At 45.1% G+C, this 288,358-nt stretch overlaps 1 protein-coding gene across 1 annotated transcript; it reads right to left on the reverse strand.

Moving 5' to 3' along the window:
* Positions 1-67,629: 67,629 nt before the first annotated feature.
* On the reverse strand, positions 67,630-68,844 carry ARC (activity regulated cytoskeleton associated protein; the record flags this gene model as incomplete). Its single annotated transcript, XM_082277400.1, has 1 exon — positions 67,630-68,844. One exon carries the CDS (start codon positions 68,842-68,844, stop codon positions 67,630-67,632), a length of 1,215 nt encoding a protein of 404 aa, XP_082133526.1.
* Positions 68,845-288,358: the final 219,514 nt, after the last annotated feature.

Consider the following 288,358-nt stretch of genomic DNA (forward strand, 5'->3'; position numbering starts at 1 on the left):
GGAGGGGAGGGGAGGGGAGGGGAGGGGAGGGGAGGGGAGGGGAGGGGAGGGGAGGGGAGGGGAGGGGAGGGGAGGGGAGGGGAGGGGAGGGGAGGGGAGGGGAGGGGAGAGAAAAGGGGAGGGGAGGGGAGAGAAAAGAGAAGAGAAGAGAAGAGAAGAGAAGAGAAGAGAAGAGAAGAGAAGAGAAGAGAAGAGAAGAGAAGAGAAGAGAAGAGAAGAGAAGAGAAGAGAAGAGAAGAGAAGAGAAGAGAAGAGAGAGATCTCATCAATCCATAAAATACCTCCAATGTGAGTGTCTAGAGGAAGGTGCCAGACTCTTTTCAGTGGTGCCCAAAAACAGAACAAGGAGAAATGGCCGCAAACTAAAACACAAGTTCCACCTCAACCTGAGGAAGAACTTCTTTCATGGAGGGTGGCAGAGCACTGGAACAACTGTCCAGGGAGGGCATGGAGTTTCCCTCTCCGGAGACATTCCAAACCCACCTGGACACACTCCTGTTCTAGGTGACCCTGCCTGGGCAGGGTGGTTGGACTGGATATCTCCAGAGGCCCCTTCCAACCCTAATTCTGCGATTCTGTGACACCAGTTGCTTTTCTTTTTATCTTGAGGCATTATCTGCTCTTTCCTGAACACCCAAGGGTTCTGGGGTTTATTCTCACAGTGCTGTATTGGAAAAGGTGCCTTTTGCAGAGGGAAAATCAGGACCCAGAGAGGTGCTTAGTTACATGGAGTGCCTTTCAGCGAGTTAAAAAGAGGAACCGGGTCTAGAAACCCCAGAGCATTTGAGATGCAGTCAAGTTGATTTAAAATTCATTAACTCAAGTATCAGTGTATTAACTGAGCCAGGATGGAATGAAGCATGAGCTAATTTATCCTTCTTTTGGGATTTTGCTGCTCCTGTTCACTTGTGCTGCATGGCTGGGTTTGAGTTAGCTCAGATATCTTTGTGCACCGTGCCAGTGTTGCAGCTTTTATCTATTGCTCCACCCAGGGCTTGTCTGCCTCTTTTACCAAATCCCAGAGTCATTTAAGTTGGAAAAACCCTCCAAGATCACCGAGTCCAACCTGTGACCGATCCCCCACAGACCAGAGCACTGAGTGCCACATCCAGCTGATCCTTGGACACCTCCAGGGATGGGGACTCCACCACCTTCCTGGCAGCCCCTTCCAATGCCTGGCAACCCTTTCAATGAAGAAATTCTTCCTGATGTCCAACCTGAACCTCCACCGGTGCAACTGGAAGCTGTTTTCTCTTGATCGTCCCTTGTTCCCTGGGAGGTCAACCCCCACCTGGCTTCACTCTCCTGTCTGGTGGTTGTAAAGAGCAATAAGGTCTCCCCTGAGCCTCCTTTTCTGCAGGTTAAGCTCCCCCCAGCTCCCTCAGCCACTCCTCATGGGACTCACTCTCTAGAACCTTCACCAGCTTTGTTGCCCTTCTCTGGACTCCACCCTCTCCCTAGGGATACACATATCTATATATCTCTATAATTTATACACATAACAAGGCACATAATGTCTGGTTTTACAGCCACAAACCATTTCTTTTTATTCTATTTTTTTGGGGGGGTTAGGTCATTGCACCTCAATGAAATCAAACAACAGTGAAACCGTCATCTCTCTGTGGAAGCTGCTCAAACATCTCATTGTTTTGTCTGTCATATGAGAAGAAATGTGCATTTTGAGCTTGTGTGCATCTATTTTGCCTCTTTGAAGCCCCATTTTGATCTCGGAGACAACTCATCACAATTCCAGTGTGGTCAAGAGAGATGTGCCAGTGGAAGTGAGAGGAGAATTTTCCTGTACCCACTGAAATGCATTCCCACCCCCAAGGTTGTTTTGACTTTATTCCTCCAAGCCCCAGGATACACACTGGATGTGTAAACATTTACATTTCATAAATCAGTCAGGGAAAGCCACTTTAAGCGCTGTCTTTACGCAAAGTGCATCTTCTTATTAAGTCAAAACACATTATGCAATGACTCTAATGTGCCTCAGGTGCACTTTAAAATGTATATATCTGTTTTCATCCCATGCTCTTGTTATTTATTATGTGTAGCAATCACCGTTCTGTCCCAGCCATGGGGGCCTGATGTATTTTGATATAATTTATAAACAGCTAATAAAACTCAAATGTTTACAGAGGCTGCCTGGGAGGAATCTGAGGTCTAACAACTCCTCTCAGTCAGCTGGTCGGCGGGAGAAGACAAACAGTGCGCTGTGATGAGTCATTAAGAAGCAATTTTGCATAGATGCGGCTTGATTATATAAGCACAAATAATTCCAGCTGTATTTCCAGCCTTTCTGCTCAGGCCAATGGAGAGAGCAGCAAGAAAGAACAGCTATTTCCATATCATAGGAGCAAAGTGGTCAGTTCCTCACTGCACAGGGTCTTTCATCGTCTCAGATTCTGGTTTTCACTCATAACTCATCCCTTGGAGCCTGAGTGTTCCCTAAAACATCCCTTAAATTGCTGTCAGAAGACACTCTGGTCTTCTCAAGGAGGAAAACCAGGGAATAGAAATGCAGTGCTTTGTGCTGTGTGGGATATCCGTAGCACCAGTCCAGTGATGTGCTGGATAATAGGAAAAATTAGGTTGAATATTAGGAAAAATTTCTTCATTGAAGGAGTGGTCAAGCATTGGAACAGGCTGCCCAGGGAAGTGCTGGAGTCACCATCCTTGGAATTGCCGAAAAAATGAGTAGAAATGACACTTCATGATGTGGTTTAGTGGGCATGGATGATCTTGGAGGTCTTTTCCAACATTAATGAATGATTTTGTGATCCAGTATTTGTTACTGGTCTAGCACTGGCAGCTGCTCAGTCCCACCAGGTTGGACCTGGACGTCCCACCTTGGCACATCCATGCTGTGGGTGCAGGCTTGATGTCACCAACACCCTTGAAACACATTTCTCAGGGCCTGAGGTGATTTTATCAACTTGTTTAGGCTTATCTGGATGATCTGTGAGCTATTTCCTGCTGATCTTTAATCAGTCTGCCTAAAACAGAGGCAGGAGTAGGTGGAGGCAGGCATGGGCATCTGCCAGGATGGTTGTTGCAATGCCCTGGTCTCATGGACACTGGCTCTGGTTTAGGGAGAGGAATTTTTTCTTCTCCCCTGAGATGCTCTGATTCCTTAATCCAGGTAGCACAAACCCAGGGGCTGTCTTGCCTCTTTTCCCCCTCAAGACAGAACTCTGCAGCATACAAGCATTTAATTGTAGAGGGATTTCGTCCAACAGGAATTTCTTCCATCATCTTGAGCTCTCCCCTTGCCACCAGTTTTGTTCTTCTCTCCCTCTGGCTTTTAGTCACCCAGAGAAGGAGAAATTCTTCACTGCTCAGAGATAAAGAGTTTTGCAGAGGGGCTCTGTAAAAAACCCTGAGTCCTCCTGGATCAGTTGTTGTTGGGAATTAGCTGAGCTTGGGTTAAACAAACAGCCTGGATACTTCAGAGTGGTGGAAAGAGCGATAAGAACTTGCCTGTTTCTGTCTCTCTGGGAAATAAATGAACATTTCTCCTTCTCCAAGCACACTCTGGAGCAGATATCTGTTCCTTTGAAGCCACTGCAGAAGCCTTGATTGATGTCAGTGGAGTCACTCCATCACCTCCTGGACGTGGTGGTTTGGGAAGAGAGAATGGGTCAAGCTTTGACAGCTCCTTCAGCCCCCAGGTGGATTTCAGGCAGTACCCACACACTTCCATGTGTGCATCCATGAAAGTAAAGGGGAAACAGCAAATGTGTTTTGATTACTGAGTAATTCAGTGGGACATGCCTTCAAATATGGAATGAGATTATTTTGTTCTGCATTCAGGTTTCAAGCTGAGAGATAAAACCACCTCTTTCATTCTAATCTGGCTTTTAAGTGTATTGAAATGGAAATTTAAAGTGTGAACTTTCCCTTCTCTTTCATACTGTGAAGGAAACTGCTTCTGACACATCCCCTGGCTTCTGCCGATCGCTGATGAATGGTACACAGGCCATCCATTAATTTCAATTCCTTCAGGTTTTAGCCTGTATCAGAGGGGCCAAGTGATAATGAACATGTATTAAAGTGACTTGCAATAACAGCATTCAATTAATTATAAACAGATTTTAAAAGGTATTTGGCCTTTCTGATGCCACTGTCAACAGAAGCTGCCATTCAGTGCCAAGCACCAGAGAAAGACCAGAAGGGCAGGGAAAACGCCAGGAATTGGTCACATTTTCTCCTGTCACAGCCTTGACTCAGGGAATAGGATTAAACCTGGAAAAACTCAGGAGCGTTACTGACCTCCTGCTGCCTAAGGAAAGAAAGAAGAATACAGATAATTTGTCGTTTTTTGGATTCTCCCATTCAAAAAAGACACTGGCTCAGCCAAGAAGGTTGGGAAAGCTGGATATGCAAGGATTTGTAAGGGGAAGCTGGGAGAAGAAGATGTGTCCAGACTCAAGGTGAAGGAAAAATCTTGTTACTGTATGAAACTCCCTAAGGGGAGGATCTAGAGAAGATGGATCCCAGCTCTTGGAGATACTAAAAATTTGACTGGAAAAGTCATTGGGTGACCTGAACTGCTTGGCCCTGCTTGGAACAGGTTTTTGGGCTGGTTATCTCAAAAGGGGATATCCAACCTAAATTATTCTGAAGTTTTATGTAGAGGGCTCCATCTGAATTGGGTCACCAAAATCTTCCTCCAGAGCCAGTGGATGTGGAATTTTGGGTATAAAATCCAGTGGCTGCACTGAATATTCCTCCATTTTTTTGGAACTTTAGACATTTACCTCAAACAGAAGAAGAAAGGCTCCAGAGTAGACATCAAATATTAAAAAAATTTGATAATTCTCTTTTTTCCTGTTTCTCCAGTCTCCCTACTTTCTCTCTACTATCCTTCATCTTAGGGATTTTTCAGCAACCTCTGTCTCCTTTTACTGTCCCACACTCGTTTAAATTTTAAAGACTTTAAACAGCAGCATTTAAAGTCTCCCTGTCCTGGTGTTAACACGTGTTTCAGGCTTGGGTGTCCCAGGACATGCACTCCTGAAGATTACAAATTACTTTGTGCTGTTCCTGCTGCCTCCTGGAACGATTTCACCCCAGAAATAACTGGAACAGTTCATGTAAAAACACTTATTATCCATTTACCACTGTCACTCTGCTCCTGACACGACCCTTTCTTCATCCTTATGGATGGAGAAAATGTGTTCTCTCTGAGGGGACAGAAGGGAATAAAAACTCTGCTCTGGAACTCCATCCAGGATGTGCATGTAAGGAGGAAAAAAATGTCATAAATATGATTTTTATCTAGCTAATCTTAGCAGCCCTGGTGTGTTCTCCCAACTTGTCATGTCAACCCATGAAGACATAACAGAGGAATATTGACTTCATTTTCCTACTGTTGAATATCTTGATATTTTTATTTAACCTTGCAAGATAAGAAAGTGGAATTAATTCAACTCTTCCTGCAGAGAAACTGAGGCACAGGAGAAGGCTGGGATTCATCTGCATAATTGTGCATCTCTGTAAATTAGTGTCTTAATTTAATTATCTTCATTCTCATTACAATTAAGGACGATCCAATCAACAAACTGAATGGAGTTTAGGGTGTGAATCACCTGACAAAATGCACATCTGGTTTAGGATCAGATAAATCATAGAATGGTTTGGGTTGGACTGGAAAAAGCCTTCAAGATCACCCAGTTCTCTACAGTCTCAGCGTGATTCAGTTGCTTTGGCACTAAATTTATTGAAATTTTAGTCACCCAATCTCTACATTTACATATTGCTGATCAACAGGACAGAGCCAAGAGGAACTCCATTCCCTCCTCCAGCCCCTGCAGAACACTTTGAGACACCTAAAATAGTTCCAGGAACCAAAGACCAGGCCAACGAGATGACTCCACACATCACTTCTGCAATGAGGGTGGAGGGACTTGGGAGAACACTCAAATCATGGAATTACAGAATTGCTAAGGCTGGAAAAGAGCCCTAAGTTCATCCAGCCCAGCTGTCAACACCACTGAACCCTGTTCTCATCCACACCCCTTTTGAACGCTTCCAGGGATGGTGGCTCCACCACTTCTCTGGGAAGAAGTGTTCACCTGAAGCCTGTTCCAATGCTTGACAATGTCAATTAAAATTCCCAGACTTTAGTTCCCCGAATAACTTTCCCAAGGTTTCCTCTGTTGCCTAAAGGTACTGAAATCACATCTTTTAGCACTGAGGGTAACGTGATGTTCACTGCCCCCGTGATACTTCATGGGGTTCTGGAAAGAGAGGAAAACAGGTGGAAAAGGAATTGTGCATCCTTAAGTCACTGATTAATGTAATGGGTTGAGGAAGACCTTAAAAAAAGGAGAAAAGGAGGCTCAGGGGAGACCTACAACCACTGAAAGGAGGCTGAGTAAGGTGAGGGTTGGTTTCTTCTCCCAGAAAACAGTAGGACAAATGGAAATGGTCTCAAGATGTGACAGAGCAGGTCCAAGCTGTATACTAGGAAAAATTCCTTTACTGAAAGGCTTGTAAAGCATTGGAAGGGACTGCCCAGGGAAATGGTAGAATGATCATCCCTCAAGTGTTAAAAAACGGGTAGACATTGCACTTGGGGATGTGGTTTGGTGAATGTGGTGATAGTCAGTCAAAAATTGGACCTGATGATCTTGAAGTTCTTTTCCAACCTGAAGGATTCCATGAAGACAGAACTGCTCCAAAGCCTCCAGCTCCCTGGCAGGCTGTCACTCCATGTGTGGCTGTCTGGGCTGCGAGCACAAGGCATTGGATATCTGTTTATTTGTATTTATTAAGTAAATTATTTCTGTGCCAGGCATCTGGAAACATGCCATAAGTAAAACACAGCAGAGTCTTAAATTTCACTGCTATTCACAGGCAAATGTCCCTCCCTGCACTGTCAGGACAAACCTCTGTAAATAACTTCCCCAGCTTGCTGTCAGTGCCAAAAGACATTGAAGAATAAATCCAGCCTCCTGCCATCTTCTGGAGGGAGAACTGGCAGGAGCCATTGACACCAAAATCTCAACTCTGCACCTCCAGGAAAAGCTTCCTAATGAGGAGAGTGGAGCACAGGAAGAGCAGATCCTCTTCCATTTGGGGGCTGCCACATGACCTCTAAAGACAATTCCATCTATCTCTAGCTGTCTTCCAAATTGCTTTGAGCAAAGCTCTGAGAGGGAATTTTTGGGATAGGGGTGTTTTCCTAAGGAACTAAAATCTGTCATGACCTGCAGCACAAAATATAAATCTGCACATTGGCTCAGGCTGGGTTCCAGGTTCAGCCTAAAGTGCAGACTCATCCACTATGAACCAGCACTGAAGGATTTAACAATCAGAGACCAGGAGTTCTCCAGAAAGGGGAGAGCTTGAATATTCTTCACTCCTACGAAATGAACTCTAGGTCATCCGTATGGTCTGGATAGTCCAAGGGGAGCCAAGAAGGCTGTAGTTCATCCCAAGATTTGTTTTGGAAGAAGAGGTCAAGTGAAGTTCCCATAGTCTTGGGATATTTTACTTTTGGAATGAGACATTTCTTGTTTTTTTTGGTTGGATTTTGTGCCTTGGTAAGTTCACTCTGTCTTAGACAATTCCAGGGGATGGCATAGGTAAAGGAAGTTTGTACAGGATTACCCTCTTCTAGAAAAATGGGTTTATCATAAAGCCAGTTCTGTGTCAGGGGAGATCAGAGCAGGTAATTTTCAACAGAAGAAACAGAGGTGATCTCTGAGTGTTTTATGCTGTTTTATGCATGGCAGCTCCCTGCCATGGCAGAGCCAAAAGGAGATCTTAGCTGGACTTCTGGATCTATTGGCTCCAGGCTTTGAGGGACAGGGAATCCAGATCAGAATTAGGGCATTTCAGTCTTAGAATCATGGAATGGTTTGGGTTGGAAGAGTTTGAAAAACCCGTCTCGTTCCAACTCCCATGGCAAGGGCAAGGATACCAGGTTGTTCCAAGCCCCATTCAATCTGGCCTGGGACACTTCCAGGGATGGGGCAGCCACAGCTTCTCTGGGCAACCTGTGCCAGGGCCTCAGCACCCAGTAAACCTCAACAATCCAGGACAACAGGGAATTATTTCAAACTGAGACAGTACCTTCCGGTTAGATATTAGGAAAAAATTCTTTATTCGGAAAGAATTCTTTACTGTGAAGGTGGTGAGGCCCTGGAACAAGCTGTCCAGAGAAACTGTGTATCTGGAATTCAGACTGTAGAACCTGGTCCAGTGGAAATGTGTCCCTGCCCATGGCAGAGCGTTGAAACTAAATGATCTTTTAGGTCCCTTCTAACACAAACCATTCCATGATTCTGTGACTATGGGACACTCGCTCTGTCCTTCTGACAGTCACACCTCCTCCTAAACTGGGATTGCTGTGGCTCATCCCCTTCCCACTGCCCATCCTCTCCTCCCAGCCAGGCCCCCAAGGAGACACAGCTCATTCCTGAGCTCATTATGTTCAGGTGTAGCTCAATAGGCTCAATAATTAACAACCCTCGCAGGAGCCAAGCCTGCAGTCAGACTGAGGCTTCCAGTCAGTGCAGGAGGAGCAGGGTTTGAAGTAAAAGGACTTGTAATTAATGTCCTCTACAATATGCAAATGAGATTTCCTTGCCCTTAGACCAAAGGCAACTAAATTAGTCAAACAAAAAGGGAAGAAGAACAGGAAACAATGTTTGAATTAGAGAACAGAGGGAGGATGGGGCTTTTATTCCACAGTAATTTAGATTACAAATCCACTCTCCCTTGGACCAGTGAGCAGTTCTGTCTGCTCAGTTGCCTAGTTTGTGTTTGGCTCAAAGGAAGAAGTTATTTTGTTAAGTTTTTTTTTTTTTCTATTCCTCTACGACTCAGAAAGCCTGGAACAGAAACAGCTCTGGGAAGGAACAGCCAGGAAAGCAAAGCAAGACAGCACCACAGCAATCAGTGAGGTCATCAGTGAAAGCAAACAGGAGCTCCTGGGATTCTCCCAAATAGGTGGTTTGGGAAAAATTTTGGGGCAAGGGTAAAGAAAAATACGTTTTGGAACTTGAATAAATTCTCTTTGCTCCTTACAGGGGCATGGAGAATGGGGTGAGTGATACTCTGAATAGGAAAGGAAAAGGGTGGATGTGTATCAGAACCACTGGAAAGGGAGAGAGGGTGTTCAGAGACACCCACAGGGATAAAAGAAGTCAGAAAACAGAAATACCAGGATGTGATGAACATGCAGTGGGAGGCTTGAAGAATGAAACTGATCCTCTCTGGCTTCTTTGCATTACCTCAGCACTGCTTTCATCCTTCATGATTTCAGAAGCCTCTCTGGCAGCTTCTGGGTTAACCTTTCCCTTCGCAATCAACTGCAAAATGCTGGAGAACCACAGACCTGCAAATCCATCTCTCATTCACCCATTTTATTTCCCTCCATTGAGTTCCAGCATAACCCTGGGCTAAAACTTGCAAAAAACTCAGGCAGGTGGGTCAGGATGCTCTGGTCCATTGAGATGGGTTTCCTCTGGTCAGATGTTGACAGATTCCTCCAAATAATTGGCTGGAGGTGAGTTATTTTAAGGAAATTGAGGAAATTTGTGAGTTTGGAGGAAGTGAGGCACCTTGTCCTAACATTATTGTCTGGACTTGGGAAGATTAATCTAAAATGGTTTATAAACTCTGAGCGGGCAGGGATTTTAATTTGTTGCAGTCTGTCTCTAAATCACAGTGCAGGAACATAGAACCAGGGAACCATAGAATCATTTAGGACAGAAAAGACCTCAAAGATCATCAAGTCCAACCATTAACCCTGCACTGCCAAGGCCACCATGAAACAATGTCCCCAAACACCACATCTACACATCTTTTAAACACCTCCAGGGACAGTGACTCCTCCACATCCATGGGCAGCCTCTGCCAGGGCTGGACCAGCCTTTTGGTGAAGAATTTGTTCCAAAGGTCCAATCTAAACCTACCCTCATGGAACTTGAGGCCATTTCCCCTCATCCTGTCACCTGGGAGAAGAGACCAATACCCACCTGGCTTCACCCTCCTGTCAGGGAGTTGTGGAGAGCCAGAAGGTCCCTCCTGAGCCTCCTTTTCTCCAGGCTCAGCTCCCCAGCTCCCTCAGCCACTCCTGGTGCTCCAGACCCTTCCCTAGCTCTGTTTCCTTCCCTGGACATGCTCCAGCCCCTCAATGTCTTCGCTACCATGAGGATTCCACATCCCACACTTGGGTGATGTGTCACAGTGCCACACTTTACCTCTCCGATAACACTCCTGGTTTGTCCCTCTGATTTTGTAATATAGATCCACAAGTTTCTCTTAGGAAATTTTCTCCTTTCTTTGGCACTTTCTGGGTGATGTCCCTGTTCAGAGAGCTCAGTTTTCCTTCCAGCCATGAGACAGGGCAGACTGAGGCTGAGGAGGGCTGGGATTGAATATAATTGCCTTTATTGAGCCAACCTGATGTTTGATCTTTCTCAAATCACTTGCCCTCTCCATAATTCTGTTTGTCTTCTCTGTCTCCCCCTGGAGTTACTGCTGAGGTTGTAACTCTTTCGAGGGAAGAAATCAGTTCCTTCTATTTTCTTATTTAATTCCAGACCTGCATTTCTCTGGGGTCAATTTATTTGGGTTTTTTTCCCAAGGTTTTCTCTCCACACAATTCACTGTGCCTGCCTTGCCCACTAGATGTCATGAAATGCTGAGCTCTCCGAGCTGTGGACGAAGGGGACTTTTAGCTGCTTTGTAGCAAATTGCTGGAGTTCCTCCCTGGCCATCTGCTTTTTTTGGAGGTAGCCCACTCAGCTGGGAACTGTGAGCAAAAGCATCAGCTGCCACCAGCACCGTCCTATTTTCAGCTCCAAGGAATCACGACTGTTGGCTGTGCTGCCAGGAACAGCAGCTCCTGGCATTTGCTGGGGGTTGGTGAGTACAGCAGAAAACCCAGAGGGAGAAGGGTTGGGCTTCAGCTGACCCGTGGTTAGACATGGACAGCTCTGGAGCTCTTCCAAGTCCTCCTATCTGCTGCAGGAATAAACTTCCTCTCCCCGTTTGCGAGCTGCTGGAAGGAGTAGTAGTGCTGGACGAAGTTATGCTTGGGATTGGTGGAGACACCTTCCTGGAGGGGCACTTGGAAGGGAGAAATGTGGAGTTTACTGGCTGGAGAGGTGACTCATCAAGAGATGCAGGCTCTCCACAGCTTCATAGACAAAGGTCTTCTAAGCATTCCTTAATAGGTTTTGGAAGCTTTCCTTATTTTTTCGAACTTTCATTTGTCAGAGCTTTCCTTTCATTTTTCAGAGCTTTCCTTTCCTTTCCTTTTTCTTTCATTCTTCAGGTGATTAGTTTAGTGATTACCATTTATCTCTTCTGTTTTAAAGAACTCTCTTCTCTTAGGACTGGCCTGCAGTCAGCAGGGTTCAGTTGTGTGGGGGGGATATTTTTCATTCATTGCTTGACTGGAGAAAAAGTTACGGTTAATGGAAGTGGCTGCTTATTTCCAGATGTTTTATTTCTTTCCTTGTGAAGGAAAAGAGAAGGAGAGGATTTCAGCTGAGAGGTTTCCAAGATGGAATTAATCAACTTGCCCCCGACAGAGGTAACATTTGCTAAGCCAGTTTCGTGAAGATTTAGACATCACCCCACTCATTTCAGGGACAGATTGTCAAGGGATATCCTGTCACCACAACAGGACACTTTGGTCCCTCTCCCTCACACACAACACTGCTCCAGGTAACCTTGTTCCCATGGAAAAGGTTGGGAAGATCCTCTTTCATCCTGAAGCTCCATGTGAAGGTGCCACGTGAGTCAGAAACCCGAGCATATCTCTCCAGAGACTCGTGTTAACAGTTCAGCAAATGTAGGATTTTTCTGAGCCAACAGCTTGTCAGACCCGAATAAGACTTCCACGTTTCCACCATTGAAAGCAAAACTCTAAGGATGTTTTGCAAAGGTCTTTTTTTTCCTGCCAACCTCTCCCTGTTAGTGTTCTGGCCTAGTTTGTAAGTTTGATCAGGCCAGACAAGTCCCAGGAGGTGCCAGGGATGTGAGTCCCTGGTTTGAGGGTGAAAAGGAAGGTGAGACTTTGTCCATGTGGATCAAATCCCTTTTAAGACTCTTCGGTTCTGTGATTAAGAACAGATGCCAGCTGGTTTAATTTGGTCTTCTAGACCTGGGCCTGCAGCTGTAGAGATTCAGCAGCAGAGGAAGAGCAGAGAGAAGAACAGAAGGTGGCAACAAAGATGATGAAGGGACTGGAGCACCTTTGTTACGAGGTCAAGCTGAGAGAGTTAGACGTGTTCAGTCTCAAAGTGTCTGAGAGGGAACCTCATCAATGTCCAGCAATATCTGCAGGGAGGGGTCAGAGGATGAACCAGGCTCTGCTCCGTGGGGCCCAGCAACAGAAGAAGAACATGCAGAAACTGATGCCCAGGAAGTTCCACCTGGACATGAGGAAAATCTTCTTCCCTGTGCAGTGACTGAGCACTGAACAGATTGTCCAGGGAGGGTGTGGAGTCTCCCTCACTGGAGATATTCCAAAGCCCTCTGGACACAATCCTGTGCCCTGTGCTCTGGGATGGCCCTGCTTGAGCAGGGAGTTGGTACCAGATGACCCCACTGTGGTCCCTTCCAGCCTGACCCATTCCATGATTCTGTGAGAAGAGACACCCATTCTAGGGCAGACAGTGGCTGCTGGCTGAAGAAGTCCCTTGCTGAATTCTGGGGAAGTCACAGCAAAGCCCCACTGCTTGGCAGGTGAGAAGAACCTTGAGCAAATCTGTAGAAGGTCAAAGAAAGTCTGAGTTTCATAAGGAAACACCTGAAACCCCTGTTCCCCTACCTGGGAGTAGCCTTGGAGTCCTCTGCAGACAGATTCTGCCTTGCCTTGCCCAGAGAAGCTGTGGCTGCCCCTGGATCCCTGGAAGTGTTCCAGGACGGGTTGGACGGGGCTTGGAGCAACCTGGGATAGTGGAAGGTGTCCCTGCCCATGGCAGGGGGTTGGAATGAGATGATCTTGAAGGTCCCTTCAAACCCAAACCATTCCATGATTCTGTGATCCCTGCAGAGTGACAAAACCACCGGGAAGCCAGAGCTGGTCGGCAGGACCCTGGTGGCTGGGATTATTTGGGATGACATCTGCCAGCAGCGTGGATGAGCCCACGTGCCCCAAAAGCAGCAGCAATCTCTGCAGGTCCCCCCTGTCCTGCGTCCCTCCCTGCGCTCCCTGCTGCCATCCTCATCCTTCCCGAGCCGATTTCCTCTGGTTTTGTCTGCCTTGGAGCCAGGAGAGGGCAGCAATGTTCACGGCAGACACACAGTGCCGCCGCTGTCCCCGCTCCTCTCTGGGTGTCTGGCAGTGAAATCCCGGCGCCCTGGTCACTTTCGGATGGGCAGCGCTGTACAGAGGTGCCTCTGGCACTTCGGGCTCAGGTAAATCCATGAACAAACCCTTTTTTTATTGCAAAGGGAAACTTCTCCTCATCTTGGCTTGCACAGGGCTGTGGTTTAAAACCCTGTCCATCATCCCAGGCTGTGGCCAAGCAGCCTCTCCCTTTCTTCTCATGCAGATAAGACTCTTGATACTTTTAAGCAAGTGGTTTTGACTTAATTGCACTTTTTGATGAACACTTAAAGTCCTCCACGGCTTAGAAAATTAAAGAAATGAACACCTTTTCTCCCCTCAGCCTCAAGTAATAAACGAAGAGAGGGATTTCTGAAATGAAGGCTTTCCCTCAATAAGCACTGATTAGAGTCACAGATCTCTGCCAAGCAGTGGGAGCCTGCATCGAATGTGGACACGTCAAAAGGGTTCCATCTCAAGATAAGAAAGATTTTATTTATTTTTTTTTACAGCCAGGACAATCAAACACTGGAACAACCTTACCAGGGATGTGATGGAGTCCCCAGTCCTGAAGGTTTTCGAGCCCCATCCTTGGAAGAGTTCAAGGCCAGGCTGGATGGGGCTTGGAGCAACCTGGTCCAGTGGAAGGTGTGCCTGCCCATGGCAAGGGGTAGAACCAGATGAGCTTTAAGATCCCTTCCAACCCAAACCATCCCATGAATCCATGAAGATGGAATTGGACAAAGTGTTAGACAATCTCACCAAGGATCCCTTCTCACATGGGATATGAGAGCTATGGCCTCTTCTACTTAAAGATCTCACTTGCTGGACATGGGATGGGGACATAAAATCCTGGAGATGTCCCCCTGGATGAGTGACCTTTCATGAAGGAACTCTCCCCAAGATGCCCGACCTTGAAGTGAGGCTCTGCCCTTGTTCTTAGCAGGTGCTGGCTGCCCCAATCCTCCAAAATCTCCTGAGTCCATGCATCATCTGACAGGATGAGCAAATGAGACTTTCCTGCCCCTTCTCCTTTCCCAAGCCAGGATGAGCCAAAGCATCGTTTGTTTTAACGATGGAGCAAGAGAGATCCACAGGCACGAAACCTGAGGTGTGGAGCTGTGCCAATGCAAAGGCAGACAAGGTGAGAGGGAAATGGCAAATGCCTCATTGATTTCAAGACTGCTACACGATCCTGCCTGGGAGTCTGTGAAGCTGTTAAAAAAAAAGCCTTAAAAGGACATGGTGTTGATGGAGAGTTGGCAGCTTCCTTTATGCCGGCTGTTTATTCTCATACAAAGCCATCCAAATGTGGAATGTTTACCCAATGGAAACCCCTTGGCATTGTGTTTCCCACTCTGAGCCTCACACAGCTCATTCCTCACCAGCTGGAGCTCTGCAAAACACCTTTCTTACTCACTGGTGGCCACCCACACCCAGATGCCACCAGGCCTGGAGGAGCTTGAGGAACAGGAGTTGACCAGGATGTCTTTTAAGCCAACACAGAAGCCCCTGACTTGCCCTCCCACCCTTTTTCTCCATTTCTGCCTTTAAATTTATAAAAGACACAAGGTACATTGCTTTGGTGGCAGGTCGATGCTCAATTCCTTAGAGTTTGACTCCCTTTTTTGCCACTGATGTCTCCTGGGGCAAAGGGTCATTGTCATTAAGGCCACATCCCTGTGATGGGCAGTGGTGACACAGGGCTTTGCATCCATCAAAAGCACCAAGGCTGTGAATTTGTAGTGCCAAAATCTCCTCTCTCTAATGTGGCCCATTAGGCCGGGCTCAAGACTAAAAACTTTCCATCAGCCAGGAACGTGGGCAGAAGCAGCTGATAATTATAGACATCCTGCAACTCTTCCCTTACAAGCTCAGGAAATTCTTCAGCAGGATGAAGTTAAAAGGGATACTGAAGTGTTCCTCTGTGATGATACAGTTATAAGAGTTCCATGTAAAATCCTCTAAAATGGGGTTTTGTAGAGAATTATAGATTCATAGAAAGGTTTGGGTTCGAAGGGACCTTGAATGCTTGGAGCCCTCTCCTCCTCTGCCTTGGGTTCCCTTCTCTAAATTTCACCTCTCTTCTCCTGTGAAGACCCTCATGAAGACCCTCACCACTGCCCAGGACCATGGATTGTTACCACTGAACCTCCTTAAAATATCACAGAATCCAGACTGGTTTGGGTTGGAAGAAGCCTTAAGGATCCAGTTCCAACCCCGCAGCACCTGTTGCATGAAGGGTGAAATTTATTTTGCTAGTCTTTCTCTTTCTCAGATATATTTTGTGAGCCACTCCTGCTACTCTGGAAGATTTCTCACCTCAATTTCCCTTTCTCTTGGAATAAAATCTCCTGTCTTTTCAATTGAAACTGAATTTCCTCAACCCTGTTTCCAGACCCTTGCAAAGTCCTGCTGTTCCCCTGTTTCCACCTTCAAAGGGAACAGATGACCTTGCTCAGATCGTCTCTGGGGAGTTTGCACCGAGCTTTGGAGGAGGGGAAAACCTCTCTGCTGCACGCAGCCATCAGCTCATGCATATGCCACTGTCAATTCATCTAAAGTCTGTTGGACAAATTCCAGCACTCTGCAGGGAAAGAAAAAAAAAAAAAACAAAGAGAAAGAAAAAGAAAGGAGCTGGCAGAGGTAAGCGGATATGCCAGAAATTGTTGTATCTTTCTTTTTTTATTCTGATTCTTGGGGGTCTTTGGGGTTTTTTCTTCCTTCATTAAGCTGGTTTTTGGTATTGCACTGGTTAGGCCCACCCTAAGCTAATTGTTAACCTTTTAACTAATTGTTAACTTAGTGATGAGTGAGGATAGAGAGAGCTCTGAGTCTTATCGTGGAATTATTAAGATTGGAAAAGCCCTCTGAGATCACAGAGGCCCATCACTAAGCAGGCACCGTGTTCACCACCAAACCATATCCCTGAGCCACATCCACACACATCTGAGCACTTCCAGGGATCGGTGACTCCAGCACTTCCCCGGGCAGCCCATTCCAATGCTTGATCACCCTTTCACTAAAGAAATTTTTCCTAATAGCCCATCTGAACCATTCCTGGTGCAATTTTAGACCATTTCCTCTTGTCTTATCCCTTGTTGCTTGAGAGAAGAGACCAACCCCAACCTGGCTGCACCCTCCTGTCAGTTCTGTGGTTCAGGCTGTTCTTTGCTTCCCAGAGAAGAGTCCTGGATGTGCAAGGAAATGCTCCACACACTCAGAGGACACACGTATTGGAAAACAATTTCCCAGGAATTTCAGGATGCAGAGCAGGAAGCCCCAGGTGTCAGGATGGCCGAGCGGTCTAAGGCGCTGCGTTCAGGTCGCAGTCTCCCCTGGAGGCGTGGGTTCGAATCCCACTCCTGACAACTTCTTTGCTGGCGAGAGGCATCCCGCAGGGAATTCTGCTGCTTCCCTGTGTAAAACATTCCGGGGGGTGTCCCTGTTGTGGTGCAGCCCGATTATCAACCTATTGGTTGTGCAGGTTGGCAGTGATGAAGCTGAAGTGTGTCCCTCCCACTAATTAACACGTGGCTAAAGTGCAGGTTTTTTATTTTCCACGGGATCAACACCTGGCTCAGGTGGAATTTTGGCTTTTCTGGTGGTTTACAGGCACTGGGGCTGCTGGCGACAGGTGGGTCTCAAAGGGGAAAAAAGGGTGAGCCCACAAGTTGTGGGGCTGATTGTGAGGGCTTTAAACGAGCTTTGAAGGGGAAGGGGATAAACCCAGGCGTGCTGGGGGAGCCAAGGGGCACCATGCCAGTGCTGGGATTGAAATCCATCTGCTTTGTGGCATGGAAGGCTCTACAGAGGGATCTAGACAAGCTGGATCAATGAGCTAAGTGTTCAAAAAATGAGTAAACGTGGCACTTTGTAACACGATTCAGTGGCCATGGTGGCAATCCGTCAAAGACTGGACGTGATGATCTTGGCGTCTTTGCCAAACCTATCAACTCTATGATTCTCAAACCCAGAAATCCTCTTCAAACCTAAACAAGACAAGGCAAAAAACTGCACAAAACAAAGCAGCAGCTGCAGCAGTTAAACCCAGAACAATCTTTTTATTGCACCATTTTTTTCCTAATGCATGTGAGGCTTCATAACTTTTATGCTCCAAATTCTTCGAGATGATGTCTTTTATTGAGAGTGTTTTATCCAGCCCCACAGTGTTTGGGTACTGCTGGCAGTGGAAATATCTGTCAGAGCAGGAACTCTCAGCAGTAACTGCTCCACTCTTCTTTCACATGAATTTTTTGGTGATATCTTATCACCATTGCAATCAAATCCTGGCTCCTGGATTTCTTCCATCATTCGTTTTCAAAACCAGCAGCAAGTTCTTGAGATCCCTGTATACCTCCCAGGCAAAGAGGGGAGTCCAGCAACCAAACATGCATAAAAAGAGCAGGAAAACTGGTTTGGCTTGAAAGGTGAAGAAATTGGACCAAATGAGTCATCCCATCTTTGCTTTCTCGATAAAAACAATGCAGCAGCACTTTCTGCAGTCTCAGGTGTGCACCTTCCTCTGAATATCATTAAGGACCTTTTCTGCTGAGGGCAAGGGGAAAACAGGGTGCAGAGCTGATGTCAGGGCAGTGATGAATTTCAAGCTTTAAGTTAAAAAATAAAGTCTTCCTTTGAGACAGACATTGTGGAAGGTAAGACTTGGCTGCTGCAAGAGCCCAAGTCCATCTGAGGATATAAAACCATGAAGGTTTCCACATCATGGCCAGAGTTGGTGACTCCGCCACTGTTTTGATGTTTAACCACTCCTCCAGTGAATATTTTTTTCCTGATATAAAACCTGAACCTCCCCTGGAGCAACTTGAGGCCGTCTCCCCTTGTCCTGTCATTAATTGTGTGGGAGAAGAGGCCAAGCCTTGTCTCTAATTAGAATATCTGTGTGCAACAGCTTTCCCAAAATCAGATATTCTGGTGCAATCAGCAATGTGATGCTTCCCCCAAAACTGCTGCTGAACAAGAAGGATTGAGTGTTTTGGGATCATCTGACTCCCACTGTGGAATGGCGCTCGTTCAGCACATCAAAATATCAAGGAAGTGTTGGTAAACTGCAGAGGATGGTGAAGAACAACTCTGAGTATTTCAGAAGTCAGGAGGGAGATGAGATTAAAAGGAAACAATGTGTGCATTTTGTCTAATCCCTGACTAAGGGGACCAGAACTGTCTACAGGCATTTGAATGTAAAACCAAGAGTGAGAAAGATTGGCTTCGAGTGGAACAAAGAGTTGTTATTAGGAGCAGTGGGAAGTGAAAGAAAATACAGCCTGAACTGCTTGGAATTCAATGCATTCTGCTGTAGACATTCCTATTATGTAACATTTGTATTAAAAACTTCATCTTTCCAGAAATATCTGGGGTTTTACAGAATAACTGATGATAATTCATCATCTTTTGTTGTTGTTGTTTTTAAATAGAAACAATAGAAAAAATAGTTCTGGCTTTCAGTGACGGACTTGAAAAGAAACACCATCTGTAGGCTAATTTTTAATAAAGAGGATTATATAATAAAAGACTTCTGGTTGGAATTTACTCTGCTTCCTGGGTTCTTGGAAAGGCAGGAAGACACCAAAATCTCCTCTGGATACACTGAGTCCAATTTAGAGACACCTCAGAAACAGGACCATGAAGGAGAAACACTGGGAAGTTGTTGGTAGAGATGGAAATGGGTTGAATTCCCCAGGAAAACTTTCACTGCAGAAGAAAGACACCTCCCCCAAAATTTGTTCAGTGCCTTCCAGACTTTACATATATATATATATATACACACACACATAGGGAACTGTTGCTTTTCATATGGAATTTTGTAGGAAATGAATATCCTACTGCCCAAATCTGGCTTGAAGAAACCGGATGGTGGGGGAGATATTTCTTTTCTGATCCCATTACGTATAAGATCCTCCCCACAAAATGATGCAACCCAGGAGGAATTCTGGAGCTCTTGAGGAAAATTAGCTCCATAAATAGGCAGGTAGGTGGATAAACAGAGAGACAGGAACACGGAATTTGCTTGTTCCAGCAACTTTTAAGTGGACACCAACTTGGAATGTTTCACAGAAAAAGCTACTCCTTTTCTGATGAGCTTCAACATTTGAATTCACCATAATTTTGTGGTTTTCCTGAAGTCAGAATAATCCAGCAGCTGATCCCTGCAACGTGGCCAGCACTTTGATTGGCATCCAGATATTCTGGAGCACTTCAGGACAGCATGGTGACAAGTGAAGTTCAGTTAATGGCCTGGTTTTCTCCTTTAAAATGACCCAGTAGAATGTGGCATGAACATGATCAGCTTTAAAACATTGAGATAATACTCAAGAATGTTTTTCCCAGGGTGAATATCCTGAGCTGGGAGGGATCCACAAGGATCATCGAGTCCAGCTCCTGGTCCTGGACACCCCAATAATCCCACCCTGTGCCTGAGAATGTTGTCCAAACACTTGAGCTCTGGCAGCCTTGGGGCTGTGACCACTTCCCTGCGGAGCTGTTCCAGAGTCCGACCAGCTCTGAGTGAAAAACTTCTCCTTATTTCCAATCTAAACCTCCTCTGGCACAACTTCAGGCCATTCCCTCGGGTCTGATTGTTGGAACTGATACCAAGTTTAAAATTTTTTTATAGAAGTTTAGTCAGGGGTTTTGTTCACCTTTGCCCGGGGGGGGGGGGGGGGGGGGGGGGGGTGGGAGGGAGGGGGGAGGGAAATGGAATTTCTTTTCAAAAGATTGTTTTACCAGGGGAGGTCTGATGAGCTGAACATCTCAACAGACTGGAGCTAGCACAGAAGATACACAAAAGATGACGACCATAAACCACCATTAAAGAACTCCAAACATCATCCCCTGAGACCCCTGGTCTGGGAAAAGAGAGATAAAAGAACCCAAGAATGAGAACCTAATTAGCATCAGAGACAAAGAAATCTGTATCCAATAGGAACCCAAATACTAAGAACTGCACTACTTGGGACCAATGAGCATTGAACCAATAAATTTCTATGAGTTTTGACTGTATAAGTGTGTGAAAAATCAACTAAAATTCCTGTGCGATTGAATGATTTTCTCTGCACAACCCGGCTATGTGTGGATGAAATGATTTCTGTTGCACATCCTGGCCAGAACAAAGTAATGCTTTGATTCTCTAACACTAAAAAATGTGGTTGGAGAGTTTTTTTGGTTTTCCCGCAGTTTCGGTGACACTATCACTGATCACCAGAGAGAAGAGACCAGTGCTGCCTCTCCACCACACATGTGCAATCCCATCCTATGGCCTGATGTAATCTCATAGCGTGGCCAGAAGTGATCCTTCTTTTTCCCTGGAAATTGCCCGTTTTCCAAAGGGACAGCAAGAGTTCCATGTTTGAGCAGGAAGGATTTGGGGGGCAGGGGGGAGGAAGACACCCCAAATTTTAGGTGTACAGTTGTCCAGGCAATTAAGGGGAGTTCACAAGGGCTGCTCCAGCCTTGGGGCCTTATGGGAGGCTCCGTGGTGATATCCAGACAAATCATCACCCACATACCCTGCCTAATTACTGTTCTTTGCCCAATTACCACATACCAATCCTCCAAGTGAAAGCAAAACATCTGCACCCACTGAAAGGAAGGCCCTGAGCTGAATCCAGAATGTGTCTCCTCTTTGCAGCAGGAAATCTGTGCTGGTTGGAGCTGTGCTTCCCTGCTGGAGCATGAAATCAAACCAGAGCTGCAAATAAACACACCAAAATTGTGTTTCAGCTCCTGCAGACCCCTGAAACACAGGGAGGAGCTGACAAAAGAAAGTCAAAGGGGTTCTAGTCCCAAAGTTTATTCCACGCCTGGCTTAATTGCTTATAATTTACATGGGAAAAGCAATAATTTCTCTTTTCTTTCTCAGTTGCACTCCAGTATTAAGAATCCAACTGCATTTTCCCCCTTTCAATCATCGGGCCCAACCATTATTTTGACACGGCTTTTTTCAGTCTGATTTTGCTATTACTGCATACTGGATGGTTTATATTGCTAATTAGCATCTATTAAGGCTGTTATCCCATTCAGGCCTTGATGAATGGAGATGGAAAGAAATAAGGCATCAGAATAAATCAGAGCAGGAGAAACTGAGTTCTCCTTCGGGAAATTTCTCCGAGTTGAACGTGCCTGGATGTGTGCAGTGGAATTTTATATATGCACCTTGTATCACTGGTGTTATGGCTCTCAACGTTCTTGTCCAAGGTCTGGATACCTTAAAACAGAAGAGTTTTCAGCCTGGGTGATCTGGGAACAGCTTCCTGTCTCCAGGATCCAATGAGAAACTGAAGACAATCAGGAGAAATAAAAGCACTGGGGGAAAAAAAAATATAAGTAACATAAAATCAGGGTTCAAAACCCCTTAAGTTCAGTGATTTTTCCAAACCTGAGGTGTCAATGGTCCTTGATAAAAGTTATAAAAGGTTTACTGGGCAATGATATCCCTGGAAAACAGAAATTTTACCAAACCTGTGGAAATGGGAGGGGCAAAGGAAAGACCCTTTTGCTTCCTCGTGTTGTTGGGGAGCTGAATCTTGGAAAGAGCAGAGGTCAGTGATTCAGAGAAGAGAGGAATGCAAGTGATGTCACTGCTGAAGGGAATGTGATTTCCAGGGATAACCCACCAGGTGGACTCTGAGAAGCCCCAGACAGAGCCCAAGACTCTGACTGAGCCTTGTAGTCCTGATACAGAAATCTTTCCCCATGAAAAAATACAAATCAAAGCTCCTTTTTAACAAGACATTTAAGAAGAAAAGCAAAGGGAACATCCTGCCCCTTCAATTTCCCAACCTTTCCTTCACCCAAGACCCCCATTTTTGGGATGTAGGGTGGCACAGGCATCTTTCCCATTCCATATGAGCTGGTAGAAATCCAAGCAGGTCTTTAGATAAACATTCACACAGAAGAAACCACTCCTGATATTCCATCCCATAGTGAAAAATCAATTCCAGCCCTTATCCTGAGTCTTTTCTTTTTTTCTGTGACCTCTTCATGGGATACATCAAAACCAAGTCTGCCTGCAAACCCCATGCAGTGAGGTTTCCTGCCTTTATTTGGACAAAACATTTCCATGTTTTCCCATGGAAGAGGACTCCATATGTGGTGTAAGCTTGCAAACCTGCAAAAAGCCGGGTGGGATGGACCAACAAATATGAGCTCTGGAGCCGGGACTGAGTTCCCTGTGTGTGAGATCTCCATGTAATTCCATCTGCAGAAGAAATCAATAAAAGAGAGTTGATGGAAAAAAAACTGAAAGGGGGAATCAAAGCCCATCTGGAATTAAATCTGGTGAGGGACATGAAGGGCAGCAAGTTTTCTGCAGGAATATCAGCAGCAAAAGGAAGAATCAGGAAAATGTGGGGCAGCTGCTCAGCAGGGCAGGAATTCTTGTGGCAAAGAACATGGAAATTGCCCAAGTACTCTTAATTTAAGTCTTTGCTGATAAGATCAGCCTTCAAAAATCCCTGGTTTCCTGGTCCAGAGCAAGGGTGATTTGTCCTCAGGGGAGGAGGATCCAGTCAGGGAACACTAAGACAAAATAGACTTAGGGAATGCATGGATGAGGATAGGATGGATCCATGGGAACCATTGCAAGGTCACCCTCATTTGTCTTTGAAAGGTCCTGGTGACCGTGGAAATTCCCAGGAGCAGAAGGAGGCAAATGGCACTCCTGCCTTCAAGAAGGACAGAAGGGAAACTCAGGACAGGAATTTCCTCAAGAAGATGATGGAGCAACTCATCTTGGAAATTATTTTGGAATATGTGTTTGAATTTCAATGAGGGAACTTAATGGTTATCACGGGCAATGCCTGTGGAAAACGGGAATTGATGGTGTGCTGAGATCCCTGGGTTTGGGCTGTCTGCTTGTCTGAGTCTCTTCAAGCTCTTTGCAAACTGTTCTGAGCAGGAACAATCTGTTCCTTCAGTCCTTTACTGCAGAGGGATTTTGCTCCAGGTCTGGATCCTACCACAGCTAAAATGTTAAACATTCCAAACCAGAATCACTGGGACGGATTGTTGGCACCAAGGGCTGGAAGAACTGAATTTAAAAGGGTGGAATGACCCACTGGAGAGGCCCTTTTTATGAGGAATGCAGATGGACCTTGGACAGCTCCACCTAAGTCTTGGACAATGCTCTCACGTACGTGGTGATTCTCGGAGTTATCCAGTGCTGGGCCAGGTTGATCCTTGTGGGTCCCTTCCAACTCAGAATATTCCATGATGTGGTGATTCCGTGAAGTCTGAAGTCATTGCTGTCTGTGCTGACAGGTCTCCAGCTGGCACATGGATGAGGACATCAGGACCATCAGGAGGTGTTTGGATCTGGACCCAAATCCCTCCAGTCTCATATTCCCACATTCCTCTCTCAAGGACTGCAAACCACAGCCCAGAGATCCTGGTGGAAGACAGGCAGGCAGAGCAGGAGGTCGTTCTTGCTCATAGCCTGCTCCAAGGATGTTCTTCCAGCCCATTCTTGAGGGTCTGATCCATCCCAAAGTATTTTTGAGCTGGATTTAGATGGGATGACCTGGTTGTCCTCTGTGTGTGTGGCTGTTGCCTTTTCTTTGTGTTTTCCTTGTAGTTTTTAAAATTGTCTGAATCAAAACCCCTCTGGCAAAAGAGCAGAGATCTCAAAGGTTCTCTAGGGTTATATTTTCACAAGATTCAAAATCAACAAGACAAAAGTCTGAAGGGAAATAAACTTCATTAACTCTGATACTCATGGTGCCGTTGTTTTACTCTCTTTATTAACTCACAAAAAGGTGAGTAAGACCATTTTCCTCTTCAAATAAGGAAAACAAATATTATTTTACACACTGCCAGGCAAAGGATAGAAGAGAAAATCTCTGCCCACTTATGTTGTTCTATTCAATGCACGACTAAAATCATATTTTCTTTCATAGAAAATCTTTATCCTGAGATAAAGACAAGTCTCTGCTCTCTTTTTGGAAGTCCTGATAGAAACATAACTTATATTGAGGGCAATGCACAGGTTTATGAATGTAATAATTGGTAGTTTGAAGGTCTGAATGTTCGAAAAATCAGTGTTGTCCAACCTGTGTCAAGCACGAGGTATTCTGCAAAAACATGAAAGAAACCCACCAGTGGAGAAGAGGAACAACCCAAAATTCTGCTTGACAGTGAATGAGCCAAAATACAAACCAGTAAATGAATAGTTAAACGTTATTCTCATTTTTAGGTGTCTAAAACCCAAAAGCCACTGCAGCAACACTACAAGAACAACAGCAAAAATGGTACTGGAAAAATAGCTGGAGTGATGTTAAAAAAGGTTATGGATCCCTGGTGTGAAACTGCAGTTCTTGTGTTCCTTTTTTCACGGTGTTTATGTTTCTTAGGAAGTTTTGGGCAGAGAAGTTGGGAGGAAAACAATTTGTTTGAGTAATTTTCTGCTGAACACTCTGACCAAGGAACCTTCCACTTCCAACTGTGCATTGGAGACAGAGATAAAACAGGAGGGACCTGGCCAGGTGGGAAAGACCAGAATAAGCAGAAATGAGGAAACTCACAGCAAATGTGTGACAAAGCCTCATGAAATATAGAAGAGAAGAGGTTTTCCCTAGGGATCCCAAAAATGCAGTTTTGTTGCAATCCAGAAAATACTGGAAGCTGTCAGATTAATGATCAGAGAAATTGATCTAAGACAACGATTAAAGGACATCTTTGTTTTCAAATCCAGTTTGGCTTTTTCTCATTTTCTCCAGCAGATCCAATGACTTTTCTTTAAACAACACATTTATCCAACAGGAGTTCAGCAATGCAAACCTTTAGAGAAACAAAGACAATGAGGATTTTTTTGTGCTCACTTTAATTCAAAATTCGGGAAAAACCACTTCAAAGCGCTCTCTGACTCCAGGACCCATCATATTGGCACTGAAGGGCCTTTCCAAACCCTTCCAAATCTTGTCACCAGTTCTTTGCTCAACTGGACCAGTCTCATGCTCTGAGATATTATCAGGATGAGTGATACCTGTTTATTTCTCTTTAAACCAAATGTACCACATCCGTTCTTTGTAACTGTGATCCAAGGGGAAAAGCAGGAGCTGTTCAGGGTTTTTAGTAAGTGGCAGGATAAAGAATCCAATTTTTGTATCGCGATAATAATTCTTAGAATTAGGGAGTGGGGAAGACTGCGGAATAGATGGAGAAACTTCAGAGGCAGTGTTGACAGAGATCCTGAAAGTTCATGGAATCATAGAACAGTTTGGGTAGGAAGGGACCCGAAAGATTTTCTCACTACAGCCCCAGGGACACCTTCCATTAAACCTGTTTGCTCAAGGAAAAAAGTGTTTGAGAGTTTATTATATAAGCAACCCCATGGATCCCCACCATTTGAGTAGCTCAGTACATTTGTGTTCTCTCTTAATTGGTAGCTTTTGTGAGCTTTGCTTTTTTTTTTTTTAGTTTCTTTTGTGTTGCAGTAGGGGCTCATCTGTTCCATGCTCCAGCCCCTGTGAGACACCAGGAGGTGGATTCCCTGGAGTAATCGCTTTGGTTGGTTCCTTCCTTCCTTCCTTCCTTCCTTCCTTCCTTCCTTCCTTCCTTCCGAATTCCTTCCGAATTCCTTCCGAATTCCTTCCTTCCTTCCGAATTCCTTCCGAATTCCTTCCTTCCGAATTCCTTCCTTCCTTCTGAATTCCTTCCAAATTCCTTCCTTCCTTCCTTCCTTCCTTCCTTCCTTCCTTCCTTCCTTCCTTCCTTCCTTCCTTCCTTCCTTCCTTCCTTCCTTCCTTCCTTCCTTCCTTCCTTCCTTCCTTCCTTCCTTCCTTCCCACACACTGAGAGGTTTGAGAGCTCTGACAAGTTCTAAATACTATTTTTGCTGGTTCTAAACACAGATTTTACTTCTCAGCTTCTCACACATTTTTAGTCTCCAAATGGAAATCTTTAAAAAGCTGCATCTGGCTGAGCAGGGGACTTCAAGACTAAACTCTCCAAGACCAGCTCATCACAACAGCTTGGAGTCTCTGAGCTGTGTCTTTATTTTGGGAATCTGCCACTTGGAGAATCTGTTGGCTTGGAAAAGCCTCCCCTGAATCCTTGGTATCCCATCTTCCAAAAGTTTGGTAAACAAGCAAAAGTCAGAGCTTGTGTCAGGGTTATGAGAACTGAAAAAGGGCCTTGGGAAGTGCTAAGAACAGAGAATTTATTTAGGTTGGAAGGGACCTTAAAAATCATTGAGTTCCAACCCCCTGCTGCGGGCTGGGACATCATTCAGCACCTTTCCCAACCTTTCAGGCTGCTCAGAGCTCCATCCAACCTGATCTTGAACACTTCCAGGGATGGAACATCTACAGCTTCTCTGGGCAACCTGTGCCAGGGCCTCACCTGCTATGTCCTGTGAAAATTTTTCTCAATGAGGGTTTCTTTTTGAAGCCAAATTATTTTATGTTGAAAACCAAAGACCATTTCCAAGAACAATTCCCACATAACAGGATTTAAGATGCCCCAAGAAGGAGCTGTTTCTTGTGCTCTCATCTTGCTGCATCTCTCTAACCACGCCCACTGTCAAAACAAGCAGCAGTGTTCCTATTCCAGTTTATTTTTACTCAAAATAAACATCAAACTGAACAAAAATATCCCCCTGGCTGCTTTGCACAGAAGATCAAGAGGGATGGCACCTTCAGAACCTCGCTCTGTCCTTCCTACAAAGGAAATAAATCTGGCATTTGTGGCAGGAGAGCTGTATTTTTAGTGATCCCAATTCTGTTTCCTCATCTTTCTGTGTCACTGGCACTGCTGGGGTCCTAGCACTGAGTGACACTTTTGGCTGCCTGCTCAGCATCTTCAAACATAACCATGAGAACTGTTGCACCCCAAAATATCTTGGTTTACCAGCTCTACATAGTTTTGATGCTTTCACAGTACCCAGTGCACCCAAAGATCCACATTTCAGGGTGACTGCTTGAAGAAAACTAAGTTCTCTCTTTCTCTTAGAGCCTTAGTGCTTTATGATCTTTATTTTATGCCAGTGAATCGAAGCAGAACATCCTGAATTAAATATAGACAGCTCAGGAACGGTGCCAGCTAATAAATTCTACAGTAAACAGGGAATCACACCTGCTTGCAGGTGCCTCTCTCGTTTTGTGGGATGAGAGCAATGGGTTTAGTAATGTTACACCACTCTAAGTCATTTCAAGGAATTCCCAGAGCAGGAAATTGCCGTGGTGTAAGCAATATTGGCAGATCTCCCCCAGCAGAGTTCAAAGTGGAACAGAAGGATGTGAACAGAGGAGCATCCAAACTGAGGAATTCACATTAAGTTGTTCTTTGGAATAAACTCAGTGTCCAAGAAATTATAGTCCCTGAACAGTTTTTTTCACTGTTAATTAAAAAAAAAAAAAATATCCAAACCATTAAAGAGTTTATTCTTAAATCTTTGAGGAAGATATAGAGAGAATGTTGCTTCCCCAACTGCCAGATTTTAAGAAAATGAGAAACGCAAAATGATTATTCCTTGGAAACTTTGCCATTTTTTTAGTTGCCTCTACTTACCTCTAATTTTTCAGATACCACAGAATCACAGAAAAGCTCAGGTTGAAATGGACCTTAAAGAGCATTGAGTTCCAACCCCTGCCGTGGGCAGGGACACCTCCCACTATCCCAGGTTGCTCCAAGCCCCATCCAACCTGGCCTTGGACACTTCTGGGCATCCTGTGCCAGGGCCTCACCACCCTCACAGTAAAATAACCCTGATCAAACTGAAAACATGGTCCAAACCACTGATTCTGATCAGCCCAGAGCATTTCAGAGTATTAAACACAGCACCTTGAAGGGAACCTTTGCAGAAAGCAAAACTGCACTTTCAGGCCATGGGGGGAGGAAATTAAAGGGTCAAAACCAACCAAATTAAGGTCTAAGATCAATCAACCGATCTTTGAAAAGAAAAGGGGAAAATGTTGTTAGAGAAAATGCGTTAGAGAAAAGGATATTGCTGGTCAAGCAGGTGCTCTGGTGGTTCCTGGGATGATGGTTTGTGCTTATTGTTAATTATTCACTCTCTTCCAATTACTACTTCCTTCATTTTCCTCTTTTTGGCCTGTTTAGGTATTCAACACATTTTTAATTCATCCAGAAAACTCCTTCTCGCTCTTCAGTTTCAATACGAGGATTTATTTTCCGTTGAGATTTTGAGACACTGGCCATTAATATCCCATAATAATTCTATCCAGAAAGGGAGGCTCTTAAACTGCCATGTACACAAGTGACATTTCAACATGTTTGCTCTTCATTAACCCACAGGGATTTCTCAAATCCTAATTAGGAGCCCATCCTTTCAAGACCTCCCTTCCCCCAGAACTTCTGCTGCAATTTTTAATTACCTTTTCCTCTGCCTTTTCATCCCACACAAGTGCACCAGGGCAGCTTTCCTGTATATCCTTTGCATTTTCAGAGCTTATGGGGCATGGAGAAAATTCAGGAATGGTATTATAACCATCTGGAAAATGGGTCTTTTCTGGGATGAGAGAAGAGGATAATGTCCTTTTTTTGTGTGTTCTTGGCCAGCAAAGCTGGGTAAACTCCACACTGGACACATGAGAAAGAGAGAAACTGCAGCTCCTCTCAACCACAGACTCATGTGATAAACATCACATAGAAACAGAGTTATAGAATTATAGAAGGGTTGGAAGGGACCTTAAAAATCATCTAGTTCCACTAAATCAGGCTGCTCAGAGCCCCATACAGACATTATGGGATTTCTCCTGGGTGCCAGGTGAGTCAGTGAACCTCCAGTGGCTCAGGCAGGTCTTGGATTTACAGTTCAAACCCAGTTTCAGATTGATCTCAATCTCTGTCTCAGACAAAAGAGCTTCTTTGGCTGGTTTCAAAGGAGTGATATTTCCATGAGAAATGTCTCCTTTCAGGGGATTTGTCTTTTTTTAATGAAAAAACAAAACATCCCCTCTTTCCCCTTCACTCCAATCCCAAACCATCACTTGACATTTTTCAGTCTTCTACCAAGTCCCTCAAAGTTTTATATTTCATCTGGAAAAGTTGTCAGGACTGAAAAGTTCGATGAGAAAAATAAACCTTGTGGCCATTTTCCACATGGTCTTGCTTGTCCTGTGGACTCTGTCTCAGTCAAATCCATGAGTTTTTCTTGGTGCTGGCTCTAGGGAATTTTGATGCTGTGGCCATCAGGAGCCCAATTCACAGAATCCCAGAATCACTGAGATTGGAAAAGACCTCCAAGATCATCCAGTCCAACCTGTGACTGATCCCCACCTTGTCATCAGACCAGAGCACTGAGTGCCACATCCAGTGGTTCCTTGGACACCTCCAGGAATGGTGACTCCAGCACCTTCCTGGGCAGCCCCTGCTGATGCCTGACCACCCTTTCCATGAAGAAATTCCCCCTGAATTCCCCACTCCAGTTGGATGAACAATTCCGTGGGTAGCAGCATCAGCTGTTTCAATGCAGTTCCTCACCTGTACCACTGAGGGAAGAGCCAGCCCTTGGGTTTTGTGCATCCTGGTGCTCCTGGAGCGGCACAGAGCTCTGAATTCAACTCTCTTCCATAAATTTGGTGGAATTAGCAATTGGTACCCTGGAAAATTGTAGAGTGGCTTGGATTGAAAGGGACCTTCAAGATCATCTTGTTCCACTCCTCTGCCATGGGCAGGGACACCTTCCAGGTTACTCCAAGGTCCATCCAACCTGGCCTTGGACACTTCCAGGGATGGGGAATCATGATTTGGCTGTCAGAGCAGATTCCTTACAGAAACATTAATATTGCTGTCATGCCTCTCATGACATAATTAATATATTAATCTGTAAGAGAAGAGGATTTGGGAAAATCTGGTGTCCCGGTGATTCGTTTTGTTTCTATTTCTGCTGCATTTTAACATTTGTTGGGCTGTTACCACATTAAAGGTGAATTTCATCTCAGGCTGGTTTTGCTTAGCATGGATATTTTACCATGGAGATCTGTCTTCATGCATATGCTGGATGATATCTAAATTTGCCTTTATGTTCGCTGCCCTGAACTTACATTTACAGTGAATGATTTCACAGATTTCCATTCCATATCCTGGGATTTATTTATAGAGAGTGGAAAGAACATTGGGTTTTTTTCTTTACTAATTTGTCACTTTTAATGCTTGTCAGCCAGATTTCACTTTTGAAAACACACCAAAGAGGGAATATGTAAATCCAGTTTATATTTCTGGAGGTTTCCCCATATCAAAAGGATTCAGAATTAAAAGAAAATGAAAAAAAAATAAAATAAAATAAAAGATGAATTAATCTTATTTGGAAAGAACTCAATCTTTCTTCAGTATTTCTTTATATAGGATTTCTGGCTTTCCATTAAAAAACCCTCCTTCCACAACACCTTACATTTTTCACCAGGAAGGTCTTCAGATGTTGGAAAAACAAAGTCGTTTTTAGGATAAATCTGCTAAAAAATAAAAACTGCTCACCTTTAAATCGTGAAACTTCTCTCTTTTCAAAATCTTTCAAATCCAGTTTTAAGGCTTTCCTGGTTTTAATTAAAATTTGAAGACTTCTGACAAATACAAACTCTTTGCATGAAAACTTGGATGAAGAAAACCCTTTTCCCTGAAAATTTATGATTTCTTACAGCAGCCATAGGTTTGCTTGGAGCCATAGCTAAGATCCCTTTTCCTCAGTAGTGTGCAAAAGCAAACACAGTTTTTAGGGAGTTTCATCAAGTTGTTACTCCTTGTTTGCAAATAGGGAATATCGTGTGGCTTCCTGCAGGGTATATGAGAACAAAAGGCTCCTCACACTCAATATTTTATCCCACACTCCAGAGTTATTCATCCAGCCCCAAGTGAAAACCCTAAATAGAACAGGCAAAGCCTCTCTTTGCCTTCCTCCTTCCCCTATTTCATGATGATGAACACCAAGCTCTGGACAATGAAAAAACCCCATCCATAGCTGGATTTTTTCCCCTCAGTAAATAACAAGTAGACACAGGAATGTAAATTTTCATCTCCCCACAAACACGTTTTTGAGTAAGAGTGGTGGATGGAATCTTTGCACAGGAGACAATGACAACCAAATTACTCAGTTTTGTCACACGGGGAGTGACTCTTGTTGCTCCTTTTACTAATCCAGACTTTACTTTTTTAGCTTTTGCATTGTCTTAACCAACCAAACCTCTGCAGGCAGACTGAGATTTGGGACTGTTCAGCCTGGAGAAGGGAGGGTTCTGAGGAGACCTCAGAGCTCCTTCCAGTGCCTAAAGGGGCTCCAGGAGAGCTGGAGAGGGACTTTGGATGAGGGATGGAGTGACAGGACAAGAGACAATGGTTTTGAACCGAAAAAGGGTGGGTTTAGATTAGATATTAGAAAGGAATCCTTCCTTGTGAGGGTGCTGAGGCCCTGGCACAGGTTGCCCAGAGAAGCTGTGGCTGCCCCATCCCTGGAAGTGTCCAAGGCCAGGTTGGACGAGGCTTGGAGCAACCTGGGATAGTGGAAGGTGTCCCTGGCCATGGCAGGGGGTGGAATGAGATGATTTTTAAGGTCACATCCAACCCAAATCATTCCATGATTCTATGATTGCAAAAGACTTCTTGTCCTCCTATAACCACCGCAACTGAAAAGCCAGTTTACCAAAGGAACAGGGCAGTGAACGAACCATCTCCAGCTTCCCCAGACTGGAATTTTGTTCCTGGGGGTATCCTCCAGCCTGAAGTCAACTTAAATGAGAGCCACTTTTACTGTTACCTTCCTTGGAAAAACTTTAAAACTGCTCAGTTTGCAGAATTTAAGTTTTCTAGTGACATTAGAGGTTGTGCTGAGATTTATTTGGATGCTCCCCAAAGAGACAAACCCACTGTGCTCCTGAGCACCACGAAAATGTTTACCCAGGCCTTACACAAAAAAAAAGTTTTTATGACTGCCATAGTTAACAGCATCCTTCAAAATTAAAAATGGAGTTTAGATTACATTAAAAAAAAAAAAAACAACATTCAAAAAAAAACCCTAATAAAATATGGTGGAAACACTGCTGTAATATTTAACTCCTGTAAACACATTAAAGTTTTGAGTGGGGAAACTGTGACCTCCAAATTATAGAATCATGAAGGTTGGAAAAGATGTCCAAGATCATCAAGTCCAGCCTTCCACCATCATGTCCACTAAACCATACCCACAAATGCCACATTTGCTCGTTTTGTGAACACTTCCAGGGATGTTGACTCCACTCCTTCCCTTGGGAATCTGTTCCAACCACTGCTCGATCACTCTTTGAGTGAATGTTCATATATCTGTTCTTATTTTCGTATCTCCAGGACATTTTTCAAAGGAAAATTCTTAATCTTCACATAAACCCGTCCAGCACTGAATTTAGGGCACTTCTGGGGAAGGATTCACATCCTTGAGGAACAAGAGCAGAGAACAGGAACAATACAAGAGAGAATCCCCAGATCTTTGAGGACTCCCCCAGTGCATTTACAGCGTGATTTGACTTAGATCATTGAGTGGTTTGGATTGAAAGGAAACTTCAAGATCACCCAGTTCCAAACCCTCTGCCATGGACAGGGACACCTTCCACCAGACCAGGTTGCTCCAAGCCTGGCCTTGAACACTTCCAGGGATGGGGCAGCCACAGCTTCTCTGGGCAACCTGTGCCAGGGCCTCACCACCCTCACAGTGAAGAATTTTTTCTTTTATCTCTGATCTAAAACTCTCCTCTTTTACTATTAGGTGCCAAAATGTCTCTCTCAGACTGATGTCTGACTTGACAGAGCCTTCTGCTCCTTGAGCTCCACGGTTTTTCTGCAGTCCTGCTCACACGTGGATCTCAAACCTACCCCAAACCCAGTGGGTGTTTTGGAGGCTGTTCCAAAACCTTCTTTGCCTTTGATGCTTAGAAATATTTTCCTTTCCAGCCAACATTCGAGACGAGTTTTTAGCTCTTTGTCCTGGTGCCAGCTTCATCCTGCAGCTAAAATAATTCTTCCTCCTTCCTGTTGCTTGTCTGGAGGCAGAGTCTGCAGACCGGGCCCACTCCTACTCAGCTTCCAGTTCCAGCCAAGCTCTTCCAGTCTTTTCTATTAAGAGAAACTCTTCTCTAGCTCTGACAGCCCTTGCAGGTTTTCTTTTCCTGCATGGATTTCATATTTCACCACCTTGCCTGACTGAAGGTGAGTGGACTCGTTTGTGATATTCCAAATAAACTCCCAGCTTGTATAAATAGGGAGACTTTGCTCTCACCACAACATTCTCTGCTTTGCAGTGGTGCAGCATCACAATCCCCTTTTTCACACCTTTAATGTTGAGAACTGCCCTATGATTCATCTGTAAACACAGCTTATTTTTCTTCATATTTTCAATTTGTAAATCCCAGAAATAAGGCAAGGAAGGACCCAGAGGAGCAGCTTCAGCTGCATGAATTAAGTCATAGGCCAACTCCTGATTTCTCTACAAAGCTTGGGGGTTTGTTTCGAACGCAACCCTAAACGTGATGGGTTATCCTTGCCCTTCAGAGGTGGTCACTGCTTCCCACTCCAGTTTTTATCCCAAACTTTTCCTGGAATTGTCCATTACTGGGATCTGTTCTCCATCACTGTCTTGCAAGGTGTTACCCCTCATCTTCCTCGCTTCAGTTGGGTCTCATGATCCCTCAGCCCACCCCAAGGGTCTTGCACAAGGTTTGTGTCCCATTCCTTTAGCACGCTCTGGATATCACAGCGATGGCAGTGAGATGTGTCCATGGCAGTATCATTTACTGAGAGCTTTGATTTGTCAGGCCAGCCCAACAAATGATAAAATTATGGTCTGAAAATGGAGAGAGGAACAATATAAAGGATTAATCCCTGCTACTCACCCAAGCAATGCTCCTTCCTGCATCCCTGTTTTGGGATAATTCCCCTCATAGAAATATTTCCCTTCTGTGTTTTTATGTGTATATTCACACAATTCTGTCTTTTGGACTGAAAAACTCTAAGCATTTCTTAAATCTCTACTTAAAAGGACAAAGAAATGCTGGTGGGAATTGCAAAATGTTTTCAGAGAATCATGGAATGATTTGAGTTGGGAAGGGACCTGAAAGATCACCTCGTTCCAACCCCCTGCCATGGGCAGGGACATCTTCCCCTATCCCAGGTTGCTCCAAGCCCTGTCCAACCAGACCTTGGACATTTCCAGGGATGGGGCAGCCACAACTTCTCTGGGAAACCTGTGCCAGAGCCCTACCACCTCACAGGGAAGAATTTCTTCCCAATATCCCATCTAACCCTGCCCACTTTCAGCTTAAAGCCATTCTCTCTTGTCCTGTCACTCCAGCCTGAGTTCCAAGTCCCTCTCCAACTCTCCTGGAGCCCCTTTAGGTGCTGGAAGGGGCTCTGAGGTCTCCCTGGAACTTTCTCTTCTCCAGGCTGAACACCCCCAGCTCTCCCAGACTGTCTCCAGAAGAGGAGCTTCAGCCCTGGGATCAACTTGGTGGCATCCTCTGGACTCACTCCGGCAGCTCCACATCCATATTCTGGGGACTCCACATCTGTCACAAGACTCCAGGTGGGTCTCACAGGAACAGAGTAGAAGGGCAGAATCACCTCCCTCAACCTGCTGGTGCTTCTTTTGAGGCATCACGGGATACTCTTGGTTTTCTGGGATGCAAATGCTCATTGCCAGTAAAGTTGAGTTTCTCAGGATGGCGTTTGCTGAGGATCTCAGGATATCTCACCCGAGGCCCAAGGTCCCACATTATCCACTTGTGCCTGCCAGTTCCCAAGTGCTCCCAGCTTCCTGCTGATGGCACCATTCCAATTAATTCCTGCCACAAGCCATCACACACCCACCAACCTCTTGTGCATGGAGGTCACTGTGCTGTGGCCAGGAAAACACATGGAAAATGAGAAAGGGAAGAGTTTGGTGGGAGTCAGACACCCCAACGAATCCCAGGGCAGTGAGGCAGAGACCTCTTCCCAAGATTTCTTGCTTGGCATCAGGGCACTGGGGCAATCTGTCCCCTAACCGCTGATCCTGTGTCTCTAACTCAGTTGTATCCCCTCTTTTTAATTACTCAATTTACAAAGATATTTTGGTTCCTGTGTATTTTAGGCTGAGTTCGGCTATGATTTTTTAATACCACAAGAGGGAAAAGAAACCTTTGACTCAGAACTGACATATTTTTAATTTTTTAAATGATTTTTGATTTTGCACCAAGATAAACAAAACCAGCATTCCAGTCTCAGACTAAAGTTTGTTGTTTTGAACTCCCTGCATCTAGAGCTGAGCCTGGAAGAGATTTTTCTTCCCTCCGGAAAGTTCAATATCTGTGAAAACAAAGGTCTGTTTACGTCTTTTATCAGCTGGTCACAGGAGATATCACTGTGCAGGCACTGCTGTTCCTCTGTGCCACCCCCTGGAAGCTCAAATACTTCACAAAACTCAATCAGCACAAGACCATTTCTTCTGGGTCCCATCTAATGTGGGTGGTGCTTTCACTTCTCATTAGCTCAGGATTAGGTGAATAATGAACTGCAGACACCAGCACCTCAGTACCAAGATATTTCAAGCTCATAGACAAGTCAAGCAAGACTTTTTTAGAAAAGATTTTTTAATATAAATATCTAAATTCTGCTTACTTGGCTTTTTAGGCAGATATCTGTTATTTTTTTACCATGTGCTTTAACTTATTAGTGCCTGTCAAGATACATGAGGATAAATAAGGCCATCACTTCAAAGGAGGAAGGAGGGAAAAGGATACTTTGTCTTCGTGATTCTTCAGCCATAGAGAATAAACCTTCTGCTGTTAAGCTCAGTCTAAAGGCTTAGACCCTGTATCAGGTTAAAACTGAGCCAGAAGAGAAAGGCAAGTCTGGACATCAGTGATGAACTGAAACAGTGGTTTTGTGCTCTTTTCCAGAAAAGTTGAGGGCAAAACACAGAGTTCATTCCTGCTTCCCATCAGTGACACCATGGGGAGCAGAGAAAGACCAAGTGCAAACCCAAGCAAAGGAGGGAAGAGCTGGAAGGGCAAAGGAAGATATATCAAGAGTAGACCTAAGGTGAGAAAAGTCATAGAAATCATAAAAGTCATAAAGGGTCATAAAATCATGGAGTGGTTTGGGTTGGAAGGGACCTGAAACATTATCTTGTTCCAAACCTCTGCCATGGGCAGGGACACCTTCCACTATCCCAGGTTGCTCCAAGCCCCATCCAACCTGGCCTTGGACACTTCCAGGGATGGGATGCCAACAACTTGTCTGGGCCAGGGCCTCCCCACCCTCACAGGGAACAATTTCTTGCTAATATCCAATTTAAATCTACTTTCTTTCAGCTTAAAGCCAATTCCTCCTTGTCCTAAGTTCCCAGGTACACATCCTACCTGCCAGTAAGAAATAAACATTGTTTGTTGATAGATAAAACAGTGACAGGGAAAATCTTACCCCCATTCCCTCCTCCCAACTCTCATTGGAGATTTCTAGGAAATACCCATGGTTTTATAATGGAGAGAAGAGGGAAAGTGAGATCCGACTGCTTCTGCCAGCAGGGAGAGGCCTGAAATGGGTCTAAATTTGCATTTAGATTTGCTTTTTTGGCAGCAATGTTTTCTACTGGGTGCCAAGAGACCCCTCTGGGCTTGAATTATTTCTCCAGGAAAAAGAAGCAGCAGCAGCTATTTCATAACCAGAGATACTCTGGGGGAGGGCTGTAAAGATTGGAAGAGGCTGTAAATACTGGGGGAAACAAGCCAGGGCTGGGGGAGGATTCGGAAGCTGCATCCTCTGGGGAAGGAGGAGGAGGAAAGGTTTGAATGGGTATAAGGTAGGAAAAGCTTGTGGGAGACTGAACCTGCCCTCAGCATCGTGGCAGCCATGGGACATGATTTGGGACTCGTGCATTTCCTTCTGGGCAAATCAGAAATGTAGCACAGAGTCACAGAATCCGTTGAGTTGGAAGAAAACTTTGAGACATCAGGTCCAACCTCAGACTAAAACACCACCAAGCACTGAGTGCCATGTCCAGTTTTTTCTTAAACACCTCCAGGGATGGTGATTCCACCACCTCCCTGAGCAGTCCATTCAGACGTTTGACAATCCTTCCCATGAAGAAATTCCTCCTAATGTCCAACCTGAACCTCCCCTGGCCCAGCTTGAGGCCATTTCCTCTTTTCTGTTGCCTGGGAGAAGAGGCCGACTCCCCCCCAGCTGCGCCCTCCCATCAGGAACTTGTGGAGAGCCAGAAGGTCCCCCTGGAGCCTCCTTTTCTCCAGGCTGAGCCCCTTTCCCAGCTGCTCCCTCAGCCACTCCTAGTGCTCCAGAACCTTCCCCAGCTCTGTTCCCTCCTCTGGACAAACTCCAGCCCCTCAATGTCTTTCTTGAAGTGAGTGGCCCAAAACTGGACACAGGAGTCAAGATGTGACCACAACTTGATTATAAAAAAATCCATTATAATTCTATGACAGACTTATAAATTAGATACTAAATTGGCAATATTTAGATACTTTATTAGCAATAAATCTGTTTTTAATCATCCACATAATCCCTGTGTCCTACTTCTGGCACGGAACCTTCTCCCAACAGCTCTTGGGAGTGAGTCAGAGGGAGACAAAGCTGGAAGGCTTGGTGAGACCAAGGACACTTCCTTCTGACAGTGGGTAAATGTTAAATGAAATATAGGTTGGGTTTTTAGCAGCGAAAGAAGATCAAGGGTGGTTCTGAACTGCTGAAGCGAGGGCAGACAGCTTTGTGTGAAAGTCTTGTCTCTGCTTGTTTACTTAGAAAATTCAAAATTAAATCATTCTGGACCAGACTGATGTGATGATATCAGAAATGCAGTCGCAAAAAAATGAGAAAGGTTCCATGAAAGAGAAGAATACCAAGACAAGAAGCCTGGAATATCACATGGCCCCCATCGCCTCTCCCTCATTACAATCAGTAGTAGGGCTGTGCCATCCAAGGCAGTGCTGAGTTGCTGGCACAGATGGTTTTGGGTGGTTCACCTCACCTGAAACACCTCAAAGATGGTTTAAACTGTTCTATTTTACTTCATCCCTGGGTCTGACTCAGAGAACAGTCCGATTTGGGCTGTGACATCCAAAGCCTGGTGGCCTGTGGTCAAACCAGGCGTGAATTACCTCATTCCTTTCACTCACTGTGGTGACTCATTCCCAGTTCTTGCTGGGAAAAACACTTCTGGCTCAGTCCTTCTCAAAGGGGTGTAAATCCCTCAGAGATGAATGGTTTATCTCTGACCATTACCAAACCTTGGCTAAAGCAGTGAATTCAGAATGAGTCTGACCTTGGGGCTTCTATCCATGCTGTGAATTCTGCTCCTGGATACTCAGCTTTGCAGTCCACATGTGCTGATCCAGTGGTCCGTGCCAGAATCCAATGCAATTTATATTTAAGACCATTCTCAGACCACTTGCTATAGGATCCCTACTCAGCCAGAACAGGTGGCCACCCCACAGTAAGCTGAGTCCAGTCCTAATGTTGCAGAGAAGAGAATCCAAGTTTTCCAGTGCTTTCCTGATGAGCTTTTCCATATTTTAAAAGCGTGTTTCAATAAAAGGCATTGGTTTATTGAAGCCAAAATGCTTCTCATACACATCTTTTGGATAGGAAGGTGCTTAAGGAGATTGTTTGATTAGAATCATAGGATATTCTGAGTTGGAAGGCACCTAAAAGGATCATTAATTACAACTCCTGGCCCTGCACAGGACACCCCAAAAATCACCCACATGACTGAGGGTGTTGTCCAAACACTTCATGAACTCTATCAGGATTGGGGCTGTGACCACTTCCCTGGGGAGCCTGTTCCAGTTCCTGACCACCCACTGGGTAAAGAACCAGGTCAACAACGAAACACCTGAATCAAAAGTCAAAAACCCAGTTACAGAAGATAGAGGAGGTTTTTGAAGGCCCAAAATTCTCCTAATTATGATGCCAGAGCAGGAGAACAGAGGAGACCTGGCAGGACAGAGGGGTGTCCCATGCCAAAGGCAGCCACAAGCTTGGTCTTGGTGGCTTTTTCGTTTAATCTTAACATCACAGAGTGGTTTGGGTTGGAAGGGACCTTCAAGATCATCTTATTCCAACCCCCTGCCATGAGCACGGACACCTTCCACTATCCCACGTTGCTCCAAGCCCTTAATCTTAAGAAAGAGAGGGAATATCCTGCTCCTTCTCTCACAGAAAATGAATAAACGAACTAAGCTGGAGTGCAATGAGTTGGTTGAGAATAAGATGACAGAGTCAAAGTGAAGCTCTTCAAACCTTAGTCCAGAAATGCAAGATCTGCCACGTTGGGGTCCCTCCCCCGCTGTGTAGCCCTGGCAGAGGGGCCCTGAGGGCACAGGCACGGGGTTTCCCTGCCCCTGCTCAGCCTCGTTCCCATGGGTTGGTTTGTGTTCCCTGCGCGGGCAGAAGGACCCTTGGTCCTGTGACTGCAACAGTTCCTCGGCAGAGCCCCGGCCATGCGGCTGGGGAAATAAACATCTCTGAAACAGCTATCAAGAATCTGTCTGTCCATATATATTTCCTTTCCACGGGACTCCTGGTTTGGTATATGCATGTTGCAGTATCCCCACTGCAACAAATGGTAGAGAATTGTGGGCAGAACAATCCCCGATCCCTAAGCGACTGATTTGTGTGAGTAAACCCTGGAAACTTTGGATTCCTCTTCTTGGTTTTGCTTTGCTATTCCATATCTAAACTATGGAGGAACCGTGGGAAGACTCTTGGCTCTCAGAGCCGCATATGGACATTAATCTTAAACTTAAAATGATTCTTGAACAACGATTTGTAAATTTTAGCTTGATTCAAGCTCAAAAAGAACTGAAACACTTCCTGGCATGGTTGTTTAAGAACTTTTTCTATGTTTCTTGGGATTTAACTCTTACCAAGGGCTTTTGGAAAACCATTTGGACACAGTTAATATTGGAGTCAAAATATATGCCGATGGAAGAATATTTTCGTGAATATTATTTAATTACCGAGACTGTTGAGCAATGTCAGCTGTGTCCTGGCAAAGGGAAGCCTGGCGCAGGGACCGTGCGGCCCAGGCCATGTGCACCGAGCGCTCTGCGAGCAGCAGCGAGGCAGTTCCCGCGTGCGGGCGGAGCCAAGCGAGCCGCAGTGTCGGTGGCGGAGCGAGGCGCGGCGGGAGCGGCGGGACCCGGCGGTGCCCGCCCGGTCCCGTGCAGAGCGTGGTGGAGCGAGCCCCGGGAACGCCCGGCCGAGAGGGGCGGCGTGCGGGCAGCGGTGGCGGCGATGGCGGTGGAGCGGAGCCGCGCCCGGCCGAGACGCGCGCTGGAGCAGAGCGCGGGGGAGTCATCGCTCGGAGGCCCGGTCGAGACGTGGCTGCAGCGCCTGGCAGCGGCAGCGAAGCTGCGACCAGAGGAGGCGACGCACGGAGAACTGAGCGGCGCGGCCCGGCCCGGCCCGCGCAGCCCCGAACGCGACCCCGGGAAGAGCGCACAGGCACCAGCAGCCCCGACAATTCCAACACGGGAGCGACCGAAAGAGAGAGCAAAGACACAGCGAGACAGAAAACAGCAGCCACTCGGAAAAAGGAAAAGATCATAGTAGCTAAGATCTTAGGGATAGTAAAATGGTATAATGTTAAGCAAAATTATGGTTTTATAACAAGGTGTGACAACCAGCAAGACATATTCGTGCATAGAACTGCTATTAAAAAGAATAACCCTGAAAAATGCATCCCAAGCTTGGGAGATGGAGAGGTGGTGGAATTCAAAATTGTACAAAGGAGAAAAGGGTTACAAGCATCGCAGGTCACTGGGCCTGATAGTGTTCCTGTAAAAGGCAGTATATATGCAAAAAATCGTAGTCATGTTAGACAATATCTCCATTGTAAACCCCCCCTACAGTGTCCCTTTCCTAATCCCACCTTTCCCTTTTACCCTATGTCCTGTTACCCCCAGTGTATTCCCAATCTGTTTTTTCATCCGTGGTTTCCCTCACAAAACCATGCTTTTACCAATTGTTTCCCCAAAAATCCCTTTTCAATGCCGAGTGGGGGATGAAAAGGGGGAGGGAAGAAGTTAAACCCTCTCCTGCCTCAGTTTCCCCACAAAGCATGCTCAGAGAGTTCTGTGTCCCTTCTGTCAGCCCTAAGATGTTCCACAGAATCTGTTTAGACATTTAAAGACTCAGGAGGGTGGCTTGTTTTGTTTTGAAACTATTCTTGTTATGTTTATCCAGTTGTTTTCATTCTCCTTTTATTAAAATAAAACGGGTGAGGTGTTGGGGTCCCTCCCCCGCTGTGTAGCCCTGGGAGAGGGGCCCTGAGGGCACAGACACGGGGTTTCCCTGCTCCTGCTCAGCCTCGTTCCCATGGGTTGGTTTGTGTTCCCTGCGCGGGCAGAAGGACCCTCGGTCCCGTGACTGGAACAGTTCCTCGGCAGAGCCCCGGCCATGCGGCTGGAGAAATAAACATCTCTGAAACATCTACCAAGAATCTGTCTCTCCATATATATTTCTTTTCCACGGGACTCCTGGTTTGGTATATGCATGTTGCAGTATCCCCACTGCAACATTGCCATTCTTTCCTTGAACCCAAAGCTAACTCCCAGTTGGATAACTGGTCCTTATCCTGTGACACCCAAGCTGATGTAGCAGGTCCATCCTTCCCTTGAATGCTATTTCCCATGGTTATTGATGGATAACGATTTCCCGAGGCACCAAGGGCTGGGATTTAGGCCTTGCTGTGAATCCTCCAGGCTTACCAAATAAAAAAAAATAATCAATATTGCTTACATTTGTTTTCAGATCTTATCATTTGTGGGTGTATGGAGACAGCATTTAGTGATGACTAAGTGAGCCCAGCAGTGCCTCAGTCGATTCTTATCACTCCATTTCACTGCGGGCTGCTGCCCCATCCCTGGCTGCACTCTTTATATTTTCAGTGTATTATTGCTGTGATGTTTAGGATGCAACAGGCAGCATTGCTATTGTGAGGGGAGCAATATCAAGCCTGAAATACGGTTGCAGTTGATAAGCGAATTCCCTCTTCACGCCTGAAAAATCAGGAATGCCCTAATCCATGAGTGAGGGTTGTTCTGACAACACATCTCTGGGTGTAATTATAGCTGAGGGCTGGGATCCGTCTCGGCAGCAGCTGCTGACTGGCACTGTCGCCTTCCCTTATAGCTCCTGAGCAGTCGCTTAGCTCATGCATATTCATGAGCACAGCGTTGGGAGCACTGATAAGAGCTTCAGAGAGATTCATTCAATAAAGTCCAGGCTGCAGATCCACCAGCCCAAGTGAGTGGGGCTGATCTCCAGTGAAAGAATCACCACGGGGGAGTAGAGAGAGAGCTAAAGGGAAATAACTTGGCAGAGAGAACAACAGAGGGAAAGAATGGATTGTTCCATGCCAGGAAGTGAATCCTGGAGCACCGCAGAGAGCAAATGGCAGTTTTGCAGTTAAACAGAAGAGATGATTGCAAATAAGCAGGAGCTCAAGGTTTCAAAGGCATGAAAAAGTAAAAGAGAGAGGGTTTGGCTCAGTTCAAGGAGCAAACTCACATGGGAAGAAAGGGGTACTGGCTTTAGGCTGGAGGAGGGTAGGATTAGATTGGATATTGGGAAGAAATTCTTCCCTGTGAGGGTGGGGAGGCCCTGGCACAGGTTTTCTAGAGGAGCTGTGGCTGTCCCATCCCTGCAAGTGTCCAAGGCCAGGTTGGATGGAGCTTGGAGCAACCTGGGATAGTGGAAGGTGTTGGACCTGGATGATCTTTCAGGTCCCTTCCAACCCAAACCATTCCAGGATTATATGATACAAGCTGGCCAGAAATGTCCTTATCTTCACCTCCTGTGGAGGAACAGTTGTGCTCACACGGTGGTACCTGGCCATACCTGTTGTTGGTACAGCCTTGGCACAAAGGCTGGTCCAGGGATGCTCTTTACACTGGCGTCCTGCAGGTGAAGCCCCACAGACAGATCCCCTCCACTGAGTCAGTGCAAAGACTCAGGGCAGAGCCATCAAAAAGTTCTTAGCCATACAAAACTGAGGGGGAAAAGCCACCCACTCCTAAGGAACTTGGGTTCTTGGCAGCAGTGAGTAGAGAATTCTGTTTGTTATCCATGAGTAAGACCATTATATCCACAAATACGATATCGCCTACGGATAAAAACCTTTGGGGTGAGAGTTCAGTGGTGCCCACTTGCCCTGGAGAAGTCTTTCAAAGCCCTGATGAACTTGCTCAAAGAAGGCTCTAAACCATGCCCATGTATAAATTTAAGGAGTATAAAGGTATTAGAGAGTGGCCAAAGGAGGGCCATGAAGGTGGTGAAGGGTCTAGAGGGGAAGCCATGGGAGGAGCTGCTGAGGTCACTTGTTTTGTTCAGCTGAGGAAGAGGAGGCTGAAGTGAGACCTCATTGGGGTCTGCAGCTTCCTCATGAGGAGAAAAGGAGGGACAGGCACTGATCTTTTCTCTCTGGTGACCTTACAGCACCTGAGGGAATGGCCTGAAGTTGTGTCAGGAGAGGTTTAGGTTGTATATTAGGAAAAAGTTCTTCATCCAGAGGGTCTTTGGTCCCTGGAACAGGTTTCCCAGGGAAGTGGTCACAGCACTAAGCCTAACAGAGCTCAAAAAGCATTTGGACAACACTCTCAGACACAGGGTGGGATTCTTGGGGTTGTCCTCTGCAGGGCCAGGATTTGGCCTTGATGGTCCTTGTGGATCTCTCCCAACTCAGGATATTTTGTAATTCTGTAATTTTGTGTGCAGGTCACCTTGCATCTTCTCCCAAGCTTTCCATGAAGGCTGCTTTGGAGATAAACCGTGGGAATGCAAACTGGAGCATGCACCGGACTGAGAAATCAGTTGAGCACCCAGAGAAGGCAATACACAGCTGGCACCCAGCAGCAGCTCCCTTTACTGCTGTAGATATTATTACAGATTTTACAGCAGCCTTTAGCTCTGGCTGGGCCCCGTTGTGCCTCTGTACTCATGGAATGAGATTCCTCAAGTGGAGCCATCTGTGGCAGCCACCCTGAGCTCCCTTTGCAACCAACAGGCACTTCCAGAAGGGTAATTCCTCTCATCCTAAAGCAAGCAGCTAAATGCTGCGAGGTGAATCATGTTTGGAAGTGCTGGCTCTGCCCGTTAAGGGCTCTAGCTGAGCAATAGGGTCCTACAACACATTTCTGTACATGGATTAGGGCTGAATCACAAATTCATCACTCACAGATGCTGAACTTGGGGATGACAGCATTTGCTGTAGGTCACTGTTTTTCTCCCCTTCCCCAAGTAGTTCAATTCATCCAAGGCTGCCTCTTTTCTTCCCAAGAGATATTTCACAGTTAGACAACTCAATCTGCAAACATGAAAAAAGGATGCCCTGTTCCTCCGGTAGGCACTTGGTGCAGACCCATGAGGAGATTTTAGCTCTGTCCACCCCTGAAGACAGAAATTATCATTTCCTGGAGTCCATCTCACTGTGTTAGCACAAAAAAAAAAAAAAGCAAATAGTGCAAGTGTGGGTGTCCACCAGCCTCACATACCTAAAAAGCTGCGAGATCCTGACATGCTGGTGAGTCAACGATGCAGCTGAAGGCAGGGGAATATCTTGGAGGTCAGGAATTTAGGCACGGTGTCCTTCAAAGCAAAGACAGAGAAACAGCTCTGAGCACTGGCTTCCCAGCATGAAAATCAGGAATAACAAGCATAATCCCGGGCCTGGGCAGGATGAATGGGAGAGAGAGTTGCAAAATGCCTGCTGGAGATTTAAACAGGGGTTTGGTGTGGGCTGTGAGTGCTGCTGACACCTGAGCAGCTCCCCGGCCTGCGGGAGGGGTTGAGGCACCCTTTAATTGCATTCAAGGGGCTCATTTCAATGAGAAGTAGCAGCTTTAATTGTTTGGGTTGTTCCTGCCTGATAAAGCCCTTTAAGAGCTGTTGGGTAAATGGGTCTCTTTTCAGGCTGCACGGACACTTTTAAATGTCCCCAGACTCATTAACTGCCTAAGAACATATCCTCTGTCCCAGCCTGTGCTAAAGAAAGGTTACAAACCTTCCAGCTCCTACAGCTGCGACCCAGAGCCCGATTACCCAGCAAAAAATCCCAAAATAATCTAAAATAGTGCAAGGAAATTCCAACTGGGGACATGTTTTTGTCCAAGGACCCGGGGGGATGAATTATAGATGAAGAACTTCAAATTTTTCCACGTCCTTATTGGCTTGGCCTCATTAGCCTGGTTAGTTTTGGGTCCTTGTCTCTGCAGAGCAGGAGAGGTTTCCTTGGAACTCTCAGTGTGTAAGTTTAAAGAATACAGAATTTTCCACAGGATCTCTTAGATGATATAAATATATAATTTCCTCTTTCCTTATCTTATTCTAAAAGCATCACAGGCAGTTTGCCCTCGAGCTTGACTATAACTGGAAGGAGAAGAAACTGCTCCACAAGCAGCTGTGGGCTCCCTGTCAGAATCATAGGGTCATGGAATGGGAGACACCTTTCAACATCATCTCATTCCAGTGCCTGCCATGGGAAGGGACACCTTCCACTATCCCAGGTTGCTCCAAGCCTTATCCGACCTGGCCTGGAACACTTCCAGGGATGGGGCAGCCTTCTGGGCTTCTCTGGGCACCCTGTGCCAGGGCCTCACTGTTCTCATAGTGAAGAATTTCTTCCCAGTATCCAACCTAAATCTTCCCTCCTTCAGGTTAAGGAAGTGCCTTATCACACCAGCCCTTGTCCCAAGTCCCTCTCCAGCTCTCTTGGAGCCCCTTTAGGCCCTGAAAGGGGCTCTAAGATATCCCTGGAACCTTCTCTTCTCCAGGCTGGATATTCCCAGCTCTCCCAGCCTGGCTCCAGAGCAGAGGGGCTCCAGCTCCAGGAGAATCTCCATGGCCTCCTCTGGACTCACACCAGCAGCTCCACATCCTTCTGATGGGGATCCCAGAACAAGACACAGTGCTCCAGGCAGGCTCTCACAAGAGCAGAGTAGACTGGAGAGTCAGCTCCTGCTCCTTGCTGCCCCTTTAAAAGATAAACTTTCAGTCCGGAAAGTCCAGAGGAACATCAGAGCCTGGTGCCACCTCAGCTGTCTCTCAGCACTTTGCTAACCCACAATTGATTAACAATTTGCTTTCATCTCCGTTTCAGAGCCTGTGGAAGGAGCTGTGCTGTGCTCAGAGTCTGGGACTCGCTGTTCCAACAGGATAAAAAAAAAAAAAGCACCATCCCATCAAAGCTGTCATTCCCTTTGGCAAGCAAACCCATTAGAGATGCACGAGGCGTGCTCCGAAGTCTCTCCCCATTTACCTCTCCGTCGTCCGCCTGCTGCATATTTCTCCAGTGCTCATTCCTAATGAATCCTGCTGTTCCATGGAAATGACCCGTGTTGGGCTGCACCGGGATGGCTGTGTCTGCCTGGATTACCTTTGGGAAGGTGTTAATGAGAGGCGGCAGGGCTGTTACGGAGAGGAGCAGCTCTGGGGAAGAGCCGCGATTCAGCTGAGTACAGCCGGGATGCCCCGGGCTGCCAGAGATCACACAATGCAATTAAAACCAAAGTTCAGGTGGTGTTAGGCTCTGCAGGGCTTGGTCTGTGGAGCATCCAGGAGAGGCTCCTTCACATCCCATTTATTGAGGGAGGGATCCAATTCAGGAGTGACATCCCACCTGCATCACCCCATTAGAAACAGGAGGCACAAACTGCCACCAAACTGATCAGAGGGATGGAGCAGCTCTGCTGTGAGGAAAAAAAATGAGAGAATTGGGATTGTTCAGCCTGGAGAAGGCTTTGGGGTGACCTAATTGTGGCCTTCTAGGACCTGAACACAGCCTATAATGGAGAGAGTTATTTACAGGAGTATAGGGAAATGGCTCCAAATTGACAAGAGAGTAGGTTTAGATTAGAGATTAGGAAGGTCCCTTTCCACTCCAAGGTGGTGCTGGAAGGTGGGACAATTATCTATAATTTAATGCTAAACAAGATAAGAGGAAATGGCCTCAAGTTATGCCAGGGAGATTTAGGTTGGATGGTAGGAAAAATTTCTCCATCAGATTTATCAAACATTGGAACAGGCTGCCTGGGGAAATGTGGAGTCATCACCCCTGGAGGGCTTTAAAAGACTTGGAGATGTGGCACTTGGGGACATGGGTTAGTGGTTGCACTCCATCCTGGAGGTCTTTTCCAACCTAAATGTTTCTGTGAACCTATGACTTGAATAAAATCCCTGAGGAGCAGAGGGATCTAGAACAGCTCAGTGGTTTGGGTGATTTTTCATTTGTTGCATGAAGTCAGATCCAAATCCCGGGCCTGAAAGCCAAGCATAAATATTATCAAACTAAAAATGGGGTACAAACTTGGGTTATTGGGATAAATAACCATGGGAATAGATTCCCTTTTCTATCATCTGGATCTTTCTGAAAAGGCTGGGAGTACTTCAAAAGAGAATTATTGCAGAAGCTCTGGCTGTTGGGCAGATATAGGAACAGCTGGGAAAATTTAATAACCTGTCCCATTAAGTAGGTCAGGCCACAATTTGCAGAAGTCAGGGGAGGCTGTTATGAAGTTGGAAAGTCCTGTCCAGCTTTTCACTGTCCTTGAGCTGGATAAAACCAGTTCATGTATGGAGCCCAGGATCTGTAAAAGTCTTTTGGATGAACCACTTCAAACTGACCCTGCACTTAAACAAGATCCCTGTTAGTGCAGATGAAACAAATCCACCTCTTTGTTTCAAAAATGAAAGTCAAATCCACCTTTCCTTCTGTTTTTCTTGGCTTTGGGGTTTTTTTTGGTGTTGTTGGTTGTTTGTGTGGGGATTTTCATGTTATACCAACACCCTGATTCAGCCCTACAGGGTATGAATTTACCTTTAGTGAATTATAGATTTCCGGTGAGCTTTGGCTGTTTATTTTCATAAATATTCTTTTAAAGTCAGTGGAGAACAGCAGCTTATTCAGGTGTCAAATGCCATTTAAAATACTCAGGATACTGTGTTGTCCTGCATTTACTAGTCAGGAATGTGGTAACAACTGATTCCCTGGAATCAGCACAGGACATTTTTCAAGGAAAACCAGAGTTCGGGGACTCTTTTGTGTAACTGCCATGCTCATTCCTCAGTTTGGAGTAAAAAATATTATGTGAAAAGCTGGTGGCAGTGACCAAATCCCCAAATCTAAAATCAAATCCAGTTTTAGAGATGGATTTCTGGAAAACTCAGTGGCTTGAATAGGCCAAAAATGATGGAGTTTACATGGCAGAGAAAAATAATCAAACCATGTTTTAGGGAGGAAAAATCTAAAATTCAGGTTGGAAACAGTGAACACTGTTTTATTATATTTTTTCTTTTGACTTACAACAAATTTAAGGTGGTTATAATAAATTATTATTATTATTATTATCTTTACTAATTTTCCTTCTCCAGGCGGTCCCTATCTCTCCCTATGTATAAAATCCCAGCTGGAAATGTGTGCTGGATACTGACACACAAATTATTAGCACAAAGTGTATTTTTCTCTCCTCGAGAATGTCTCTCTCCAGCCTGGAACAGCCTGTGCAATTCCTGTCCTTATTTATCTCATTAATGCATTTACACGTTGACTGTTCTCCCTCCTCAAGAAAAACACGCAGTGGAAAACTCCAGGGCCAGATTCTCACTCTTTTCTCTCCTTGAATACAAACCTGACCCTTAGGCAGAAGTGGTTTTTTTGCAATTTGCAAGAATGAAACCAAACTTCATAAGTGATATCAACTGTCTCCAAAACGTTCGGATTCAAGGTTAAATGCCTTTTCACTCTTCTCCGTGGATGATTTTCCTGGAAGGAGGAGGCAGAGAATAAATATAAAAAAATGTATAAAGCTCAGAATAACACTCAGAAAGCACCAGCAAGATTCAATTTTCATTTAAGATTCAGCCAAAAATGATATTCTGGATTATAACAGATCACTTTGTGCCTCCTGGCCGCTACTTGATTTCAGAGCTCCCATGGCCTTCCTTTTTCCCAGACTGAGACTGAAATTCCATATGCAAAACAGGGTCCTTCTGATGTCATATTAACAGTGCTGGACCTGACTGCTGAACAGGACTTTATTATCTATAAACTGTGTCCTGATTTAATCCAGATCTGCAGGCAGAATCAGTTACATTTGTGCTGCTATTTTATTTTTCTCCAGAGGGGATGAGCAGGAAAGGGAGCCAAGGCAGGAGCTTCTTCTTGACTTTGTCTTCTCCACCAAAATCACCTCAAAACCAATGGAATAATGGAAATGTTTGGGTTGGAAGGGACCTGAAAGGCCATCCAATCCCACCCCCCTGCCATGGGCAGGGACACCTTCCACTGTTCCAGGTTGCTCCAAGCTCCATCCAACCTGACCTTGGACACTTCCAGGGATGGGGCAGCCACAGCTTCTCTGGGAATTGCATTCCATGGCCTCCCCACCCTCACAGGGAAGAATTCCTTCCTAATCTCTAATCTGAACCTGTGCTCTTTAACTATTGCACACGGAGCTCTGGTTTCTGTGAGCTCCCAGGCTGCCAACTCTGGAGGGATCCCAGAGGAGGACCACGAAAATTATTTGAGGCCTGGTGCTCCCCTCCTGTGAGAAAAGCCTGAGAAAGGTGGGGCTGTTCAGCCTGGAGAAGAGAAAGCTCCAGGGAAAACTCAGAGCCCCTTCCAGTGCCTAAAGGGGTTCCAAGAGAGCTGGAGAGGGACATCGGAAAAGGGAATGGAGCAAAAGGTCAAGGGGAAATGGCTTTAAAGTGTCAAAGAGCAGGGTGAGATGGGATATTGGGAAGCAGTTTCTCCCACTTCTGGACAGGAGCAGCTGCTCTTGACATTCCAGGACCATCCCATGGCCCAGAAGAGAATCAAGACTCTGTAGGATCAAGAGTTGAGCAATGAAAGGGGCCTCTTCACCCTACAGAACCACTGAGCAGACAAGACCAGGGGAGGAAATGGAGACAGGGAACAAAGGGATTTGCCTGAGGGAACCCCTTCAGGCTCTTCCCACAGCTCCTGCTGCATCCTGGACCATATGGGTCCCCCTCCTCAGGGAAGCTTTGACTGTTCCCGCTGGAGTTCCATCTGTTCCCACACTGCTCTTTCTCCTGCCCACTTGAGGACAAGCAAAACTGGGAGACAAACCAGAAATGCTGGGTCTGGATCTTGGCCTGGTCGTGGCCAAGGCTGTCAGATGACATCGATTGCCAGCTGTTGTTGCTGCTCTGAGGATTTTTGCTGGGGAATGTTCAACTTGAGGCCGTCCGTGGGGTTCTCCCTGCCTGGTTTTGGCTTTGTTCTTTTTGGTGAGCAGCTCTGAAGGGACAAAGACCACACTTTGAGTTTTTATGACTATGGCAAGGCCCCTTTTTCCCCCTGAAGGGGTATCCTGGTATCCTTGCCCCTCCCCTTTCCTGCTGACCCTGTTCCGCGTGCACATTCCCAATTACATCCAGAGCTGCTTTTCCATTAGCAGAGCTGCACTAATGCTGCCTCTTTTCCCCTTTATCATTTTGATCAGCTCCATCTGTCTCAGGGAGAGGGAGAGTTTCAGAATATAATGATGGACTTCTGGAGCCATCTAAAAAAGAAAAGCAGAAAAAGGCAACACACACACACACACACACAAGAGAAGGAAAAAAGAGAACTGTGAGGGCTCAGCCATGGTGCTGACACAGATTGTGGACGACTGATCTGTCTTTGCATGAGGCCATTAATCATCATTTTTGCCTGGCTTGGGGTTTTGTTTTATTATTTTTTAAAATACTGCAGTAAACAGGCAGGAGCTGTGAGGGAGAGTATTCGAGCTTCACATATGTGAGGCAGAAAGACAGCTGGGAACAGGCAGCAGACAGGAGTTTCAAAGGAACAGACAGATAAAAGCCCCTGCAGCAAAGAAAACTTTGGAGACAGAACAGGAAGATCCAGCCTGGGATGTTATTCAGGAAGGTTTTTTAGGAGTCTGTAAAACCCCAAGCAGGAAAGTTGAGCAGGTTTGTTTTAAAGGGATGGGGGGAGAGAGTTTTAGATTATCCCAGACAATTCTTAAGCCCTGCCAGAAACAGGTGTTTGCTGTGCTGCAGCCTCACCTGGACTGGGATTGTGTGGCAAGGAAAACATCCACTCACCTATGGAGACAGCTTGGGAGAGCTGGGAATGTTCAGCTGGAGAAGAGAAGGCTCCAGGTAGACCTCAGAGCCTCTTCCAGTGCCTGAAGGGGCTCCAAGAGAGTTGGAGAGAGACTTTGGACAGGGGCCTGGAGTGAGAGGACACAGGGAATGGCTTCCCACTGCCAGAGGAGAGGGCAGGGATAGATGGGATATAGGGAAGAAATTCTTCCGTGTGAGAGTGGTGAGGCCCTGGCACAGGTTGTTCAAAGAAGCTGTGGCTGCCCTTGGATCCCTGGAAGTGTCCAAGGCCAGGTTGGACAGGGCTTGGAGCAACCTGGAATAGTGGATGGTTTGGCAGGGCTTGGAATGAGAGAATCTTGAAGGTCCCTCTCAACCCAAACCATTCCATGATTTTGTGTCTTGGAGAAGAACAGGTTGAGGGTGGAAGGGTTGGAAGGAGACACCCGAGTGCCAGCCTGGGCACCTGTGATTGGAACACAAGCAGCTCTGGCATCCTCACTGTGAACAATTAATAATCACCAAGAGACTTCTCAGCATCGTTTTCCCAGTTTGAAAAGCATCCCAGCAATCCAACACTGGGAAAAGCGTGTGATTAACAGGTCAACAAAGCAGCATCTTTAATCACACCAAACAGGCAGCTGAAAGATTCAGGGACTGACAGGAAACCCGAGATTCTCAGACAAAAATCCTTGTCTAGAACTGAGTCATCCTGACAGCATTAATGATAAGGAATAAAGTCAGGGAAATAATGAGAAAATGCTTTTACTGTGTCATTTCAGGAAAAGGGCACAATGCAAATCAGGCCACTATTGCAGAGAGTTAGAGGTGAAAGAATGGATGTCTTTGATTAAAACTGAGAGCGAAGGCAGGCTGGAGCTGCAGAACAATGCCTTGTTTTCCCTTGAAAAACCACCAACCAAGGAAAAGATAAACACAGACATGAGGGAGTTCAAAATTCTCTTTTCCAAGCGCAGCTTTGGACTCACTTATTGGAGACATTTTAAAATGCTCAGCATGTCACTCCAAGTAAGTGGAAAAAATCTATGGAATGGACTGTTAACCATGATAGCTGCTCTTTCAGAAGATTCTGGAGCTGCCCCAAAGGCCAGGAACAGCAGGAGAGCAGGAAAAGAAACCCAAAGAACATCAGGACTGAGGTCCTCTTGAAAACTTCTACAAAAATGGGTTCTCCAAGGTCTGAAACCCCTTGAGGGACAATTCCATGTCTGAATTTCCAAATTCTCTGCAGTCACATTGCTCCATCTCCTTCAGCAGCCCCAGCCATTCCTGTCCTACATCTCCTGAGTGCTGAGCCAGTCCCACACCTACAGCACATGTGGAATTACCTATCCTTTAGAGGGATTAAGGGATTCAAAGCCCATTTCACACAGCATGGATCTTTCTCTTGATGTGTTTAAGATTCTGGAGTGGAAGATAAATTTATGGAAACTTTTCCTATCAGTGCCAGGTTGGATGGGCCTCTGAGCAACCTGATCTAGTGGAAAGTGTCCCTTTTCAGGGGAGGTGAATGACCTTTAAGGTCCCTTGCATCCCAAACCATTTGATAATTCTCTGCTCCTCCTCCTTATTCCGCCTTGGGAATGGCAGAGAATTCTTGCTGGGAAGAGTAGAAAAGACAAACTCCACCGGATGCAGAGAATCTCATCTCCTGACCTAGGTATTTGCTGCATGCAGGGAGAAAAAAGTGGTTCAGATCTCTCTTCACCATCCTCACTCTGCACTTGGCTCAGAGGCTCCACGACATGAGAATAGCACGGGTGTGGAAACCCCTCCTCAATGCCACGAGTGGTAGAAGAGCATTGGATTTGTTTGGTTCTTGAAGCCTCTGAGAGTGTTTTCCCGTTTAAAATTCCAGCTCTATCTTTGTGTCTCCTCATCACTTGGTACCTGGGAGCCTCATTTCTCCCGGAGTTAATGGTAGGGGAGTGCTCGTTATGCAGATGCCAGGGAAGCGTCTCCATAGCAACAGCAGCCTTGGAAGCACTCAGAACTCATTTAGCTCCCTGAGCCATTCATGTCCCTTGCACTCTCAGCAGTGTCCTGCCTGAGGGACAGCTTGGCTCCTGCATTTTTTCACACATCCCAGGGTACAGATAATTCCCCAAGAGAAGATCGGAGCTCACCCTCCCCAGAAATCTCTCGGTGTTTCCGTTCGAAATTGTATCGGTTGAAGAAACTCAGCTTCGGCGTTCAGAAAAAGAGTCCCAACAAAGATATGGGAAGAGGAATATTCTCAGGGAACAGATGCAGGTGAAAGCTGAAGAATTGTCTTCAGGGGTGGTCCTTGCAGTGATGGAATTGTCTCAGTGAAATTGAGATTCTGAAAGGGAAAAGTTCAACCTCTGAGGTGCCAAAAGGGTGTAAGTTATGACAACAGAGAGATTTAATTGTTGGGTACAGACAAACATCTCCAAAATCATGAATGATGACGTCAGATATTCCATCAGCAAGATGCAAGCCCATGGCAGCTGCTCTGTCTGGGCAAGGAGCTATCAAGGAGACCAAGGACAGGTCCAAGTGGAATTGAGAGATCTAGGAAGTTTAAAATAGGGCATTACTGGCTGTGAAATAAGAGTGGTGAGTGGGAGGACAGACTAGACAAAAAAAAAGGGGTGTGCAAGGAGGAAGTCCTGGTGCAGAAAGTATTTTTAACATATTAATAACATCAACATGAAGGAAATACTTTGGATCACAGCAGCAGCCTTGCTCAAAGCATTGTCCCATGGACAACCTTATCAGTGAACAGGGAAGGAGCCAAAATGAACCTCCTGGATCTGAGAGTGTCAGTCATAGAAAGGAAAGTGGAGAAAATTTACACCAATTTTTACAACCCAGTTTCAAATATTCTGAAACTTCCAGCACAGAAAAAGCTTCTGCAAGCAGGAAGGGGATGTTTTCCTCCCTCCGGCCATTGGTAAAAATGAGCTAAACTGAGAAAATGTGAGGTCTCCACCACTTGAAGAGCTTTAAAACCAGTGTAGGACATGATCTGTGAGTTGCAGTGTGCCATAAATAATGTTCCTATGAAGCAGGGGGACAGTATCTTTGCCCCAAGGGAAGCGAAATTTCCTGGAATTCCCTTTGCAATGCCATTGAATATGCCAGAACAAAATCTGTTGGAGCAAGTCCAGAAGAAGCCACGGAGATGTTCAGAGGGATGGAGCCTCTGCTCTGAAGCCAGGCTGGAAGAGCTGGGAGTGTTCACCTGGAGAAGAGGAGGCTTCAGGGAGACCTCAGAGCCCCTTCCAGTGCCTAAAGGGGCTCCAGGAGAGCTGGAGAAGGACTTTGGATAAGGACATGGGGTAACAGGACACAGGGAATGTCTTTCCATTGGCAGAGGGCAGCGATGGATGGGATATTGGGAAGGAATTCTTCCCTGTGAGGGTGTGGAGGCCCTGGAATAGAATTCCCAGAGAAGCTGTGGCTTCGCCATCCCTGGAAGTGTCCAAGGCCAGGTTGGATGTGGTTTTGAGCAGCCTGGTCTAGTGGAAGATGCCCCATGGCAGAAGGGTTGGAGCAAGATGGTCTCCGAGGTCCCTTCCAACCCAGACCACTCTGTGATCCCATAAAAACCTCTGGCACTTTCAGGCAGTAACACAGAAAATGGGTGGGTGGCCCCTTCCCTTCCCATGGCATGGGATGAGCAACAGGAAAACCTTCACCAGCAGGGGAGAGGTTGTGACTTGTATTTAAGGACCAATGAGCAGCAGGATTCAGAGCTGACACCACTCCCAGCATCACCTGCAGGGACATTTAGTAAACCCCTACCCCAGGAGTGGCAGTTCCCGTTGATTTGCAGTCAGATTTTGGCAGGGATTTAATGACTCTGTGAAGAGCAGGGCCAAGGTCCTCGTGGTTTGTTCACTGAACAGTCGTCACAGCCACGTCACGCTGCTTTTTATATCCATCTATCCAGCTTGTGAAATCTGTCCCCTGACCCTTCACTCTGTCCCCTTCATGCTCCCTTGGTACTCCACAGTCCTGCCCTCCGCATATTCTCTATGCAGGAGCTTTTTAATTTGAAGATTTGTCTCTAATCTTTCAGCTCTGTGCACAGCCAAGCTCCATTTCAAACCCCAGTCTCCACCATGGCAGGCGCAGAACAGCTCCTGAACTTTTGTTCCAGTGATGAATTCACCCCTTCAGCTCCTCAGATGTTGAATAACTCACCAATTTCTCTTTTTGTCTCGCTCGAGAGCTGGAAACTGAGCAACAAAAGAGAAAGGGAAACCACCCACCCACAGAGCAGTTCCGAGGGCTTCGTTTCCTGGCTTGGCTTCTGGCAAGAAAAGGGACGGTGAGCAGGGTGCTCTTCTGGGATGCTCAGGATGAGATGCTGGAGGGTTCTGAGATCAGCTGCCTAACATGAAAATTTGGGGCTGTGTTTCCAAAATGTCAGGGCTGAATGAAGTCAGAATCTGATGCTTTTTGAAAAAACTCCTTTGTCAGGTTCTCCCACAGGTATTTGTGCTGCAGTGGGGCCCCTGTGTAGTCCCAAAATATCCCCTCTACTTGCACCTCCCCGTTCAAATCCATCCTGTGAGGCTGCAAATCCTCATTATAACCTGACATCCTCTGTGGAGGGGATTCATTGGATTGGATTCATTTTTCACCTATCTCAGTAATTCAATCTTCGCTAATGTGCCAGTAAATAAGCACAACCAAAGGGTTCATTGACTGAGGCTGGAGGAGGGAGAAGGAAGGAGAGGGAACAACAATGTCAGAATCTGCAGTCCAAGGAAGAGGAAACATTTTTTATCTTTTCCAGAACTACAGTGGCAATAAAATCTCCAGCAAATGTAAACTGTGAGGATGGGAATCTATGCAGAAAACCTCTCCATAGGCACCCTCACCTCCGTCTGGTTTCCATAGAGATTTGGGTTCCTGCTTCCAGCACAGAAAATCCTGATTGACATTTTGTACTTTCTGAGAGGTAAAGCCTCAGCAACACAGGAACAAGCTCTGAATGTTTATTAAAGTCCTTCATGGCAGGGGCTGAACATTTCAGGGCTTCCTTATTTTATTTATTTTGAAAATTATTCTTTATTGCTTTTTATTTTTGCCCCCAAGCTTTTCTCATACCATGGTAAAGGTCCTGGATTGGCAGCTGCAGACTCTGTGATCTCACCTGGGTTTCAGCAACCAGGCAAAGCTGCAGACAAATGGCTGAGCAGGGAGGGAAAACAAAATTCTTTGATTTCTTCCGATAGTCAAAATTGCAAGGAAATCCAGATTAAGCAATGACTTCATGAGCTATGGGGAGAATCTTTCACAAAAGCAGAAAAAGGTCCCATCAGTGTGGAAAGGGGCAGAAAATTTGATTTTTTTCTGTGCCCTGAACACATTGGTAAGTTTGGGATGAATTGGGTCCATTGAGTGGAGCTTTTTCTTTCTTGGATGGCAAACAGAGCTGATATCCAGGCTTGTGACATCCATGGGATGCTGGTTTTGGACAACAGGCACTAAATATGTCCAGTTCCTGGAGAGGTAGCTCTGCCTGAGTTCACTGGGTTAAATAAATTCAAAGTAACCTCACCAGGCAGATTTTTCCTGATTGTTTACCTTTCTCCCAGGCCCTATTTCACACTGCAGGATTTTAGCCAGCACAGCTCCATTCTTTTGCTAGAGGGGATGCCAGGCAGTGATTTCTGCTGACACAGGTGACAAACATCCCAGATTTCCTGTGGTGGTTCCATGGGAAATCAGCTGTACTGATATTCCCCTGTTTTTCATCCTCTTGGGATCTTGATCTAGGAAGCAACATCAGGGATTTTGCAAGGGCTCAGCCTCTTTATCTAATCTGATTAAAAGAAATAAAAAAAGCCAGCGAAGATTGTCAGGAAAAATGTAGATTTTGCATGATCTTGATAGATTCTGTGTGACATATTCCAAAAAAGGGCCTTTAGCAGCTGTTCCAAACTCATGTAGGAAAGATGTAGAGGAAGAAACATTTCCTGGATTTTCATGGCATTTCTGTGCCGTTCCAGGTGCTTGGGTTGTACAGACATTGTGCAAAGCTGCATCAGTCTGTGCTGAAGTGAGGTTTAACTTGAATTTCATTTGGAGTGACTGTGATGAGGGCAATATCCTGGTGCCAAGCAAAATCTGGGAATATTTGAGAGGTCTTGTCCTGGACAGGAACTCATGGATCAGTGGGAAAGACAAGGTGACTGCTGTCCCAATATCACAGAGTCATGGAATAATTTGGGTTGGAAGGGACCTTTAAGATCTCATTCCAAACCCTGCCATGGGCAGGGACACCTCCCACTATCCCAGGTTGCTCCAAGCCCCATCCAACCATTCTGTGGTTCCCAGGAAAGCATCCATAGGTGACCCAGAGCAGAATATGCTGGTGGCACATTTTAGCAAAATATTATCTCAGCCTGGATGTTTTTCCAGCAGTTTCTGTGCAGATTTCCATCCATCCCTAGCCCTGACTTTTACGGTGGAAGAACTTAGGCCAGCCTAAACGCCTGGGTGTCCAAACCTAATGAGGATCAAAGGTGGCATTAATTCAGCCAAGCTTAATTCGTTCCCTGACACGCCTTTCTGATCAAGCCAAAGGGAGGTGAACCACGCTGCATCAAGGTCACCTTAATTCTGAAATAGACTGAAGACTCAGGTCTTAAAGTCTTCCAAGTAATTTCTGACATGGCCATGCCTTGGTTAAGTTTGGATTTGCTTTTCTAGAACTCTCTGTGTAGGAAAAAGGGACAAAGATCTTTGGGAAATAATGAATTAGTGTCTCCTTTACTTGATTGCAAGGAGATTTAGGAACCTTTATTGAACAAGACGAAAAAAGTGGTGATTTCTGAGGAAACTGAGCAGTGAAAGCAGAGAGCAGTGATGGAGCTGCTTTCCTGGGAAACCCCACCCTGTCCTCTGCTTCCAACACTTCCAGTTCAGCCATGTCCCACATTTTCCATGCCAGGAAATGGGCATGCTCTGTGTGAGGTGGATGTGAGCTCTGAAAACAAGATATTGGTGGGGGTCCTACACAGAACAGAGGTGTCTGCAGTCACCCTTCCTTCCTGCCTTCACTCTTCGATATTTAGTAAATCTCTCTCTCCAAACTCTGCCTCCTTTGGAAGAACAGGAAACAACATCTGGAATTGTCCCAGTGACTCTAGGACTGGAGGGATGCAGGTTGTAACCCAAGAGCTGTTGTCTTTTCACTGGCTGGATAATCATGGAATTGTTTAGGTAGGAAAAGACCTCCGAAATAATTGTACTCAACCCTAAACCCAAAACTGCTGAGACCACCACCAAGGACACCTTACTGTGGTCTTCCAGGGCCTGAAGGGGCTCCAAGAGAGCTGGAGAGGGACTTTGGACATGCAACTGGAGGAACAGGACAAGGGGAATGGCTTTAAACTGCCAGAGGGTAGACTTAGAAAGGATATTGGGAAGGAATTCCTCCCTGAGAGGGTGGTGAGGCCCTGGCACAGGTTGCCCAGAGACGCTGTGGCTGCCCCACCCCTGAAAGTGTTCCAGGCCAGGTTGGATGGGGCTTGGAGCAACCTGGGATAGTGGAAGGTGTCCCTGCCCATGGCAGGGGTTGGAATGAGGTGGTCTTTAAGGTTCTTTCCAACTCAAACCATTCTGGGATTCTGTGATCAGCACAGACTTCCTAAAGTACTACCCTGACATCACTCTCCAAACCAGGGACAGATTTTAAGGCCATTATTTAAGGTAAAAACCTGAAGTTTAACTTTTTTCCTGCCATCAAAATTGTCAGTGAATTTGGGCCCTCCACTGGATTTATAATTTTCCAAGTGTGTAACACAGGTTTTCCTGGTCATAAAGAGGGATTATTCCTCTATTTCCTTTTGGGAAAATAACTTTGTTCTGGGTGAGGAAGGGTTTCCATTCCAATGACACACAGAATATTCTATGTTCCTGAAATTCCTGCAGCAGAGGAGCACAGAGAGTGGAAATCTTGCAACAAGGAAAATATCTGACTTTATTTAGCTGAGTAATCAAACCAGGAGTGGGCAAAATAGGGCAAAATCAGGTCAGATGAGAAACTCTCCCAATATTTCAATGGATTATAATGAAGATGGAAAAAGACATTTCTTCTTGCACCAACTCAGCACAAGTCTCATAGTCCCAAAACAGTAAATTCCAGCTCTTTTTTGAGCTTTCTAGACTTTTTAAATTTTTTTTCTCTTTCCTTTGTTTTATTTTTCAAGTTGAAGTCAGTTTTAAGCTGTGTTTTTCAGAAAGAAGAAGTCAAAAAGGCTCATTTTGAAAATGTCAAGGTTCGATTCCTTTAGAAAAACACAAAACACTTTATGTCACCAACATGTTCTGTAATATTCAAGATGAAATAAAATCTGGTTTTCTAGTAGGGCTTGTATTTTGATTTTTTTTTTAATGTAGTATTGTCTGAGCACATGTGGGAGCGATGGGAGAACTCATCAACTCCGTATCAGAAACATGAAGGCTTTTAGTGAGTTTGGGAATGGGATTTTGTGTGAAATGGGATCATAGGATCAAAAAATGGTTTGGGTTGGAAGTGACCTGAAAGATCATCTTATTCCAGACCCTCCACAGACAGGGACACCTTCTACTGGACCAGGTTGCTCCAAGCCCTGTCCAAATGGTCTTGGACACTTCCACGGATGGGGTGGCCACAGCTTCTCTGGGCAATTCCATTCCAGGGCCTCCCCACCCTCACAGGGAAAAATTTCTTCCCAATGTCCCATCGAAACCTAAATTCCTTCATCTTAAGGCCATTCCCAGTTGTCTCATCACTCCATGCCCTTGAAAACTCTCTTTCTTCTAGGAATATAAATTAATGAGCTGAAAGTTAATAAACATTCGGGGGGAATGATTGAAAACCACACTGACACTGCAGCATCACTTTAACTTAACAGGACCCTATCCCTGAATAGATACTAAAAAGTAATGAAAATGGCTGTGTTTTCCATAAAAATCACCACAAACTGTGTAAAGAATCGAGCTGGATGTACATAGAAACCATCCTTTCAATTCGTAACGATTAAAAACCAGCTGTAAAAACACAAAACCTGCCTGCAACTCATCCTCGGTACAAATGAGTGCTGTAGGAACAGGTCTGGGACAACGTCCTGCTCCATGATGGGAGCAAGCACCCAGAGAATCGTTTGGATGTGATAAGTGGAGCCATTAGAGCCCATTGTGTCAATAATGGAAGTTTCACAGCCTTCCTTAATTACGTGGAAAAAGGAGATCCAGGGGAGCCGTTGGGCTGTGCACACACACACAAGGCCTGCCTGGAAAGTCAATAAATATGATTTACATCGCTGAACGGTGCAATCTCTGATTTAAAAAAAAAAAAGGAGAATAAAGATTAAAAAAGGCTAAAAACAAGGAAAAAAAAGAAACAAAGCAACCTAGTCTAGTGGAAGGTGGCCCTGCCCATGGCAGGGGGGTGGAACTGGGTAATCTTTAAGGTCCCTCTCAACCCAAATCATTCCATGATTCTATAAAATAATTCATACGTGCAATAGGTCCATCTTGGCTCCTTCTTTAAGCTGTCCTGAATAAGCAAATTAAGGAGCCCATCAGCCCAGTCACAGTAAAGAAAGAAGAAAATAAAAATAATCAAGTAAATATTATCAAGAATTAATGATGTTTTTCTCAGTTCTGTAAGTGCTTTGCCTCACGTGCCTTCTCCACCACCTATGGAGTCATGGAATCAGTACAGTTGGAGAAGACCTTTGAGATCATCCAGTCCAACCACTAACCCAGCATGGCCAGCTCCACCACTGAGCCCTGTCCCCAAGTGCCACAGCCACAAGGCTTTTGAACACTCCAGGGATGGTGATTCCAGAGTGTTCCAATGCCTGACCATTCTTCCAGTGAATAATTTTTTCTGATATCTAAACCCGAGGCTGTTTCCACAGTGAATATCTCTGCATTTAGGATCTTGCCCCAGAAAACACAGGGATGGTTCCCACTCTGATTTTGAAAGGGATTTCAGTAGTCTGAGGCAGTTAATCCATCACTGGGCTACATCCATTCCAGGTGGCTCCCTATTCCAAGAGCCAGGAGTAGTTAATAAGGCATTTTTTCATTAATTAATGAGTGTAGATCCAATGGGTCTCCAGGGTTTTCATCTGGAACTGTCAGAAAGTAAGGAAATAACAATGATTAGAGTCAAACCTGGAAGACTCTGGGACAAAACTGGAAACCTTATGAGTTTACCTGGCACAGGCTGGCATTTTCCAGCCTCATCTTCCTTTCCCACCTCCCATCCCCATCCTGTCCATGTTCCTCCAGTGTAGCTTTGGCCATCAGTCCCCACCCCCTCTCCACATGACCTCCCTTTGCCCTTTCTCTCAGACCTCCCTCACTGAAGCAACTCCTGGTCTTGTATCCTGCGGGAATGGGTGTGTGGGGATGGATGATGACAAGGACAGATTTTTCCCTCTTTAGTGTTTTTCCTGGTTTTAATTCCCACAGTGTAGAGTGGAGTTCTGCCCCCCTCTGCTGGAAGAGCTCAGCACCTCCAGCTGAGCTCACTATCCTCAAATATCCTGAACTGGAAGGGTCCTACAAGGATCATCGAATCCAGCTCCTGGCCTTGCACAGAACACCCCAAAAATCCCATCCTATGCCTGAGAGTGTTGTCCAAATGCTTCTCGAACCCCGGCAGGGTTGGTGCAGCTCTTGCATTTCGCTCTGCAAGGTTTGGGTTGTTCATGGCACTTTTGGCCATGTCCATAGACCATGGAAAGTCTAATCCTGCTCTCCTGCCCGAGTTCTCTAAACTGTCATAGGTTGGGGTGACACTGGATGTACTTTTGTCACTGGTCTGTCCCCTCAATGCTTTTTTTTCCCTTCTTTTCTGATGCTGTTAACGAAGGCAGAATTCAGTTGTGGAACCAAATCACACCTTCAAGGTTTCCTTCTCACTCTTGCCAAGAGTTTGTGGTCGAATGAGCTGCAAAGAGATGGAGACACCTTGAGGCACCTTTGGCCATGAGATCATCTCTGCCTCTCCAACCTGAGCTCAAAGGGGATATCTGGGCTTAAGAGGTTCACTGGGCATTTATTCCCTGTTGCAAAAGGGATGAGTCCTTTTGTTTCTCCAGCTGACCCCATCAAGTGCAGATTGCCAGCTGCATCCCACTCTGTACTTTTTCCTTCATCACTGGAGAAAGACCAGGTATGGAGCAGGGAATGGGGCTAAATCCCTCTGAGTGCAAAGCTTGTCTGGAAGAGGAAGGACTTGCAGAGGCCTGTACCCCTGGGTTGAACATCTTTGGGGCCAGGAATCTGAGCCCAATCTGTTGCAAAATTAAACATTTCAGTTTAAAACACCCTGAGCTCATTTCCCTGCTGTGTTCCCTGGCTCCAGCCTGGATAACCCCGGGATGTTTTAGAGGTAATGAACCCAAGGAATTGAGAATGCATCAGATAACAAAGCCCCAGCTCCTGGATCTCTGCTGGGTGCTGATGATTCTCACTCACAAAGGCTCTTTGATTGTCAAGTAGAGCTGGTCCTGTCTTGTCTCAGCTCTTCTGTGAATGTTATTTCTCAAACATGGCTGGGAATGTGATTGTCCTCATTTCAGTGGTCCTTCCCTCAGTGGTTGTCCTCATTTCAATGGTCCTTCTCTCAGCTGAACCCAACACAAGCCCTGCACAATCCACAGTCCCACAAAGGACCACTTCTCCCCCATGGGCTACATCTGACTGGGTTTTAGAGTCTGAACAACTCAGTGCATTTCATTTTTATATCAACCACATGCTTTTGCTGGAAAGAAGGATTTTCATAAATCAGGTAATCCCAATAACCCCAAATTTTACAGAGGGCAGTAGATACTTGAGTCGCCCATGAACCAAGGAAGAAAGGCCAGAAAATGAGGCAAGAAGCAATTGAAGCAGATATTTCAAAGTTTTATTGTATAAATCTACAAAAGGCTTTGCTACAATAGCAAATTGAGCATAGCACTATTCTACTGACAGGTTCTAGTGGCTTGGTGTGATCTTGTAACTCCAACATGACACATGAGGAATAAACTGCCTGATACAGTCAGATCTAGGGCAGGTGATGTCGGCTTACAAAGACCTTTTGGCTTCAACCCCTATAACCTGCAGCGATTCCACGTGTTTGCCTTTTGTACAAGGTTGTTTGAATTAATAATAGCTCTAGTAAAAATAAAAACTCTAAAGTCGTTTCATCAGTAAATGTAAAATCGCCTAGGGAGGAAAAAATGCAGTGGTTGAAATCTGCTAAAGTTCCAGAGGTACAACACATCCACGCTTCTCATTCACGTGACTCTGCCCCAGGAAAATAAACTACCAGTCCTTCCTGGAGAGGCTGGTAATAAAAAACCAGGGTGCTACAAGTAAAGCTCCAATTTGCTGGGAGCAACAATTGAAATCAGATCAGTCCAGAAGATTCAGTTCTGCACACTCCAAAAAGCCAGCTGAAAATGTAAAAACCTCAGGACCAAATGATCAAGTAGCACAGACAGGCTAATTCCCTAAAAAAGACAGGAAAAATAAAATGCCTATTGAGGCAGTCAAGTCCCTTAGAAGAGACTGTGGAAATTAAGCACCTCAAAAATCAAATATCATTTAGACCTTAAGATGATGCCTGGGAATCTGCCTTTACATGATTTTATGGAATTTTCCAGTCCTGGACATTTTTGCTGAGCATTGTTGGAATGTACCTTAGGTCCCTCTGGCTTAATTCAAATGCAACAAAACACCACAGAATTTGAATAATGTGGATTTTTTTGCTCAACACACACATCCCCCACACTGCCACACACACACACACACACCCAGGACAGCTGGCTCTGGAAGAGAGAGGAACCAGCTAGACCTCTTCAGCTGAGAGATGAACCAAAACTGTCTTGTCCAGCTCACTCGAGCTCTTTTTGGGCTCCCTGGGTCTGGATGGAAACAGTCACTCCAAAGCCAGCACAAGAACCCCAGTTCTTGCAGTAACTCTGGCCCATGCAGACCCAGAGAGCGCCTGCTGCCTCGTGAGGCTTCTTGCTGGCAAGACAGCTGGCCCAGATATGCAGGCTCCAACAGTTCAGACAAGCATCTGGACCATGGGATGCTTCTCCAAACTCCAGGAGCCCTTTGAGGTTTGGAACTGCTACCCGCATGAAATGAAGCTACCCCCGACTCAGGAGAGGTGAGTTACAGCACGGCCAGCGGGGAGGGTTCGTAGCCAAGGCAGGATCAGCCCCTCGGCAAAGTTAATCAGGAAAGGTTTTTTTCAGTGAGGATCATTATCTAGTGAAGATCTCTTTAGGGTAAGTCCCAGCAGCCCCAAATCGCAGAGGTGAGGAATCCTCTCCACAGACAGTCAGCACAAGCCCAGCATCCCGCTGTCCCCAAAGCCTGGACTTGGTTCTTCTGTTCTGGCCTGTCCTTCCATTCTCAGCACTTTCTTCTGTGCTTGGAATACCTGGACCAGCTCAGGCTTTTCTTTGTCCTGTTGGATGCGGCTTCCCCATTTCATTCTGGCTCTCAGCACCTTGAACGTGGCATTGCACTGCATGGGAGGCTCTTTGGTGCATGATTTGCCCTCTGTCTTCCTGCAGCACTCGCTTGTCCCCTGGGAAAGTTCTTGGACACAGAGAAGGAATCTCAGCAACAGCAGCAGGGATCGCTGGAAAAAAAAAAATGCACCAGCTCTGATTAGATTTTGGAAGTGGGGAGAAAGGGAAGTTTTTCAGGAGTTGGGATTAAATTTTGCTGTGCCTGCAGCCTGGATGACCCACCAGGTGTTGGCATCTAAGGATGTGCCCATGGTCCAGCCAAGGGAAAGCCACAATGTGCAGTCCCTGGAGCATCAATTATTGGGGCTGGTGCTTGGGTTCTGACATCAAGAAGCTGAAATCCCACCTCTCTGGTGGTGCCAGGCTGCTGCAGCCACTGGGGCTGAGGTTTCAAAACCTGGGCTGTTCAATATCTTGTGTCAGGGCTCTGGGGAGGTTAAGGAAGGCCCACAGGGTAATATGGGATGTAATTACCTGTGCCAATTTTTCCTTCGGGTGGTGGATCTGGCAGGTGGTGGCTGAGGGTCCTGAGAGCAGCTCTGATGGTGAGGCCCTTGTTTTGCAGATTTTTCTGTGGCTTTTCTTCCAAATGCTGAATGCTGTGAAGTGATTCCTTCCCAGAGGAGGATCTGAGTGAGTCACTGGAAGCAATAGGAGATACAGCTTGCAATACATGGCCAGCTCATCCTCAGCAGTGACTCCCACTCCCCCATCACTCAGCCCCGGTCATTAGTGAGAAATGCTCCTTTCTCTGCACACAGAGCTGTTGACAAACCGGGCACAAGGGAGAGGACAGCTCCCACCATTCCTGACACCAGCTCCTAGCAGGGATGCAGAGCAGACCTGCAGCTCCTTTGGGGTGTGCATCGACCTGGGATGTGCTGCTCTGGGTGGGGACTCAAGCCCAGAGCTTCTCCATGAAGGACGAGGCAGGTCCTGGGGCTGGGCTAATTAAGAAGCTTTCCATTCTTTTCCCACATTAATCAGAAAGTGCAGGATACTGCCCTCTTTGGAAACTTTTCCTACTCCCTGTCCTGTATTTCCCTTTGGCTGGCTCTCCCTTCCTTTCTCCCAACCCCAATGTTTCATATCCCAATTCAGATTAGTTTTTATCCCAGGGCAAGTTTTCTACTGGACATTTTGTGACCAGTTTAGCTCTGAGGAGAGAATGCCAGAGAGCTGCCTTACCTTCAGCCTCTTGGAAGGAGTCACAGCAAAGGCCTTCTGAGCCACCAGTGCCACATGTCACTGCTGTGGCAGTGCCAGGAGCATCCCAGGGTCACTCCTGCTGCTGCATCCCTGCTGATTATTTGGTCTGGTGGTGGATGCAGATGCTGCCCAAGATGTGTCCAGCCTCAGGAAGCTTTGGAGAGCCAAACTTCAGGAATGTCTTTCATCTCTCAGTCCTATCATCAAACGCTGGCCAAAGGTGAGCACCGAGCATTTCCTGTCTCAGCGTGGAAAATGTCACAAAGTCCAAGTCCATCTCCATCCGTGGCGAGATGTTGCAGGAAGTTCTTTGTGAGCAGACAACACTCTGTCCTCAGGTGCTCCAGGACAGAGGTGCCAGGTTTTCCAAGAGCATTTGGAGTCTGTGTGTGAGCAGGAACTCCTGGCTGCGGTGCACAGGCTGAAATTGTGCTGGGGCACACAGATCCTCTCTTCACTTCTTTTGGCTTTCACATGGCAAAAGCTCCTTTTGTCTCCACACATCAGCACGGACTCGATTTGCTGCTCTGGGGATATTTTGCTCTGATTTTAGGGTGTGTTTGCTTGTTTCAGTCAAAGAATAAGGATTTAATTCCCTTCCCTCCCCCCACTCTCTCTCAAAAGAGCTCTGGTGTCTCCTCTCTCTACCTTGAACACCCTCTCTTCTCTGAAAGGAAGGAGACTGCTCCTTCAAGAAATGAGCTCAGAATTTAATTAGAAAATCTGTTTCCTGCTGAATGCACAGGATAATGTGCAGAGAAAAGGATGAAATTCGCCTCTGCACTGCAGTGGCCTTGAACTGGAATGAGCAGAAACTAAGACAAGAAGTAAACCACTAAGAGCCTCTTGAGAGGAAACCCATTAAAGCAGGTATTAGGTGCAGTGAAATGAAAACCACAGAAAATAACCCAGATTCTTAAAGCTTTCAGCTCCTAAAATAATAGGATTTTTTTTTTCTTCTTAAAACAAAAAATAATCCAAAAAATTACTTTAATCCTTTGGAGCAAGTAAGAGCAGGAGATTGCTGAGTGAACAGAAACCCAGAGGCTAATCAAAAACAGGCAAGGGTCAAAAGAAAGCTGTCTCTGCAGGACAGGGCCACCCTCTCAGAAGACGGAGGAGAGAAGGAAAAAGAGAGATCCAGATGGGTAGGAACCCTCCACCAACTACTGCACTCGTATGAAGTCCTTGAGAGCCGCTAGTGCCGAGCGGCTGCTTCACAAGTTGGGAATTATCTCTATAGTTTCTTGGCAGGGAATTCTCATAAAATTGGCTGTTCCCCACAGTGGTGCCAGCAGGGTCCCCAGCACCACCGCATGGCATGGCCTGGGTGAGGGGGGCAACGAGGCGCCTCTCCCCCACCTCCTCCCTCCCCCCACGAGCAAAGTCAATCCCTCTGCTCCGGGCTGTTGGACTGAGCACTCCTCAGGTCCCATCTCAGCCAGAACCTCCCTCCAAGGAGAAGCTTCCTAAATAAGCCCCCTTCTCCCTTCCACGGAACTCAGACCCCCCTCAGGGGAGCTCATATGACAGTGGCTGGGGGGCTAGGGGGCTCTGGTTGAGTCCCATTGCTCGGCACAGGACTGGCAGTGGTTGAGGGGGGCACGGTCTCCACAGAGTCTCCTGGCTGAACCTCAGGGGTCCTCTGTGGGCTGGGCTCCTCAGAGTGCTCCATGTTCCCTTGGACTTCCTTCCCCCTTTGGATCAGCTGCTCTAAGGTCTTGGGCAGGGGGTAGCTCAGGAAACGCTTCAGTTTGGGCTGGAGGGTTCCTACCACGTACTGAATAATCTCCTCCTCATCTGCATCCACATAGAGGGTCTGGTACAGGTCTCTCTTGCGCCAAAGGAACTGATCCAGGGGCTCCCCCTCCTTCTGGGGCAAATCCAGCTCCCTTTTGATGGCATCCCTAGTCAGAGTTCCCTCGCTGTACTGCAGGAACTCCTTCTTGAACTCGACCCAGTTTTTGACGGAGTCCTGCTTGTACTCCCACCACTTTTTAGCGGGGCCGTTCATGTGGTTTTGGATCTGAGACAGCCAATACTCCTCTGTTCCACCCACCTGCTTTAAGTATTCCTCCAAGTGGCTCAAGAACTCCCGGGGATCCTCAAACACCTGGGTCTCCACTGGGGAGGCTGGAGCGTCCTCCGACACAGAGACCCACTGGTAGGAATCGTGGCCCTGGGGGATGCTGGGCACCTCCCCAGGAGGAGGGGTCAGGGCATACATCTGGCTCATGTCCAGGGCATAATCATAAATCTCCCCCTCACCTGGCCTTATCTCTGGACCTCCCACCCCAACGGACACCGTCTGCTTGCCCTGTTCCCCGGGGCAGTATTTGCCTCCCATGGACTCCAGGCGGTCAGCCCACTTTTCCAGGCGGAAAAAGACCTCCTTCCAAACATTCATCTCCCTCTTGACCCACCTCTCCAGGTGAGCAATGGTCTCCTGGCATCTGGCCAGGCAGGCCTTGATGGACTTCTTCCATCTCTGGTTTTCAGTTGGGACATGGTCCTCTAAGTTGTTCTCCAACTTCCCCACAGATTTCTGCAATCCCTTCAGCTCCCGCTCCACCTGCTTGGAGACCTCAGTCAGGAGGTGCCGGTGGGTCCTCCGGACATGCTCCAGCATTTCTGCCCTGCACTTCCCTATCTGCAGGATCACATTGGGTTTGTTGGCAACTCCACGGTGCCCCTGGAAGGAGTGGACGCCCGCGCTGGTGACATTGTCCAGCTGCATGGCTCCGACCGTGCGAGTGGCAAACACGGAAATAAGTGGGTTATAAGCCCTGGCACTAAAGCTGGATCCCAAAAACCCCCACCACAACACTTCCTGAAAGACACACAGAGACTTCTAAACCCCCCGCCAAAGACTTTTGGACACAAACACAACCCAATCAGATATCACCGCAGAGCGAGCTGGTCGGTCCACGTGGATCCCAGAGAGAGCTGTAGGCAAATTTGTCCCGGTGCCCAGCTGGAAACGCCGGTCTCACGTGCTCAGGGGTGTCCCAGAGAGAACCAGGATCCTCCAGGAACAAGGAGAGGAGTTGGATAAGATGTCAAATCCCGCTGAGAATCTCGAATGTCTCGAAGTCCCCGCCGGAGAAAATCACACAGAGATGCACAAAGAAGCTGAAAGCTGCAGCAAAAATCCGGGTGATTTCTCCTCTGGCAAACTTGGTGAGTCAAAACCGCTTTCACTGGAGATGCAAAGAGCTGCTTCTCTTCCCTGTCTGAACTGCCACTAGTCCAGGCTCCTCCATCTACTTATACTCCACGCAGCTCAACATGTGGGTGGTGCCCAGCCTCCTCTCGCACTCTCAGCGCAGCGTTCATTGGAGGAAAACCGAGGCCGGTGTCTGTGGCAACCCAGATTTTGGCAGCCTCCCCTCGCTTGCCACCCCCTCGCTCACGCCCCCAGATTCGACGCGAGAAGCGCTTGAAAGGTGCTGGAGACAGTTGGAGAGATGGATGAGTAATCGCACCTTCCGCCTCTCGGAGCGCAGGAAAAACACTTATTCCTTCCACAACTCTTTACTCAGCAAGGTCATCATTAACATGCGTCCCCTGGCAGGGCTCGGGGAGGGCGGGATTAGGAGGAATCCAATGTGTCACACACCGAGACAGACGCCCACGGGCCCCCCGCACACCCCCACAGGGTGAGCTCATTCCTCATGCAAACGCCTGGGAATGGTGGTAAATCAGCTGGAAAAAAAAAAAAAAAAAAAAGGGAGAGAAGAGAAAAGAAAAGCAAAGAGGAGGGGGAAAGCCGAGGGGGAAACGCTCAAAGGAGCCACTTCAGCACAAATTGGAGCGCTCTGGACTCTCTCAGGCACTGGTAGGTGGGAGTCATCCCCGTGGCTTAACTGCACCAGACCGACCACTATCTTGGGAATATTGGGTGAGGGAGGGGGCAACATCCTGGTTTTTACACCGAATTAAATCCGCCCATCAAAAGCCTGTTCTGTACTTAGCTTTGAATCAGATGCTTAATCAGTGAGCCAACCCACCAGCGCAGATGAAGCTACATTTGTTCTTCGCTCTTGACAAGGCAGGAAAAGCCAACCATAAAAGGAGTCTCCGGGTCTTACATAAGCCAGAGATAAAGGATTCCCTAATCTGAGAGAGTTTCCCCGCCAGAACACCCTCAGAGAGGTGCTGAGGACATCTGGGCCTTCTCGTCCCTTCCCAGTGCCAGCGGCCGGAGGCAGTGGGATGTTGATTCATCAGGATAATCTAAAAAAGGGGTTTGAGCCTGTTGGCAGTGGGGTGGTGCTGGTGGGGGGTGCCCTGCTTCTGCTCAGGATGGCGGGCAGTGTGCCAGGGAGACGTAGGATGTGTCCTCATACCCAAAACTCCTGACTGTGTGTTTCCTTGTGGGAATTCAGCCATCCCAGAGGAGCAAAAAAAAGGAGGAGGGAAAGGGTCTTTCGGTGAAGTCCTGCTGGAAGGAGGTCCCAGTGAACCCAGGCATTTGGTTAAAGCAGAATTACAAACTGGTGGTGGTTAAATTGAAGGGCATGAGGGGCAAGGATCAGGATTCCCTTTTTTTGCCCCATATCCATGTGGTGCAGGAGGGCCCGTGTCTGTTCCCTACCAGGTGATGGTTGTCAGGGAACCAAAAGTTTATTTAGGGCAGCAGCAGCTGACCTAGAAGGGCTGCATGTTTTGGTTGAAGAGAGGGAGGGACAGTGAGTAGGAAAGGGGACAAAATCCTGAGGGTGTAACACAGAATTCCTAATCCAGCAGCCCCTCCCAGTGCCACTCCTTCCCCCATGACTGCCCTCTGCCTTGCTTACTTCTCCCATTTCATCCAGTTTTTCTAAGCAAAAGATTTTGGGGCAGCTGTGTTCAGAAAAAGTCAAATGTCAATCACCTGAGGGGTTGGGACAGATCTGGAGCTTTTTTATGCTACATTCTCAGCACCCCAGAGTCTCCCTCAAACCTGCTCTGCCAGGAAAAGATAACATGGATTGGGAGACACTCTGCATATATAATATCTCTGGATATTCTCTGGAGATCTTTTCACCCAGGAACCCCAGAAATGACCCGTAGGATGGTGACAATATAAAATGGCATGAATTCTGCAAGATGACCTGCACTCAGTCTCTCCTTGTCCCAGCAAATGCCAGACTCTGGGATGAAATGGCTCCTAAACCTGCTCCAATAAATGAGTCCCTTTCCAGGCCCTGCTACCTCTCTTTTCTTCTCCATTTTCAGCTGGGATGGGAATCCTGGATCTGAATGGCCTCATTTGACACTTGGCTCATGTCGCAGGATCTCAGGATTATTAAGGATGAAAGGGACGCAGGAGGTTTCTAGCTCAGCCTCCTACTCCACGCTGAGTCAGCTGCTGGGTCAGCTGAGATGGTTTCAGGTACTGAAAACCCCAGGCATGGGGATTGATAGGAGGGAAAACCTTTTTTGCTTGGAGGGAAAACCTTTTTCCTTGTACCCAAAGTGTCCTGTTGGAATTTGGACCTGATGCCTCTTGTTCTTCTAAGAAGATCCTGGTTCAATCTCCTTGATAACCTCCCCACAGGTACAGGACACTGCTTTTGGGTCCCCCAAAGCCATCACTTCTCCAGACTGGCCAAGCCCTAATCCCACACCAGGCACCATCTCCGACCATCCCAGTGGCCTGAACTCATTCCCAGTGATCAGTGTCCTGTACTAAAACTCCCAAACCAGGTTGCAGCAGCTAAATATGATCTAAAATGCTCTGACTGGAGGGGGACAATCACTTCCATGATCTCCTGGCTGTATGTATGCTCCCACAATCCAGGATAGGGTTTTTTTGCTGCCAGGACACACTGCTGGATCATCCTCAACCTGCTGAGCACTCCCAGGTCCAGTTCTCCCAGTCACTTGCTGCCAGGGACTCTTTCTTCCCCAAAATTCCAGAATTAGCCCTTGCTAAACATCACCATGTTTCTCTTGGCTCTTCCCTCCAGCTTTTCCAGGTCTCTGGGTTAATCTCATTCAGCCTCCTTTCACAGAGATCTCCCCCTAATCACTCTCCTCCTAATTCTGTGGAGGTGGTGGGGGAAGTGGGAGAAGTGAGGACAAATGGGGGTTTTCCTTCTGGACCTGCTGGGGAATGAGTTGCTGATTAAGACATGTGTGATAAGCATTTTCTTTGTATTTCTAATTAAAGCAAAGTGAGTGGGAAGAGGAGGAGGAGAGAGGGGAGCCGGAAGCCAAGGGAGGAGGGAGATGTGGAGTGAGGTGATGGAGAGAGGCAATTTGAGGCAGACAGGCAGATTCCGGGCACAGAGAGGCAGACAGGCACAGAGGGACAAGATCCATGGATTGGGATAGGATGGGAAGGAGGCAGAAGTCCTCTGGGTGACCACAGGATGTCCAAGACAAGAGAGGGACAAGAAGAGCAGAAAGGAAATTGGGAAGTGAGGATGAGGGTGAGCAGTTTGCTCTAAAAGAGCTCAGCTGAAGCAAGGGAAGGAGAGAAAATAGCAAAAAGCCACATCTCATAGCTCAGCAGGGATGGTGTCAACGTGGGTTGTCTCCCCAGAGCTTCCTGAAGAGTTTTAAAGCACCAGAGATTAGGATCAGATCCAAAAAAAAAAAAAAAAATTAAGAGCCAAAGAGGGAAAAGCCAACAAACCAGTTAAAGGCAGCGAAAGGAGCGTGTGGCAGTGAGCAGCAACTGAGTTTTCCCCTGAGAGGAGGGGGACACTGAGTCACAGAAGCACTGGCACCTTCCCTGGTGTTGTCAGTGTTTGCTGAGGACACGATGCACCCAGAGCTTGGTGGCACTCACCCCTTGGCATCAGCTCAAGCTGTGGGCTCTCACTGCACCTCGCCTTACAGCAAAAGTGTTGGGTTTGGGGTTTTTTTGGGGTTGACAGGCCTTTGCCACCTCATCTGGATGAGTGTTCGGCTCAGAGGCACCTTATGGCAAGAGATGTCACTCCTTGGAGAGCAGCCTGAGCTGCGAGCCAGATGAACCTGGTGGGTGAGTGAGAAGGGGGAGATCCCGAGGGAAACTTAGGAAAGTTTCTGGTGCAGCTGATTTTGTGCTGCATACTCTCTGAAGGGCTCTGGCGGATGCTGAAGTGCCCTCCTGTGCTGCCAGGGTCCCTCCCCAGTTGTGCACTGAGATGTGCATTGTGTTCCTCCTCAGAATCGCCATCTGGAGGAACCTGTCTTTCACCCAGGACTCTTTGAAGCACCTAAAATTAGAAGCCTGAAGCCTTGTGGGCAATTCATCCCATATTCTTGCAGGAACTAATGTGTTCTAGTGGTGAACAAGGGATTTTCTGCATTATCCTGTATTCCCTGTGCTAGAATTTTCCCTTTCCCTTCCATAATTGCTTCCTCTTTCTAGAAGAAAAAAGAAGAAAATAAGAAACCACATTTTTCCCCCCTCCTGCCTCCACATCCTTTTATTCCCTATTGATGCTCCTGTAGCTCACCAGACAAAGCTGCCCAGTCATTTGTTTGGTAGCAAAACCCTCGGAAGGAAATAAAATTAAGAAGAAACCAAGGTGTTGGGCTTTTAAACTCGCAAGGAGCAAAAGAGGGAAAAGAATAACACATTTAATTTGCACCATACGTCTCTATTCATCCATCTCCAGCCCTGGAACACTTTATTGCACTGGAGCTGGCACTCACAACGCAGAGCTTTGCATTCAAAACACAGCTCACACGTCAATGGCTCTTTTGTTCCTGGCTACCCACCGTCCCCCAGACCTGGGGCCCACACTTACTGGGGGGGTGTGGAAGCAGTTGGGAGTCTGAGGGCATCCTGCTGTCAATATTACCCCTAATGATGACTGTTATCAGTGCCACTCCTTCTGCTGCAGAGTTCTCTCCCTATTCCTTTTCATCTGGAAAGCCCTACTTTGAGCGGAAGATAAAGTGCTTTGTTTTCCGACTAAAAATATCTCCCGTGTTTTGTAATTCTCCCCTCTCCTTATTTAATGAGATGTTTGTTATTTTGGTTTCCTCGCTGGGCAGAGGAAACGTTAATGAGTCTCTCGTTGTGCTGCTTTTTTGCCTCCTCAAGCCTGCCCAAGGCTAAAGCAAGAAAGTCAAAGGAGGTGTCAGCATTTTTCACACTCTGGCGTTGGCTGTTATGACCCTCATGAGGTCAACACAAACAGAAAGACATCTCCAAATGAACTTCATTTTCCTCCCCTGCACAGCCCTGATGAGCTGGAAAAACACATTTGTCGTCATGTCAAAGGGCCTGATTCACATGTGGTTCGTGACATTTCTTCTGTCACGTTTTACAGCTGAGTTTGGCCCACTTTGGGCCTCACACTTGACTCCTCGCCCACCTGCCCCCCTTCAGGGTGTCCCTCTAAGTGTTCTAGTAAAAGTTTCTGATTTTAATGTTTTTTTTTACTCCTCCTCAGCAGCAAACACTGCAAATCACAGGTCTGCTAAAAAAAGGGAGAGTGGTGGGGTGGCTGTGAAGAGCAGACCTGGTTCCTCTGCTGGTGTGGCTGGGCTGACAGAGTCCCACTAGGCCAGGAGAGCTCTGCTCCTCATCATCTGCCAGGATGATGCTCCTGTGGAGATCTACAGATCATTTGCGGCCCATGAAGCCAGTCCCCTCCTCTTCTGCATCCCTTCTCCATCAGGGTTTCACACTGGCACCCCCAAGGCCGTGTGAGAGGAGTGGTGGTGGTGGTGGAGCCCTGGGATGTCACAGCCACACAGGGAAAATGGGACAAGGTGGCATCAAATCCCTTGATGATGATTCCTGTGGTGATCCAAGGAAAGCTGTGCAGCCACAGGTTTTTGGCAGTACCAGCAACTCAGATGAGGAGGACAGAGGGGCTCAGACTGCTCCAGACCTTTCCTGCTCCTCTTTTCTGCTCATCCTGCTGTTCCCATGGATGAATCCGTGTTAGGCCTCTCTTTCACTTTTCTCAGTGCCTACATGGATTTTTGCTCCTGGACTAGAGAATGTGGGAAGGACTTTAGGGATGGTGGGAGCCTCATTTTCCATCAGTGAAGTGAGACTGGCTCATGGGAAGATTTCCAACTTCAGGCTCCCTGCTATGGGCTGTGGGGAATGCAGAGAAATGGGATTGCCCTGTGGCCAGAAGAGAAAATCCTGCCTTGTGGTGGTGAACAGCCAGAGCCAATTCCATGGAGAATCCACCATCAAATCACAGAGTCCTGCCTCTCCTGTGAGTGGCAACACCTCTGTTTCCATGAGGAAATATGCCAGAGGAAGCTAAGGAATGCTCAGAGAAGGCTTTGCACGTGGTACTGCAGGTGTCCTCCAAGATATCATCCAAACATTTTCCTCTGCCTGAGCCATGGATCAGTTATTGCCTCGCTGAAAGGATGGACAGTTTTTCTCTCTTCAGGAACACCTAACCCCTCACCCCCTAAATGCTTTATGTTCCCTCATTCAGGATGAAATCCCAAAGCATTTCCAAGCCTATCCAGGATTTGGCCACAGAGGTGTCTTTGGACAACACCTCGGCCAGGTTTAAAGCCATGCTCTGCCTAATTTGTCACCAGGGTTTCAACCCAGGTCTCCTCAGTGCTGGGATGTTCCTAAACATGAAGGGAAAACCTAAATACTTTATTACAACTCATTTTGTGGGCACGGTTTTCTCTCTCGAAATAGGGATGTGCGTCTGGCTCTTTGCACTGGGCTCCACTGGGGCTTTCCAAAGGACACCAAGGGGACACAGAGCCTTTCCATGATCCCAGCAGGACACAAGGCTGCTGTTCCCAGCCCACTCTGTGCCTCCAGAGCTCTGTCAGTTCTCAGCTCCCTGCCCTCACAGCCATCACCACCGTGAGACACAAACTAGGCCACTGCCCACCTATTTTTAGCAGTTCTATCACCAAGTTGTAACTCAATTTACCTTTTTTTTCCCACTTTTCCATATTGCTTCTCCCTTTTCTAAGCGATTTCCCTTATTTTTGTCCCCACCAAGCATTGTTGTTAACAAAGGATTTCCTCTAAGCATCCTTGCTAATCTCGCCTATCCACAGGGAGCCACAGCTGGAGTCACTGCAGGAATTGTGTCCCCTTGTCCCAAGAAAACAACAGAGCAGCTGCCTCACGTGGTAGAGGGGCTCCTGCATCACTAAGAACAGCAGGGGTGATGTGAGGTCTCTTCTGGGATAAAGGGAGACTCATTCAGCACATCCTCATCCCAGCCCGATTCCACCATCGTTCCCATTTCCTTTATTTAAGTACCTGTAAATGAGGGATGGATAATTAGGGCCAGCAGGGAAGCTCGGGGGAAAGAGAAGAACGTGAGAAACAAGCAGCAGACTGTGCTAATTTCTTCTTTCCAAATCTAGGAGGCCCCAGTCGTCACTAAAAGCCTTATTAAAGCAGGGTTAGGAGGAGCTGGGGAGCGAGTTGCTGTGGAAAGATTTTCAGGAGTTTTCCTTGCTCCAAAAACCCATCACAACTCCTCAGTCCCCACACTGAACAAAACTCCTTGGTGGTCTCAGGCTGGAGGTCATAAAATCCTAGAAAAGTTTGGGTTGGAAAGGACCTTGGAAGGTCATCGTGTCCCAGCCCCCTGCCATGGACACTTTCCACTAGTCCTGGTTGCTCCAAGCCCCACCCAACCTGGCCTTGAACACTTCCAGAGATGGGATATCCACAGGATTAGAAGCATAAATGTGGGACAGGAGTGATCCTGACACCAGTTTTTCCCTTGCCCCCCACAAGACCATGGGACTTTATTCCATCTCCCTTCTCCTCAGGTTGTCTCACAAAAGGGTTGGTCCTATCTGGAAAAAAAAGCTGCTGACAAGGAAATTTTTTGTCCCCATAGGTCTGTTGAATCTTAGCAAGACCAAAAGAGGGAGGCAACTATAAAAGAAAACAAGGAGGGAGAAGGAAAAAAAAAAAAATGGACGGGAATAAAAAGAAAAAAGGAAAAGGGAAAATAGAAAATAAAAAGGAAAACAGAAAAATCAGACATTACAGTGACAGCCGGAGTTACTCGTGCCTGATTTTAGTGAAAGATCCCTAAGGATTGCAGAATTTTTTGTCTGTGTCCCTCAGACATGACGAGAGCCAGGATGATCCCACTGTAGGGCATTCGGGATGGGATGGGCAGCACTTCCCTGTTGCTGGGCTCCTGATCCCAGCCTGGCGGATGCTGGGGAGGCGGCGGCAGGCAGCTCGCTCCCAGCGCAATGGGATTGAGCTCTCCATGGATCCCCGCAGGGATGCTGCAGCAGAGAATGGGAAGGATTTGGGGGCGGGGGGTTGGTGCCGGGGCATTTGTCCAACCCTGCCAACACATCCCTGCCCATCGCTGCCCTCTCTCCCCTCTCCCGTAGAGCGGGACCTCCCCGCCGACCTCCCCAGAGGAACCTCAGCCCCCGCTGCGGGGGAGGATGCGCTGCCCTGCATTTCCCACCGCGCTCCCCCGTTTTCTGTTTTCCAGCAGCCGCGTTTGGCTGCGGGGAGGGAGGGGAGGGAAAGGCAAAGCAGCAGCTCCGTGCTAATGGGTTCCTTGAGGAGAAGCCGAGCGTAGCATCCATCCCTGCAGGTACCTGGAGAGCCATGAGCCATCCTGGAGTGAGACACCGAGGTGGGCGGGAGTGCGGGGGAGAAGGGGGAGTGGGAGCAGGGAGAGGGGCAGACAAAAGGGATGAGTGGTGTGTGTGTGTGAGCGTGCCGGGGGATCTGCCGCACGCTCCTGCCTTTCTTCCACCTGCCTGCGAACAGGGAAGGGAGGCAGGTGCCGGGTGAGCTTTCCGGAGGGTGAAAATGAGCCACGGCAGCACCCCCAAGGCATTGCTAAAATAGGGATGCTGTGGACATGGCTCCCAGAATGTGGTGCCTACTCTGGGGGAATTAGAGCCAGGTTTCCTCCTCTCTAGGAGCTGCTTCAAGGAGGGGGAGAGAGTCCCTGCAGTGCTGCTTTGCTCAGAGCCACGAAGGCTCTCTGAAGGGATCATACATCCTAGAATCCTAGGATTTGGGTTGGAATGGACCTAAAGGATAATCCCGTTCCAATCCCCCTGCCATGGGCAGGGACACCTTCCACTAGACCGAGCTGCTCAGCATGATGCTTGAGGAGTTTGTAACGGAGGGGAAAACCCAAGATCTGGAGTTTTATGGCCCCCGCAATTGCACACAGGCAGATCCACTGCTGATCCTCCAAAATCCTTCAACTCCCTCCCCAGGTTTTGTGAGGGCAATAAATTCTCCTTAGGGTACCCCCAGGTTTCTGTCAGTGGTCATGCAGGAAGTTGACTGAACATTAAATCTCTACCCAAAGCTCGAGTTTAGATGGGGATGAGGAGGTGAAGTTTGTTTTAAAATCATGTTTATCACTCACATGGAATCACAGAATTGTCACTGTTGGAGAAGACCTCTAAGACCACTGGCACAGGTTGTCCAGAGGAGCTGTGGCTGCCCCACCCCTGGAAGTGCTCAAGGCCAGGTTGGACAGGGCTTGGAGCAACCTGGGATAGTGGGAGGTGTCCCTGCCCATGGTTTGGGGTGGAACTCAATCTTTAAAGTCCCTTCCAACCCAAACCATTCTATAATTCAATGATCATCAAGTTCAGATATGAACCCAGCACCACCACTGTGTTCACCACTAAAACATGTCCTCATTAAAAAATCATTAAAAATTAGTCTGGTTTTGCCCAAAATAAACATGGGATAGGGTTCTCTTCCCAGGAAATGTGGAAAACCATATTCAGAGCACCTCTCTTTTAACTGGGACCTGAATTGTGATTTCTTCACAGCTGGAGAGTTCTGACCCCCACATCACCAACTACACAACTTCTTCAAGAGCTTTGCATTTTGGATAATATAAACATCCATCAGGCCCAGACCAAGGTCTCAACCTGTCTTAAATCTTGGAATACATTCCCCATGCTGTGCATCACATATGTCATGGGAAAGCCAACACCAGAGAATTGTTTAGGTGGGAAAAGACCTGTAAGATCATGAAGTCCAAGCATTAAATCACCTCTGCTAGTGTCCCCAAGTGCCACATCTACACATCTGTTAAAGCCCTCCAGGGGTGGGGACTCCATCACAGGCAGCCTGCTCCAACATCCATCTCCCTGACTGTGCGCATTTGGTCACACAGAACACGCAGAGTTCCCACAAGGAGTGACCATGTCTCATTCTGACCCAGAAGTGCCTCATCAGATGTCCAAACCAAGAAGGGATCTTAACTCACATCATCCAGGCTGGCCAGCCCTGCTCACCCACCCTAAAAGCACCTTATTTCCTTTCTCAGCCCCAAAAACAGAGGGTTTCCCCTCAGGCTGTTGGGTCTGGATGAATTTGTGGTTTGCATTGAAGTCTTGTGGGTTTAGGGGAGACCCCTCAGGCTCAAAAAGCAATTACCCAAGAGCTTCCAGGTAGGGTCCTGCCTGATCTCTGAAAGGACACCCCCCTCTCCTTAATTTGGGCACTGAATGACCAGCACAGAACTTTTTTCCTCCTCTCCTCTCCTCTCCCCAAGTACTTGTACAAGATTGCCTGTGACATTTAGAGCAGCTAAAATTATCTCAATTAAATATCTCCACTGGTTTCCTTTTGTTCTCTTCTCCTTTCTAGTTCTTTCCCTCCAGACAGCTGGAACATGTTCTTTAGACACTCTTTAAAGACAAAAGGAAAAAAAAAAACCCTCCCTACCCCAAACACTGAACAGCTAAAACTCACATAGCTTCAGCTCAGCTTTATTTAGAAACACAGGTGAAATCAATGTTGTGAAGAATATTTTATGTTGCTCCAGGATTCATCCACAGGAGACAGGAGAGTGGCCTCACCCTGCCCAGTAAAGTCATTCCTTTGCGAGTTGCAGCTCTGTGGAGGTGTGGGAGAAAGGGATAAAGAGCTGTGCACTGATTTTGGGGGGATACTTGGTACCATGAGATGAAAAAAGCCGTTGTTGGCCTCTGTGATATCCCCCCTCTTGCCCACATGTTCATGATGACAACACCTGACCCTGTCAGCTGACCTCTCATCTTTACAAACTCCCTGCCAATCTGTTCTGGGAGAGCAAATTCCTTCCCAGCATGAAATTTGGCAGCTGCCTCATCCCTCTGCCTGAAGCATGAATCACCAGAGTTAAGTAACAAACCCATTTATGCATCAAGACACCATCACTGTCCAAGCAATCATTCTGTGCTTTTCAATGTGAAGCCCATTATTTGTAGATTCTGTTTATATTCATCTTTTCCACCCTCTTTTCTTTCATTGTTTTGTTGTTGTTGTTGTTGTTGTTTTCCCTGTACCTTCTGGATATTTTGCAAAACAATGAAAAAAACTTCAGAAGGGGGCTGGGATGTTAAGCAGAGGCAGAAAATATTTCCCAGCCTCCAAGAATTGTTATTTACTATTAATTTTAGGAGTTTCTGGGAAATCTCTCAGGGAACCACACCAAAGAATGTTTGGCAAGAACAATTGGTTTGCTAATAAGGTTCTGGGCCACCTGGTTGGTGCATTAATATCTTATAAATATATTTACACACCCCTACACATTTTAAAGCACCTGTTATTTTTACAAATATTTTCTTGGTGCTGCTCTTCTGTCTTTTTAGCACCTATTTCGTTCCTCTGGTCTATTGACAGTTATTAAATAAGTGGTTCCCGAATGTGTTTGGTTTATTCTGCAGAAAATGAAGTTTTGCTGGGTTGAAATAGCAGTGGGTGATCCATACTGGAAGGAAGATCTGGGGAAAGAACAGGCACTGCGAGTTTGTGGGGGCAGAGCAGGAGCTGCCAATGTTATTAAGGCTGGGAAAAGCAGCAGGACTTGAGCTGAACTGCAGCACTGCCATACCCAGGAATTGGCACAAAACAAATTTAGGACAAGACTTGTGTCTCTCACTGCTTGCTCCAAGACTCTCAGATGAGGTTTCTCCTGCTGCCTGGTCAGCTGTGTCCATGCAGGACACAACCATGGACATGGACATTGCCCTCTCTTTTCCACACAGAGCTGTGGTGCTCTTATCAAGCTCAGAAAGTTCTGCCTTTAATAAATTCCTTTTTTTCTGGTTGGAAACTACTATTTGGTGAACACAGACCTCTGCTTTTCCAAAATTGCTCTGCCACTCCAAGCGAAATGCATCCAGGATGTTGCCCAGAGAAGCTGTGGCTGCCCCATCCCTGGAAGTGTTCAAGGCCAGGTTGGACTGGGCTTGGAGCAACCTGGGATAGCAGAAAATCCATGGCAGGGAGATGGGAATGAGATGATTTTTAAGGCCCAAACCATTCCAGGGTTCTAAGATCTCTCAGGTCTCTCTCTTTGATAACAGAGTCACTACAAAACACTAAAACATGGGTTTTCTCAGAAAAGAGTGATTTAAACTTGGGGAGAACTTAAATTCCACATCTGGGGTTTGTTCTCACTGGGCTCCCTACCAGTGAGTTTGTGGGTATTTCACCACAGGGCAAATTGCAAATATTCACCCAGACCCAGATTATTTCTGCGTTCCTCCACCCAAGGTCTGTGTTTGCAATGCAGGGATACTGCACCTCAGGACAGCAGAGCTGTTGTTCATAGCCTGAATTACTAAATTTAAAAAAAAAAAAAAATGTAAAGAACCCCTAGTGCCACATCCCACCCCAAATGATAGACTGACAATCTCAGCATCTTTTAGACATCAGGCTTCAGGAGGGAGAGGGAAGGCTGTGTGACAGGCAGAGTTTGGCAGCTGGGCTTCATTAACTCTGTTTTTCAAAGCTGCATTTGTGTCTCCAGAATAACAATGAAGTTATCCCAGGCCTCGTATTCCATCCCCTCACAGCCATTGTGCCCTGTGTGCCATTATCTCTTTCTTTCCCTAACGCATTAAACTGCCATCAAAGAGGAGTTTTGCAAACATGGTTTGTTGCCTATTGGAGCCTTACATTTCAGAGGTGCTGCTGCTGCTGCTGCTGCTGCATATTTTGTACAATTTCATTTTCAAGCGGTCCATTTTTTCCTAGTGGGCTCACTTGGGGGTCTGTTCAACCCGAGGGGAAAATGGAGTCGAGCAAACTTCCTGCTGAGAGACCTTTACAAACCTTAAGGAACCTTTCTCAGAAACAGGAGCTCCATGTTCTTAATGAGATCATTTTCATAAAAGCCTGCGGAAAGAGCAGAAAGAGAAAATAGTGACAGCAAAATAGAGATAATCACTAAAAATGCTTTTCAACTAAACCAGGAGCCCTCTTGGTGTAATGAGACAGAAAAATTTCAAGAAGCCTAAAGGAAGAGCATGTGTTTTGTTTTACACATCAGAGCCAAGTCAGGGTGTGAAAAGCAATCACATCTCAACCCTGCAGCTGGATGTCACTCCCGTGGTGCAGAGATGGGGAAAGAGTGGGGAAATGGGACAAAATCCCATCAAGGGCAGAGTTTGGTGCCAGGATGTCTCCAAGAGAAACTAACATCCGTGACAAATTTGATGTGCTGAGTTGCGTGGAAAATATCACCTCACTGTGCCTCCTTGTGGGTGATGCCCTGACCCCAATTAAAAAAGAGTGAATTCCACAAGAGGTGGTGAATCCATGCTGGCACAGAAAGGCCAGCACAGCTCTGGACAGGGACAGGAAGGTTGGGATAATTTGGTGGTAACTAATCACAGAATCACAGAATGGCTTGGAAATGGGTTGTAAAGGACCTTAAGGATCATCCAGTTCCAACCCTCATGCCTGGGCAGAGACACCTTCTGCTAGACCAGGTTGCTCCAAGTCTCATCCAACCTGGCCTTGAACACTTCCAGGGACGGGGCAGCCACAGTTTCTCTAGGCAGCCTGTGCCAGAGCCTCACCACTCTCACATGAAGAATTTCTTCCTAATCTCTAATCTAAACCTAGTCTTCTCCATTTTAGAGCCATTTCCCCTTTTCTGTCACTCCAGGCCCTTGTAAAGTGTGTCTCTCCAATTTTTTGTTGGCTCCCATCAGGCACTGGAAGGCCACAATTAGATCACTCTGGAGCCTCCTCTTTTCCAGGCTGAACAATCCCAATTCTCTCATTTTTTCCTCACAGCAGAGCTGCTGCATCCCTCTGACCATCCTGGTACCTCCTCTGGACTCACTCCAACAGCTCCATGTCCCTCCTGTGCTGGATACAACATTCCAGGTGGGATCTCTCCAGACTGGAGCAGAGGGACAAAATTCCTTCCCTCACCTGCTGCCCACAGTTCTTTGGATGCAGCCCAGGACACAGTTGGCTTTCTGGGTTGCATGGATGTAATTCCATAACCTTTGAAAGCTGTTTCTGGCTGATGGCAGATGGATATTTGAGAAAGTACAGGCAGATCGGCCTGGAGTGGTAGGGAAACTAGAAAAGATGGGAGGAGGGAAAGCGGGGACAGAGGGATCACCTGTCATCTGTCATGGCCAGAGCCTGAGACGCCCGCGTGGGAGTGGTGATTAAACACTTGGCTGGTGGCATGAAATGACACCTCCAGCACATCTCTGCCCAACATGCCAACAGGGTTTCACAGGCTGACACCATCCTGATGCCTCCAGAAGCCGGAGCATGAGGACAAGGAGGTGCCAGAGGAGATGTACAGAGGAACATCCAGCTCAAAACCCAGTCTGCAACATTTTCCATGAGTTAGTGCCTAAAAAAGAAAAAACAGCATGGTGTTATATCACCAGATGCTCTCCTGATCTCCAGAGATTTGTGGCCCAGGCCCTGCATGAACCAAAGCCAGAAGTTCCATATTTGCATGCTCTTCATGGAGTTTTTTTCCTCCATAGATCTTCCCAGTCATCTTTTAAACATTTTTACAATTTGGGGATCTATAAAATCCTATAGCATGGAGTTGCACAGATAACCAGACACTGTGAGGAAATTCCTTCTTTTTCTTTGTTCCAAGCTTGGCACTTGCTCTTTTCCAATGATAACCTTTAGTGCCTGCATCAGAAGAATCAATAAGCCACCAACCTCTAATGATTCCTCTCTAGATCCTAAAATACCCTTTTGTTCTCTAGATCCTATAATATCCTTCCCTTTACTGTTTCTTTTCCTTGACTGGTTAAACAAGGTTTACACAGCAATTCCCTGTGCAGAAGGGACTTTACTAATCCCTTCCACTGGTTAGTGTGTTGTTGGTTTTGTTTCACATCCTTCATGGGATGAAGGCACCAAAATCACCCCAAAGAGTAATCAAGATGTGAATGAAACAGGAGATTTTCCAGGTGGAATGAGGGCAGCAGGAGATATCCCAACTTCAGTCCTCTTTCCACTTCATTCTCTCCCGATGGAGCTCCAGCCCCAAGGTCTGAACTGAGCTGGAAAAACAGGTTTAATTTCTTCCTCCTCAATAAGGAAAAGTCTGATCTTCCAACTTCTTCCATGTGACACGTCAAACTGGCACCACAAGTCTGACTTCTGATGACTTTGCCCACAGACTTTCAGTTCTGATGTTTCACCAGCTGAAAAAGCCAAGTTCCCAGCAAGTCAGCTCCTCAAATTTCTAATTTAACTGCAATGTAGCACTTCCTTCAAGGCTTGTTCTCTATCAGATCCTTCACTTCATCCTTTCCACCAACACTGCTGAGCATTTGCAATGCAGCAGCGTAGCTCAGCTTTCCACGGGAATTTTGTACCCAGCTGAAGCTCGAGTATTTCCAGCAATGCAGAGTGGGCTGTCAAATACCACAGTTTCCATGTTGGGATCATTTCTTCCTGTCTGAGGAAAGCTGGTGGGAAGCCACTTTCCTTGGCAAGAAGAAAGCTGGTGAAGCAAAAATGGGACAGCTGGAAGGGCAGAGCTAAGTCCCAAGTGAGCCAGGCTTCCACATCTTCCCTTTCCGAGGGAGAACCTGCACACGGATCCTTGTCACCCACTGAGAGGGTGATGTCACCTCTATGGAGTGACAGCTTAGTTCAGCCTCTGAGAAAACTCTGAAGTCTCCAACTTCAAAAGTTCCTCTTCCTCTGGATTCTGGAGTAAATCCAGAGGAGACCATGGAGATGTTCCAAGGGCTGGAGCCCCTCTGCTCTGGAGCTGGGCTGGGAGAGCTGGGGATGTTCAACTTGGAGAAGGCTCCAGGGAGACCTTAGAGCCCCTTCCAGTGCCTAAAGGGGCTCCAAGAGAGTTGAAGAGGGACTTGGGACAAGGGATGAAGTGACAGGAAAAGGGAGAATGGCTTTAAATTGACAAAAGACAGGGATGGACTGAATATTAGGAAGAAATTCCTGGCTGAGAGGGTGGTGAGGCCCTGAGAGAGGTTGCCCAGAGAAACTGTGGCTGCCCCATCCCTGGAAGTGTTCAAGGCCAGGTTGGATGGGGCTTGGATCAACCTGGTCTAGCAGAAGGTGTCCAGGGGGTGGAACTGGTCCTTTAAAGTCCTTTCCATCCCAAACCATTCCATGTTTCCATGAAGACCAGCTTGGCCAGGTGTTACCACTGCAAACGTGGCTGCAAGAATAATTCCAGTCCTGGGTTTTTATCCACCACACCCATTCTCATTCAAAGACCTTTGATAATTGTTGACCTTTTTGGTGTCTGATAGTTGATGTTTGGGCCAGGTGTTTAAACACTAAAAAGAGGCAAGTGTCCACTGAGCCAGTTTGAATGGTAAAAGTTTGAAAGCTCATTATGTTCCAACAGGTTTTGGGAAAATCTGAGCCTCAGCAGAGCTGAAGTAGCTCAGCTGGGAGAGCGTTAGACTGAAGATCTAAAGGTCCCTGGTTCAATCCCGGGCTTCAGCAGCCTTTTCCTGCAGTTTTGTGGGCCCCGGGTTGGGCTCTCCAGCACAAGAGAGAGACCTGGACATCCCGGAGAGATCCAGCCAAGGGCCAGCAGGACTGGAAAGGACTGGAGGGGACTGGAGCATCTCTGGTGTGGGGAAAGGATGAGGAACTGGGACTGCTGGCCTTGAGAGAGTGTGGAATTCCCCTTCTTGACATATTCCCAAGTGACCTGGAAGTGGTCCTGGACAAGTGGCTGTAGGTTCTGCTTGAGCAGGAATCTCCATGAGGTCCCTTTGGACCTCAACCAGTCTGAGCCTGTGACACAGGGACAGGGTTTTACAATTCAACTTTTTCAGCAAAAATAGTGAGATAAAGGGATTTTTGTTCCTTCCACTGCCTGTTCCCAGTCCTATGCTATGGACTGCCCTGAGAAGAGGTAGAAAGGTTGACCCTGGCTTTTATTTGGTGCTCTTTTTTGGGGTGTAATGGCAAGGCTGTAATGGCAAGCAGGAAATCAAAACTCTTTTTTTGGGAAAAAGAAAAAACACCCTACCCAAGAGAGTGATTTTTAGCATCAATCACAACTGACCTTGAAGCAGCCCCTCTCCCTGAAATTTGTATTTTCCAGGCTGAAGGGTTCCAGTGTGTTTACCTGTTGTTTATAGGGAAACAAATCCCAATATCAGAGCTGAATTAGCTCAGCTGGGAGAGCATTAGACTGAAGATCTAAAGGTCCCTGGTTCAGTCCTGGGTTTCAGTGATGTTTTAGGAGTTGGAATCAATGACGCATCCCTGGAAGGATGCTCTGTCTTAGTTGACAAGGATGTGATGGGTCAAAGTTTGGAGTCTATCTTGGAATCTTTTGCTATCTTAATGGTTCTGTGATTTCATCCTTGTGGATCCCTTCCAGGTCAAGGTATTCCATGACTCTCCAATGAAGTTTTCTACTTTTTCTGGACCATTTCCTATTTTTACCCTGACCTTTATCAAATGATGGTGTTCAATGTGCAGACACCCCACCAAACTGAGTAACTCTGCTTTCTGTTTGTTCCTCTGTCCCTTTCTAATTCCTGTTCCATGGAGTGCTTCAGGCAAACACCAAAGACAGGACATGAAATGCCAGTTGTCCAAAAAGAGAAGTGAGAAACAGCAAACTCTGACCTTCTCAAGATCAACCCCAATGCTCATCCAATCTCTTCTTCATGGCAGGACAGGGACTCCTCTTTCTCCTTTTCCTTCTCATGGTGCTCTAAAAGCTGTGGGCATCAGGCTGTCTGATCCTGCAGCAATCCAGGAAATGACTTCCCTAACCAGGATGGGATTAAAATAACAAACATCATCACCTGCTTGAGCCTTGAAGAGATACCAGGAGTCTTGCTGGGGAAATGGCTCTGCCAAGAGCCACCACCCAAATATAACACCGAAAACATGACACCACAGACATGACACCACAAATACAACATCACAAATGCAGCAGCTGCTCACCCACAGTGGACCTTTGAAGACCTGGTGCCCTCAGGCAGGATCATCTGGCTCAGGGATGCACCAGCTGGAAATTAGCCTTTACTCCAGCTGTCTTTGCCTGGATTTAATTTAGGCAGGAGCCTCCTGGTCCCTAAACTGGATCAAAGTAGGTCAGAACTCCCTGTGTGGTCCATGTGCAGGACTAAATTATATCAAATTTTGTCCATGTCTTGGGCCTCATTTTGTTATGAAAACAGAGCTCAGGTGTTATGAACACCCCAAATATTGCCCCCAGATTTGAGAGCAGTTCACACACTGTGCTGATGGTCTCTGACTGCGTTAGCCCCCTGGAGAAAGGCAGCCCTGAGCCCCGAGGGCAGAGGCAAATCCCATACCAGAGACACTGATCTGATGGTGACCTTAATGGCTTAAACGTGACAATCTGTGTCATCCCAGACAATGCCCAGACACAGTTCCCTGCATAGCAGGAGCCAGGGACTACTCCCAGGAAGTGGTTTTGACATGATAGGTCTATTTTTGAAGAAAGACTGAGAGTTGTGATTGTTCAGACTGGGGAAGAGAAGGTTTGGAGAGACCTCTAGAAACCCTTTCAGTGCCTGAAGGGGCTCCAAGAGAGCTGGAGAGGCACTTGGGACAAGGGATGGAGTGACAGGACACAAGGAATGGCTTCCCACTGCCAGAGAGCAGGGTTAGATGGGATATGGGGGAGAAATTCTTCCCTGTGGTGGTGGTAAGACACTGGTACATATTTCCCAGAGAAGCTGTGGCTGCCTCATCCCTGGAAATGTTTGGCCAAGCTGGATGAGGCTTTGAACAACTTGGTCTAGTGGAAGGAGTCCCTGCCCATTGCAGTGATGCCTTTTCCTGGTCTTAAAATCAAGAGTCAGACACGGTTAGAAGGGGAAAAGGGATTTTACCTTGGTATTTATTTTTAAGGATCCTTAGGTGTACACATCCTGGTTATATGCATCGAGATGCACCCCGCTGAGTCTATCCCCCCAACATCAGGTATAACATTATAGGTGTTACTAATTAGCACATCTATCAAAGATTCCCCAATGAGAGGCTCAAGTGAGCCCCCCTCCCCAAGGAACCTTCCCCTGAATGGTTCTCTCTTGGTTTACAGAATGTGTTCTGGAGAAGACCTTGGGGTCTGGGGCTTTCTGATCCCTAGCTACGAAGCTTCTAAAATGTTGAGTCTCTCAGCTTGATAAACAAGTCCAAGAATGTAGGCAAAAAGCACTAAGAATACAGAAGTTGTAAAAAGGTATAACAGGGTTATAAAAGAAAAGGCAAAAATCTTCATGGCATCAGCAGGGGGTTGGAACTACAGGATTTTAAGGTCCCTTCCAATCCAAACCATTCCATGAATCTGTGATTCTGAGATTTCTGTTGGGGTGGAGAGGGGATGAGGTTTTAGCCCTGCCAGATGGGTTTAGTCCTAACAAACAGGACAGACCAGTTCTATTTCCTCTGGGCACTGTAACACCCCGTGCAGGGGACCTGTTCCCACTCCTCACTGGGTCTCTGCTCACAGCCAGCACCAGGGGATGCCCACTCAGAGCCAGCACCGTTGAGCCCATGGAGGTGACAGCAACATCTGGGCTTGTTCGCCTCAAACACAGGTTCAGCACATGGAGGTGACTCCAACGAAATTGTTTTCAAGCCTGACCCACAGCTGGTGCGAAGGCAAAGGAAAGGCCCCCGCTGGTGCCAGCACTCGGGATTCATGTTGCCTCTGCAGGACACACAGAAATCCCACAGACCACAACGCAGCTGTTAGAGGAGATGAGAGAAGTTTTTTTTTTACTTCTCCTGACAACTCGTTCCCCTCCTGGCTGAAACAGCTTTGACTCACACCTCAGCGCCAGAAGTTGCCAAGTTTCCCTGGATTTGGCTCAGAGAAGGGTTAAAACCTGCCCGTGCTCCTGGGGAGGCTGCGAGGGAAGGAGCGGGATGAATAACTGCGGTGGGCGGTAGGAGCGCGGGGGCGGCTGCCCTGCCAGCACCTTCTCCAGCCCCCTCACACTCCGCTCCCTCCCCTCACCCCCGCTCAGGCCCCTCCAGGGCCCCCACACCGATCAATCAGCGCACGGCAGATCCCAAAAAACATCTTTTCCCGAGCCCCTACTCCAACCCGCAGCTCTCCGCCACAAACAGCTCTGCCGGTGCCCTTTGGTTCTGATTCTCTGCCTTTTATTCCGGTGATTTCTGCTTCTTTCTCTTAATGCTTTCAGTCCTGGTTTGCTGCTGCTGTCCTTCTTCCCCATCCTCGTGAGCTTCCCTCTTCACCTTTCCCACCAAGAGCATGGGCATGGATCAATCCACACGCAGGGATCGATCCTCACTCACCCACCCTGACCTCACAGCACCAGAGCTGCATCTCACTGCTGATGAGATGAAAAGCCTGAATGGAAAGACCAGGCAGATAAATATATGGGAAATCCTCAGCAGGAGATTAAAATCTTTTACTCCAGAAAAAAAAAAAGGAAAAAAAAGAGAAGCACCAAATAAAAACCAGGAAAGTCAGATTTTGCTGATTGTTTTTTCTGATAGTTTGCATTCCCACAGAGTGATTTTGCTTTTGCTTTCTTTTTCATTAAATCATAGAACGGTTTGGGTTGGAAGGGACCATAAATATCACATAATTCCAGCCCCCCCTGCCACAGGCAGGGGCACCTTCCACTAGACCAGGTTGCTCAGATCTACTTTAATATATGGGATAATTGCACGTCTGCTTTGTGCCTTGCTCTGCCAATGGCTGGCACAAGGAAAAGTCAATTCCCTCACTCATGTCTCAGTTTCACCCCTCAGAAAATTGGGCAAAGTTCTCCAGAATCTTTGGGAAAGCACTCTGGGATCCACCAGAGGAATCTCGCCATGGCAGAGGCAGCACATGCAGACAAGAAAAGACACTGCCAGCCCTGAAGATCAATTTTCTAAATTACAAGGCAGCTACAAGATGAGGGAAAAGAGAGGATTATTATTCGCATGCCTTGGGAGCAATAATCCTGCGATTACCACTCCAGACACAAAGACATTAGAGGTTGGTTTGTGCAGCAGCATGGAGCTCTCGGAGCTGTGCCAGGAACATGCAGCTCATGCTGGGCTGGGAAGGGAACTCTCATTGTTGGGGGATGGAGCCCAGTCCTGCTCACATCAGGAGAAGGATCCAGCAGTGGGAGGCAGGAGCTGCCATCCAGACCCTCTGACAGCAGATTAGGTTCAGTTTTGTCCTCTCTCGTCCCACCTGAGCAGCTCAGGTTGGCCCCCAACATTTTGGTGGCTGAAGGCTGAGTTGAGGTCTGAGGCACCAAAAATCCTGAATGACTTTAGAGGGATCCTGGGATAACCAAGGTTTTTACCACTAAGGAGAAGTTTTGCCCCAGGGAGCCTCAGGAAGAATTCCATGACCTAGGAGCTCACCCTGCACCATCCAGAGGGGTGTCCAGCTGCTCCTATGAGCTCAGCTTTTCCAAAAACTGAGCTTAGGGCTGCAAATCCATCCCTGCCTGCCTTTAGCAGTGGGAATTGTCTGGATCTCTGGAAAAGCACAGGGTCTGAGTTCAGCTGGTGAGGATGATGTTGCAGGTGACTTATGCAGAGCAAATATGACTTGGAGCTCGTCTGCTCTGGAGCCAAGCTGGGAGAGCTGGGAATGTCCAGCCTGGAGAAGGAAAGGCTCCAGGGAGACCTCAGAGCCCCTTCCAGTGCCTAAAGCAGCTCCAGGAGAGCTGGAGAGGGACTTGGGACAAGGGATGGAGGGACAGGAAAGGGGAAACGTCTTTAAATTGATAGGGGGCAGGGCTAGATGGGATATTGGGAAGGAATTCTTCCCTGGGAGGGTGGTGAGTCCCTGGCACAGATTTCCCAGAGAAGCTGTGGCTGCTCCATCCCTGGAAGTGTCCAAGGCCAGGTTGGATGGAACTTGGAGCAGCCTGGGATAGTGGAAGGTGTCCCTGCCCATGGCAGGGAGGTGGAACTGGGTGATCTTTGGGGTCCCTTCCAACCCAAACCATTCTAGGATTCTATGATTTATTCTATATGTGCATCAGAACAGTTCTTTCACTCAGGTCATCCAACAAAACCCTGGAAAAAATTGATTTAGGATTTCTCTCGTTGTCTAAGCTGTCTTAAAATGGGATGTGGACACATACCATAAAAAAAAAAAAAGCAAATTAAAAAGAAACAAACAAACAAACAAAACACAAAAAAACCACAAAAAAACCAAAACCAAACCAGAACCAAACAAAAAACCCAAACCAAACAAAAAAAATCAACAAAACACAAAAAACCAAAACCAAACAACAACAACAACAACAACAAAAAAATCCAACAAAAACCAAAAAAGACAAAAAATTCAAATGCAACAACTGTTCAGGACTTGCTCTGAACAACAACAGCAACACTAAAACTGGAGAATAAAAAAATGCCTTTTAGACCCAGCTCAGTTCCTCACAGGCACTAAAGTAAACAGACTGTCAAAATACCTTTAAAGGGTCTTGGCTTTACTATGTGTGGCCGATTAATTAAATAAAATTGAGGTAATTAATGAGGCTGTTAACTTTTGGGGCTATGGGTTCTCCTTTCTCTTAGGTTTGAATAGCAAAACCTAATTCTAGTTATGACTGCAGGGTGCAAGTGGAGGAAAAGGAGAGAACGTGAAGCACTGCTCATTCCAAGGGGAAGTAGGCTATTTAAATATGCAAATTGTGCTCAGAAAAGAAGAGAGAAATAGGATTGTGGAGCTTCCTGCTGTCGCTTGTTAGATACGGAGATTTTTATTCCCCTGCCCAGGGTGGGATTCAGACTGGGACAGGAGTAAAAACTCTTCTGGCAGCTTCTGGGAGCATCCAGGAGGTGACAGCTTGGGGAGAGTTTGAAATTCCATGCAGAAAGGTGGGTGGATTTCAGTTTGGTTCCTAACAAGTATCTACAGCACAGAAAACATCCTTGGCAAAATGCTGCAAATTCAGGAAAGTACTTAATGTAAAAATATATGGGGATCCAGTAGAGAAGTGATTTTAATTACAGCATGTAAGGCTTTAAACTACACTTAGATCATCTCTTTAAGCTCCTTGACTTGTGCCACACAGGATGGAAATGTCTCTTTTGCTTTTGAAATTCAATTTTGTCTTTTAATCCCTCATTCCAAGCAATTGGAAATGTTTAGGAGAAAGCTTGACCTGCTGAGTTGTTTTTTTTTTCATGGGGAAAAAAGAAAAACAAAAGGAGATTTGAGAACACTTCAAGTCCCAGACAAGCAGCAAAAGGATAAAATTAGGAATTAAAAGACAGTAGGAAGAAATTCAAAAACGACTTCATAATGAGCAATATCCCTGTCTGTGGTCAGAAGATGCTGGGCAGGTGTCCCATCCCCCAGGGATTTTGGTGGAGCTGATTCCTCATTCCCATTTCTTTCACCCTGACACGGGGAAACTCCTCGAGTTGTTTCGCATCGGTGCCTCTGCCTCCGGTATTTTCATGCCAGCCTGGTTCCGTGGGTGATTCTCTGCTCCAGTTTTCAAGCAGAAGTTCTCACGAATTGATGGAGGAGGCTTTGGCACCTCCACAGGAGGAGCGAGAGAGGGAGAATTTTATGGAGGAGGAGAAGTGAAATGGGCTTTGGAAAACCATAAAATTTGCATAGAAAACGGCGGTAGTTTTTTTTTCCCTCAGACTCGGCTTAATCAGCTGCGGGTTTTGAAGTGACCCCATTAAAAATTCTCATGGGCATCCACAGATGTGCTGGGCTGCTGGAGGGAATCTGGGTTTGCACCTGAAATCCTCCAAAAGTGAAGTTCAGACTTTCCCTCAGCTCCAGATTTGCCCTGCAAGCTCCCTTCTCTTGGAGCCAATCCTTTAAATAAAAACCAAGAGCAGATGTACAGAAAACCAGGAGTAGAACGCTTGAAAATCCACTGAGGGTACTTTTTTTTTTCAGCCCAAGGATTTTTAGCTCTTAAGGTCTCAGATCATCACCTCTAACTTTAAACTTGGAGATGAAGTTTCTAAGTTAAGAGCTGCTTTTCTTTTCATTTTTTTTTTTCTCCAGCCTCTCAAAATAGACAGTAGATTTAAAACTCAGTTCCGTTACCATTTTAGTCCTTTTCTGGGGGAAAACCTGTTAGCTCAGGGTATGAAGCGGGGGTCAGATTTCCCTAATAAATAGAATAACACCTCTCTGCTGCCTGGTAATTTTGGAGTAAAGGTGAGGGACCTGCACAGAACCTCAGCCCAAGTTCATGGATGACATCCAAATGTCCAAGCCTTGGACAGCTCTGGATGTTTCACAAACTCACAGAATATTTTGAGTTGGGAGGAACCCAAGAGGATCATCAAGTCCAACTCTCCAGTGAATGGACTGTACAGGGATTTTTGTCTCAGGTCTTCCCAGTGGTGGTTGGCTGAGAAGGGGCAATATTGAAAACAGAAATAATATTGAAAATAGAAATAATATAGAAAATAGAAATAACACAGAAAATCTTTGTTCTGCCAGCCCTGTGAGGGTTCCTGCATTGGAAACACAGTGACACAGGAGCCTGGAGCTTGATGCAAGGACCTTCCTAAAGATGTTTTTACAGAGGAGCAGGACCTGACAGCAAGAGAAAATATGTCCAGAAATACAATTTCTCAGCTTGTGCATGTGCTGATGAGGAATACAATGACTGGATGGGGTTCTGAGTGACCTGGTCAAGTGGAAGTTGTCCCTGTCCATGGAGTGTTGGAACTAGGTGATCTTTAAGGTCCTTTCTAACCCAAACTCTGATTCTGTGATTGTGTGAATCGGGGGCTAGGGCGACCTGTGAGAGCCTCAGCTCAGGTGTGGAAAGTGAGTTATGACTTCCCAGGTGGGTCAAACATCTTCTCTTGGAGGAGATGGAATATAAACTATTAAAAAAAAATAAATTAGATAGAAGATGTCAGGAGAAGGCACCAAAACCCCACAAACACCTGCAAATATGCCTACAGTCATCTGCAACATAGTTCCACCTGAATCAATCCTCCAGCAGCGCTGAGGAATTTGTCCCGTTCCAGGGCTGGCAGCTGTCAAGATAATTTGTTAAAAGTCGGTCTCACACACTGCAGCAAATTAAACAGTGCTTGAAAATGTGAGGGAGAGATTTCCTGAGGAATATGTGAGAGATTCATTAATCCAAATGAGCCAAAACTTCTGGATCACATTGATAAAGATGTCAAGACACCTCTTTGAAACCTTTGTCCCTCTCACCTGCCCACCTTTGGTGCCCCCAGATCAGGTTCAATCCAGAAAGTCCCTCTCAGAATGCAGCCGTGGCATTTCACAGGATCCTCCTGGTCTCAGCTCCTCCAGGGACAGTTTGTTTTCCCTTCCAGGTGGACTTTTCCCTCCCAGCTCAGGCTGGCCCCCTCTGGCAGGTGGGTGTGCTCTGGCGAGGGGGAGGGAGGCACAGACAGAGCATGGCAGGGCTCTGGGATGTGTTACTACTTATTCCCACTCCTTGTTTGAAAGGTTCTGCTGTCACTCCAGGAGACACGAGATCCCTACCATGTCCGTCTTTCCCAGGAACTTTATTGTTGGAGGGGATAGGAGAAGAACAGTTGGGATAGGCTGAAAAATGAGATTACTGATCTTTTTCCTTCCCTGCCATGGCTTTCTATGAAACTGGGTGCTTCAAATCATGGAATAATTTAGGTTGGAAAAGACCCCCAGGATCACTGAATCCAACCATCAACCCAGCACTGCCGAGGCCACCACTAAACCATGTCCCCAAGTGCCACATCCACAAGGCTTTTAAATACCTTCAAGGATGAGAACTCCATCACTGCCCCGGGCTGCCTGTGCCAGCACTTGACAAACCTTTCAGAGAAATTTTTCCTAATATCCAACCTAATTCTTCCCCTGGTGCAACTTGAGGCCGTTATCTCTTATCCCATTCCTCATTACTTGGGAGAAGAGACCAACACCCACCTGGCTCCACCCTCCTGTCAGGGACTTGTGGAGAGCCAGAAGTTTCTCCCATATCCTCCTTTTCTCCAGGCTAGGCCCCCCCAGCTCCCTCAGCTGTTCCTGGTGCTCCAGAGCCTTCCCCAGCTCTGTTCCCTTCTCTGGAAACGCCCCAGCCCCTCAATGTGTTTCTTGTCATGAGGGACCCAGAACTGAACCCAGGTTTGAGGTGCTGAGTACAGGGGGATGATCACTGCCCTGGTCCTGCTGGCCACACTATGCCTGATATAATGATTTAATAATGATTTAAACTTTCTGATAATGAAACTTTCCAGTGAGCCTGTTTATAACTGGGATTTGAGGGAATGGGGGTCTCCATGTGAATACAGGAATGGAACAAAGACGGCTTTCAATCACTTCAACTTGATGCAGATTGATTTAGGGACACCTTTATCTTTTCAAATATCTTCAAAATATCTTTTCAAATGTCCTTATCTTGCCAAAATGAGCAAGTGTCCACAACCAGAAGCAGAGCCCATGAACCAAAAGTTATCAAAATGACCAAGGAAGTGTTTTAACAGTTTTAGACAAGATCTTCGTGGACAGGATTATCGATTCAATAACCAAGGTTATTAAACATGGTAGCACCAAGGGAACAGATCTCTGAGCACCTCTAGTTTTGGCAGCTGGGATAACCAAAATAGAGATTGTTCCATAGCTCCCTGTATCAGAGTTCTGGGCTACCACCTCAAAATCAAAGGCTAATACAATTTCAAAAGAAGGTTAAACCCCAGGTGTTTCCCTGAGTTTCGTGGCTTATACAAGGCCTCAGATTTCCACTAAAAAGAAGAAGGAAAAAACCAAAAATCCACATTTAAATACTAATAGTGGAAGGAGAACAGGGAAGAGAAGGTTTTGATTCATCATGTCTTCTTTATCCACTTTGTTATGTCTAATGAGACCTGAGCATCCTCAGAGGGATCAGCCACGGTGGCAACAGAGAGGGTTGTGCAGCAAAACAAAAATCAGGGATGAGAAGGTGGTTCCTGGCCAACACATGGCAAAACCCTTTTCCCAGACATCCCACTACAAGCCTTTTCTGGCATCTGTTGCCCTTTCTGGAGGACAGGAAAGTGCTCACTGACAGCTGCTCTATATTGACTGGTATGAGCCTCGGAATTTTCTCTTCCTTAACCAGTTTAAACCCCTTCCTTACAGTGCTGACCTCTGGCTCAACCACAAATTCCTAATCCTTGGTGTTTACCTCCTTCAGATCCATACCATCAACACTCAACCTCGCTAACCTTTGTCATGATAGGCAAAATATTCCAAGTTTTTCTCATCTCCAATAACCTCTCCCTTTCCAGATGAATCCCAAAGCCTTTCCCAGCCATTTGAAATGTCCTGTATCAATGGTGATCCAGGATTCTGGATCTCCCGTCAATCGCCTGCTTTCCCACATGGTTTCCTCAATATTTACCTCATCTTGCAGTGTTCCAAGATGATCCGTCCTCTCCTTTCTAATCACTCCCTCCTCCCCATTTCCACCCCACTCTGAGGTGAATCCACCTGCAAGTCCCAGGAGTTTCTTAGGAACAGCCTGCTGAGCACAGCTCCCTGACGCTGGTGCCGGCATTGTGAGGGCTGTATTTTCCTGGATAGCGTGACTGTTCCTAATTCTTGCAAATAAAAGGAATTAGAGAAACAGAGGACTCAAGAGGTGTATGAGTAATCCAGCATCATCCCTGGGGACACGTGCTGGGATAACACACAAAAACAAGCTGGGAACACAGAGTACTTTCACCTGCAAGCTGACTCTTCCCACTCTCTGGGAAGGAAAGGGAAGTGTCAGTGCTACAGCGAGGGAAACTGAGGCACAGGGATTGGCAGAAATTCAGCTGGTTTGGTGGAGAGCCTAAGGCAAGGTTCTTCATAATCAGTTTGGGTTGCAGCTGCCTGAATTATGCATTAAAGTTCAATTTATTTGCATAAAAGGAAGACAAAACTGTGAACTCCATCCTGGGGAAGCCATGTGAGGAGCAGCCGAGGGCACTTGGTTTGTTCAGCTGGAAAAGAGGAGACTGAGGGGAGACCCCATCACAGTCTAAAACTTCCACATGAGGGGAAAAGGAGGGGTGGACACTGATCTCTGCTCTGTGGTGACCTGTGATGGAACCCAAGGGAATTGCCCGAAGCTGTGTCAGGGAGGTTTAGGTTGGATATTAAGAAAAGGTTCTTCCCCCAGAGGGTTGTTGGTCACTGGAACAGCTCCCCAGGGCAGTGGTCACAGCCCCAACCCTCAGAGAGCTCAAGGAGTGCTTGGACAATGCTCTCAGGCACACGGTGGAATTGTTGGGGCATCCTGAGCAGGGCCAGGAGTTGGACTTGATGATCTTTGGGGGTCCGTTCCAGCTCAGGTTATTGTGTGGTTCTGTGGTTCTGTGGTTCTGTGGTTCTGTCATTCCGTGATTCTGTGACTCTCTGACTCAGAGCAGTTGTGTGTTCCCGTGCATTTGGATCTCTCCATGATTATCCCAACTTGGCTCTTCCTCACCTCACCGCCCCTACCCTCATTAACATCCCAGTGAAACCTCTCCCATGTCTTGCAGCCAGATGACCAAGTGTTGCCTTTACCTCTTCTTTGGGTTGCCCTGGAGCCTGGTTTGGGGTCATATGACCAAGGACAAAGCCCAAAATCATTCTGCCACCCAAGGACACTGTTGCGGCGCAGTGCTCTCTGTTTGCATGGAGCTGGGATCCGTTCCACCCGCCGACTTCCCCACCTCCGAAGTCTGCAGCTCAGCGAGGGGAAGGAACATTCCATAGAAGGGAAGCAATCTCTGCCAGGCGCTGCAGAAATGGGACACAGATGGTGCCTGAAACGGGAGCGGAAGTTTATTTGGGGGCTCTGTGCGTGACGTCGCACTGCAGATCCTGCAGCAGATGACAGGCACCGGGATTTCAGAGCGGGTGAGGAGTTCAATTTGAAGGAGCCTCTATACACTATTAGAGCTGTTAGTTTGACTGAAAAAAAAGGAAAAAAGGAAAAAAAGAAAAGAAGAAAACTTCACCTTGATAATATTTTAAGGATAGGAGTGTTTAAGTTTGCTTTTTTTCATGTGTTGGTCTGGTTCTTCTGACACCCTAACCTTGATCCCTGTTTGTTGGCTGCTTGGTCAGCCAGGATGGTTGCACGGGTTGGCCAGGTGGACACTGCTGATAGAAAAACCTGAGGATGACATTGGCCTGGCTTTTCCCTGCCCTACACATAAAATTTTGTCTTTGTCCTCTACTCACTGAAGAGTTGGAAGGGATTTCTAGACATCTTCTTGTGCAACGCTCTGTTCCAGCAGGGCCACCCAGAGCCAGTCATCCAGGACCACAGCCTGACTTTTAAAAATTTCTCAGAATGGAAACTCCACAACCTCTCAGGGCAACCAATCCATCTCATCACTTCCTCATAAGAGAGGGGCTCCAGTCCTTTCATCACCTTGAGTCGGGCCTGTTCAGCCTTGAGAAGAGACAACTGAGAAGAAACCTCATCCCTGTCTGTCCCTGTCTGCAGGGAGGGCTCAGAGCATGGACCAGGCTCAGCTCCAGGGGGCCCAGCAATGGCAGAAGAGGAACAGGTGGGAACTGATGCCCAGGAAGTTCCACTTGAACATCAGAAAAAACTTCCCTGTGCAGTGATCAAGCCCTGAACAGAGACCAGAGAGGGTGTGGAGTCTCCCTCCCGGGAGATATTCCAGAACTGTCTGGACACAATCCTGCACCATGTGCTCTGGGATGGCCCTGCTGGAGCAGGGGGTGGCACCAGATGACCTCACTGTTGTCCCTTCCAACCTGACCCATTCTGTGATTACCTTCCTGGCCCTTGGCTGGATCTCTCCGGGATGTCCAGGTCTCTCTCTTGTGCTGGAGAGCCCAGCCCTGGGCCCATAAAACTGCAGGAAAAGGCTGCTGAAGCCCGGGATTGAACCAGGGACCTTTAGATCTTCAGTCTAACGCTCTCCCAGCTGAGCTACTTCAGCTCTGCTGAGGCTCAGATTTTCCAAAAACCTGTTGGAACACGAGGATTGTTCAGCCTTTAGTTGACTTTAGTTGACAGATTTTAGTTGACTTTAGCTTGGGTATCAAAGAATTGTTTCCAGGAACGGGAGAGAGAATGGCTCAAGACACCTGGAAGTGTTCAAGGCCAGGTTGGACGGGTCTTGGAGCAACCTGGGATAGTGGAAGGTGTCCCTGCCCATGGCAGGGGGTTGGAAAGAGATGATCTTTAAGGTCCTTCCCAGCCCAAAACATGTTGGGATTCTGTGATAAAACACAGAATCTGGAATTAAACAGCAGCCTTGATGTGGGAACCAGCCGGGAGCAGTAGCATTAGACAGAATTTCCTGACACCTTTTCACAGAGCCCACGGGATGATCTGGAATTATCCATGGAGCCTGGCCAATCTTTTCACATCAATCTGTCTCTCTCCACCTAAGGAACAGGAACCAGGCATCTTCATGCAGTGATATGGGAGATGTTTGGCCAGCCCACCAGCTTATCCTGCAAATAATTGGCTCCCAGGACAATCTCCCATCCTTTCCCAGCTCCAAATTCACATCTTCCCAAAATACATATGTGAAAAGCACAGTAAATTTTCCATGTCTGTTAAAAATCTGGTAGTGAAAGGTGTCAGAAATATATTTAATCTGGGTTGGAATGTTCATCTTGACAGCAGCTGATATTTCCTCAGTGAGATTTATTAGATAACAGTTCCTGATATCTCAGGCTCCCAAACTAGGCTATGGAAGCTCTTGAAATATCCAGGCACCAGGATCATTCCCTAAGTGGGTTTTCTTCCTCCAAGACCACTTCTAGCACTGGATCCCGAGGGTGATCCCACCCATGGTCACTGAGGAATTGGTCATGGGTGGCTGAGGGTCTCAGCATCTTTGTGCTTGTCAGGTGGAGAATTTTTGGACAGCTGAGCAGTGCTACAGAATTCCTGCTTCTTGACTTATAAATTACCTCCTCTATGTGACCTAAAACATTCCAGATCCAGCTTTTGAAATCTCTGTAGTGCCAAAAAATAGGTGCACATAACAAATCCAGGGCATGGCTAAAGACCACAGCCAGCAGACAACATAACCCCAAAACCAATTCCCAAAAACCAATCCCATTTTGTGTCTGGTAGAGCTGCTGATATGAGAGGAATCTACAATACTGTCCAGGAATTTGGAGCCACAGGAGGGTGATTAGGCCTCAGCCCTGAAATGGGAATGAGCCATCCTTGTCTCCTTCATCTCCACCTGGACCTCAGAATCCATAAGAAGAAGGAAGTTGGGGATTGGCCCCAGTAAGTTTTTCCTATTGTCCATGAAGGAGGATGAGGAAAAAATCTTACGCTGTGTCCCCTGCAAAATCATCCCCAAACCCAGGCTGTGTGTTCAGAGCAGGGCTGGTTATTTTTATCTGCAGAAGGTTTTAAAAGGAGCAATTTCTTGAGCTTAGTGACTGTGGATCTTACAAGTACAGCTTGGATCAGATTTTAGGAACAGAACACTCTTCCTGGTGTATTTTTCCACACTTGGAGGCTGAAGGAAAGTGAGAATTGCACAGACAGATGATTTCTTAGCTGATTATTTTGGAGTCTCTCCTAAGTGTTTACTTGCATGTAAAACTTTGCTTTGAAGGGTTTTTAATGTCTGGAGTGTGGACTTGCTCCAGGCTTTATTTTTCTTCAAAGATTCTGTCTTTGAAGGCAAATCAAAACAGACCAATGTCTATTTTGAAACATCAGTGCCTCTAATTCTGTGAAATAGTTCTGGTTTGTTCTTCCCTGAAGAGCTGTGAGCACTGACCAGCTGTACCAGCAATGACGATTTCCAAATTCCTGGAAGACCAGGTGGGCACATTCGTATGACAGGAGGGAGCAAAGACCACAAGAGAAGATCTGACAGGACATTTTTTCTGTAAAACTCAGCAATTTTGAAAAGGTTTCTGGGGTGGGATTCATCTCACCTGACTTCTCAGAGGCCAAAAAGGCAAATCTCTACTCCTGACCCAATCACAGAATTGTTTGGGTTGGAAAGGACCTTCAGGATCATTTCATTCATGCCCAGAGCAACCAGGTTTCGTCTCTCCATGGGGTTTTCCAGAATCTGTATTAAGCCAGCGCAGAGATAGGCTGAGTCCTATCAGAAGTTATTTCCAAATTAATTACAATAAATAACCCACAGCACTTTTAGGTCTTCACAAATTTGATTCATTTTCAGCTCTTCCTGAATTTATTGAGGGGGAGATCAACGCATTTGGATTTAGGTCTATCTGGCTGGATGGAGTCAGAGCAGATGAAAGCCTTCCCAAGGCCAGTGGTGCCACCTAATGGGAAAATTCCTAGGGAATCCATGACTCGGAAGTTCAGTCCTTAACTGGAGTGTTGCTAGGTGACGTAGAAATGGAAATGAGGAGCTCTGACGTCAGTCCCTCTTTTCTGCTGCCTTACGACCATTCCTCCGTCAATCCATTCCCTTTTCCCAGGCATCCGAGCCACAAACCGGAGACTGCCCTGGGAAATTTGTTCTATTTCCTGTTTAAATCCAATCTCAGCAATCCCTGAGGCTCCTGAAGCGTTTTTGTCCTTCATGACGCTCAGTCTGTCTGGAGAGGAAATGATCCCAGATTTTGGGATTATGGAGAGCCAAGCAGAAAACGAGATGGAATGAGGGGCTGCCATGGGAGAGACCAGGACCCTGGGGGTTTTCTTAGTTGCAGATTTTGCAAATGAGGAGCGAGACAAGTTCTCTGCATTGCAACATCCACACTCAGATCCATCTGGAACCACACTGTGGCTCTGCAAAAGAAGGGATAATGTCTCAAATACCTCAAAAGTTCCCACCTGGCAACCCCCTGCAGCCATTCCAAACCATGGATAACCATGAGCTGCCAAGCCTATCCTGGTCTCCAGGTTTTATTGTATTCCCTGACTGTGTTGTCTTCCCAGCACCTACAGCTATTTTTCCATGACAGTCTCAGTCACCACTGCATCCCTGACACTTTTATTTTTCAGGAATATGTTACAGGGTTTAGAGCAGGTCTTCCTCAGGTCTCACCTCAGTTCTACCATTAATGAATGAGAAGTTTTAATCTGTCTCAGACAGGCTTTATTTATTTCCTTTTCTCTGAAGTTCAAAAGTTATTTCCAAGATTCTTTCAATTTTTCCTGGGATCAAGATGTTTGCAAGGGCTCATAAGAAGGAAAATATGTAATGTGATGTCGAAGCGTTGTTTCTGCTGTTCTGGGGAGAGGGCAAGAGTGAAGGGAGAGGAGGATCCAGTCCCTCTTTCAGTGCCTCGCTGACCCAAAATGTCCCCAATACAGGCAGGAAGTCAACTCACAGAGCCCCTGTGCAATTACATGGCTGGAGGAAGGATTAACATTTAGGGCAAAGGGGAGAAACTTTTAATTAAGCAGACTCAATTAATTCTAGCAAGGAGCTGAGCTCTGCTGGTAATGATGACTCTGCAGCTGTGCCTGGTGCTGCTCAAAGCCTGGAACGCTGCCTGGCAGAGGTGGTCAAGCATGAGTGATTGTCCTAAAAGCATCATAAAATCATGGAGTGGTTTGGGTTGGAAGGGGCTTTCACGATCATTGAGTTCCACCCCCCTGCCATGGGCAGGGACACCTCCCACTGTCCCAGGTTGCTCAAAGCCCCACCCAGCCTGGCCTTGAACACTCCCAAGGATGGGGCAGCCACAGCTTCTCTGGGAAACCTGTGCCAGGGCCTCCCCAGCCTCCCAGGGAAGAATTCCTTCCCAATATCCCATCTATGCCCACCCTCTGGCAGTGAGAAGCCATTCCCCCTTGTCCTGTCCATCCATCCCTTGTCCAAAGTCCCTCTCCAGCTCTCCTGAAGGCCCTTTAGGCACTGGGAGGGGCTCTGAGGTCTCCCTGGAGACTTCTCTTCTCCAGGCTGAACAAACCCAGTTCCCTCAGCATTTCCTCAGAAAAGAGAAGTTCCATCTCTACTAACCTTTGTGGTTTCCTCTGGAATCTCTCCAGACTAAACAGCCCCAAACTGCGTTGACTCAACATTACCACCAGTTTATAGGGCAGTCCATGACACAGGACTGGGAACAGGCAGTGGAAGAAACAAAAATCACTTTATCTCACTATTTTTGCTGAAGTGCTGCAATTTTAAAACCCCGTCCCTGTGTCACAGGCTCAGACTGGTTGAGGTCCAAAGGGACCTCATGGAGATTCCTGCTCAAGCAGAACCTACAGCCACTTGTCCAGGACCACTTCCAGGTCACTTGGGAATATGTCAAGAAGGGGAATTCCACACTCTCTCAAGGCCAGCAGTCCCAGTTCCTCATCCTTTCCCCACACCAGAGATGCTCCAGTCCCCTCCAGTCCTTTCCAGTCCTGCTGGCCCTTGGCTGGATCTCTCCGGGATGTCCAGGTCTCTCTCTTGTGCTGGAGAGCCCAACCTGGGGCCCACAAAACTGCAGGAAAAGGCTGCTGAAGCCCGGGATTGAACCAGGGACCTTTAGATCTTCAGTCTAACGCTCTCCCAGCTGAGCTACTTCAGCTCTGCTGAGGCTCAGATTTTCCCAAAACCTGTTGGAACACAATGAGCTTTCAAACTTTTACCATTCAAACCAGTTTGCCCAGTACCCCTCTGAGAAGAACCACGGAATTGTTTGGATTGGGAGGGACCTTTAAGATCACTCAGTTCCAGCCCCTGCCATGGGCAGGGACACCTCCCACTATCCCAGATTGCTGCAAGCCCCATCCAGCCTAGCCTTGGACACTTCCAGGGATGGGGCAGTCAGAGCTTCTCTGAGAAACCTCTTCCCCTCAACACTGACTGTGAATGGTGTGACTGACCACATAACAAAGAAAGAGAGAACAAATCTCAAGAAAACCCAGGCCAGGAGCAGCCTCTTCCCACAAATAAGAGATTTCCTTGATGGACCATCAGCTGGGAAGCCGACATGGAAAACAGACTTGAAAACTTTTCAGTTCTCTTGGGCTATTATGTCACATATTGCACCAAAATGTGCAATTGTTTAACTGCACTTAAATCACTCTAAACTACATAAATTGCCTCCAATGATCCCTCTTCTTTCCAAATGCTGGCACTTTTTTGTTTCAGAACACAGCAATCTTCCTATCTTCTATATAATTATGTAACATATGTAGTTCATCACTGCCTCTCCAATAAATAAGTGTTATGTTCCCCAGTATGCATCCAGTAACACCTCATTTTCCCCGTCTTCAATTGTTTTAAAAAGAAACGTATTTGGAAATGACTGGGGGGGAAAATTGTGCTTAAATGTAAAGGGTTTGGGATCAAAAAATAAGAGAAATTTGCCCATTTAAATGTTCTAAATGTTATTATTTAACAACTTGATTTTTAATCAAACTCCCCAAAGCTGCAAAGAACAAGGAATGTGTTGTTTGGTTGTGCTGCTGCTTGGGAATCCAGCTCCAGCTTCCTGAACATTCCTGAGCATTCCTTGTGCCAGGGATTTCAGAGGGAACCTGGAGAGGGCCCTCATCCAAAGCACTCCAAAATCTGTGTGTAGAGTGAGGATAGATCTGGGAATGTAAACAATGGATACCTCCAAGAGGTGACACCCTCTGGCTTCCCTCAGCTCAGAAGGAAAGCAGAGAAACCACAAAGTTTCCCTAAAGTTTACACCAGGATCCTGAAAAGCTCCAGAACATGGGGAGGTGGAGGAAAAAGCTGAAGTATCTTTGACATCATCAATTCGCTCAGTCATCAGTTCACTCATGTGCTTCATTCCCGTGGAAGATCCATGGAATCTTAGAAACATGGAATGATTTGAGTTGGAAAGGACCTCAAAGACCATAATGTTCCACTGCCTGCCATTGACAGGGACACCTTCCACTATCCCAGGTTGCTGCAAGCCCTGTCCAGCCTGGCCTTGGACACTTCCAGGGATGGGGCAGGTACAGCTTTTTCTGGGCAACCTGTGCCAGGGCCTCCCCACCCTCACAGGGAAGAAATTTCTTCCTAATATCCAATCCAAATCTACACTCAGTTTGAAGCCATTCCCCCTTGTCCTGTCACTTCATGTTCTAGTCAATAATCCTTCTCCATGTTCCTATTCAGCCCCTTCAGGTACTGGAAGGCCACAATTAGTTCACCCCAAGCCTTCTTTTTTTCCAGGCTGAAAAATCCAAATTCTCTCAGCCTTTCCTCACAACAGAACTGCTCCATCCTTCTGATCATCCTGATGCCTCCTCTGGACTCTCTCCAACAGCTCCATGTCCCTTCTGTGCTGGGGACCCCAGAACTGGATGCAGCACTCAAGAATCCCTCCTCACATTAGATCTGGCTGCTTCAAGCTTTACCCTGTCTAAAGTCTGGGTGAATGATTCAGCTTCATTCTTTGTCCTTAAAAAAACAGGTAATCTCTGGCAAGGAGAAAAACCTGAATGTAAGAGATGGAAAAGGACTATGGCATGTGGCAATGAAATGCGTGGAGGATGGGAATTTCTGCATTTTCATGGATATCACAGCTGTGATCCAATCCTGACGTGCAGCTGTATCTCAGCACTGGGAATTGCTTTTCCAACCCTGGGAGACTCCTCCAGGTACTCACCCCTTTCACATATGACGTGTATGCTGCAACTTCCCATGGCTTCTCCTCCAAAATTCCACTATTTCTCATGGCTAAGCCCCAGCTGTGAATTTGGCAGCTCCTGCCATGCACAATGAGCTTCCCTGGGTAGACAGACATTCATTGCCAAGACCTGAGACTGCGAGCGCCAGCTGGAGGTATTTCACGGGATTTGTTGGGAAAGGGGAAACATGAGCCTCCAAATCTGTTTGGAAGTCAGGTAGTTGAGAGGTCTCCACTTAGGATCCAGGCCTGGAAATCTCTCCTGGCTAAGCCAACCTACTCGCACAAAAGTTTGTTGCTGGAGACATGTGAGAAATAAATTGGATCTTGCTCTTGGAGTTAGACAGGAGATGAGGTTCAAGTCCTCAGCCTGTCTGAGAAGAACTCAGAACCTGCTCACCAGGAATCCTGGAGACTCTATCGTGGCCTTCCAGTACCCAAGAGGGGATACAGGAAAGCTGGAAAGGAGCTTTTTGCAATGGCAAACTGTGACAGGAAAAGGTAGATGGTTTTAAGCTGCAAAAGGGTAGATGTAGATTGGATAGTAGGAAGAAATTCTTCCCTGTTGCTGTGGCTGCCCCATCCCTGGAAGTGTTGAAGTCCAGGTTGGACGGAGCTTGAAGCAACCTTGGATAGTGGAAGGTGTCCCTGCCCATGGCAGGAGAGTTAAAACAGGTTAATCTTTAAGGTCCCTTCCACATAAAACCATTTTATGCCATTCCCAGCGAACACAGACAGGATCAAGCCCTGCAAATAACACAAGCCTGGTGGAGCAACCTGAGTGGCTCCATCTCCATTTTGACATCTGAAATATGGGAATAATTGGACTTCTCTTTGACTCGGCTGTTAGAAGGGCACTGCTTTAAGCCAGAAATGTCCACAAGCCATAAACAAGATAATGGCATCAATAACCCAGCCCCAAGCTGTGCAATTGATTCTCCACGGATAATGCATCCAGCGGGAAATGGACCCGAGTGACACCAAGTTTGATGGGAAGATTGACAGCTTTGAGGCGTAGAAACATTGACCTAAAGGGACTTTTGGTAGCTTATCTGGGCCCTGTGTGGCAGGACTGACACTGGTGTCCAGGATCAAACATCCAGTCAGGATCTGGAGGCAAGGAAGGCTCCTTTTTCCCCTTCCCCCCATATTTCTCAAGTTAACAGCTGCCAATAAACCCTCTGGACAGTCCAGATGTAAAATAATAGTGATATGTCCTCCCTGCCCAAAACAAGATTTTCCTTCCCCCTCTCCCCTTCTCCATTTTCCAGCTTCTCTTGCTGGCACCAAACTTTCACCCTTCATCGGGAGAGGGGAAAAAAAAAAAAAACATTACAGCCACAAAATGCTGCACTCTGGCTTTCAAACCCCTTGTGCCCCAGGTGGGAAATGACAGCGAGCAGAGCCGGTAAACAGAAAATAGCAGAGCAACTCCCACTCTCCGAAGCTGCTGCCTCTCCCTCCAAAGGCAGCTCAGGGATGAGTCAGAGCTAAAAGCATCTCTCTCCCCGTGGGGCCGGGGCTCTGCCTGGCCCACCTGCCTTCCCCCGCCGAGGAGGTGGGTGATGCAGCCCCCCGGGCACTGCCTGTGAGTCAGGAGACCCCGCGGAGTCAGAAATATCCCCAGGGAGGGATGTAAAGCCACTTGCGAGCTCCTTCTCATCTGACATTTAAAGGGTATTTTATCCCAGCATGGTTTTAGAGGGGTGGAACTGGGGGAGAAGGCTCCATCAGTCTCCCCATTGCTCTGGGAAGTCTGTGATGCCCAATTCTTTTGGGGATCGCTGAAAATCGGGGCCACCTGAGGTTTTCAGGAGGGTGGTCAGACCTTCTGCCCCATCAACAGCTTTTCCCTATGAAAAAATTCGTTCAGGATCAATGATCAACCCAAGAGCAGCATGAGGGGGAGATTCCAGGGATTCACCTGTAAACCTCTGTCACTGAGAGCAATTATGCAAATGGGCATAATTAAATCTGTGAATAATCTTTATCCTTCATGATGGCTCCCTGGATTATTTTATGTCTTCTTTAATCCCTCTCAGTGAGACCTGCTCCCATTGAAATGTCCTAGAGCTGGTGGCAAAGGGTGGTTTTTGTATTTCTTAGGAATTCAAAGCTTCATCCCTTCCCTAAAAAATGGAAAATCCTTCAACTGAGGGTTCCCACTTAAAGGAAGACAAGTCTAAATACAAGGTTATGAAGGAAAGGGCTTCTTTTTTATTTAATACAGAGGAAATTGAAGGGGGAAAAGGTTTGGCCCTCAATGAATTTTTAAATTGTTTCAGCACCAAACCCTATATTTCTGTTAGTAAAGGATTTTAATTTCATCAGATAATCATGGAATGGTTAAGTTTGGAAGGGACCTAGAAGATCATCCAGTTCCAACTCCTCTGCCATGGGCAGGGACACCTTCTGCTATCCCAGGTTGCTCCAAGGCCCACCCAACCTGGCATTGGACATTTCCAGGGATGGGGCAGCCACAGCTTCTCTGGGAATTGCATTCCAGGCCCTCACCACCCTCACAAGGAGGAATTTCTTCCTAATACCTGATCTAATCTACCCACCTTTAGCGGTTTTTTGGCCCAAATTAAAGGGTGAAGTTCAGTTATACTCCAAATAAAGGTTCTACTGATGTTTAACGAGGTAGAGGGAAGATAACCACCCCTAAAAACTCTCAATAGCTGCTAAACTGTGCATTTGTCACGCTTTAGATTTGTTCCAAACATATAACTATGATCAGCAAGCAACAGCCAGAGGGAAAAGGAGAAAAAAAAAAATGGAAAAAAATATGTTGTTGGAAAGTTTTGAAAACAAGCAAACTCTGTGTTTGCTGAGTCTTCCCCCATCTGCTGCATTTCACTCTGTTCTCACAATCTTGAGTAACAGAGCCCAACTAATTGCACAGTTTTGCCTGCAAATCCACAGCCTGGTTGCTTTTAGCCAACTTTTTTTTCTTTTTTCCCCAGCATCTCTCCAGGATGTAGAAAGGCCATAATTTTCCCACCTTCCTAATGCAGGCAGAAGTGGGTGGTGGGGGGTTGTTGTGTCCATTAGGAGAGGACAGGAAGATTTGTCCACAGAGAAGGTGGAGGAGCAGTAGTTGGCATTTCCCATGGGTGATGAAGCCTAAAAGTGAAACCTGAACTATTTTTGGGGGGGATTCCAGGCCACATCCTCACCCAGGTGGTGTTTTTGGAGCTCTGGGTATGACCCACCACACGTAGGGAGGATGTTGTGGATTTTGGGATATTCTCCTTTCCTTCTGGGTCATGTGGGCAGTGCAAGTCCACTCTCCCCCTTCACTTGGTTCCAGCAACACAGAAATAACAGGAACAGACTCTGAATTGTTTGGGTTGGAAGGGACCTTAAAGATCCTCTCATTCCAATCCCCTACCATGGGCAGGGACACCTTCCACTAAACCAGGTTGCTCCAAATCCCATCCAGCCTGGCCTTGAACACTTCCAGGGATGTGGAATCCAACCTCCTGATGATTAAACCTCTGAGAAGGGGCCTGAGGTTTTATCTGAGAGCTTTTTCCTTCCTAAAATGGAAGAGAACAGGCTGGTAACTGATAACACATAGGGATTAAAAAAACCCCCGAACTTCTGTTAATTAAATGGCTGAGTTTGAGAAATGCCAGCCAAGTATTGTATGTAGAGAGGGATTATAGGTACTCAGGCTTAGAGGCAGATATACATTCTTAAAATAAAAATTATTCTTTCCACCAAATAGCACAAATATCTGTAAAACTGTGGCCAGCCTTGCCAATAAAGGATATTTTCCCAGCAGCAGTGGGAGTCTCTATTGCTGGCAGGATTCTGTCATGCAGGACATGCCAGGATATCTCCTTATCACAATTGACAATGTGAAAACTAATTGGGATAAAACCCCCACGCAGCTGCTGGGCTTCCCCCAGGAGGAGACACAGCCCACACGTGGGGTGGGTGGGTGTTTGCAATGTAGGTCACGGCAAAAAGCTCTATTTTGTGAGGGCCACCTTCCTGCTGGGTGAGTGACAAGTGTGTCCCTCTGCAGCCCCAGCAAGTCTGGCAGACACCATCACCTCCAGGGCTGTCTGATGAAACCGAGGATTTTACGACAAAAAAGAAGAGTTGAGTCTGTAAAACTCAGAGCTGGGGGAGAGAAATTGGAGCAAGGTGAACAGTTCATACCTGAACGAGTTTTTTTCAGCTCGTTCTGGGGCAAGAACATTGCAGGGTCAGGATGTGGAGGAGTCACCATCCCTGGAGGTGCTCAAGAAACGCCTGGATGTGGCACTTGGTGCCATGTGCTGGGTGACAGGGTGGGGATCAGTCAAAGGTTGGGCTCAGTGATCTCAGAGGTCTTTTCCACCTAAAAGATCCTGTGATCCTGCGATTCCCAGCACGCCAAGAACCTGAACCTTTTCCATATGTGCATTGGAAAAGGCTCTAATGCCAGAGGAATCCTAAAAGTTTCACTCGTCTGATTCCTTTAGAGGGGTGGAGCACTGCCCTTGTGAGGAAAAGCTGAGAGAGTTGGGATTATTTGTTACAGTGCGGATACTGCAACACACGTATCAGACAACAAGGCCCGTGGAAAAGAGATATCTATGGACTGATTCTTGGTAGATATTTTCAGAGATGTTTATTTCTCCAGCCGCATGGCCGGGATCTGCTGAGGAACTGTCGCAATCATGGGACCCGGGGGTCCTTGCCCACGCAGGGGAACACAAAACAACCGATGGGGAACGAGGCTGAGCAGGGGCAGGGAAACTCCGTGTCTGTCCCCTCAGGGCCCCTCTGGGGGCCACATGGCGGGGGGCCACATGGTAGGGGGGAGGGGACCCCAACATTTCACCTGTTTCTTTTTAACAAAAAGAGATTTAAAACTTAGCATTGAAAACAACTGGAGAAAATAAATATCTCTGAAAATATCTATCAAGAATCGGTCCATATGTATCTCTTTTCCACGGGCCTCGTTGTCTGATGCACATGTTGCAGTATCCCCACTGTAACAATTATTTATCATGGAAAATAGAAGGATCCAAGAAAAACTTACTGAAGCTTTTCAATATTTGAAGGGGGTTTATAAGAAAGATGGAAACAGAGTTTTTCATAGGGTGTGTAGGGACAGGACAAGCGGTGATGGTTTTAAACTGAAAGAGGGGAGATTTAGACTGGCTCTAAGGAAGAAATCTTTCATGTTGGGAGTGGTTAAACACCAGATGAGGTTATCCAGAGAAGTTTCCATCCCAGGAAACATTCAAGGTCAGGTTGGATGGGGCTCTGAGCAACATGATCTGGTTGAAGATGTCCCTGGTCACCGCAGGGCGTTGGACTAGAAGACCTTTAAAGGTCCTTTCCAACACAAACCATTCTATAATTCTATTAAAAAGGGGACTGAATGTGACCAGCTCAGATGGAGTTCTCTAAGGTGGATCCCAACCCAAATTCCTCTAAATTAGCAATTCCAGGGACACAGTCCATCCTGGTTCTTGCATTAGATTGCCAAGAAAGCAGCCTAGTCATGGTCCTCCCTAAAGATAGAAAAGTGCCCCCACTCCCCACTTCTTTCACAGGACCAGAAATTTTGCTTTTAACTTTTTTTGGTTGCTGCAACCTGAGGCAGAACTGAGGTGGGTTAAACCCTGACTGGCCTAAGAACTTTGAGCTGGATGTCACAAACCCCCACAGGTCCAGACTGCTTAAAAATCTTTTCCAAAGGGCAAAGTCTGCAGTGTCCCATCCTCCAGGTGGGTTTAATAACTTGGCTATGAAATTAAGGATGTGAAATGCTGGATGTGACCTTTTGCCCATGGACATCTTTGTTTCTCTTATCTGACACAGCCCAGATCAGACACTGTGTTGGACACACAGCTCTAAAATACGATAATAAATAATAAACTCCTTGAAAAAAAGAGTTCATTACTGAATGAGAAACTTTCCGAATTTATAGATCATAATACTACTAATAAAAACAATAACAATAGTAATAAAAATAACAATAAAAGGGGCATATCTTGATTGATGGCACCTTGAATCACACTTCTGCTTTTGTTTCTAGGTCTTTCCCATCTGTCTATTCCATCCAGGTCCTGACCTCTCCTGGTTTTTTTTCTTTCCTTATGGAAATCCCTGTCCCATCCCAAGGACCACCCAAGTATGGAGTTGGTGGGAATCCTCAGGCACAAGGAAACGTGGCGAGCCGTAGCCCATCCACGATGGATAAATTCTAGTCAGTGATTTGGGTGTCCAACTTCAAGTGATGCCTTTTCCTGGTTTTAAAATCAAGAATCAAACACAGTTAGAAGGGAAAAAGTGATTTTACTGCTGTGTTGGGAAGGATGAAAGTTTGTTAAGAAAGTTTCACAGATATGTAGGCTTGGCAGAAAGATCTCTGAATGTAGAAACTGAGGATGAGATAGAAATGAAAGCAAGTTTTGATATAGAGTAAAAGACGTTTTGCTGAACCAGTGGTCACTGAATAACGGAGAAGGCAGAGGTTGGAGATGAGTTGGAAGGAGATTTTTATGCTTAGGACAAAGGTATGTGACTACAAACAAAGACGTTTTTCACCAAGTAAATAAGTCTCAAGAAGAGCATAAGTAAATAGAAAACATGTTTTTACCAAAAAAGTGAGATACTGCAGGCAAACAAGAAAGGTCAGTGTGGCAGGTAGAAGAAAGGTCTGAGAATTTTCCATTGTAAGCTTAAATTGTAACATACTTACTCTTGTGATTGGATAATAATGACTATAATATGGTGATGGTAGTAGCTATTATAGGCTATATGCAAATGTAAAGGTATTGTGTATGGTGCTTATTGGTTGTTACGTGTTAAGATACTCTGCAAAGAAAAGTATCTGGTGCTTTGTAACTTGAACAGAAAGTGGCTTCAGGTATGCCTACAGCTGGAGCTGGCAGCTGTAGGGCTGGCTCTGGATACCCACTCCCAGAAATGCTGTAACTTCGCCTATGCAAGAAACAGCTTTCAAGAGAGCCGCCTGAAGTCCAGACATCCTTCGTGAACACTCCTCCTATACTTCTGTATTTATTTTAAGGATCCTTAGGTGCACCACGTCCAGGTGGAATGCGCCACAATGCACACCCCCAAAAGATCGGGTATAACATTATAGGTGTTACTAATTAGCACATCTATCAAAGATTCCCCAATGAGAGGCTCGAGTGAGCCCCCCTCCCCAAGGAACCTTCCCCTGGATGGTTCTATCTTCATTTACAAAATGTGTCCTGGAGAGGACCTTGGTGTCTGGGGCTTTCTGATCCCTAACTACGAAGCTTCTAAGAAGTTTATTCTCCTAGCTTGACAAAATAAGTCTTAAGAATGTAGGCTAAAAGCCACTAAGAATACAAAAGCTATAAGAAGTTATATAAAAGGGGTATAAAAGAAAAGGCAAAAAATCATCATGGCATTACAAGTGCTTCTGGAAATAACTAAAAGACAGCTTCACCCCACTTTCTCAGGGTGCCCAGCTCCATCCAGGAAGGTGCCAGCAAACTAAATGAGGAGAGATCTAGATCAGATGTTAGGAGGAAGTTCTGTACTCAGAAGGTGGTGAGACCCTGGCACAGGTTTCCCAGAGAAGCTGTGGCTGCCTCATCCCTGGAAGTGTTCGAGGCCAGGTTGGATGGGGCTTGGATCAACCTGGTTGGAATGAAATGGTCTTGACTGTGCCTTCCAACCAAACCATTGTACGATTCTATTCTATGATTCCGTGGTAAGTAACCACCTTCTTTCCCTTTGTGCTTGCCTGGAAAATCCAAACACATTTCAGGACACCAAAATCATGGGGAAATGATTCTGTCTCTATAGGGAGAAGTCCTCTCTGTCCAGAGGACACACTAAAACCTCCCGGGAAATAGCAACAACCACTGTTTCTCTCAGGGATGTATTCCAGGGGTTTAAAAAGGAAGAATTCCAAGGGTTTCAAAGGCAACTTGAAGGTTGCTTCTTGTCTGGTTTCTTGGGATGGTTTGGTAAAGGGGCAGTGGGTTGGAGTCTGATCTGTTTAATTCAATCTACCACTAATTCAGGTGACAAGATCTTTATTAAAGCTGGAATTGGGGATAATTTGCATTTAGAAGCAACTCGAAATGCTCCTTTTTTTGGCATCAGCTCATTCAACACAGAGAGAGCGAAGGCCACGTTTAGCCATAGTTCTTGTGTAGAAATCAGAGACCTGCTGGAATTTACTAAGAACAGAGCTTAGATTGAAAATTGTCATCCCTCATTGCAATTTAGCATGGTAAGAAATTTAACTAAGGCATATTTAAATGGTAATTAAGAGTGTTATGGGGTTTTTAATTGATAATGTAGCAGCTCTGAAAGTCCCAATATTATGTGCCAGACACATTGATGTGAGGTCACAGCTCTGAAGAGTATTTAGTGTAAAGCTCCAGCCCTGAGTCACTCTTGCCACTAAAAATTTCCACTAGACCTAAATTCTCATGTTAAAAACAGATGAAAATTGCCTGGTTTGTAAATTCAGAATTATTCCAGAGTTTGTCTTAGTTTCACAAATTATTCGGTCTCAGACAGACAAACAAAAAACAGCAGGAAGCAGAAAATATGTAGGAGATGCAGCCTCGCATTTAAAAAATATTTTGATTTTCTGATTGGAAATGACATTTATTCCATCAGAAGTACTTTTGAACGTAAATCAAAATCCGAGCACTGAAGTGAAACACTCCCTTTGAGTGAAAGCATTATCAACTTTCCAGTTTACCAGAGGAAAGCAATGTTTGATCAGACTCTATGCAAAATAAGCTACTGGGCTTTTTTCTTTCTGCTGCAGACCACAAGGAAAATAGTAAATCCCTTTTCCACAAGGTCTCCTATTAAGGGTGTTCATTTCTGGGTTGGGAAATGTGTTTATCAGAAATGAAGATGCAGGATCTGGAGGGACTTCATGATACTTTTAAAAATGCCCTGCTAAAGTTTCCCACTTCCAAAAAATATTTGGAAGCTTATCTCTCCCTGGAACCGCAATATTCAGAGTGGTTAGAAATTCCTTTCGGTATTCCACACACAGTCCTTAATAAATTGGTCAGCCAGCAAGATGTGGAAGCTGCAGAAAATATCACAGAAAGTCAACAAGTTATGAAGACATCATTTAAAAATAACACTGGATTACCCCACTTTTCCAGCAAAGTTCCTCAATATGTGCATGATTTCCAAAGCTGGGCTCTGCCGAGACAAAATTCCCACTTGAGATTTATGGAGTGGACTTGGAGGTGCTGGAGGAACTGGGATTTTCTGCCTTCTAAAAGGAGATTTACAGGCATGTGGACACTTCTATTTCTGCCTCACTGCTAAAGTAGAGCACGAGCCATCCATGCACTGCATGAGGGGAGAAACACATCCACAGTTCACAGGGAAAGTAGGGAATGTCAGAGTCTCGGCTGAGGAGATGAGAAAGGTGCTGTTTGCATTTTAAAATGCTAAGAATAGGTATTCACTGCAGAAATGGAAAGCAGATTCCTGAGGGCTGCCCAGATTGGTGTTTATGAGCCTGAGGGTAGAATCTGGGGGGAAGAATCCTTTTTTTCTTTTCCTGACTTGGGTAAGGGGATTTTGTAGCCAAACAGGGCAACTTCTGCTCTGTGCTGCAGACCAGGAAATCAAATTTGTGAATTACAAAACAATGGAAAAATAATCTTTTTGTACTCAGTGGTGCCTGGCACATTCAACTTCACCTTGACAGTTTTATTTGGTACTGATCTGGTCTCTTTGCTCAGCCCCAATAAATAACAAGAGAGATGTGACTCTATTTTCCAGAACAGTTTTCATCTGAATGGAGCCTAAATCTGAGAGCCTAAATTTATGAAGGTGTTTGTCTCTTCTGCCTTGTTTACATGGCTTTCCTCATTCCTGGAAAAATCAGTCTAAGCTGATTTTAAAGAATTCTATTCAAAGAGACTGAAATTCCTGGGAAATCTACACCACCATTAGACTCACCTCAGCATTACGAAGTTTCTTCACAGCTTTCTTCTGCAGGGCAAACTTGTGGGTTCTTGTGGTGCCCTCCACAGTCACCGAATCATGGAATGGTTTGGGTTGGAAGGGACTTTCAAGATCATGGAATTCCATCCCCCTGCCATGGGCAGGGACACCTTCCACTATCCCAGGCTGCTCCAAGCCCCATCCAACCTGGCCTTGGACACTTCCAGGGATGGGGCAACCAGAGCTTCTTTGGAAAACCAGAGGCCAGGGCCTCACCACTCTCACAATAAGGAATTTCTTCCTGATATCCAATCTAAATAGCCCTCTGTGAGTTAAAAGCCATTTCTGCTTTCCTGTCCCTCCATTCCTTGTCCCAAGCCCCTCTCCAGCTCTCCTGGAGCCCCTTTAGGCCCTGGAAGGGGCTCTGAGCTCTCCCTGGAGCCTTCTCTTCCCCAGGCTGGACATTCCCAGCTCTCCCAGCCTGGCTCTGGAGCAGAGGAGCTCCAGCCCTTGGAGCATCTCCGTGGCCTCCTCTGGACTTGCTCCAGAATCTCCACGTCCTTCTTATGTCAGAATCTCCAGAGATGGAGACAGTGTTCCAGGTGGGGTCCCTCAACCTTCTGATCACACATTATAGGTCTAGAAATAATCCCATCTCTTCCATTTTTCCTGCTCCAGGGTTTGGTAATTCTGCATTCAGTGAAGAGAACCTTGGAACCATGAATGCCACAGTCCCTCTACATCCAAATTCAGGTTCCAAAACTTGTTCTGAACTTGAGCAAGGGTTCTCCTACACCGACAAACTCTCTGGTGTTAAGGATTAGAGCTTAAGGGATTGGAGCACATTGAGTGAGCCAAGATGAACTTCAGCCCTTGGCCAAATCCTGAAGAGAGCTGAGAGAGGTCAGCTTTTAAAAGCTTTAGATTAAATCTGATCTATGGCTGATTTGTTTAGGAGGAACTTATTTATTTAGGGGGTGCTTTTGCTGAAGACTGGAAGTTGTGGAAATTTGGAAAAATGGTCGTATAGAGAAAGGTGTTAAAACAGGGTTCAGAGTAGAAACAGAGAATCAAAGAATCAGAAAATGGTTTGGGTTGAAAGGGACTTGAAAGATCATCCAGTTCCAACTCCTGCATGGGCAGGGACACCTTCCACTAGACCAGGTTGTTCCAAACCACATCCAAGCCCTTGAACAATTCCAGGGATGGAGCAACAAATACTCCTGCAACCTGTGGTTCAACTCTTCTCATTTCAAAGCTTGGAATTAATCCATATTTGCTCGTGCGCAAACAGTGGGATGGTCACCGCAAGCTGATAAATGCTAAGCTGACCTTCCTAGACCATAAATCTACCATCACCAATGTTCTGGAGATTAATTCCAACCAGTATCCCCAGTTAGTCAGAACAGAGACCAGCAAGAGCTAAAAAAAGCCCAAAGAAAAGCAAAATATGAGCTGTCCAGCAGTGAAGTCACTGCCAATGCACAATGCACAATTCCATTTTCAGGACTGCACTAAAACACCAAAAGCTGCTGCCTGTAATACTCAAAGAGCTGTTGTTTTAGCTTTCCACTTGTGTCAGTGTCTGGTACCTTTTAAGATGACAGCTGATTTGTAACTTGCTCAACCTGATGCCTCCTGAGCAATGAAATGTGCCCCTGGGATATTCTTTTTTCCTCTTCCTCTCCGTCTCACATTTTACATCCCTCATACATTTCAACAAGTTCATAATAACCTTGCTTTGCCTCACTACTCTGATTGCTGCCATCCCCGGGTTATTTAGTGAGCGGAGGTGCTGCTGCAGAAAGGACAAACAGAGTAAGGAATTCAGCACTTTGCTGTGCCAATAAGAAAATTGTGTCTCTCTCTGCACATGGAGAAGAAACGGGGCTGGAAGTGGCACAGCAGTCAACCTTCGCTCTGCCTTCTGGATTGTGGGGACAAAGAAGCAGAAAATGACATCTTTCTCCTGAATTTTCAGAGAACATTGCAGTGTTCTGGCTGCAGAGAACATATCATGGAAATAACAGTGGTTTTTTATCTTTTACATTTTATTAGGCATGATGAGGGAGCCACTGTTTGAGAGCACCACCTAAAAACACATTTGGGCTGAAAAAACAGAGCTTTAAATTCCTTTATGTAGAAGGCATATGTTTGGAGGCACCAAAATTCTCCCATCATTTGGGAACCCCAGGTTTGTAGTCAAAATCCATCGGCTGAGTCTTGCAATATTCCCAGTGCACCTGGATTAGTGCATCTCATTATGGCAGTAAGTATCCAATAGATTTAACCTTTAAACATTTATGGAATCATGGAATGATTTGGGTTGGAAGGGACCTTCAAGATCATCTCATTCCAACCCTATGCCATGGGCAGGGACACTTTCCTAGACCAGGTTACTCCACTTGAATTTTTCACCAGCTGAGGCCACAGGTGTTGCAATGAAATACTGGAGAATTTCAGCAGTATGGAAGTTGATATTTTAACTTCTTAGAAAAATTTAAAGAGTTTTAGAAGCTGTTTTGGGATCAAATTCCTCTTAACACATTTTCAAAATCTGGAGACCTTCCAAAGGAATGAGGGCCTGTGGACATTTCATCAAGCGCTTGTGTGCTCCTTCCAACTCAGGATATTCTGTGACTCCATGTGGTAAATGCCGGACTGTAAAGTCTCATCCTCAACAAGTAAAATCCCTGTTAACTCAGAAGTTCACCAAAATAGAGAATTCAAAGTTAAAAATATTTCTCCAGCACCAGATGACTTTGTTCTCTGGAAAGTAGGGCTTGTCAAAGAAACCTGTTATCTCTTCAAGGAGATTTCATGTCTGAGTGATGAAGAAAGTCATGATGATAAAACCTACTTTGGTTCCGCTGGATTGTAACCAGGTGCCTTCAGGATTGAAGCTGCTGCCAAATAAAGGAACAAAAACACACATCCAACATCAATTAAAACCTGTCTCAGTCCAGCAAACTCTAATTTGAAAGGGGAGCAAAGGATTTGCTGTAAATTTTATCTTCACTGCAATCACTTCAAGAGAAGATTCTGAGCAAATATTGTTCAATATTTTTATCACAAGGAAAAATGGATTGAAAGAGAGTGGATTTAGATGGGATTTGGGGCAGAAATTCCTTACTCTGAGCATAGTGAGGCCCTGGCAAAAGTTTCCCACAGAAGCTGTGGCTGCCCTGTCCCTGGAAGTGTCCAAGACGAGGTTGGACAGAGCTTGGAGCACCCTGGGATAGCAAAAGGTGTCCCTGCCCATGGCAGAGGGTAGAGCTGGTAGTCTGTGAGGACTCTTCCAACCCAAACAACTCCATAATTCCATCATCCTGTATGAGCTTTAAGGTGCAAAATCACATCAGTTCATGAAATTGGATAAAGAGTAGATTTCTTGTGTGGTTTTTCAGCGTTTAACAGAATACCTGAGATATCAAGGAGAAAAAACATTATCATTTGGAATTGTGCAAGAGAAAGTTGCATGAATCAAAGAGTTGGAAATTTGATTTAGTTGAATTTAGCCTTGAAATAAGACAGTATTTCCAAAAAGTGGCAAAAATTATATTCACTGGGAGTTTAAAAGTGGAGGAAGCGGACTCAGAATTCCGTGGAATCTCTGAGACAGAAATAGGAGAGTTTGCTGAAAATCAGGATTTACCATTTGCTGGTTTTCTAAACGAAGAAAAAAAGCAAAAATCATCCATACTTCCATGAAACTGGAAGTTCCTAGATCCCAGAAGTTGCTCAGTAAATCTGACGCTCCTGCACACTTCATTACTAGCTGGCAATTAGCAAGTGCATTAAATGCTAGTTAATGAGAGTGCTAATTGCACTGAGCAGCTGCAGGTGGCTCCCAGCACTCCCAGTTCCAGGGCAGATCCTCCATCTCACTGCCCAAGGCTGGGAAATATCCATCTCCCCAAATCCCCAGCTCTGGAACAGCCCTATCAGAGCATCTGCTCCAGAGCTGGAGAGGGCACAACAGATAAAACACCCAGAGCTGGATAAATCCAGCAAAGCACCAACATAATGTGAGGAAAAGTGATCCTGGCTTTGAGAAACACAGCTCTGGAACTGACCAAAGATTGTGGAATCTCAATACTGGGCACTGGTGAGGCGCCTCCAGTCCTGGGGTCAGTTTTGGGGCCCTCATGACAAGAAGGACATTGAGGGGCTGGAGTGTGTCCAGGGTAGGGAACAGAGCTGGGAAGGGTCTGGAGCACCAGGAGCAGCTGAAGGAGCTGGGAGGGCTCAACCTGGAGAAAAGGAGGCTTGGGGGGACCTTCTTGCTCTCTATAATTCCCTGAAAAGAGGTTGTGGTGTGGTGAGGGTCAACCTCTTCTCCCAGGCAACAAGTGATGGGACAAGGAGAAATGGCCTCAAGTTGCACCGGGGGAGGCTCAGGTTTGACATTTGGAAAAATTTTTCCACTGAAAGAGTGACTAAACATTGGAGCAGGCTGCCCAGGGAAGGGGTGGGGTCACCAGCCCTGGAAGTGTTCAAAGACCAGGCCAATCTGGCACTTTGTGATGTGATTTAGTGGACATGGTGGAAATTCATCTGGAGGTTGGACTTGATGGTCTTGGTGGCTTTTTCCAAACTCAGTGATTCTGTGAACCTGAAGAAAATTTTTAATAAAATCTTTTATTTAAATGATTTGTCATTTTCATGTGTTTTTGTGGCAAAAGGATCATAATGGGAGCAGCCAGGTTGATTCTGGGAGGAGGGAAATAATAATTCCATGGGTACCTGTGGCAGAGGAGGCCCTGGTGTTCCTTTGAGAGGGGAATTCTGCCATGGAGTGGCTGGATTGCAAAACCAGTCAGACTTTCAGGGGTTTCCTTCCCAAAACTTTCACACCTGTGGCTTGCAGTGATGAAAGATCAGTGTTCATCCCAATCTTCCCTTTGTGACAAATTTCTGTCACTGTGGCAGCATTGGGAACCCAAAGTACAGATAAACCACTACAGCTTTTGATGTTAATTCCAACAGAACCTTCCAGCATTGAAAGTTCAGCATCATTATCAATACAAAACCCTTTGAGTGCAGCACTCCACCCCCAGCCCTGTGCTCCACACAATTCTACTTACTTTACTTTTATTTCATCTAATTACAAAGCATTACTCACGAGAATGACGGATTTTATTACTCACTATTATACAATTTCTGCATTCTCCAGTCCTAACAAAAAAGAAAGTACAGAAAAAGAAGTTATTTGAGGAAAAAAAAAAAAAAGGCCCCTCTTAATAACAAATAATTTTAAGAAAGAATTTTGATGCCAAGACACAACTTTTGCTGAATTTGCCAGTTTGGTTCAAACTCTTCCCGTGTTTGACATCTAATAAATGCCACATAAAGCAATTTTGTAGCGAGCTTCAAATTTGTCACTCTCGTGACTAATTCCTTTTAATTAGACTTAACAACATATAAGAAAAAAAATGTCATCATTTAAAGTGAAGTCAGTGATGTATTGATTGGATAAGGACTTAACAGCATAAGTAGTTTGTTAGAAAATTACTCAAGTGAGCATATTTTTAATTTCAGGCCATTTCTTTTCACTCTCCTGGGTCCCACTGCACCTAACAGCAAGATCCTTCCTGATTTTCCCTACATCCCACACTCACAGGTGCACAATGCTTTAGGGAATTCTGCCATAAACATGGTAATTTCAAGCATATGAATTTAAGTGATTAAATATTCTAATAAAATGAGGCATTTTGAAGACATCCTTATCCCAATTATTTTGACCACAGTTGATACATGGCTGTAACAGCAAAGGCAAAAACAATGGAAATTTATCCCCATGTCTGAGGAAAGAAAATGTGAGAAGGCAGATTGTTGACATCACCTTTCAGCCATACATCTGTGACATCACTCGGGATCGTCCTGTGCCACTACACAAAATCTGAAGAAGTTTCCAAGATCTTTTTTTGCTTGTGTAGAAGTGTCTGAAAAGCTCCACTTTGGGAGTTGAGATGAATCTTTGTGCAGCTCTCTCCAGTTCAGAATTCCACTCCTTTATGTGAGAGTTGCCTTCAGCATAAATGCATTGCCCGAAATGGTGTCATCTTAACCCAGATCTTTTCAAAGCACCACTGGAGTTTATTCCTTAGCATCATGATGGCCATGGAATATCTACAGTGATGGGGGATTGTTGTACTTTTATCCGTGTTTGCTTGAAATGGAATCTCCTCCTCTTGCTCTGCTTTTTGTACAGAATGAAATGAAATCTTACTGAATTGTCATTTAAGACAGCCTGAGGAAAACATCAGATCCTGAAAAATCTGTCCAGATTTAAGGCATCCTTCAACTCCTTCAGTGCACGGGTCCTTCCCAGAGGAAGAGCAGCCTTGAGGGATGGCTGTGGGATCTTTCAAGTAATTCCCAACATTTGTTTGCAAGCAGTTACTCCACCCTGAGCAGTTTGGATCTCAGAGAACTCTTTGGGAAGAGGAGCAGGAAATTAAATGAGGTTGGGAATTCACTCTTAGATTTCTCCTTTCTTTATTCCAAAAGTGCTGCAAAGCAATTAATTAAGTCCTACTCGTTAGTCCTATGCTAATGAACATCACTGTTAACATCTGAGTGGTCTCCTGAATTACTTAGGAAAGCACTGCTCTTACCCTTGTGTCCATTGCCAAGGGTTGATTTATAGTAATTAAATAGTTGATTTATAGTAATTAAATAGTTGATTGATAGAAAGAAATAGTTGATTTACAGTAATTTGTGAAGAATCCAGGAGAGCATGGATAGACCTGGGATCTGCGTTGGGACAGAAGTTTGAGACTGGAGTTCCTTTTGGCTTGAAACCTGGAATTTCTCAGCAGCAATTCCACAACGTGACAGCTCAATGCAAGAATAATGAGGAATTATTAAACCTGTAGGACTCACTGTGGAACAAATATCAGGAAAGTTTAGGAATACCAGGAATACCACGACCACCGAAGCAGATGGATGTGCTGAGTACCAGTTCCTGACCAGAGGAAGGAAGACCAGCTAACTTTAGCTGATATCTGCTTGTGTTTTCCTCTGTTTTTCAGGAGCTGAGGGGAAGTATTATTAAGTCTGTAAGATTTTCCAGTGTCAATCACCCATTTTATTCCACCCAGTCCATTCCTTTTTTCCTTTTGTTTTGTCCTTGGCAGTATCCTATAGAAACTCTGGGTAAGGATGATGTAGCAAGATAAAAACATTGACTGTTTGTTTAGGCTTTGGAATCATCCTAGGGATTTATGTGTTTAATTCTGAATTAACTTGTTTCCATTTTTTCCCCTTGTCTAATAAATCCATGGGACAAAATCTGACTGTGACACTCAGGATTTTTAAAAGACTTCAGTGCCTTCTGCAGAAACTCCTTTGGAGCAATTTTGGCAGAGAATTGCCAATGTATTTTGGGTCTCCCATGCAGGCTTCTCTAACAGGAATGTTGTACAAGATTAGGTGAATTGGTTAATCCATAAAGCTGACCAGATGGGTTTCTTGTCATTCCACACAGGATTTCTGGTAATAATTACCATGCTCACGGTTCTTCCACTGATTAAAAAAAAAAATTAAAAAAGCAAAACACAAGAAACCCAAACTTGTTGGTTTATTTCTAGCTTGAATTGGAGCGTTAACTCATCTTGCCTCTTAAAAAGCAGAGTTTTACTCATGTGGTCCAGTAAATAGAAAATATTCCAAAGCAAGTAGGGAGGTTGGCCCCAAGTCAAGTCCTGCTCAGGCCCAGTGCCAGCAGACCACTTCAACTCATTAGAGTTGTAAAAATGTGTCTGATCAATGGATTGGGATTGTACAGTGAACCCTGAATTAATACATATTGGTTCTGACTACACAAACTTCTTCCAGCAAGAAATTGAGTTTGGCTGGTTTAAAGCTCAAGCTGCTGTCTGAGACACTGGACAAATCTTTTTCACATTAATCCATCCTTTTCTCTTACTTCTCTTTGCTTCCCAAGGATATGAACACTGATTAGATCTGGGAGTTTCTTGCACTGTGGAACACAAAGGTGATGGCTCTGCTGATGATGTTTCCAAGAGGCCTTGCTTGCACGTATTAATATGCACAAAAAGTCTGCATATTAATGCACATTTTGAGTTGCAAAACTTACCTCTGGATTCTTTAAAAATGACTGATTTGGCTGGGTTTTATCCCTGCACAGTTCCCATGCCCAGGCAGTATCAGGTAACAGACTTTAGTCTGTCAGACAAAGGATGGTGAAAGTGTGTTCTGAAGACATCCTAGAGCCAGCACAAGTGAAGGGTGTAGCGCTCTCCTGAGGTAAAAAATCCTCTGAATTTAGGTCCTAACAGCCAATAAGTCTTCTTTTAACTTCTACACAACAACTCAATCCCTCAGTACAGAACAATTTCCAGGAATAATCTTATACTCAACCTCTAAAACCCCAGGAAAAACACAATGGGTCCCAATCCTCAGCAACAGGTCTCGGTCCCTCCTCTGTTCCCTCCCAGTGCACTTTTATGAATCAATCCACTCCTGGGAATGCTCAAATGTGAACAGAAGCACCATGGGAAGGGTAGGGAGAGGTTGTTTCTTAGCAAGAATGTCTACATAACCATCTGAGAGTTCCCTCTCCTGGAGGATCCATGTGAGGCAAGTGTCCTTTGATGAACTCCAGGAGGATTTAAAGCTGATTGTAAACACATCAGGGATGAGAGAAAGTGAGGCGAGCCAGAGAAAGGAAAATATCATCCTCTAAAGCAGCTGGAATTTATGATGAGGGGTGAGAATACACCATCAGCAAGGAGACTCTGTCCCCAGAGTGGCCTGTTACAGATCTCTTTGGAGACTCTGGCATTAAATTCATCCTATATCTCAACCTCCTCTTTTTCCTCAGAGGAAAACAGCTGAGAGACACCCAACACCATCAAGTGATGATTCTTATTATCAACATCCCATATCGGTTTCAAGTAGCAGCAAAGAAAGTTTCCCTGAACGTCAATTTACAACTCACCTGTTCTGGCAGTAAAACCAAACCTTGGCAAAAACCTCCTCAGGAATTGATGAATTTATTGCATTCAGCCATTCACATCCTCTTTTTCTCTGTGGCGACTTGAACCAGATTTCTGATCTGAAGTTTAAAGGACTGGAAATAGTTCCTAAATAATGAACTACCTCATAAAAACAGCATTTTGCTGAAGCCCAGTGGTCAGAGCATGAATATGCAGGTCTAGTGGGTGGATCTGCTCATGGTGGGGGTGTTGGAATTAGATCATCTTTAAGGTCCCTTTCAACCAAGCCTTTCCATTATTCTATGATCTGTATTCCTTCTAATTAATCTCTTCCTCCTTATTTCCATAAAATCACAGAATGGTTTGAGCTGGATGGCACTTTAAAGCTCATCTTGTTCCACCCCCTTGCCATGGGCAGGGACACCTTGCACTGGATGAGGTTGTTCCAAACCCCATCAAGCCTGGCCTGGAACATTTCCAGGGATGGGGCAGCCACAGCTTCTCTGGGCAACCTGTGCCAGAGCCTCACCACCTTCACAGTAAAGAATTCCTGCCTAATATCCAATCTAGCCCTGCCCTCTGTCAGTTTGAGCCCATTCCCCCTTGTTCTGTCACTCCAGGCCTTTGCCAAACATTTCTCTCCTTGTTTCTTGCAGGCTGCCTTCAGGCACTGGAAGGCCACAATTTGGTCACCTCAAAACCTTTTCTTCTTTCAGGCTGAACAATCCCAGCTCTCTCAGCCTTTCCTCATGGCAGAGCTGCTCCATCCCTCTGATCATCCTGGTGGACTCGTCTGGACTCGCTGCAGCAGCTCCATGTCCTTCCTGTGCTGGGGACCCTTCCTCGTTGCCCTTTTCAGCATGCCCTGAAGGTCAGGGGATTGTGTGAAATGTTCCCACACACCCACAAAGAAGGGTTGATACAGAGAGGTGTCAGGTGAATTCTCCTCACTGAAGCCTCCTGAGAGTTCAGACTCATTCCCAAGTTATTGCTGAATTCCAAGGACAAAAGCCAAGAGGAATTAAGACGCAATGTCTGTGTATAAGTGGAGGTTTGGATTACTTTAATGTGTTTACATTAAATTCACACAATTCACACCTTTACTTTAGGATGAGGAGAAAAGAGGGATTTTCTTCGTCACCAGTTCAAGTTCAGCTGCATCCTGAACCAGGTCCCACTTGCTGAGCTGATGAGGCCCGATATTAAAGCCAGCTCAGATAATTTTCTACCACACATCCTTATCCTGAGGATAATGTGACAAAACCTTCCTGAGGACATCAGCTCCTTTTACAAACAGAGAACAATCTCAGCTCCTGGAGAACAGGCTCAAGGTTTTTCACTCATTTGGTTTTTAGTAGAAGGTTTTTTGTTGTTGTTCTGTTACTGTGGGCAACCAGCTGCCTCCCAGGGTGCTCCCAGGAAAAATGCCATGACAGGAACTTTCATTTCAGCAGTAAACAACTGTTCTGAGGTGTTCTGAAGATGCCTGGCAAAGCTCTGGCACTGGACTGGGATGAAGAAAAACAGCACTGAAGGGAAAAAACCTTCCAGCAATGGCAGCCTTGTGAAAGGATCCCTCTGCCTGCAGATTTCCATGGATCACATCAGGTTGGGTGTTAACGTCAGTGATAAGGCAACAAATGCACAAATCCTTTTGAAAGCAAATAAGTTTTACTTAAAATGCTGGGCTGGGATTGTTATGGACTGAATATTTCCTGAGTGGACAGTGAAATTCCCCATCCAGAATTAATTCCCCATTTATTCCCTGCTCCCTTCTTATGCTGGTGTTGGAGTGAAAGCTTCTCTGGACCCAGGCCCAGAGGGAAGCCAAAGCACAGGGGTTGAATTAAAACCTTTGGACAAGCTGAGATACATGAAGCCACACCAAAGTGAAACAGAAACACAGATTTTTAACTTTTAGTAGAAATATATGCTAAGTGCTTTAAACATTGAAAAGCTGCAGCAGAGACCTTAAACACAGTTCTTACTGCAGCAGTGTTACCTTTTCACAGAATTCTTTACTTTAGACAGAATATAGATAGAGCTGTACTGCTCACGTTTTTTAGATAGAGTGTTCACATAAACAATAAGAGCTGATAGAAACTGTACACACAAATCTGTGTAATACCTATGCAACACTTGTGTAAGGCTTACGACTGTTAGAATTAGACCAGGATAGGTTAAGAAAAGAAAAACTAGAATCGTGTGTTAATCTTATTGGTCAATTAACAAATATAATCCACACTTCTGTAAGAAAGAATGAGAAACTAGAATTAGAAGAAGAATCTGTTTTCTACTTGCTCTTTGCCTGCTGCTGCTGTTGCTGCTTGGCCTTATCATGTAACCCCTTTGAACTCTGCCTTCAAGAAAGCTGTGAGACTGTGAAATAAAGAACTCAGCAGGACAGCAGCCTCCTCTGCTCTTACACCCTCCTCTGAAAAGGAAGGGTATCCCATCAAAAGCTCAACATGCTGGTTCATTCATTCCCCAGTGGAAGACCACAATGAGACTTTGATGGCCCATTGATGCTCTGATTTGTGTGAGGCACGAGGGAAAGACAAGGTTGTAAATAGTAATAGTGGTGATTTGTTCCCCTAAACTCACAGACCTGTGGCCACTCCACAGTAAAAGTGGGATTTTGTCCACAACTGAGAAATCTCCTTATCTAAAATCTCCTCTTTACACTCTCTTGCAATGGGATTTTTCACACTTGTAAGATTTATTTAATAAAATCCCAGAATGGTTTGGGTTGGAAGGGATGTTAAAGATCATCGAGTTCCACCCCCTGCTATGGGCAGGGACACCTTCCACTAGGCCAGGTTGCTCCAGACTCTGTCCAGCCTGGCCTTGAACACTTCCAGGGATGGAGCAGCCACAGCTTCTCTGGGAATTCCATTCCAGGGCCTCCCCACCCTCCCAGGGAAGAATTTCTTCCCAATATCCAATATAAATGTTCAAATTGTCTGGACATCCAAGGGTTTCCTTAGTCACAGGGTGATATTTCTACTTTCTCCCAACTGAGGCTGCAGTTGTACTTGAATTTCTTTTTCTCAGCTGTAGCTGTGGAGTTATGTTTATTCATGTAAAATTCTGATTTTTTATGTATTTTCCTGCATTCTATCCCCCAGTCCTTGGTTTCCTAAGCAATATAACTGGAAAATATCTCATGAGAGGGTGAGTTTATTGATGGCAGACACTGAATCCACGTGAGAAGGAAATGCCAGAGCCTGAATAACAGCCAAAAAAAAAAAAGAACCAGACACAGAATCACATCCAAAACCCTGGAAAACAACTATTTAAAAGGATCTATCCAACAAAATCTTCAAACAAACAACCCATACCATCCAACAAACAAGACCAATTAGCCAAACCGCAATTCATTAGCAGAGAGAGGAGAAAATACTCAGAACTTTCATTCCTGGCACAGGGCAGCTGGGCAGGATGCAACCCCAGCCAAGAGAAATATGAGTTTCTATGTGGAAAAAGACAGCAGGAGATGAGGAAGCAGCTTCTCTGATGGATTTCCTGATTGCTCTGGGCCCCTCAGAATGTAAAGATTGGGTATTTTTATTGTTTTAATGGATCTCATTTACAGAGCTGATGAGATATTTCACATCCAGCACAGGTTTCTTTGGATTAATTCTTTCTTTCTTTTAACTTTACCTTATCTCTAATCCCCACCATCAATACCAATATATACAAGACCTCTTTCTACAACCTGGTCAACAACAAAAAAATCCCCAATAATGAACTTTAGGCAGCATTTAGGAATCTCAGTGATTCTCCAGTTAAACTCCTGTCTCCTTAAATCTCAAGGTCAGTGACTGAAGGCTAAATGAAACTTCCAGAGATGCTCTTCCAACCTGATTTCCTCAGGAAATGGACTTGGGCAAGTTTTTTGCACGTGTGAGCAAAGATATGAATTTCCGTTTGCTCAGTTGTCACCTGCATCTGTCGAGGAGGCAAAATTTCCACGTTATATTGATTTCTTCCACTGTAAAAGTTGTTTCTGAGTGTTCACCACCCTTATTAGAGATCAGGGATCATCACAATCCTTTGTGTTGATTCAAAACTGAACTGGAAATCGCTGCAGTGCTGATAATTGACCAAAACAAAATTAAAAACCAGCTGGAACACTGCAAGGGAAATTAAAAATTATGAACACTGCTCATTTATTTATATATATTTAATCAAAGACTTCCAGCATGTCCAAGCATTTACAAATGAGGAAAAGAATTGAGATAAAACATATGAGATAAAGAAGGTTTTTATCCCTATTTTAGTAATAGGCAGCAAAGATGCAGAACTATTTTGTGATTTTTTCCAAGGTTATGCCCTGACAATCAATAAAGAACACAGCAACTCTCCTGAAATTTCCTAACAACCAGGATAAAGTGGAGAAATTTTTGTCACTTACGGATCTTATTTTCCATTGCAAACAGATTTCTCTGAATGCATTACAGCTCCAGCCAACGTTCCCATAAAACACCAAAATGTGGTTCGATGTTTTGAAGAAACAGGTACCATTAGCAGCTTCTGAAACATGAGAGAGAAGGAAAAAGAAAACCTTTTCCCTTCCCTTTGTTTCTATTTCTGTGGAGGTCTGAGCTGAAGACTCCAGGAACTTAATGCCAAGAAGAAATCAAAGCACAGAGAGCAGCAGAATTCCATTTTTGTGTTCCAAAGGTACTGGAATTGAGCATTTTCTGCCCTCAGGGTTTGTAGGGAAAGGATGTCCCAAACAGCTTCCAGGGACACCAGCTCAAGCCCAGGTCTGCTAGCAATGCTTGGATTTGAATGGTTTGGGATTGAGCCCAGGGAAAAGGTTGAATCATCATCCTGGATGTGTTTACAGCAGTGTCGACGTGACACCTGGGGACATGGATTAGTGGTGGAGCTGGCGGGGCTGGGGAATGGTTGGGCTTGATGATCTTGGAGGCCTTTCCCAACCTAAACAACTCCATGATTCTGTGATTCTCTACCCCAGCAAATCCCTTGGCTCAGATCCCCAGTTTATCCCTGTTTATCCCTGTTTATCCCAATTTATCCCTGTGGAGCTACAGTTGATAATTTACATCATGGGCAGTCCATGTCTCTAATAAATATTCCACCCAAAAGGCTCTGTCAGATAAGGTCTTATCAATTAAAAATGCCAAATATGTTTTTTTCAGCATTAACATTACAGTGGCAATCTGGAGCAGGTCTGGAAGATGGAGTTTTCCCAGAGAGGAAGAAAGAAAATTCGAAATTATGCTGCTTTTCAGCCTTTAGAACTGGAGCAGAGAACTGAAGGAGGAGACCTCAAGAATCAGGAGGGGAAAGGCAGCACCTCTGGACTGTGTTTGTGACCACCCACAAACTTTTGTGAGGGATTCCTTGTGTGTCAGGGGACTCAAACCAGCTTTAGCACTCGGGAGATGTACAATCCTAAAATGTTTGGAAGAAACCTTAAAGATCATCCAGTTCCAACCCCTAACAGGAGCAGGGACACTTTCCACTACCCCAGGTTGCTCCAAGCCCTGTCCAGCCTGGCCTGGAACACTGCCAGGGATGGGGCAGCCACAGCTTCTCTGGGCAATTCCATTCCAGGGCCTCCCTACCCTCACAGGGAAGAATTTCTTCCCAATATCCAATCTAAACCTACTGTCAGTGGGAAGCTATTCCCCCTTTTCCCATCACTCCAGGCCCTTGGAGAGTGATTTCAAAGTCTCACAGTTGTTTCTCAGGGACTCAATGGTTCGCATCATGGGGATGTGTTACAAAAAATGTAGAACACAAAACTAAATTATTAATGATGCATTTAATGCTAAACTGCCTCCTCAGCTGAATTAACCTCCTTGCTAAATGCCTCTTTCTTCGGATAATGTGGAAATGCACAGAATTAGGAATCATTTAGGTTGGGAAATGCCTCCAAGACCATCAAGTCCAACCTGTGCCCGATGCCCACCTTGTCACCAACCCAGAGCACTGAGTGCCATGTCCAGTGGTTCCTTGGAAACCTCCAGGGATGGGGACTCCACCACCTCCCTAGGCAGCCCCTTCCAATGCTTGATAACCCTTTCCACAGAGAAATTCCTCCTCATGAAGAAATTCCTCCTGATTTCCAGTAGCTGAAATCCTTTCAGTTACTGTCAGATGGAGCTTGGGTGTGTAACACGAATGTTATTTCTCTCTTCACTCCATCTTCATTTCTATCTCAGCAACAAAATGAAAAGAACAAATAATTTAAAAATATTAAAAAAAAAAATGTTTAGACTCTTCTTTACTTTGGCCTCTTTGAGAACTTTAGACTAAATCCAGGTTCAGGTATTTGGTATCACACAACTTCGAGGTGACATAACCCTGCTGACAGACTTGTTTTTCCTCAACATCTTCTGAGTGAAATAACTATTTTTTGTCTAACACATGTCTGGTTTTGGCTGCGTTTCTCCCTTCCAATTTCCCGTAGGACAAAAAAAAAATAAAAAAGGTAATTTTTTTATATACCATTTTATCTTCTTCCAGATTTATAACAAGTCTTATTTTGTCAGCAAAGTATGAGAAGCAACCACATTCTACAGATGGTGTAAATTGAGGAATGCCTCATAATTCCCCCTTCAAAGTGTAAAATCTTCTCCAGAGCAGACTGTCCCACTCCCACTCCTGGATTTCAGGAGAGTTTAGTCTTTATTATTACACTTGCTAATGGAGAACCACAGAATGATTTTTTTCACTGTAAAAAAAAGCAAATTCCACTAAAATGTAAACATTCAGACAAATCACACCCGTTTCAGTGACATTTTCGATATTGTTATGAAAAACATTCCAACCAGCAATTTAATGAAGAGTTTTGCAGCTTGTTTTGACTTTTTAAAAAGATGAACATTTTCACTTCTCTTTGAGAGGTTGAATTTCTCACATTTTAACTTCACACTTCCCATCTTTTTACTGTGGAAACACAAGAGAAAAGAAGTGGAATGGAAGTGATTTTCATGACGCTTCACCAATGCTACTCCTTTCGGTTCCATTCATTTTTCAAAGGAAAGGACAAGGGCTAATTTAAAAATTAAGACAACATTAATGGCCTAACTTTGAATTAAATCCCTCTGAAAAAGCAGAATTATCAGGCACTTCAAAGAAAACCTTTCTCTGTTTGCTTTTTCTTTATGAAATCCAAACAAAACTAAACTTAAACTATTCATTATCACCTGACGTGGTTTTACTGCCTCGTATTCCATTCGTTCTTTCTTCCTTTTCCTGTGTTCTTCCTTAATTAATTATACAGCCAGCAGATGATTTCAATATAATTTCTCAGGAGGAAGATTTATTCAAATACTCCTAATTTCAGTGAAACCTGTGGCTTGAAAGGAGGATAGAAAGAGGTGTGAGATGGTGAGAGATTCCTTCACAACCCTGATTTGATGTCAGATGATCCACACTGATCCTGAGGTCCAGGTAGATTTTCCCAGGAAACCAACAGTGGGTTTGTCTGGTGCTGCTCACAAAAAGGAATGGGAATTTGATGATCCTTGTGGGTCCCTCCCAGCTCAGGATATTCCATAATTCTGTGATTCTGTGTTTCTATGATTGTCTGATTTAGGGTGGGTGTTTCTGACTAACATGATTCCAGCTGGGAAAAACCACTGGAGGCTCCTTGCTTCACCTCTGGAGAGCAAGGCAATGGGATTGTTGGAGTTTGGGACGTAATCTCCACTCTACACCTGCACAAGGTGAGACAAACAATGTCCTACATTCACATGAGGCTCTCTGGAGGTTTTTCGTTGGGCAAGGACACCTTCCACTATTCCAGGTTGCTCCAAGCGCCATCCAACCTGACCTTGGACACTTCCAGGGACGGGGCAGCCACAGCTTTTCTGGGAAACCTGTGCCAGTGTCCAGTTCCTGTCACAGAGAAGGATTTATCCTTCATATCTCCTCTAACCCTGCCCTCTGGCAGTGGGAAACCATTCCCTGTGTCCTGGCACTCCAGATCTTTGTCCAAAGTCCCTCTCCAGCTCTCTTGGAGCCCCTTTAGACACTGGAGGGGGCTCTAAGTTCTTCCTGGAGCCTTTTCTTCTCCAGGCTGAACAAACCAGCTCTCTTTAATTATTAAAATAAAGGAGATCAGTGTAGCGAGCTGAGATCTGAAATCAGGCGACAGAAACCCAGCCCTGGGCTCGTTTGCCTGCCTTTCTAACTGCTTTGTTGCTTCCCTTTTGAAGGCATCACAGGAAGTTTATTCTATCAGGGATTACCAGAGGTTTGTTCTTCCAAAGCCTGTGCTTTCCAGCAAAACATCCAAACAAAACCACCTCTCCCTGCCGAACACATTCCTGTAATTACATCTTTCAGCAATTCCTTTACTGTTTCATCCCTTCACTGAAGGCAAAGAGAAGCAAATCAGCCCTTTCTTCTCCCAGCCCTTCTTGTTCTCTGACTCACCACCATGGAGAAGGCTTGGAATCAGGATCCATCCCCTCGGAAATGGAGGTGGAGCAGATGGAGGATGCCTTTGGAAGTGAGGTGGGAGTGAAAGGCATGTGATTGTTAAAATACAATTAGAGAGACGCTGCCAATTAGCAGGTGCCCCACTCTGCCAGGAGCTGACGGCAGCAGAGGAGCAGGAAACGGTTTTGACGGATGATGTAACAGGAGCTGTTGTTGCTACCTGTGCACCTCAACAGGTAATTAACCTGGTTATTAACAATCATCAGATGAATGATTCAGAAAGAGGAAACTGAGAGGGTCATCCAGCTTCACAATGGGAACTGCTTCAGCTCCAGCAGTTCCTCTGCACTGACAGAGGACCAGAAATGGGTGTAGGTGAGGAGGGAAGATTCTGGCAGCTCCTCCAGCCCTGCTAATTGTTGTATAAAGCCTGGAGCCATAATGAGCCACTAATTAGGCTTTTGGGTATAATTGTCCTCTTGGAGAGGAGCAAGAGTTACATTAAGCAGAATTAGGTCACCTCTGGCCCAGGCTGTCCAGAGAAGCTGTGCCTGCCCCATCCCTGAAAGTGTCCAAGGCCAGGTTGGACAGGGCTTGGAGTAACCTGGGGTAGTGGAAGGTGTCCCTGCCCATGGCAAGGGGGTGGAACTGGATGGTTTTTAAGTCTCTTCCAGCACAAACTATTCTGGGATTCTGTGATTATTACATTACATGAGTTTTCCAGAGGGATTTCTCTCAAACTCTGATACCTGGATGTTGCAGATAGAACAGATGCAGCTGACAACAGAAGCAAAAATCAGTGTGGAAAAAAAAATCCCCCATCTGCTCCCTCCCAAGGGGGAAAAAAATGGTAAAACAGCACCTGAGATTGAGCTAAACTCTTTCTTTTGATGCAGAAGTGACTTCTTCAAGTTAGTCCACCTATAAAAATATCAACCATTTATTTTATACTGAAGTCAGTTTTTCAAAATTAAAAACTGCTATTTTGAAATTAAGGGTGAAAACGTTTAACTCAGAAGAATGTCAAAACAAAGAGATTTGGCATTTCCAAAGTGAAACTTTTCATTTAGAAAATTTAAAGGGGAAATACCCTGACATTTAAAACACATTCCCACATTAATGGTTTGCAATTTGGGGTAGAAACACCAGCTAAATTCAGCCTAATTCTGTAAAGATTTTCATGCCTGTAAGAATTTATTTTTATTTGGAAGAGCTGGGTGCTGAAATGAAAAATAGAAATACCCATGTGAGCTCTAAATGAATTTATAATTAGCTTTATGATTTTCTACCAAAGGTTTAATGCACTGATACTCAGTTTAAGAACAGAGGGCCCTGCTGCATTCGAGCTGGCTGAGCAGCCAGAAAATATTAAAAAAACGTGGAATCATGGAATATTGAAAAATCATGGAAAAATGGAATATCCTGAGTTGGAAGGGACTCACAGAGTCCAACTCCTGGCCCTGTACAGGACATCCCAACTATCCCACCCTGTGCCTGAGAGCAGTGTCCAAATTCTCCTGGAGCTCTGGTGTGGTGCTGTGACCATTCCCTGGGATCCTGTTCCAGTGCCCAGCCACCCTCTGGCTGAAAAACCTTTTCCTAATATCCAACCTAAACCTCCCCTTAAATAACTTCGTGCCTTCACACCAAAAATATCTGTATCAATCCCACTTTCTCCTCTATAATTGCCTGTTAATTCCTGATACACCCAAATTAAACAAATCACTTCAATGCCAAAGTATCTCCTGGACTGGAATCTTAAAGGAACTCACACATAAAATTTTGGCCAAGATATAAAGCCTCACATTACAAATGGCCACAGTTGCCAGAGGTTGAAACAACTGATCTAATTCCCGTCTAAAAAAGATGGGATAATAAAGATAACACTCTTTATGTCTTGGAAATACCACGTGGCTCCCTGGAAAATCAGTATTCTATAGGAAAGAATGAGTTTATGGCAAATACGGATTGTCGGTAAAGAGCCAACGTGGCTCTCTAAAGGCAGATGAGCAGCAGTTCAGGAAGTGCAAGACTGCTGGAAATCCAGTGGAAAAGTATGTCTGGACTTTCAAAAAGCCAAAATCCCTTCAAAAATTCCTTCAAAAAAGAACATTTAAAAATATAACATGCTACAGGATTGGAGAAGAGATTCCAGTCCTTCTCCAGAGAGTTTAAAAGGGAAACTAGGACTGAATGGTCACTTGTCAGGTACAGAAGAAAGGGATGAAATTCCAACTGGAGCTCCAGAGGAACCTCACAAGGATTTGAATTAAGTGAACAGGAAAGTGTCTGCTTGAGCCCAGATTGGATGGATCCCTAAATAATTTGGTCTAGATGAGGAAAAATAAATTTATTTGTCTATGGAAATGCAATCTAAACCACACCTGCACTCTGCTGTGCTCCAAAGCAAAAATTCAGGAAAGACATCCTGGTCTTGCCACTGGGAGTACCCTGAAATCCCTGGCTTTGTGTGCCCTTACAGCCAAAAATGCTGGCAAAAAGCTGGGAATCACCATGGATGTTTTTGGACACCAAACAGAGGGAGGGATTTTGTTGTTACACAGAATTTTGATGCCCTCTCATATTGAGTTGTTTGTGCAGTTTTTTTCTCTCTCAAAACAGACCCAGTTGAGACAAGAGAAATTCCAGATAAAGTAAAATAATCGGGAATATGGAGCATCTGCCTTTACAGGAGAGACTGAAGAGGCTGCAGAGACTCTTCAGTGTGGAGAGAAGAAATCTGGGGAAGTGGAGGCTGAGGATTACAGAATCATTAAGAGGGTGGGATAACCAAATGGGGACTTGTTTTCAACAAGATTAAGAGCAGAAAAAAAGACCAAATTACTTCTTAATCCAAGAGATAGAACATGGGAATCACTGCTGTCCATGGCACTGGAGTCTGACAACAAAATTTAAGAACAAAAGTTACTCAAAATAGACACGAAGTGGAACTGGCAGAACTGTTCCCTCTACCTCCTCTCATACAACAGCTGTAGGTGCATGGGAATAAACTGCAGAGAGGGGATGATATTTTTTTCCCCCCTAATTCCAGATTTCCATGCTGGACAGGGAATCTTGTACTGAAAGAACAGAATTCTGACCCCAAAATTAATTTCTTACACCCTTATCCAAGTACTGAGTAACAGCATGACACGTAGGCTGTTTATTGAATTTTTAACAAGCACTTTCTGCTGAGGTTTGATGTCACGATTTCCCTTTTACCCATTTGAATACAGCTTATTTTAAAACCTGATTTCATCTGAGCACTGGAGTGACCCAATTACAACAATGGGGGGGGTTGCGAACACATGAGTAACAAGGGTATTCAATTATTCTCTGTGGTTATAAGAAGTTGATTTAATTCAGGAACCACTGGTGAAATATGTATTAAACAATCTATTAATCATTATTACTTCTAGGTAAAATTTGAATAAGCACCCAGAATAAATGACCCAGATTTCAGTCTCTCTGCATGGATTTTGTATTTTGGGTGCTTAAATGTGGAAAACTATGGATATATTAACTGGAGTCCAGACCTTGGGAATACCTTCCATAGGCTGCACAGTCTGTCTTTCAATTAGAACCCAGCTCAGATCTTAGGTCTGGACCTATGACAATTTTTATTGTTTTTGTGACTACCAACTCATGTTCACAAGTTTAGTGAGTTCAACTCAAGCCTGATTAATTCAATCTGAAAGAGAATTAAAATAAATCAGGTCAGAATTCCATCCAAATAAGGATATCTCCATTTGCTTGTTTGATATGTTTATAAACTTCCAAGTCACAATTCCATGTGAGTTCAGTTTCTGATGATGCCTCCTAAACAAGTTCTTGCACAGAATTATATCTGAAACCCATAAAGCACTGAAAAAGAATTAAAACACAGTGATTGAGTAGAGCAGAACATTCATGCTTTGGTTTTATTGTGCCTGGGGAGTGTGTGGAATCTGGGTGTGGGTTTGGATGGAGGACAATCAATTGTGCAGCCTCCTAACACTGCAAACCTTGCACAGCCCAGATGGGGCCACACATCCTGAAGCAGCTTTTCCAAGGCTATAAATTGGCATAATTGAGGTCACTTCTTCACTCCCACCAGGAATTTAGCCTCCCATTGCTGGCCTGCACTCAATGCTCCCTGAAGAGATAGAAAACGTGATCCTGGTGAAATTCATCTTCCCCAGAAATCCTAGGGACCAGCAAAGCCAGCACTTGCTTGGACAAGTGAGGATTGAAAACAAAGGACTAAAAGTAAATGTCAAACTAAAATCCACAGGAAAACCGGTGGCAATTCCTCAAGGAAGGGATTTTGTTGTTCATCGCCTCCTGCAAGAGCAACACTCAGAGTTTGGAGTCCAGATCCTGGCTCTCCACCAAGATTTCTTCCCAAAGTATTTTGCTGTTCTCACATTAAAAGCATTTCCAGGGGTTCTGTTTCAACATCAGCAGCATCAGATTATTCCACAGGGTAGCCCAGCCTCACTTGCAGTTGTCCACACCGGGACTTCCAGGGTGTATATCCGTATTTCCCTGCCTAAGCAAAGCAGGGCATGGGATATTAGGGAGGGGGTGCATTCCCATTGGGTTTTTTCGGAAACGATGTCAGGATGTGGTCAAAATGCCCAGTCTGGCTGGGCAGTAGAAACTTAGGAAACTGCAGTAGAAACTTAGAACAAAAAGTCCTCAGGTTAAAAAAAAGGCACATCCTCCCCACTGAAGGATTCCTGTTATTAGCTGTGCTCTGTGAATTATTCAGCACAAGAGAATTTAAAGGACTGGAGCTCTTCTCTGGCCCAAACTCTAACTGGGATGACACAGTCGGGCTCCGTGATCCCATAAAGCAGAGTGGATTAATCCTAACCCTTCCCCATAAAGCAGAGTGGATTAATCCCAACCATCTTTCACAAAAGGTTTACAACTGGTTTTAACGCCCAAGCTACACCTGGTTTTGTTGGTTTGGCTTTTTTATCCCATTCCATGGTCCTGTTTACTTGGCTGTGTCAATACAGACATTTAATCCAGTTACATCCCATTTATCCACTGTTCAGGGGATTTTACTAAGCCTGGATTTTGCTCTGCCCTGCAATTAACACCAGCCAAGGTGACACCCATCAATCCCTGCATCCCACAGCACGGTCCTGACAGAGCCGTTTGGAAACATCCCATTTCTCCCTCTTAAAACAGGACCAGTCCAACCCTTTGGATGGAGGGTGTCTGTAAAGACATCAATATTTCTATTTTAAAGAAATACATTTATAATAAATTTATAGAAATTTGGTTTAAAACAGGATGCTCAGGATGGACGTAATTGAGTAATTAAGCCTTCTTGGATCAATGGTTTCCTCCACAAAGCAATGTAAGAAAACACAGATGGGTGAGTGCTGGAGCAATGAATAAAGTGTTTCAGTTTCAATGTATTCAATTTCAATATATTGCAGATGAAAACTTCAGGTTCAGAAATGCTGAAAAATTTCACTTGGATCCTTTCAATGTGTTTGAACTTTCAGTGCATTTTGATTTCTGATTATACTGGTCCTTCAAATGTTACTGTGAAGAAAAAGGTGGGGAGGTTAAAGAGAGGGGATAAAAAGCCCTAATTAAAGCACAGCATTAATTTGGGGATGAAATAAAGTCCTTTAGACTGACACCAACCTTTTTTTCCCCCTCATTTGGTCAAGGTTGCTCTGCTTGGTTTTGGTTTGCTTTCACCTGTACCCATTGGTCTCCACTTTTCTCACACCTCCACTCAAACCTTTTCTTTCCTTTGATCTGTTCCATTTTGCTCTGCAAATCCTTTTGATCCTCCGGTGTTTTCTTTCTTTCACTGCTATTTGTCATTTTTTTCCATTTCCCTATTTTGTCACTGCTAATCCTTCTTCTTCTTCTTCTCCTTCTTCTTCTTTGCCTACTTCTTCTCTTCCTTCTTCTTCTCTTTCTCCTCCTTTTCCTCCTCTTTCTTACTCGTACATCCCACCCACTTCATTTTCTCTCCAGCCCTTTCCAAAGTCCATTTCCAAACTGATCCTGATCATGTTGAGGCAGTCAGATCTCCTTTTCAACCTGGGGTGAACGAGGTGTGCAAATTTCAGACCCCTTGTGCTGTGATTCCAATCCATTGGCTCAGGTAGAGACACCTGAGGACTGAGCACTGGATAACCCAGACATGGAGACATCCAAAACACCAATGACATCCTGGCCTGTGACAGAAGAAGTGTGGCCAGCAGGACCAGGGCAGGGATTGTCCCTCTGTACTTGACACTGGTGAGGCTGCACCTCAAATCCTGGGATCAGTTCTGTGTTCCTTATGAAAAGAAAGACATTGAGGGGCTGGAGCACGTCCTGGGAAGGAAACAGAGCTGGGGAGGGGTTTGGAGCATCAGGAGAGGATGAGGGAGCTGGGAGGTCTCAGCCTGGAGAAAAGGAGTCTCGGGGGGAACCTTCTGGCTCTCCACAATTCCCTGACAGGAGGGTGCAGCCGGGTGGGGTCAGGCTCTTTTCCCAAGTAACAAGCATTTGGACAAGAGAAAATGGCCTCAAGTTGCACCAGGGGAAGTTTAAGTCAAATATTAGGAAAAATTTCTTGACCTCAAATGGTTTTTAAGCCCTGACACAGACTCCCCAGGGGCGTGGTGGAGTCACAACCTTTGGAGGTGTCAAAAACTTGGCACTTAGGGACATGGTTTAGTGCTGGACTCAGTAATGCAGGGCTAACAGCAGGACTTAATGATCCTAAAGGCCTTTTCCAACATAAATAATTCCATGATTCTAAGAGTTGTGAATAGCTTTATCCCTGGGACTTTCCCATACAGGTGGCAGATCTGTAAACTCCCCTGTTCAGTGCAGCCTGATGGAAATCAGTTCCTGATTGATTTCCTGGCTCAGGCACTGGGATAAAAGCTTTCAGCCTGTTTTATGCAAATGAGCCTGGTGCTGTTATTTTTCCAAGCAGTTATTCCAGCAGGGAGGATCCCAGTGCCAGGCTGCCTGGCAGCAGTTTTTTGAAGGCCTTATTAAAATCAGGGTTGTTGCCCCCAGTTAATGGCTGGGCAAACTGAGGGGAAGTGCAGGGTATCTCCAACAAGTTTAGGAATAAAATCCAGATCTCCTGAATCTGTGTCTGTTGTAGCAGTCATTAAAAAACATCACAAATGGGTAAAACTGAACTTTGTTGATTTCAGCTGAAATCTGTGACCCCTAAAAGCAACGACCATTCAATTTTTCCGTTCTTCTTCTGAAGTCAAGGCCTGTTGTTCACCTCTGAGGTGCATTCCCAGCTTTTGTACAGAGTGGAACCTCAGCCAAGCTGGGTTTTTGCCAGCTCTTGGTTCGAAATTTAATGAGATTCAGCTTATTCCGTAAACACCCTGAATTATGGGATATGAAAGCAAAATGAAAGATGTTATTTTGTTAACAACATGCAAGGCTCATAAATAAGTACTTTTTCAACTGCAGCATAATGCCTGTGATGGCCCAGAATGTTTTTGATGAGCTGTAAGAATTTTTCATGAGTTAAAACCACCCCCCAGGCCCACAGAAAAAAAATGTGACAGAGACTTTGGGATGTTAAAAAGAATGAGGAAGAACTGAACTCAGTTTTTGCTATATAATTTCTAGTGGCATCAAGCTCTTTGCAAGTTGTTGTGGGAATTCATGTGCTGGGAAGCTCAGCAATGGCACAGTGTCACCAATCAAGATTAGAGGGATGGAGCACCTTTCCTATGAGGAAAAATTGGGAGTGTTGGGAATGTTCAGCCTGGGAAAGAGAAGCTTTGGGATGATCTAATTGTGGCCTTCTGGCACCTGAAGGAGGCAACAAGAAAGATGGAGAGAGACTATTTACAAGGACCTGGAGTGACAGGACAAGGGGAAGCAGGTTCAAACTGAAAGAAAGTAAATGTAGATGGGATAATGGGAAGAAATTCTTCCCTGTGAAGGTGCTGAGGCCCTGGCACAGGTGTCCCAGAGAAGCTGTGGCTGCCCCATCCCTGGAAGTGTCCAAGACCAGGCTGGACAGGGCTTGGAGCAACCTGGGATGGTGGAAGATGTCCCATGGCAGGGTGGATGGAGTTAGGTCTTCTTTAATGTCTTTCCCAACCCAAACCATTCTATGATTCCATGATTTTCTGGCCATGTTCATGTGCAACAGCCACATGGGAATGTAAGAAATCGAGTTAAAAATCAATTTTCTCCACTCATATTTTTTCCAGCTTTTTGGACATCTGGTTGCAGCAGGAAACCACAACGAGTGCTGATCCCTCCTCTCTTGGATGGGCTTCCAAGAGCTCTGTAAATCTCACTGGGCACACACCAGTCTCAGGAATTTCATTCCACTGCAGGTTTCTTATCAAATCACACTTTATGCATTAACCCAATTTCAGTGGAAGTCACCCACTGCAATCAAAGACCTTGCACACGAAGAAATGGTGCAAGATGGGCTCAAGATGCACCGGAGGACATTCAGGTTGGATTTTAGAAAAAATTTATTCTCTGAAAGGGTGGTCAACCTTTGTCCCTGGAACAGGTTGTCCAGGGAAATGATGGAATCCCAATCCCTGGAAGTGTTGAAAAATGAGTAGGTGTGGCACTTTATAATGAGCGGGATGAGATTTGGCCGAGGGTTGGACTTGATGATTTTGGAGGTCTTTTCCAGTGTTGATGATTCTATGAAAACTTCCCCACTGTTGCTTCCATCTGGACTTGTACCAACCTGGGAGATGTTCTTGGGCTTCTTATCACCCAACCTTTTGAAGAGCAAATGTGGAAAATGCAAGGAGTCTTCTGGATCAGGATAAAACCTTGCCTGGACAAACTAATGAGTGTTAATTGGCTAAATCAGCTGTTTTATCAGCCTGGCTTAGCAGTGCCCTCTCTAAAAGCACCTGGGCTCTGTCCCTCAGTCAGAACAGAGTCCTTGTCCCCTCCTGTGACACAATTGTGGCGCAGGTGTCATTGTGTGGAAGTGGATCATGTTAAATAGATGGGTTAGAACTGCCCTGATTGTTCCTTCATTGGTGAAGGAACATTTTGTGGATTTTGATTAAGTATCTCTTGGGAAACTGAAAAAAAACCTGAGCAAAATGTTCCAATCAAGCTGAAACTGTCTCTCTGACCTTTCCAGCACATAACATTTTCATTCTTCATTTCCAAATTACTTTTATTCTTAGTTGTTCCCTCCCACTGACTGTAAATTCTGTGAAATCATAAAGAGTGAAATTAAAAAGTAAATATAAAAGGACCCCATTTCTGCTTTGGTTAAATGAAATGTTTTGATTTAACCGAAGCTTTTGGCCTCCAAAGGTTGTGTGACACCTTGCCACTACCCGGTTTTCTTCCAGGCAGCTTCAAAATGAACTGAAAAAAGGATTCTAGACAAACAGAAAATCCATTGTCAGTACTGTTCTGACAGATGGGAAAAAATAGTCACAGAATATGATTTATATTCTCAGGGAGGACAAGTTCCTGGCAGGCAAAATACCTATTTTAATGTGGCCTCTGTAGAACCCAGGGGTGATCCCCAAGGCAGTAGCTGGATCAACAAAGGTGTGAAGCCACTGCATTCTCCCAAATTTCTTCCCATTGTTGCCTTTGTCAGGACTTAAAGAATTCTGACAACTCATCTCAAAGCACTGTCAAAGATGGAAATTCCCACAAGAAAAGCCACCACAAAAGGAACTTAAGGTAAGCCCAGAGGGCAAAGAGGAGGAAGTTAATACCAGACCCAAACAGAGGTGAGGGTTTGGAATTTGCACACCGGACAAAATCCCACAGTGCAGATACAACAATGGGAATATTCCAGGCCTGGTGAGGCAGATCTGGGTAACTGATCTAGACAAGAATTCCCACCAAGGCAAGCTGTGGGAAAAAGAAGCAACTGCCTAACACACAAGCAATTCCAAGTTGTGGGAATGGAACTGACACCTCTGGATACCCAGGACTGTATAAAAATGGTACCTCCAGAAGAATATTTGGGGATGTCCACCCTGAGAAGACCAGAAGAAGAAGGGCCGATGGGACACCACAGGGTGGTGACCACATGGGGGTGACTCGTTTTATTTAATCTGTCTTTCTTTGTCTTTCTCTCCCACCCTTTACCTCACACATGCTGTTAAATAAAATCTGAACTCGCGATTTTTATGGCCTCATTTGCACCTTAATTCAGGCAGAGGTATCTTTGAGTAACCAGCCACTAACATTATTTTAGTTATCATAACATTATTTTGGTGTCAGAAGTGGGATCGTGACAGTCTGACCCAGCAGTGCCCTCTTCTCATCCTTATTTCAGCTCAATCTCCCTCTCTCAGCATATCCGTGTCCTCATTTTAGAGGTGACAAAGCCCTTTAAACACAGACCTTTGCCTAGAGAAGGTCAGAGAGATCCAGCTGGCTCTAAAACACCCCTTAATCGACCATGGGGTGCTTCGTTCCCAAAGTAAGAATTCCTGAACTCAAACTGTCCCCTGCACATCTTGCAGTGCTCACACTGTGACAAAACCATTGGCAGCTTTTTATGGAGCAGATACTTGTGAAGCTGTGAAAAACCAAGCTCCTGTAGCTGGCTGTTCCCATCACTCAGGAAATGCATTTCCACACTGGGAGTCACAGCAGCCTCAGCACTCAGGATGTTCCCTTCTGGTTTTGAGGCCAGTTTTGTCACTTCTGACTTACACCAAAAAGTCAAACAGCAATAAATATAGATTCAGTGAGGCACATCTGGAGTGCTGTGTCCAGTGCTGGGGTCCTCAGGACTAGAGGGACACGAGCTCCTGGAGCAGGTCCAGAGGAGGGCTATGAAGATGATGAAGGGACTGGAGCATCTCTGATAAGGAAAGGCTGAGGGAGCTGGGCCTGTTCAGACTTGAGAAGAGACAGCTGAGAGGGGACCTCATCCATGTCAGTGTCTGCAGGGAGGGCTCAGAGCATGGCCCAGGCTCTGCTCTGTGGGGCCCAGCAATGGCACAAGAGGAACAGGTAAGAACTGATCCCAGGAATTTCCACCTGGACATGAGGAAAAACTTCTTTAGTGTCCAGGGACCAAGTACTGAACAGATTTCCCAGAGAGGGTGTGGAGTCTCCCTCACTGGAGATATTCCAGAACTGCCTGGACACAATCCTGTGCCCTGTGCTCTGGGATGGCCCTGCTTGAGCAGGGAGGTTGGACCAGAGGAACCATGGTGGTCCCTTCCAACCTGACTCATTCTGTGATTTTGTGAATCACCAAATCATAGAACCACAGAATGGTTTGGGTTGGAAGGGACCTTCAAGATCATCTCATCCCAACCCCCTGCCATGGGCAGGGACAGCTTCCACCAGACCAGGTTGATCATCTATGGCTTACACAAGCCAATTACACAATTTCTGTGTAGAAGGTTGGTCTGGACATCAGTGGAGTTCCCATCACAGGAACACAAACCCCACCTGAGTGCACCTGGAGTGAGAAATGCACACATGGATGGGTCCTGGACCACTAACCACAAGTTCCTGAGGTTTCCATCCCATCCTACCTTGTTTTAGTTACTTAACGGCACCATAGAATAACTTTAAAGCCTACTTAAATAAGCAAAAAACAGCAAACATGATGGAAGTCAGCTGCAGAGATGTTTTCCTGCTTCCCTTCACCTGCAAACACAGCCTGCGTAACTGAATCCGAATTTAACCAATCACTAATTGCTAACTGTTAATTTAAGCACCTAAATGGAGGTGAGCCTAGGCCTGAAGCACAAACCCATTTGCTGGCTAATTCCTATTCACTAAAGCCTCACTTTCTAAGTCAGGAATTCTTTGAAATCCCATCTGCTGAAGACAAGAGAAATAAATTTAAATATTCTCTCCCCTTTTCATAGAGGCTGTGAAGTTCTGCCTCACCTGCCCACGGTTATGGCCTTGGCAATGGTGACAATCAAACCCAGCTCTCTCTTGCTTGGAGAAAAGATCCAAGACCTCCAGGTTTACACTCAACTTTCCCGAAGGTACAAAAGGAAACAAAAGAAGTCATTTTCCAGCTCCAGAGTTTTGAGCTTTGTGACAGATCCATGGATATTAGTATTAATTAAAACACTATGCCAGTACCTAGTGGGAATTATTTGGCTGATATAATTAGGAAAGACAACATGTCATTATGCCAACTCCATGATGTACAAACAGTAACATCTCCTGTAAATTACTACAGCAATAGCAATTAGCTGTAGTTCTAATCTAACCTATTGTAATGAGCCATGAAAGGAAACCCAGGGCGCAGTATGAGACAGCAGCTGCTGAATCCCGGTTAGATCCCATCCATGGATTTGGTGAAATGCCATATCAGAGGCTGAAGGTTTACAGGGTGGCAAAGCTGAGATGGGAATGTGAACACAGATGTGGATCAGGACCCAGGAAGGGCATGGGACAGATTTCCAGGATATAAAATTATTGGATTCAGCTGCTTTCAGCTTGTTTTCAACACACCTGGAGATTGAATTCAATTCCCTTTTAATGCAGTGAAAATCCCTCTGCCCTCCCATGCTGGGATTATCCTGTGGAGTTACCCTCACCTATCCTGAGCAGAAACCTAAGTTGTTGTTGATTAAACACTGTTAATTATTCAAATTTTTTAGACATTAACTTTCCAGGAACGTGAAACAGGCTTACTCTGGGCACTGTGACTTTCTTCTGCTCAGAGGAAGAACAGTTCTAGATGTGGACAGTGGTGCTGCAGGTGCTCTTTTCATCCCCTTTCCTCCTGGGTGACTGTTCCTTCTCCCAAATGCTCCTGTTGGTCTCCTCTTCCCCTCACTCCAGTTTCCCAAATCCACCAGTCTTCCTGTGCTTGGCCTCCCTTGGAGCCAAGCCGTGGTCTCTCAGTGCCATTTGCAGGTGGATTCTGAGTTCCTGGAAGGACAGATGCCCTCCTGACTTCTCCAGTGAGATCTTTGCCCAGCTCTCTGGTGATGATGGCATCAGGACATGTGGCTATAGAAGCTACAACTCCCTAAAATTCTCTTTCCTCTTCCGCTTGCAGAAGATGGAAATTGTAGAATAAGTCAAGTTTTGCTTTTCGCCCAATTTTCACCCAGCTCAAGTAGGTCTCTTCCCATTGGTGTCATCATGTCCTGTCATGTCTCAGGCTTAGCCTGATGGGAGTTGTTTGTGAAACACAGAGACAGAGGCACAGAAAAAGAGGCTGTGTAAGACAAATTCCAGAGAATCCTGGAACCATTCCAGTTGGAAAAAACCTCTAAGGTTATCGAGTTCACCCAGCACTGCCAAGGCCACCACTAAACCATGTCCCCAAGTGACACATCTGCACATCCTTTTAAGTACCTTCAGGGATGGTGACTCCACCACTGTCCTGAGGGACCTGCTCCAGGGATTGATAACCCTTCCAGTGAAGAAATTCTTCCTAATATCCAGCCTGAACTTTCCCTGGCACACCTTGAGTTGGTTTCCTCTTGTCCTGTTGTTTTGTTCTGGGAGAAGAGACCAATCCCCACCTCGCCACAACCTCCCATCAGGGAGTTGTAGAGAGTGAGAAGGCACCTGAGCCTCCTTTTCTCCAGGCTGGGCCCTCCAGCAGTTGCTCCTCCAGACCCTTCCTCAGTTCCTTGCCTTTCTCTGGACACGTTTGATATCATCTCTCCACTCATACATGGCTCTGAGTGTAGGATTTCCCTTGGCTGGGACCCACTGCAGGGCTTTGGGAGGGGATTCCTGTATTCCCACATCCTCTAAGTGCTTGGAGGTGGTGAAGGGAAATAATTCCAGCTGTGTGAGGCTTCCTGGAATGTTTCTTGGCAAACCAGGAGCAGTTCTCCTCTGCAGTTCCTTTCTCCTGCCTTTCTTATTCTGCTCACAATAAATTGCAGACCAATTACTGCTGGCTGCTGGATCAGTGGGAAATGAAATATGTCTCTCTTTGCCAGGGCAAGGAGAGAGGGAAAAAACGAGCCAAATTTACAGTTAACTCATTTTAACTTCTTTTCATAGGTATCAGAATTAATCTCACTAATTTAATCCGGTCTTAAGCACTGAGTGCTTTATAGATACGTATTTTATAGCTGGAATTATTGATACTGAAAGATCTATATTGAGCTTTTGCATGGAAAAGAGAGCCACATCTATCACATCGACTTTTTATTGCCAAATTGAAATTGCCATCAAAAGGAAAATTGATTTAAGGATCCTTCTATAAATCTGCATATATGTTCAATAATGTTTATGAATATATATTCAAGAAGAAGTTGATATATAGGGATATCTATAAAGATAGACACGAGCTGTGTATTTCTGTGGTGATGGAGTGTGCTGGAAGAACTGATAAAACACTCACAGAGCAATCCTTATTGTTATCTGGAGGAGACATTTCCAGATTGAAATCCCTGATGATTTCATTTGTTCTCTGGGACTGGGGAGAAGGGGAGGGATGAGCTGGTAATGGAGCAAATTGTTGGCTTCCTGCTGGGGATGAGCTGTTTGGTCAACAGGGCCTTGCACCAGGAAATTATCCCAAATTAATATATCAAATAAAGATATCAGAGGGTTTTGAGGGACTGCTGTCCAATGTGAATGCTGCAAAAAATTTACATCCAGTTCTTAAAAGGCAACACCAGTTTGGCCAAATTCAGCCAACTCCTTATTTTTTGCATTTATCAGGGAATCGTGGAACGGTTTGGGTTGGAAGGGACCTTCAAGATCATCCAGTTCCACCCCTGCCATGGACAGGGACACCTTCCACTATCCCAGCTTGCTCCAAGCCCCATCCAACCTGGCCTTGGACACTTCCAGGGGTGGGGAATAAATAATAAATAGTGTCCTGTCTGTAGGAAGAAATGGTGCAGGGGAAGACAACTGTGGTATCCATGCAAGCTGAGGGAATTACTCCTGGAATTTACATAGGAAAAATCCAGCATCCATGATTAGAGGTCCTTAACACTAAATTGCAGTTGAATTTATCAAAGGCTGTCCAGATCATGTGAAATGTTGCAGTTTGAAGGTGTTTTCCATTCTAAGATTAAGAGGGAACAGAGGTTGAAAAGAAGGAACTGGATTCAATACTTCATAAAATAAAACCCAAAGTTAAAAATTAGACCAACAAAAAGAAATGGCTGAGTAAAAATTACTTCTTTCTGCATTTTAGATCTTAAAAGTAACAAAAATAACCACTATTTTCTCTTGAAGAAAAACAAAAAAAAAGATCCCAAAATCCTATTGCACCAGCTCAAAAAAAGTTGTTGACAGTGTTATCAAAATCTGGTCTTGCAGGGAGGAGGAGGAGTGGTTCTGAACACATTTCAGTAAAACTGACACCTTCGGGTGAGTTCTGACAGGATAAAAAACAATCCAGTACCCAAAATTTTCCTGAGCAGAACAGGAACAGCTGTAGGAAGCAGAGGGGCTGGTGGTTTCCATCATAGAATTATCAGGGAATTATGGAATGGTTTGGGTTGGAAGGGAGCTTAAAGATCCTCCCTCTTCCATAGGCATGGAATCTGCCTTTAGAAGGTCCTGTATGTCATTAGGGAGAAGTGTAAGCAAATCCTTCTCTTCCCCGAATATTCCCAGGCATTACTGGCAGCTCTCCTTTTGGGACTAATCCCAGTTGCTCTTTCCAAAACAGATGCTACCTCCATCCCCTCTCCTCCTCTCCCAAATTCCCCTGTCAGCCCCGTCTTCATCTTTCCCGACACCCACAAGACTTCATCCCAGGCTCCCCTTGGAGCCAAGCCAGAGGCTCCAGGTGCTCTTTGACTCTGAGATTTTGGGAGTTCAGACACCCTCCCAGCTTCCCCACAGGGATGAAACTGCAGCTTCCACTGCTTTTGGGAACACTGGGAGCTCATTTCCTGCCCTACACAGCCATCAGCTGGCTGGATTTAAAATGACAACGAGACTCATGATCCATTCCCAAACACCCCGGATTCTCCAGTTGGGATTTCTCTCTGGTGAGCAGGATGTCACCTGAAGGAATTGCATCCTGTGTCCTCATACAGGGATGTCCTGCTCAGCAAAGGTGAAGCTATTCCAGGGCTGTTGTGGGAATAATTCCTGAAGATTTTAAGCACAGACGGTTGATACACTTGAGTGGGAAACCTCTTTGCTAGCTGTGCTGTTTGTTCCCAATCCAGCTCTGGAAAACCTGGAAAAACAAACCTTTACCCAACGAAGAAATGCACAATCTGCTATTCCTCATAATTCTCATATCTGTGCCTCCTCAAGGGGATTTCCCAAGTGAACCTTCCCAGTGGATTGCTCCTGTTGGAGTGGGACATGGCAGCCTCCATCAGAGGAATCAAAATTTCAGATAAACCAAACCAATCCTGCTTCAGGAAGGACTCACTGCTGAAAATTGTGCATAATCCAGAAAATACTTTCTTTCTCAGCTTCCTACTTTATCTGCCTCACTTTTTTTTCTCTTTTTCCATGCCCAGTGCCCAGACTCCCCAGGGAAGTGATGGAGCCACCATCCTTGGAATCGTTCAAGGAATTAGTTCATGCAGCTCTTCACGATGTGGTTTAGTGGGGATGGAGGTGTTTGGTCAAAAGTTGGACTTGATGATCTTGGAGGTCTTTTCCAACCTTAATGATTCTATGATTCCAGGATCCAAAGGGGATGTAAGAATGCCAAACATCTCCAGCTCCAGTGACATTGCTGCCCTCTTTAGCTACTTCATGATGGAGAAGGGGTTTATTCCTCAAAGGTTTTGCAAATAATAAAAGCTTCAAAAGCACCAACTGAAGGGATGCTATCATTGCTTGTGTATTTTGGCCTCTGCTGATTTCATCCCAGACCCCAGTATGGAATTTTCTTTTTTCCTTTCCTTTCCAGCACTTTCTCCTCATTTCTTTGAGCAGGTCCAGCACCTGCAAGCATCAGATCCCAGATTTCCCACAATTTTCGTTCCTATCACATTACTCAGAGATTTTCCTTTACTTCCTATTTTTTTTTCCTCTTCCCTATTCAATCTTCCACGTTCAGTTCACTGGAGGTTTCTGACCTCTCAAGGTGCTATTGAGCACTTGGTTTTCTCTCCAGACCCTGGCGTTTCTCACCACTTGAAATTCAAACCCATTATTATGCAAAAAGAAAAAGGTCTTCGATCCTCACAGTCAAGGTGAGCTCCAGGATAAAAACGTCCACACCCCCAAGGAAGTTCCACCTGAGTGTGTGATTTCTCTGTGTCATTCCTTCCAATTTTCTGTGAAGCACTTTTTATTGCTTAATAGGGCAAATACCTACATAGAAGAAAAGACTTTATATTTATTATCAATATAAATTTATGCAGAGCCAAGTATTGGCCTAAATGAAATGACAATGCTTCCCATTCAGAATTCATCCAGCCTAGACAAACAAAATACCAATATATGGAGAAAAAACCCTGTAAGATTGATAAAGACAGCAGAATGATGACTTTAAAGTGGATTTTCCTACTTTAAATGCATAGGTTACATTTTCTTTATGCAGTCTTTAAATAATTCATTAGTCCCCAAGACAGTTTTATTAAGTCTGGGAGTATTGCTCTGGAATCCCAAGTAGCTGCAACTTCTCTGAAGCTTATGGGACCAGACAGTTGGAATGCTAAAACATACCTGGAATGAAATAGTCAGACATTGGTACTGGGAGACTGCGTTTTGTCAGACTGGAGCTGCTTTTTATTCTCCAAGATCCCAGATCCCAAATCAGGAGCAATCTATGGAGCTGATCCGCAGAGATCCATCAAAATCCAGGAGCTTTATGAGCTTCTTTCCTACACAGCTGAGCAGGTGTCACTCATAAGGACCTCATGGGTTGGTTTTAGCAACCATCAAGGTTTTCATTTTAATATTTTATTATTTTATTGGCTCATAGAATGGCTTGGGTTGGAAGAGACTTTAAAAATCATCCAGTTCCACTCCCCGGCCATGGGCAGGGACACCTTCCACTGTCTCAGGTTGCTCCAAGCCCTGTCCAACCTAGACTTGGACACTTCCAGGGACAGGGCACAGCTTCTCTGGAAAATCTGTGCCAGTGCCTTATCATTGGGATTTCTTCCCAATATCCAGTCTAACCCTGCCCTCTGTCAGTTTGAATACACGTCCTTATTCAAAATCCCTCTCCAGCCTTCAGACCACCTTTAGTCACTGGAAGGGACCATAAAGTGTCCCAAAAGCCTCCAGTTTGTGGCCCTGAGCAACCTGATCCAATGGAATTGGTTGGAACTGGATGATTTTGAAGATCCCTTCCAACCCAAACCATTCTGTGATTCCATGATCCTGAAAAATGGATGATCCTAAAATGTGAAACCATTCTGTATTTACAGGACACTCAGTAACTTTAGCACAGACTATTTTCCAAATTTAATTTATTCCAAAAAATTATGTCACCTAATTAACAAAATGATGCTCTGTCTTCACTCCCTATTGCTGCATCCTAAGTGGAAATTAGACAGCAACGTTTTAATTGTTTGCTATTAAATGAGAAGAAACTAAAGCATTAATGTATGTATTTATAAAGCAACACTTGTAGGGCAAGGACAACTTCCCCCAGTGCAGCTCCCTGGATATTCCCTGTATCCTGCTGGAGAGGAGCTTCCCACTTGTTCTTACACTCATGTCCACCGCTCCCACAACCTTCTCACATTCCACACCACTTATCTTCCCTGACTGACTCTATCAGACTTGGGAGTAAGTGGCTTAACTCCACGTTCCCTCTCACAGGAAAATCAGTGGGAACTTGTGCACAAAGCCCTACATTCCTTAACCCCTGCCCGAACAGAGGGCAGCACTCCCTGGGCTGGGGAGCTCAGCACTTCCCCATAAATTTTACATTCCGTTTGCCAGTGGAAATAGATAAAAAGAGATTTCCAAACTGGAAGAAATTTCGGATGTTTGCATCACTTTAGATGCCATTCAGCTCATTCCTTGGCTCTCTTTCACAGTTAACAAAAACCAGGCAATTTTCTGGTGTTGTTCCCTTGGTCTCCTCTAAAATCTCTGTAAGGAACAGACAATTTCTGTTCTAAAGGCTCTTGACCCTTTAATCTGCTCCTACCACAACATTCAATTAAACTGATCCCCTCATTTTCCAAGGAAAACCTGTGTTTTGTTTAATAATACCCCCCTCTGGAAAATAATACTCCAAAACGAAAAAAGTCTGACAGATGGAGCCAGGTTATATCTCAAGAGAAAATTACAAAAATAGTAATAATTTTTAAATTATTGTAATTTTAAAATTATTGTAATGCTGGCTTGCAAGGCAGCGTTCCAGGCCCACTGACAGGCCGTGCAAACCTGGGGGAACACTGGAACTGGAACAAGGTGTCTGCAAAGAAGGTAAAAGTAGAAAAAAAGTAGAATTGTAGAATATTCAGGTGTGCAATTTATCAGTTTGTTCCATTTGTAGGTTAAAAGTTGTGGTACATGGATTTGAAAGTGTGAGTCAGATAAGGAAGTGGTTAATATCCATTTTAATCTTTAATTAGAGCCTTGAGGGTAAAATCAGTCAAGGTATAGATGCATTGATACGAGAAATGTAAACTCCCACTCCTGTCACTGGTGGGTGACCTCAGTGGCAGTTAGGGAATTATGGAATCATTAAGTTTGGAGCAGATCTCCAAGACCATCAAGTCCAACCTTTGACTGATTATCACCATTCCCACTGAACCATATGGCAAAGTGCCAGGTCTACTCATTCTTCGAACACTTCCAAGGATGGTGACTCCACTGCTTCCCTGGGGGTCCTGTTCCAATGCTTGACCACTCTTCCAGTGAAGAATTTTATCCTAATATCCAACCTGGACTTTCCCTGGTGCAACTTGAGGCTATTTCCTCTTGTCCTGTCCCTGTTCCCTGGGAGCAGAGCCTGACCCACACCTGGCTGCCCCCTCCTGTCAGGGAGTTGTGGAGAGTGATAAGGTCTGCCCTGAGCCTCCTTTTCTCCAGGCTGAGTCCCCCCAGCTCCCTCAGCTGCTCCTCATCAGACGTGTGCTCCATCCCCCTATTGATGGATCTACAAAACAATAAAATTCAGGTCCTCAAATCCTGCACTCTCATTGCTTCATTAGGAATGTGCTCACTAAAATAAGTTTTTAGACCCATTGTTGGCTCATTTCACCCCTGTGAGCTGCTCCACTGATCCACTTCCTCCATATCTTCATTCAGCTCTATTCTGACGTAGAACAATAATCTTAAAAGCTTTGCCAATAGCTTTGTTTCCTTTTCACCCATTTAAATAGATCATTTTAATTTTCATGGCATGTCTTAATTAAGATAAAAGAGGTGATTTTGGTTAGAAGTCTTCCTTTGGGACACTGGCAATCTGAAGGGAGGAAATAACACTTTGGGATATTGAAAAGTAAACACAAACCCATGCTGGAGTTCTAAAATTCCTAATTGTGCCAAGATAGGTTATTCCAAAGCCCTGAAGTCACGGCATGAGCCTTATCTCCTTCTGTACTCACAGCTGTTATTGGTAAATCATTGATGATCTTTATTTCTTCTTAGCTGGAACTCTGCTGCAATATAAATATGAACTCCTTATCTGATCCTGTTCATTTGGAAATTTACTTGCTTGGTTTTTACGGATGGTTTGAGAACATTTTGAATCCTAACATGCAGCCTGTTGTTGCATTTTCCAGGGGTTTGCTTGGTTGAGTGAGGTTCTCAGGCACAGAGAGGTCGCCAGGGTGAAAATCAAGTGTCAAAATGCCTAAAGCAGCTCTTAAAGTCTCAGTGTTCCTGCACTGCTCTGCCAACCAGACATGCCACGGTAAAATGAAAATCCCTCTCCCTATGCCTGAGGTAATTTGCCCACATCTTGGTTTCATTACCTGGGACAAAACCAAACCCCTGCATCCCAGTTCTTTGCTGTTGAGGCTTTGTGCAGTTGTCATCCACACCAGGAGGAGAAACCATGGGCTGTGAACGAGAAAATCAGAAAATCATGGAATTGTTACATTTTTAAAAAACCTCTAAGAGCAAATCAACCTTCAATCCAGCACCACCACCATGCTCACCATTAAACCACGTCCTCAACGGCCACATCCACATGGTTTTGGAACACTTCCAGGGGTGATGATTCCACCACTTCCCTGGGCAGCCTGTTCCAAACTTGACAACCCTTTCCATGATGAAATTTTTCCTATTACCCAATCCCTTGACAAAACTTGAGGCCGTCTCCTCTTATCCTCTCAGAGCCTGACACCCATCCTTCTCCACCCTCCTGTCAGGGAGTTTTGGTCTCCCCTGAGCCTCCTTTTCTCCAGGCTGAGCCACTTTCCCAGCTCCCTCAGCTGCTCCTGGTGCTCCAGACCCTTCCCAGCTCCATTCCCTTCCCTGGACACGCTCCAGCCCCTCAATGTCTTTCTCATGAATGAGGGGCTCAGAACTGGACACAAGATCCAAGGTGTGGGTGGCCAAGTCTCCTAAAGCACCAGGGAATATCACTCCCTGGACTCTTCTGCCAAGATAAAGAGTGAACCCTCCCTTTAGAGATAGGTGGATTAAGCCTGTATTTATTAATAATATTTAATTTCTCCTAAACTTTTTCCCATCAAAATAACAGTTTATTTAGACAGTAAAACAATTATTTCTCTTTTCCTCTTGAAAAGAAATAGGAAGCAAAATGAATAATTTTCCTCCAATCACCTGCTAATTACTTTTTGGGTTAGTTCAATTTTCTGTTATTCCTGAAGAATCATCAAGATTTAAGGAAAAAAAAGCTTATTTTTCATCTTGTTTTATTCCTTGCCCTGAAAATACAACACATTTCCCGATGTCCTATCTCATCTACAAATCAGGATTTTAAGTAGTGCTGCAGCAGCCTTGACATGAGATATTGATAATCCTGAATTATAAAACAAAGACTTAATTGCCTCTATAGAGATGGACACTTCCTTGGGAAATATGGATTTCTGCCTGGCTGGGAGGCAACACCATTGGCATTTAACCCATCTCCACTTGTTTGTCCATTTTTCCTGGGAAAAGCAGGCAAGAGGCCATTTCGGGAGGTTGTAATAAGATTTTTTTTCCCATGCTGTGCGCATCCAAAAGAAAAAAATTATGTCCTTACCTTCTCTGATTATCTTTTCCCACAATTTCATTTTTCTCTGACATCATTCCATAGGATCCACACTGTTCTCCAAAATTTCTCACTTATCCCTGGTGAACGTTTGTGGGATCGGTGGATGATTCATATTCCAGTCTGTAATTTCCTGTTGATTTTTAGTGACTCATTTACATGCTAACTCAGCATCACTTAAAACTGAGCTGAAATGGGCTTATATTTGTTCAATACTGGGATGTACTTGATTTTCCATAAAACCTAAAGAGGATAAATCATCCCATTAGCATTGAATCAATGGGATTTTTTGGAAGGGATCAGGAAAGGTATAGTGGGTATTTACCCTATACCTGTACTCTTGTACTTCTTGACAATTCCTATCCCTCTTCCCACTCTGTTCCCTGTGAAGCCAATCATTTCCCTTCTCCAGTACTTATTTAACAGGAAGGATGAGAGAAAATGGGAATGTTATGGGCTCTTTAGTTTTACAAAGATGTGAAAACCAGCAATTCACTGAAATTGAATCAAGACAGAACTTGTTAAAAATAAAAGCAAAAGGTCAAAGCATAAAATCGTTGAGTGTATTTATGGTGTCCATTGATTATCTGTCCTTGGGAATCACAGAATCATGGAATGGTTTGGGTTGAAAGGGACCCTAAAGATCACCTACTTCCAACCCCTTCCACACCTTCCACTGTCCCAGGGGGCTCCAAGCCCCATCCAACCCGGCCTTGAACACTTCCAGGGATGGGGAATCTACAAGTTTTCTGGACAGAAACATTTGCTCAAATCTGAATATTTTACTGGAAGTTAAATTATAGTTCAGAACTGGAAAGAAGGGACTCAATAATTATGGTTTGTTCTAAAGAAAATTGTTCTTCAACAGGAGCTGGCCTGGAATAAAGTGAGACAGGGTAGATCTACTTGAAAATATGATAAAATCTCTCTATTTCTTCATTATTTATGAGTTTTTCTAAATTGTGAGATCTCAAAACACATTCCCTATTTCATGAAAACTAAGATGCATTTTATTCATGGTCATATCCATCGATTTTTTCCCTTCCAAATGGATTTTTCAGATGCCAAATAAACTCTTTGGCTCCTTGCCTCAGTTTCCTTCCCCTAATGTAACAAAACAGGACTTCTCCATCTCATTTTGGATTATTAACATTCCACAAGCACATGAGCATCCCTCGGGGTGAGATTCTTGGTAGTTTCCATCCTCTCTCGCTGGAATTACTTTTGGGTTCATCATCGTTGCTCCTCCGTGTTTATGCTCTGTAGATGTCCTGTCCTTTCAAAAAGCCTCATTAATAACATTTTTTTCCCATCCATCATGAAAATTCCATCAGCTGAGTGGAGCAGAGTCCGGGTGCTGCTGGTTTTAACTCCCAGATCGATATTTTCCATCTATTAAGTTGGAGAAATGGCCAAGGCCATTTCAACCACGTGAGGTGATCTGCACAGGGGGAGTGTTATTAATTAGCACTGCAATTAACACAGCTGAGATGCCCATTACTAATTCTCACCCCGTGACAGCAGAAAAGGAGAAAAAGTCTCATAAATTGTGCCCATTATCAACACATTTAACCCAAACAAGCCCATTCACCACTATGCCCAGCCCTGGCTGCCGCAGTCCCAGGAATTCTAAAACCCTTCAATTTCCCAGGAATTCTACAACCCCCCAGGAATTCTTCAACTCCCCAATTTCCCTCCTACAGTTTTGCCTCCTTCAAATGTTTTTACATGTTCAGCACTCAGGCTTTGTTGCTGTGCTCATCTAAGCAGCTCCCACCCACCTCCCCAGAGCTGGATCCAACCTTCCAGGGCCCCCAGAGAAAAGGATTCTACGCCACCGGGACTTACGTCAATGAGGTGCATTCCTGTTAGTGAAGGCAGAATTAAAAATTAGGCTTAGCTTGGTTTTGCACCAGCTTGTGGAATATTTTCCAAAGGATAAAGTACTTAAAGATCAGCGCTTCTTTGTGTTTCATCTTTTTTTTTCTTTTGGTAAGAAGATGAGGAAAAAAGATGTAACAACAGCAAAACAAAGCACTTCATTAATCTCTGGGCAGTTCCCCCCCTCCCTTTTTTGCCTCTTCTGTTTTTCAAAACAGGGATTAATAAATAGAAAGGAAAAGAAAATACCAGTGTAACAACCACAAGTGCAAGGCAAAGGTTCAGTCTGTTTGTTTTTCTCTGTGAATTCCTGGGCTTTGTGTAAATCAATTTGTTGTTCCCTTGGTACTTTAGCACATAGAGTAGATTTTTAAAACATATATATAAAATATATAAAAACTGCTCCCTTTGAGCTGGGGTTGTGTGTCAGCAGAAGGGCTTGAGAGCAACAGAAATTAAGACAACAAATCACAGAATCATGAAATTATTAAGATTGGAAAAGTCCTCCAAGGGCATCAAGTCCAACCTTCAACCGAGTGCCACCATCCCCACTAAACCATATGGTCAAATGCCAGGTCTACTCAATTTTGGGACGTTTCCAAAGATGGTGACTCCCCCATTCCCTGGGAAGCCTTTTCCAGGCTTAACCACTCTTTCAGTGAAGAATTTTTTCCTAATATCCAACTTGAACCTGAGATCACCATCCAAATGTGCCAAAGATTGCAGTGACCAAGGCAGCAAAGAGGAGAGAAAAGCACAAGTTCCATGTCTGGGTTGTGTTTCATCATTTATTTGGTTGAACACTGGAGAAATTTTTCCCAGCTGACCAGGAATGATCTCCTTGCCTCCCTGAATTTCACAGGGAAAGGATAACCCTTATTTTTTTCCCTTTTTGTTGGTGTTTTATGTATGTGGGCTCCTCTCTGTACCTCTCAAAAAAACCCTGATGGATTCTCACCCAGCATCCTGCACCTTATTCTTCTCCCTCCTTTCCCATGGGAAAACTGTCACTGTTTGAACAATGCTGGTTTATTTTCCATGGGAAATCTGTCCACTGAGCAGCCCAGCAAATCCATTGCAGGATGGAATTAACCATTCCCTGTGTTATTTCCTTCCTCCATCCATCTTGGATGGAAAACAAAGCCTCCTAAAGGGTTAACACTCTTCCATCTTCTTCCTTTTTGTTGGAGCTGGCTCATTCCAAGAGGTTTTGCTTTAATGAGCCCTCTTTAACTCTGGCTGAAACTGGGGATCTCAGGTCTCATTAGTCTGGCTAATTAACCGTTCTCCTCTCTCTGTCTGAGGTTCATCTAAGTACAGAGAACCTTGGGAAAATAACAATTGCATTATCATCCAAACTCTTTGGAAGAAGGGAGCCAAGTTCCTGATGGAAAATAGGAGAAGCTTTTAAGTGTGTAGGCAGGACTGAATTCCACGATGATTCAGGAATTGCAAAAGCCGCCCCTCTTCACTTCCTAAAACTGGAGCTTCAAAAAAAAGATTGAATCCCAGCATGATTGGAACTTGCATCAGCCTGGAGCTGATGGGGAGAGCTGATCCTGATGGGAGATTTAAAAGAAAAAAAGCAGGAAAGTAAAACTTCCTTCATAGTCCCAGACAGTGCTCAAGTTAATCCCTGGATTTTCCTTGGGTGATAAGAACATTCTCATCCAACCAGTCACTCCAGAATTCCTTCATGGTCTTGGGCAACAACTCAACAGAGGCAAAACAGAACTTCAAAAACAATTGGAGCATCACATCTGGCATGGGGAGATCTCATCACTCTCCAAAACTCCCTGGAATGGGGTTCTGGTGAGGTGGGATGAGTCTCTTTTCCCAGGGAACATGGGATAGGACAAGAGGAAATGGCCCCAAGTCGCACGAGGAAAGGTTTAGATTGGATATTAGGGATTTTTTTCACTGAAACATTTGTAAATCATTGGAACAGGCCGCCCAGGGCAGGGGTGGAATCACCTGGAACGTGGAATTGTTCCAAAACTGTGGATGTGGCACTTGAGGACGTGGGTTAGTGGTGAACAGGGTGGCGGTGCCAGTTGATGGTTGGACTTGATGATCTTTAAGGCCTTTTCCAACTGTAACGATTCCATGATTCTCTTCTGTGATTCCATGAGCTGATCATGCAATCAATCCTCACATCCTAAAACCCCACAACTTCCATGTTCAGCCAAGAAAATAGGAATAGAATTTAATTTAAGGCTCTGGGGTGACCTTATTGTGGCCTTTTGGTACCTGAAGGGGTTCCAAGAGAGCTGGAGAGGGACTTCGGACAAAGGATGGAGTGACAGGACACTGGGAATGGCATCCCACTGCCAGAGGGCAGGGTTAGATGGGATATTGAGGAGGAATTCTTCCCTGGGAGGGTGGGGAGGCCCTGGCACAGGTTTTCCAGAGAAACTGTGGCTGTCCCATCCCTGGAAGTGTCTAAGGCCAGGCTGGATGGAGCCAGGAGTAACAAACATTTGACTTTTCCTTTTTTTCCAAGCTTCTTTACATTTGAGGGCACTTTAAGAAAGCTGCCTTTAGAAATGCAAAAATGTGTCCGAATCCTTGTGGCCTCCCATGTGCACCATGCTATTTACATAATTCCAAGCTTTTTGAAGGGAACACCGTATGGATTTTTGTCCACAGGGGCTCCTTTTGCTGGGTGATGCTCCATGTTGATGTGGAATAGGGGTTAAATGATCTTTTTAAGCTCTCCTATGGCCCTTTTTGATGCAGATTCTCCACAAAAAGGTGAATCAACAGGATATTACCCATTGTATACCAGGATGGGGTTGATTTTAAAGGAAAGGAGAGGATAATAATATGGAAAAGAACAAAGTGAGCCAGAAAAAAAACACAGTTCCAGCCCTGAGATCCCTCTCTTGTATTCTCTTCCTTAGAACTGGTGCCTGTTGGGACCTGCTGGTAACTGCTCTCCCAATTACTCCAATGTCTTCCATCCCCTGGCTGAAGATCTCAATGCCAAGATCAAGAAAAAAAGTTTCTCCTTCAAAAATGCTCAGAATCTGCCTGTATTCCCACTGTGATCCCAGCATGGTGGTTAATCCCCTAAAACCAAACATGTCCAAGGGACACTATCCTGGAGGCCTTACCCTGCAGCCAGTGAGACCCTCCTGCAACTTTGGGAAGCAAAGGATCAGTTCTGGTGGCTGAACACCAACATTTCCCATTTCCCTGAGTTATCCCAGATGGATGATCGGCCCTGGGAGACACATCCCTGCAGGATGTAACCCTCCCCAGCCACACAGAGCCCCAAGTTGTGACTCATCAGAACGGAAAAGAACCTTCTACACCACGATAAAATCTCCCAAGGGTCGTAGCGGGAGTTTCACTGCCTGGCACGTTTGTGCCAGGATTCGCACTAAAGGAAACAAAATTCCCAAGTACTTTCTGGAGGATGTAAAAGATAATCTGAGTTGTGCAGTACTCCAGGTGTGACTCAGCACTGCTCTTGGGTTAATGTGAGGGCAGTGTCCACCTCCAACACTGCCCCAGGGCAGTTTAATATTTCCCAGTTAACAGCCCCGAAATATTTTACAGCTGATGTTTGCAGTCAAGGTCGCTGTCCTGGAGCTTTGTTTTCTAGGTTACCTTCAAATGTCTGCTTTGGAAAAATAGATGGACAGACAGGCTAAAAATCGCTGTGAGTGCCAAAGGAAGAGACAGGTACATAGAGACATTTAATTATAGTATCACAGATTGAATTATTTAGGTTGAAAAAGAACTCTAAGACCATCAAGGTCAACCTGTGACTGATCCCCACCTTGTCACCAGACCAGAGCACTGAGTGCCATGTCCAGTCAGTCCTTGAACACCTCCAGGAATGAGGACTCCAAACTTCCCTGGGCAGCCCCTCCAATGCCTGGAAACCCTTTCCATGAAGAAATTCCTCCGGATGCCCAACCTGAATGAGATTTTAGGCCATTTCCTCTCATCCTGTCCCTTGTTCCCTGGCAGCAAAGCCTGACCCCCACCTGGCTGCACCCTCCTTTTGGGGAGTTGTGGAGACCAAGAAGGTCCCCCCTGAACCTCCTTTTCTCCAGGCTGAGCCCCACCAGCTCCCTCAGCTGCTCCTGGTGCTCCAGACCCTTTCCAGCCCCTCTTCTCATAAGGGGTCAGAACTGGACACAGCACTCAAGGTGCTTCAGCAGTGCCCAGCACAGAGGGACAATCCCTGCCCTGCTCTTCTGGCATTCCCAGTGAATGATTCCTAATGGATCCATTTCTTTTCACTTCACCAGGAACCAGGTATTCTCTGCAGCTTCACTGACTGACATCATCTTTTAAAAAAACAATAAAATCCTTCTCAAAATTACTGTTTTTCCAAAAGAGACCTGCAAGACAAATTTTTAGAAACACAGCAGAAACCAGGCATGATGCCATATCCTGAATTCTCCTCTCTTTTCCACACGCCTGGTGCATTTCCAAGGATTGCAGCTTTCCTTGCGCAGGGTGATGCCATTCCATGATTGCGTCACTATGATCATATTTTGACCTAAAAATCCCTTCAAGCTGGGATTCACTCCTCCAGGTTTTGCATCAGAATTGCTCCCTCCCAGCTACTGAAATTATCGACACCTCTATCATTCCTCAGGAGGGTGGATTTGTGCTTCATTTGTACACACTTCACTCTGTGCTGACAGATGTCTTTGGCTCCTTGGAGAATGTCTTTATGAAAAATGTCAACGATATCAAAATAAGCCACAGGGATTTATTCACATGTTATCACTAGAAAAGACATTCCTCCTCTGTCTTTTATTCCCTGCCTTACAGTAGCAATCATTTTCATATTTGCTTCCACTTAAACATTGATTTTTTGGTGACTGGGCTGCGCAGCCGCGAGTCTTGCACAGGACATGAAGAACAGATAAGAACCTTCAGATGAAGTGAGAGTTTTCGTAGGTGAACTTGTGTTAATAATTAAAAGGTCAAACCTACTGGGGATGGAATCATGGAATGGTTTGGATTGGAAGAGACCTTAAAGCTCATCTCGTTCCACCCCCTGCCATGGGCAGAGAAACCACTCACTATCCCAGGTTGCTCCAAGCCCTGTCCAACCTGGCCTTGAACATTGCCAGGGATGGGGCAGCCACAGCTTCTCTGGGCAGCCAATTCCAGTGTTTCACAACCTCCTCAGTCAAGAATTCCTTCTTAACAGGTCAGATGTTTTTTGTCATGATCTGGACACAGCACAAGTCAGGGGCTCTTCCCAGCAGGTGCAATGAGCAGTGTTCCCTCTTTCATGAGGATGGGGACAAGAGGTCTCACCCCTGGATATGATCCATGCTGTTTCAGGGGGTCCTGGAACCAAAAAAAATCACCCCAAATATGTTTTATTTATTCATCCCAATGTAGTGTGTGAATTTTTAGGGCTGGATTTTCTACTGTCTCAAGTCAGGACAAGTCTGCTCTTTGTTAGTAAAGTCTTAATTTCTGTTCATGATGCTCAAGGCCATGATGCGCATTCATTCAAAAATGCAACCCAAAATCATGGAAATGATGCCTTCCCTCTCTCTTGGAGCAAGATTTCTCCTTGCAAAAAGAGGGAGATTATTTACAGGAGCCTGGATTGACAGGACAAGGGGGAATGGCTTCAAACTGACAGAAAGTAGGTTTAGATTGCACACTGGGAAAAAATTTCTTCCCCGTGAGGGTGGTGAGGCCCTGGCACAGGTTTGCCCAGAACAGCTGTGGCTGCCTCATCCCTGGAAGTGTCCAAGGCCAGTCTGGATATGTCTTGGAGCAACCTGGGACAGTGGAAGATGTCCCTGCCCATTGCAGGGGTTGGAATGAGATGATCTTTGAGGTCTCTTCCCACCCAAACCATTCCATGATTCTCTGAAATACACCAGAGTCTTCCCACTTCAAAATCCTAGAATGACAATAAAAAAGAAAAAAAAACCAAAAAACTTTTAGAAGTTCTTTGAATGAGTGGAAAAATCCTGGTTCTGTAATAACAGTGATGGTATTGCACCAAATTCCATAAATGATGTCTTTCAAGGTTTATTGCTCAGGCACCTAAAGGGAGAAGATAAAATTGAAATGATCACATTACAGATGTTGCACAAAGAATGACTTTTCCTGTCTAATGTTAATGGGCAAATAAGATATATTTATGTTCATACATCACCAGCTTTGAACAGAATATGTTATTATGCTAAAAATGCCATAAAAATAGCACAGCACACTTGGACTGGCAGTCATCCGTTCTGAAAATGACATCCTAAAGCTTGGTTCTTAAACACAAAATCTACAGGACTGTGAGAAATGGGAAAGGGTCAGAGTTAAGCTGACTGCACCTGGGTTAATTCCACAATTTTAATGCAACATCTGGCTTCCAAGACTCCCTGTTTATCTCAGTTCTTCACCCTTCAGAAATTATAATCTCTAAGATGATCTTGGGGAGATGACTCAGTCTGCTGGAAGCTGAAATCAGCTGGTAAAATCCTGCATCTACTGAAAATAAATGGCAAATCACACATTGCCCTTAAAAAAAAGCAAAGTTTCCACCTTAAAATGTTTCAGACTTGTTGGAGGTCACAGTCTGAACTTGTCTCCTATGGAAATTGTGATGGAAGGCAGATTCCTGAAAGGTCTGAAAACAATTAAGAATTGCAGAAGCAGAGATTGGATCGAGCTGGAAGGGACTTTAGGGATAATTTAGTTCCAATCCTGTTTTTTGTTTGTTCCTATCTAGAGATGAATGATCCAGCCGGGATCTCTGTGACTGCAAATGTTAAATATGTTTAAAACCCTGTGCACGGGTAGGAAGGACCATCCTGTGTCCAATGTCCTTCACATTGCCCCACTAAGCAGGGCAGGCAGTCAGGGGATGGATCCCACAGCAAAACCAAATCCTAAAACATGGAGCAAAATGGATAAGGGGTGAGCCAGCTCCCAGGTGACGGCAAGGCCAACATCAAAAGTCTAATCCCTTTCCAAACCTTGCAGGAAAATGGGAGATAAGAAGAGGATTTGTTTAAAGGAAAAGCCCTCTGCGTTCAACCAAGGATCCTCCAGCACCCGGATCCTGCTGCCCTCCCTCGCTTTCCAAAAGGCTCCAATTCCATTCCAATGTTGCAAACTTTGTGCTCTTGCCTGTCATTAAAATTTTGCGAGGGCATCCAGAGGAGAAATTCCCTCCTGTGCCGCTGGCATTGAGGAGGAGCAGAGGCACAGATCCAGGAAAGCCACTGGATGCCATTTGCAAGCACAGCCGTGTCCTGGGGTTCCCGAGACTCCGGGCACATCTGGGAGGCCCTGGTGTGATCAGGGCTGTCACCAGGCACTCTGCTTCAAGCAGAGCAGCGTTAGCAGCCTGCTGTGCCAGGAGATGGAAGAAAACCTGGATTAACCGAGGCTCCAAAGGCACAACAAAATCTGGAGACTCTCACCTGGGTGTCACTCTGTCTTTGAGAACAATGTGGTGATTTTGGGCTGAGGAAGGTGTTAATTAAACCCACATTGACTCCAGCTAAAGTCTCAGGAAGGTACAGGCAGGTGAGAACCTGTTCAAGGGCATTTGCTTCTCTCATTATTTACACAACACAGTGTTCTTTAAGTCACTCTGTTGGATTGTTGGTTTCTTTTTTGTTTTCAAATTATTTCTGTCAAAAGATAATTCATGGAGTGAAGCTTGCAACAGAAAGCCACACTTCCTGCTGAGTAACCTTTTCTGAGGTTGGTTGTAGACAGGATTTTCACCCTCCAAAACTCTGGGATAGCAGTTTGGACAGAGAAAAAAAAAGTTGGTGTGTGTTTGCTTTGTCAGGGGATGCCTTTCAGGTCATGGTTTACAGGAGACACAAAGGAGAAAATTCCAAATTTTTGCTCTTGAAATGCTGCAAAAAGAGGGTCTAGAAGGATTTAAGAGTAATGTATCTCCATTCTTAGGACAAAGAAAGAGGTGCAGCGTAAATAGGCTTGCATTAAAAAAATTAGTATTTTATTTGTCTACTGTATCAATATTAATCATGTATTTGTATTAATGTTGTGTTTATATTAAGCTTTTATTAACAAGACCAAGTGCTGGTGCTGCTCCTGGGTCAGGGTCAATCCCAGGATCAATCCAGGCTGGGGATGAGCAGATGGATCAGCCCTGGGGAGAAGGACTTGGGGATGCTGGTGGGTGAGAGGCTGGACATGACCCAGCCATGTGTACTCCAATCCCAGAAATCCAGTCGTATCCTGGGCTCATCTCACAGCTTGGGCAGCAGGAAAGGGGGGAATTCTGCCCCTCTGCTCTGCTCAGGTGAGACCCCACCTGCAGAGCTGCCTCCAGCTCTGGGGGCCAGCAAAGGAAGGACATGGAGCTGTTGAAGCCAGTCCAGAGGAGACGACCAGGAGGATCAGAGGGATGGAGCAGCTCTGCTGTGAAGAAAGGCTGGGAGAATCAGGATTGTTCAGCCTGGAGAAGAGAAGCTTTGGGGTGACCAAATTCTGGCCTTCCAGGACCTGAAAGAGATGGTAAGGAAGATGGAGAGGGACTATTCACAAGAGCATGGAGTGCCAGGACAAGGGGGAATGGCTTCAAACTGACAGAGTAGGTTTAGATCAGATATTAGGAAAAAACTCCTCCTTGTGAGGGTGGGGAGGCCCTGGCACAGGTTTCCCAGAGAAGCTGTGGCTGCCCCATCTCTGGAAGTGTCCCAGGCCAGGCTGGACAGGGCTTGGAGCAACCTGGGATAGTGGAAGGTGTTGGAACTGGATCCCTTCCAACCCAGGCCAGATTCTGTCATATAGATATGGATAGATGTAGCTATAGATACTGATCTATATGATATAGATATAGCTAGAGATGCACACAGAGCTCTAAATATATGTACTGTGAAAGGGAGAGAACAGCTCTTAGTCACACCATCCTGGCATGGAGTTATTCACACCAGGAGTTGTGTGACTGATATTTTCTTTCACACAAGAAAGAGGATTTTACCCCACAGGGAATGGCCAAACCTGCTGTCACACCCCAGAGTCATCGAAATAACCCTGGGATTTCCACCTTCTTCCCCAAATTCAGTCAAGACTGTCTCAGGATTTCATGTATTGCTGTTGGAGATATCATGTATATTTCTTGGAGAGGGTTCAGAGGAAGCCACAGAAATTCTCCAAGGGCTGGAGCTCCTCTGCTCTGGAGCCAGGCTGGGAGAGAAGGGAATGTCCAGCCTGGAGAAGAGAAGGCTCCAGGGAGACCTCAGAGCCCCTTCCAGTGCCTGAAGGGGCTCCAAGAGAGCTGGAGAGGGACTTTGGACAAGGGATGGACTGATTGTAATGCCATGATGATTTTTTGCCTTTTCTTTTATACCCCTTTTATATAACTTCTTATAGCTTTTGTATTCTTAGTGGCTTTTAGCCTACATTCTTAAGACTTATTTTGTCAAGCTAGGAGAATAAACTTCTTAGAAGTTTCGTAGTTAGGGATCAGAAAGCCCCAGACACCAAGGTCCTCTCCAGGACACATTCTGTAAACCAAGATAGAACCATCCAGGGCAAGGTTCCTTGGGGAGGGGGGCTCACTCGAGCCTCTCACTGGGGAATCTTTGATAGATGTGCTAATTAGCAACACCCATAATGTTATACCCGATCTATGGTGGGTGTGCATTGAGGTGGGCATTGAGGTGCATTCAACCTGGATGTGTGCACCTAAGGATCCTTAAAATAAATACAAAGGTAAAATCCCTTTTTCCCTTCTAACCGTGTTTGATTCTTGATTTTAAGACCAGGAAAAGGCATCAATAGGACAAGGGGGAATGGCTTCAAACTCACAGAGGATGGGTTTAGATGAGGTATGGGGAAGAAATTCTTCTATGTAAGGGTGGTGAGGCCCTGGCAGAGGTTGCCCAGAGAAGCTGTGGCTGCCCCATCCCTGGAAGTGTCCAAGGCCAGGTTGGACAGGGCGTGGAGCAACGTGGGATAGTGGAAGGTGTCCCTGCCCATGGAATGAAATGATCTTCCAACCCAAACCATTCCATGTTTCTGTGAAATTCACAGAAGTGAGAAGGGAAGAAGTTGGTGTAGAAATGTGAAATTGTTGTCGTGCTCCAGCCTTGTTCTCTCTGGAGGAGAAAGAGAGCAAGGGACAAAGGGGACCTTAATTACATCTTGGAGGAAGGTGCAGGTTGGCCTCTAAGGGATGCATAAAATACAGAGCTGTTGGGAACTGGATGCACTTCCAGCCTGGATTGTTTGGAGCTCTGAGCTCTCTCTTCTCTCTTTACTAATGTCCTTGTAGAGAGCTGATAGGAAACTTGCTCCTGATAAGGGAAAGGATTAGGAAGAGAATCCCTGGAGGAGATAAAGCATCAGCTCATTTTTAGCTTTCCACAGAAATTTGCCTTAGAACAGTTTCAGAGCAGCCTTGCCTGGCAAATTTGCCTCCCTTTCTCTGCAGGAAAGCCCAAATTTTGGTAATTTAGGGAGCCACTGTGAATGTGAGCTCCTTTTCTGGAAGGGATTTTAGTTTTCCATCATCAGCTCTGTCATTAAGTGACAGTGATTACCCTCTGCTGCTTTCAGGTCACAGATGCAAAGCAACTTAACCTGACTTTGCTGTTTGCTACCTGGAATCTACCCATAATTGGGTGACAGCTAAATTTAGGAGCTTTGTTCATGAGTATTCAGGACTCAAATATGCAGCAGACAATGCTGACAGTTGGGAAAGGAATTAAAACTAATTTTCTTTTTAACCTGTTTAGAAATCTTTGGTTGAGTCCCATCATCATTTGGCAGAGCAATTCCTCTCAGATGTTTATTCATCCTGATTATTTCGTTCTGTGCTCTGTAGGATTTATTTTCCCCCTCTAATGCAAGACAAATTTTATGCTTGAAATCAAGAATGACCATTTTCACCTTCCATAAAGTGAGAGGTTAATTGTCCACCCAAGGAGAAAGGCTCTAATGACCATTGCCCATTAAAAATGTCAGGAAGATTCTGCTCTGCACTTTCTCTTTTGGAAAAAACCCTGCAGGCAAAACGGAGTCCACAGTGTTGTAGTTTTATAGCACAATTCCATCCCATTTTCCATTCATTTCTCACTAAGTCTGCACTGTGGTCAAACAAGTCATGGCTGCATTTTATTCCACTGGCAAATCATCCAAAAACAAACGGAGACTTTCCCTGCTCCAACTTGGCAGGTGTTGTTAGAAAGTTTTTCTGCCTGGATAGCAGAGAAAGGTGTCCGGCTCTGACAGATGCAGCTAGATGAGGGGTTTACCACTTGTCCCCAGACCCAGACAGGTGTGAGTCAGCTTTAGTCTGGAATTCTGCCATAAATCTGCTGGAGAATCCCAGGTGTGTGTCCATGGCTTTATACCCCACACAGTGTCAATATTACACAATAATTCATTTTTTTCATTCAGAAACCAGGAAAAAAAAAAAAAAAGTTCTGTTTCAGGCATCTTCTGCTCTGTAGAATAAAAGGATGCAACAATTATCAAGGAATTTATCTACCCAAGAGGATCATTGCCTTCATCTTAGTGGTGGAAACTTTAGATGCAAGGGAAGTTCCTGATCCACAAAATTCTTTGCCACCTGTTTGAAGATTCTTCCCTTCTACTCCACCCGCATGAGACCCCACTTGAAGCACAGAATCCAGCTCTGGGGTCCAACATCAGAGGGATGTGGAGCTGCTGGAGCAAGTCCAGAGGGGCCATAAAGATGGTCCCAGGGCTGGAGCTCTGGAGCCAGGCTGGGAGAGCTGGGAATGTCCAGCCTGGAGAAAAGAGGGTCCAGAGAGACCTTAGAACATCTTCCAGTGATTAAAGCAGCTCCAAGAGAGCTGGAGAGGGACTTTGGACAAGAGATGGAGGGACAGGACAAGGGGGAATGGCTTTAAGTTGAAGAAGGGTAGATTTAGGTTGGATATTGGGAAGAAATTCCTCCCTGTGAAGGTGGTGAGACCCCGGCAGAGGTTTCCCAGAGAAGATGTGGCTGCCCCATCCCTGGAAGTGTCCCAGGCCAGGCTGGACGGGGCTTGGAGCAATCTGGGATTGTTTGGGGCATCCCTGCCCATGGCAGGGGATTGGAACAAGAGGATTCTTAAAGTCCATTTCACCCAAACCATTCCATGATTCCATGGTTTCTTAAGAAGTCTCTGTCTGTGATATGAAATTAATCAGTGCAGGACTGTTCTCTGTTCCTGAGGTGAATCTGCCCAAACTGACCAGGTTCATATTAAGTAATATTTTTCCTTGATTCCTCTGTAGAACTCTTCCAGTTCTGGTTGATTTTAACACGCAATAATAATCCAAGTGCACGTGCGTGTCTTCAATCCCAAGTGTCCGATTAAAGGAAGGTAAACAAATAATAATTTATTTTCCCCCATTTAATTATTTAGTGCTGGGTGTTATTTATTAATTGGGATGCCAATATTAATAACCCACCCCAGACTGTGGGAAATGCTGAGGAGTCTGAGAGAGCAAGGTGAGTGTTGAGAGCTTCCAGCCTTGATGTTTCCTTATTTATAAGGAATATCTGTGGTCTCTCAGCAGGGATAGCAAAGGCTGGTGGAGAGCAAGCTCCCCAGGTTTATTCCTGAGTCTGCCAGCATGACCTGGAGCAGATGATTCCATGATTTTCTGCAAAGACAGCTCCTTTGTCCAGCCTTTGGAGCAGTGCCAAGGAGAAGTCCTGCAGATATTGTGTTTTGTTCTGCTGAAGGACAAATTTTTGTATTTCCACAGTGCTCAGCACAACAGGGCTTTGACCCATGGTTAAGCATCCAGGAACTGGAATAGAAAGAGGAATAAATAAGGAATACCCAAGTACTGCTTTATATTCAAATGGATGATCCTTGTGACCTAAAAACTACATCCAGACTTATCACACAAAGAGAATTCCTCTGGCACAGAGTGGCCATTTCCTGACACAGCACACAGGGAAGCTGTGGAATTCTTGCCACAGGATATTTCATCCATTTAAAGTCCTTAAAAATGGGGTAAATTCCTGGGAGAGGAAGGGAGGAGATATAAATACAGGAATATACAACACAAAAATCTCACATCTGTGTTAAAATACCCTGGACCACGATGTCCTGAGGTGGGACAAGTACTTTAGGGGAATATATCACTACATTCCCATCCCTGGCAGTGTTCAAAGCCAGGCTGCATGGGCTTGGAGCAACCTGGTCCAGGGGAAGGTGTCCCTGCCCATGGCAGGGGGTTGGAACTGGATGATCTTGAAGGTGCCTTCTATCCCAAACCATTCTGGGATTCGATGATACTCACCCTGTTACAGTTTTTCTTATGCACATTCTCCTAATTCCTGTGAATGTTTGATATCACTTTATAGGGACTTTATGCTGACCCTGTCCAGACGTTCTTATCTAACTCCTCATGGCCACTCTGGACTTGCTGATGACACAGATCAAACCAACAGCCAGACTTTCCCACCTCCGGTTTTCCAGAGGGTTTGGGATTATGTCCCTGTCCAGACAATGACTCTCAACTCTTTGTAGAGCCTGGTAATCTGAATTAAAATTCTGGAGAACAGCTCTGGGTTATTGGGATCAAAACACATCTTTTTTATCAAATGAAAAAAAGAAGCCAAGACAAATATGTAGACCCAGGAGGCCTCTTCAAAAATTGTCTCTGTGTCTGTAGGTGCTTTAGTTCCTTTGATATCTCAGTGCTTTGACGTCAAAGAATTGACAAATCCTTCTGTTTTCTGGCCTTGCCCTAATCATTAGGTCTGCTAAGAGGGATTCCCTTGGGATTGATCCACAGAAACAGGTGGAGGGGGTGGGAGATGAAGGTTTTCATAGCAGATTTGTGAAATCCGAGCATTGGGAGTTGGAATGGGCTCTTCCCCCTCTCAGATGTCTTGAACACTCAACCACACAATTTTTACAAAACTAAACCCATCATTAACGTGGATTTTGATGGACAAGTTTGAACAGAAAAGGCCTGAACAAAAAACTCACAATGAATTCCATCCTCAACCCAAGTTTTGGACTGACATGGAGTGAGCAGAAACACCAGGAGAGGGGATATCTCTGTAACAAGCCCCAGATGTCCTCACCAATGCTCTCCCTGAGCTTTTTTAAGCTCACATGTGCATCTGCAGATCTCCTGGAAGATTGCAGTAACTCAGGGAGAGGCCATCATGGGGAGCACTAACTGGGGAGTGCAGGAAACACAAAAAGGTGGAAAAGCTCTTTGTGAGAAAAAAGCAGGTTTTAGAAATAAAGCAAAAGAATTTAAGAATCAGCTCTAGCTGCGAAAACTTGAAGATAGAAGAGGGTACAATTATATAGCAAGGAAGGACATTAAAACAATGGTTAGAGTTTCTAGGTTTGGCTGAGATAGGTTTTGAAGTTGCAAAAAGTATGCTTAGCAAGATAGATAAGTTTAAGCCTAATAATGGAATATTGTGCATATTATATAAGGCATAACAAGCAAGTATTGTATACAACAGATGTAGGTGCGCTGTTGAGGATTGGTTAAAACGTTGTCTGTAAATTTTAGAAGCATGCTAATTGGCTAAGAAGCTTTTAAGAATGCTCTGTCACAAGGAAGTCTGGATGCCTGTGATGGCGTGAGCTTTGCACCGTCTCTGTCTCAACCCTGCATGTGAGACTGATAACAGAATAAAATAATAAAAAAGCTCCTAAAACGCCTGTCCAGGCTCCCCGTCCTGTTTGCTCGCTGAAAACGCCGACAGGGAGAGCACGAGGGAAATTAGAGGCAATGGGACTTGAAAATAAAATTTCTCTGGGATAATTCACTCTGAAACAGTTTCATTTCCACTTAAAATGGAAACATTTCATCCCAGTTCTACAGAGATCTAAATTCAAACATTTCTATCTGAGAATGTATAAACTAGGTTTGGGGTTTTTGCCCAAGTAGATGTCCTGGCGCCCTCAAATCCAATAGCTGGGCAGTCTATGCCAGGCCTGGACCACCCTTTTGGTGAAGAAATTTTTCCTGATATCCAACTAAACTTCCCCTGGCACAACTTGAGGCCATTTCCTCTTGTCCTGTCACTTGTTACTTGGGAGAAGAGACCATACAACCTCATTTCAGGGACTTGTAGAGAGTAATAAGGTCCCCCCTGAGTCTCCTTTTCCCCAGGCTGAGCACCCCCAGCTCCCTCGGCCACTCCTGGTTCTCCAGACCCTTCCCCAGGTCCATTCCCTTCCCTGGACATGCTCCAGCCCCTCAATTCATTTCTTTCTCTTTACTTTATCAATGCCACCTTATCTCCATACTGCTTCCAACCCCAAATCCCTACAGATGAAACAAATGTGACTTCATGCAGTGAATCCTGATGTTTAAGAGAACCTTAGCTGGGGTTCCTTGTTGTGTTCCTCTGGTTTTCCACTTTTTGTTTGTTTGTTTGTTTGGGGCATTTTGGGTTTGTTTGTCTGGGGTTTTTTTGTTGCCAGCTCTTCCCTCTTGCCTCACACATGCACTGTGGCACTTTGAGAGATGGAACCTCGTCACTCTGTGTTTTTACCACCTCCTGGTCCTCTCTTGGAACAATTCCAGCCTATCCCTACACTGTGCTGCCAGAGCAGCCAAGCCCCCCCTGCAGAACACAGTGATCCCAACTTCCCATCCACATGGATCGCACAGGTTTGGAGCCCTTCACCAGGAGATCCCATCTGTTGCTGGCACTGGGCTCTGCTCCTCTTCACAGGCCCTCTCTGGGGGTGCAAAATTATCCTCTCACAGATGCAGCAAACTCTGTGAGAAGCTAGGAACACTCCAGGCTATGAACCTAAAAATGAACGGTCTTGTGACTCAAACTCTGGGCTGGGAAAGGAGGAGGGTTGCAGAGAGAAATTTTTTTCTCTATATTTTAACACACCCAGTTTAGTCAGAGATTTTATATAAGTTAAATATCACTATTACTAAATGAAGCAAGAGGTTGGAGATTAAGTCTGCCTTTGCACTTAAGGACTATTTTCTCATTTGACTTTTGTGTTATTTTTAGTTTGGGTAGGACGGAAAGTGAGGATAAAAGTCAGTGTGACATGGAGATGACTGAAATTATAAGGGGAAAGTCCTTCCTGCTCTGACCAGATCTTGTGCCTGATCCAACAAACCTTTTTCCACAGGCCTGGGAATACCAAGAGCCCATCTTTGATAACCCCATTCTCAACTTCATCTTCCCTTCCATGAAATCTGGCTTTCCAAGGCTTCCCCTCTGACATCACTTGGTGTTTCTAGAAGGCCAGAGCTGAGCAAAATGTCCCAAAAGTTCCATCCATTATTTTATTATTATTATTATTATTATTACTATTCATTCTTTTCGTGTGTGTGTTTAAATTTATGGAAATGCTCAAAGAAAGCTCTGCATAGAATCATGGAATGGTTTATCTTGGAAAGGACCTTCAAGATTCCCTCATTCCAACCCCCTGGCATGGGCAGGGACACCTTCCACTATCCCAGATTGATCCAAGCCCATCCAGCCTGGCCTTGAAGATTATTCCTCAGGAATAATGAACAACCAATCCAGTCTGGATGTTTCAGACATTTTTGCCTTTAAAAATAACGCGAAGGAGTAAAAGAAAATGTGTTAAGTGATTTAAAGCTTTTATTTGGTTTAAATGATTGCCATTTGTATCTCCTAGCAGCGCAATAATGTGAAGCAATTCCTGCTGCATCCTGGGAACAGGCAAACACCTCTTTGCTGTGAGTTATTTTAGGTGACATTCCATAAACACTCAGCAATCCATCAGATCCCTGTAATACATTGGTTTCTCAGCACAGGCTTTTTGTGAAAAATAATGAAAGAAAGAAGTATTTGGAGTGATTTGAAAAGCCATGAGTGTTTCCTGGCCATACAAAAACAGGGATTAAATGTCTTGGAAATTCCTGCTTTACTTGCTGAGATCTGTTCAGAATTAAAACTCTTGGAATGACCCTGGGGTCTAAACATGAGTCCAAAGACTGAATTTCAGGGAAGGTGATGGCATCCCTGTCTCTGATTTCCAGGGATTTCCACCTCAGATGGTGAGGACACACTCACAGCATCAGCAGCAGGTCTAACTTGGGGCTTTCCCACCTCCCAGACATGAAAATCTCTTCCACAGGGAAAGGACTGGGGATCTCATCCACAAGAGCAGGAGGGCCATGACCCAACTGCAGCTCCTCTCCTGCCCAGGGTTCCAGTGCTGGTTCTACAGAGGAGCTGCATCTCTGGCATTTTGGACCTCAGGATGGGAAAAGCTCGTGATGCTCTGAGAAACAGCTTGGGTTTGTAGAGAATCATAAAATCATGGAATGGTTTGGCTTGGAAAGGACTTTAAAATCATCTCATTCTGCCCCTCTGCCATGGGCAGGGACACCTTCTGCTAGACCAGGTTCCTCCAAGCCCCATCCAACTCAGCCTTGAACACTTCCAGGGATGGAGCATCGACAATTTCTCCAGACAATCTGCAGCCCAACCTTCCACCCCAGCCAGCTCAGCTGGGAGCAGTCACTCTGCTAAAACTGAGAAGAGGTGGTTCACTATAAAGTGAAAGATGTCACCATCCCCAGAAGTTACTTCCCTAAGTGGCAAGAGGAAAGTCCTGTTCCAGTCAGAATTTTGGGACAAAGGCCTCTTCTGAATCAGAAATATCTTTGTTCCATGCGTGCTTTCCCTACTCCTCTGCCACAGATCAGCTTTCTCAGCATCATGGAAATGAGAAGGCCTCGAGTCTCTTTTCTTCTTTTCTTCAAGGGTTTGGATAAAATCTCTTCAGACAGATTTTGCTTATCTCCCTCTCTGGTAATACGGAAATCCAGGGCCTTGGATCAGATAGAGAGATTCCTTAATAGCTGGGGACCATTAGCAGTGCTGGAAGTATCCTGACAGGAATTTGAGAGCCCTCAGCTTTAACCACTGCTTGTGTTTCCATGCAAATTTCAAATCCTAAACACAGCTCTGCCTTCCTCTGACACTGCCTGACAAATATTTGTATGACAGACAGAGGCTCCTGGAAACTTCAGCTGGGATTGCGGTAGGAAAAACTTGTCCCTTGGAATGATTGCAACCTGAACATGGGTGGGGAGTGGGAGTGTCATTGTTTTCCAGATGGGAGATGGAGGCAGGGAGGCTGTAGATGTCCTGCAGCAACCCAGAGACAGCTGGAATGGGAGTTAACCCCATTTCAACCGTGTCAGGGGCTGCATTAAAGGACATGGGACCAGCAGGGTGAGGGAGGGGATTTTCCCACCCAACCCACTCTGGTCATGCCCCACATGGAACACAGCATCCAGCCCTGGTGTCTTCACATCAGAAAGCTGTGGAGCTGCTGGAGCAAGTCCAGAGGAGTCTCCAGAGATGCTCCAAGGGCTGGAGCCCCTCTGCTCTGGAGCCAGGCTGAGAGAGCTGGGGGTGTTCACCTGGAGAAGAGAAGGATCCAGGGAGACCTTAGAAATCCTTCCAGTGCCTAAAGGGGCTCCAGGAGAGCTGGAGAGGGGATTTTGGACAAGGGATGGAGTGACAGGACACAGGGAATGGCTTCCCGCTGACAGAGGGCAGGGATAGATGGGATATTGGGAAGGAATTCTTCCCTGGGAGGGTGGTGAGACCCTGGCACAGGTTGCCCAGAGAAACTGTTGCTGTCCCATCCCTGGAAGCGTCCAAGTCCAGGCTAGATGGGGCTTGGAGCAACCTGGGATAGTGGAAGGTGTCCCTGGCCATGACAGGAGCTCAGAACAAGATGATCTTTAAGGTCCCTTCCAACACAAACTGCTCTGTGACTCTGACTTACTGGGAACACAATACTCAGCTGGCCCAGTTTCCACCACTGTGCAATTGTTCCATCAGGAACTCTGGTTTTCTTCCTCCATGAGGAACCCACAGGACTGTTGGAAAGTTGCTTTGGCTTAGCCTTCAGCTGTTGCCTTAAAATTAATGAGAGACTCAAGACCAACTTTAAATCCAGGACGACCTTCACCTACCATTGAGGACTGAGGGTGGCCTTCGTCTGGTGTCAATGGAGATAAGAGATAGGAACTTTTATCATTGTAGACCTGGCCCCTGACATGTTGAGCTGTGGACCTGGACTGTTCTGGGGCAATCCCCGAGGTCCTTGAGGCAGCCAGAGCAGCTCAGATCTGAGGTATTCCAGGAATGATCCCGTGTGGGAGGACAGGTTGGGCCGAGCATCCCGCTGCCAGTGCCACCCTCTCACTGAGCCCTGTCACTGACGAGACCCATCTGTTCCTCTGAAAAGTGGTGCCATTTGCTCCTCTTGGACCAGTCCATGCCTTTTTCCATCCATCCATCCATCCATCCATCCATCCATCCATCCATCCATCCATCCATCCATCCCATAGAAACACAACTCTCACTTTTTGCCAAAAGCTTTCATTCTCACCCAGATTTTTCCCTACCTTGTCCAAATTGAGGCTGACTCTGCTCCTGTTCCAGCAGGATTTTGCTGTCTCCCAGCCTTTCCCTCAGCTCTGCTTCCGAGCAGGTGACACAGGCGACTTGTTCCGAAATCACACCGTTGACAAAAAGTTTTACTCAGACAGTGACAGACACAGAACGGCCGGGGCGGTGTTGTTGCTTGTCAAGTTAAGCAGCCCTTTCACGGCAGCTCTTAACACCTATTGTGGTTGCCAGGCACTGAGCAAGCTCTCGGATGATCCCACATCATGGAGATGCAAAGTGACTTGACAGCTCCAGGGCGGCTCGGCTCGTTACATCTGTTAGTGGAGCTCGGGAAGTTGGTGCTGGTTGCTGAGCCACGGGACTGCGGATCCAGCAGGGAATGACTGCTCCAAAGGCTCTGCATGTCTGGAAAATTATCCCCACAGTCACGTTGTGCTGCTGGAGGAGCAGAGTTTGTTGAATTCTCGCAGGCTGGGAGAGTCTGGGATGTTCAGCCTGGAGAAGAGAAGACTCCAGGCAGATCTTAGAACCCCTTCCACTGCCTAAAGGGGCTCCTGAAAAGCTGGAGAGGGATTTTGGATAAGGACTTTCAGAGATGGGACAAGAGGAATGGCCTTAAGCTGAAGGAGGGTAGGGTTAGATTGGATATTAGGAAGAAATTCTTCCCGGTGAGGGTGGTGAAGCCCTGGCACAGGTGTCCCAGAGAAGTCCCACCCCTGGAAGTATCCAAGGCGAGGCTGGATGGGTCCTGGAGCAACCTGGTCTCATGGAAGTTGTCCCTGCCCATGGCAGGGGTTGGAACAAGATGTTCTTTAGGACCCCTTCCTACCCAAAAAATTCTTAAAGAACATCCAGTTCCAACTCCTTGCTACAGACAGGGACACTTTCCACTGTCCCAGGTTGCTCCAAGCCCCATCCAACCGGGCCTTGAACACTTCCAATGCAGGGGAACTCAGGAAAAATTACCCAGGCAAGAAACACCACCAATTTACTCCATTGTCCATGAATAAACACATTCCCAGTGATCCCAGATGTACTCCCAAAGTTGTAACTTCTATGGAAGAGGATTTTGACAGTCACAAGCTTCTAGCAACAGAAAAGAAAATGTGACTGAGTTCCTTGGGGACTGTGTTAGAACGGTATTAATTAGCATGGGAACAATTACACCTCTCTATCCACTGTGAGCTCCTGTTACAAGCAAATAATTTTCTTGTAAAATATTCTTCTTGGTTCTGTTGCAATGACGGAAATTTGCTGTCCTGCAGGCACATGTATTCAGAAGGATTTATTTCCAGTAGGGATCCCAAAGATCAGCTTCCTAGGAACTTCTTAATAAGTTTCTCTGCTCTTTATTAAATGCAATTGGTATTTTCCCAGGTTTATACTTTGCTGCCATCATCTGTGCTGTGCTCATACTGCATCCTGCTTCCCACGGCACAGACCAAATTCCTCTCCAAACTGTTTTCCCTGCTGCTAGAGAGGACATTATAGATTTATCACCTTTCTAGGATAGCGCCGTCACTAATTCCACAGGGGATGGGACCACCAGCATCTGCTTTGGGCAGTGCCCACCCCACTGACTGGCAGGACACAGATGGGATTGGAGGTGGGAGGATCCTTCAGAGCAGCTGTGTAAAATCCCCACGGACCAGATTTATCCACTGCCATCTCAATTATTCCACAGTGTGAAACTTTTCCTAGCACAAAATTTTGGGGAATAGGCCAGAGACAGCCAAAGTTAAACTCACTGCAAGGACAAGTCAGGGCAGGGCTCGTAGCAGTCAATTAATTGACTTCTGGCTGTTTCATTCATTAGTTCAGCCAGAGGACGTGCAGTGAGTAAGGTCCTGCTCTCTGTAGCACAGAAAAGCATCTCCCACCTCTCCCCTAATGGTTTCCTGAATAAAAGCCAGTGATTCATCCAATCCCAGTGTGGGTTTTATGCATGTCACATCTGGGATGTAGCATCAGAGCCAGGAGCAGCTGCCATTCAAGCAGTGACTCTTTGAAATCAAGGAGAGTCCAGCTCTGAGTTATTAGTATCAGACCTGATGCCAACCAGCACAGAAAAAAATCGAATTTCCACAGGGATCAGCCCAAGAGCCTTTTCTGGGGAGAAAAATGAGAGGCCTCTCAAAAAAAGGAGTCCTAAAGAAACACACACTTAAAAGAGCTGCTGAATTCAGTGCAGGACTTCAGAGTTAATCCAGCGTTGTCCAAATAAAATGGAGAACCAGAAGACAGCTGGATCCTCTTTTCCTGCAGCTGTTTCTTCCCAGCAATCAAAACAAAAACTTGAATCCAGCCAAAATTTTAGCAATATAAACCACTTTGAAACATCTCACTGGACAGTGCAACCATGGTACAGAGTCTGTGAGGAAGCAGTTTTCATCTTCTCCCAGTTACTGTTGAGGAAAATTTATGGATGAAGATTAATTCTGGAGAAATTGTTTCTTTCTAGAGAAAACAAGGGAGAAAAAATAATCGGTGGTCAATCCCCCTCTAAGCTCCTGCTGGGAGAGGAATCCAAGTCAGGAAAAAAAGGGAGAGGAAGAGGGAAAGGAAAAAAGGAGAAGGAAGAGAAGGAGGAGGGGAAGGGAAAAGGGAAAAGGGAAAAGGGAAAAGGGAAAAGGGAAAAGGGAAAAGGGAAAAGGGAAAAGGGAAGGAGAAGGAGAAGGAGAAGGAGAAGGAGAAGGAGAAGGAGAAGGAGAAGGAGAAGGAGAAGGAGAAGGAGAAGGAGAAGGAGAAGGAGAAAGGAGGAAGGAGGCTTGGCAAAACTGACAGGGTTTTGTTTCCTATTGCAACATATCTTGTGAGAGACAAAAGGCTTGAGTCCTCTTTCCTCCCTCCCCCCAGCAAAGTCCTTCAGGGCCAGGAATATTCCCCTTTCATTGCATTCCCTCAGAGTCTGATCCCAGTCATTGCCAAGGGCAAGTTCTCATCTTTCACCTTTGCTCAGTCCCTGCGAGAAGCTGGACCTTGCAATCACAAATTTTGCCACCTCGTAGAAGTTCCTCACGGGGATATCGATCGAGCTCACTGATTTCTAGGAAAAGCTTTTAGAAAGGAAAAAATGAAGTGTCACTATTTAGCAGGGAATAGAGAAGCACTTCCAGATCCTCCTTTTACATTAATTTTCCAAGCTCAAGCACCACCAGCCCAGCATCCTAAAAGCACCCTCAGGACCCACTAATTTCAGTAATGTGTGTCTGTAGTGTGACCTTGCAAGAAGATCAGGACTTAATGTCCCACTGTTGTGGCTGGAGGATGGAACTCCCCCGTACCTGCTTTTTGCTCCAGCACTGTTTAAATACGAAGCAATTATTAGTTATGAAAATTTGATAATGTTTTAATGCTTAAAAAATTAATCCCCTCTGTTTGATTCTCCCCCAGAGGAAAAGATTCATTAATAGCAATACATGGCACTTCTATGGGGAAAAAATAACTTTATTTGTGTAACTAAGGGTAACCACATGAAATTAAAGATGACAAAAATTCAGCAGAATAACATAAAAACCATCCTAGAATTCTATTTATAATTTGAATTGCGCCAGTGGGAATCCTGGGGTTGGAGTTGTTAGAAAGCAGCACAAGAGCACCAGACATCATTTATCCCAGGAAATTAAAGGTACAAGAAAGATATTTGAGTGTCCAGAGCTGTGGGCAGTGGATAGATCAGGGAATCATGGAATCATGGAATCATGGAATCGTTTGGTTGGAAAGGACCTCAGAGATCATCCAATTCCAACCCCCTGCCATGGGCAGGGACACCTTCCACTATCCCAGGTTACTCCAAGCCCTGTCCAGCCTGGCCTGGGACACTTCCAGGGATCCAGAGGCAGCAACAGCTTCTCTGGGAAACCTGGGCCAGGGCCTCATCGACCTCACAGGGAAGAATTTCTTTCCAATATCCAATATATCCCTCCCCTCTGGCAGTGGGAAGCCACTCCCTCTTATCCTGCCACTCCACCCCTTATCCAATGTCCCTCTCCACGTGTCTTGGAGCTGCTTTATGACTGGAATGGTTTTAATGTCTCCCTGGAGCCTTCCCTTCTCCAGGCAGGACAATCCCAGCTCCCCCAGCCTGTCCCCCACAGGCTTCAGCCCCTTGAGAATCTTCATTTGCCAAATTTACATCAGGCTGATTCTTTGTCCTCATCCACTCAGAGTTATCCTGTGGGACCCAAACCCTGGAGATCACACCTGAAATTAAATCCTTTTTTTCTGAGTTTCCAAGTCAGTTCCTTGCCAGACTTTGGGTTCCGGCTCCCCCACAACCTGCAGCAATTTTGTCACAAGAAAAAATGAAAATCTTTAGATTTTCCATGAGATTAATCAGCTGATTATTTGTCTCTGCCACTGGTCCTGAATCTTTAAACTGGGTAGGAAAAAAAAAAAAAAAAAAAAAAAAAGCCAAATTAAAATCCAAGAATCCTAAATCATTCATGGGAATAAAAGGCGGCGTTACGGGTTTGCAAGTGAAAAATCTCCCAAACTAATCAGCTTCAGCTTTCCTGCCATCAGCAACCCTGGCAGCCACGACCTTCAGAACCAGGCAGTGACCTTGTTAAAGAGGACCTGGTAACATTCCCCCATCCTAAGGGTCAGTGGCCCTCACAGGGGAACCCAGGATTTCTTCTTGGGAAAGAGAGAAAAACCTTTCCACCTATTTTGCACACAAATTAATTATTTTTGTTATTTACTGTCACACTTGAACAGGGGGTTTTGCTCCTTTTGAAGGAGATTCCTCTCTTGGACTTCATCTCCTCTGATCCCTTGGCAAAATAACATTTCCTGGGTTTTTCCTATTCTCGTTCTGGGTTTAACCTGCCGGTGTGAACCCATTTGTCAGCCTCTCCTGTCTCCATTGCAATGCCTGAATGCAAATGAATAAATTATTCCAGTTCATTTCTCATGAAAGTAGCAGGCACCTCTCAGAGAACATCATGTACAAGAGTTAATCAAGAGAGGCCAGAACAGGAAAAAAAAAAAAAAGAGGATGATTTTTCTTGAAGTCTGGGCTCAAGGAGGTGACACAAGATCAAGAGAGAAAGAATTCTAGATTGGTTTGGGTTGGAAGGGACCTAAAAATCATCTCATTCCCAGCCCCTGCCATGGGCAGGGACACCTTCCACAATCCCAGGTTGCTCCAAGCCCCATCCAACCTGGCCTTGGACACTGCCAGGGATGAGGCAGCCACAGCTTCTCTGGGAAACCTGTGCCAGGGTCTCACCTCCCTCATAGAGAAGAATTTCTTCCCAATTTTCCATCTAAGTTTTCTTCTTTCATTTTAAAACCCTTTCTCTTGTCCTGTCACTGTCTGCCCATGTAAAATATCACTCTCCCTCTTTTTTGATAAACCCCCTTTAATTAATCCCAAGGAAAACCTGTTCAGAAGAAATAATCCATGATGTGGATGGGAATAAAACTGGCAGCTGGGAAGTGATTCAGTTAAAAGTGGACCAGACTTTCTGATTACTGGGAAATCCCAGACCTCACGGCATTTTCCCATTTTGAAATTAAACAGCCCCTGAAATGCTGAAAACTTTGAACAAAGGCACCAGAACAGAAAACTTTAGCTGAAAGCAAAGGTTTGTTTCAGTGACATCAGAACACAGTGTTTTGCTTTTTGAGGTTTATTTCTGTGTTGGGTTTTTTTGGTTTTTTTTTCAGTTCTTAAAATAAATTTTTCAGATAAAAGAACGGGATAAATTCCAAACAGGCAATTTCAGATGAAGGACTGAAACATTCTGTCCTTTTCAACATTGTAAAGAAATTTTTCAATACCTGACATTTGTTGCTGAAAATGGTGTTCTTTCTGTTGTTTGACTTTGACTGGAGCAGAATTTCACTTCTCCCTGAAGTCTGCTGAAGATTTTCTGCACCACACTAAAAAGACAATCTCACTCTAACCTCCCACCTCTTTCCCTTGCTTTCTTACACTTGACAACTCCAAACTTTTAGAAAGCATTTGTTGATCCAGGCTGGACGGGACTCTGGTCTAGTAGAAGCTGTCTCTGCCCATGGCTGGGGGGTTGGAACAAGATGATCTTTAAGGTCCCTTCCATCCTAAACCAGTCTATGATTTTATGATTGATCCTGAAAAGACATTTTATTCATGGAGCACAGATCTCCACTGGTCTTTATCTGCCACTTCCCATCATATCTGTGTACATTTACACACACTCCCTGATCTGCATCATCTTAAGGCATTGTTAAAAAAATCAAATTAAATTAAACCAGAAAATTCCTTACCAAAAGGTTAAAAAAAAAAAAAAATGTAGCACTTAAAAACAGGAGCCTTTGTGTTGTGAAGATAAAGCATCAAGGCTAAAATTACTGTGATGGGGAGAGGATGCAGATTTAAAGAGGCAGTAAATGGAAATGCTGTATCTTCCTTAGGGGATACTCAGCTGTGAATGGGGATCCATAGATCTTCCTTCGGCACCGGAGAGAGGCTGTAATTCCAAGAGCAGAGCAGAGCTCAGGACATTTGCAAGAAGTCCCACCCAGTTGCCCACCCAGCAACTCACCCCACCCCATGTGCTGCCCATGAGGGGTGCAGAGATTCATGGAGGTCACCTGGGATTCAGGAATTTGTGTGGAGAGGGATTTTACACCAATCTGAGCTGTGGCAGCAGAGCTCAGCCTGGGTTTAGGCAGCCTGGGTTTGGCCCAGCTCCCTGGGGTTATTTTTCAGCCATGGGGACAATCACCAGTCCACCGCAAGATGAAGCATCCTGGGCAATTTGCTTGAAAGAGGGAAGGTTTAGATTGGATATGAGACAGAAATTCTTCCCTGGGAGGCTGGGGAGGCCCTGGCACAGGTTGCCCAGAGAAGCTGTGGCTGCCCCATCCCTGGAAGTGTTCAAGGCCAGGTTGGGTGGGGCTTGGAGCAACCTGGGATAGTGGAAGGTGTCCCTGCCCATGGCAGGGGGCTGGAACTGGATGATCTTGAAAGTCCCTTCCAACCCAAACCATTCCGTGATTCTCAGATACCAAAGGCAGGAATTCCATTCAGGGTGAGATCCACCAAGCCCTGACCACCACTGACCACTGGATTCCTCTTCAGTGATTGTACTCAAATGAAAACATCCAAATTAGATCACTCTGATTATCACTCCTCTCTCCCAACATCCAAGGTGCTCACAGGGGTACAAGGATCAAAACCAGGCTCTAAACTCCAGAATCAGAGGCTGACAAAGTGAACTGTTTTCATAGGATCAGGCTCTTGAAAAGCTATCTCAGGCCTTGCATAATTCACCAGATCCTCATGGGAATTGAAAGCTCAGATGACTCCAGGTGGAAAATCACAGAATCCCAGAATGGTTTGGCTTGGAAGAGACTTTTAAAGACCATCTCATTCCAAACCCCTGCCATGGGCAGGGACACCTTCCACTAGACCAGGTTGCTCAGAGCCCTGTGGGTTTTCTTTGCTTTTCTTCTTTGTTTTCCTTGCTTTTCTTCTTTCATTTTCCCTTTCCACCCTTCCAATTTCCAAAGGGTCTGCTCCAGAGAAGGGAAGGGGAAAAAATTCCTCAGAGGGATGGGACATGGTGGTGACAGTGACAACAGCACTGGCACCCACATCCTGCATTGAAACACCACATCCTAAGAAAATTGATAAAGGAGAACACGAGTCCAGCATTGCATTTGAGTCTCTTTAATGCAAACCTTGTCTCTGTGGTGGGATTCATGGGGTGTCCTGTGAAGGGCCAGGAGATGGACTTCAATGATCCTTGTGGGTCCCTTCCAGCTCAGGATATTCCATGATTCTCTGATTCCATCAGTTGCTGGGAATGCAGGAAAACTCTCTGAAGTGATACTGTGCAGTAATTGTTCATCTGGTTTAACCCTGCCAATTTCTCATGACCTGCAGTTAAATATTCCAGCACCTCGAGTTCATTACAACTTTCCTACTAATTATATCTCCTTGCAGACCGCCTACCAGCCCAATCTCAGGAGCTGGAAGCACTCAAACTTGTAATTTTTTTTTCCATCCTGCCTTTCTTTGGATTTCCTCTGATATTTTCTTTCTGCTCCGTTGCACAAGTCCGTAAAGTCATTCTCAAGCTCTGAAGTCCAACTCCCACTTGCTGCCTCAACCCAGATTCAAAGTTTTCTCCTGTTGCTTTCTCCAGCAAATTCTTGTTTAACTCAGTGCTCAGATCAGTTTGTGACAGGCCTTGACAATTGTGAGGGAGAAGGGAAAGAAAGAGCAAGAAGAAGAGAAGAGAGGAGGGAAAAGAAAAGTCTTGTAAAGATTAGTTTCTCGAGGGGGAACTAAAAACAAAAACCCCTCAGTCTGGAGGGAAAGTTTAATTAAAAAGAGCAGAGTTTTTAATTACCAGGGAAATCTACTTGAATGATTCATTTGCATAATCCCAACGGCAGTGGGAGAACAGGCAGGAACAAGATAAGCTTTCTTTACAATCCTTCTTTTGCTTTTCCCTATCTCTCCAAAAATTACTCTGATCCTTCACTCCTCCCCTCTCTCCTTCCCAGCTCCATTCTTACATCTGATGGCACATGTTGGCCTCAGGCTCCTCCTGCTTCTTTGGCTCTTCCTTTGTTCTGGGATGATCCATTTTGGTACAAATCCTGCATCTTTCCTCTTTTGTCCAGGGGAGGTGAACCCGTTCCTGCCTCCTTCTCCCGTGGTACCCAGACTCTGCTGCACTGGCTGAGCACTGGCGAGTGTCACCACTTGGTGACATTCAGAGTGAGAACAGAGAGAAACTTGGCAGCAGAGGAGGTGCCAGGAGGTCAAATCACTTCAATCCAGGTTTGGAGGTCAGCAAAGGAAGGACCATTAACCCAGCACAGGCAAGGCCACCACTAAACCATGTCCCCAAATGTCACACCTACACATCCTTTAAATCCCTCCAGGGATGGTGACTCAGCCACTTCTCTGGGCAGCCTGTTCCAGGGCTTGACAACCATTTTGGGGAAGAAATTTTTCCAAATCATAGCATCATTTAGATTGGAAAAGCCCTCTGAGATCATTGAGTCCAACTGTTCCCCCAGCACAGCCGAGCCCACCACTCAAGTCCCCAGGTGTCACATCCACACATCTTTGAAATCCCTCCAGGGATGGTGACTCAGCCACTTCCCTGGGCAGCCTGTTCCAATGCCTGACAACCCTTTAGGGGAAGAAGTTTTCCCTTCTAACCAATCCAAACCTCCCCTTGGGCAACCTGAAACCATTTCCTCTTGTCCCATCACTTGTTACTTGGGAGAAGGGGCAGACACTTGGTCAGTGGTCAGCTGATAGCCCTGTGCTGTGCAATCCTCCCCTGGAAGATGAAAAGGAGGCTTGAAATCAGCTTTTATCTCCAAGTGTGATGACTCACATGCTTTTTATCCATATTATTGACTTGCTACCCGTTGGAAGGCTCATTCCTTTGTAACATGCTGGAATTCAGGGACAAAAGCCTCACACTCTGCCCTGCCACTGATAAAAATGTCACCTTGTCCCTTCACACACACCTGGCCTGCACCCCTCTGATTTCAGGAGGTTGTGGTCCAGCAAGTCAGTAGTTGGGAAAGCCACTTTATATCCCAAGTGAGGAGGGATTGTCCTGTGGATGGAGCAATGTCTCACTCATCCCCAAGGCAGACAAGCAGTCCTGGATAGTTTTACCTGCCTGTAGAGAGCCAATTCCATCAAAAGAGGGACATCTGAGGTCTCCCCACCTGGCCGTGGTCACGTTCACCACAGCCCAGGGCTTGGGGGAGTGGAGAACCCCACGCTGCCCTCAGAGCTCCTCCAGACAAGTCTGGATTCAAGCACGAGCACAGAAATCAATATCCAGCCAGGAAAGGTGTTCAGCTCTCCTGGATCACAGCACTTTGCCCCTGGATGACCCTTTTTTTCCCTCAGTGCCTGCTGAGCTGCCCTCCCTCCCCTGTTTTGGAAGCTTTGCAGGTTTTTCTTACAGCAGCACTAGAAAAGGTCTTTTGTAGGTGCTGCTTTTGAGCCTCAGAAGTGCGAAAATTGATGGGAACAGCGGGGTTGTCCGACCTTTCCACACTTGCTGACATCCTTGATATTAACATGTGTTTGGGATGCTGGGGACCAGGAGAGGTCAGATGACAACAACCCATGTCTGGACCTGAATGTGAGAGAGGAAAAAACAGCCACTTTAAGAAACACAGAGAGAAGCAAATATAAATTCCAAAATCAAGGAAATTGTAAAGATGCGGAGAGGAGCAGGGAATATTGTTCAGCGGGATGCAGGGAGACCACGTGTGCCCAAATCAGGATGTCACCACGGAGCAATTTATCCCTCCAGCCCTCCCTGGCCCGCAGGACAGAGGCGTGGGGAGCGCCAGCTCGGTCACTGTGTCTTCAGGCTGATGGATGGGACGTGGAGCAGGGATTTTTTGTGTTTAATTAAGCTGAAGGGGTGACAGGCACCACAGGAAACCTCCAGAAAACTGATTTTTCCTCACATATCCACCCACACAGGAACTGTTGTGTGCAGATGCCTGGCAAGTGTATTTTAGGGGATCTGCCTCTGTTTTCTTTGTCTGCAGCACTTAAAAACAGGCAAGGTTTGCGGAAATACCTAATGCTACTTCAAAAATTAATGTAGTATCTATATTTAAATTATATTTTGTGTCTATTTTAGGTATTCCAGGGATGCTCCATCCCTCAAAGTGTTCAAGGCCACAAGGGCTTGGAGCAACCTGGACCATGGCAGGGGGTGGAACAAAATGAAGTTTCAGGTCTCTTCCAACCCAAACCATTCTGTGATTCTGTGATTTCATAATAAATTTTATATTAAATATGAAGATTCACACCCATCCAAAGAAAACAGAGTGCTCAAAGACCTCCATCGGTGGCGTGCAAGTCCAGAATGAGTGGCTTTAAGGAAAAGTGTTGCTATTTTGAGGAAACAGGGATATTTCAGTGTGTAAGAAGCTCTGAGTTTGCTGTAAGCACAGAATGTCTGTGGTGTGAAATTGCAGGGAGCCAGGATGAATTTTTCCAGGCTGTGAGGGGGAGGCCCAAGCCTCTGATATCTCCATTTCTGCTGTGAGCAGCACATTGGTGTAACTATAAATGGTGGGTTGGTGCAGGAAACAGGGATTTATCCATGCCTGGATATGCTGCAGGTGTGCAAAGAGCCAGCACAAGCTGTTTGTGCCTGGATTTGTGTGTGATGAATGCAGCAGAGGGGAGCGAGGGAGTTTCCTGACTTTCCCTCCCTCTTCAGACCATTCCTGATAACCAATCCCAGTCTGACCAGCATGCACTGCTGGAAAAGGCAAAAAATGGGGGAAACAAGGGAAATTTCACCGCCTGGAAAATATCAGCTGCCAGAAGTGCACTGCAGCTGGAAAAGTGGTGTAGGGACATCAGATCCTGTGCCCAAAAGCAGATGCTGGAAGTGAACTGGTATTAATGACTGTGGAAAATCAGGCACGAGAATCCATAGGGGAGTTGGGCAAGTTGTTAATGATGTAATGAGATTCCCTGCCCTTCTTCCCAAACCCCCAGAGCTACAGCTCAGGTACCAGAGCTCAGGTTCTTACTTCTCCAAGTCCATTCCATAATTCCCCCACTCCAGTATGATCCAAAATTTGCCCAAATCTATTTCCCTGTGACTTTCTCTGCCTTGCAAGCTCCTCCTTTCTTTCTGTATTCCCTTCACCTCCATCCCATGGCTGCCTGCTCTGCCTCCCTGCAATGCTGACAAGAGCTCTCCTCTCTCAGACAGATGTTTCACCAAGCAAGTCACACATTAAAGGCTTCACACTCCTTTTCACAAAATCCCAGAATGGTTTAGGTTGGAAAGGATGTTAAAAATCATCTCATTCCACCCCTCTGCCATGGACAGGGACACCTTCTACTATCCCAGGTTGCTCCAAGCCCCATCCAACCTGGCCTGGAACATTTCCAGGGATGGGGCAAACACAGCTTCCTTGGCCAACAAATTCTATTGCCTGTTCTGGGTCAGTGAAGAGGATGAACAGGTACAAGGGATGAGACAAACAGCTCCCAAGCTGTATCCCATGTATTCCATTTCCCTGGGAAACCAGGCTGGGAATGCAGCCAGCCATGAGCAATGCTTCGTAATGAATCGAGTGAGTGGTTAAACATACGAATCAAAATAAAACGAGTTCAAATAACCCCCCACCAAGCTGGTTATTGCAGGCTCAGCACTCAGGACTGCAGATTTCTGGAATTACTGATCTCTGGGCAGCTCACTCTTACAGGGTTCTGCCACTTCTGACATCAAAACTCATCTCCAGTGCCCAGGAGGTAAAAAACCCCTCCTGCTCAATTAAAAATAGGAGATAATTCATTTCTCATGTCCTGGGGTGGCCCTTTCCCAGTCACGGGCCAGCTGTGCTGTTAACAAGCCCCTGCAGAAATTCCAGCAGCTGATCTGTGCTCTGTCACATCCTCCTGCACTCCACTGATGTTAAACTGCTGCAGTTTAGCAGAGAAACATGGAATGGGTTGGAAATGACCTTAAAGATCATCTAAAACTCTCCTCCATCCTCCACTGGGCAAAGCATAGCTGCAGTCACCTCCAAGAGTGCCCACAATCAGGTTTTTGTGAACTCCTACCAGTTCAGGACAGTCAAATACAAATATTCCAGCTTTATCCTAGGAGGATAACACAGAAAAGCCCAAAGGAAGAGCTTTTCTTGTGTATAAGCAACAATAAAAAACTCAAGTCAGGCTAAATATCACCTTTCATGGAATAAAGGGGAATTTCTAGGTAGGAGCTCAGCACTCCCTGCTCTTCACTCAGGATTTGGCTTTCCAGCAGCCCATTCCTCATGGAGAGAGGGAGCAAAGGAAGGGCCACACCTCTCAGTGATCATTCAGTTGCTAAATCATGGGACTATGGAATGGGTTGGGTTGGGAGAAACCTTAAAGACCATTTAGCTCCACAACCTATTAAATAAATAAATAAAGCTCATCAGAGTGCCACAGTTCAGGCAAGAAGATCCATGAAAGTCCTAAACTGATGTCATGTGGGACAGGAGGAATGAGATGGCAATTAGCAGCTGCTGATGGCAATTATCAGTTTCTAAGCCTGAACATCAATTCTACACAAAATAGCAGGGGGGAAAAAAGCTAAATGATGCAATCAATAAAGAACCAGAGGCTCAGAACACAATTAATGTCAGTCAAGGTGTTTTACGGAAGGGGGCCTTGTCAAGCCAGCCTGATTACGTTTCTGAGGAGATAACAAGATTGGTGGCACTGGGAACAGCCTCAGTGTGAGACTTTTCTAAAGGGTTTGATTCATTTCCCGAAGTCGTATTAAAAGGGAAAAAATAAAAGAGAAACATAAATATCAAATCAATTAAAAGCTGGTCAAATAACAGATCTCAGGAAGTACTTGTCAATGGAAAGTCATCGCTGATGCAGGTTCCGCAAGAAGTTTTGGGCATCGTTTTCAGTGATTTGGGAAGAAGAATAAAATCAATGCCGACAGCACTTCTACAAGGTGATGATTGCCTCTGAGGAGGGCAGAGGGATTCTACAGAGATTGGAATTTTAGGGGAAACTGGACCAAGATGAGTCAAGTGAGTCCATCTCAACAAAAATTTTTATAATCAGAACCAAGAAATGAGGCTCAAATTCCTTCCAGTACCTGAAAGGAGCTGACAAGAAAGATGAGGAGAGACCACTGGATTGACAGGACAAGGGGGAATGGCTTCACCTGAGAGAGAGCAGGTTTAAATTGGATATCAGGAAGGAATTCTTCCCTGTGAGGGTGCAGAGGCCCTGGCACAGGTTGCCCAGAGAAGCTGTGGCTGCCGCATCCCTGGAAGTGTCCAAGGCCAGGTTGGACAGGGCTTGGAGAACCTGGGATAGCAGAAAGTCTCCGTGCCCATGGCAGGGGTTGGAATGAGGTAATCTTGAAGATCCCTTCCATTCTGTGATTCTCCCAAAAACAAAGCGAATTAGGGAAGTTTTCATGAAGATAAGGCAATAAAATGCAGAATCTAAATATTACCTGTGGATTTCTCTAGGAAAACTCTGCTTCCTCTGCTCCTTTCTCCTCATGGCACAAAACTCACATTTAAACTTGTAAGGAACCAGATCTCAGCTCCCCAAGGCCACTTCGCTTCCAAATCTTTGTCATCACCTTCCTTCCTATTTTTCATCCCAAAGGCAGATACTCAGGACACTTTCCTGTGTGGATTCCTCCATTTCATCACAAACAAAAGTTGTTACTTCACACAAGGTTCACATGTGCCTTATCTTCAAAAGTTCAGGGTGAAGAAATGAAGTGCAAGGGGCTTCTTTGTGCTCTATTTAACTTCCAGTGAAGTGATGATGACGCCTCAAAGCTGCCTCCTGACAGTCTTCTGCAATCCCTGAGCCAAACGCCAGCCAGGAACAGAAATCTCCAGGAAAGGAGCAGACAAACATTGTCTTTTATAGCTTGGAAACAGCTGTTCCTGCCTTTGGGCTGCACACTCAGGACTCACTGACCTGGTTTACCCATCCCTTGGTTTCTGGTTTATATCCCTGTGTCTGCTGATAATTGATGCATTTCTAATTGTTATTTAAATTCAATTAAAGTGAATATTGGTAATTAATTGTCTCTTGCTTTGCTGCAACGATTGTAGTGCCAGCAGAAATATCGAAAGTGGAGGCACATTATGCAAATTCTTTAGTGAGAGTGATTAGGCAGGGGGGTTGTTTTATTCTTATTTTTTCTAGGAGGCTTTTTGGGGGTGTTTTTGAGCTTGTTGCTTTTTTGTTCCTGGCATTGAACTTGCTGAACCTCTAAAACACCAACCTGGCATCTTTTCTTTAAACAGCTTTGGAAGGAGGATAAAGATGGAAATAAAGAGACATATGGTGCACATGAGCCTAATTCATGCAAAGTTGCTCATCCTGGGCAGATGGAAATGGATGTTTGAGTGCCTTGGCTGGAAAGTTGCCTTAAAACCCACCTTCTTTTATTTTCCCTTTGTCATCAGCCTGGTTAATGAGCAGCTCCAAGGCAACTTTTCTTGCTACTCAGACTCTCGTGCAAATTAATTTTGCAGCCGTGTGTCTTCCCTGCCCCTCTTCTCCTGAATTTGGATGACAGATTCATTTCTTGATTGGCAGCAAATGCAAAGTACACACAAATATTCCCAGTGTTAATAAGGAAGCGGTTAATCTGATCTGGGAGACAAAGGGAAAAGGGAGGGAGAGGCATCAATGTGTCTGGGACTTCCCCACCACCCAATGGGATCTGCAAAACTCACCCTTGCTTCTCTTTTTCCTCCTTGCGTGCCTTAATATCCTGTCTGAAAATATGAGCCTGCCCCAGGCACACCTCACGTCAAATTATTGACTGCCTGGAGCTTGGGGGAATTTGTAAGAGATTCATCACTTCCCTTTCTTCTTTTTCCTTTTTTTAATTCTGTTCTCTTTTTTTTTCCTTTCATCCTTCTTCCATTGCATCACTGATCCATCAGACATTGATCTTCACATAAAGGTGCAAAGTGAGTCGACAGACTCCTGCCACATTTTATTAAGCAGCTTTCCACTGGGAATCAAAAGATATTAGATAAAAGACAGTGTTGCCAGTATCCTGGAATAATGTCCCCCAAAACCCTCCTCTGCAAGCGTCACCAAGACTCTGGATTTAAATACCCTAAAGTAGTTAAAAACTTGAGAAGGGTCAGGTGGCATCTGGTTGTATAAATCCCTGATGGCTTTAAACTGAAAGGGAACACATTTAGATTGGATACGAGGAAGGAATTCTTCCCTGGGAGGCTGGGGAGGCCCTGGAATGGAATTCCCAGAGAAGCTGTGGCTGCCCCATCCCTGGAAGTATCCAAGGCCAGGTTGGACAGGGCTTGGAGCAACCTGGGATAGTGGAAGGTGTCCCTGCCCATGACAGGGGCTGGAACTGGATGATCTTGAAGGTCCTTTCAAACCCAAACCATGATTCCATGATCTTTAACCACAGTTAAAGGACGTCATCAGACATCTGGATAGGATTTTGAGGAAGCAAATCCCTCAAGGAGGGATAATTCTTCCATGTTTCATCTGTAGCTCATCATTTTATGTATTTTCCTCTGTTTAGCGGCCTAAAGGTATTTGGTCACCAACTTGTGCAAAGAGGATTTCATGGAATCATAGTCGGAAGGGACCCACAAGGATCATCAAGTCCAACTCCTGGCCCTGCATAGACAAGACCAAGAATCCCAACTTGTGGCTGAAGCATTGCCCAAACACTTCTTCCAAACTCACTTTCCCTCCTGACAAAAAAACAAAAGGTCAAATTATTAACAAATCAATAAATATGGTTTTTTGGAATACAAGATATTCAATGGGATATTAAACCATTCAAATACTAAACCCTGATCAGTTCAGCAGAAAATTCTCCACGAATCCCAGCACTGTTTTCATGGTTTATTCTGCACAGCAGATGTCCTTACTCCAAAGCTGCTTGGAGTTTTCCAGGGATGGGATTATGGGGCTCATTCTTCTCCTGTTGGTTTCTTTTCCATCCTTTTGAAATTCAGAGGAAAAGCATTTCCTAAATGCAAGCACAGCTGGAATTTCCACTACAAGGTGAGAAAAAAAAAGGAATTTATAGAGAGGGGTTTGTGCACATGGCAGATCCTCTGGGACTGAGTTGGAGGCAGTGAATGCTTCACCATTAATGTCCTTATTTTCTCAAAATATCAAACCAATGCAAATCCTTTTCCACTGCTGGCAGCACTGGAGTTTGGAAAATGTGGAACACAGCAGCAGCTCCTTGAATGTCCTTCAGAACGTGGCTTTGTTGCAACTACAGTTGTCACCTACACTTGAGGGAGAAGATGATGGATTTGTTCATCAGCTTCATAATTCTGATGTTATTGAAATTACACCTGCAAAGGGAAAAGAGACCTGGGTTACGAGTTTATGCCTTTGATGCATTCACAAGGTCCTTGAGCTGACACAGTTCTGCTGAATTTCCTCCCAGCTGCGGAATTTTGCATGGATTTGTCTGTGTCACATAGAAAAAGCTGGAAAAGTTGGCCTCAAGTGCCACATCCACACAATTTTTGACCTCTTCCAGGGATGGCGAGTCCACCACTTCCTTGGGCATCTTGTTCCAATGCTTGACAACCCTTTCCATGAAAAACTTTTTCCTAATACCCAATCTAAACCTCCCCTGAAGAAAATTTCTGTCATTTCCACAGGGGACACCACACGTGAATTTTGAAGTGGCTGTACCAGCTTCTCCCACAGGAGAAGGAAGTAGGGTTGGTTTTTTTTTTTCCCCACAGGAATTTGTTTTTTGGCCCTTGTGCCAGTTTGGCCAGATTTAGAAATATACCCTCTGAGAGAAGGCAGGTCACCACCCCTCCCCCACCAGGTTCGGGGAAAAAATAAATTTTCCTCGAAGGAAAGTGAAGGAGATAAAAACTATTTATTTAACAAACACACAGGAAAAGGAAAATAATGCTAAATGATAAAATCTTTGACTGTGGAGAAAAAACCTGGGAAAGTGTTAGAGTCCTCCCTTTGGTCTCCTCAGAGCTGGGGCCTGGCCCAGGGCCAGGCCCTCTGTGCTCGGTGGAAAGTCCTCCCAATGTGTTCTGATATTGAAGCAGTCCACAGAAAAAGGGAAAAAATCTGAAATTCCAGGGAAGGAAAAAAAAGTTCAACTCTCAGTCTCCCTTTGGAGAAAAAGAAGCTGAAACTGGCCAGAAGCTGATGGGGAAGCAGCAAACCGGGTGCCTCCTCGCTCCCCCACCGCAGCTGGGGAAAAAAGTTGCTATCTCTGTGTGACCTTGAACAAGTTGCAAACTGGTTTGGAAAAGTTTTGCTCAGTTTTTCCTTCCTCCTCTCAGGCTCAGTTTAAAGGCATAGAAAAGCACAGAAACAGATTTCTGGACATAGGGCAGCGATATGGGATACACATCATAAAGTCACCCCAAGACAGCCCTGCACATCGGTCCCTCAAATGACTGGTGTGTCAAATCTGGGAAAGGAGATTGCTTCCTGCTGACCAAGGATGCAAAGGTAAAGTAAATGATTCCAGGATAAAGTGTGAAGAATTAGATGAACTCTAGGAAAATGACAGGAGAGAGGGAAAAAGCCTCTCAGATGATGGGAGAATTTCAATACAGCTCTTTAAAGATCTCTGCCATCCTCCTTAGAGTTGTCTCCTCTTCAGAGTGGTTATTCCAGCATAGAATCATGGATTTATTATGTATGGAAAAGACCTCTGGGATCATTGAGTCCAGTCAATCCCCACCTTGTCAACCAGACCAGAGCACTGGGTGCCACATCCATTCCTCAAACACCTCCACGGATGGGGACTCCACCACCTCCCTGGGCAGCCCCTTCCCATTCCTGACCACCCTTTCCATGAAGAAATTCCTCTTGAGAATTGCATCCTTGGTGCAGCGCTAGGTTTGGTTTAGCAAGCTGCAGCTTTCCCTGAGAGCTCAGCGGGGCTGCTTAGGGCAGTGAGACCATTTCGCCCTCCCGTAGTCCTCTGGACGGCTCCGCTCTCTTGCTCCGGCAGCTATCAGCTCTACAACCCAGTGACGGCAAAGGAGGCAGAGAAGGGACCCTCATGGAGGCTTCAGAGGACCTTTAATGGTTACATCTTGTCCCAGTGACCCCCAGAGGCAGAGAGACCTCCTGATCCAGGAACAGGGGGGTTTTCTCAGATCGCAGGGGCGGTACCTGGGTGGAGTTGGGGTACAGGAACCAATAGGGAGAACCAGAGGGAGTGGCCAGGGCTGGAGCAAGGGAAAGCAGGGGGTAACAATATGGGGTAAGAGAAGCAGTGGGTAAACAGACCACCACACTTTCTCAATTGCAGACAGAGATCTAAGATACCATCAAATATTTGTGGGTGCGAAGAGATCCAGCAACAAAAAATATTTTTAAAGTTTACACTTAAAAATGCTGAAGTTGGGCTTTAAACAGATCAGGACAAGTGGGAAGGGCAACCAAAACTTTGAAAAGGCCAAATGAAATGGAGGAAAACTTAAGGCACTGGAATTACCCACATGGCTTGGGAACATTCAATTCGGTCCATTGTGTTTCCTAGGTAAACAAATATTTTCTTCCTTGGTTTTTAAGGGTTTAAATACATGCTGAGACTAACTTGGACTCACATGGAGTCATTTAGGGAACATCAGCATCGCGCCTTTGCTCTGGGCTGAGGAGTTGCCTAAGCCCAGGTGATGAACAGCAAGGGTTTGTGTGGAATAACTCCAGCCTGTGCTTGAGGTTTGATCCTTAGGAATGAAAGATTTTCTCACCAAGACATTATGCGTGCAATTGTCCCTGAAGTTTGAGCAGATCGAACCATTTCAAACCCTCTTTATTCCCAACTCCAAAGCCTTTGTTTTCTCTCCAATCTGCCTTTGGTTTGAGCAAACATACAAGTTTTGTCCTTGGACTTGGAAATATTCCCTCCCTTCCCAATCATTTGGAATGAACTGGTATCTAAGGTTATTTTGACTTTTTTCTTTTTGATGATAAATCAGAGAAGGCTGTTGCTGGAGAAACCTCTTTGTCCGGGTACAATAAAGGAAGGAGCTCTTGACTGCCATTCACCCTCTGGCATTTTTCAGTGGTGGAAAACAATGAAAAGAAATGAGCACAACCTTTGGATTGGAGCAAATCCTCATCTTCCAATGGAAGCTGTTTCCTGTTGCTCAGCTTTTCAACTTTTGCCAGGGGGTGAATGTAACAGCTTGTTCCTTTTTTTTCCCATCTGAGACTTCCCTGGAGAACGGCTTGTGGCTGCTCCTTGGAGCTCCTGGTTAAAAATAAATGCAGTTTGCAGAGGCAATTTGGATTCTGGCAGCCCTGCTGCAGGGAGGGCTCTGTGCCCTCTCCATGTCTCCAGCTAGTTTTCCCTCTTGGAACATTACACACACCACAAGTGGGATAATCCCACACCATGCCAGGGCTACTCCAGCTCATAATCGTGGGGATGCAGGATGTGTAAAGCCAGTGCTCCCCTCTTTGGAGTCGTGTTGGGAAATAATTGCAGTAATTCTCCATCCCAGGCAAGGTTAATTACTGTCGCATCCCCTTCCACACCTCCAATTTTCTTCGTCAGCTGTTGCAGCAGTTGTAGCTGCCGCCAGAGTGATCGGGGAGCTGCAAGGCCCCAGAACAGCTGCTGGTTCTTGGTGGGCTGGTCCTGAGGTTTAACATCTCCTCTTAGCTCACAGAGAGCACCCACAAGCCTGTTCACCCTTATGTAGATTGTCGGGTTTTGGTTGGCCCGTTGGCCCTCCGCCCCTTTTCTCTTTGAATATGTATGTTTCCCTCTTTAATATGTATGCTTTCTAGAATGTTCTTCGCCGTTCAACGCTCCATTGGTCCCCTATCCCCTCCTCCCTCCCCTCTCCTTCCCCACTGGTTTGCGTGTTGTCAGTCAGTACCTCCTCTGCCCCCTTGCCCTCTCCTGATTGGTTGTTGTCCTCCCTATAAAACTCCTGGACTCTCCAGTATCCTGGTCTTTTGTCCTTGGACCCTTCCCAAAATAAATCCTTAGAAACCCATATGGAAGACCCCTCTCATCTACTTTGCCCTCAGCTGATCTGTGGATTGTTGGTGCTTGTGGGTGTGTGTGCTTCCACTGTGCAGGTGGTTAGAGTGCTTGCGTGGTGGCTTTGTTTCCCCTCCGGGGAGCCCCCAGTGGGAGATCTGCTGCTCCAGGAGTGCCAGACCTCATGTGGGGCACTTGGGGAAGGTGCAGCACGGTTTCTACCACCTTCACCACGAGCAGCGTCAGTCAGCGTCAGGAAAACAAACTGATTCTTGCTGGAATTAAAGGTGTTTTGATCCCCAGGGGAGCAGTTTCCTAGTCCTGCTTTGAATTGGTGGGATTATTCCTTGGAGAGAGACTTTTCAGGGTGCAGAAGAAGCAGCCTTTGGAAGTCACACAGTGTTGTACTTCCCGTGACAATTCCCAGACCTGGAGATCAATCTGGAACATGAATGACGAGCAGCAGCTGAGGGAGTTGGGGATGTTCAACCTGGAAGAACAGAGGATCGGGGGCACTTTATCACTCTCTACAGCTCTCTGACAGGAGGGTGCAGACAGGTGGAAGTTGGACTCTTCTCACAGGGAACAAGCGACAGGACAAGGGGAAACAGCCTCAAGCTGAGCCAGGGAAGGCTGGATATTAGGGAATATTTCTTCACTGGAAGAGTGGGTAAGCATTGGAACAGGACCCCCAGGGCAGTGGTGGAGTCACCATCCATGGAAGTGCTCCGAAAACAAGCAGACCTGGCACTTTTCCACATGGTTTATTGGACATGGTGGCATTTGGTCAAAGGCTGGATTTGATGAACTTGGATGTCTTTTCCAACCTCAATAATTCCATGATTTCCCCTGTCCCACAGCACCAATACCAATTTCTCATTAACCATGGCACTGCATTACTTCCCCTCACAGTTCCTCTCAGTGTTAACCTTTTGTCATTCAGACCCATGAAATAGTTTGAGTTTGTCCTGTATTTCTTTTTTATTCCTTTTTTTTTTCAGTTTTACCCTCCATGTCTCTGCCTGGAAGAACAATTCGCAACCCCACCAGAAGAGAAGGGTGGGGAGTCAGGAAACTCTCTGAGCCCTTTGCTGAAGTGTTTATTATCCCCAAACCCAGTTTTGCTCCTAATGAATTCCTGTGCCACACATCCGAATGTCAGCCATGCTTCCAGGGAATCAGGCTGCCATCCATCACTGCTTAATCTGTCCTTAATGGGCAGCACGTGAGGAGCAGCCACCAGGAGAAGGGACATTAATGGGACAGCAGAGATGAAATGGGGAAAGGAAGCCGAAAAGCCTCATTAGGTGCATGGGCAGCCCAAGGAGAGTTTTCTTTAATATCTCTGCTTTCTGTCAAGGTTGGATTATCTCTCGCAGTGAAGTTTCAAGTCACCCACATATGCTCGGATTTTGTCAGAAAAGCCTTTTTTTTTTTTTTTTTTGATAGCTGAGGAATATTTGTGCAGCCATAAAAGAAATGAATATTTTATAGCCTTTATTAAAAAAAGGGCTGTACTTGAGATAAAAGACAGGACAGCAGGTGATGCCAAATGGCTTGGCAAGCCCTGAAGCTGTTCCAAGTCTGGTCACTGCAAAGCTTTGCTAAATTGAGCAAGGAAAAGTTTCAAATCTGGAGTTTTTCCTGCTGCAGGTAAAGATTTATTGGATGTTAAATATCTGCTCAGTGCTGGGGCTCACTTTGGCCTGAAGCCATCCCTACTTTCATAGGCCAAAGGAGGGAAAGGGATGGTTCTGTCTCACTTTTCCTTACTGGCTTTCTACTTCCATCTTCTCATTCCAATCCCTTGCCATGGGCAGGGACACCTCCCACTATCCCAGGTTTCTCCAAGCCCCATCCAACCTGGCCTTGGACACATCCAGCGATAGGGCAGCCACAGCTTCTGTGGGCAACCAGAGCCTCCCCACCCTCCCAGGGAAGAATTTCTTCCTAATATCCAATCTACCTCCTCTTTTAATCTAAACCTGTTTCATGCTCAACCTCTTATCCAAGAAAATCTACAGAGACTGAAGAGAAAACAGGGCTGTAGGATGACATCTCTGCATCATGGCCCATTGATTAAAGTCTGACCTTCCCATTTTTCCCATTCCTCGGGTGTTTTTCCCTTCCTAGAAGCAGAATTGCACAAACTCTTCTCTACTGGATTTAGATGGTGCAACCTGTGCCTTGGGTGGGCTTATTCAGGTCTAAGCCTTCCTTTTGGGAGTCTGTGGCCAAGAATAAATTGAGTGGGCACTTTCCATAAGCTAAATTTTTTTTTTTTTTGGGGGGGGTGTTTTGTTGAGGTTTTTAATGTTTTTATGGTTTGTATTTGAGTTTTTTGTTGTTTTATGTAATTTTTGCCATGTGAGATACAAATCAATGCATACATGAGAAGAAAAATAAAATCAAAAAGTAAAACTGGTTCTATTGGAGTCAGTACCAGGCAACAGCTTCAATTCCACTGATGGTCCCAGTGCTCCCAAGTGTTTAATTCTGATCCCTTATGGGTTCATCTCTCTGATGAGAGGGATCAACTTTCAGGCCCCCCAATTCCTGTGCTTATTTTGATTCCCAACCTTTGGCTCTTCTTTCACAATTCCTGGTTCTCCAGTGAGACATAAATTCTCAATTTTCTCTCCTTCCTGATGTTTTACTTCTGTTTCCTTCTGATTTATCCCCACCAAACAAATTCAATATCCAGGATTCAGGCCAGAGAATCACATTCTGAAGCCATTTTCTTCCCTTCCTGATATTTTTACTTCCTGTATTATCCAAGATGGTTCAGCATACTGTCTCACTTCCTATTTTTTTCCCCTTTTATTTATTTTGAGGTAATCTGATTAGTAAAAAGTGGTTTTCTCTCTTTTTTTTTAATGGATAAGGGTCTTAAACATCGTGTCTGGAACCACAACCAGGGTCAAGGAGAGAAGGCAAAGACATTTAATTGTATCTCACTGGCCAAACTACAGGATCAACCTCCTGAAAAAAAAAAGAGTAAACCCATAAACAAAACCATTTGTCCATAGAAAGAGCAAATATTGAAGGAAAATGAATGTAATGGTGTTAATAAAAGGAGTACTGCAATGTGTTGGCTGCTATTTGGGGGAATTTTTTCCACCCACAGGGTCCATAGGGTTTTAGCAGGTGGGTGATTTCTCTTTGGAAGATTTGTGCAAGAGATTGGCCTGCATTTGTGCTTTTGAGTCCCCACACACAAAAAAAACCCAACAAAAACCGAAAAGGACTTCATTGTTTTGTCCCAAAACTTTTCATCCTGAATTAACCACAAGATTCATGGGATATCACCGGGCTAACACAAACCCCACCACTAAATACATTTTGTAGCATTTTTAAATGAAAAGAAAAATTAAACAGATTAAGCTCTTTTAAACCCTTTATAATAAAATCTTGTGTGCATGTCTGTGGTACTAAACTGCCCAAAATTCTTGAAGATGTGGTTAAAGAGAGTGTTCCAGTTGGGCCAAATGTAGAAATATATCCTCTGAGAGAAGGCAGGTTACAACCACCCCTCCCCCACCAGGTTCGGGAAAAAATAAATTTTTCCTCCAAGGGAAGTGAAAGAGGTAAAACTATTTATTTAACAAACACACAGCAAGAGGATAATGATGCTAAATAATGAAACCTCTCGCTCTGCTGAGAGAAACCTGGGAAAATTTCAGAGTCCTTCCGTAGATCTCTCTCCCCCTCCTTGGAGCTGGGATGGGGTGGTGGGCCCACCTCCAGGGCCAAGACCTCGGTGGAAATTCCTCCCGATGTATTCTGATGTTGAAACTGTCCAGCAGAGAAAAAAAAAAGGAAAAAAACAAAGTCCCAGGAAAACAAAAGTTCAACTCTCCGTCTCTCTCTGGAGAAAGAAAAAGGAGCTGAAAAACTGGCCAAAAGCGAGCAGGGTGCTTTCCCCACTCTCGCTCCACTGCTGCAGCTGAACACAGAGAGACGTCTCTATCTCTGTGTCCTTGAAAACATGAAAACAAACTGCTTAGAAAGTTCCCTCTGTTTTGTCTCTCCCCCCTCTCAGGCTCAGTTTAAAGGCCCAGAAAGGCACAAAATTATTTTCTGGGCATGGGGCAGTGATATGGGATACACATCATAAAGTCACCCCAAGACAGAGAGGTTAAAAGAGCAGCGTGAAAGCCCAGGTTTGGAGTGATCAAAGCTTCAGGATGAAATTGGCTGCATAGGAATGGTTCTGGGAGGATGGGGGTTGCCAGGGCACTTGAACTCTGTAAATTGACCCTTCGAGAAGGGACAAGAACTGACATTAGAGCAAACTCCTGTGGCTGGACATGTGCAGACCTGAAGGCTCTTCCTGGCTGTTTACCCTCCTTGACAGAAAGAAAAGGTCTCAGTTATGAGCTGTCACTTCCCATTAAAGTAACTTTCTTCCACTTCTCTGAGCACCAGAGAGGGAAACAACAACAAAAAAAGTCAGGGAATTGTCTGAACATCCCTTGGGGTCATTGGTAAGAACCTTTCATTAACCAGGGCCAGCTGGCTGCCAAATAAACCCTTCCCAGTGCTATGTGGAGGAAGGAGCAGGGTCACTTGTCACAGCTCTTTCCAGTACAGTGGATCCTTGTGTAAGAAGCTGGAGGCAGGAAGGTGTTGGATAAATGTGGTTTTGGATGCAGCCTCCTTGTGGATTTCCAAGAGATCCTTTTCTTGCCAAACTCCTGGCAGTTTCACAAGATTAAATTCCTGCTGTGCTGTGGAGGGACAGCTGTGTCAAGAGGACTGTGCTGGTGGCCATGGAGGAAGGAGAAGCTCTCACCCATGTGTGTGAGGCTGAAATAATCCACAGGCCCTCAGCTGAGGTTGCCCTCATCCATATTCAGACAGAACAGGAGGGGATGTTCCTGCTGTGCCAGGATTTGAGTGTTTCAGAGTATTTCCAAAATGTTGTTATGGCTGGGCCTTACTGGAGAGTCAATGAAAAGCTTCTCCAAATTTGCTTTTTGTCTGTACACTCAGACCCAGATGCAGCCGGGCTGAATTTTAAATGCATTTCTGTCACTTAGGTCTTGTTTTTTGGTTTTTTATGTTTTGGGGTTTTTTGCCTAGTTCTGCACCTTCTGCCCTAAATTGGAAGGGGAATTCAATCATGGAATCATTGAATGGTTTGGGTTGGGAGGCACCTTCAAGATCATCCAGTTCCAACCACCTGCCATGGGCAGGGACACCTTCCACTGTCCCAGGTTGCTCCAAGCCCCGTCAAACCTGGCCTTGAACACTTCCAGGGATGGGGCAACCACAATTTCTCAGTCTGAGGGTTGTAGGACAACGTGATCCCTTCCAACCCAAACCATTCCAGCTTTCAGACTCACTGGGAAATAAACACTGCCTGAACCTATCCGGGGGATCTTCTTTGTCTAGAAATGCTTCAAAATAACAGGTAAGCTTCTCCCCTTCTGAGCTTCTGATTTTTTTTTCTCTCAGCCTTTTTGATTTTTACCTGGATTTTCCAGTCCCTGGAACATGGAGCAGGTTGCCTCTGGACCTCAGCCATGGATTTCTGCCTATAGCACAGCCTCAGCAGCACGTTAATGAAATTCCAACATTAAATGACAACCATTAGGCCTGGGCATAAGGAGCAGGCTGCAAATAAAAGCAAGGTTTTATTGTGCAGAGCGATTTCACTGTGCAGAGTGAGTTATTTAATTAATATTTAAAAAACACCTCAAGATTCCATCAATTAACGGAACGAGGATGAACAAATTACCTATAATTATTATTGCCTCCATAATCAGGGAACAGATTTTCCCTCTCTTTCCGAGACATTTGGGTGAGGAGCTAATGAGGGGATTCCACTTCAGGTGTGCTGAGCTTTAGCACTTAATTTTGCCGGGTGAGTGATAAACGGCTCTGAATTATTCCTCACTCTCTTGGCCATAAACCTTTTAACAGCTTCAATTTTTTACAAACCATAGACCCTGCATTACAGCCACCACTCCACTCAGCTCAGCTCCTTGTGTTGCTTAATATCCTATAAAACGGCCCTCCTAAAGAACATTTCCATGGAAACGGTCCATTAAAAATGAATTTTATAGCTTATGTTTTCTATAAATGGACAGCTCATTTAATGGCCTTTTACTATTGCACTTTGCCAGACTGGCTTCAAGTTTAGCTGTATTTAATTATTTTATCATTTGAAACAGCACCTTTTTTTATTATTATTTTATTTTATTGCCATTGCAAAATTTCAACCTGGTTCAATGGGCTCTGGGGTATTTTGCAGCACAAAGGAGGTGAAAATTCAGAATCATGTCCCACACACAAACTGTAATAAAGTAAGGTCTCCTGACTGATTTAAGTGTTTCAGGATGTCTGAGTTCTGTGAATTTTATCCCAAAATCAGTTCTCCTTTCATCTAAAAGTGCAAAAATATGCTGTTCAGTAGAATAGGAGGGCAGATCAGCCTGAAAATATTTTTTTCATGTCAAGATGACTTCCCAAAGTGAAGTTTGGGTTTGCCTTTATCTCAATCTCATGAAACCCTCCTAAAATAAAGAGGAGATGTATTTGCAGTGAAAGCCAGAATGTGAAAGAAAAAAAATAAATTGTGTCAGCACATTGCTGTTATCTGGACTCCTCAGGAACTGAATTATTTCGTGGTGGATTGTACGATTTATCAGTGCTCTCCCAAGGGAATTCTTGGCCAGGGCTGTGGCTGTGGCTCAATTTACAGCGATTTCAGCAGCCTAAGGAAGTTCCTGTGCTGTCACAGGTTCTTATTCAGCAACAAACATTAACATCAACATTCCTCAACTGACACGATCATCTTAAGAGAACTTGAGCTGGCTTTAGCTGAGCTTTATTCATCAAAATCTCCTGGAATATGTTGCCTTTCTCCAAATAGAAGCCATTTTTTCCTGAGCTCAACTCAAAGATATTGCATTTGTGTTGAGAAGTCCACAATGTCTACATGGAAACCTTTGGTGGGTCCATTTACTTGGGGCCTCACAATTTTCTTTATGCCCAGTCCTGGCATAAAGAAAGAAGAGCAAGACTGAGGGTCTGGGGATACCCTGGAGACCATGGACACAACTCTGGTCCCATGAAATTTCTCTCCAGAAGAATCATGGAATAAAATAATGGTTTGTGTTGGAAGGGACCTCAAAGAACATCTCATTCCAACCCCCTGCCATGGACAGGGACACCTTCCACTGTGTCAGATTGCTTCAAGCCCCATCCAACCTGGCCTTGGACACTTCCAGGGATGGGGCAGTCACAGCTTCTCTGGGAAACCTGTGCAAGGGCCTTACAGGAAAGAATTCCTTTCCAATATTCCATCTAACCCTGCCCTCTGGCAGTGGGAAGACATTCCCTGTGGTCTGTCACTCCATGTGGTCATCCAAAATCCCTCTCCAGCTCTCCTGGAGCCCCTTCAGGCACTGGAAGGGGCTCTGAGGTCTCCCTGAAACCTTCTCTTCTTCAGGTTGGACACCCCCAGCTCTCTCAGCCTGGGTCCAGAGCAGAGGGGCCCCAGTCCTCAGATCTTTGTGGCCTCCTCTGGACTCATTCCAACAGGTCCATTCCTTGATCCCTTTTCCTTGTGTTCAGCTCCCTGACCAGCTTGATGGCTTCCATGGAACTTTTTCCAGTCTGCCAATGGATTTCTGCTCCCCAAGCAAAAAAATTAATCTTCCAGAGAAAGAAAACTGCCAGATCCCTGAAAGCTGAATAGTCTGCTGTGTGCTCCTGTCTCCTTTCCTGTGTCCTTTCACCAGCATGGCTGGGATATCTACTGGAAAACCCTGTCATAAAGCTGGATATGGCTTTATCCCCAGCTGAGCAACTCCGGTCTCCTGTTGTCTGCAGTAATTCTCTGAGGGACACTGATGAATGGGCTGCCACTGATCCAAATTCACAAAAAAATTCCCTGGGAGTCAGGACCAGGCATTACTCATTACTCTTTCTTATTATTTTATTTTCATTTTTTCTTTTCTTTTTTTCTTTTATTTTTTCTCAGATGAGTCAGCACAGGCCCTGATCCCACACTCAGAGTAAGGGATACCAGAAGGGAAGCAAAACAATCTCTTCCTTTCCCAGTGAGATTTTCCACAAAATAAAAAGCTTGGATCCTGCTGAACGTGCCTGGATGAACAACTGCTGGAATTAAAAAGCTCTCAGAGATTTAACAGTTGACCAGTGTTAAATTTTGCTTCCTTTTAACCATGAAAACAGCAACAGAGCCTGACTAACAAGGGATAATTAACTGGAAAACAATCGGAGTTAGAAAAGATGCTGTGAGCAGCTATAGAAATATTCTCCATAATACCTTAAAATAATATTCATCCATGCTTAATAAATGCTTAAACATTCCCCTCTGGCCCTCAGTGGGGAGATCAAGGGATCTTTATTGTCACCAACTAATATTAGAGTATTATTGCAAACTCTGTATGATTCTATGAGGATTAGAACACCTGGAAGTCTGAATAGCAAAGTTTGACACCTTCCAAAATTTCATATGCATAAATATTCACCCCTGAGCCTTTCAGTCTTGGTTCTAGAAGTTCTTCCCAGTTTCCATGTCCGGTGTCCTGCTAAACCAAATCTACCTCTCAAATATATCATATGTTCCATCCCTGGAAGTGTTCAAGGCCAGGTTGGATGGGGCTCGGAGTAACCTGATCCAATGGAAGATGTCCCTGCCTATGGCAGGGGGGTTGGGATAAGGTGGTCTTCAAGTCTTTTCCAACCCAAACCATCCTGAGATTCTTGGAATCCTAAAGGAAACCCTTTGCCCCATGACCAGCAGCATTTACTCGCTGGCTGCAAAATTAGCAGGTGTATTTCAGCTTCTCAGACTCCTCAGGAAATCCACCCTTGATGCCAAATAAACATCAGGTTTCCTTGGCATCCCAAATTCTCTTCCAGTCTAACAGCCTGGCTGTTTCCATTGTGAGCAGGGGATAATTCTGAGGGAATATCAACCTTCTGATAATTGCACTGTCTCAGTCCTCACGGCCTCAGCTGCCTCAGGGATTGCAGACAATTTCCATGAAGTTCTACCCTGTCATTATTTCCAAGTTGGCACTGGAATGTCGGTGTGGTTTGGTTACTAATTTCAAGGCTGTGTTTTTGAGCATGGATTTTTTGCAACAAGGTTGGGCATTAGAAAGAATTTCTTCATGGAAAGGGCTGTCAGGCATTGGAAGGGGCTGCCCAGGGAGGTGGTGGAGTCCCCATCCCTGGAGATCTTCAAGGATGTGGCACTCAGTGCTCTAGTCTGGTGACAGGGTGGACATGAGTCACCGGTTGGACTCAATGGTCTTCTAGGTCTTTTCCAACCTAAATGATTCTGGGATACTGAAGGGAAATGTAAGAGGAATTTCCTGTTGTGAGGAAGCTCATGGAGGACCTGCTGCCACCCCTTATCCCCCATTGAATTCTGGTCTGAGATCGTGCAGAAAGATTTGCTTTTGAGTGGTTCATACTGAAGTAATCAGGAAATTTGGATATTTCAACTTGGTCAAGTGGAAGATGTCCCTGCCCATGGCAGGGGCATGGAAGTAGATTAACTTTAGGGTCCCTTCCAACCCAAACCCTTCTATGACTGTATGAATCTCTGATTGAGCATTATTGATTAGCAAGCTCATCTTTCTGCAAAAATCTTCTTTCAACAAACATTTTCTGTCTCATCTCTAGAACAGCAGACAAGAACAAAAGCTGAACTTTTTAAAACCTGTTCTTTTTTGAGGCATTTCTAAGCTGAAATTTTCCTCCCTCTCATGGCAGCTGTATCTGACAGTTAATTGTATTATCCGTAAAAATGTTCCACTTTGTTTTTGCTCTTATGTCCACTTTCAGCCACTGTTTCTTGAATTTCTTGCAAAAATTACCTCCTTCACATCAGTCTCAAACACCTTTTGCTTGCAGGGCAATTTGGTTGCCTGATATGGGTCTTCTAGACCTCAGGATGTCCCTCAAACCTTCATCTGTTGGCCCAGATGTGGAGTTTACCACTGTCCAATCCACCCTTGGATAATCATGGCTAAATTGCCATGAAAACAACCTTTTGGACACAGAAAATGTAGGGAACGTGAATTTGAGCTCAGATCCAACCAACCTCAAGGCTGTTGGTGCCACGTTTAGTTGAGACAGATTCTGCAACTGATCCCAAAAACTCATCCCAGAATTCACTGGGATATTTTGTTTAACTAAGGTTGGCACAGCTCAGGGTGGGCACTCAAAATTCAGGGTTTTTTTATGGTTTAGGCAATCCAGCAGCATTTTGAAGAGCTAATGCTGAAGAAGCAGAGGGAGGAATGAAATAATCTTAATTTGGAGATGAAAAAATTCTGTTAGGACTCAAGGCTACAGGACTGTATCATCCCATCTCCTCAGGTTTCTCTCATCCACACCTCCAACCATTTTCCCTATCACTATAGTGACCAAGTACTTCCCAAAGCAATTACACTCTCAGGGTAACATTATTTGTGAGATCTGGGTTTGTTCAGTCATAGGAAAAAAATGAAACCCCAGGTAAAAAAAATAAGATATTTTAACATTTGGAGATATTCAAAACATGTCTGTTCCTTCCTCTCATGTTTTATCCCCTCAAATCGTGGCTGGTGAGGCTTCAGTGCCACCAATCCCTATTGTTGCAGGCTTCCAAATCATTTTATTTAGGAAAATAAAATTCAGAGGGTGATTTGAATGTTAATGATGTGAAATAAGAGTTTTTATGTATCAAATCCATCTCTGCTTAATGATCTAAGTCACTGCAGACTCCTGGTTAAGGGAGATAACGTGGCCCTCTCAGAATGCCACAGGACTAAGTGGTACCTCAATTAACAGTTCCCTCAAGTCTGTGTGATGATGAGTAACAGAGGATCTGTGAGTTAGAGAGAGATCAGAAGAGTTTAGGGCACCTCAACCTTCTTCATTTTAATCCTGCTTCTCATGGAAAAGCCTCCCTTGATGGGAGTGAAGCGATATGGATCACATCATCTGAGGGCTGGATGAATCCTTAAGAAGTCTCAGCTTGCTTTGGGAGAAGGGAAACAATCAGGTCTGTCCGCAGCTCCACGTTTCTGTTTGGATGTGGATTTTGTATTTTCTCCTGGCCTGCAGTGCTGAACAGTGGCTGTGATTCACAGCTTACACAGTGTCCATCACTGTGAGAAGCAAAGCAGAACATTGATAACTGTGGTGGAAGTTTGAAAGTGAAAAACAAGGTCAAAATATGGAGACAATATATCAGGAGTGAAACAGAGCAAGCCCATCTGTCCTCTCTGGTCTGCATGGACTACTATGGATGGGAATTGGTTTGTTTTATATGGTTAAATGGGATATTGGGACAAAATTCTTCCCTGTTGAGGGTGGTGAGGCCCTGGCACAGGTTGCCCAGAGAAACTGTGGCTGCCCCATCCCTGGAAGTGTCTAAGGCCAGGTTGGATGGAACTTGGAGCAACCTGGATTAATGGAAGGTGTCCCATGGCAGGGCTGGAATGAGATGATCTTTAAGGTCCCTTCCAACCCAAACCATTCCATGATTCCATGGAAAAAGAGTTGCGTGGACTATTTCCCTTCAAGTTTTCTCTGACTCGGCACCGTGCAATCCATACCCACATTCCCTCCAGTTCACAGCTGGCTCAGGCTCAGCCAGGACAATGCACATCTGCTTCGAAAGTAAAAACCACAGAATCATGGACTCATTAAGGTTGGAAGAGACCTCCAGGATCATCCCATCTGACCTTTGACTGAACACCACCATGGTCTGTTAACGATGTAGCAAAGTGCCACATCTACTCATTTTTAGAGCACTTCCAGGGATGGTGACTCCAGCGTTTCCCTGGGCAGCCTGTTCCAGTGCTTAACCACTCTTTCAGTGAAAAAAATTTTCAGGATATCCAACCTGAACTGGCCCTGGAGAAACTTGAGGCCATTCCCCTTTGCCCAAATAAAGTGTGTGCATAGGAATTATTGTGTTTACCTCTGTTCCGGTTTGGCCAAATTTAGAAATATATCCTCTGAGAGAAGGCACAACCACCCCTCCCCCACCAGCTTCGGGAAAAAATAAATTTTCCTCGAAGGAAAGTGAAGAAGATAAAACTATTTATTTAACAAACACATGAGAAAAGGAAAATAATGTTAGATGGTAAAATCTTTCGCTGTAGAGGAAAAAACCTGGGAAAGTGTTCGAGTCCTCCCTTTGGTCTCCTCGGAGCTGGGGCTTGGCCCAGGGCCAGGCCCTCTGTGCCCGGTGGAAAGTCCTCCCGATGTGCTCTGATGTTACAGCAATCAAGCAGTCCAGTAGAAAAGGGAGAAAATCCGGAATTCCAGAGAAGGAAATGCAAAGTCCAACTCTCAGTCTCTCTCCAGAGAACAAGAAACTGAAAACAACTGGCCAAAAACTGACTGGAAAGCAGCAAGCCGGGTGCTTCCTCGCTCCCCTGCCCCAGCTGGGGAAAAAAAAACCTGCTATCTTTTTGTAACCTTGAACATGCTGCAAACTGCTTTGAGAAAGTTTTGCTCAGTTTTTTTCCTTCCCCCTCTCAGGCTCAGTTTAGAGGCATAGAAAAGCACAAAAAATAATTTCTGGGCATAGGCAGCAATATGGGATACACATCATAAGGTCACCCCAAGACAACCTCCTATCCATTGTTACTGCAGGTTTTACACTACGTTTATCTACAAAGAGAAACTGTGCCATGAGCAGCTCCACAGATATTGCTCCTCACAGGCAGAGGAGCAATCGAATAAGTCCCAAAAAAACCTAGTGAATTGGCATTAATGCAGGGGGAAAAAAAAGAAAAAAGTGAGCTTAAGTATTTTTGCTCTTCAGAACTGTTGGAGTGAAATGAATCAGGTCCATTTAACAGCTGAATTCCTCAGCAGAAAAGAAGGATTTCTCTAGGGATGAGGTCCTTTTTCTTTCCCCACAGACAATATTTAATTTAGAAATTTAGCCCCAAACAACAGACCATTAAGAGGCAAAAAGCTTTTGATGCTGGTTGAATAACTTCTCCGCTCAACTCAAGCTGAAAATTTATTTCAACAAAAGGAGTTGATTGTTTTGGGTTCATTTAACCCAAGAGAGTTTTTATCCTGCCTTCATTACTCCACTTCATCACCTGAACAAGAGCAAAGACAGAGGATAAAAACAATTGATGCACCTCTTACATACAACCTGAATTTGTAATACAAGCTGGAAACCACTGAAGTCTGAGCTCTTACTGCCCTAGGTCTTACCTGCTATCAGCAGAAGGGTTTTGGAAAGATTCGTGACTGTTCCTGGTTTTGTTTGGGATTACTTCAGCAGGGCCCAGCACTCTCAGTTGTGTTAAATCCAAGGAGAGCCTAACCCCCTGGAAAAGTGCTCCTGTTTCCCTCCCCACCTTGCTCAATCACCTCAATGGCACAGCCATAAAAATTCACAGCCACTAATGACCTGTTTGGCCCCAGCTTTATTATCTAATTTGGAAGTCATCTCTTTTATTTTACTTTTTAATGGCCTGGTTTTATCAAAGTGTGCAAAGAGGGGCGGTTGGAAGCAAAGCTGCACACCCATAAAACTGGGCTTTATTGGAGAAATTATTAATCTGATTTTATCTCAACCCATGAGTTTCGTCACTTTTATCCTTTCAGTTCTCTCCTTCATTCACTGGGGGGATGACTGAGCATCTCTGGGGTTAAAACACAGCAGTTTTATGAAATTACATGATAGTTTACAAACACGCAAATTTTAGCAGCCACATCTTCTGCAGGATGATGGGGGAGAAGGGGAATGAATCCACATTCGCTTCAACCCATAAGTTCTGTGAGGGAGTTGAAGTGCTCACACCCAGCTCAATGTGTGTACTGTGTGTACAACTCTCAGCAATAATTAAAGAAGGATGTTTGGAAATCTTAAAGTGTTTGCTGACATTTTTATATCTCATATTGCAACTTATCTGTTGTTTTCCTGGTATCAGTCTTGAATGTGAGCTTCACGTACTGCCACTTAATTAACAGTTGTTAATAAACTAATCATAGAATCATAGAATGCTTTGGGTTCAAAGGGACCTTTTACAAGGACATGCAGTGACAGGACAAGGGGAAATTGCTCTAAACCTGAAAGGGAGTAGATTTAGGCTGGATATGGGGAAGAAATTCTTCCCTGGGAGGGTGGGGAGGCCCTGGCACAGGTTCCCCAGAGAAGCTGTGGATGCCCCATCCCTGGAAGTGTCCAAGGCCAGGTTGGATGGAACTTGGAGCAACCTGGGATAGTGGAAGGTGTCCCTGCCAAAGGAAGGGGCTGGAATTCAATGATCTTGAAGGTCTTTTCTGAACCAAACCATTCCATGATTCCATGAACAGGGCAGCTCTAGCAGGAATAATTGCAAGACTCTGGTTTAGAGTATCCCTAAGCCTGAGGTCAGCACATCTCAACACAAATGTAGGAAAATCCAAATTCAGTCTTTTTTTGGACAGGTGCTTCATCACCATTCGTGAATTTGTCCATCCATGGGATTCATCCATGGCCTGGGATGGAACGGGTGATTTCCCACGGAATTAATGGATTAAGACTTGCCAGTTCTTAAGCAGGTCGCTCCAGTGTTTGCAGCGGGTTGAGAAGTTCTGACAGAACAGGAGAAACAGGATCAAGGAATCAGGACCGTATCAAGACATCTCTTCCCAGTGAAACCTTCAGCTGCAAGAGATTCTGGTCCAGTTTCAAAGTTGCTCTCTAGAGCTCCTCCATTTTCCAACTTCCTCTGTTTTCCAGCTTTTCCCCTCCAGCAGCACTAACAGCATCCAAAGGTAACGATTCGCTGAGATGTCATTTTCCTATTTTGGTTTCTCCATCAGCCTCTTGGCACTGAGGGTCTGCAGGGGGACAATTGTCACCCCTGGTACTCTGGTAGGAACCATTTTCTTGCCTCGGTGTAGCCATAAAACCTGGGATTGACACTGAGTGTGGCAATTAAAAGTGGCATAAGAAAAGTCTGTGGGGTCTTGAAGTCTCCTGACTTTTCAGGAGCTGCCTCCAGTGTTTATCCAGAAGGAAAAATGATAAAAAGCAAAGGAGATATGCAGAGGGGAAAAATCTCTGCAGACAGAGCCAAGCTCCTCAGATCCATTGCAGCTCCCTTCTCTGAGCATCCATGGGGAGCATTTGTTTCCCTTTTAATGTCACCATTGACATTTCATTGTCACAAACCTCCCAAATGCCTTTCTCTTTCAGGGAAACATTAATGGAGGCTGAGAGATTATTTACATCCCTGGAGTTTTTAGACTGGGAAAGAGGCTTTGGGGCAAGTTTGATGTGGTTTTTCTCCACTGTTCCCTCCAACTTGTGGAGGGATGTTTTCTTCTCCTCATGGCAGCTAAAAGTTGCCTCGTAAGTGATCAGTTAGAATTCACTTAGACTAAATCTCGAATTTTGCAGACACCAATGTTTGGAACCAAATTACATTTTCCCTCACAGTTGCTTTTCCTAACCTATCCTTGCAATGAAGAACGGGCCCTCAGTGCCTACCCAGGACACTGAGATTCATTTAAGAGTTGTCCCTTTTTCCATATTCCTAAGAGGAATGCACTGGGCAACATGCAAACAAATAAAAATTAAATTCTTAGACTCCCATGGGCTTTCCTGACACTTTGTGGTCCCTTTATTTTCCAGCCTGGACACAAGACCTGGTCATCTTTGCCACATTTCATACAAGGATCACTTGCCCTTGATACGACATCTCCGGTTGGATTGGTGGCAGTTAAAACCAGTTCTATATCTCATGACATCTTTAATCTCCTTTTGAATAGATTTTTATTTTTAAAACCCCATAATTTCCAAGTGAATGAAGTAAAATGCAATTCTACAATCAGGAGCTAAGAGAAAAAAGAAAGTTTCAGGCTCCGTGAGAGAGAGAAATCTCTTTCTCTTGGGCTTCACAAACCAGTCTGTAGACATCTGCCAAGAGAAAAAGATCTTTAGGACAGAGAGAAGTTTGACTGCAACTGAGATAGGTCTTGTTCAGTTACAACTGCCCACGTCTTAATTCAGAAGTTTGGAAACTCTGTGTCCTTTCCTTGTCTTTTAGTTTTGATCCATAAGAGCACAGGGAGGTCACATTGGGAAAACTGTCTTGGAAATTATGTGAGGTTTTTATGAAAATGTGAAAGTAGTGACACGTTCCACTTGACCAGGTTTCCCAGAGCTCCATGTAGCCTGGCAGTGGGAGTCTGGAGGGTCAGCCTAGGCTGAACCTGAGGTTTAAATCCCTTGAGTTTGTCATAAATTGACTTTCCAGACTCATTGGTACATGAGGGTGTCACACCAAATTCCAGATCACAGCTGAAAGCAGAAAGAGGTGAGTAAATCAGTTGTCTTTCCTAAATCTCCTATATCAGGCAAAAGAAATTCAGCCCTTGCAGGGAAGCAGCCTCCAGAACTGTGCATTTCACCACATTTGCCTCAGATTATCCTTTATCATTATTTTTTCACCTTCATAAAGGTAGGAGGTTCCGGCTGAAATAAAGGGATTCTGTTTAAGGCACCTTTATAGCTTCAGTTTTCCAGTGGGGAAAGGAGGGAAAGGGAACTCCAAGCCCCACCCAACCCGGCCTTGAACATTTCCAGGGATGGGGCAGCCACAGCTTCTCTGGGCAACCCGTGCCAGGGACTTCCCACTCAGGAAAGAATGTTTTCCTAATATCCAGTCTAAATCTCTCATAGTTTAAAACTGCTCCCCCTTGTCCTATCACAATGAAAATCACAAAGTGGTATCATAAAACACAGACTTATTGTCTTTTGCCCACTGAGGATCCAGAGCCCAAAATACCTAAGACAGAGGCAACTTGAGCATTTTTCCAAGGAATGGAGAGCAACCTCTTTGGAAGGGCTGCTGTCACCCACCTTTGATGTCACAAAGCCAAGAGAAAGGAGATCTGAGTGGGAATTTTCTTCAGGAAGGAGGAGAAACAAAAAATGATCCATCACCCAGATTGTGGGAGGTGCAAATTCTTCTTCCTTGGTCCAATTAACCCAACAAAATTGGGTCTGTAATGCTTGAGGAAAGCATTACATTTTCAGGATCCACTGTGGAGACAAGATTTGCTTGTGTTAATCCACACTCATCAAAGGGGAAAGAAGAAAAGGGCTCAAACTTATAATAATGCCCCAAAATCCAGATCAGCAAATCCGACCATAAATCCTGGATGTTTAATCTGGGGCAGCCTCCCACTCCTGAGAAAAACAGAGAAGAAAACACACTCAATAGTTCCACAAACTTCTGAAATGGGGAAATGTATTCATTTGCTCATTGATTGCTACCATTAACTTTAGAAAAGAGCAGCAGCTCTTTTATTTATAAGAAAATTAATTGATAGATAGGTTTATCTTTATTTTCAGCTCTAAAAATTGAGACTGAAACCCATCCTGTTGCTACAGGCAGGGAAATGAAGCCCAGCAAAGTGCTGTGGTGACAATGTCCTGGGATGGAGGTTAAAATATCCATCTTTTCCCACAAATACTCCTATTCTGTGGTTAGAGCTCTGCAGGTTTTGAAACAGATTCTCCCAGCCCATAATTTCATGGCTACACCATTAGTAAGATCCATAGGAAGTGTTTTTATTCCAGTTTGGCTCTTTCCAAAATTATGCTGCAGTGAAGCTAAAAAACCAGAGTGTGGTTTGGTTCCTGCCACAGCATCCTGCAGAATAAATTTCCATGGACACATGGAAAGCTGTGATATAAAGGTGTTAATTTCCAGCTTCAAAAAAGAACAATTTTCTTAGGAAAACTAAAGGAGCAGTATAATAATTGTGAACAATTCCTGCAGCACTGGAAATGTCAGCTATTATGTATTCCTGCTACTCCCACAGGCATTTCCCTTGACTGATGTTCCCATGGCTGAATAATATGTTCCAAGCCATTATCCAGGGGATTTTACCAAAGTATTTTTCCCAAACAATCCCCTCTAACCTTTGTGAGCAAGTGACTTCTTGCACTCATGTTGTGACTAATGAGTAATAAAATGGATTAAAACCCACCTAAAACACAGATTTCAGGTAGCTGCCCATGGATAATGGAAATGAATGGAAAAGGCAAAAAATATCCCAGCAGGTTCTGCAGGGATTGCTCCCAAACCTGAGGTTATTTTCTGCAGGTTGCTCGAGGCAAATATGAATTTATTGATGGAGAAATGTGTGAATGATGCAAAGATTGAGCAGGAAATTGAGGTCTGGTATGGGAGAGGTGTTGAGGGACCTGATTGGCATCGGGACAGCTAAAGGAAAAATGTGGGCCTATGGAAGCAAAAGATCATGGAATTATAGAGTCATTAAGGTTGGAAAAGACCTCTAAGGTCATCAAGTTCAACGACTGCCAAGGCCACCACTAAACCATGTCCCTAAATGCCACATCTCCATGGTTTTTGAACATTTCCAGGGATGGTGACTTCATCCTTTTAGTGAAGAATTTTTTATTAATATCCAACTAAGCATTCCCCGGTGCAACTTGAGGCTGTTTCCTCTCACCCTGCCCCTTGTTCCCTGTGAGCAGAGCCTGACCCCCACCTGGCTGCACCCTCCTGTCAGGGAGTTGTGGAGAGCCAGAGGTCCCTCCTGAGCCTCCTTTTCTCCAGGCTGAGCCCTCCCACCTCCCTCAGCTGCTCCTGGTGCTCCAGAGATGAATTGGAGACAATTCCTGGGTGCAGGAGTTAATGAGACTCCTTTGTCCTTACTTAGAACTTAGGGATGTGGTTTAGGGATGTGCTGGGTTAACAGTTGGATTCAACTATCTTAGAGGTCTTTTCCAACCTAAATGGTCCCATGATTCTGTAAAATAATGAAGGCAAACCAAAGGATTTGTTTCAGGCCCAGGGCAGTTAAGCTCCAAACTTTTGCAATTCCCTGTGCAAAATCCTGTCTGCAGTGGGAATTCCAGATGTTTCTTGGCCCCAGAGTGGAATTACATCAGCTCTGACTTAACACCAAGAGGACCTGGCTTTCTTCTCACCTCCATTTGAGCTGCCTAATTCAGGTTGGCAGGGGGGAGAAAAACGCCCAAGAAGATGTCATTGGAAAATGTTATAGGATCCCAAGCGGGGAAAGCGAGGAAGAGATGCAGGGGAGAAGGATCAGTTATTGTGGTGGTCAGCAGCTGGCCTGAAGGCCTCACAATAATAATTAATCCCATTTTGTAACTCCCTGTTTTATAACTGAAATAATGAAGCCATAACTGAAATTACATAAGTACCCTGACCAGTAGGTTGTGTAATCCAACCAGTGTGGACAGTTGGAGAGCAGGCTGTAGTGGTTTGGCCCAAAATACTCATTACTGTTTATCTTCTGTGAGATAAGAATTAGGAGAAACACAAAGCAGGCACCGAACTTGAAAGAATATAAAGAAGTTTATTAACAGACCTAAAAGAAGGAAAAAAAGAATTATACCACACGTTCAGAACTCTCCTCCTCCCCCCATCTTCCTCCCTTCTCCCACTGACAATGTAAAAAGACAACCCTTAAGATGTTCAGTCTGTTACCACTTCCATAAAAACCTTGTTCAGTCCATTTAGAAAGAGAAGTCTCTTCTTGCTCGTGCTATGAACACATTATCACAACGAGACAGCCGCCCACTTCCAAATATTGTTCAGTCCATTTAGGAAGAGGAGTCTCTCTGCCTGCGTGTGAGTCCCTTCCCCCGACTTGCAGCTTTTCCCGCAACTGCTTTTGAGGGTCCACTCTTGAAGTTTTTTGGGGTACAATTTTAAGGTTGAGCCGTTCAGAAACAAAAGTTCTCTTCACCCATCTCTGGGAGCATTTCATCTCTAAGAACAGAGGCCCTCCTCCTTTCCTGGGAGCAAAGGGTCTTCTTCAGCTTCACCTTTAGGACTATCTCTGGGAGCATCTCTAGGGACTGAGGTTTTCTCCTTTCCCGTTTGGAGCAAAAGTCCTCATCTGGTTCATCTCTCCCTGTCCAAACTTCTCATGGAATTACAGCTGCGTCAGCATCTGCCTATCTCAGCGCAGGTGCTTTTGCTTACGAGTTGAACACTCCATCCCCCAGATCTTCACGAAATTACAACAGGATACTCTGATATATCATAGCTTCACAACAGAATTTCAGCTTTAAGCATCTCCTCTCTCTCTTCCCTCAGGTTTTCAGCTCTTCACAGCAATAAAAGGGTTAATCTCACCTCAGCCTTGCAGCTGGAATGTTGAATGTTTCTTATTGCAGTGGAGAGGGGGGAGAGCCGAGCCGCTCCAGCTGCCCACAGCAAGGCAGTGGGGGGGGTTCCATGGCTGGAACAGGTCCATGGCTCCAGGATGGCCGTGGCCCGGCCCGGCCTGGCCCAAGCAGGGCCTGGCCGGGCCCGCTGGCCCCCACACAGGGCCCGCAGCCACCTGTGCCAGCGCCAGAAACAAGAGAGAGCTGGGGGGGGTTGTCTATTCTTACATGTGGATCACAGAGGCGGTCACAACTTTGCGTGGCTTAGAGAATTGTCCATATTCAAACTGGCCAGCTGATAGGTTCTATTAGGTCATAGAGGAAGCTGTAAGAAGAACATCACTTCTGAGACTCAGCTTGCTAACCTATGACACAGGCCCAGGCCACTGGGGACACGAGCAGCTCTTGGCTGGTTGGCCGGGTGGCCACTGGTTCAGCCCATAGGGATCGACTGCACAGACCTTCAGATCTATATAAGGGGAAGAAGACTCAATAAAAGTTGGCTGTTATGCATGAACCCAGTGTGTCTTGTCGCCGACTTGTCTGTCTCCGAAACTGCAACAATTCCCTGCTTTCACACAGCTGATCCATGTCCTGCTTTCTTGCATGTGCTTTCATGGAAGTGTAGTAATAATAATAACGAAAACCTAAGCAAAACAAAAACAACAGTAAAAACCCCAATACAAAACAATTAAACAAAAAGAAGTTACAAAGCTGTCAAGGAGAAAGTCTTCAGACTGGGAAAAATGCCTTTCCCTTCTCCTCTCTTGGAAACAACCCAGCTGCACCAGTATTAATGAAATCTGAATGCTGGCATTGGTTCGTGGTACAGAATATGGGACTTGGGGCAGGAATTGTTGCTGGACCATGGCTGATAAGGAGTTGTGAAGAGATCCCTGCATACCAGAGGAATCAGTATTGGAAAAATCTTGGAGAGGATGGGATTCCAGGGAATTAAAGCCCTCTGGGTTTGGTCTGCTGTTTACCAGCTTGTCCAAAGAAGAGGAGAAATAACTTCTCCTCTGAATTTCCAAGGAACTAAAACCCACATTAAGACTCTTTCCAGTACTTTTATTGAGGCTTGCACAAATTCATTGATGAAAGTAACCAGGAAACCAACAATTCCTCCTCCCAATTTGCTTTTTGCGACCATGTGATCCTGGAATTCGGTGTATCAATAGCAGAAACAAGGAGATATGAGAAAAGTGGATTTTTTCTTACAGTCCTCACAGTAAATAAATCTTCCCAATATCCAATCTAAACCTTCCCTTCTGCAGCTTGAGACCATTTCCTCTCATCCTGTCACTTACTGACAGGGAACAAAGAGACTGATCCTCACCTTGCTGGCATCATAATAATTTCTTCAAAGCCTTTTTTTGTGGGACTGAAATGTTCCTCATGGATGGAGAGTGGTCAGTTGAACATGAATCAATGAGAAGAAAAAAGGAATTCAGTTAAGCAGGATCTTACCCTTACTGGTGGGACTGAGAATATATCAGGACTCAGGAAAATTATAGGAAGAGAAGAGAAATATGAAGAAATCCAGGAGTGAAGTCACTCCTTTCCTGGACAGATAAAAAAATTATACATCTCCTCCTTCCCAGAATCACAGATTCAAAAGGAAAAGTATAAAAATGACAGGCACTAAGTCACTATCTCCCAGGACATCTCTCCCAGCACTCAGAGGAATTCAGATTCCCTACTCAATATCCTACAAAATACAACAGAGATTCTATGCAGCCACCAAGAGCTGAAAAAATAGCAAAATATTCTTTTAAATTCATAAAATGTGATACTGGAATTTTCTTCCAGAAATTTTAAGGTATTTTGTTGGATCCCAGGATTGTGAGCTTGGAGCCTTGTGTTTTGTTTGATCCAAAACCAGATCACCATAAATCCATGGGCTGAAGCAGAAGGATGGTCACAGGTACAACCTGACCATCACTGACATGAGACGTTGGTAGGAGATGGTTTTGTTGAACCCTGAAATTCTCTAATTTGAATCCAGATATTTTGATGGCAACATCTGAAAAACAGGGTGTGATTTCATGGGGAAGCTTCACACAGAACTAAATGGAGATTATGTGGGGGTTCTCTTGGTTCTCCCTTTCCACCCTTTCTAAAGGAGGCGACTGCTACCAGACAGGGATTTTGTTAAAAGTCCTAATTCCTTTCCCAGAGATTTCAGGTGCTGACACAAACCAAGGTCACACCCAGTGCTGCCTCTCAGCTCCAGGAATCATGGAATGGAATCCAGAGAGATTTGGGTTGGAAGGAACCTTAAAGATCATCCAGTTCCAACCCCCTGCCATGGGCAGGGACACCTTCCACAATCCCAGGTTGATCCAAGCCCCATCTGATCTGGCCTTGGACACTTCCAGGGATGGAAACTTCACAACCTCTCTGGGCAACCTGTGCCAGGGCCTCACCGCCCTCACAGGGAAGAATTCTTTCCAATATCCCATATAAACCCAAAATCCCATATAAACTCTCTTTCATCTTAAAGCCAGTCCTGCTTGCCCTGTCCCTCCATCCCTTGTCCAAAGTCCCTCTCCAGCTCTCATGGAGCCCCTTTAGGCACTGGAAGGGGCTCTAAGGCCTCCCTGGAACCTTCTCCAGGTGAATACCCCCCAGCTCTCCCAGCCTGGCTCCAGAGCAGAGAGGTTCCAGGAGGGTTTAGCTCCATTTCCTAAACCCATTAATCAATTGATTACAGCCCAAATTAATTTTTATGCATTTTTCATCTCACCCATGGAAGCACAAAGCAGATGTTTCAATGAGAAAGGAGGCAACTCCCATTATTATCCTAAAATATGAAGGGGAAGTGTGAGGAGATGGCAGCATTTCACTGGGTGGTTTTTGAGTGAAAAGTCATTATGGAGAATCTCACAACAACTCCCTTCCCTTTAAACCCAAACTTTGTAAAATTTAAATTATATATGGGGTGGAAAAGTAGAAGTTAAACATGCTAATGATATTATTCCTGACTTGTCATTCTTTATCAGGCAATTAAGTGCAATGTGACATTTTCCTGACAAAGTAGCTGTGTACAGCTGTGTCTTCCTCCAGACAAAACATTAAGCAAATTAGAATGTGTGCATCCATAAATCTCCATGGCTGCAGCTGTAGCAGGGGTGGGAAGAGGGGGAGGAGGGAATGCTGATGCACGGAGTTCTTTCCTGGAGATCAGTATCATCTCCACCTTCATTTTCCTTTTGCTTTGTTTTCTTTTGATTGTTATCCTTGATTTAAAAATTTGGAGCATTGAGTTGCACCCTAATAGTCCTTTTTGGTTTATGATTTCAGCCCATGCAAGTTTCTAGGAATCTCAGAATTCCCTGGACTTGGGACAGTCCCAGGTCCTCGATGTGAAAATGATGGGGAAAACTGAGACCCTCAGGAACAAAGCAATTTTCTTAAAATCAGAATTGTGGCACCAAAACCCTCATGAAGACACCTCAAGTACATCCTTCAGCTCCAAGGAGGGATGAGCTAAATCTTAAGCCCTCTCTAGACACAACCCAGGCTTGTGCATCCAAGCCCAGTCCATCAATCCCAAATCCATCCTCCCCATCTGCTCCAGATGGATGTGTTGGCTACTTCCCATTCTGGGTCTTGGCAAGCCCAGACTTTCTGCTCAATTGTGTTTTGCCTGGGACAGGTGCTGTCACTCTCCAGCCGGAGTTGTTTGCAAACCTTAAAACTGGAAGTGAGGAGATTCCAGGCCTCCCCTGGGTCTGTTTTCCTGGAGCAAAACTGATGAGCCATTTCCCTGTGTAGCTGGCAAAGCCTCTGCCTGCTGTGTTTACATAAATCACAATAAATCTCACTCAGGCAACGAGCCATGTGCAAAGAGAAATCACCGCCAGATGCTTCTGCAGACGAGGACACTGAAGAAACCCTTGGCTAATTCAGCCACCAGCTCCCACAGTCCCAGGTTTTGTGCTGGTAAACTCGGGATAATGGAGCCCAGGAGATGTGGATGACAAGGTTTGGGGGTTTGTAGCCACAATCGCAGGGCAGAGAACACTTAGAGCTGGAAGGTTTTGGGAGTGAATAAAAGTGTTCCTCACTTACACCACAGGATTCAGAATTTTATCCTGTCAAGGGTCCAAAATAGACTATTTTTCCCAAGAGTTTACCTATAAAAGGACTTAAAAGCACCTTAAAATTAGGATTAGTAGAGGGTTGTAGAAATGATGAGTTTGAGGGAAGCAAGCCCAGATCCACCAGAGCAGCCTGAAGGTTGTCCATGTCTCTCCATTGAGCCGGAATGGGGACAGAAGACTTGGGGCAGAATTTAATCTTTACTGTGATACTTTTACTTTAAAAAACCCCAAAAACGTATCTTGTGTCAGGTCCTCTACATCTGTCGTTGATCCCAAGAGTGCTGAGCTCTTCTCATGGGAGCCAGTGACAGGATGGGAAGGGAAGAATAAATAAATACACGAAAAAGAAAAGGCGCTTAGTCCAAAGTTGTAATAAACATTTTTCAGAAAGTATCCCAGCGATTTTTGGTTTTGCACAGAAGAATAAAGATTCAGATTTAATAATCCCAAAACTTCAGGGTATATATCCATTTTTTAGCCATTGCTGAGCCTATTTCATCTCTTAGTCATATCTGTGTATGGCCAATTTAATTCCACTGCTTTCAGCAATGTACTTTCCCTCAGTTTAAAGCAGTGTCAGGGAAGGAGAAACATGCTCTGAATTAATCTCGGGAATAAATTGTTGGCAGGTTGAGAGAGAGAGGAGGGTGGTCCCAGAGGGTGAAGGACTCAATTTCTCCAGATGTAGCTCTAGATAATTAATATCTTGTTCCAGGTCCCTGCTAATCCAGCACTGCTGCAGGACTCGTGCTTTCTGCTGCTGTTAAATGTGTTACAAAGGCTCTGCATGAGTAAGCCCGGCTCACCAAGGGCCTGATCTAAGCTCAGCTCATCTCTTGGCTATGATTGCACCCTCATTATGAGTCAAAGAAAGGTACCCTCTCGTTTTCTGTCAGCTTTGGGAGAAAAACCAGAAAATGACACTGGTTTTGCTGTTTATTTTTGAAAAATCTGTTATTTCCAGCACAGAAAAGCAGTGTAAAATACAGGTTTTGCTTTCTAGTGACAATCCACATTAATAGGACACAGCAGACTTCACGGGGTTTGAGCAGTGGGATATGGAAATCAAGAATTTACTCAAGCTAAAGAAAATAAATTGAAGGAATGACAAAGGTCAGAGTGAGTGCCAGAGGCCAGGTGTGCTGAAAACCGGAATTAACAGTAATTGGAGTTCTCAGCGTGGATGTTGCCTTTTCCCCACTTGATTTTGTCAAATAGGTGCCAAAATAGGATGTTTAAAAATCATGGAATATCGTGAGTTGGAAGGGACCCACAAGGATCATCGAGTCCAACTCTTGGTCCTGCGCAGGGCACCCCAAGGATCCCACCATGAGCCCTTTGTGCTGATAACTGAGTCAATAAATTGCTCAGTTTAATTTAATTTAATTTAATTCTACTTTATTCTATTTTATTTTATTGATTTCTTTTTTCTTTCTGCCTCTTGGATATAAATGGAAGCATCAAGCACAGCATCAAACACCAAGCTGTCCATACCTACTCCAAGGAATCCTGGCCACTTGGGCTGGGTGTTCAGCAGCAATCCCAGTGCTCTTCCCATTCCATAACTTCAATCCTTTCTGGTTTTCAACCAAGTTTAGCTAGAAGGGATTTTTCTCCCAGCTCCAGCTCCTGGGAAGGTGGCATTCCTTATAATTCTCATAGTGGCCTGTGACAGCTCAGGTGGGAAATGTGACTTTTGGATCTTCCTGGTCTGAATGTCATTACTGAGAACATTGCAGTTACAAATTATGTGGATTTTACAATAATAAATGACTTTTTTGTTGTGTAGAATGAAGATAAGTGAAGATAATGCAAACCTGGAGGAGCTAAAAGGGAGAGAAGAACTTTCTGCTCAGTTCAAGCAGTTCAAGAAGTGATTTTTGGGTTTGTCCTGTGTAGGGCCAGGAGTTGGATTCGATGATCCTTGTGGTTCCCTTCCAACTCAGGATATTCCACGATTCTGTGATTTTGTTTGTGATATCCTAGGAGGCTTCCCAACACCCAAATACCATTCCAGAAGGCTTTGGGTCTCCCTGTCCACCTCTGAGCCCTGTACAGATGTTTCAGATACCCTCGGGTACCCTTCAGACACCTTCACCTGAGGGAGAATCCCTCTTATGCAGTATCTGGGTGCTACAAATCCTAATCCTCCAACAGAGATGAACACAGCTATGAAACACAAGATAAGACACTCTTATCTCTGTGTTTTCCTTCCCCTCATGAACCAGAGAGATCTCGATGCCTTCCCATAATCCCTCCTTTGCCTCCTTCCCTGAAATCCATGAGGGCTTTATGAAGAATACAGAATTTCTCCACAGGAGCTCAGAGTTCTTTAATCTCTTCTGAACATTTTAATCTTTAATTTTTCATAGATGGCAACTGATCTCTTTGAGGATTCCATTTTCTCTTTTTTATTAAAGAGGAGGAAATGCTGAAATTCAAGTTATTTCTCACTTGTAGAAGAGAAGTGGATGGTTCTCAGTGCACAAAACGCAGCTTTGAGGTTTCACTTCTACCTCACAGACCAAGTCACTGCAGTGAACTTATTCCTTCATCCCTCAGTTTCCCTCTTTGGGATCATATCCATGTATTCCAAGAGCCTGGAATGACAGGACAAGGGGGAATGGCTTCACATTGAAAGAGAGTAAGTTTAGATGGGATATTAGGAAGAAATTCTTCCCTGTGAGGGTGGTGAGGCCCTGGCACAGGTTTTCCAGAGGAGCTGTGGCTGCTCCTTCTCTCAAAATGTTTAAGGCCAGGTTGGACGGGGCTTGGAGCAACCTGGGATAGTGGAAGGAGTCCCTGGAGTTGGAACAGGAGGATCTTTAAGGTCTCTTTCCACACAAACCATTTTATTATTCCATGAGTTGCAACATTCCTGGAGTCTTTTCCTAGAGAAGTCTTTGCCGGGGATAACCGATGATGTCTGATGCCATCGTCCTGTCTGGTGACTGTAGGAACCCAGAGCACCGAGAAGATTTCTCTGCCTGTTTTGAAGGGTTCTTAGCCCCCCGAACAGCACTGTTTTAACCTCCAACCTGGGAGAAAATTACCAACAGTCAGACAAGAACTAGAAAATACAGTGGTGTGAATTAGGTGATAGATTACTATGTAAGATTGTCACAGGGTGAAAAGTTTAGAGGTTTTGGACTTCTCTTTGTAGCAAATAGATAAGAGTAAAAAATATCAAAATGGAGGATTGTTGTTGTTCTCTAAACCTTCTTCTCCTTCTTCTACTACTCCATGTTCTGCAGTAAAAGTAGTTTGGGATGACTGTTACTGAATAATTGGTAGGAAAGTGAAAATAATATACATTTTTAGTAACTATTGGTTAAATTATCTTTAAAAGGCCATGTAAGTCTTGATAATTAGAGACTTCACTCCTGCTTTCTGTGCTCTGTGCTGTACCTGGGTCACGCTGGTGGCTCTGTTCCTCTGATGAGACTTAATAAACAACTATCCAGCAGCATTGAAACTCCAGGAAAAGTTTTGGTTTATCTTTGAAACTCCTTGCAAGGACTTTTAGAAAATTTTCTCCCATCAGGAGGGATTTGATTTATGGCACGGTTCAGTGTCAGCGATGACATGAGGAGTGACAGAAATAATCCACAGGGTGGGGATTTCTTTCCACTCAGCCCATCCAAAGTAAGATTATGGTGCTATAGCGGAAATTTTCCCTCACAAACAGAAAGTCCAGAGAATTCCATCTCATTTCTCATTTCTGGAGTTCCATCAGCAGCAACCCCCATTGCTCAGTGACAAAGCACAGCTGGATTTTGCCCATTGCTCTCCAGCCTTATGTTATGTCAAGTCCAAATGTCATGGTTAAAAACATCTGTTAGACCTGCTAATTAAGCACAAGCTTGAAAGTACTCCAGAAGGATTTCTACAGAATGGTTTTAAATTAAAAGAGGCTAAATTTAGATTAGAAATTAGGAAAAAATTCTTCCCTGGGAGGGTGGGGAGGCCCTGGCACAGGTTGCCCAGAGAAGCTGTGGCTGCCGCATCCCTGGAAGTGTCCAAGGCCAGGTTGGATGGGGCTTGGAGCAGCCTGGGATAGTGGGAGGTGTCCCTGTCCAGGGCAAGGCGTTGGAACTCGACGATCTTTAAGGTCTCTTCCAACCCAAACCATTCCATGATTCCGTGATATTCAAGGTCTATAAATCTCTGTCTTCTCATGGATGATCAACATTGCCTGAACCAAGGATTTCACCCTAAAAATAACTAAAGTTCAGCTCACCTGAGTCAAGATCTTCTCTCCCTGTTGCCTCCATCCAGTTTGTCCACACTCCTATAAACATTCCCAGTACACTTCCAAAGTGCAAAGCACTAGATCTCTTCCACATGTCAATATTCCATAAATCAATTTTCCTTGCTCTTCAATCATTTTTGTTTCAGATGCATCTTTGTCCAGTTTGACATCGGAATCAATGCAGATATAAAAGTGATAAATCATCTACTTTGCTGGAAATGGCAACTTCAGCACAGGGAACAGCCCAGCCGAGGAATACTTGGAAAAAAAAAGAGGTACAGAGAGGAAATGTTTGCAGTCACGGGGGCAGAACTGGCATTACTTTATACTTGACAAGTTCTTTTCACATGTTAATGATATCAGAGAGTGTCTTTTACACAGCACCTTCCGTGCTGCCCTTCCATCATTTATTCGAAGAGATAAAAAGAAAAAAAGGAAAATAAGATGACTTTCATGTGACCCTGCAGTGATAAATTGGAATGCATAAAGCTTGAGGAAGAGAAAACAAACAAGCAAACAAACCAGTCTTGAACTTACACAAAAATGTGGTTTATTTTCCATGGATTTTATGGAAAAACAAAAAATAAATGTCGATTTTTTGAAATTTCTGTTGAAAACAAGACAAGCTAGGGTTTACTGGATGACTTGATTATAAACAACAGCAGGAAAAAATAAAAATCCACAATAAAAATTAATAAAAATCAAAGGTAGACTTTGGGTGTTTTAAAAAATATAAATATTGAATTCAAGGCCACTTCTTCCTCAGCAACACATTTCCAAAACCACACAGAGGGAAATCCCAAACTCCACAATTGTTTCTGGAACATGATGCAAACATTTCTCATATTCTGTGGGCAATGAGCACCTGCTGAGGGCTCCCCTCTGTGGCTCACAAAAGATGTTTTGTGGCATTTGAGATGCTCTGGGATATTAAACACATCAACATAGGACTGGAAACTTGGAGTTACTCACATCCTTCCAGAACTAGAGATGTGTTTGGAAATATCAGAATATCTGAAAGGTCTTGGAGGTAAATAGAAGGAAAGGGAGATAAATAACAATAAGGAGCAATGGATACTGTGGGATTTAAACCCCATCCAAACAATGGCACATCTACTGTGGGATATCATCATCCCTCTCCCCTGGTGGGTCAGAGCCCCAATTCCTACGGAAAGGTGCCCACCAGGAGTTGAGGTAGACACATCCCTGTGGAGTGAATTCTGGGCTTGACTCTTCCCCACACTTTGGGATTTTGTGGTGTTTAAGGGTATCTGTAAGATACAGGCCTCACCAGTGTCCTTCTGGATCCATGGCTAGAATCCAGGATTCCCCAGAGCATCTCCAAACCTTCCAAATGGATTTGTGAGGGCATAAAGTCCACCTATTTATTCATATCAACCCCTCCTAGCTTGGTAGCTTTGTTTGACTGGAATTTGACTGGAAGTCTTTCCTTCAGACAGCTAAACCTGGGTGAGCTGAATTCTAATGATCCTGGCCTTGTTCCTCCCTTAATTTTGACATCTCCATCATTATGTAATAATAACCTTTTCAGAGTGCTTTTGGCTATGCGAAATATTCTCCAGCCCGACTGTTACAGTTTCATTTTGGGAACAGTTCCCTTCACGTTCAATCAGCTGCTGCATTTTTTTTAATGTGAAAATATTCATCGCTTCAGCACTTGCATGAAAAGAATTGGAGTCATCTAAGTACGGGAGATTTCAGTTTTTCAGAGCTGGTGGCATCAAATATAAACAGGAAAGTTCGTCCAGCCACAATCTGTGTGAAGTGAGAACATTTCACTGTTATCAAACAGGTTGTTAAATGACCTTTAAGTTCCTTTTTCCCTTTTCCCCAGCAAAGCACTTTTAACTTTGCATAGGCTCCCAAATCAAAATCTCTCCAATAATTACATTTTCCAGCTCCTGTCCACTTGTCACCAGATGACTCCTAAGTAAAGCCTCCTAACTGCAGGGAGCTTGGGTGCTTCCAGCCCCTTAGACTTGGAGAAAAGATTACTCAGGAAGTGAGAAATGGCCTGAGGGCATTGGCTCTGCACAGAGCAGGGGACATGAGATGACTTTTTGCACAATAAAATTATTGTCCTTTCCTTTTTGGCTCCAGCTCTTGCTGTTCCCAGAACCCAAACCTTTTCCCTCATTTTCCATGGCAATATCTTCCAAATCTATACGGAGTTGCTCCAGTTGAGTAACTCGGTGAACTTTCATAGTCCCTTTTCCAAGATAAAGCTGCCTCTGTAAGACATAAAATAGGTCCTAAAGGTCCTGAAGTTGGTGTTTGGAACAAGTTCCCAGCATTTCTCAGCTCCATCCCTCACGATACCTGGGGTTACTGGCTTCCAACAGCTTCCTGACATCCATGGAATAAACTGAATTTAAAGTTTATTCCCTGCATTCATTGTGGCTTCTGCTCTTGTTGCCTTTTTCTCTTGATCGACTCATCCCAAGCGGGTTTTGCCAGGAGGGAAATGATGCTACAAGGAATTAGGAGGTCAAGGAATATTTCAATATCCAAGAGGAGATGGATCTCCTATTTCTTCAAGACAGGAGACATTAACCCTTCATCAGCATCAGCACAAAGGCTTCAGGAGGGTCAGGGGACTGAAAGCAGATGGAGAATAATCAGCTCAAAGGGAATATCCTGAACTGGTTATCCCTCAGGAGAACAAAACCATCATCCCAAACAGGAAATCCAGTGATTTGTAGACTAACAGGGCATTAATGCTACAGCACTCATTATGGGATGCAGAAAGAAGAGAACTGGGGACTTGGTAGACTTATTCTGAGGTGGTTTTAATGGCAGTGTGAGAATACATCAGGGTTGTTGAGAAAAGGGGGTTGGACCTTTCCACCCAGGCAACAACAGGACAAGGGGAAATGGCCTCAAGTTGTGCCAGGGGAGATTTAGGTTGGATATTAGGAAAATATTTTTCCCCCAGAGGGTGGGTGGGCACTGAAACAGCTCTGCAGGGAATGGTCACAGCCCCAAGGCTGCCAGAGCTCAAGAAGTGTTTGGACAACACTCTCAGGCCCCAGGGTGGGATTTTTGGGGTGTCATGTGTGAGGTGAGGGGTTGGACTTGATGATCCTTGTGGGTCCCTCCCAACATGGGATATTTGATGATTCTTTGAAGCATCAGGGTTCAAAAGTTCAGGTGGGAGCAATGGGGAAGACATGAAGATTTGAGGGCCAGCTCCTGCACAGTCCATCCAAGCCTAATCACTGGAGAAACCCATGGAGTATGTGCGAGTAGTCCTGGAGTAACTTCAGTTCTGGTCAGCTGAGAGGAGGAACAGGATCAGTCCATCGGAGCTTTTCATATTTCTGGGAGTGCTATGAATTTAAATGAATGTTATTTACATGGATGGCATTGGTTTGTGTTTCCTGTCTCTACTGATCTGTGTGACTGACCATGCAGATATGCAGATATATGGATATAGAAATATAAAATAAAATACAACGCGGACTCCCAGCTGGAAAATGTGCTCGGTTTTCCTGCTGGCTGCACCTGGGGACATGGAATTACAGCAGCCTCTCATATATTGGGTTATTGGATTTAACAACCTCTAACAGATCATAACAGACACCAGGGACAGTGAAAGTGCTTGTACAAGGCTGGAGAGAAAAAGCAAAATAAAACAAACCACCAACAAAAACCCCCCAGTTATGGTACAAGCAGAAAACGGTTGTTCAATAGTCAAGCAATCCCTCATGACCTGGTTTTGTTTCTTTTTGTAGATTTGGTTCCCTTGGCTCCAGCTGGGAGATGGTTCCATGATCCTCCTGTTCTTATTATTTCTTAAATTTATTCCTCATTCTTTTTATTTTTTTTAATTTATTTTTCATATTTTTATTCTTTTTTTTTTTATTTCTTTTCCCCTACACCAACACTTTCTGTCTGGCACATGGTAGGATTTTTGGGGTTGTCCTGAGCAGGGGGAGGAACTGGACTCCATGATCCTTGTGGGTCCCTTCCAACTCAGGATATTTCATGCTTCTATGTTACATTGATGCTCTGCCTTCTTTATCTTGGGATTCTGCAGGTGATGCCTAGAAAATAAAGATGAAAAATTGTGCTGCAAGGGAAGTTGTTTTAAAGCTGTATTAAAGAAATTTCCTCTTAGCCTACAATTTTCTAAACTGCCCAAGGTCTATTCTCATAACAGAGGTTCCCTTAATGGTTTTTCTCTGCTCACTGGAGTGCTGAGCTTGTCTTCCAGGTGGGACCTTATCAGTACAAAAGCAGGAATGTCTCTTGATTTCTTCTGGAAACACCTCTCCAAACCCTCTCCAGGCCTGTGCTCAGATCTCATTTCCTCTGACTGTTCCAGTGACTGAGCCCTGATATCAGAGACTGAGTTATTTTTATTATTTTCCCAAATGCCCCAGTTCCCTCCCAGCTCTGTTCCCTTCCAGATCCTGTTGATGGCTGTATTTTGCAAAGTGGCACAACCCTTCTGCTGTGATATTTTCATCCTCTCCAAACTGACATTTCCCAGCTTTAGCACAGAAGCCTGGCTCTGTTACCAGCAGGTTGTTGAATCCCTCTGTTCCTTATCTCACAAAATGAGGAGCCTAATGAGGCTGGAGCTGTTCTCTCACTAAATTGTCAGGTATTCAAAGCAAAACCCATTTTTCCCCAGGGGAATATTCTCTGCCTTGATTGAATTGATGCCTTTGCATGGTGTTTTCATCCCAGTTTAGCTACACCAGACGAGACATTAGACAACATTCCTGTTTCAGGAAGGGATTCCAAGGGGTTTTCAGGGAAAACAGGAGGTTAGGAGCCCTGTCAATTCAATTCCCACGCTCAAGGCATGGACACCATGCTAAAGTCCAAAAAAAAGTTACATTCAAAAAGGGTGGAAAAATCAGCCAGAATCTACAAGGGTAGATTTTAGACTGGATATTAGGAAAAAATTCTTCCCTGAGAGGGCACAGGTTGCCCAGAGAAGCTGTGGCTGCCCCATCCCTGGAAGTGTCCAAGGCCAGGCTGGACGGGGCTTGGAGCAACCTGGTCTGGTGGAAAGTGTCCTTGGCAGGTTTAGTTGGAATGAGATGACCTTTAAAGGTCTTTTCCAACTCAAACCACTTCACCATTCCATGATCTTTGGGCCAAATATAAAGTGAGGATCACGGTCAGCACAAAGACTAAGATCTGGCATGTTCTGTTGTATCCCGAAAATTCCTTTCCACTGCTTTGCTTGTGCTGTTCCCCACATCCCAGGCCACTTCCACATCCATTTTTCCTGCAGCAGTGGAGCAGTTCCCACCTTGGTGCTGCCCATCCCACCCCTCCCTCTGCTCTGCACAGCTCACAGGGACATTTGACAGTGCAGCCACTGCTTGAAGCTGTTTTATCCAGACAGAGCTGATTTGTAAAGCACGGACCCCCTCTCCTGGCTACTAAGCCGAGTCAAAAAATCCTGGATATCCATAATTATGAGGCTGTTTCCAAATAAGCAGCCATGCATGAGGTGATCAGGGCAAAGCAGCTCTCAAGAACACAGCAGAACATCCTGAGAATTCAGGTGAGGTGCTGGCACAACAGAAATTTCCGAATGCAGCAAGGAAATCATCCAGTCACAAAGGCAGTTTATACTTTCGATTTTTCACTTTTATTTATTTATTTTTTTATTACCACCTTGAAGAGAAAAAGAATGAGGAAGAGGGAAAGCAGTAATGATGGCATTCCATAAAAGGGCAATGGATCACAACAGGCTGATCCATCCAGGATGACAAAAGACAGGGTGACAGCAATGTGGAGACGTCCCGCTGTTAATGAGACATCTAAAGTGAAACTAAGAATTAAACTCCACATTCAGAGCAAAGTAAACAAAACTCTGGTTTCAGGTACAAGCTTGGGAAGTTTCATTATTTGAAGTGAATCATAGAATCATGGAATGCTTTGGCTTGGAAGGGACCTTCAAGATCATTGAATTTCAACCCCCTGCCATGGGCAGGGACACCTTCCACTGGACCAAGTTGCTCAGAGCCTCTTCCTTCTGGTCTCCATATGCAAATTAGATATTGAATATCTGATAACAAATTAAATATTGCTGATGGTCCTTGTGGATCCCTTCCAACTCAGGGTGTTCTGTGATTCCATGATACTCATTAGTACGTTCTTCCCATTACCAGTGATCTCTGTGTGAAGAGATCCTAAACCAGGGGCCTTATCTTTGAAGTATAGAAATCTAAATTATTTCCTTCCATGGACTTGCCCCATTGCTTTGCAAACTCTGCAGCCAAGACCTCTACAGCTTCATAAGGCTTTGGGAAGAACCAAACTCTTTTTGTTCTAAATTTGCCACCTTTGAGCCCACTAGTTTTGAACTTGGTGACGATTTTTCCTCATCTGCTTTCTCCAGGCAAAAAAAAAGTTTAAAAACTTCTTTATTAAACTTTCTTAGTTGTTCTTGTTCTGGGCTGAAGAATCCTGAGCTGAATCCCCCTGCCCTGAGAGGAGTTCTTTGCCCATTGCCTCAGCTTGAAAAAAATATGTTAATCTTTAATTTTTTCCTGGCTGGCAATGGCAGGTGATGGAGACAGCTGCCTCCACTGCTGAAAAGGTGGTGGGAGGCAAAAAAGCAAATTTTCAGCAATGAAAAATTTAGTATCCATGTTTGTTCTTCCCTGTTAAAATCAGCAAGCAAAGCACATCTCCATCTCCTGCTTTTTTACATCCGCAATAAACATTCCCACTGGTCCCAGCAAACAGGCCGGAACTGGGCTGGCACATATTTCTCACACATGGTTTAGGTGACCTAAAATAGGTCCCAGCTTCTCACTGTGGCTGCTTGGGATAAAATTTGGCTCGATGGGGTCCTAGTACAGGGAATTTTTTTGGATTTGCCTTCAGTGCACAAAACATTCACCCCAAAGAACACAAAGCAGAGCCTCACTGCTGTTTTAGCAAGAAAATTACTCTGTAAGAGACCCTCCCTTTTCACAGAACTGTCCAGCCTGAGAGATGCTGGGTTTGGTGGTGATAAGAGTTGCACAAAAAGTCAGGAAATTTGTGCTCTGAGCCTTGCTTTCCATAGCAGGAGGCACTGGAGCTATTTCTGCAACGTCATGACGGTCTCTGATCTAAAATAAAACGAGACAGCAACAGATGTTATCTTTCCTCTTCTCTGGCTGTGTATCTGTAAAATCTGTCCAAGTGATGAACACGTTCAGGGGTTGCCTGGCCAGTGCCTTCACACGCTTGTAGTGCCTCTGTCCCCTCACTCCCCTCATGACCTTCTTTCCATGGCCTTTAGACTGAGCTTTTTCTATCTGATTTTTAGCTTTAATCACAATGGTGCCACATGCTCATCTGAAATCAACCCTGGGTTGTCATCTCCTTGTTCTTCTGCTCAAACCTTTCATCATCTGCTCCCCAGTTCCATCATCCTCTCTGGTGCCTTTGGCTCTGATGAGGAAGTTCAAATAATCATAGAATAGTTTTGGTTGGAATGGATCTTAAAGGTCATCCAGTTCCACACTCCTGCCATGGCCAGGGACACCTTCCACTAGCCCAGGTTGCTCCAAGCCCCATCCAACCTGGCCTTGGACACTTCCAGGGATGAGGCAGCCACAGCTTCTCTGGGAAGCCTGTGCCACGGCTTCACCACCAAGAATTTTTTTCCTAATATCCCATCTGAACTTACCTTTTTTCAGTTTAAAACCACCCCTTCCCTTTTCTGCCACTCCAGGCTCTTATAAAAATCTCTCTCCATCTTTTTTTTCCAGTTCCTTCAGGTCCTGGAAGGCCACAATTGGGTCACCCCTAAGCTTCTCTTCTCCAGGCTGAACAATCCCAATTCTGTCAGCCTTTCCTCACAGCAGAGCTGCTCCATCCCTCTGATCACCTTGGTGCCTCCTCTGGACTTGCTCCAACAGCTCCATGCCCTTCCTGTGCCGGAATCCCAGAGCTGGATCCAGGTGGGGTGCATGGAATAAGTCAGGTACTGGTTTCCTCACCAGACCTAAGTGGATGTTGGCTTGACCTCCAGCCTCATCTGATCTCTGAACTCCTATCTCAGCCTCATGTTTTAATCAGTCCAACCCCTGTCCCGGAATTATTCCACTCCACAAAGCAAAAATTCTTCCTAGAAATTCAGCAGTCGCAAACCCACCCCAACCACCGACCCAAGGAGAACGAGCAGTGCAGCTGAGCCACCCTGAGGTCTTTAAAAGGAATGTCGCTGTGCTCCAGAGGTGTTTGCTCCAGGATTTAGTGCCTCAAGATTGCACTCAGCCTGTCCCAACCTCAGCTGTGCCGGAGTCTCCCACACACCTGCCAGGAGCCTGTCACATCCCTCACTGCTATTCCCTAACAAACACAGAGCTGGGATGCACCATCTTCCCCTGCCTGGCACGGAGCTGCTGCTTTCACCATAACATTTTGACACTTTTTTCCTAACTCTGATTCCCATTATGATAATGATGAGCATTACCTTGGAATAGACAATTCCTCCGGTCTAGGCTTATTTAGGTTTTATATTTGAACCCTGTGATATTCCCTGTGAGGATTCCTGAGGTGGATCACAGCAGGTATTTCACAGGAACCTACAGCTTCAAAAAGTGGTTGAGGGCAAGAAGAGACAACCACTGCCAAAGGAAATTTGAGGAATTCTAACAAAATATTCACACCGGGAAATGTGGATTCTTTTAAAGCAGGAGCAATTCATCACCGCTGGAAAGATGACACCTCAGAAAAGAAGTGTGATTTGGGATACATAAATGAAAAATGTATCATGTGAGAAGTGGTTATTGTTGTAAGTGCAGGAGTTACAGGCATGAGGTTCTGGTATGGGTTTTACGCACAGTGTGTCCTGCCAGGACATCCAGCTCTTGCTGGCTCCTCACTGCCAAGAAGGGAGAAAAAAAATAAATCAAAGGATCACAGAAACATTAAGCTGGGAAAAGACTTCCAGGATGATCAAGTCCTAATTTTGACCAAATACCATCATTCCCACTAAGTCATATCATGAAATGCCAGGTCCATTCACTTTCTGAACACTTCCAGGGCATGATGGTTTCACCCCTTCCCTGGGAAACCTCTTCCAGTGCTTAACCTCTCTTTCAGTGAAGATATTTTTCCAAAATCAAACCTGAAACTCCCCTGATGCAACCTGAGGTTGATTCCTCTTGTTCTGTCTCTTGTTGCCTGGGAAAAGAGACCAATGCCCACCTTGCCACAATCTCCTTTCAGAGAATGGTGGAGGGCAATAAGGTTTTTCCTGAGCCTCCCTTTTTCCAGACTGAACAACCTGAGTATCCTCAGCCATTCCTTGTAGGATTTATGTTCCAGACCCTTCACCAGCTTTGTCGTTCTTCTCTGAATACAAATTATGATCACTTTAAAGCTTCGAGTTGAATGTTCAGGAACATCTCAGAAATAAAAGGCATCAACTCTCCTGCAGCTGCTCCAATTTGGGAGTCTTCAGACCTCAAGGGCTCCCTAGCAATGGCAGTGACAACCAAACTAGAAGAATATCTCCCAAATAGTGACCTAATCAGACACAATCCATTCTTACATTGGCTGCCCTGTTTTATTTCCTCTCTTGGGGAACTCTCAAGCAAAACACTGAGATTTGCCAGGGTGATGAACGGCTCAGACATTTAAACCTACATTTGTGTTTGGGATCATAAACCACAGGGAACATGGGAGTCAGGAGCTTGTTCACAGGCCAGTGTTTTTCTACATAGTCCAACCAGGCTGAACGGTTGGAGCTCTTCATCAGCAGTAAGTTCTGCATTGATTTCTATTAAAGTGTCGCTACATCCACAGCCAGGGTTGAAAATCCATTTACATGTTAATCCCCATCTTACTTTTCTCAAGGTTAGCAGAGAAAATGAGACAACCCAATCAGTCCTGGTGCTGCCGTTTGTTTCATTAAAATTCATGGCCAACCTTATCATTTTTGCTACCCAAAAAGATGTGTTAAAACTGTCAGTTCTATCAAAGGCAGATAAAATTCAGAGTATGGGAATTTTAATCTGTATTTCCTTTTTTCCCCCCTACTAAATGGAATGGATCTTCTTCTCCTCCCTTCCTTCATCTTACACTTGTTTTGTCTATGTGACAACACCTCAGTGGCTGTTCTCAGCTCTTCTGACCGCCTGCTTCATCCAGGACACAGAAATCCACCAGCACCTCCCTGCAAAAAAAAGAGCCACAATGGAAAACTAGTCTCATTCCAGATGTGTTTAAGACCAGGTTGGACGGGGTTTGGAGCAACCTGGTCTACAGGAAGGTGTCCCTGCCCATAGCAGGGGATTGGAATGAGATGATCTTGAAAAGTCCCTTCCAACCCAAACCATTCCATGATTCTGTGGTTCTGTGTCAGGTTTTTTTCTCACTCCTTTGGATATTTCAGGTTGCTCCAAGCCCAAACCAACCTGGCCTCGAGCACTTTCAGGGAGATGGGGCAGCCACAATTTCTTTGAGCAGCCTGTTTCAATGCCTTGCCACCCTCACATTGTTGTAGTGCTAGGTTTAGCTTAGCAGGCTGTAGCTTCCTGAGAGCTCAGCGGGGCTGCTTAGGGCAGCGCGATCCTGGTCGCCCTCCCTTAGTCCATTATGGACGGCCCCGCGATCTTGCTCCGGCAGCTATCAGCTCTACAACCAGTGATGGCAAAGGAGGCGAGAAGGGTCTCCCACAGGGGTTTGAGAGGACTTTAATCACATCTTGTCCCCACAATTCCCAGAGGCAGAGAGACCTCGTGGTCCGGGCACGGGGGGTTTTTGTCAGGGGCTATGGGGCGGTACCTGGGTGGGGTTGGGGTACAGGAACCAATAGGGAGAACCCAAGGGAGTGGCCAGGACCAGTGCCAAGGAAAAGTGGGGAACAACAATGTGAAATAGGAAAAGCAATGGGTGAATAGATCGCCACATCACATAAAGAATTTTTTCCTAATATCCAATCTGCCCTCTGTCAGTTTAAAGCCATTCCCCCTTGTCCTGTCACTCCAGGCCCTTGTAAATAGTCTCTCACCCATCTTTCTTGGCTCCCTTCAGGTGCTGGAAGGCCACAATTAGGTGACTCTGAAGCTTCTCTTTTCCAGGCTGAACAATCCCAATTCTGTCAGCCTTTCCCCATAGCAGAGCTGCTCCATCCCTCTGATCATCCTGGTGCCTCCTCTGGACTCACTCCAACAGCTCCATGTCCTTACTATGCTGGGGACCCCAGAACTGGAGGCAGCTCTGCAGGTGGGTTCTTCTCAAGTCGATGTCATCCCAGAGATCACAGGATCAATGAGGCTGGAAAAGACCTTTGAGGTCATCAAGTCCAAACTATGGCCCAACTTATCCACCAGACCATGGCACCAAGTGCCACGTCCAGTCTTTTCCTAAACACCTCCAAGGACAGAGGTCAAAATGATGGTTACAGACTGGATCCATCAGGTGGTGAGGGAAGTTCCAAAGAAATGGTGGGGAGAAATCTCCAGGAAAATCCCCAGAATACACCATCTATTGGGTTTATATTTCAGGTTCAGGTAGGAACGCCCAGGTACCTCGCCTGGCGCGGGGAGTTTCAACCGAACGATGGAATCACAGGACACCTGGATGATGTATTATTGTGGATCATGGGAGACTTTGGGAATTTTTGACACCTTCTAAGATACAGCTGCCCATTACATCAGCCCAGTTGAACAAATTATGGCCCATCAGCAGAGCATGAGCACCTTGAGGCCACGTGTGAATATCCCAGTGCTTCCCAAGCAGGGGATTTATCCCAGCTGAGTATCCTAATTAGGGACAAAGAGACAGTTCCCTCCTCACAGGATTTGTCTCTTACCTTGTTCGACACCCAGGTATAGCCTGAGGTGGGCTGTGCTCACCCTCTGCTCCTAGGTGGGTATTTTACTTGACCCCTGAATGTTTGAACCATTAACCAGTCCAATCTCTCACATCCCCTCAGGTCAGTGATGTTCCTGTCGAATGCAGAAGGACTCCAGAGGTTTCCAGCACATTCCTTGATCTCCAGGCCATGTCTGCAGTGACTGCACAAGCACCAGCAAGATGTTTCCAGCTGTCCTTATCTCCAGTGGGAAAGCTGCTGCCCCACTCCCGTTGGCTCGTGATTTATTAAGAGCTATTTATGCCTGAGCCAATATTTCCTTCTGTTGTGCCATCTCTTTGCGATGTCCTCTGCAGCTCCACTACATTTATGATTTATGATTCATGTTATTTTATTTTCTTCAGGGTTCTGCTGTATTTATTTATGCTGCCCTGAAGAGCCGATTTTCAAATGTACCAGTCCCAGCAACTTCATCGAGACCCCCCCTCCCTGCCTGCACACAAATCATCTCCTTCTTTTGAATAAGTCATTGCTTTTATAGAAAGGAATAAATTTTCATAAGAATTTTTCATCTCAGACCCAGTGTGGGGGTCATTAATAAACATTTCTCACATGTTAATGGGAACAATTTGAATTTCGGTGGCATTTCTATTAATAGGTAAAGATCTAATTAAGACTTGATAAGAAATAAGTTGTTGTAATTAATGTCCTTTTGTGGGGGAGGGGAATATGTCATTATATAATTTTATTAGACTAAAATACGTTTATAGACTTTGAAAAAAAAAAAAAAAAAAGCCCAGTTTCTGTTGTCTCCCAGAATATGCAAAAATCCCTGCTATCTGAGCTGGAAAGAAATTCTAGAACACCGAGACCTGAGAGGCAGCAAAGACTCACTCCCTGAAGCCATTTCCAAGTTTATATCTGGACTATTCTGAGTATTCTAAGCCACAGCACCCCTTTCCCTCCCTTTCCTTCAGCCTTGGGGGTATTTCCACTCTGACTCCATCTGTCTCCTTTCCTTTTACGCCACTTAAGAGCTGCTCCCCAGTTCCATCATCCTCTCAAGTGGCTTTGGCTCTGATGAGTAACTCAGAGAATCTTAGAATGGTTTGGGTTGGAAGGAACCTTAGAAATCATGCAATTCCAACCCCCTGCCATGGGCAGGGAGCAATCCTTGTTGTCCTAAGACATTCAAGAAAACCAGAACGTTGAAATCCTGATGGATACAATCACTGCTTGTCTTGTGTCCCCATGAGTCTCCCTGGACTTAAAATATGCTCCTGGTATAACACTGAGTAGATGGGACATGGGGGAATGGCTTTTAACTTATACACCAGGTTTAGATGGGATATTAGGAAAAAATTCTTCCCTGAGAGGGTGATGAGGTCCTGGCACAGGTTGCCCAGAGAAGCTGTGGCTGCCGCTGGATCCCTGGCAGTGTTCAAAGCCAGGGGGCTTGGAGCAACCTGGGATAGTGGAAGGTGTCCCTGCCCATGGCAGGGGATGGAACTGGATGATCTTTGAGGTCCTTTCCAATCCAAACCATTCCATGATTCTACAGTCTTGGTCCCACAAATCAGTCCCACACCTGAAGCTGATTTTCTCTTTCTACCAACCACTGTAAACATCCCCTCACTCACTTGGATCACATTTCCCACTGCTTCACCTCACTTTTCCCATTCCCACCAGCACAAAAGACTCTATTTTAATATTCTGCCCCACCGTTTGCTTTTCTTATGGCTTGGACTGACTTTGCCTCCTGAGCAGCTCGGCCATGCTCCAAATCTCCGGCCATCTCCCTGCAAATCCTTGTTCATTCCTCTCACCTCCACAATGACAAATGATTGTGTCATCCTTCCACTCCAGGGTCCTGCTCCGAGTGACAATGAGTTTCTAATCTCACCCCATTGTTCATCTCTTTCTCCCCTTAATCTCCATCAGCCCCGTGTGTCAACAGCACTTGCTCAAAATCACTTATCACACATGGAATTTATTTAGAATTAATCAGAGACAATTTGAGGTGTTTATTAAAGCAGCAACAATCTCAGCTTGACCTTGCGATAGGATTTGTGTTTCAAAGAAAACAACTTTTTCTTTCTTTTTTTTTTTTTTTTTTTTTGTTGCTTTACACTGAGTTGAAAAACTTTCATTAAGGAACTAACGAAGGGGAAAGCGGCTGGCAGAGACAAATTCTGCTTAACAGACTTGACATTTCTGGGTTTTTTGGTTATTTGAGGAAAAAAGCACACAAACTATGCAGGAATTACCTGCCCTGGCTCTGTCAGAGCTGAGAAAGGGTCTTACTGTGCTGGTTCCCACCTCAAACCTCATCTCCTCAGACAGATGGGAGAAGGGGCAAGATCCAGGTCACACAGAAATGCTGTTGTTTCTGCTTTCTTGATAAATCTTCTTCAAGTGAGAGAAAAGCATGGTTCTGAAGAGATTCTCTGGTACTGAATAGAATCTCTCTGGTAGTAATTAAATTGGGATGGTTTTACCAACAGAGGTCTCCTGGGAGCAGAGACCCAGACTTTCCAGATCTCCACCTTCAGGTGAATGTTAACCACTCAAACAAAAAAAAATAAAATAAGAGGGATCCCATAGGATAGTTCAGTAATTAGGGATTAGCTCCAGCTGTTGAGAAAGCCCTGCACCCATCTCTGGATGTGATTCTTTCTGGAATTACAGTTGGACCCCTCAACTCAGTAGTCACAGACAATGGTTTTACTGTTAAAGTTTATTTTCCCCTCTTTAATTTACCTAATCCTAAGCAATTCAGAGCTGTTACAGATTTGAATGACCCTCCCCCTATTAATTGTGATCAATTCTGATCCAATAATTCGTGGTCTATTCATGTGAAGCAGATTTTGTGTCACACTCCAAGGAAACCCAAATTGAAAATTCCTGTTGGGAATGACTGACTACTCCTTTTCCAACCTCAGCACCAGCACAGACCTGTCTTTCCAGGAGCACAGGAAGGCTTTCCAAGTATCTTGGCAGCTCCCTGTCAGCCAGAGAGGATTAAACATCTCCTGTTAACATGAGAGCCTCAGAGCAGCCCCTCTCGAAGCAGCAGCTTGGGCAGAGCCACTGACCTCGTGCTTCCAAAGCCATTTCTTCGTTAATCAGCCTTGTCAAAGCCTGGCTCTCCCAGGGAGAAATCTCTCACTCCCCATCTGTCCACTTCCTCCATCCAAGGGTTCATTCCTTCTTGTATTCTGAGTCATGTTCATCAATCAAGAGGAGGAGATGGATGCAAGCTCCTGATTACTCGGGAGGCGGAAAATTGAGTCCCACCTAATCACTACCCCAGAGGATGATAAATCAAATCCTCCAGGAACTCTTCTGACCTCCTAGCAGAGGGTTTTCCAAACTCAGTGATTTCTCCAGAGATATCAGATCCTTGGTTTCACTCAGAGCCTTGTAATAAAATGGATTTTTTCCAAGTAGGAGTTTTTTGTTTCCTGTCTGACTGCCTGACTTAATGCTGAGCCTGTACAGCATCAGCCGTGGAGAGCCAAGTTAGGGCACTTGTTCCCTTGTTTTAGAAATCTATTCCCAAAATACTCTTTTCTCCAAATTCCCAGGAAGTTTCAGGGTAAATGAGAATATTTGAGGCAAGTAAATAATTTTCTAGAGAAAATTCTTATGGTGATTCTTTGGATTGTCCGAAACAGGGTTTGGACTCAATGATCCTTGTGGGACCCTTCCGATTCAGGATATTTAATGATTCTATGGAATAATTTCCTAACTCTTTCTTTGTTCATGTTCAGCCTTTGCATCCATCTTTTTATTTTAAACTGGCCAAGAAATTGCGTATTAACATTATGTTCCAGGAGACAAAAAGCTGCGTGGTGTAAGGAGATGACAAAGAAGGAAAAAAGAAATTCCCAACACTCACTTTAAAGTTTAAATTTTTTGGGACAAAGAAATCCAGGACAGTTAGTAAAATCCATGGGCATGGTCACCTGTCTCCAAAACACCACAAATATCCTAATTAAAGCGGGCAGAGTATCAGGAGGGTGACCCTGAAAATGCGTTCCATGCTCCAGCAGCTGTAAAGTGAGCACAGGGACGTGTGGACCAGTGGATTCCTCATGTTCCCCATCCAATGATGTGCCAAAAAATCCTTGGAAGCTCTGGGAGCAGCTGCCTCACAAGCTCCCTGCTCCTTGAAAATCGATTATGCAACAGATTTATAAATTAACCTATGAACATCTTTTATTTGCCCACAAATGTTCGGCTGGACTGTGCAAATTAAAAGTTTATGAATGTGTAGAGTTATCTCAGTTGGAATTATACTTCAACAATCTCATTTGCATAAGTCAGAGATTGTAATGACTTACTCAACTAAGCATACCCATGCAGTTAATTACTTTTTTTCCAAATGAAATGCCAAAATTATTTCCCAGCAGAGAAAGGCAGTTGCTCACCCAAAGCAGCACAGGATGCTGTTGGTTTTAAAACAATTAATATGAAAATAATTTTATCAGGCCACTGAACCATAGTTAGGGAGCAATGCAAAGTAAAATGTGACAAGTCCAGCAGCTCCATTGGCAAGTCCAGTTTCACTCAGGAATTCTGGAATGAGGAAACACATGGAGCACTTCAGTCTTTAGGAAGCAGCAGTCCTGGGCAGGTTAGAGGGAAAAACAGAGCTCCTGAGAGAGGAAAAGTTACCTTTGGAATCACTTGTCACTACAAGCTTGGAAATCACCAGATAAGGGGAGATTCTTCCTGCTCCTACCTCATATTCCCACTGTGCAAGAGGAAGCAAGGAAGCTTGCAGGGCTTGGAGAAGAGAAGATAAAAAAAACCATGTCCTGGTTGGTCAAGTCCAGCTTGGATGGAGATCTGAGTAACCTGGTCTGGGGGAAGGTGTCCCTGCCCATGGAGGGGTTGGAACTGGATGATCTTGAAGGTCCCTCCCAACCCAAGCCATTCTGCGGTTCTGTGAAGCTGAGATAAAATGTCACAAGCAAAGGGGATGAAGTGACACTGTCAGTCTGGGACTGTGCTGATAAATTTGGAACATGCAACCACCATTATTTATTAACTCAGATTTAGCTGAAGTTTGTCCTGAATTGGGATGGTTCAGAGTATCCTGCCGGTTCTCCAAGTGGGAATGTGGTGGGCAGATGCCAATGTCTTTGATCTGAGCAAAGGATCAGTAAGATAAAGCAGAATATAAAAATTCACAGGCACATTCCCTCACTGCTCTGCATTCCTTCTGTGTGCCAGCCCTTCCATATCGCAGCGATTCTGGACAGCCATCCTCAGGAATTACACAACGGGTGGATATCTCCCACTCTTCCAGCCCAGAGATCATGGGCAGCATGTCAGGATCCTGTGTTTTAAACTCATAACTTTTGGCAGCGATCCAACAACATTAGAGATTTCCTGTTTTAATCTGAAATGAAATGAATTTTCAAGGTGGCAAATATTTTTGAGCATGTTGCTTTTTCTCTGTCCTACTCAAGCTCAGTTTGAGCAGCCCGTTATAGTGGAAGGAGTCCCTGCCCATGGCAGGGGGGTGGAATGAGATAATCCAGAACCTTCCTTCCAACCCAAACCACTCTAAAATTCTATGAACTAGTATTTTTTGGAGCTACTGCAGATCCCGTATCATCCCTGCAGCCTCTTGTCATTGCCTCAACCAGAACACATTTAAACCAAAGAAAATATTAACTTGTGCCCTGCAGGCACGGAGACACTTTGTGAGAGGACTTCAAATGACAACGCAAGTTTTCTACAGTGACCCCAACTCCAGAGAAAATAAACCTGGAGAGTGTGGGGAAGGCACAGAGCACAGTGATCCATGTAGGTGGAGAACTACAGCCACAGCAAACTCCAATCAGGCTGCAAACTCCGTAACAGCAAAAACTGAGTCTGTTCTGATTTCTCTTGGCATAAGTTTATATTCCTGAACGTCTCTGTGTGGACAAGGTGGGGGTGAAGCAGCTGATAAAGACTGAGAGAAGAGAGTTTTTCTGTGATCTGAAGGTCTTGCAGCTCCACTGCACCAGGGTGTCAAAAACTCCCAGCTTAGAGATGTGGGGCTGTGACTTCCTCTTCACAAAGTGCTTCTCAAGTAGCCTGATTTGCTTTGCTTTTAATGCATGGATTATCAGCTTAATTTCCATGAGGTTTTTTTAATCTGAAATTTAATTTAGAAGATTTTGTCAAGTGATTGTTGCAATTTGTTCTGCTGGGTGCTCTCAGAACAACTTCTGCCTGCCAAAAATACATCTCCTGGCTTTTATCACAGAATTCAGAAAGATTCTTGTTACACCCTTCATTTCAGACACTGGTGAGCCACAAAGGGCCCTTTTCCCCCTTCTCTTCTGTGGCAGGAGGACTCCAGTGGAACTTGAAATATCTTTTCCCAATAAAGATGTGGGAAAGGCATTCAGGCCAAGGTACAAGGCTGGAGAGCATGGGAATGGCTGTGAAAAATCATTCCAGCTCTCTGCACAATGGAGAGTGGGACAGACACAATGGACAGATCAAAGGCCCACCTGGTTTTAGGTAGATGTAGATGAGATATTTACCAAGAGGGTGGTGAGGCACTAGATCAGGTTGCCCAACAGAGGTTGCGAACTCTCCATCCCTGGAAGTGTTCAAAGTCAGGCTGGACGTGGATCTGAGCAAACTGGTCTGGTGTAAGGTGTCCCTGGCCATGGCAGAGGTTGGAATCAGATGGTCTTGAAGATCACTTCCAACCCAAACCATTCTAGGATTTTATGATTCCATGATATATGTCCACATCCCATCCCTGACAGTGATCAGAGGCAGATGCTTGAGGAAGAGTGAAGACCAGACAAGATAAGAGTGATCCAGTGGTGCCACAGGACACAGAGATAGTTCTTTGGGACCTAAAAGCGTGACAGCAACCCTAAACCCATCCCAGTAACATTAATTAATTCACACACAGTTCTCTGTGGAAGGAACAGCTTTCTGGGCTGCCAAAATATTTATGGCTCTCAACACAGACTTTTGCCCTGCTAAAAACCTGGCAAGTCAGGCTGGTTTCTGTCACACTCAAGGAAGAGCCTGGGGTGAGTGGGATGCACTTCTGGCACTAACAGCAGCAAAACACCCCTTCCCTTCCCTTCCCTTCCCTTCCCTTCCCTTCCCTTCCCTTCCCTTCCCTTCCCTTCCCTTCCCTTCCCTTCCCTTCCCTTCCCTTCCCTTCCCTTCCCTTCCCTTCCCTTCCCTTCCCTTCCCTTCCCTTCCCTTCCCTTCCCTTCCCTTCCCTTCCCTTCCCTTCCCTCAATTCCCCTCATGCTTTTTGCAAGCTTTTGGCTATATCCGATTGATATTAAAATGTTGTTAAAAGCATCTGGGTCTCATCAGCCCAGTGGTGTGACACCCCTGCAAAGCCAAGATCAGAACTGGTGGCTGTGGCTGTGCAGGGATGTTCACAGAATCACAGAATGGTTTGGGAAGGGACCTTCAAGATCATCTCATTCCAACCCCCTGCCCTGGACAGGAACACTTTCCATTAGACCAGGTTGCTCCAATCCCCACCCAACCTGGCCTGGATATTTTGGTGCACTTGAATTTTCAGGATGTTGTATTCTTCATTCATATTGGATATCTCATATTTTTCACTCACTGTTTATCTGAAAAGAAAAAAAAGGCAAGCAAAGGCAATTTGAGTAGCAGGATGTTTCCTTCCCCATTAAACTGTTAATTGAAATGCACTTAGAACAAATGATTGAGGGTGCAGAGTTGCAACTTCTCCCATCCGCTCCTCAAGAAATGCACCTGGAGGCACTTCCATGACCACGTGAACCTGTCTGGAGTCAGCAGAAATGTCTGGGGACTGGATGTGCTGCCTCTACCTTTCCTGCAGCAAGATTTATCCTTCTTAAATCTCCCTGTACAGGGCATTTGAGGGGCGTGAAGGAATGAGAGCAGCTCTGAGCAGCTGATTTAGATCAGAATCACTGAATATCCTGAGATGGAAGGGAGACAAAAGAATCATCCAGTCCAATTCCTGACCCTGCACAGGAGGATACCCCAAGAGTCACACCATGTGCCTGAGAGCTTTGTCCAAGCACTCCTTGAGCTCTGTCAGACTTGGTGCTGTGACCCACTGCCCCGGGGAGCCTGTTCAGTGCCCAGCCACTCTCTGGGGAAAGAATCTTCTCCTGATATCCAGCCTAAACTTCCCCTGATACAACTTCAGGCCATTCCCTCAGGTCCTGTCACTGTCACCACAGAGCAGAGATCAGTGCCTGCCTCTTCTCTTCCCCTCACGAGGAAGTTGTAACTGCACTGAGGTGTCCCCACAGACCAAGTGTCCTCTGCCACTCCTCACACAGCTTCCCCTCAAGCCCTTCACCATCTTTGCAGCCCTCTTTGGACTCTCTCTAACAGTTTAATGTCTTTCTTATATTGTGGTGCCGAAAACCTCACACAATATTCCAGGTGAGGCCATCCCAGTCCAGAGCAGAGCAGGACAATCCCCTCCCTGGCCCGGCTGGTGATGCTGGGCCTGATCCCCCCAGGACAGGGATGTCCCTCCTGGCTCAGATCCAACTTCCCATCAACTGGGGTTTAAAGGGGACTTTGAAAATCATCTCATTCCCAGCCCCTGCCACAGGCAGGGACACCTTCTACTATCCCAGGTTGCTCCAAGCCCTGTCCAACCTGGCCTTGGACACTTCCAGGATCCAGGGGTAGCGTCTCTGGGCAGCTTGTGCCAGGGCCTGACCACTTTGACAGTAAGTAATATTTTCTTCATATCTAATGCCAAGTCAGTGTCCAAACCATCCAGAGCTGGATATTCCAAAGCATCATTCCCATACCCATCAAACAAGGACAGCTGCTTCTACTCAGCACTCAGAGAGCGCCAGCCAGGATCATGTTTTACCTGCCTTTGGAAGCAGGAGAAAACCTTTTGGAAATGCTGTAGCATCAAGCTGTGAACTCATAGGGAACATCTTTGATCCAGGCACCTCCATGGTCTCAAACTGCTTATTCTCTAGAGAAAAAATTTATATCCTTGGAGTAGAAGTTGTGACAAGTTGCAGCCTCAGAAAAGTATGTATTTACAATACATTATATTGAATATACTCTTTAATATACAAAACTTCTGGGATAAAGAGGGCGCTCAGTCTCTTCAGGAATTTACACTTTTCTTAACCCAAATTGGGTAAAAACTGAAAATAATGAAAATTTTTGTGGATCAGTAACCCTCCAGAACTTCAGAGGTGGGTGGGATCAAACTGAATTTTAATTTTAAAACTTCTTTTTCCATCTCAGCTTGTAACAAAACCTTTTTATTCTTTTTATATGTATTTTTTTTCTTCTTCTTTACAAACAGCCCCGCAAATGGAGTTTATGTTTTCCGTGGGCACGGCCCCACTGGGTGTTGAAGCACACAAAAAATCATCATGCCCAATATTTTTCCACCGTGAAAAATCTGCCTGACAGATCCACAAGTTTTTCTCTGTAAATAGGTTTTGCCTGGGGCTACTCCACCCCACCTAAGCCCAGGGCTGCTGGAAGAATTTTCACAGCTCTTTAAGACAAACAGAGACAGACATTGCTGAAAGAGAAACTCTTGTGCTGCAAGGTCCACTGAAGTCGATTTATTTGATGCAGTTTGCCATGAAAATTGCAACTTCTGTGGACAATAAACTCTGGATATTGTGGTAGTTAAGATTTCACTGGAATGAAGTCATGGAACAGTCTTATCTTTACCTGGAAGAGCTGCTGGAAGCATTCATCACCTGCCGAGCAAAGCAGAGATTTCCTTGAATTCCAGGGCAGCATCTCTCCCTTTGTGAGGAGAAATCCTGTCTCATCCTGTGTATGGATCCAATCAGTAAATGCTGTCTTCAATGAGAGGGAGCTGCTTTTAAAAATTAATCCATCCGGCATTTTAATTTCGTGTGCAGGCGCAAACGAGACTTTAATTGCTCGCCAGCTCAACTGATCGTTGAGATACCCATCAAATTGGCTGTACCAGGGAGGTACAAATGATCACAGAGTTGATCCGTGCCTCGTTTCTGTTAACAGGAGATGAAATATTCTTCAGTGAAGTCATTTCTTGCTCATCAGTCCCCTGCAGGGCTCTGGCTGAGTTCTGCTCATTTAGACTCTTCCATATCACTTAACACTTTTAATTCCCAGTGCATTAAATCACCTGTGCTGGGTTTTCTAGTTGTAGGTGATAATCAGATCCCTGACGTGCCTTTTCTTGGTCATAGAAACATGGAATGCTTTGGGAAGGGACCTTCAAGATCATTTAATTCCAACCCCCTGCCATGGGCAGGGACACCTTCCTCTATCCCAGGTTGCTCAGAACTCCATCCAACCTGGCCTTGAAAAGAGGGGTCATAAAAGAAGAGACAGCTCTTGTTTAGTCTAATAAATCTTCTGGACAGAAAAATTCCCTGGGAGACCAGTGGGATACAATGTGTGACAGAAAAACATCCCCAAGGCCAGTGGTGCTCATAGAAACAGATATCCCTTGACCTCTATTTCCAGCTGAAGCTCTCCTAAGTGAGAAATGCCACAGTGAGAGGAGCACAGAGGCAACACAAGGCCAGGAGGGAGCAGCCCAAACCCAATTCCCCATTTATTATCGCTGAGAATTGATGAAATAATAAAATATCGTTGAAATAAAAAAATATCGTTATGATAACAAATGTACTTTTTGAAGGCACTCTCCCAGCTCCTGAGTGGGACTGAAGGGGCTGGAGGTGAGGCTGCTGCACCGAGATAAAAGCCACTGAATTTGACAATGCCATAAATCCTCGGTGACACCTGCTGCCAGGTAGTTCTTTTCATCACAGTTTCCAAAGCAGGTACTGGAGCATGGCGAGAGAACAGCAAAGGCAAAGCCCAGGAGGGTGAAATGTTTGGAAGTCACAGCTCAGCTCAGGAGCAGAGGCAGGAGTGGCAGCCCCCTCTTCCATGATGGATATCACGGATCCATTGCCATTTTTCCACCTTCCCTAATCAAAGCTCTACAAAGCAGTTTAGGGTCAGTTCAGGGCAGCAATGATCCATAAGAATTATTCTGATATTCCTCCAAGGTCCAATTCCTTCTTCATAAAACAGAAGATTCCCTGGTGGGTAAACCTCCTGGACATTGCTGGAACAGGTAGGGTGTTTCCCTTTATTCCAGAGGAAAATATGTTGGAGCATGTCCAGGGAAAGGGAACGGAGCTGGAGAAGGGTCTTGAGCACCAGAAGCAGCTGAAGGAGTTGGGGGGGAGCCCAGCCTGGAGAAAAAGAGGCTGGGGGGAACCTTCTCGCTCTCCACAACTCCCTGACAGGAGGGTGCAGCCAGGTGGGGGGCCAGCTCTGCACTCAGGGAACAGGGACAAGACAAAAGGAAACAGCCTCAAGTTGTGCCAGGGGAGGTTTAAATTGGATATTAGGAGAAATTTACTCACTGAAAGACTTGTTGAGCATCGGAAGGGGCTGCCCAGGGAAGTGGTGGAATCACCATTCCTGGAAGCATTCCAAAAACACCTGGATGTGGCACTTGTGGACATGGTTTAGTGGTGGCCTTGGCAGTGCTGGTGGAACAGTTGGACTCAATGATCTCAGAGATCTTTTCCAACTTTAACATTTCTGGTTTAAGATTTTACCAATACTTTCTCTAAATTCCTGAGTAGGGTGTGTTCAATCCCCACCACCAAGGGACATGAGCATTTCTAAAACTGGAAGGGAAAACCGGTCACAGGAAGGTCACTCAGCTTTAAAGTCTTCAAGCTGCGAAGTTCTAAAACACAGTAATCTCCAGAGAGAGAGACAAAATGGAAGTTCTCTGATGTCAGATCCTGGAAAAGCAAATCTGAAAACCCTCCCAAAATCTTGCAGAGTCTCCTGGTTCATCAGCTCATTTGGGGTGAAAAGCTGCACTCCTCTGGGATGCAATTTTATAAAGTACAAGCACTGAAAACTTGTAATTTGATAAACCTTTGTAACTCTGGTGTCTATTTTGGATCTTTTATGTGTTTTACCTTTATCTTAGCTTGGATTTTAAACCCACTAAAGCTCCCTGCTGCTGTTGATGTGTTGCTTAAATCTGTGGAAGGAAAAAAATCTGGGCGTGACTCAGTCTGGGGCTGACTCAGAGCACCCAGGCACAAATGAGATGCCCTGGAGCACCTCCTGTCCTCCAGGCACCAAACAAAAGCTATACGACCCTGACTAATCTCAGTTTAACCTGTGCCTCACATGCTCCTGGATGTCCAAACTGGGATCAGTAACAGGTTTTCCAACAACCAACTCCATATTCTCACAAGAATTATGGAGTACGACTGTATTTTATAATCTTCAGCCAATAAAGGTGGGAATCTGTGGGAAATAAGAATTTTCTGGGGTGTCATTTTAAAAAAATCTCTGGCTGTAGCAGCAATATTTTGTTCTGCCCATAAATTCCTGTAACCTCTGCATGTTTCAGAAAATGCTTTTTTTACAGTTTCCTTCACACTCAGGAAATCAGAGAAAGGAAAGGCCATGGAAATTACTCTGCTGGTGTCTCACAGTGCCTCCACCAATTATTAAATCCTTTCTCTCCTGTGTTCCTGTAGAAAAGGGGATTTCTGACCCACCGCAGTCAACCACAGCATTTCCCACGTTGTGTTTCAGAGCAGACAGAAGAACTGGGTATTAAATTTAGGAATAAATGAATGTTTGGGGCAGCAAAAGGTCTGAGCAGTGGGTGGAAAATGAATCATTACTAAAAGTTGTGTTGATCGACAGTGAGCTGGAGTGGCTGGGAGGCAACACTCCTGGCAGGAGTATGGGTTGAATCTCAAACCTGTGATGGCCTCTTTCATGGTCAAAAGAGAAAAAAGCATTTCTCTGAATTGTTTGGAAATAAAACAAAGAAATAAGTATTTGACAGGTTTGTTCTGAATCTGGTTTTGGGCAATGATATCCATGACAAACTTTCAAGGAAGGAAGGTGCCAGAACCATTTTCATCTTGCTGCAGGACAAACTTTTGTGCTGCACCAAATGATTTCAGTGCCAGGAAAAGAGGCCCCAGAACCAGAGGAGATTCCATTAAAGAGTCATGGAATGGTTTGGGTTGGAAGGGACCTTCAGGATCAGCTCATTCCAAACCCATGCCATGGGCAGGGACACCTTCCACTAGCCCGGGTTGTTCCAAGCCCCACCCAACCTGGCTTGGGACACTTCCAGGGATGATCCAGGGGCAGCCACAGCTTCTCTGGGCAACCTGTGCCAGGGCCTCCCCACCCTCACAGGGAAGAATTTCATAGAATCCCAGAATCACTTAGGTTGGAAAAGACCTCCAGGATCAAGTCAAGGTGACTGATCCTCACCTTGTCAACAAGACCAGAACACTGAGTGACACATCTAGGCATCCCTTGGACACCTCCAGGGATGAGGACTCCACCACCTCCCTGGGAAGCCCCTTCCCATGCTTGACCACCCTTTCCATGAAGAAATTCCTCCTGATGTCCAACCTGAACCTCCCGTGGCACAGCTTGAGGCCATTTCCTCTTGTCCTGTCCTTGTTCCCTGGGAGCAGAGCCTGACCCCTCCCCAGCTCATCCTCCTGTCGGGGAGTTGTGGAGAGTGAGAAGATCCCCCTGAGCCTCCTTTTCCTTTTTCTCCCTTAGCCTGGGACTGACCCCCTGCTGACACAATTTGACTTTTTTCCAAAACTTGGCCAAAGGCAGCTCATGGTCGGCACAGAACCTCAGCTCCCAAAATCCAGCACAGATTATTCACCATCCAGTGCCTCCTGCTCCCTTGATTCTCCTCTAAAGGTGGGAATATTCTTCTCCTTCTCACCCCACGAGAGGGATGATGGCAGTAAAAGTGATTCTGTCCCATTCTGCCACAGCCTCCTTGCTTATTTCCTAGAGAAAAATAAAAAAACGCAATTAAAAGATATTTAAAACCCTATTAAGAACAACTTCCCATCTTGCCGGGGGATAAAAAACAACCTTGGCTGTATTTCATGGCCTGTGAAAAATGCAGCTCTGTCCAGTGGGCACTTGAGCTCTGCTCCACCAGCTCCTGCTTGGAATAAATCCCCACCTGGTGCCGTAGATAGTTGTGGTTAATTACCCTCCCTTGACATGGAGTAGAGCAGTTGCTGCAATTTTATGAGCCACAAACTGGTAAAATAATGGTTCTGCTACTAAGCCTTAGCTTTATATCTTTATTGGAGAGAATGTTGTTCGATAGGGAAGTGTGGAAGGATGGGGACGAGAAAACATGGGGGGAGGGAAATAATGTCCATAAAATCTTCCACAAAATGCCTGAGGTCCACAGTGCAACAGGAAGAGCTGACACCCTCTGCAAGTAACAAAATTCAAAGTATAATGTATCATACGTGGATTTTGAGAAGTAAAAGTGGATCTGGAAGATCCTTTCTCTGCCCCCAAGGATTTAGGTCAGGGCTGTGCTCACCACAAGCTCCTTGTCTACACAGCTGAAAGAACCTAAGGATTTGTTCAGTCCCCTCAGGCCCAAACCACTCTCTGGAGCTGTTTAGCTCCTCATGACCTGCAGGAATAATTAGACCTCATTTAAATGCCCTGGAGAGATGCAGGAAGTTCCACGGGGTGAAACCAATCTTGAAATTGAGGTGCAGATTCCTTTTCACGTCATTGCACAAACGGCTTTTCCACCTCTACCATTCTCCTCCCACTCTGCCCCACCCTGGTGCCTTGTCCAGCTCATCCTCACAAGTGGCGCTGGGTGGGCTCAGAGGCGGACAGGATCCAGCACAAAAAGATCCTGTTTCCAGTTATTTCTCCAGACGTTTCTGTCACTAATAGTTCCTGGGGGGGGTTTCAGCCACTGGGAGCTGGCAGAAGGGGGTTTTACCCCTCGTGTGCTGACACAAAGAAGCCCGGGGGTCAAAGCTGAAACCCCTCTGGAAGGCGGCACTCGGTGCCCAACACACAATGAAAAAGGGGCAGAGCTCCTCACCCAAAAGGGGCCGTATCTTCCTGTCGCTGTTAAGCAGCCACGCAGGCGAAGGCAAAGAAGAAAGAGAGGGGACTCTCCATTTTTGTTCCACACAGGTTTATTCCGGTGAAAAGGCAGGGACAAAGAGGTCAATTAGCGGGAGGGTCCAGGGATTTTATAGTGGGTACAGAATAGGCAGGGAAAGGGATCTCAGCCAATGGGATAGCGAGAAGCAGGTGGGATTGACAGGAAGGGAACCAATGGGAACAACACATAGGAAGGACGCAGGGAAGGAGCCAATGGGGCATCGAGGAACAAGAACTTTCTAGAACTGATACATATTAAACAAGGGAAATGAATATACATAACTCATACGTTAAACGGGGCAACAAAGTAGTAACCAATCAGGGGAAAACATGCAAAAGGCAGAACAAGGGAATCATGGGTTCTCACCATGACTGAAAGTTTCATGGTAAACATGGGTTGCTTACCACCACAGCTGCTTCTCTGAGTTCTCCTCAGGAGAAAGAGTGGCTGGAGCCACCTGCACCGCCACAAGTTCCATCTGTGAAGGTTTCGTTGCTTGCCTCACAAATATGGGAGCGAAGAAGGGTTCAATGCAATGAAAATAAAGAACTTTTTTTTTTTTTTTTTAATTTATGAGCTGATATTTGGATTCACGGTGGATGAAAAGAGAATCAAGGATATCAGGACTGCATCCCAGTATAATTGACCTGTCCAAACACCACCTAGCAGTGTGGAAAGTCTTTTTCTCCATGACTAGAAGATCAGGGAATGGCAAGAGGGAAGATGAAGCACTGAGCGCCCCTTATCAGCCTCTCATCACCTTGCACAGATATTCCAACCACAGTCCAAGATCCTTTCATCCTGGATCAGCCTCTACCACCTTTCCCAATTCTCCTCCCTGAAGATTTTCCTCCTTTAAAACTTTGATTCCCATCATGCAAACAACACAGGAGAGGACTTCTCATGCTTGTATCTCCTTTTCCCTGTTATCAGACTGACTGGAAGCTGCACTTCTCCCCTCTCAGGAGCAGATGCTCTTCTGGAAGATGCTGCTGCCTTGTCACAGCTTTCCTGTTCATTGGCAGGGGTCCAAGGACAAGTTAGGAATGAGATCATCAGGTTTTTTCCTTCGCTGAAGTGTAGACCATAAAGTCTTGGAAATAAAAGTTATAAGGAGGAGTTACCAGGATTCTTGCACAGCTCCAAGGATAAACCATTATTCTGCTGCTTCGCTCCATGCGTGCTAGTGCTGCTCATGGAGACCTTCAGACATCTCCAACCATCCTGATCTAAACCTTTTTAATATTAAAGTTTATGCAAATAAATGGATGGAACGTGAGTAGTAGGAAATTCTAATTTTCTTCAGAAGGAGAACTCTTTTTAGAGTGAAAAATAAAATTTCCCAGAGCTGCTGTCAGGAGAGTGAACTTCAGATCCTACCCCAGCCTCCTCTTCCCTCAATTTTCCAACCTAAGTTTTACAAGCAGAGCCTTCACAAGACCCTCAGCCTCTTCCTGAGCTCACAACCACTCAAGGGACCACATAAATTCCTTGGAAATTAAGAACCAGAATCTCCAGCTTCCATCTTCACAGCAGAAATGTCAAAAAAATTCAACCTCCCCAATGCAATCGAAGGGCAGGACTTTTCTAAGCAGTGAAAAACTTAAATTTTTCCATTTATTACATGGGAGTTGTAGATGGGCCTTAGTCCAGTCTCTGCCAAGAACTTCCTGTTTTGTTTGAACTTCCCATAAAAATAAATTCACACTAGGGTTGTCTATTGATGTTGTTCAGGCATCTCCAAGGCTGGCATTTCCCTCTGGAATGTTTTGGCACCCTGATCATTCCTTTAACAGAAAGTTTTCCAGCCATGAATAGGGAACATTAAGTCAGGTTTGCAATGAGAATGGAAAGGGTTCATAAATGGCCTCATGCCAAGAGCAGCAAAGAGAGTGAAATGACTCGGGCTGACTTTGAATCAAGCCCTGAATCACAGCAGCTAAAATTGGGAATAATCAAATATAGCTTTTGTTACTGGGCAGGACATGGAGAAGCTCCAACAAATTCTGCTTCCAGAATTTAGTAGGAGTTTCCCACGATTCTGCCATTAATATTTAGATTCATTGCCAGACCTGCTGTAGTTGCCTCTCCCTTAAGCTAAAGAATTGCAACCTGGGTTCAAGATTTTCAAGAGGAATTCATGGTGCTGGAATTTGGGGAATTGGATGTTCTTGGTGTTGCTTTGGTCATATTGTGCACATACATCTTCATTCTGTGGCACATTCAGGACTTTAAATGAGGATTTCAGGTGTGGCTGACATATTTTCAGGGAAAGTTGTTGAAAAAACTTTCTCTTGTGTTTTTGTAAAGTACATGGAGTTGTTCTAGTGCTCCATGGTGCCAGAAAGGTACCAGAATTAACTGTTAAATTTTATTAAAAAATAGATGGCAAAGTAAGACTGGAAAGAGTTGTTGATTAAAATTTTTGGGGTTTATAGTTGGGCTTTGTTGTTGTTGTTTTGCAGACTAAAACAGATCTTGTAGAGGTGGAACTCACCTCTTTCTAAGTGAAATAAGTAGAAAATAAAGGTTTCTCCCAGACCGGGGTTAATAATTTTAATCATCAAAAGTATCATCTCATGATACTTTTGGTTCATCTCATTGAACTGAAAATGGATGGAATAGGATTGTCCTAAAAAGAGAAATCTGGAGAAAATGAGAAATGGATAATTGTCCTTTAAAGGAAGACACAGATCTTCAAAAAATATCATAAGGGTTGGCAAAGGCTTTTAAAATCATCAAGTCCAGTCATCAAGGCAACACCATATCCTCAAATGCCACATCTTTAAATCCCCCCAGAGATGGTGACTCCACTTGTCCAGCCTGTTCCAATGCCTGACAACCCTTTCCACAAAGAAATTTTTCCTAATATCCAATATAAACCAGCTCCCTCACATCCCATAACTCTTTTATACCCTGAACTTTACCTGATCTTTCACCTCCGTGTTCCCTTTGTGCTTCATGGTTTAAGAACGTCTTTGTCAGGCAGGGTGATTCATCCTGGAGGAAGGAATCAGTCTGGAAATACAAATATCAGAATGAAGTGGGATCTGTGGAACCCTGGATGAACAGTGCAGGGAACAAGAGTCGAGAAAAAATCAATAGGTTATTGAAACTGTAATTGGAGGAACTTATTTGTTTATAATAGCGGGGTTATAAATCAAAAGGCCCAGGCTGAGAGATGGGGATCTGACAGGAGGGAAGCAGGAAAAATCAATTATTGGTGTGATTTGGGTCTCCAGTCACGCATGGCTGAGGTTCAGTCATAATCCTTTCCTCGTAAATTAATGCTTTTATCACTCCTGGGATGACCACTGGCCTGGGAGGAGAGGGAGTCACACAGGGATGAAGTGGGGATTTATAGACCAAACTGAGCAATATTGGCTGGGTTTGTTGGACGAGGGGCAAAGCTGCCTCACTTAAAGGATAATGATTCCTTTGGGCCATAAGGGGATATTTACAGCTTGCAATGATGATCCTGGTGGGTCCTTCCAGCTCAGGATATTCCATGATTCTATATCCCATTATATTGGTGACTCCAACGTGTCTCCAAGATAAGCATAAGGAGAAGGTTTTTAATCAAGGAATTCCCTCCCCATCTGAGCTTTTGAGATGTTTTTTCCCACACTGGATTCCTGACTGTTCCCAAGCTCAGGGCAGTGACCCCACAGACCCCAAAATCCCCTCTGCACAGGATGTCTCCTCATTTTCAGATGTTGGAGTAGTTCCCATTTGAGGTATTTCCTAGAGTATGAAGGAATTGGAGTCTGGCAGCAATTCTCAGGCACCGGTGGATTAGGGAATGGTCTGAAGGAGGAAGTCTGGCCCAGCAGCCCAGGTTTTTCCCAATTTCTATGTTGTTTTCACTCAGCCATGCTCCCCAAAACTTTCTTGCTCAGGATCAGCTTAAAGACACCTTCTTACTCGGTTGCCTGTTTACAAGGATGCTCTATGTGATCCTTGGGATTCTGGGGGAGCAAAATCCCTCCCAGAAAGAAAAGTTTGGAGATGAGAGGAACACAAATGAAGGGATTGAGAGTAGCCCTGCCAAGGAGGACTTGGGGTGGATGCGTATAAAAATCGCTGTTTCTTCACATCCTAAAACAGGCGCCCTCATTTAATCTGACAAATGGTAGCCCCAAAGGTCATTTGAGCACTGTCATATGAGGATGTTTCCACTACAAACACCAAAATGATGATGCTTATTTTTCTAATATCTGAGATTTTGATGGTAGGGGTCTCTAACAGGGCTGATTCTCCCAGGGACTCTTTGCAGCCAGTGGAAAGAAACAGATCCTGGTTTAGCTCAGCTATGATGGGCTGACATTTTGCACCCAAAGAAACATCAATAAATCATCCATATTTTATTATTTTATTGGTTGTGGACCCAAATTCCTTTCAATGGCAACTTGCTCAGCAATGGGACAAAATCCCATCAGGGTTTAATGCCCTCCTGGATCTGCAGGCAGCAGGAAAACAAAACTGGATGGAGCTTGGCACAGTGAAGGAACTTCTGCTGTGCAGCTCTCTCACCTCTCTGGAATGTCCACCTCTGAAATCCAGGGAATCAGCAAGCCCTCAAAGTGGAGCACTGGGGTTTTTTCACCTGTTTTCAGCCCTGTCAATGTGTAATTCCTCATCAACATTCCCTGCCTTGGCTCCCCCTCCACAGCCCATTAATAAAAGCCTCAGAGTCAAAAAACAGGGAGTGCTCTCATGTTATCCAGAGAGGCTCACGGATCATCGCAGCTGTGAGCTCCCATTTCTGGATGCTGGATGATCGCTCACAGCATAGGAAACAACTTCCACAGGGCGATTTTCACCCCCAGATTTGTACCTTTTCAACTCCTTAGTAAACAAATTAGAAGAAACAGAAAAGGTAAAAAAGTTCTTATTTTTAATTGCAAAAATTCCATCAAGGTGCTGCTGTGAAGTCCTCTAAAAACAGAAATAAAAGCAAAGGAATTGGGATCAGGTCAAAATGGCACAAGATGGACACCAGTTTTCTACAATTTGCTGCTGTTTACAGAATAAGAGGCTTGAAAAAGGGCTACAAGAAGTTCTGGCTGCAAAACCAAACAATAAAACACCGTGGAAACCCAGCTGGGAAAACCAAATCCAATATTTGACCCTTAAATCACTTTTTATTCATGTTACACTTGGGAATGTTTTGTCAAAGCGGCAAGTCCCCACTCTGGTTTGAGTCACCTCAAAATCCAACGAAAGAAGAGTTTCCCAAATTGGGATTATTTTAATTGATGTGCTCAGAACAGCAGATTCCAGTTGCTGTGGTGCTCTCACTCTTTGTAAAGTATCCCTAAGGAAGTGGTTCCAACACCAAGTCTGCAGGAGTTCAGGAAGAATTTGGATAATTCTCTCAGACATACGGTGTAATTTTCGGGGTTGTCCTCTGCAGGGCAAGGAGTTGGACTTGCTGATTCTTGTGGGACCCTTCCAGATGAGGATATTGTGGAATTCCAAGGATCCTTTGGGCATCAAATGCAAAATGCAAAGATGCCCAACACATGCGCACCATGTTCAATAAATTGCTCAGATGTGAATATCAGATGTAACCTGGTCATTTATGGTGTCCAGTGCAGCTCCCAAAATCCAATTTGTTGTCGGAATTCACCAGTGTGAGCTGCAGTGAAATTAATTATCTTCCTAAAATCAGGCAATTAGCAGCCTGTTTGCTTCTGGGTTAATCTCTTAGTCCTCATTTGGGTTCTATGCCTGGTCATCCTTAGACCCAGGTCAGGATTTTATGTAGGACCCATTCAATCAAAAAGCTGCTCTTAGGGGAGGGTGATTATTTAAATTTCCAACAAAAAAAAAGCCTTTCAGGAAGGAGAAAAGGGAGGGAATTGAGCCATCAATTGCTCAGAAATTTCTTTCATGGCTTAACACAACTTCCATGGATTAACAGCGCAACTTGGAGTATTTTAAATGGGAACGGATCACGGAAACATTGCAGGGATGAGATGTTTGCTCAGCACAGCCCTCCTGGATTGGGATCACTGAGCTGTGAATTCCTATGACTTTCTGGAGTGCTACATGCCAGGAGCCATCCTTCAAGGGGATGCTTTGCATCAAGGCTAGAATCAGAGGATCCTGGAACAGTTTGGGTTGGAAGGAGCTTTAAGGATCATCTCATTCCAACCTCCCTGCCATGTCCCGGGATACCTTCCACTAGAACCAGGTTATTCCAAACTCCATCCAACCTTGTAGCAGTAAGGAACACTTAAGGAAATGGGAGTTTGTCATTTTTATAATAAAATTCCCTTCCTGGAGTCAAAAATACCTGATTCAGTCTCCATTTTTATTCCAATTCCATAAGAACCTTGTAATCTCTCCTGTTTTTTATTGCATTTCATGATTTTATCCTGGGTCTTGCATTATTTATGATTTTTTTCCTTAAATTTTAACTCCAGAATTTCAGATGAACCTTTGCTAAATACATATTGTGAGATTTCCTATCTGTGGGAAGCAACTTGAAAATACAAAGCTGGATGAGAGATAACAATCCCTCCAAGGCTCTTCCATTGTTGTAGCTTTTATTTATTTGTTCAACACCAGGATTTTCGAGCTTGACCCAGGATTTATCCCGGTTTTCAGTTTGCATGACCTGTCTGACAGCAGGCTGTGTTCAGGATTCAAGGATTTGGAGTTGATAAAATCAGGTAGGGAGAGTTTACACTCCCCCACATCTTCAGCTGGAAAGGAGAGGTGCTGAAAAACAATAACTCCAGAAAAAAAAATCCATACAGAGGAAAAAAGTGAGGAAAAACGACTCACAGCAATTACGGGCAAACAAATTTCCCTTTGCTGGGTCCTAATAAGATGAAATGTCACATAAAGAGAGAAAAAAAATCATTAAAAACCAAAGGAATTGGAATAGTGGGCTGCAGCTCTCTCAGGACATCCCACTTGTGCCAGCTCTGTCTTTGTGGTTATTTCAGGAAAGGGCAAATTCCCAAGGTTGCTGTTGCATTTTTATTGCATTTTTGGGAATTCTTTGTTACTAAAATATTTCCCTGTCAGGGCAAGGTATTTCCATGAGCTGGGCATCAAAGCAACTCCAAAGGACTGGGAGAAGGCAGCAAATCCCAGGAGGAGAGGAATGAGTTAATGATGATGTTGAGCCTTTGGGAAGGGAATTCCTGACTGCACTGGAAAACGTGGCAAAAATCCCAACAGCTTTAGCAAGACCATAAATTCCAGCCTGGGTTTTAATCATATTATGAGTGTGGGTTTGAATTTTAATACATAAAAGAGTGTACAAAAATGATGGTGGCAAATATATATATAAATATTTTTACACAAATATATTGTTAGTGGATTATCCTCCAGTTGTAGGTCAATGCATATTAAATAAACACATATTTATACCACTTGTAAAGATAAAAAATACATTTCTTTCTTTTCTTTTATTATTATTATTTTCACAGATTCCCTGAATATTCTCAGCTGGAAAGGACCCACAAGGATTGAGTCCAACTCTTAAGTAAATGGCCCATAAAGGGATTAAACTTACGACTTACTTTAATTTAATTTACTACACAAAGAACCTCAGGAATCATCCAGGATACGTTATTGCTAATATTCCTAAAAAAAACAAACCATGGGGAGTTGTGTGTAGGATCTCTCTACAACCCATCAGGATACAACCCATTTTAAAGCTTTACTTATATCCCATAGGAAAGAGGAACAAGACCCTCTTGATCTTCAAACAGGGAATGATCCAGGTCTGTTTATCAGGGATCTGCTCTGGAGAGATCTGGCTCCTCTCTGAGGTTATTTTGGTGCAGAAATGAAAATCTCATTCCACTGTAGAGGAAAAAAACAGAGCCTAAAAGTGATAAAAGCCAGAAATCCTCAATAGCATTAATGAAACATCTGGAATATCCTCCCAACAAATCAAGGGATCAAAGGCTGCAGGAGATGTTATTTTTGGGTTGTGCTAAAAGAGGAGAAGCATTCCCAGATAATGGCTTCATTCACCTGAGGGCAAATAATTCACTCAGAGGTGCAGAAAGCAGAATCTGTGCTGCAAAATATTTTCCTGGTGTTCCTGTTGATGGTATTTTCCATAAATTTCCATGAAGGCACTCAGATAATGGCAGTAATGACACTCAATGCAGGTGTTTCTACTTAATTACTCATTAACACTGATTTTGCTGTTTGGATTTAAGCAGTATTTCCATCCTGCCATGGGCTCCTGGGAGAGCAGGAAGTGATTCCAGCGAGCTCCTCTGTGGTTCCCAATTTGACCAAGGAGAAACTGGACTTTTCCTGCTCAGGAAATCACTGAGATCTCTGGATCCTGAGTCTTTGTCCTGGGCTAAAAATGCTGCTCCAGAGCTGGAGGATCCTGAATGTGTTTAATTATTTTGCAGCCAGTGGTTCGAGGGAATAAAGTCCCTGGGATGTCTGCCCACGTGACTATGTGCTCACAGCGGTAGAAGCCACCACGGGATGGCTGGAGACCTACCCTGTGCCTCATGCTACTGCCCAGAACACCATCTTGGGTCTCGAAAAGCAATTCCTTTGGAGGCATGGCACCCCTGAGAGAATCGAGTCTGACAATGGGACTCATTTCAAGAACAGCCTTATAAACACCTGGGCGAGAGAACATGGCATAGAGTGGGTGTACCACATCCCCTACCATGCACCAGCAGCTGGGAAGGTGGAATGGTGCAATGGATTGTTGAAAACCACCTTGAAGGCACTGGATGGGGGAACTTTTAAAACTCGGGACCAGCATCTGGCCAAGGCCACCTGGTTAGTTAACACCTGAGGTTCCACCAATAGAGCGGGTCCAGCCCAGTGTGAATCCCTGCATACACTGGATGGAGATAAGGTCCCAGTAGTGCATGTCAGAGGTCTGCTAGGAAAGCCTGTTTGGGTTAATTCTGCCTCGAGTACAAACCCACCCGTGGGGTTGTCTTTGCTCAGGGACCTGGTTGCACATGGTGGGTAATGCAGAAAGATGGAACAACACGTTGTGTACCACAGGGAGATCTGATTGTTGGGTGAAAACCACCTGCAGTGTGAAATGCCTGTGTACCACTGCTTGCTGAGGGTCACTGTCACTGTTTGTACATAGCTGTGTATATATATATATATGTATTAATGTGTGTGTAGAGTTAGAATATATTAGTTTGGGCATTGAGCCAACAATATGGGATAAGGGGTGGAATGTCTTGGGGTGACTTTATGATGTGCATCCCATATCGCTGCCCTATGCCCAGAAATTAACTTTGTGCCTTTCTGTGCCTTTAAACTGAGCCTGAGAGGGGAGAGAGAAAAAACCAAGCGAACTTTTCAAAGCGGTTGTTCAAGGACACAGACACACACTCCTCTGTGTTCTTCTGCTGCAGCAGCGAGAGCAGAGGAAGCACCCTTCTTGCTTTTCAGCCAGCTTTCAGCTCCTTTTCTCCAGAAGGAGACGGAGAATTGAACTTTGTTTTCCTGGAATTTTGGCGGTTTTTTCCCCTTCTTCTCTTCTGGACCATTTCAACATCAGAACACATTGGGAGAATTTTCCACCAAGGCCCTGGAGGTGGGCCCACACCGACCCAGCTCCGAGGAGGAGGAGAGAGACCACACCTACAGAAGGACTCTGAAATCTTCCCAGGTTTCTCTCCACAGCAAGAGGTTTTATTATTTAGCATTATTATCCTTTTCCTGTGTGTTTGTTAAATAAATGGGATTTTATCTCTTCCACTTTCCTCCAAGGAACATTTCTTTTTCTTTCCCGAACCTGGTGGGGGAGGGGTGGTTGTAACCTGCCTTCTATCAGAGGATGCTTTTCCTCCAAATTGGTCCAAACCAGCACACCATGGGATCCTGAGGGGAGATCTTCTCACTCTCTACAGCTCCCTGAAAGAAGGCTGGATCCACGTAGGAATCAGTTTCTTCTCCCAGGTGATGAGTGACAGGATGAGAGGAAATGCCTCAAGTTGTGTCAGGGGAGTTTTAGATTGGATATTAGGGAAAATTTTGTCATGGAAAGGGTTGTAAAGCATTGGAACAGCTGCCCAGAGAAGTGGTGGAGTCACCATCCCTGGAAGTGTTCAAAAAGTGTGGATTTGAGGGATTGATTTTGTTTTGAACATGGTTGGACTTGATGATCTCTAAGGTCTTTTCCAGCCTTAATGATTCACCCTTGGATGAGGTGAGGAACCAGTATCTGACCTGGGAGCAAATCCCAGAAATTAAATATTCCCTTTTCTGTTTGTAAAAGCCTGGGGAGATGATTTGACCTTGAGGGTGACTCTTCACACTACCAATATTCCCTTCCCAAACACGACATTCCTACGGCAACAGGGTTGGAACTGGATGATCTTTAAGGTCCCTTCACACCCGGACCATTCCATGATTTTGTGATTTTATATCCAGTCCAAAATGTGGTTACTTCTGCTGACTTGATGAGTTGTGAGTGTGCAGAAGAGCTGAACTTTGAGAGTTATGAAGGTAAAATTCCTCCATACATCCCATGAAATACTAATATGGATTTTTCTGACTATTTCCTTACAGTTCTGTTTGTCATACAGAAAGGAAAAGGTTCAAAGTTTAAACTTCCACAACTCACCTGTTTAAACCAAAATAAACGAAGAGTAAAGTCAGCAGATTTAATTTAACCTCCTTGGTTACCCTATGCAGTGAGAGGGTGGAAAAGGACATAAAAACCTTCCAAAATCTGCTCAGGACTCAGGTGAAGAATTTTAATGGAGTTGGTACAAATGGATTTCGCTGCTGGACATGGAGCATGTGCTTATTTCAATCCATCAGGAGCATTCATGGAAGTAAATACATCCTCAGGATGTTAAGAATAATATTTCAGGATTTTTCCAGGCTGTTCATATATTTGGGCCCTTTTCCAGGGGCCAAATCCCAGAAAAGACAACAACAGGACAACCCCACAACCCTTTCTAATCCATTACTTTCCCACCATCATAGCTCCTGAGGCGGCCCAGCTCCCTCATCCCTGTGGTACAAATTTCCCAGGCTCTGGCTAATTGAGATTCCCAGCCACTCCTTTCCCTGCTCATTCCACATTCCTCCAGAGTTGCTTCTTTTCAAAACTCATTAGTGGCATTTATCCTCATTTAAATGAGGAGAAGCCACACAGGTAAGATCTACAGATGGCTCATTGTCTGTGGAGAATCGTTAAAACTCGGAGAAGATTAAAAAAAGGGAAGAAGAAGAAGATTATGCTGAGAAGATAAAAACTCCCGCAGCAAATTATCTGTGGGAGAAAGGAAGACAAAGGTCTGCTGGAAGGCAGGGCTGGCTCTTGGGAAGAACTCAGGCAGCCTCTGAAGGAGCAGAGGGGAATGTGTGGAGAGAATTTCATCTCTCAAAGTGATAAGAAAAGGAAAAAGCAGAACAAAATAATTAAAGAGGAAGGCAAGAGTGAGCTGATGACCCGGGGAGCAGAAGATCTGGGGGAAAATAAGTGGTGCTCAAACCACAAAATTATTTCTGGGTGAGGGACCTAAAAGTCCTCCCCAGAGCTCAAATCCTGCAGTTTGGGCCATATCCTGGCTCAATGTCCGAGCAAGGCTGGGAGGTGCACCAGCACATTTGGACTCTGTGCCATTCTCCAAGGGATCCTGGAATCATGGAATGGGTTGGGCTGGAAGGGACATTCAAGATCATGCAGTTCCAACCCCTGCCATGGACAGGGACACCTTCCCCTATCCCAGGTTGCTCCAAGCTCCAGCAATTTGACCTTGAACAGTTCCAAAGAGGGGTGTTTTAGATTAGATCACTATGAGGAGGTGAAGCTCTAGAAGAGAATTCCCAAAGAAATTATGGATATCCTATCCCTGGAATGTTTTAGCAGCCAGATAACTCAGACACATCAAATCTGTCCCACCACTAGGTGCAGATATTTCCTTTGTAAAGCAGAAATTCTCCGTTTGGCAGCAGAGCTGAGTCTGGGCTCACTGTTTTCTCTTTTCTCAAAGCCTTAAAAATGCACAGAGGCATTAAGAGCATCCTGAAACAAAACACACAATTCCTATTCAGTTTTACGGGCATGAAAGATTAAGAAAAGTTTCTTGCAGCTAAAAGGGTTCTTGCTAAAAGAGCTAAAAGAGCTCTTGACCCCCAAACCACTGCTGGCATCTACCAGGAACTAATAAATCCCTTCTTCCATCACCTCAGTCACCCTGAGGGGTTGGGGGCAAAGGGGTTTGGTGCTTTTTAACTCCACTCTGATCCTGCTTGTGTTCAAAACACCTTTTTTTCTGCAAGTTTCTCATTCGCTGTCCACAGTTTATTCACTGGGATTTATGTGCTGACAGTATTCAGCTGATAAGTCCCTGTTTATCTCCTAAATTGTTTTCAAACCCACTTTTTAAATAATGTGCAGGATAAGCAGAGGATCGACCTGCACTGTAGAGGAGCCATTTTAATTGGAGTCATTCCAGGCTGGATGGGACTTGGAGCAACCTGGGGTAGTGGAAGGTGTCCCTGTCCGTAGATTGGAACCAGGTGATCTTTAGGGTCCCTTCCATCCCAAGCCATTCCATAATTCCATGCTTCTAAGATGACTCTGGTCAGAAATGTCACCATTCCCAGCAGCTGCCTGAGGAAGTGAGGAAATGGGAGTAGGAGCTGCCTTCTTACCCTAATTTAAAAAATACCAACTGGAATATTTCTGTATTAATGGACATTGTTTTCATTGTTTTCCTGATGGCAGATGAGCATTTTTAGGAACACTCAGCAGGATCAGCAGGAATTAAAGGCTCAAGAGCTGATTCTTCCTGGTTATTCGTTGTCCAAGGAACATTGCTAGGCATTTCCCAAATTTCTGCAGTGCCTGAGTGAATTACTGTTCATTCTCCCACATTTTTAGATATGTAAAGGAGAAAACTAAGGCAGAGGGAGGTTTTAAGAAGGCTTCAAAATGGATACGTGGAAGAATAAAGGAAAAAAGTCTGGTTTTCCAACTCCTTCCAGCTATAGGGTAAAGGCTATTTTTCTCTTTGGTTCTGAGAGTTTGCAGATTTGTTATCCTTTTCATTCTGACTCTTCCACCAGGTTTTCCAGGTTTTTCAGCTCTGGAATGCTTGACTGGAACAGCTTCTACCTCAGTCCTTTGAAACCCAAGGGATGCTGCTGCTGCTGCTGCTGTTACTGCTCAGACAAAAACATTGAGCAGCCTCTTTACCCTATTCTGCTCACTTTGTCTTCACTTTTCCAGCTGTTTTCTCCAGACATGGAGAAAAAACATCCTTTAAAATTCTCCAACCTGGATTTTTGAGTAATTCTACATCTCCAACAAATAGAATTTACAAAAGATCCACAGGAATGCCCTGGGGCTGAAACAAGCAAGAATAATCCCCATCTATAACTGATCAAACAGACATCAAAGCACATTTGGTAGCAGGGAAAGGATGGGTTCTGTCCAGGAAAGTCTGGTTAGCAGGGAAATTTTCAGGAAAACCAAATGCCACAGAGAAAGAAAGGCCAAACAGAAACATAAAATATTCCCATGGATTATGTTGTCATTTTCTGCAGCAGAATTCTGAGAATGAAAGGGATTTCCCCCCTTTTCTATCCAATAATCAGCTAAGCAGCCTTGTCATCCTCTGTCATTCTCTCTGCCCTCATCCAGCTGGAACCATTAACTCCATCTTCCAGCTGTTTTAGAAGTACAGAAAGATAAGAATCAGTCATAAAGGATCAGGGAAAAAATCTCTAGAAGTGCTTTTATAGTTAGGGAGGAAAACTGCTCCGTATTAAAAGCAGGATGCACCTTTCAAATATTTTCAGGTTAAAATGTTGTTAAATGGTGGAATGTGTGTTGCCACATAGGAAAACTGCTTGCAAAGCCACGTCTTTGCAATGAGGGCAGCCACAAACATTCAAAAATCATGAGATGAGGTTAAAAATGACAGAAATTTTTAAAAAACCAACAGCATTAATTCATTAAGTAATGACTTTCTTGATTGCAGAACTTGCTGTTTTCATGCAATTCTGTGCCTGGAGAACACCAAGGACAGGCCTGTTAAAGCAATCCTTCCTTCAGTCCCAAAATATTTGGGGCAGTCATTGATGTGGCAGAAGGTTTGGCGCCTCACATCCCGTGGCAAAATCCTGCAGTTCTGTGAGCCCAAAACTTGAAATTAGATCCCAAGCATTGACCCCCAAAGCTGAAATATCTCACAGGAGGCATTTTAATGAAAAGTCTATAACCAGTGAACTTTTCCAGAGAGTTCCTTGACCTTTTAGAGCACTCAAGGCAACCTAACACAAAATTCCAGTGGGGATTCAGAACATGAGGGAATATTTCCCCTCAGAGGTTCAGTGCTTGTCACAGAACCATTATCTAAGTGAGAATCTTTTTCTTCTTTTTTTTTTTTTTTTTTTTTTTGTGATTTAAAGGCTAAAAATAGAATTATAGAATGGTTTGGGTTGGAAGGGACCTTAGGGATCATCCAGTCCCAACCCTCTGCCACGGGCAGGGACAATTCCCACTATTCCAGGTTGTCACAGCCCCATTCAGCTCCAACATGGAGCAACAATTGCGTTTCCTGCCTTGCTCTCTGCAGAAACAGAGTTTAATCAAAGATTGTGGCCACTTTTATTGAAAATTGGTTTGGGCCATTTCCACTCCATTCCATCTGTAATTAGTGAGATAAGGGAGATGGGATTTGGCAAGGAGACACAAAGACTCAGTCCAATAACTCTGTCACTCTGGGTAAGGAGCTGCTGTCACCTCCTTGGCTGAGAACAGCATCTTTTTGTGAGCCATTTTTAGCATTAGGGACTCCTGAGCTGCTCCAAAGCCACAGGGAGAGGCTGAAAGGCAGAATGTTCATCCCCCATCTCACACCCTGTGCTGCTCTGAGAGATTTTGATGAAGTTTTCTTCCAAAAAAACAGTCCAGTTTTGCCTTTTCCCATCCCCTGCATCCTGGTGACAAAACTTAACTTACAAACTGTGAGTAAGTGCTGCCAGAATTCCAGCAAAACCTTTCCACCGCTGCTCACAGTGTGATGGACAAGCCCTGTTTCCTCACTGACCAAAGTTTCCTGTATATTTTTGGGGATATAAAAATAAACTGAGGCACCCACAGGTTGGTCAGGGTAGTTTGAGTTATTAAGCGTGGCTGGTGACAAGGTTGGCACTGGAAGCAAAGGGGGCTGATAACCAGAGCTGCGTCTTGGGAATTGGGGTTATCCAAATCCATCTCACACATGTTGAGAATCTGCCTGGTCCTGACACCCCAAATGCAGGAATAAAACACAGATGTCACCAATGATTCCTTGTGAGATCCCACCTGGAGCACTGCATTCAGCTCTGGGGTCCACAGAATAAGGATTTGGAGCTGCTGGAGCGAGTCCAGAGGAGTCTCCAGAGATGCTTCAAGGGCTGGAGCCCCTCTGCTCTGGAGCCAGGCTGGGAGAGCTGGGAGCATTCACTTGGAGAAGAGAAGGCTCCAGGGAGAACTCAGAGCCCCTTCCAGGGCCTAAAGGGGCTCCAGGAGAGCTGGAGAGGGACTTGGGACAAGGGATGGAGGGACAGGACACAGGGAATGGCTTCCCACTGCCAGAGGGCAGGGATAGATGGGATACTGGGAAGGAATTGTTCCCTGTGCAGGTGGGGAGGCCCTGGCACAGGCTGCCCAGAGAAGCTGTGGCTGCCCCATCCCTGGAAGTGTCCAAAGCCAGGCTGGATGTGGCTTGGAGCAACCTGGGATAGTGGAAGGTGTCCCTGTCCATGGCAGGGGGTGGAACAAGACAATTTTTGAAGTCCCTTCCAACCCAAACCACTTTGTGATTCCAGAACTCCCTGGTGGGGCCCATCCCTGCACACTGTCCTCTACAGAGTAGAAATAATGTTCATATCAAACCCACAGCACCAGCAAACCTCACATGGATGGAGGTGGAAATAATCCCATCAGGCACATGGGGTTGAAAGACGCAGCCAGGCCTGAAGAACCTTTGGTGGCAACTGAGATCTGCTGGTGCTGTCTGCAGGCAACAACAAACCCAGAGATGGCCTAGGCCATGTCCACAACAAAGTAATTTCCACCCTGACCAAGTAAAAGTAGTTAGAATTTTGTTGGGTTTTTTTAAGCAGTCCTTGAGAAATTCCTGGCCCTGCTCAGCTCCTCTGCCTGTTCTTATCAGCCAGATCAGGGTGTTGCCCTTTGATATTTATCCTGTGTTTGCACAAAATGTCAGCAGCACCTGAGTCAGAGAATTAGCAGAGAAGATTTCTTGAGCCCACAACATCTCCCCCCCTGCTCTGCTCTCACTGAGCCTTGTCTGAGCTGGAAACTTTGCAATATCGCTGCTGGATTCTCTCATTTTAAGATTATTTGCAGAAGCACCTTCCACCCGAAAATCTTGGCTGAGTTCCTAAATCCAGGTTTCCTTGGGAGCCATCAAATTATTGACTAAGCATAGAAGTTATTAAACCTTTCAGACGTTGTTTGGTTATTGACTTTATGTTCTCCTGTGAGTCATTTTTTATGGGCAAATGCACAGACAGCACAAACTCCTTGTGATATTCCCAAGTGGAAAACCAGAAGCAACCGAGACCGTCTTGGAACATTTCATAAAGGCAGTGGAACATAATTTGCTGGCTGCATAAGTAATTAAATACACAGAAAAGGTCTGACTCTCTCCAACACTGATCACAATTATCCATTATTCTTCTCGGGGTTTAGTGAGTGTTTGTACTAAAAGCCTGTTTGAAGTTTTAACTGGAGTGCTGTGAATGAAATGCAGGGATTTCATATCCTTCAAGTTCCTGTTCCCACAATGATCCCAAAGTGCTCTGTGATTTTTACAGCTTGGGATAATGGAATCCAAAAGATTGGGTTTCCCTTTATTTGTCTCCCTTTCACAACTCTGCCTTAGTGAACTGCGGAGTCAGGATCAGACTCGGACAGGAAAGCAAATATTCATTTGTCTCTTGGAAGGATCTGCCTTATGAAGCTTTGCCCTCTCAAATCAGATCTTTAATTTTATTTGTTTGTGAGGTCTTGGTGCTTGAAGGAGAGCTGGGAAGGCCTTCAGAGGAGAATTCATCTCTGTTCCTTTTCTACCAATAGGAGATAAATCACCAGCTGGAAGTGTCTGTTTCTGTCTGCCAGCCACAGAAGGAGCCTAAACTCTTCTCTAGAATGAGTCATCTAATTGATAGTTGTTAATTTAACCGAGGTAGACTCAGCTCTCAGAGTTTAGGACTGTGTGTTTTATGGGATAAGGGACTGTCACCCCATCCAGCAGCATCAGTCCAGTTTGGGGAGTTTATCACAGAATTCCAGCATGAATTGGGTTGGAAGGGACCTCGAGGATCATGGAATTCCAGCCCCCTGCCATGGAAAGGGACACCTTTCACTAGACCAGGTTGCTCCAAGCCCCATCCAACCTGGCCTTGGACCCTTCCAGGGCTGAGTTTGACTGAAGGCAACTCCCTTGCTTTAAAAGCATGAAAAAAAATCCATTAATTCTTCTGAGAATCTTTTCTTTCTACCAACTCAGTCCTCTCTCCCTGTATTTTAAATGTTTGTCCTGTTTGATATTGGAATTTTTCTAACTTTGTTCCAACGCTTGGCTGTTGTCACACGTCTCTGCTGGATTAAAGAGCTGTTAACAATTGTGGTGGGGATTTTTTTCTCCTTCTGAAAGGCTTTATTCACCTAATCAAAGCACTCTCCTTTATTTTGTTCAGATAAATGGAACATGCTTCACATAAAATCAGAAATAAGCAGGAAAGGCAACCTGAAAACCAGGCAGATTTTTCCCAGCTTTGGGAGTTCACTTGTAGATAAAATGAACTTTTCTGCTTGTTCTCTGTGAACCCATACCTGAATACATGAGATTCTGGAAGGAGCTGAGTAATGGTGGGATGAATTTCTACTTGTTTGCCAGAGGGCAGGATTGGATGGGATATTGGGAAGGAGTTCTTGCCTGGGAGGGTGCCAAGGCCCTGACACAGGTTACCCAGAGAAGCTGTGGCTGCCCCATCCCTGGCAGTGTCCAAGGCCAATTTGGATGGGGATGAATTTCTCCTTGTTTGCTTAGAGGAAGTTGTAATCCCTGAAAACTGATCGTAATGAGGAATAAGGAAAAATATCCGCCAAAAAAAATTTCCAGTGCAGATTTTCACTATCCCAGTCTGACCATTCCTGTTGTGCGGTTGAAAATAAACCAGTAACAACCAGTCAGAGAGGCTGGTCCACGTGAGAGGAGGATCGTGGGTGGAAGTGAGTCCCAGAGTGAGATTTCCATGTCTGATGGAATGCAGGAGGAAGAGGAGAATGAATGTCCTCCCACTGATATGTACAACTTCCCAAAGACAGTTTAGGAACTGCCTGATTTCTGTGGTCTTTCTTCCCAAACTGCATCTTCATATCTCCAGCTCCAGCCACTACAGTAACTGATTCTTTGAATATTCCTTAAAAGGTTCGGTGGAGCTGTTTAGAGAAACAATGTTTTTTTTTTGTTTTCAGTTAAAACTAGGACATTGAAAACTTCCTATGCTTTCTCAATGTTCAGAAGGAATTATTTCCTCTTTGAAAACACCACTGGAAAGAAACACATATTTATTTTGTTGGAAAATATAGGCAGTTCCAAAATAAAACTGAAATTGGAGTTTTCTTTATTCTTAAGCATTGTTCCATGATTTTTCTACCTTGGCATTTGCCAAGGTAGAGGAAAAGCCAATCACAAGCTCCTAAGAACATTTAGAACACATATTAGGAATTTTTTTCCCCCGGAGGGGTTGTAAAGCATTGGAACAACCAGAGAATGGTGGAATCACCATCCCTGGAAGTGCTCAACAAACGTGGATGTGGTTTAATGGTGACCATGGTGGTGGTACTAAATTGATGGTTGGACTTGATTATCTTAAAGATCTTTTCCAACCTTGATGATCCTATGATTCGATGAGAAAAAAGCTATTTTTCCAGGCTTTGAAAGCCCTCTCCACATCTGCAGCACCACTGATCAATCCTGATGTTCATCAGCAGCCCTGAAGCCAACTGGCTCGTCCCCAGCTTGTGGACTCCTCTCTCATCCTGCCTGCTGAATTCCCAGGCAGAAAGACCCAGAAAGGGTTTGGGAGACTTCTGACACCTGGGACACCACCCTGTGCCCCCATGTTTTCTCTGCCCAATTCCTGGGAGTGCAGACCCTTGAGAAAGAAGCCAGACATGCCATACTCAGTGTTTTAAGTCTGTCCCTAATTATCGAGGTATATTCCACGGATTACAGAGGTCTCAGTCACATATTCTGAAGTTTATTATGGGAACTGACTGTAATAAGAGCGTCTAAATATTTCTGCTACAATCACTTTCACCTTTCTCCCTGCAGTATCTCACTGTTGGTGATTGAACGATGGACCCAGACTGGCAGGGAATCTGAATCCTTTATTCAGAGGAGTTTTATACACTTTCCTAAGGCACAGTATTTCTTTATATGGCGTGACCTATCCCGTGTTGCCACATCAGCAACACACTTTCTCAATGTCCTTTTATGGGATGACCACTCGCTGTTCACCGCCCGTCAGCTCCCGGCAGGCTCTTCTCCATAGGGCTCTGTGTGACACCTCCTCCCCCCAGGGTCTGGTGGAGACAAGCCTCTGTGTGCCACCATGTGCTCCTTTGTGCTGCCATGTGCCCCTGCAGGCAGGTTTTACAGCTCACAACCCAATTCTCCCTGCTAATTCCCCATATCTCACGATTGCATTTCCCGGTGCTCCTAAGGAGGCTTAGGCCGCTTGTTACAGCTGGATAACTCCTTTATCAATCTAAGGCTGTCTGCTAGACCTCCCTCTCTCTCTCTCAGGCTTCCCACTTAATTGTTCTCACAAAGTTTCTGGGGTTTTTTACCAGTTGTGAGCTCGAGGTTTACCCACCAGGCCCTGGCAATTCGCAGCAAAGCGCTCACTCCCTGTCAATCATTCTCCCTCAGAGAGCTGTGAGTGAGGATCAGAGAATCAGGGAATTGTTCTGGTTGGAAAAGCCCTCCAAGATCATGGGGTCCAACCATTCCTTCAGCACTGCCAAGGCCACCACTGACCCATGTCCCCAAGTGCCACCTGCCACACCTCCAGGGACGGGGACTCCACCCCTGCCCTGGGCCTGTTCCAGTGCCTGACCACCCTTTTGGGGAAGAAATTGTTCCTAATATCCAATCTAAACTTCCAGTGGCTCAGCTTGAGGCTGTTTGCTCTTGTCCTGTTGCTTCTTACCTGGGAGAAGAGACCGATGCCCAGCTGGCTCCACCCTCCTGTCAGGGAGTTGTAGAGAGTGATAAAGACTTTCCTGAGACTCCTTTTCTCCAGGTTAAGAATTCCCAGCTCTCTCAGCCACTCCTCATCAAATTTGTGCTCCAGACTCTTCATCAGCTTCATTGTCCTTCTCTGGACACTCTCCAGCACCTCTATGTCTCGTGGTTTTTATTGTCTTTAAATGATGTAGGATCACAGGATACCCTAAAGGATATTTTGTTGGAAGGCAGGCACCCACAAGGATTGTGAGTCCAGCTCCTGGTGCTGCCCAGGACAACCCCAAGAACTGAGGGCATTGTCCAAACAATTCCTGATCTCTGGCAGGCTTGGATCTGCGACAAATTCCATGGGGAGCCTGTTGCAGTGCTCAGTCTCCAGAGTGAAAAGCTTGTGGTTCATGTGTGGAAATTCAGGAGATTGATGAACCTCCTCAAGAAGTTGAGGGTGGCTCCATTAGCTGAGGACTCCAAGATGACCTTGGGCATCCCTGCAAGATTTCCCTGCTTTGAACATCCTTTCTCCTTGGGCTACTTTCCAGCTGTGACCTGGCCTGTCATGGTAAAAGCTGAGCTCCTCCCTGCCAAGCTGCAAATATTGTTGTGTTCCACTCACTTCGTTCTCTTTTTCTCTTCCTCTGATTCTTTTATGAATTACAGAAGCACAGAAGTCTTGAGTTGGAGGGGACCCACACGGATCACCAGGTCCGACTCATGGCCCTGCCCAGGAAAACCTCAGGAATTCAGACCCTGAGTTAGTTATTGTCTAATTCCTCCTACAACGTGACAGGCTCAAGAAAATGGGTTCACACTTTGAATGCAGATTTGGGGGGGGGGGGGGGGGGGAAGCTTCTGCTGGTGTGGTGGGCAGCTTGGAAGTGTGGAAAGAGCCCAGCTGATATTTGCCAGGAAATTTTCCCTCCTGGGATGACATCCAGGTAGGGAATCTACAGCTTTGTGATGGTGTCCAGCATCATAAAAACTGGAGTGAAACATTAAACTAACATATTTAATGTCAAGAGAAGAGTGTTCAGCTGCTGGTTTTGAATTCTGCCCTCCCACCATATCTCAAATTCCAAGAGAAAAGAAATAGCACATTTTCTTAAGCCATGCTAGTTTTCTCTTCCTAAAAAGCAGCCTCTGTTCTCTCTCTTCTTCCCTATGAATTTTCCAGATTTCACAAACCTCCTGCCATGACACTTAAGGAGTTTCTCTTCCTTCTGTCCCTCTGGACAATTGTGGTCTTGGTGGTTACAGAACAGACTTCTTCCTCTTCTTCATCCCCTCGTGATCTCGTGGTTTGTTTCATCAAGTTATTCCCACACATGTGCCAAAAAGTCATGGCACGGTTTGGATTGGAGAGGACCTTAAAGGTCATCCAGTTCCAATCCCACTGCCATGGGCAGGGACACCTTCCCCTATCCCAGGTTGCTCCAAGCCCCGTCCAACCTGGCCTTGGACATTTCCAGGGATGGGGCAGCCACAGCTTCTCTGGGCAACCTGTGCCAGGGCCTCAGCACCCTCACAGGGAAGAATTCCTTCCCATCATCCAATCTAAATCCAACCTCTTCCAGTTTAAAACCATCACCCCTTGTCCTGTCACTCCAGGCTCCTGTAAAAAGTCTCTCTCCATCTTTCCTGTAGCTCCTTCAGGTCCTGGAAAGCCACAATTAGGTCACCCCAAAGCCTTCTCTTCTCCAGGCTGGACAATCCCAATTTTCCCAGCCTTTCCCCACAGCAGAGCTGCTCCATCCCTCTGATCACCTTGGTGCCTCCTCTGGACTCTTTCCAACAGCTCCACGTCCTTCCTGTGCTGGGACCCCAGAACCACGTGGGGTGTCGTGAGTCGGGAATTTCTACATTCCAATGGCTCAGAAAGGGAGGGGTCATGGAGAACATCAGGACAGACACACAAACATCTGCAGCTTCTTATTGCTGTCCCACACGTGAAGGAGATTCTGTCACGACTGTGAGAAGTATCAGGCAAAAAAAAATTGACTGGAATTTTTCCACTGCAAATGTTGGATTGACAGGATCGATGCAGAGCAGGAAAGCTTTAGAACAGTGATGCTGAAGGGCTGCAAATAAGCTCCAATTTTGTGGGACACAGAAGAGAGGAGTAGTTTTCCTACCCGCTTACCTGTCAATCAGTGCAATCATCTGGAAGGCCTGGAAAAAAACCAAAAATCCCTGTTCACAAGAGAAAAGAATGCAAATGGTCTTTAAGGATCTGTGTAAGTGCTGGGACACGAGGAACCTCATGAGGGAGAGGTTTAAAACAAAGTGGTTCTGATACTGGTGAAGCATTTGAAGCAAAACATTTGTTTGTGTTTGTGTGCGTGCATAAGAAACCTGTGTTTTTGCAAATTAGCATTTTCCAGTTAGCAACGGGAGAGGCTGGAATATTGTTTTGGTGCCAAGAACTCCAGGCTGGTGATTTTGAACAGCTCAATGCTCTTTTGGCTGAATCCCTGGTGTTTTGCAACCCAAATGGTTGTCCTGGGGGAGGAATCACTGCCCTCATCCCAGTGTTTTCCCAAATCAGTTGTGCTCATTCATTCAGGATAAAAATTTTTCTTCAGCCCTTTGCTCCAAGCCCTCCAGGAGGGCCGGGAAATCAGCACAACTTGATGGAGTCCTGCTGCAGCCACTCAGTGCTGGTTCTGCCATGGCACAGTTGCCCTGCCCCAGCCTGGGGACGTAGCTGTGCTTTTATGGACTCATCCTTGTTTGGAAAACAATCATCCCATCACGTTCTGCCTGGGAGAGTCTTGCTCATACCATCAACAGCAGTGGGTTCCTCACCCACCTTTTGTCAGGGGCTGACAGGCAGCCCAAAACCACCATGAAATTACAGCCCCGTGCTTCAAAAGTTGTCAAAGGATTCATCCCTTCACTGGGAAGTTTGAATTAACAGGTCTGGAAACAGGGGCAGGACCCAAGATACCTCTCTTTTCTCTCCACAGGGATCTCCACTCTCAACTTCACAGCCCTGGATCTATAAGAAACTGTTTGCGCTGATGATTTCTCTGCTCACATTCCTCAATCTCCTTCCCTTCATAAAACAGTAGTTTTAAAAAATTTTTAAGGCTAAAAGCCACCAAAATCCAAACCTTCAAATGTCTGAGTACTTTAACTCTTTAAAACAGAGGTATAAAGGGGAGTGTCTAAATAGAGGCCATTTTTTATCACTCACACCCCAGCTGGGATGTGGGATATTTCCAGCTCAGTGGACTACGCTATTATATTAACTCTTATCAGGTTAGATTTTGGGAAGAAATTCTTCCCTGCGAGGGTGGGGAGGCCCTGGCACAGGCTGCCCAGAGAAGCTGTGGCTGCCCCTGGATCCCTGGAAGTGTCCAAGGCCAAGCTGGATGGGGCTTGGAGCAACCTGGGATAGTGGAAGGTGTCCCTGCCTGTGACAGGGAGTTGGGATGAGGTGATCTTGAAGGTCTCTTCCAACCCAAACCATTCCAGGATTTTATTTCCTGGTAAATTCTTTGATCAGCTTCATCAGGCTGACTCACAGCTGCGGATAGGCCTCTTATTTTTTACCAACTGCAGCTTTCTAAATGCCAGCCCTTTACCTCAGAGACTCAAGGAACATATTCCAGAGGGTAAATAGGCACGTGCTTGTCACTGCAGTGTAATTTAAACACAGATACATTAATTTATAATGGCAATCTGGATTGTGATTCCCCAAACTTGGTTTTTCCTGGCAAGTTTCTGCCAGTATCTCCCCATCCACCAAGCCTTAGGAAAAGATTTCACACAGGAAGCTCAAATTCATTACCAGGCCTGCAGAGTTTACTAAATAAATGATCCCACAATTTGGAAGTTATTGAGTTTGATGGAGAATCTCATGAGTAGCTTGAAGACAACAGGTGAGGGTTAATTGTTCCATTTCCTCCAGGGTGATGATAAGAGGCCACACGGAGGAATCAGAAGAAACAAAAGCAGGTGGTTCTTTATTCAAACTGTAGTTAAGCTGTCCCAGGATATGATGGATGCTAAAAGCTTAGTGGAGCTCATGGAATAAATGGATAGCTCCTGGAAGATAAATCCATCAAAAGCTTCTGGGACACAGACAGCGTCTCTGGAAGTCTAGGGGATAAAAATGACTGAACAGTGGAGGGCTGGAGGGAAGAAAAAATCCTCCTGAGCTTTCTCTGTACTTAGGGAAATATTCTTACCAAGCTTACAGCGGGATTTTGGGCACTCAGAGTCAGGAGAGCAGCTGGATAGGCCTTTAGCTGACAAAGTTTACCTGGTTTTATGGGATTTTTGTATGTGAGAGAGGTAAATGAAGCTACAGATAAATTATGTGACAGAAGATAACCTAGATGAAGGGAAGGAGATTGAGGAATGTGAGCAGAGAAATCATCAGAGCAAACACCATGATCCAGGACCCATCTGGGGTCAGAGAGGTCAGAACTTTTCCAGGATGGTCACTATGGCCTTTTCATCCTGATCCTTCTACATCCATGGTGTTCTGACTGTTGAACTGGATCCAGGTCACCAGCCCTGCTTGAGCAGGAGATGCTGAGACCATGAACGACAGCTCATCATTCCCTTTACTCTGGTGCCTCCTGATGTGCCTCCTCCTCTGGATCTGCTCTCTGGGAAGAGGAGGGGAGGAGGGGAAGAGAGGGATCCAGTCCAACTCTCTGACAAATTTAGGGCTGACCACACTCTTGGTGAAGAAATGCTCCCTGATGCCCAGTCTAAACCTCCCCATGTGCTTTGAACCATTCCCATGAATCCTGTCCCTGGATCCCAGCACCTCCCTTTCCACTTCTCCTCAGGAGAGCAATGAATTTGCCCCTCAGCCTCCTCCTCTCCAAACTGGACAAGCCCAAAATTCCCAGTCATTCGTCACAGGACACAACTTCCAGCCCTTCCACCAGCTTTGTTGTCCTACTCTGGACACATTCAAGGACATTCACATTCTTCCTTAAATTGTGGGGCTCAGAACTGCACACAAGGTTCAAGGTGAGGTCATTCCAATACTGAATAGAGTGCCATCATCCTCTCTTTTGGCCAACTGCACTCTGTTTGATACACCCCAGATTCTTGTTTGTCCTCTTGGCTGCCAGGACACAAAAGAACCATGTTTGAAATTTTGAAGATGCTTTAGCTGTTTTTTCACCCTGAAAGTGAAGAGGAAAAAAAAAAATCAGGAAGAAAATTTGGTTTAATTAGAGAATTAAGAAGTTATTTGTATATTACAATTGAAGATGTGAAAGGAAGAGTTAAAGAACAAAAGTTGAAATGGATCTTGACAGGACCTGCCCTGAAGATCTGAAGGCTGGAAGCTGTAACCGTTCCAGAGTTTTAAATAACTACACATGGCAAGAGTCCCTCAGAAGCTGCAGCAGGATACTCTTCCTTTAATATTGCTTTGCCTTCTTTCAGTGGTCTCCAGGTCATCCAGGAATTGTTTGATCCTGTGGATAAAATCCTCTATCTTCTTTTATTCTGGGGATTAGAAGAGAAAAGTCTGAAAAATTAATGCCAAACATCCAGTCCTACACTTCCAGGACAAGGAATAAGCTCTCCACAAGAGTAGTCACAGTTCAGTGTGTTCCACCATATATTTTTTGCTGCCAGTCCAATATCCAGAAGATTTATTTGAGTTAACACTTGTTTGTATTCTCACAGAGTTTTAAGAGGCTTTCTGTCCTGATTTAGAAATTGGCAGTGATTAATTATACTCAAAAACCATTACAAAAGTTCTACACCTTGATTATATTTAACATTAAAAAGGAACTTAACTCAGATTTCTTCTTTGAGCTTATCCAGCTTCACTTTCCAGGGGGTGCTGTTGGATTTTCGTTGGGAGAGCTAAACTGATGTAAATTTTTACAGACTGTGATCAAAGAATTTCTTGACCTTCCCTCTGATAAGCAGGCCCTGTTCATTCCATTTTAAGACAAATCCAGTGTTTTAATGACTCTGCTCTGAACCATCTCAAATTTATCAACTTCTTTCCACTGTAACATGGCCACAATCTCACCAGTGACAGAATTAACACGACTTAGGCCAAATGGAGGATCCGTGTTTATGCCTCAAGGAATCCCATTAGTCCTTCTTGGCTCCTGCATGGAAGTAGGAGCTCATATTTGCCTGATTATCTGCCATGAGCCTTTCCCAGAGTTACTGCTTTGTATAAGCCCTATAAAAAAATCAATCCACTCTATATGGTAATTTGTGGGATGGAGTCAACCCCTGACGGATGACTGAGCTGCTTTATTTGCTCTGTAGAATTTGGACCTCCTTGAAATACACACTATTTGTCTGAGCACTGTTTACTAAATGATCCCTGTGTCACCACACAGACAATCCCATCCTTCTTACTTAGTCCCCCACAAGCTCAGTGACATCTATAAAATTTGATTGTTACATTTTATTCCTGGCATCTGAACAAGGAGGAAATTGCTGGATACTGAAGGGCCAAAATTGATCTTTTCAGAAGTCCATTATAAATAATTATTTAGGACTGGCCTGACAGTGCCTATATTAACTTGGAGAGCATTTGCGCAAGACATTTGTTATTTCTTGATCTACAGAGGAAGGAAACACCAAATCTATTTTTTGCTGAGATGCTCCAAGGCAAAACAAGGAGAAGAAGACAACTGTGTTCTCCTTTCACTTCCAGAGAGCGTTAAATAAAAGCTTCAAATGCACAAAGACATCACTGTCGACCCAGAAGACACCATGACACAGGACATCTGTTTGCCTTATGTCCCTGGCCTCATGAGATCTTCTCTTTTTCTGCTCCTTTTGCTCCCAGTTGTGATCCCCAGTGGCTGGATATGGATGGAAAAGGGGCTTTATAGAACTACAGAATATCCTGGATGGAAGGGACCTATGAGGATCATTGAGTCCAACTCCTGACCCTGCACAGGACACCCCAACAATCCCACCCTGTGCCTGAGAGCCTTGTCCAAACACCCCTTGAGCTCTGGCAGCCTTGGGGCCGTGACCATTCCATGGGGAGCCTGTTCCAGTGTCCAACCACCCTCTGAGTGAAGAACATCCCCCTGAAATCCAAAATAAATCTCACTTGGCACAGCTTCAGGCCATTCCCTGGAATCTCTATCCCTCTATCACTGACACAATCTGGATCCAGTAATGTACAAATGCCTCTCTGATCCTCTGAACTATAAACTTTCCTAAAAATGGGCAACACAAATTCCACATCCAATCAGGGACTAATGAATCGAGGAACAGCAAGTGGAAATCACAGTCCTGAGGTGGGGATCGGTCAGAGGTTGGACTGAATGGTCTTGGAGGTCTTTTCCAACCGCAATGATTCTGGGATTCTGTGATTTTAACACTCAGTGGCAACTGAATAATATTAAAGTTGGATTTTTTCCTCAGAAAAATCCAGTTTTCCCTTCTAGATCCAGATTGAAACTGATCAAAAGAATAAAAGATCTCATTAATAATCTAATGCCTTACCCCTCACACAGGGAGCTCCTGTGTGCCAACATTTTCATCTACCTTGGCAACACATTTGACTTAACTTGGACTCACAAAAGTGTTTTGCATCATTTAACAGCAGCAGACAAGTGAATCACAAAATTCCAGATTCATTTAGGCTGGAAAAGACCTCCAGGATCATCCAGTCCAACCTGTGACCGATCCCCACTTTGCCAACCAGACCACAGCACTGAGTGACACTTCCAGTTGTCCCTTGAATACCTCCAGAGATGGGGACTCCACCACCTCCCTGGGAAGCCCCTTCCCATGCTTGACCACCCTTTCCATGAAGAAATTCCTCTTGATATCCAACCTGAACCTCCCCTGGCACAGCTTGAGGCCGTTTCCTCTTGTCCTGTCCTTGTTCCCTGGCAGCAGAGCCTGACCCCCACCTGGCTGCCCCCTCCTGTCAGGGACTTGTGGAGAGCCAGAAGGTGCCCCCTGCACCTCCTTTTCTCCAGGGAATGATGATGCTTTTGGAAACAGGAATATCAAACAGAACCGCCCATTTTATCAACACCTGCAGTTAGATGAGACAAATCCCAGCTCAGGTGGGAGCCAGTCTTCCTTTAAAAGCCATCTGAAGCCTGCAGTGGGTGAAGAACACACCAAGGATGGGAAGCAGCAGAAAATTTTCCCACTTCTTCCAATTTTCCATTAATTGTGACATCCTCCAGATCACCTGGGGCTACAGCCGCAAAGTCTCTTGATAGCTTTTATTTATTGCAGTAGAGCTGTGAATCAGTGTCCTCATCTTCCTGGGTGTATAAATAAGGGTTTATAAATGAGTTTATATGATCAGCTAAAACAAAAGTTAGACCCTGCCTTGAAAAAAATTAACATCTGCTTTAATTAAAAGTATTATTAATACAGCTGGGCAATATTTAATGCTCTGTGCGTACTGCAGGAAAATATTCATTAGTTTTTTAGCCACTTGTTCTGATTTTCTCCCTGTTTTTCAGGCATTATCTGGATATAAGGAATTCTCCAGAGGTAAAACCATGTCCACAGGAAAAGTGCTATTCCTTCATCCCAGTGTAGTGACAAGAGCATTTTCAGTGGAGCAGACTTGAGGTAACCCCATTGCTATGGGGTTCTGACAACCTGGTGTGACAACCATCCTTTTACATCAGGAAACACAGCAAAGTTCATCCCGAGCATTCCGAGTCTGCACATCAAAGTTAATTTATGTAGAATTAGGATGTCAATTTAAAGCATGAAAAACACTGTTAATTAACACTTTGTGGCTGCTGTTGTTTCATGGTAAACAAGGCATATGACAAAGGAGAATCTGAAATGGATTTAAGCTCCCTTGAAACAACTTCTTCTGGAATATGAATATTCAGAGGAGAAATTGATGAAGATAATCAACCTTGTGGTTTCTAGGGTGGAGTTACTGCATCAGTGGATGAGGGAAGGGATGAAGATGTCACTTAGAAGGGCTAAGTGACTTGAAGGACAAGACCATCCACATGAACCTGGACAAGCTGGAAAAGTGGCCCATGGGAATCTCACGAGGTTTGTGAAGACCAAGTGCTGGTGCTGTGCTTGAGTTGGGGTCAATCCCAGTGCCAGTCCAGGCTGGGGATGAGCAGATGGAGCAGCCCTGGCGGGAAGGACTTGGGGAGTGGTGGGTGAGAGGCTGGACATGACCCAGCCACAGGCACTTGGAGCCCAGAAATCCAATCGTGTCCTGGGTTCACCCAAAGCACCATGGGCAGGAGAGGGGGGGATTCTGCCCCTGTGCCCCTCTCAGGTGAGACCCCACCTGCAGAGCTGCCTCCAGCTCTGGGGTCTCAGCACAGGAAGGATGTGGAGCTCCTGGAGAGAGTCCAGAGGAGGCACCAGGATGATCAGAGGGATGGAGCAGCTCTGCTGTGAAGAAAGGCTGAGAGAATCGGGATTGTTCAGCCTGGAAAAGAAGTCTCCAGGGTGACCAAACTGTGGCCTTCCAGTATCTGAAGAGGCTGACAAGAAAGTTGGGGAGACTATTTGGAATGGCTTCCAACTTACAGAGAGTAGGTTTAGATTGGATATGAGGAAGGAATCCTTTCCTTGTGAGGGTGGTGAGGCCCTGGCACAGATTCCCCCAAAAAGCTGTGGCTGCCCATCCCTGGAAGTGTCCAAGGCCAGGTTGGACAGTGCTTGGAGCAACCTGGGGTAGTGGAAGGTGCCCTTGGCAGGAGTTGAAACAAAATGACCTTTAAAGCTCCTTCCAACCCAAATCATTCCATGATTTTATGATTCGAGCTGGATTTGCTTTCCAGACAAAGAAGCCATTTCAAAGGGAGAAGTATTTAACTTTTCTAACTGCCCCTCTCAACGGACTCGAGGTTAAGGAATATGTCAGATTCATTGGGCACAGTTACAAGTCCTCTCCAGTTTTTTTGGTGTGTCTTTTAGGGTATTTTTTCCCTCCCCAAACTGGAAATAATTGTCTGTGATACCCAAATTAGTCTGTGCAAGTTTTATCAGGAACATTTGTAATTTAAATTGGTTCTACAAAAGGAGAGGGATAAAAAATAAATCTGTTCATTTCATGCTCATTATGTATCTCAGCGAGACTGATGACATTTTAATATTAACATTGTTATGGGTTCCATATAAAAAAATTAAGTCTACTTAATATTCCAGATTCTGCTGATTGGAGTAGTTATTCTTGACAATGGAAAATCGATTGATATTCTAATTAAAAAGAATGGCAGAGAAATAAACAAAACAATAAAGGAATAAATATATTCCATATATTAGGTAGGAGCCTGTGTTTTCTCTTGGAAGTTCATCTCCTTTTCAGGTGTTTTTTCCCCATTGTCTGGTTTGAACTTTGAACTTGAGCTGGAAGAGCAAAGGAGTCTCAAAAAGTCAAGGAAGCACAAACAAGAATCAGTGCCTGAAGGAATATTAAAAATTCCAAGGAGTGGGCGCAACTGGAAATGGGAGCTGATCTCCCCAGTGCAGAGAGACACCTTGACTTTGCTAATCCCACTGGTTTTCCTGAAAAAGTCCTAAAAACACTTCTTGTTTGCATTGTCTTGTAAAGCAAAGGTCAAACAGAATTCCCTTTTCCCAACTTCAGGTAAAAATAGATTTTCAAGCCCATTTTTTTCTGCTTTTCCCCCCTTTATTTTCCTTTTGCATCCTATTAGCTGGGAATGAAATGAAGGGAAAATGGGGGGAAAAGAGAAAGGAAGGGAAAAATTTAAAATTGTATTTTAAATAATAATAATAATATATAATAAACCTATCTATAATATGTGTTATATATTTATTTATATATTTATATCTGAAAAATGTCCCATAAGAAAAAGACCTGGAAGTGCCAAACAACAGCAGTGGAACAAGAGCCAGGGCTGGGTTAATGGTTGGACTTGATGATCATGAAAGTCTTTTCCAACCTAAATCATTTGATGATTCCATTATTTTAACTGCAGTGGAAACTGCCTGAATTCTCCAGTGTTTCTCCCCAAGCAATTTAAGGTGGTGTAAAAAAATATCCCTACTAAGAAAAGGAGATCTTCCACTTGGCTCCTCTTTCCCATATTTTCCTAGGAGATCAAGACTATTCCAAGTAGTGGAAAAGGTACAGGGGAAAGGAAGAATGAAAGAAAAAAGACTGGAAAATGTTTATAAGCAAATTCACCCAGAAATCATTCCAGAGATTGATTTTACTTAATTTTTTCATGAATCATTATAGTGCAAAAATCAGGGGAGTTTTTAGGTTCATACACAATTTTCCATGGAATTTTCCCAAGGAAGGATGATTCAGTTCTCACAAATGGAGAAACAAATGACCTTGGAGATAAAAACATTGAAAAAGAGGTGAAACTTAAGAACGTGAGCCACAAGAAACAGTAGGAAGAGAAAGAGATGGAAGGAGTGGGTCAGCCAGCTAGGAATGATGGAGAAGAAATTCCAAGGATGTGAATCAAACTCTGAGGGGAGAGATCTATCCCATTTAACATTCCCTGTCTGCAACACAAGTAATCACAAGCTAATCACCCCCAAATCACCATGGCGTCAATAAAGATTGACTTCCTGTATCGACAGAGTCAACCCCATGAATTACCCCGCAAAATTCTGGTGTTTTCATCAGGCTGAGAAGAGTAATTAACACCTTAAACAACCCAGAATTATTGGCTCAAGTGAGTCGGGGGAGTCTGGTGGAACTCCTGCCAAGATGCCTCCACTCCGCTTACTCACAATTTGCCACACTCATGTGATTAATGTAGCCCTGCCAAGTGTTCATTGATATTTTGTAAGGAAATGAAGAAGGAATTATATAATTCAAATTTCAAGTACAACTTTATGGGGAACATCAAGTGCAGCTCCAACCCCAAAGAACAAACCCCACCAGGAACTTGTGAAACAAATTGAGGGTTTCAGGGCCAGGAGAACCTCTCTGACCTAAAGAAGTGACTGTGAGAACTCAGTTTATGCAACTGGACAAAGCAGTTGCTGGTCAGGGATTGGCTGCTGTCTGTAAATACACCCAGGAGGGAAATGCCAAGGAATGGGGACTGTTTGGACTAAAGGACATCACTGGCAGAAGAACAAACAGATCTAAACCAGCTGTGCACAAATGCAGGAGAGAAAATAGGAGGAGCTGATTGGAACAACCATCCATTTGGAAAAACAGAGGCAAAAACTTTCTGTCGTAGAGGACATTTATTAAAAAAAAAAAGGATTTGGAGCCATGGTAGCCATTGCCAGCACAGCACCAGCTGCAATGTGCCAGGTTTATTTCTGGGTTCTCATCTGCTTTCCTGGGACAGCTTTTGTGCCACAAAAATGATCAGAGGGCCCCTCTTCCATGCGGACAGGCTGAGAGAGTTGGGATTGTCTACTCTGGAGAAGAGAAGGCTCCAGGGAGACCTTGGAGCCCCTTTCAGTACCTAAAGGAGCTCCAAGAGAGCTGGAAAGGGGCTGTGGGTAAGGGACAGAGTGACAGGACAAGGGGTGATGGTTCTAAACTGAAAGACCATTGGTTTGGATTGGATATTAGAGAGAAATTCTTCCCTGTGAGGGTTGTGAGGCCCTGGCACAGGTTTTTCAGAGAAGCTGTGGCTGCCTCATCTCTGGAAATCTTCAGGGCTGGGTTGGACAGGGCTTGGAGCAATGTGGGATAGTGGAAGGTGTCTTTGCCCGTGGCAGGGGGTTGGAACTGGATGATCCTTAAGGTCCCTTCCAACCCACACCATTCCATGATCTTCAACAAATCCCTTTTCCCTCTCACACTGCTCTTTATCAGTAGTTTCCCAAGCTTTCCACAGCGCAGTCAAGTGAAGAAGAAAATTAACTGAACAAATATGGACAGATTTAACCACCTGACTTCATTGTTAGGCTGAATTTTCTCTATGTTCTTTGCCCAGACTTCAGTTTGGCTGCCACTCAAGCCAGGGGCCAAAAGAGTTGAAAACCATGAGTTGATGGAAGGATAAATCCCCTCGAACACAATCAGTGTCTCTTGCTAATTGTTCCTGGCTCATTCTGACCAGCAATTAGTTCTAATATCCCAGCTAATTTAGCTCTGATGATGTGATATCACCATCAATCACTTTAATGACCCATCTGGCAAAGTACTACCAAGACCAACTTCAGCCCATGTTGTGACTGTCCCCACGCAGTTCTACTGCTATTTCTGAGTTCAAGAGCAGTCAATTCATGTCTGATTTTTATTTTTAACCAAGCAGAAGTTGATATGTATCCTGTCCAAATCTGGGCTTTTACCACCAGCATTTAACTGGGTTGTGCTGAAATTAATAATGAGAAACCTCCAGATGGCAAATCAGGCCACTGAGGAGCTGAATTGTCCCTGGAAGGAATTCAACATTCATGGATGGAAATCCAATAGCCCCAAAACGTAGGTACTTTATTCCAGTGCTTAAAACCAGGTGGGTTAAATCTGAGGCCCTGTGCATTGGGAGCATGAGAAGAGCTAAATTCAACACCACGCTGTTAGAAAAGTCTGATTGCTTTAAAAGTTTTTTTCTGGCCCCATCACTGAAAAAAAACACTGCATTTTTTATTTATTAGAATATGTATTTATTTATTGGAATATTTATCCTCATGCTCCAAATTAGAGTCAAGTAAATGTTATTAGACTGGGTTGAAGCATCAAAATTCTGTTTGGTGGGAAGTGTCAATTGTCAAATGTTTTAAAACAAATTTTGTAACAATTGTAACAGAAATAGATATCAAAACATGATTCTACAAAACAGGGTTTCTGAGAAAGACTCGGAATTCTGGTTTTCATTACAAATTCTGCTTGTTGCTGGTGCGTAATGTGGATTTTATTTTTTGGGAGCAAGAGAATCATGGAATCACAGGATGGACGGGACATCCAAGACCACCTCATTCCAACCCCTTTCCATGGGCAGGGCCGCTTTCCACTAGACCAGGTTGCTCAGAGTCCCATCCAGCCTGGCCTTGATAATTAGTGTGCAGTCTAGATTTTTAATGAGATTATGCATGTCCATATCTCAAAACTTTTTAGAAGTTGGCACAATTATCCTGTTTTGCAGACAGGGAAAATGAGGAACAGACAAATGATTTGGTAACTCAGAGCTTGGTGATAAATCCTCAGGAATTCTTTCTCTGCTCTGAAGAATTTGTGCTTCTTTCTGATTCTCCTTTTCCACAGGTAATGGGATGATAGTCCCTCTCTCCATTGACATATATAACAAAAATCATGGAACCATGAAAATTTAGGTTGGAAAAGACCTCTAAGATCATCAGATCCAACCATTTCCCCAGCACTGCCAAGGCCACCACTAAACCGTGTCCCCAGGTGGCACATCTATACAGCTTTTAAATCCCTTCAGGAATGGTGACTCCACAACTTCCCTGGAAAGCTTGTTCCAATTATTTGTATCACTGCATCAGGTTTGATTGGTATCAAAAACTTCAGAAAAACAGGTCTGGAAATAAAAAACAGATCTAGGACAGAAAAAATACCACTGATGAGCTTAAAAGTTATCAAATCCCCCTGTAAGGGGCTCCAGGTTTGTGGTGTGACACAGATCAGAAATACAGGTGTGGAGGGGAAAATTTATCCCAAGATATTTTATCCCTCAGCTGGGTTCTTTCCACTTTCCTCCAAATCACTGAGTTAGGCAGGCTGGAGTGATTTTCTGCCAAAAAGAGTTGCCAGTTAAAGAATTGCTTGGAATGAAAAGGATCAAGGAATTAGAGGACCCCTCCCAACTAGCTGCCAGTCAAAGGTCCATGGAGCAAACAGGACATTGTTATTATGAGGAAAATTATCAGGAGGAGTGGAGGATTAGAGGTGTTTGGGGTGTTTCAGCAGTGTTAGGAGTTAATGAATTCCCTACAAAAACAGGCAAAAGCCTCTCTGATCCTGCTTTATCGATTTCTTCCCATTAAACACAAGCAGGTCACAGCCCAGTCAGGACAAACGAAAACAGGATTGGAGTCAGAGTGGGAGTGTGGAATTCCTGCTGTTGAATTAAAGCTGAGTCTTTGATACAGAGGCAGCAGCAAATGATTCCGTTTGGCTCAGCTTTCCCTCAGCAGCTTCATTCAGCCTCATTTCCCAGGTTTTTAAAGGGGACAGGTTCTCATTTCCTGCATGCTCACACACTTTGGAGGTTCCTCTCCCAGAATAATGGGGTTAAAATAGAGCAGGAGGAACAAAGAAAACACAGACAACTCTTGCTCCTTCCTGCAGCTGGTGGGGCACAGACACCCTTGATGAACATCTGCTGTGGGATCAAAGCCCACCATTAAAAAGGGTTAAACACTGGTCATGTACTTCTATCAATAAATTCAACGGTCCTGTGAGGAGTTTCAGATGCTCAATTCAATGCCATTGTTCTGTTAGAGTAACTCATGCCAAAAAACTTATCCCCCTGTGCTCTTATCAATCAAGGCCCAGGAGTGACAGGTCAGAGATCATTCTCAGCAATCAGTATTTTCTTCACTTGGGAAAGCAGGAGAGCTAAATAATGGGAAATAATATCACTCTGTGCCACTTGGCACAGGTCCCAGAGAATGCTCCTTAAGCAATTTTTAATTTTCTTACATGAATTGGGTCCCTCCTGACAGTGCCCTCCTGGGTCTGGCTGGGAATGGTCTGATCCCTCTGCTTTCCTACTCTTGTGCCTATGTTCTCCTTATTGTCTTGGGGTGACTTTATGATGTGTATCCCATATCACTGCCCTACACCCAGAAATTGATTTTTGTGCCTTTCTATGCCTTTAAACTGAGCCTGAGAGGGGGAAGGAAAAACTGAGCAAAACTTTTTCAAAGCAGTTTGCAGCTTGTTCAAGGTCACACAGAGATAGCGACTTTTTTTTTCCCCAGCTGCGGCAGGGGAGGGAGGAGGCACCCGGCTTGTGGCTTC

This window comes from Coloeus monedula (genome assembly GCF_965178545.1).
Source record: "Coloeus monedula genome assembly, chromosome: 1".
NCBI lineage: Eukaryota > Metazoa > Chordata > Aves > Passeriformes > Corvidae > Coloeus > Coloeus monedula.